Here is a 262,009-nt window from a genome sequence, read left to right as displayed (position 1 = left end):
TAATGGCTTTCAAAGGTTTTTTTTATCTGTTACTACAGGGTGTTCTGACAAAGACAGTCAGGAAATGGCTGTCTGAAGCTATAGCTAGCCCGAGATAAGCTGATTTTGGCCTCTGGGCCGTCTCCGCACGCGTAGCTTCTTCACTCATGGTAGAGAGCGGGCTCTCCATCCCATCGGAGTCTCCCCACCTGTGCCCTCACCCTGAGTGTCCAGAGAAAAGAGACCCCCTGGTCCTAATCGGATTTAGACTATTCCTTTCCGAGACTCAGTCTTCCTGTTTTCCAACCATCAGGAAATGCAGGCCCCACCCTTGGGCCCAGCACACAGAAACTCTTCTGTCCAGGCCCTGCCTCTGGGTGAGGTGTTTACTGCTGGGTTGGCCTGAATGATTGTATTTCTCAGGAAAGCTGTCACCCACTTCCTCCAGGCACACAGAGATGCCCTCTGACAAGTCTGGTTGTTGGCACAGGGTCCACTGAAGAAGACTCACGATGAGACTTAGGGGCCCCCTCCTTGGCCACTGTGGGCCTGGTACCTGCTGCAGGGTGAGTAGGGGGTAGGAGCTGTGCATCGCCTTGGGGCTTTGTGGGGGGCACTGGGGTTTCCAGACTCTGACCTCTGTGTTCCTTTCCCTCTGACTCCTTTCTCTCAGCCACTTCCATCTAAGCCCAGAGAGGAAGTGAGGTAGGTCCCGTAGCCACAGGTGTCTATGGTGTCTATTCAGGGAGGAGTGGAACCCCATGCTTACAGCACACAATTGGGTGCCCCTGTCTATGGAGACCTGGGTACTTCCCAGTTCGTGACCACGGCCCCAGGCTCAGAGCTCTGCTTAAGTCTCCATGCTCCCCCGTAGAGGGTGAAAGTTGGAGTCCCCAGGCCTGGCTTCAGCTGAGCTCGGCACAGATCTGTCTGGGAACAGAAATGTTGTTCTAAGTTGGGAGCTGAGGGGCTGGAGAGAGGCTTAGTGGTTAAGAACACTAACTGTTGCTCTTCCAGAGGACTAGGGTTTGAATCCTAGCACCCAGACAGCAGCTCAAAGCTGTCTGTCACTCCAAGATCTGACGTCCTCACATGGACGTGTATGCAGGCAAAGCATCAATACGTATAAAATAAAAATTTAATTGATAAAATGAAAAATAGGTAAGTAAATTGGGAGCTGAGAGAGTAGGAGAGGAAGAGACTATCTGGGAATATCGTAAGACCATAAAGAAGCTTGCTAAACGAAGGATGAAGTTGTAGCTTCATGTAGAGTTTGCCAGGCACGCTCAAGACACCTCCCCTCCCCGTCCAGGTTCCAACCCCAACTGGGGGGAAAATTGGTAAGGTGCGGGAAGTGGGGGTGCTTAGCTGCCCCACAAGCACTTTCCTTGGGGAGGAAGGTCCTCCAGAGATGAGCAGACCTGGCCCAAGGCCCCTTGTTGGGGTTCTCTTTTGTGTCAGGGCTGTGTGCTAACCGCTCAGCGGATATTAATAACTGTCATTAGAATGTCAACCTGTCACCCACACATTCTCCAAGCTGGGGTTTCACCTGGAAAGTGGGTTCCCATTAGCTCCCTGCCACAGGTTCTCTTAGGGGTCCAGTGAGGTGTGCTTGAAAAGAGAGTCATACAGAGGCAGGCACCCCACCAACAGGATGCTATGCCTTTGTACCCTCCCCTACCCTGTTGCTTAGTTTTTCTAGACTGGGTTTCTCTGTGTAGCCCTGGCTGTCCTGGAACTCGCTCTGTAGACCAGGCTGGCCTCAAACTCAAGAGGTCCACCTGCCTCTGCCTCTGCCTCTGCCCTGACTCATCCCCCCCCACTATTGATACCACAAAGGGGGCTATTACTGTTCTTGGAGTCGTGAAGAGCAGCCAGCCCCTCTGAAACAAGTAATCCAGGAATCTGACAGGCTCGAGTGGGGGTCTCCAGCTCTGCTTTGGTCTGGGGATCGGCTTCCATGTCCAGTACAGCCTCCACCGGCGGCTAACTGTGTTTGCGTCGAGAGCCCTCTCTGGTCTCCGTTTCATCACCTTGTTCACATGCCCTTCCCTTCTTCCTCCTCAGCCCCACCCTCTGTGGCTTCCTTTCTGTCCTGCAGGCGGGGTCAGGAGGCCTGGGGAGCAGATGGGCTGAGAGGTTCAGGGTGCACTAGAGGTAGACACTGTCCTGCATCTACTCTAGTGGGCTGCCTGCTTCACCATCACGGGTGGAGGCAGGAGTTACACACACACACACACACACACACACACACTTGGTTTTTCTCCCATTTTAAATTAATTAATCTATTTTATGTGTTTGGGCATTTTGCCTGCATACACATCTGTGTGCCATGTATGTACCTGCTGCGATCGGAAGCCAGAAGAGGGCATTGGGTTTCCTGGAACTGAAGTTACAGATGGCTGCGAGCCGCCATGTGTATGCTGGGAATCTAACCCAGGTTCTCTGAAAGAGCAGGCAGCTTCATCACACTTGTTTAAATAATAATTTAAAAATGTTATTGCTGGGTGATGGTGACACAAGCCTTTGATCCCAGCACTTGGGAGGCAGGGGCAGGCTGATCTCTGAGTTCAGGGCTAGCCTGATCTACATGGTGAGTTCCAGTACAACCAGAGCCACACAGAGGAAGCATGTCTCAAACCAAACCACGCCAAACAAAAAAAGGGAACGTGTTTTTTAACTTACCAAAGTAGATTCGGCATGGTTGTACGTTTCTTGTAAAGTACGCTTTGGAAGGAGGCAGGAAGGTAAGAAGTTCTGGGTCATCCTTGGCCACACAGTGAATCTGTGGCTACCCTGGTGAAAGTAAGACTGTCTCAAACCAAGCAGGCAATCATAACTTTCTAAACTAATGCAAGGCAAATAACCAAGCTCTAGGGAGCTGCCCGCTCAGCTCTTTGTGAATTCTATCTCATGCCTTTTACATGCATTCACAGACATGGCATTTTTTAAAAAAGGGAGTGGATAACAAAAAGAAGGAAGGGAAGAAGGGTATCCTGAAGTTCACTTGATAAGGACTTGAATTCAGTCCTCACAACCGGGACAGAGGTCCTAGGTGTTCTGATACATGGGTCTTTGTTCCCATAGAGGAAGGAGGCAGAGACAGCTGGTCTCCGAAGATCTCTGACCAGCCTGGAATAACCAGCCAGCCTCAGGTCCTAGCAGGAAACCCTGCCTCCAGCAAAAGAACTGGGTGGAGTCTCTTTCTGTGTCTTTCCTACTCACTTAACAGAGCTCTGCTCGGATAGAGCTGCGGAGGCCAGCTAACCTGTGACTCTACATCGACGCGTGTTCACTCATGAGCACAGGCAAACACAAAAGCTGCATGTGCTTCCGTTTTTAAAAATGCAGATTCCGGGGGCGGGAGAGAGAGAGAGAGCGTGTGCTTATTTTTCTGTTAGGAACACGGGCTGCTCCTGCAGAGGACTCACGGAACAGCTCACAGCCATCTGGAACTCCAGGGCCAGGGGATCCAGCGCCCTCTTCTGGCTGCTGAGGGCACTGCATGCCCATGATGCACAAAGACGTGAGCAGGCAAATACTCGTACACAAATAAAATCTTTAAAATCTAAAAGTATTTCTAAATTTAAAAAAAAATCAGAAGTATGGCTTAGCAGTTATAAGGCCACTGGCTGCTCTTTCAGAAGACCTTTGTTCAACTCCTACACGGTGGCTCACAACTGTCTATAACTCCAGTTCCAGGGCGGGTCAATGCCCTCTTCTGCCAGCCGTGGGCACCAGGCTCACAAGTGGTGCACTGACAGACATGCAGGCAAAACACCCACATATATGAAACTAAAAAAAAAATTAATTATAAATTTTAATTTATTTTATGTGTGTGTGCTTGCTTGTCTGTGTGTAAGTTGGGTGTGTGCTCTCCTAGGCAGAAGAGAGTATCAGAAAGCCGTTGGAGGGGCTGGAGAGATGGCTCAGCGGTTAAGAGCACTGACTGTTCTTCCAGAGGTCCTGAGTTCAAACCCCAGCAACCACATGGTGGCTCACAACCATCTGTAATAAGATCTGATGCCCTCTTCTGGTGTATCTGAGGACAGCTAGTGTACTCACATACATAAAATAAATAAATTAAATCTTTAAAAAAAAAAAAGAAAGAAAGAAAGCCGTTGGAGTTGGCGTTACGAGTGGTGGTGAGCTACCCCGGATTCTTTGCAAAAACAGCAGTACTCTTAACTCCTGAGCCATCTCTCTGATCCCCAGTCCTTTTTTAAAAATGGCCTTACTCTCTTTCCCAAGATGGCCTCAAACTCAGTGATTCTCCTGCCCCAGCCTCCTGATTGTTGGGATTACAGCTTTGAGCCACCTTGTCCAGAAAAACATACATTTTAAGATATTAAGGGGCTGTGGCTGGGCACGGTGTATGGCTTGAATCCTAGCTCTCGGGAGGGAGTGGCAAACCTGGCTGTCTACGTAGCATGTTCCAGGACAGCCAGAGCTAGAGAGCAAGACTGTCTCAAAAACAAAATCAAGCCAGGCAATGATGGTGCATGCCTTTAATCCCAGGACTCAGGAGATAGAAGCAGAGGCAGGTGGAATTTGAGGCTAGCCTGGTTTACAGAGCCAGTTAGTTCAAGGACAGCCAGGGCTAAAAGAAGAAACTCTGTTCCAAACAAACAAACAAACAAACAAACAAACAAACCCAAACCAAACACCAAACAAACAAACAAAATGATTGTATGATTCTTGTGTTAAAACTTTCGGAAAATGGGCTGGAGAGATGGCTCAGCGGTTAAGAGCACTGACTGCTCTTCCAGAGGTTCTGAGTTCAATTCCCAGCAACCACATGGTGGCTCACAACCATTTGTAATGGGATCCGGTGCCTTCTTCTGGTGTGTCTGAAGACAGCTACAATGTGCTTATATGTAATAAATAAATCTTAAAAAAAAACTTTTGGAAAATACAAATCCCGACATGAACAAAAGAGCAACCTAGATTCTAACATTGCAGAAATAATCACCTTGTTCTGGGACCGAGTCTCATAGCCTAGCCTGAGCTCCAACTCTGTGTAGCCCAGGCTGGCCCTGAATTCCTGGTCCTCCTACCTCCCCCTATCTGAGTGCTGGGATTCACGGACCACTCTACCTCCTCACAGTTTACTTTTAGTTTGGGGCTGTACAAGCCCAGAGCTCGAGATTTCCGGCTTAGCTTCCCCAGTAGCTGAGATAGCAAACCTCTACCTCCACACTTAGCCTAAAATAAACTCCTCGAAGTCAGACCGACCCCTGAAGTTTGAACCAACACCCACTCCTGAGTCACAGTGAAACTTCTCGCCTACCTCATTACTCTTCCAGGGGCCATGGTGGTCTCAAGAGACCAGGCATCCACAGACGTGTTATAATGAACAACAACAAAAAATCTCATTTTTAATCCTTCTTATTTTGTACCTTTCTTTTGGTTACATTGTATTTGTTTGCTTATTCATTTGTTTAGTGGGAGGTGGTGACAAGGCCACTGTGCCCACATGGAGGTCAGAGGACAACTTCTCAGGGTGAATTCTCTTCTTCCTACATGTGGGTCCCAGGGATCAAACTCAGGTCGAAGGCCATCTCCCCGGCCCCTGAACTTTTCTTTTTAAATTGTGATATTCTGATTTTGTGATAGGCTGATGTGTTTATATAACGCATATGAACACTTACCAGTCTCTTGAACTCAACGTTCACGGTCGCTGTAATGTGCGGCCTCCCTAGTGCTTTTAAAACTTTAATCAGTGATCCGGGCATAGGCTATCTCCTGCTCTTGGCAATGCCAAGTAGGTTTCTTTTTCTGTCTGTTTGCGTCCTGATTAAGCTTCTGTGACTGTGAAGGGACACCACAACCAAGGCAACTCTTATAAAAGAAAGCATCGAACTGTGGGTTTGCTTACAGTTATAAATGCGTGTAGTCCAGTGTCATCACGACGGGAGCAGGGCAGCCCGCATGGTGTTGGAGCCGTAGCTGCGAGCACCGAGCACCTCGTAATCTACAGGCAGGGGGTAGGGTGGGAGGCAGAATGGGGTGGGAGGAGGGCGTGGAAGTTGGGGTGGCTGGGAAACAGGGGTGGAAGTGAGTAGGAGGCGGAGGGTGGAAGAGGGGCAGGAGGCGGGGCCTCGCAACAGAAGAAAACCGGTGTTTTGTTTCATTTGGTTTTGTTTTTTAAAAACGGAGTCTCAGTTGCCCAGGCTGCCTTAGAACGCGGTATTTAGGGGAAGATAGTCTTGATTCTACTGCATCCACTCCCCTAGCCGTGTGCTGGGATCTGATACGATACATTTACTCTTTTCACTCCTTTGGTCTCCAAGATTCACCAGCGTCCCTATAGTTTATCGTTGCTCCTGCCGTGCGATATTCCACAGGGTGAATCGTCCTTAATATTAAAAACAAACAAACAAACAAACAAACAAACAAAAACCCTTGCCAGGCGGTGGTGACAAATACCTTTAATCCCGGCTTGGGGAGGCAGAGGTGGGTCTGAGTTTAGGGCCAACCAGATCTACAAATCGAGTTCCAGGGCAGCTAAGGCTACCCAGAAAAACGCTGTCTTGATTTTTTTTCTTTTTTTTTTTCTTTTTTCTTTTTTTCAGAGCTGGGGACCGAACCCAGGGCCTTGTGGTTGCTAAGCAAGCTCTCTACCACTGAGCTAAATCCCCAACCCCAAAACCCTGTCTTGAAAACCAACCCAACCCAGCCCAAACTTTCCATTCCCCTTAACTATCTGGACTATTTCCACTTGTATTTAAAACTGTCCCGTCTTGAACGTCACTGTGTGCTTCTGCAGGGCCTAATGAGTACCTAGGGTGTGGAGTGGAGTTTAACTACGGTGTTTTCCTAAGTAATTTCACAACACAGAGCTCTTTAAACTTGTTGTCTGTTCCTAAATGTCCTGTAAGTGTCCCAGCCACCCTCTCAGGCATGCACATTGACCCTCGTTTTACCAGCCTTAGAGCACTGTGGGTAGGCAATGTCTGTTTATTATCCAGCCTTCTAACGGGCGACCCAGATAGCTTCTGCACATGCGTGTGTCCATATATGCATGCTCATGTATGTTTGGAGGCCAAAGGTCAACCTCTAATGTTGTTCTCTCCTTGACCTGGAAGGACCAGATAGGATAAGCTATCTGGACAGGTCTCCCTTTCTTCACGCCCCCAGAACCCATGACCTCGCTGGGCGGTGGCAGCACAGGCCTTTAATCCTAGCACTTGGGGAGGCAGAGAGATCACTTGAGTTCAAAGCCAGCCTGGTCTGCGGAGCAAGTTTCAGGACAGCCAGGGCTACATGGAGAAACATTTCGATAAAGAAAAGCAAAACATGGGGCATCATGTCCGACATACCTGACTATCTCTCCATCCCTCAAGTTGCTTTTTTCTTTAATTTTTCATTTTATTTTATGCCTATGGATGTTTCCCTTGCAAGTGTGTCTGTGTACCACATATATGTGCAGTACCCGTGATGGCCAGAGGAGGGCGACAGATCCCTAGGACTTTGCTGGGAATGGACACCGCCCCACCCACCTACCCTCCCTCACCCACCCCCCACCCCCCACCCCCCCACCCCCCACCCCGTCCTCTGGAAGAGTTACCAGTACTAATGACTGCTGAGCCATCCACTTGGAGGGCTCCAGGTTGCTTTTTCCTCTTCTTTTTTTTTTTAGGATAGAATTTATTCACGGCATGGAGGGGGGAGTTAAGAGGGTAGTAGAGACAGAGGAAGTCAGAGAGAAGGAGAGAGAGAGAGATTAGGAGTTGAGGCCAGCCATGAGCACGTGGAGAGAAGGGGAGGGGAATGGGGAGAGAGAGGGGAAGAGAAGGGAAGAGCAAGACAGCAAGAGCAGGCTGCTCCCTTATAGTCACATGAAGCAATACAATGAACACTTGGTGGTAGAATGAAGAGAGTTGAGCCAAGATCTCTCTTGGGTAGCCCTGGCTAGCCCGGAACTCACTATGTCTATCAGGCTGGCCTTGAACTTGCAACAGTCCTCTGGTCTCTATCTCCTAAGTAGGGTGAAGGCTTAGAGGCCTGCACCACCAGGCCCAGCAAAAGCTATGTTTTGAAACCTTGTTCTCTCCTTTTTCCGGAGGTAAGGACATGAAGTAAAGTACCAGGTTGGCCAGGGGGTAAATACTGGGTCAACGAGGCGGAAATCCAGGGAACGCATGGCCAGAGTTCGAGCCCAGTGATCTCCTCATCTCGATTTCCCCATCCGAGATCCTGGTGTCCATTTGGAGGGAGAGAAATGGACCAGACTCGGGATTTGTATGGGAGGATAGGTGCTGTTGGAGAGCATCTCTCCTCTCTGGCACCTCCTTAGGGCGGGGCCATCCGCAGCCGAAGGCTCCGCCCTCTCGCCCGGCCCTAAACCGGTCTGTGAGCGTCGGCGCTAGGACCCGGCGGGCCAGAGCTGCAGCGGGGCCTGGGCGACCAGAGCAGCGCGGACCCCGGTTCTCGGCTCCCGGCGCCATGTGACGGGGTGCGGGGGCCGCGGGGGGCCGGGCGCTCCCCGGCGGAGGTGAGCGGGTGCTGTGCGGGGGCGGGCAGCAGAGCCAGAGGGGGCTTGTGCTTGCGCCTCGGGAGTGGGGAGCCGCTGAGTAGGGGGGAGTCCCAGGGCTCCCCGAGACCCACTCTCCTTGGTAACTGCACCCCGAGATCTAGAAGCTTGCGGGGTTCTTTGGAGATGGGGAGACCCTGCCGCCGCCCTTCACCCCTCCCCTGCAGAGCCGGGGTCAGAATGCTCGACCCTAGGGTGCAGCAGCCCAAGAGGGGGCGCGGGGCTGAGCCTCCCACGAGGCACTTGGGGGTACCCTGCTCCGGGCACCCGGAGAAGCCCGGGAGCGAGCTCAGGGTGCGGCCCTCACCCTCAGCCCAGACCTCAGCCTCCGCACGTCCAGCCTCGGGTTTGAGTCTAAGCTCCAGGGTTGCCACTTCCCCAGCGGAGTCAGCAGCTCCCCACCAGGCCTGGCCACTCCGTGCCGAACTAGATGTCTGACGCATGCACGGCTAGAGGGGGACCCTCCTGGGAGACCCTTTCAGGCTCCGCCCTGTAAACAAACGCTACAAGGTCCCCCTCACCCCCCACCCCAAACTGGCTCTGGTGCCATAAGAGGCGCGTTGCCTCTCTGATCCCTCAGTCTCCTCATCTGTGAAATGGGGAGCAAGAGCACCTACCAGGCGTTGCCTTGAGGAGTCTGTAGGCCGGCGATGCTTAGCGTAGCTCTGGAGCTTGTTTCGTAATATAAGGGAAATCCTTGGCTCGGGGACCGGGGAGGATTGTTTCTAGGACAAGCTTGTGCAGGGGCGGGCACTGAACAGAGTAACCCTAAGGTTTAGGACTTCTGATACAGTACTTCCAAGCCCTGGACGCCTCTTGTCACAACTGCATGCATCTTTCTAGTCACCCCAAGAGTTACCAGTTCTTATTCCCATTTCACAGATGAGGAAACTGAGGCTCAGAGAGGTCACATGGCTTGCTCGAGGCCCCCCAGCCAGTAAGTGTGGACCCGACATTCGCACTGGCACCTGATATGCTGTTCTGACCATGGCGTTCTCAGAGCAGGACCGTGACGGGGCTGACCAGGGGGACCGTAGTCCTGGCTGAGGGCACTGCTCAGGCAAAGGTGGGAAAGTGGGGCGTGGGCCTGGAGCCTGGCGTGCTCCAAGTGTCTGGAGCATGGGGCATGCGCAAGACAGGGTAGTAAGACCGAGGTCTGTCTGGGAGCTGTGGCCAGACCTAGGGGTGCTTTGAATACTGGAGGCGGCAGGGTTAATGGGGGTGACTCTGGGATTCTGGATCTGGCCTCCTGTCTTCAGCCCTAACGTTTGAGTCCAAGGACAAGCCACGCCTCCCTTCCAATAAGCCTGTTTCCTGAACTGCCTGGTGGGGAAAGACAGACATCTGGGGTTTCTGTGACTGGAGATACTGGGATGGCCCAGGAGCACCTTAAATCCTGAGTGTGGAAGTCTGAGCTGCCAAGGGGCGGGGTCATGCCTGGCAATGGGAGGGGTCCGGCCTGGCCAATCAGGAGCCGGGTGAGTCTGTGGCACTCTGGCCTAGAGGTTTCTAGCTATTCCTGGAGTGGGAGTGGACAGCAGCTAGGTCAAGGGGCGGAGATAGTGACAGGAGAAGCTCCCCGGGGAGCGCCCTGATCTGGGGATCCCCTCCGAGGATCCAGGCCTAGTTTTCTTCCTCTCTGCGTGCTTTCCTATTTTTGCGTTTTGGGCTGTAGCTGCCAGAGGAGGTGGGGCTGGATGCCCAGTTACAGTCAGCTTACAGGTGGGGGCTTGGAAGTGTAGAAGGGCCAGGCCCAGTGGTGGGAGGAGAGGGAGGGTTATGGAGTGAGACACACAGCTGTCCACCTCTGAGAATCATGGCTGTGCGCTTGACCCCAAGATCACATTGGCCAATGACTGAATTCACTGAGCCATAGGGCTCGGAGGTCTGTGAGGAAGGGGTCAATACCTAGGAAACTTTTGGACCATCCCTGCTTGAAGTGGGAACCAGGACCAAACAGAAGCAGCCCCGAGCCTCAAACTTTGGGAGAGCTGTTGGGTAGAGGCACGACCTGAGATCCAGCCGCATCCAGGGGAGGGCCTCCGGCCATAACCCTTTCTGGTGGCTTGCAGGTGTGACCCCACAACCTTGCCCCCCGGGCCACCTGCAGGACGCTGGCCTCTACCCTTCAGCAGACGCCGCCGAGAGATGAGTAGCAACAAAGTAAGTCCCTTCGTTTCTCACCCCAATTTGAGCTGCTCGCAACCTTCTGTGAAACGGACTCCTGTTAGCCTGCTCTGCCTATGACATCTTCACCCCAACCCACACAGGAGAGTCAGTACCCAGGAGTTCTGGGTTCAGCCACTGAGTGGTTGCTCTCTCGCCTCTCCCTAGGCCCAAGGTTCTGTCTGATATCCTAAAGCTTGACTTATATATCAGTGGGAAACACTGGCTGTGAACGAGGCTGTGGAGTGCCATGCAGGAAATGGGGTGAGGAGGTGAACCTGCCTTGAGGGAATGGCCATGTTCAAAGTCAGAGTACTTTGTATTTGTTCCTGTTTTCTGAGCACCTACCATGTGTTTGATCCCCAAACATCTTTCGTCAGGCTGCACGGCAGAGTGGGAGGTGCTTGTGTTAGTCTGAGTCTAGGAGGACAGCACAGTCCTTTGACAGGGATACTTCAATACGGGATTATCAATGGCAGCAGAGTACAGAGCAACAGGGAATTGAGCACTTGAAAAATGGTGGTGAGCCAGCCATGCACAGTGATAGAAACCTTTAATCCCAGCACTCTGGAGGCTGAGATGGGTGGATCACTGCAAGTTCCAGGCCAGCCTAGTCTACATAATGAATTTCAGGACAGCCAGGGCTAAGGAGAGAGACTTTTCTCAAAAAAACTAACAAGCAGAAGGAAATATCGAGCTCTCTAATTTGTCATGGTTAGACGTAGAAAAAAAAATTGTGTGTGATAGGTCTGGTAGATCCCAGGCTGGCCTCACTGTGTCACCTGATCCTCCTGCCTCTACCTTCCAAGTACTGGGATTTGAGACCTTTTCTCCCATGCTTGGTTTATGTAATGCTGGGAATCAAAACCAGGGCTTCCGGCATGCTAGTTGAGCTCTCTTAACAGCTGACCACACACCCAGTTCCTATTCTCAGAATTTCTGAATTTTGGGGATGCAGAAATGCTAAAAGCATTTAGTGGGACCTGTGCGTTGAAATTTGAAGTTCTGATATGATACTCTAGTAATACTGGATGAGACCAAGACCTGCAGCGTCCAGTGAGCCATTCTCACTGAGAGGAGACAGTTGACACACTGTGCAGTTGTTGCTCATCTGGGATGTTGCTGAGCAGGTTGCATGTGTTAGATGCCTTTTCTCCCTTCAGATGTTTCTGCTTGCAGTGAGTGGGTTGATCAGAATACAACTTGATAAATCAAGGACCTGGTGTAGGCCCCACCCCGTGGGTGGAGCCACAAGCCTAGCCGGAGATGGCACAGCTATAACCCTCTCACCTCCTAATACATGGCCTTTCAAGGGGGAAGTTATAGCTTCTGGGTGCTGCCTGTAGTTGAATGCCCTGAAAGAACCAAATTTCACATAATCTGTGGTCCCCATAATTTAGGGGTCTCAAGTCCCCAAAGGGATTTAGGGGGCCTGCCCAAGTTGTCCATATTCCTTCAGTGTCTCTCCAGCTCCCTGTACCGAGAAATCTTAAAGTGCTTCGGCAAGGGAAAATACAAGAGCCCAGATCCATTTTCACCAAGCAGGCAAAACACATAAGTATGGAGTGAGAAGTGACAGATTCCCTCATATTTATAAGAGGTTGCTTCCGGGATCTGTGAGGAAACAGAAATCCAAGGTTGTAATCTCAGGTTCTTCTCACAGGATGTGCATAGAACCTATGCGCGTCCTCTATAGTTTACCACCTCTGGATGCCTAACCCAGCATGAGCAGCAGAAACTACTGGCGTAGGGGCACGTGCTTGTCATCCCAGCCCTTAGGAGGATCAGTGGATCAGAGCCAGCTTTCGTTACACAGTGAGTTGGCCATGGCCTGGGCTGTGTGAGACACTTTCTCAAAGATAAAAATAAAAAATAAATAAGAAGGCCACAGAATTGGGAACCAGTAACAAGGTAGGAAGCCTATATATGCTCAGTACTGGTACAACCATTCTGGGCCTGACTACACTGTTGATGGTTCTTCATTGAACCCACTAAACCCAAAGATGTACACTGACAACTTATGGAGAGTTAGGGGATGACACGAACTTCCATTTGGTTGTCCCTCTCCCCACCCGTGTCTAGGCATTCCCTAGGGAACCTTGTCACCCAATTCAGTCCAGCAAAGCCTTCTTGGACCACTCATTTCCTGCACCCTGTAGCCCAGGCTAGCATAAACTTGCAGCAATCCTCAGGCCTCAACCTCCAGAGTCCTGGGGGTAGTAAGTGTACACCATATTGGACTCTCTTCTTGAGAACCTTCTGTGGGCCTCAGCCAGGGGCCTGGGATCAAGGATGATCTAGTAACAATATTCAGCTACAGGTCTAATCTGAAGGGGCAGCAGTTTGCAAGGGTCATGACTGAACTGGAAAGATAGTTCAGAGGTTAATTGTCTCATATAGAGGAGGCCCTAGGTTCAGTCAAATAAAAGGAACATGGGTTGGGGATTTAGCTCAGTGGTAGAGCGCTTGCCTAGGAAGCGCAAGGCCCTGGGTTCGGTCCCCAGCTCTGAAAAATAAAAAGAACCAAAATAAATAAATAAATAAATAAATAAATAAATAAATAAATAAAAGGAACATGATGGGGCAAGTGCCAGGTGAGGACGTGGTACCTGGATTCATTGAGTCTGAGGCATGGTGAGGGGCAGATGGGTGGGGCACCGGGCCTGCTGTGTGTGAGCCTGGACCTTCAATGGCCTCTTCCCTCCCCAGGAGCAGCGGTCAGCAGTGTTTGTGGTCCTCTTTGCTCTCATCACCATCCTCATCCTCTACAGCTCCAACAGTGCCAACGAGGTCTTCCACTACGGCTCCCTGCGGGGCCGCTCGCGGCGGCCAGTCAACCTCAAGAAGTGGAGTTTCTCCAACGCCTACTTCCCTATCCTCGGCAACAAGGTAGAGCAGCTCCTGTGGGGCGTTCCCTGACCGCTGATAGCCTCCACCTCCCAACTCTTTTTTCCAATACCCCTGTGCCTCCTAGAGGAGAGGACGGATGAGGCCCATGAGTTAAGATCATGGCCCCTTGCTCAGGGTGGGATCTTGGACAAGTGTTCTGTGGTAGGCCTTGGTTCTCTCTAGGGTCCTACCCTTAGTGTTAAAAAGTTTAATATCGGGCTGGAGAGATGGCTCAGCGGTTAAGAGCACCCGACTGCTCTTCCAGAGGTCATGAGTTCAATTCCCAGCAACCACATGGTGGCTCACAACCATCTGTAAAGAGATCCGATGCCCTCTTCTGGTGTATCTGAAGACAGCTACAGTGTACTTATATATAATAAATAAAAATAAATCTTAAAAAAAAAAAGTTTAATATCTTGGTCCAGTGAGATCGTTCAGTACGTAAGGGTGCTGGTTAGCAAGCCTGATGACCCGAGTTTGCTCTATCTCTGGAACCTATATAGTGGAAGGAAAAGACTGACTCCAGCAAGCTGTCCTCAGACCTCCTCACGTGTGTGTTGTGGCACACCTCCCCTCCAAACACACACGTGCACACACACATGTAATTTTGAAAATTAAAAAATATCTTCTGGGGGGGTGGGGTGGGGACAAGGTTAGTTATGTCCTCTGGGAAAGTCTTAGTGAAAAATAAAGAAATGTTCTGTAGTTGTAAAAAAAAAAAAAAATCTTCTGGCCAGGCCTGGTGGCACACGCCTTTAATCTCAGCAGAAGCAGGTGGATCTTTGTGAGTTTGAGGCCAGCCTGGTCTGAGTATCAGACAACCAGGGCTACACAGCTTCCCTGTCTCAAAACAAAAACAAATCAAAATAAAATTTGTCTTCTGAGTTAGACTTCTGGGACACATCCTCATAAGCTTGGGAGGAAACCACTGAGGTTCTGGAGAACACAAAATCAGGAACAATACTGGTTGCCTTGTGTTGAGTGATAGCTAGCCAGTGCTATTTTCTCCCTAGGAGAGATGAGGTGATCACAGGTAAAACCACAGGTGTGGGAGGGCCCCCGCTGAAGGGCAGCTACTCAGAAAGGTCAGGTGACTGGAGTCTAATGGTTAGGGTTTAGCACTCTTACTCTATGGACCTGGTTTGTTAACCGATCGTCAAGCCTGGGGACCTCTCTTTGCCAGGGAGGGTATCTGTGAGATTCATATATGCAGGCTGCCCTCCCTTGCTGAGTTTTCTTCAGAGGCTTTGTGTATCCAGTGGAGGGTCTGGGCTCTGGGCACACCCTCCCTGGGAAAAGACCCGTAATAGATGTTAGGAGGATGGGAGAGAAGGGGAGAAAGTTGAACAGCTGAGTGCAGGTGGTTTGAAGATATCGAAGTCCGAGTCGGGCTTGTCACTTCTCCCAGTCTGCTGGTTAGAAGACTAGCTAGGGGAGTGTGTCTCCGGGGGTTGGCGCTTGTTGGAGACGATCGAGAATGGCCTGGTGCATTCTGCACACAGCTGGCTTCCAGCCAGTCTGTCTTCTGTTCCTCAGCGTGCTACCTGTGTCCTTGTGCTTGCTGGTCCTCTGGCCTGGAACAATTTCCCTAAGTGGCAACTTGTTCTTCAGATATGACGCTACAGACTGCACTAAAGAAGTCCCAGTTCTTTGTTTCTGATCGTGTCCCCCATGTTTTTTCCTAGTGTATATTATGCTGTCTGTTTCCCCAACTTAAGCTTCTTTCTTGTTTGTTTTGTTTTTTTATTAGCATATATTAATTATATAATGGGTTTCAATTTTTGTTTCCTTATTAAGTTTTTTACTTTACAACCTGATCTCAGCTTCTTCTGCTTCCTCTCTCCCAGTCCCTGTCACCTCCCCTCCTCATCTACCCCTTATGACTTTTTTTTTTTTTTTAAGATTTATTCATTTATTATATATAAGTACACTGTAGCTGTCTTCAGATACACCAGAAGAGGGCATCGGATCTCTTTACAGATGGTTGCGAGCCACCATGTGGTTGCTGGGAATTGAACTCAGGTCCTCTGGAAGAGCAGTTGGTGCTCTTTTTTTTTTTTTGGTTCTTTTTTTCGGAGCTGGGGACCGAACCCAGGGCCTTGCGCTTCCTAGGCAAGCGCTCTACCACTGGGCTAAATCCCCAACCCCGCAGTTGGTGCTCTTAACCGCTGAGCCATCTCTCCAACCCTCTTATGACATTTTTATGATTCATATAGTTAATTTCAAACATCCTCCTCACTCCTCCCTTACCCTTTCTTCTTCAGTCTCTCCCTTCTTCAGCCCCTCCCCCGCCATCCATAAACTGCCCCAAGGAAGGGTGTGACTTTTTTTTTTCTTCTTTTTTTCGGAGCTGGGGACCGAACCCAGGGCTTTGTGCTTGCTAGGCAAGCGCTCTACCACTGAGCTAAATCCCCAACCCCAGGGCTGTGACTTCTAAAGCCTCTGCTGCTGTCTAAATGGCATATATATACCATGAGGGGAGGAACTGGCTGTGTTTGCTGTCCCTAGCTAGTTAATAATATCTGCAGAACCTAAATGAATGTGTTTTGAAAGGTTGCAACAGTCCCCGGCCTGGCTGTGTGTAGCACACAGGACCCTGCATAGAGCATCCCTGATGGTGTCCCTCCTTGTCCCACAGACGCTGCCATCCCGGTGCAACCAGTGTGTGATCGTCACCAGCTCCAGCCACCTGCTGGGCACCAAACTGGGCCCTGAGATTGAGCGGGCTGAGTGCACCATCCGCATGAACGATGCTCCCACCACTGGCTACTCAGCCGACGTCGGCAACAAAACCACCTTCCGCGTAGTGGCTCATTCCAGTGTGTTCCGTGTGCTGCGGAAGCCCCAGGAATTTGTCAACAGGACCCCTGAAACTGTGTTCATCTTCTGGGGCCCCCCAAACAAGATGCAGAAGCCCCAGGGCAGCCTCCTGCGCGTCATCCAGCGGGCAGGCCTTGCGTTCCCTAACATGGAGGCCTATGCCGTCTCTCAAGCCCGCATGCAGCAGTTTGACGACCTCTTCCGGGGTGAGACAGGCAAGGACAGGTACCAGCTCCCGCCTGCCCACTGCGGTCATCCCTGGCCTGATGCTCTCAGCATGCACTGTTGAGGCTGTAGTCACTTCTTGCCATCCTCTCTGATAAGGTTCCCCCAGCTCTCATCAGCTCTTAACGTGGGTCATCTTCAGAGTGTTGGCCATGGCCTCAGCCTACTACCACCCCAGACTTTTTCCCAGCATGCTCCACTCTAAGAGAACAGGGGCTCCCAGAATGCCGCGTTTAAAACCATTCCTAGCATTTTTCTAAGTCTTTGGTTCTCAATCTTCCTAATGTTGCAGCCCTTTAATACATGTGTTGTGGTGACCCCTCCCCCAGCCATAAGATTATTTTTGTTGCTACTTAATAACTGTAACTTTATTACTGTCATGAATCACAATGGAAACATCTGACCTGTGAGGTCATTTGACACCAAAGAAGTCATGACCCACCGGTGGGGAACCACTATTTCAGTGTTACTTCCCATAGTACAGCACTTAATGTAGAGTCTAGACTCAACTATTCCCAGCATGCCTTGCTTCAAGCACACAGGTGCTCCCAGCATGCAACTCTCCTAGCATGCTGTCCTCTGAAGCCTAGTCGTCCCTTCTATATAAATACAATGTGGACCACACGTAATTTATAGTTTTATGGTAGCTATGTAAAAAAGTAGACGAAAATAACAACGGTGCATTTCACTTTAGTGTTATTTTAAGATATGTGGAACATACAGCTTGTCTACTTACGGTGGTAGGTTTATACATTTCAGAAAAACATGTGCATGAGCCTTTGCCTGCATGTGTCTCTGCGCCACTTGCGCACTCAGGGGCTCAGGAGGTCAGAAAAGGGGTTCCAGCTCCTGGAGCTGGAGTTCCAGGCAGCTGTGAGATGTGGGTGCTGGAAAGTGATCCCTGCTTCTCCGGAAGAGAAGTAAGTGCTCGTAACTACTGAACCACCTTCCAGCCCCCTTTTATACCTCATTATTTTTTTTAAAGATTTGAAGCTATTACAAGTGGTAACTTTTTCACTTTTATTTCTAGCGCACAGTTATTCATTGTTAGTTTATTTTTTTCTGTGTGTGTTAGGTGTGTCCGTGTGTGTTGATGGGTGTGTCCCAGTGTGCAGCACACATGTGTGGAGAGTCCCCAGGTTGAGGTCAGACGTTCTCCTGGATCACTCTGTTTTATATACTGAGGCAGATGCTCTCCCTTGAACCCAGAGCTCATTGATCTGACCAGGCTAGCAAGCCAGTGCTCTCTAGGTATCCCTTGTTTCCCCTACTGGGTACTTGAGTTAGAGATGGGCACTGTGTCTTTAGGTGGGTGCTGGAGGTCCGATGACCTAGCATTTGCACAGTAAATGTGTAACCACTGAGCCCCTCCCCAGTCTATTGCTAGTGTGTATTTTGTAAAAAAAAAAAAAAAAAAAAAAGATTATTTTTTGTTGACTCACTAGTTCTAGATTTTTGTAGATTCTTTTTTTTTTAAAGATTTTATTTATTTATTATATGTATGTATGCGAGTACACTGTCGCTGTCTTCAGACACACCAGAAGAGGACATCGGATCCCATTACAGATGGTTGTGAGCCACCATGTGGTTGCTGGGAATTGGAACTCATGACCTCTGAAAGAGCAGTCGGTGCTCTTAACCACTGAGCCATCTCTCCAGCCCCTTTTGTAGATTCTTTGTAGTGTTTTTCACACATTCATAATCATGCTCTATGCAGATCCAGTTTCCTTTCTTCCTTCCTACTCTCTGCCTCTTCCTTTCTCCTGCCCATTGCACCGGCTAGGGTGTGTGTACTGGTTGTCCTTAGTTGTTCTTTCTAGGTTTAAATATGGGGCCGATGAAAAGTGTTCTGCCCCTGTTTTGTGGGTGAGATTGCTCAGAACCCGATTTTCTTTAAGTCTTGGTAGAGTTCGCCGGTGAAACTGTCTGGACCTGAAGCGTCCCGTCCCTTTCTAGGAGATGTTTACTTTAGTTGTTTTAGTTTTTAGTTCTAGGGGTGGGAGTCAGGGCCCAAAGAATTCTAAGCCCACATTCAGCCATTAGAGCTGTGTCCCCAGGATTACTGACTTAGTGTCTTTAATGTCCCAGCTATAGAAGGTGCAGGCAGCCTTTTTCATCTCGGGTAGTTCACAGGTTTGAAGGAGCTGGCCCTTTTCAGGTAGGATGTCAGATTGATATAAGTAGTCGTCTATGGACGCCTCCTTCAGCATCCGTAAGGGAATGTAGCCATTTCTGTTATCCCTGTCTTTGGCAACTCTTGTCACCTTTGTTTTCTTTGTCAGACTTGTCAGAAGTGCAGTTTCCTTTCAGATGTTTCAAAGAGCCACTTTCCATCAAACACACGCAAACCAATTTCAGTTTGAGGTGTAAAATGGAGAGATGGTTCAGTGGTCAGGGGCGCCTGCACTCTTCCAGAGGACCTGAGCTTGGTTTCCAGCACCCACATCAGGACAGACAGCTCACAGCCACCTGTGACTCCAGTTCCAGGTGATCCCATGCCCTCCGCTGGCCCCTGCGAGCACTGCATTCATATGGTGTCTGCACACAGACATATACAAGGCCTAAATATATATGCAAAATTTGAGGTATAAAATTTCAAGGACAGCCAGGGCTACATAGAGAGACCCTGTCTTAAAATAAATGACTAAAGTAGAAAATAAAAGAAAACAACAAATATATGTGTATACACACATACATACATACATACATACATCATGGAAAGATGTGATCGATATTAAAACATCATAAAAGATATGTTCTGGGGGTTGGGGATTTAGCTCAGTGGTAAAGCGCTTGCCTAGGAAGCGCAAGGCCCGGGGTTCGGCCCCCAGCTCCGGAAAAAAAAAAAACCAAAAAAAAAAAAAAAAAAAAAAACAAAAGATATGTTCTGCTTTTCACACCACCCAAGGACTTCAGTACGCACTTGACCTAGCACAGCTCAGACACATATCAAGTGCTTCCTCCCTAAGCCACCATAGCCAGTGGCTGTTGTAGCCCCAGGGCCTGGGCTGTTCTCCATGCCTCACTCTCTCCTGCATCGTCTTCTCTGACTAGGATCCACATAGGAGTTCGGTCCCAGGGGAGGAACAGCTGATGCTAACACACTTTATGGTCGCAGTTACTCCTGGCCTGCCCTGTTTAATTGGCCTCTCGAGTTCATGCCCTGCTTCCATTGTACCTCCCCTTTGTGCCCCCTCAGTGGGTGTTACACAGGTGTCTGATAGACAAGCAGAGCCTGGATAGACAGTGGGTAGAGCTGGGAACCTCTGTGGGGTTGACTGTCCTCCTTGCCTGCTTCCCACCCTGCCTGCATGTCCCTTCATTGTGACTCCTCTCTGCCCCCCAGGGAAAAGTCCCACTCGTGGTTGAGCACAGGCTGGTTTACCATGGTGATTGCGGTGGAGTTGTGTGACCATGTGCACGTGTATGGCATGGTCCCTCCCGACTACTGCAGGTGAGCTCCCCTGGCCACTGCCCCCTGGGGGACCATGCCCAGTTCCTGACTACAGGGTGGTGCTGGGAGGTTTGGAGACATTGCTGGGGTACCTCCGAGGACCTCTGTGGGGTGGTATTCATGCTGATCTGCAGAGGTGGACCTTCTTGGAGCTGCCCCAGGGGCTTCCACTCCAAGCCAAGTCTTGAGTTTGTTGGTAATGACTCGATGGAAAGCCGTGGAGTGCCAGCCATGTCCTGCTGAGTGCTGACCACGCACCCAGCATCATCTCCTGCCTCATTAGTGTTCGCACAATGCTGGGGCACCATCTTCCCCATTTCCTGAGTGCAAATGAATCGAGAAGGGTATTTAATGAGGGGACCTATGGTCTCAGAAACTGTCTGGGGTACTAGGCTTCCCAGCCCAGACCCACAGTTCTTAACCACTGCCTTGCCCGCAGCCCCGACTGCTGCTCTGTAGGGAAAAGAAAAAGGTTACATTTTGTTTAAGAGAAGCCTGATGGTTCGGCAAACCTAATCTATACACACGCCTGAGGCTCTGGAGCAGATGAGGGGGGAAATAGAGAAACCCCTTACAGGCATCTACCTTGCACTCATGTCCCTGATTCCGCGTTTGCTATGCCCAGCCAGCGGCCCCGCCTGCAGCGGATGCCGTACCACTACTATGAACCCAAGGGGCCAGATGAGTGTGTCACCTACATCCAGAACGAGCACAGCCGTAAGGGCAATCACCACCGCTTCATCACCGAGAAGAGGGTCTTCTCATCCTGGGCTCAGCTCTACGGTATCACCTTCTCCCACCCCTCCTGGACCTAACCATCCTGTCCACAGACCTCGGACAGATACAAGTGAAGTGGCTCTGGGCCCAGCCATTTGACCATGGCCATCTTCCAGCCAGTTCAGACTGGCTGGAGTATTTCCCAGCCAATCAAATCAGGGCCTTGATGAGGGTTTTTTCCTCCAGCCAACTGGGGCTGGGGTTATCTCTTGGCCAATCAGGGATTTGGAATTCTGTATGGATTAATCGGGTGTCGGGGTCTTTCTCGTCTAGTCAGGGTCTGAGCGTAATCTATCAGGGTATAGGGGTCTTTCTGAGTCAGTCTGAAGCTTAGGACATGTCTTTTCCCAAAAGGTTTTGCTTCAGAGCCCCAGGAATGGGTCCCCAAATCACTCCCTCCTTAGCTGGGACAATGAGGTCCCTGTCCTAAGGATCTGGGGACTTGGTGTTGCCCCACAGTTGCCAGAATCAGAGGTACTGTATCAGGGAGAAGCTGCGAGGAGGCCAGGCCTGAGAATCTGTGGAGTTCTAGGAATGGTAGGGAGGCCCAGGGAATAGGAGACGGTGTCCCGCTCTGGTTTCTTCCTGAGTGATCTTGGACAGGCTCTCTTGTCTTTCTGGCACGCTGTGGTGACAGATCTCGGTGTGCAGACAGAGACCCTCACTCTCCATTATACGTAAGTGTGAATTCCCCAACTTCCATTCCTCCCTGGGGACTCAGCTCCCTGGGGATGGGGAGCCTGGGGTACCCTTCCCTGCCTCCTTCTAGAAACTTTAGGGTATTTTTGTGCAAGTACCCTGACAGAAACGGGGCAAACATGAAGTTATTTTCCTAACCCCTCAGTCCAGCTGCCATTAACCTGGCTCTAGAAAAGCCAGGATCTCTTCCTACCCTCCAACTGGAGAGTGTTCCCTACTGTCCAAAGGAGCTTTTGGGGCTGAGGAAGGGATAATCCCAGCCACCCCAGGGCTTTGTCTGGAGATGTTGAGGACTTTGGGGAGAAGGATCTTTCCCCCAAGTTTGGGATGAGAATAGAGATGGGGGCTGGGTTCTGTTCCTCGCTGAAGCACTTTATTAAGGGCGGGACTGTGTAGGGTGTAAAGAGGCTGTGGACTGGGGGTTGGGAGAGACTGGCCAGCAGAGCGCCCTTGCACACCGAGGTAATGGGTGGGGAGGGCAGTGACAGCCCCAGATCTGGTTTTGTAATGATTTATACAGAAATAAACACGCCTAAGCCCCAGCTCAGTGCTCTGTGTCTTCTTTTTTTTTTTTTTTTTTTTTTTTTCCGGGGTTGGGGACCAAACCCAGGGCCTTCCGCTTCCTAGGCAAGGGCTCTACCCCTGAGCTAAATCCCCAACCCCAATGTGCTCTGTGTCTTGATTCTGACTTTTTTGCCTGTTTCCCTCTCCCAGTTTGGAGTATCCTAAGGACCATCCTATAGCCTTTGGGTTAGGAGCTTGCAAGAGGGGCGTCAGTTTTCTGTTTTAGCTGCCTGGAGAGTCGGGTCTAGACCGGCTAGCACTATGTGATGTGGGGCAAGGCCTTTTGTCTCTAAGAATACCAGTGGTCAAATATTGCTCTCTGGCAGCATGGTTTCTGGGGAGGGAAGGGCACCATGAGTTCTAGGAGGGATTCTGATAAGTTGAAAGAAGTTAATGCCTTAAGGCGTCTGAAGGGAAAGGGGGAGGGCTATATATAGGGAAAGAGCCAGTCTGGAACCAGAAGTCAAAACAGGGACCCAGGGCCTGAGCGCAGAGGGAGCTTGCCAGGTTGTGCGTGTAGCTGCTGGCCTCTTAGCACAAGGACTGTTTAGTTAGACAGGCAGAAGGTGAAGGGTCCGAGACTCCAGGGAGGAAATTACACCTGTTACAGCAGGTAAGATACCCTTGGGAGCAAAGCCTAACAAAGGGTGACTGTGTGACAGAGGCAGGCTGCTGAGGGGGTCAGAAAGAGAGCTGTTCTGGGCTCCATGCCAGGTAAGATGGTGGGCCACCAGGGCAGGGAGGCAAGAGAGACACCTAGCCTTTGTTCCTTGTCCTGTATGGTTCATCAGATGCCACAGATTCATATGAGGTCGCCTCAGTGAAACCGTGTCAGCTGGGACCAGTTACTCAACGCAGGGCCAATTGGCCAGCAGCCCCACCCCGACGCTTTTTGTTTGCGGGCCTCCATGGGACAGCGGCAGGCTGTGGTGGGATCAGGAGTCCAGCAACCATTGTGATGCAGGCATTGAGGAGGAAACCTGAGGAACAGAAGCTTCCGGTGTCAAACTAGTGGTGTCTTGAGCCCCTTGTGGGCCGGGAGAGACGGCACAATTCCAGGAGCTCTGTGCCAAAGCTGCTGGGAAACTGGATCCTGTCGAGCGTGTCTGGATAGAATTCCTCCCATGAGCCTCTGCTCTCCCACAGGTGTTCTGCCTGCGCCACCCGCGCACCTGGGGCACATCCACTTCCATTCCTCCTTCAAGCGCTGACCTACGGCGGATCCAGCCGCCAGCTTCAGTGTGGTTGGCCTAGGGTCATCTACTCCTCCTCCACTCTCACCCCTGTGGGGTTTGTTTTCAAGGCCTGGGATTCTTTCTGTAGTCAAAATATTTAATTTCATTCTTTCATTATGCGTCTGTGTGTGGGCATGTGTGTGTGAGCGAGCTCAGCTGGCCAAGGAAGCCAGAAGTATTGGCTTCTCCCCGAGCTGGAGTTACTGGCTGTTAGGGGCCATGCAGTTGTGAGTGACTGGAACCAAACCTGGTTCCCCTGGACACAGCAGGGAGCACTTTGAATTGCTGAGCCATCTCCCCCGGCCCCCAAAAGATTTTTTTTTTTAGACTTTTAAGCTGCTTTCTCTTTTATTTGATCATGCTTTAGGATTTTCTGGCTTCACTAGTGGCTGTGCTAGTGAAGCTGAGGGCTAGAGAGATGGCTCAATGGTTAGTCGTGCTTGTTGCTCTTCAGGAGGACCTGGGTTCGATTCCCAGCACCCACCTCAAGGTGGCTCACAACCACTTACAATTCTAATTTCAGGGCATCCAATGCCGCGTTGGCCTTTACAGGTACACGCACATGATACATACTCACACATACACATAAATTAAAAATAAAATCCTAAAGCCAGCATGATTGCCTGTGTCTTTAATTTCAGCACTTAGGAGGCAGAGGCCACGTGGATCTTTGTGAACATAGTGAGTTCCAGGACAGCCAAGGCCACACAGACACACCTTGAGTCTCAAGGTGGGTAGGGGGCTTGGGGGAGGGGTTTTTGGGGGGAGGGGGGGGGGGGGGGGGGTTGAGGGGAAGGATATGCAGGGGAGGAGTGAGAATGAGGTGGCTGCTGGGGAGGTGGATTGATGATTATAAGCACTTGTTCTTACAGAGGACCTGAGTTCGATCCCAAGTGCCCACACTGTTGCTCATAACTGGGGCTGCAGCACAGTAGGTCCTCTTACAAGACCAGAGTTTGATTCTGAGAACCCACATGGTGCTTAAAAGTGATCAGAGATTCCAGTTCCAGAGAATCCAAAGCCTTCTTGTGACTTCTGTGGGCACTACACCACACATACATACATGCCAGCAAAATACACATCAATGAATCTGATTACAGGATGAAGAGATGGCTCAGTGGTTAAGAGCATGGACTGCTCTTCCAGAGGTCCTGAGTTCAAATCCCAGCAACCACATGGTGGCTCACAACCATCTGTAATGAGATCTGATCTTCTGATGTGTCTGAAGACAGCTCATATACATAAAATAAGTAAATCTTTGAAAAAATAAATCTAATTACAAAAAAAATATTTTTTTTCCTTTTTTTTTTTTTTTCGGAGCTGGGGACCCAACCAGGGCCTTGCGCTTGCTAGGCAAGCTCTACCACTGAGCTAAATCCCCAACCCCCAAAAAATATTTTAATTAAAAGCACAGAGCCGGTGTGATGGCCCAGTAAGTGCTGGTGCTTCCTGCCAAAACTGACAACCTGAATTCAATCCCTGAACTCCACACAGTGGAAGAAGAGGACCCACTCTTGCAGGTTGTCCTGTGACGTCCACCACTGTGCAATGGCACAGTGAGCCCACACATTCATGTGCCCCACACAGTGAATGTTTACAAGAGAAAAAAAAAAAACATAGAGGAGAGTCCATGGATACAGCCCAGTGGAAGCAGAGCTTGCTTACCCGGAAGAAGTCTCTGACTCCACCCTTAGCACCAAGAAGATGGCATGGTGGGGTGTAGTCCCAGCGACCCAGCAGGCAGGAGAATCAGAAGAGATGTGTGAGGTTAGGTCTCAAAGGAAAAGGGGACAGGAAGAAAAGGATCGTGGACAGGAAGGGGGAAATGTATGGAGGGAACATCCTGGTCCATCCAGCTCCTCAGAGGACAGCAGGAGAGCACCCTCCCTGAGCCAAGGCATGTCCATGTTAGGGTTCTTCCTTAGTTTTTCATTTCTTGGTTTTTGTATATACGAGTGCTTTGCTGGCAGGGATATCCGTGCACCATGAGTGTGTCTGGTGCCGTTGGAAGGCTAATCCCCTGGAAATGGAGTTTCAGTTGTGAGCTACCATGTGGGTACTGGGACTTGAACTTGAGTCCTCTTTAAAGTCAAGTATTCCTAACCACTGAGCCAGCTTCTTCAGATAGTGTCTCCGTATAGCCCAGGCTGCCTTGAAACCCTCTATATAGAACAGGCTGGCCTGAAATTGATAGCCCCTATATAGCCAAGGATGGCCTTGAGTTTCTGATGCCTCTGTCTGTATCCCTCTAGGGCCAGAATCATAAGCTTGCACCACCTCATCCAGTTTACATAGCTTGAACCCAGGGCTTCCTGGGTGCTCGACATTCCTCTCACCAAGTTACATTCCTAACCCTACCTGCATTCAGAATAATTTTTATTCAGGTGAGATTGGGCCTGGACAGGTGTGCATCATGTCTTTCATGAAGGAGCCTGCTACCCCAGCAAGTGAGGTTTTCTTTCTCTCTCAGAGCTTCTCTATGCACCCTGCGGCACCATGGCCCCAATCAGGCCCCGCTGGGATTAACAACCTTCCTGTATAACCCCTGTCCCCATAGGTGTTTTCGGTGTTGGATCTGGTAAGTTTGGATAACATCAGTCTGCTTTCTCCCCAACTGTGCACACCCTCCTATGTCTTTCGAGCGGGCCTTTCAAACCAACACAGGATGATGACGCATTGCATCTGCCCTCACAGTGGCAGAATTGGGACTAGACCTTGGTATTCAGGCTGCTGCTGCTGTTCAGGCACCACCCAAACGGTCTGTGACTCCTGAGCATTTACCCAACGGTTTCCAATTTCACCCTACCTTGCCATTTGGAGCCACGCTTTGGAGGCCACACGCGAGCTGATGCTCAAATGCACGCATGCGCATGCGTTCTGAACCGTGCGTTCTGAACTGTGCCGGTCCCTCTGCCCTGCGCTGCTTCGAGTATCCAATACCCTATACCACTGATCCTGTAGAGAGTTCCACAAGCACATGGCTTTCCATACCGGGAGTCTCCCGGGACCTCTGGGTCCTGCTCTGTGCTCAGGGGCTCCCTGGGCACAGCTGGAGTCTGCTTCTGCAGGTATAGTGCTCCCCACGCCGGTGCTCACAAGTGAGAGTCCTCATACTTAGCCGTCCCCCAATCTGGATACACATAGCTTTCTGAATGTCCCTATCTCCGCATTCAACTACGGGGCACTGCCCAGCGGCTTCCTGGGTTCAAGGCTGACTTATCATCTACCAAACCACCAGATATTTAGAGTCCGGGAGGAGCTCGAGAGTCTTTTCCAACAGTGGAGATGTCTCAGGGTAGGGGGTCGCAGAACCTGAGAGCTTGACCTCGGAACATCAAAGTTTACACCCTGGTCCCCCTCCCTCCTTACTTCCCTAGTCTGGTTTCGTTGCCACCTATACACTGTGAGATTTCACAAACACACAACTTGTCTGAGCATCATCTTCCCCTTGTCCGCGAGGAGTAACGTGGTCACCGTGGTTACACTTTGTGTGCAGGTTCAGTCCCTGGGGGCGCCTGGTGGGGACGCTGCTCACTCTTAACTAAGCTTTCCATCTGAGTCCCTGCTTCCTTCTCTCTCCTCCTCCTTTCCCCGCTCCCTCCTCCCTCCTCTCTGCCATCTCGCCAGAGTGCTGGCTCCCAGCATGCCATGCGTGCGCGCTGACAGCCTTATAAATAGTCGCCTTTGCAGGCGGCTGAGAGGACAGGCAGGGCACGCACTGGCCCCAGCGCCCACCACACCCTCCCCCAGGTCAGTGTGTGACTGCTCCATTGTCTGCCCGTGTGGAAGCCTCCAAGAGGAGTGGGGAGACATCACCTGTGGGAAGGTGGGGGTTGCTGGTGTCAGGCTACCCTTGGGTTCTGTGTGTCTTAAATGTTTGTAACCATGGCTATGAGCTGTGTGTGTTTGCATGTGTGTCCTAGGAGCTCTGGGTGCATGCGCCCTGTGGCAATGTGTGTGTCCCTGTCCTCTTAGCTTCCCAGACCCCCTTTGTCCCAGCTGATGTTCCTGGGCTTCAGTCCCATCCATGCCCTTGGCACATCCCTGCTGAGGCCCTGAGGCACAAGGGAAGGACAGAGGCCTATCTCCTTTTCCCAGAGGACCTAGATAGGGCAATCTGTGTGTTCCAAGAGCTGTAATGCCACTTCAAGTGTTGGGAGGACCTGGGGCCTTAGAGCCCGGCCATCACCTCCTGCAGAATCAGGGGCTCCACAGGAGCCTTCCTACCTGACTCACGGGTCTGTTCAGCTTACCCAGGATGCTTCAGCAGCAGCAAGGCTGGCCAGAAAGGGGGACATCAGCTGCCCAAGGTCACACAGCCGAGTGATGGCGTTGTGGCTTGAACCCTATCTGATAGCCTCTCTGAGGGCTTTTGCTGATTTAGCATCTGGGACAACCAGGCGTCGTGATTGGGGAAGTTTGTCCCCTTGGGCCTCTGCAACTTGAACCACCTAGAAGACAGTCATATTAGGAGCACTGGGGCCCTGACCCAGGGAACCTTATAAGGCCTGGCTGCTTAGCCCTGTAACCTTACTCTGTCTGGGACCCCTGGCCTCCTGGAGGCCTCCTCATCACCTAAGTTATTTTAGGCCAAAGAAGCGGCAGGTGTCTGTGGGACAGAGGGACTTAGGTTACCAGGAGGGGGTGGGGCAAGTAGAGGGAGTGATCTCCTAGGACATCCTGGTGGCTGTCCAGCTCCTCCCTTGGGCAGCTGCTGAAGTTCTTGGCAGCTCCATGCCTCTCACCCGCACACTCTGTAGGCCTAGAGGCTGCATGGATCAGGCCATGTATCTGTGCAAAATGCTCGAGGTTCTTGTCTGGTTTAGGGGTACCAGGTCTGAGCTTGACCCCAGCCAGAGTCTGAGGCTAGTCTGTGTCCCTCCCCAAGCCTCAATTCCTTCCCCAGATGGTAGGCAGGGTGGAATGAGAGTCCCAGGCCGGTGACATCCCTGGTTAGGCCCAACCAGGGACAGGGACAAGACCCACAGTGTACATGAATGTTCTGACACCTTAAGCTGGGTGCCTTGCAACTAGAAGTTCAGAGAGAGAACCTGTCAATGTGTGAGAGAACCTTCCTGTGGGGTGGAATCTAGGAAGGCATCCTGAAGGAGGTGACACTTGAGCTGGGGCCTCCAGTAGCACTGGAGAAAGACATCCCAAGCATTTGGTGTGTAACACTGCAAAGGCCTGGCGGGAGGGGACATTAAAGTGGAGGAGAAAGGGCGGGCCAGATTGCCCAGTCCCTGACCGGTAGGTTGAGGGGTTCAGGTTTGGTTTAGGGAGCCCAGGGGACCATATATAAAAGTCTGTGAGTAGGAGGGTCACATGATTGTTCCTTGCCAGGGGACATACCATTGCTCTGTCCGTGCGTGCGTGTGTGTGTGTGTGTGTGTGTGTGTGTGTGTGTGTGTGAGTGTGTGTGTGTTTCAGGGGCTCTGTAGAGGTGGGCTATGGTCTTGATTGGAGAGAAGATGGTTGGGGTACGAGGGTGCAGGGCAGAGGTAGGATGGGTTGTGGGGAACATTCATGCTGATTTAGGACTGACTATTCAGTGTGGGTGGAGAGGTCCCTGGGCCCTGAAGCCCGGGTGAGAGGACAGAAGCAGGTATGTACCTGGGACACACATACCAGAGACACAGACCCAGGGCAGAAGGCTGGCAAGAGCGGTATTGGTGGTCTTAGGATGGTAGGTTGTGAGGCCATAGTTTTGAAGAGGCTGGAGGGTGGGTGGCTGTGAAGAAAGAACAGGCTGGCTGGGGGCTGTGAGTGAAGTAAATTCCCTGGGGGGAAGGGAGGGAGTGGTAAGGTCATGTGTGAGGTAGGCTTGGGCCTGCTTCAGGCAGGAGCCAGGGACCACCTTAAAAACTGGAAAGGGGCTAGAGGAATAGAGAGGCATCAGCAGCTAAGAGCACTTGGCTGCTTCTTCCAAAGGACCTGGGTTCTGTTCTGAAGATCCACATGGTGGCTCGCAACCACCTGTAACTCCAGTTCCAAGGGACTCCACACCCCTTTGTGGCCTCTTCGTGGACCGCAGTCACGTGGTCCGCTTACGTGCATGCAGGCAGGCAAGCATACACAGAAAATTAAAAACAACGAAAACAAACCACACAGGGCCAGGGGAGGTAACGCACACCTGCAGGCCCAGGTGGGGAGGCTGAGGCAGTAGGATGGCTGTTAGTCTGAAGCCAGCCTGGGCTACAGAGAATGCACCCTGTCTCAAAAGGAACAAAACAAACCTTACAGGATTGAGCCCCAGGAGTGTCTCTGCCACCTGTCCTGGTCCCAGGCAAGGAGGAGACTCCTGCCAGCGTCCTGGCCCCTGGGAGTGTTGTCAGGGCGCACAGCAGACGCCGCCCTCACTAGCCAGGGAGAGATTCCATAGAGTTGTTCACACCCCCTGACCTCTACCCAGGCACCTCCAGCAGACCAAAGCACACTGGAGGGGTGACAGAGGCAATAGAAGCCGGCAGGAAGGTGATTTTTCCAAGGTCATTCTGCCTCCTGGGTATCTCTCTACGCCCTTGGCCTCTCCGGTTGGAAATTGCAAGCAGGAGCCTGGCACTTACTGCTGTGGGTGGGGCTTGCTGGAAGCTGAGTCAGGGGTGGGAGGAGAACCCCTCACCCCTGCCTGTGCCTTGTCTTGCAGAGTGCTGACCTAGCTCCCAGACCTCAGCAGGATGGAAGGTATGTGATCCCCTCCTGGCCTCAGAGTGCCTGTGTGTTAAGGGGTGGGCTCACGGAGATTGTCTGAGAGGGTTGAGGAGGCCCCAGGCTTCCTCCTCCTCCCTATGCTTGGATCCTAATCAAAGACGCAACAAGGCCCGCCTGAGGCTTCTGGGACCCCAGAGCTCACCTATGTTGGTATTTATAGCCAAGTCTCCCCTTTTCTGAGGAAGGAGGGTACTGGTCAGCAATTCCAGCCATATCAACTGTGTGGGGTGTGGGGTGGGGGCGGGGCATTGATTGGAGAAGTGGGCAGCCTCATGTCTGGCCCTTGCTGGGACTCAGTGCCCCTGTCAGCTAATGGGGTGGACCCTAAAGTCTTGTCTTCCTGGCTTCTGTGCTCTGGGATGTGGGCTGAGTGCCTGGAATGGGTGGGCCCCAGCTTCTGGCAGTGCCAGTTCCCTGGCACTGGGCCTCTGCCTGGGTGGCTCTTTCAAGAGTCTGACAGATACTGCTGCTGCTGCTGCTGCTGCTACTACCTCAACTCGGTAGTGGTAGAGGATCTACCCCTTAGCTGCCTTAGGCCCTTCCCTGGCAGTCCCTCAGGGCTCTAGGCCCATGGCAACCCTCAGGCATGCCTCCTCCTGGAAAGGCTGCATCACGCTGTGATCCCTGCCAACCAACCGAAGGGAGGAAGCCCAGAAGAAAACCCAGGGTTCTAGTTTGGGTTCAGTTGTTCCCTTGGCTAAGCCCCTCCCTCCCTAGGCCTCAGTTTCCCTCTGCCTTTTCCATAGCATCAGGTATGGGGCACAGGGCCTCACTCCCACTAGCTAGGCCTGCATTCACTCAGTCACACAGCTTCTCCACAGCAGGCCACCAGGGCTGTGGGTCCTCAGGAGGCAGTTTGGGAAGTTTGCTTAACTCCCTGTCTGAGTAAGAGTTCCATTTGCCCACAGCAGCCCTCCTCCCTGGCAACCATCTCTATGGCAACGCGTTGCGGTTGCCAGCTCCACATTAGTACTGCTGGCCCGCCCAGGGCAGCCACTGCAGGGCCAAAGCCAGGAGGCAGAGGAGAGGTGGCAGCAGGAGTAGGATAGGATCATGGGATGCTGTTTGTCTAGTGAATCCCAAGAAGAGGGAAAGAGAAAGACAGGAGGTGACCTAGGGTCCCGCCCTCCCCGACCCGAGGCGCCACGGGGTTGCCCTCACAGTCCCTTAACCTCTGAATCTTTAGCTGAGTTCTTAGCCTCCATGCTCTGTCTGCGCCTGTCCAGAACACACAGTGTTCGTCCCAGCTCACTCAGCCCAAGCCCGGGTTGCTCATGGGCCCTGCCTGCTTGTCTAACGAGTGACTGATTCCTGCTCCTGTTCTCTCCACAGACAAGCTGAAGAAGGCCAAGATCATCTTCGTGGTGGGTAAGTAAGTTGTAGCAGGCACATGGTGGGTAACCAGGGAGGGTCTGAGCAGGCACTACAAGATTTTTTTTCTTTTCTTTTCTTTAAAGATTTATTATTTATTTATTTACTTATTATATATGAGCACACTGAGGGGTCTTCAGAACACCAGAAGAGGGCATCAGATCTTATTACAGATGGTTGTGAGCCATCATGTGGTTGCTGGGATTTGAACTCAGGACCTCTGGAAGAGCAGTCAGTGCTCTTAACCACTGAGCCATCTATCTCTCCAGCCCCTTTTTTTTTTTTTTTTTCTTTCTTTTTTTTTTTTTTTTTTTTTTTTTTTTTTTTTTTTTTTGAGACGGTCTTTCTATGTAGCTCTGGCTCTCCTGAAACTCACTCTGTAGACCTGGCGGGCCTCAAACTCACAGAGCTCCGCCTACCTCTGCCTCCCAAGTGCTGGGTTTAAAGGGGTGTGAGGCACTTCCTTGAACTCTGTTCTTCTCTCATTGAGGACTCTGGTAGTGTTCTGCTGGGGGCTTTGTGGGTTTTTTGGGGGGGAGGGTTCTGAATGCCTGGGTGCTTGCAGGCGGGCCTGGCTCAGGAAAAGGCACCCAGTGTGAAAAGATTGTGCAGAAATATGGCTACACCCACCTCTCTACTGGGGACCTGCTTCGGGCAGAAGTCAGCTCTGGATCGGAGAGGGGCAAGATGCTGTCATCTATCATGGAGAAGGGAGAGCTGGTGCCACTGGTGAGTGGGCCCTGTTGGGGACTGGTGGAGGGTCTGAGCCTGTGACACCCTGCCAAGGATGACTGTGGCTCTCTCTAGCTCTGAAACCTTCTGTGGTCCCCCACTGTCCTTGGCCAAAAGTTGTTTCCAGAGATTTCTAAGACCCTGTGGGATGCAGCCCTGCCTCCCATTCTCCGTCCCTAGTGTCTTAGACTTTCTGTCTCAACCATACTCCTCTATGGCTTGAATAATCTTCCCTGTTGGCACTCAGACCTCCCAACTGCCCTGCCTTGAGCTCAGACCCCCTAGCCTTATACTGGAGTGGTCTGCCTTCAGTTATTTTATTTATTCATTGGGAGGGGCGTGCATGTTCCGTGGCACCAACATGGCTGTCAGAGGACAACTCAAAAGAATCGATTCTCTCCTTCCATTATGTGGGTCCCGGAGTTCAAACTCTGGTTATCAAGCTTGGTGGCAAATATCACCCTCTGAGCCATCCCGCTGACCCATTTGTCCCCTTCTTTATCACACTTCACCCCTACACTTTATGTCATGCTTAGAACCATAAGTCCATTGTATCTCAATATGTCTCCTCCCCCAGCCCCTGGCTTGGAGAGGTTGTAGAAGCTTTGGGACCAAGACCAGGACCTTTCCAGGCTGGAACGGGCTCACTGAAGCCCAAGCCTGGAGAGGAGGGCTTGTGGGGACTCACATAGTCCAGGAAAGAGGGCACACTTCAGTGGGCCAGCACAAGCCAAGGGCCAGAGGGGCGGGGAGAGAAGACTCAAAGATCCCCCTGTGCTGGACAACAGGAGACGGTGCTGGACATGCTTCGGGATGCTATGTTAGCCAAAGTGGACTCTTCCAACGGCTTCTTGATTGACGGCTACCCGAGGGAGGTGAAACAGGGAGAAGAGTTTGAACGGAAGGTAAGACTCTTGATTGGCTGTCGGCCGGGGGCTGGGCTGCAGCGGAGAGGGAGGGGCCATGGAGGCGGAGTCTACAGTATGCAGGTGGGAAGGCCGAATGGGACCTGCCATAACCACCCCAGAGAAAGGCATGAGGGTTTGAGAGACTTCATCCTGTGGGGCTTCTAACCCCACATGTGCACAGGTGCTCAGGATTCACACCTACACAAGCCAATAGGCAACATAGGATGCCCACATGCACAGGTACACTGCACACATGTGCACGTGTGCGTGCACTTGCATGAAGCACACACTACAGGGGTGCATGCATGTGGACCCACATGCTAGCACATACATACATGTACACATTTACACCCCAGAAGGCCACACAGGGGATTGTGAGACTGTAGGTGTTGAGGAGGGTAGGGTGAAAACAGGAGACTATATGTCACCACCTCTCAGTGAATGAAAGACCTCAGGAACATGTCTCGCTCTGAGCCTCGGCATACCGTTCTGTGAAATGGGAGTTGGTCTAGCTTCCCTGAGGAGCATGTTGTTTTTTTCCTCCCATTTCCCCAGTTGTGTGAGGTTACCTGCAACCCTCAGGGCCACATTCAGCAAATAAAAGTGCCTGTCAGTCCTGGAGCTTCAGGCTGCTTGCACTCGGGGCTTGGTGGCAGCCTCTGGGAGCCTAAATAGCTGAAGTTCTCAGATCTTGACATTAGGGGGAGCCGGAACTACACTGAAGGAGAAGGAGCTGGCCTGGAAGTAACTTGTCCTACTGACTATCCCCAGAGCTTCCTTGGGGTGGGAAGTATCCAGGACCCATTCCTCAGACTAGATACCCATTTCCATACTGAGAAACTGAGGCTCCAGACAGGGATACATTGCCCAGAGACAAGCCCTACTACCTCCACCCAAAGAATGGATCCAGAGTCCGCTGTGTTGGGCCCTGGGGACTCAGAGGACCTTGGTAGCTGATGGTTGATAGACAGGTGGCAGCAGCCTTGGTCTGGCCTTTGTCAACTCTAAATTGGCAAACCGTCAAGGTCACCAGATGGTGGATCTCTCCAATGCTGACACACTGAATGCACACCCACCCGGGAGACACACACCAGACTCAAGAGGGCCCAGTAGCCTGCTACCGGTTACAAAGGCAGGAGAGGAGCTGTAAGGGACAGTCTGATGAGATGTCAGCTACTTAGAGGCTTCTGGGACTGATTCAGCAGGGGTCTAAAGGACAGAGGCCCCAAACTGTTAACCTCCTGGCCTGGCCCCAGCCTAAGGCTGCTTTTCCTGCCCTCTGGTCTAGGAAGACCCAGAATCCTCCTTCCCTCATAGGGCCAGCCTAGACCAGGCCAGGCTTAGGGATCTGTCAGTGCCTGAGATAGGCTCCCCATTCTGAGGGGTCGTGCGAGCCAGAAAGGGGAAAGGTAGCCATTTCTGGCTTCAATGCAAGGCCCAGCCTGGACAGGGGCCATTGTAAAGGGGCTGAACCGAGGTCTGGAAGGGCCAAGCTCTATGCCTTTATACCTCTCCAAGCATTTGTGACGAGTGGCTTATGGCAGTCATTTAGATTCCTTGCAATCCTCACCACATCCCTCCTCTGACTCCTTCGTCAGTCAAGCCTTACTCAACCCTCAGCTCCCATCCTGGCTGAGGGGAGGGGAAGGTCACTAAGTTAAACACCTAGAGGCTGTCAGTGACTAAGGGACCAGGAATAGAGTAGAGGTCATCTCTGGGAAGACCACCTGGAAGGAGTGAGACTCTGGCTGCTGTTCCTTTGATCTCAGTTGTGGGGAAGGGTGACAGGGAGACCTGCACTGGCCTGGTATGGGATGGAGACAGATACAAGCATAGGCCAGTATGGCCAAAGAAAGGAAGGAGGGGTGGGGGTGGGGAACAGGAGAGCAGCTGTGGGGGTGGGGTCGGGTGGCCAAGAGCATGACTCATAGGTGCTCTAGATCCGGTAAGGACTTTGGGCTTTTTTTTTTTCTCTCTCTCTCTCTCTCTCTCTCTCTCTCTTCTCTTCTCTTTTTTTTTTTCTGGAGCTGAGGCAACCGGGCCTTGTGCCACTGAGCTAAATCCCCAACCCCTGGGCTTTCTCTTGAAGGTTCTAGGAAGCTGTGGAAGAGGTTTGAACTGAACAGGCAGGGATATGCTTTAGGAAGGCCCTCTGGTTGCCTTGGGAAGGGATTGTCATTCTGGGAGGGTCTCACGTAGGGCTTGAGAGATGGAGGGAGGGAGGGATGGGTCCCAATGATCCAATGTCCCCCCTACACAGATCACACAGCCCACACTGCTACTGTATGTGGACGCAGGCCCCGAGACCATGACCCAACGACTCCTAAAGCGAGGGGAGACCAGTGGCCGAGTGGACGACAACGAGGAGACCATCAAGAAGAGGCTGGAGACGTATTACAAAGCCACAGAACCTGTCATCTCCTTCTATGACAAACGCGGCATTGTGCGCAAGGTGGGAGGAGCCTCTTTTCTAGCAGGAGCTCACAGTGGGGCCTGCCTCGGTTTCTCCTTTTCCCCTTAGTGCATTGAGTGGGGTTGTGTGGATCCTGCCATGGCGTCTCTGCCCTCATCGTCCGTATCCCCACAGGTCAATGCTGAAGGCTCAGTGGACACTGTCTTCTCCCAGGTCTGCACCTATCTTGACTCCCTGAAGTAACTGGAGCCCTCGGCCAGTTCCCAGCCCACCCCGCCCTTGCCCCCTGACCCCAGGCAGCCTGGCTTGAGCCCAGCACCTCCACCCTGCCGGGCTGTGCGCAGACACAGGAAGCTGTTATCCTGTCCCATGGACATTTGAGCACTAAAGAAATTGCCAAGGACGCTTAGGGTTGCTCCCTCTTCTTGCTTCCAACCGAGGTGATTCATGCTGCCACAGCCGGAGGCTCCAGCGCTGCCGGCCCATTCTTTCCTGTGCCTCAGCCCAGCTGTCTTGTCTCCCTCTGGCTCTGCTGGGATCCTAGGCCCTTCCTTAGCCAGGCCATGTCAAGCCTAGGGGCCCCTGGGTTGATAGGCTGCTCCTTGGGGTCTGGTGTTCCCCCTCTATTTCTCATGGCCTTGTCGTACGGCTTTGGCCCTAAGCCATCATCTCTCTGAAGTGAGCTCCTTTCCTTTTTTCCTTTTTTCTTTTCTTTTTTTTTTTCTTTTGACAGCATTTCGTGTGACTTAAGCTGGCCTCAAACCTGTTCTGTAACTGAGGACAACCTTGATCCTCCTGCCTCCTCTTGTCTTCCTGTGTGCTGAGATTACAGGTGTGTGTACCTCCACCACTCCTGGTTTTTGGGGTGCTGGAGATCAAGCCCATGGCCCTGTGTACACTAAGCCAGCACCCTACAAATTGAGCTACATCCCCAGGCTGAACAGGTTTTCTATGCCTGACTGGGGCCTGGGCTGCAAGGGGCAAAGGGTCATGGGCTCACCAGCTGGGGCCACATGGCCAATGGGTGGCAAGGAGCTGTGCTATGGGCATGCCGCTGGGTGGGCAGCTTCGGTCAGGGATGGTCTTCCTGAGGAAGGACTCGAAGGTTCCCCTGGCATGGCCCTTGCCACCCTTTGGCTGGTTCTAAGACTTGTTCTGTCATGCTGTGTCCCAACCCTCATCCTCGGCATTAGGACAAGAACATACAGATTAAGGAGTGCGAGTTGCCATGGACGTGGATGTGGGATCAAGGACGATTCTGGGACCCAGAGGATTCCCAGAAGAGCTGGCAGCTCTCTCCAGTTCTTTACTCTTTGATCTCATTACACAGGAAGGCTCTGTTGATACTCACCTGTCCTTGGACCCTGTCCCCATCCCTAGTGACTTCCCCTGTGAGCCCAGAGAGCCTGTAAGCCAGCAGCCATGGCTGTCCGGGGGACACCTGCCCCTGGGGGTGATGGTGCTCACTCCTTTCTGTTTACTGCCACTGGGGCCACCTTTCCTTTGCATTGCCTATTTAAGCTGTCCTTTAAAATAAACAAATGTATTTCAGTTATAAGAGGTGAGTGTATTGAAAGACCTTGAAACAAATGGATGTTCAGAGGAAGAGGGCAGGCACAGCCTTCTGCCTGACCAGGGTTTGGGTGAATTCTCTACACCTATGCTCTGTCCCCCACGTTGACTTCAAGAAATCAGAAGGCTCGGGAGACCCGAGGCGCTCTGTGGCAGCCCCCCCTCCAACACATGCACACGCAGACACACATGCACACACGTGCACACACATGTGCACGCCATGCTGTATCTGTAACTGGACAGGCATATTCCCTCGCACAGACTCCACTCACAGCCCTGCTAAGCGTGGGTCTCTTAAGGCCAGCAAAGGGGTGGGTAGAAAATGCACGGGAGAGGAAAAAGCTAGAGAAAAAGGCCTGGAAAATCCTCATTATCTTAATGTGTTAATTACAGCTCAGTTAATTCAAGTGGGCCCCAGTTTATGAAGACCTGGCTGATCAAACCAGAAAATTCTACAATATCAGATCACTTTGTCCATTAGTATCTGAGAGGACCTCATTCCAGGACCCCTGAACTCGGCAAACCTCAGCCCCTCACGGAATGCGACAGAGCTTATAGCAGTGTGCCTAGGGAGGGATGTAGAGACAGGAGGATCAGAAGTTCAAAGTCACCCTCAAGGAGAGAGAGAGGGAGATTAATTGCTGGCCTGGTAGCTTGCTTATACCTCTATTGTAAGGCAGGAAGATCTTCAGGTAGGTGGACGCCAGCCCCGGGCCATAATGTAAGAACTGATGCAAAAAGAAAGAAAGAAAATGGAGGCCACCTGGTTTACATGCCCAGTTCTCAGCCAGCCAGAAGAAGAAAAAAGTCTGGCTGTGCCAGCTCACACTGTGATCCCAGCATTCAGGAGGCAGAAATGGGAAGGTCAGTAGAAATTCAAGCCAGCCAGGTGAACCCAAGGCTCTCTAACCAAAGCAACAACAACAATGACACCCAAGCTAGAACCTTCACATACCTTCCAGAACATTCTACAGGGTCTCTAGATGACAGTATAGACAGTACGCTGTAACTAAAGAGTCATTTCCATATAGATATGGGGGGTGTCCTTTTTTTGTTTGTTTGTTTGTTATGTAGACCTGGCTGGCCTGGAATTTGCTAAGTAGAACAGACTGGCCTCACAAGAGATCCTCCTGTCTCTGCATCTGGAATCCTGGGATTAAAGATCTGTGCCACCATGCCCTGCCAAAAGGCCATTCATTTGAGATGAGGCTTGTGGTGGTGTCAAGGCTGATCTTGCTCCTAGCTCTAACCTTTCCCCCCTCCCTTCCTCCTCCTCCTCCTCCTCTTCCTCCTCTTCCTCCTCCTCCTCCTCTTCCTCCTCCTCCTCCTCGGCTCTGAGATTCCTGGCCCAGATTCAGTAGGATAACCAGGCAGGTGCCACACACACACACACACACACACACACACACACACACACACACACACACACACAGAGAGAGAGAGAGAGGAGTTGAGACACCAAAGACACTAAAGGATGACTTGAAAATGACTTGGGGGAATCAGGACATTTTCCTGAATACCCATAGCTGTTGTGGCCGCAGCGGGATCCTCACTGTTACCCAGCCAATACACGGTCCTTGTGTGGCTTCCCTCTTCTTCCCAAGTCTCCTCGAGGCTGGTTCCCTGAAGCTGGGGTGTGATGCAGGACCATACTGTGTGCATCTGACCATGCAGACCTCGTGCTCACACTGTGCAGGCACACTGCCACTGAGTTCCAACTGGCTGGGGCAGACCTCTCTCTGCATTGAGGACTGTTCTGCCTCTCGTCTTTCTTGGTCCCGTGAGAGGACAGCGATCTATCCTGATGAAGTTCCTCCTTCCAAGTGCTCCTCTGGCTTCTCCCGGAGTCAAAGCTTCCTCTTGCACTGCCGTTCCTGCATCCCCACGGCTAGCTAGGGAGGATGTAAGTGTTCACGTTGAGCCTTAAGAGCAAGAAGTCCTAGTAGGTGGGGCCTGGGGAGGGTTTACAGCTAGTCAAGAAGGTCTGACCTGCAGCCAGAATGCAGGAATCCTGAAGGGGTTTGGGAAAAAGCATGTTGGCTAGGCATTGTGGTACACACTTGCAAACCCAGCCCTTGAGAGGCTGAGACAGGAGGGCATCGTGAATGCAAGAAAAGCCAGGGCTACAGGAAGAAATGCCAGACCTAGTGCCTGGAGAGAAGACTCGGTGGCTAGAGAATTTGTTGCTCTTCCGGAAGACCAAAGTTCTGTTTCAGGGACCCATGAGGGAATGAGGGGATGAGGGCTCATGATTGCCTGTAACTCCAGCTTCGGGGAACCGAAAACCCTTCTGGATCCCAAGAGAACCCACATTCATGTGCATAAACACTCGTATACCAAAATAACAATCATACGTTTTTTTGTTTAAAAAAATCAGGTCCAGGGCGAGGGCTACAGCTCAGTGGGTTGCATGTTTGTCTCTCACACAGAAAGTTCTGGGTTTGATCCCCGGTGCTGTATAGACAAGACATGGTGGCACGGGCTTGTCATTGTGGCATCTGAGCTCAGAAGCAGGAGGGTCAGAAATTTAAGGTCCTCGGCCTCTATAGCAAGTTTGAGGCCAGCCTGGGCTACTTGAGATCTTGCCTCAAAAAAATAATTTAAAAAAAAAAAAAAAAAGGGGGATTGGGGATTTAGCTCAGTGGTAGAGCTCTTGCCTAGCAAGCAAAAGGCCCTGGGTTCAGTCCCCAGCTCCAAAAAAAAAGAAAAAAAAAAAAAAAAAAAAAAGCTGGTCAGGTGCAGTGATGGCTTCTGGGCAGCTGGCTGCCAGGTCACACTGTAGTCAGCTCAGGAAAACCAATTCTGCTCTTCAGTAGGATAAGCAGAGGTCAGAGGAAGGCAGCAGCCTCCCGGTGGGGAGTAGGGTCTTCTCTGGCGTCACTGCTAGAATAACGTGGGTGTGGTGGGCATCAGAAGGTCACCGATGCTGTCATTGTCTTCTGGTCTCCAGGGACATTCCAGGCAGCTGCGTATTGCTGTGTGTGTGTGTGTGTGTGTGTGTGTGTGTGTGTGTGTGGGGGTGTCTCTATTTAATGCCCCTATACCCAGAGAGTCTCAGAGAGGGCACACCTCATGGCATTCATTGGTGGTGCTGGTGCCTGTAGGGGGTGGGGTGGCCTTAGATGCCTCCCTGGACTGCATCCCCATGTCTTGGCCTGAGGGCCCCCTGAGTGCCTGGGCCGGAGGCACTGAAGTGGGAGAGGAAGGAAGTGGGGAGCAGAGGAGGCCAAGGCTGTCGCCTCCCAGCCCCGAGAGGGGCCTCGAGTAAACAGGAAGGCCTGGCGGCTCCATGGTGGGGGTGTTTAGAGGGCTGGGGGCCAGGAGCCCTTCTGGATATGTGCAGACTGTGAACACAGGGTTTCCTTGCTGGGGATGTGAGTCCAGAGAGGTTGTAAAACTTCCCCCAGATCACAGAGCAGCAACACTTTTACCTACCCCCTACCTTCCCCCCAAGTCAAGATCGTCTCTTAGGCCTTAGTTTCTCCAAAGGTCCCTGTTCCTGGAGCTCTGCTCAGGAGCCCCTGGCCTTCTGGATGGTTCTAGCTGAGTTTTTGATATACATATGAAAAATGTGTGTGTGTGTGTGTGTGTGTGTGTGTGTGTGTGTGTGTGTGTGTGTTTAAACTGCTTAGAGTTAAGAAGAATCCACTTGCTTTCTTTTTTCCTTTTGTTTGGTTTTTGAGACGGGATTTCTCTGTAAGTAGCCCCGGTTGTCCTGGAACTTGTTCTGTAGCCCAGGCTGGCCTCAAAGTTATAGAGATCCACTTGCCTCTGCCTCCCAAGTGGTCGTGTGCCACCACCGCCCAGCAAAAGTCCTCTCCATTTTGTTCTGAGACAGGTTCTCCTTGTGTAACACTGTCTGGCTTGGAACTCAGAATTCTCCTGAGTGCTGGGATTACAGACCCACTGTAATCAGATCTTGGAGTATAGGTTGCCCCAGGAACATGGCTCCTGCCCTTGGGAACAGAAGGTCACTTTGAAGGAGTCTGTTCTTCTAAGGCAGGGGACCTGACCCCTGGGATCGGCTGCATTTTGGGGACATCATCTCCTCTCTGGGAGGCTGTCTTACCCTCACATGCCTATGCACCCACATTCTGGGGCTTCAGTCTATCATGTAGCAGACATGGCACGGTGCAAGCAGGTGACAAGGCCCATCATCTGTTCCTCAGTGTGTCTAGCATGTCTGCCATTCCCAGCAACCAAACCAGGCAGCTCACCACCATTTATAACTCCAGCTCCGGGGCTGGAGAGATGGCTCAGTGGTTAAGAGCTCCGACTGCTCTTCCAGAGGTCCTGAGTTCAAATCCCAGCAACCACATGGTGGCTCACAACCATCTGTAAAGAGATCTGATGCGGGGTTGGGGATTTAGCTCAGCGGTAGAGCACTTGCCTAGCAAGCGCAAGGCCCTGGGTTCGGTCCCCAGCTCCGGGGGGAAAAAAAAAAAAAAAAGAGATCTGATGCCCTCTTCTGGTGTATCTGAAGACAGCTACAGTGTACTTATATATAATAAATGAATAAATCTTTAAAAAGAAAATAACTCCAGCTCCAGGAGATCTGATGCTCCTGGCCTCCTTGGGTATTACATGAAAAAGCACATACCTACATGTACACACACACACACACACACACAATTAAAAAATAATACAAATTTAGTAGGGTATGGTGGTGCATGCCTTTAATGCCAGCACTTGGGAGGCAAGACAGATTGATTCTCTGAATTTGAAGTCACCCTGGTCTACAGAGAGAGTTCTGCGACAGCCAGGGTTACACAGAGAAACTGTCTCAACACCTCCCATCCCAACCTCCCCCTCCCCCAAAAAAAGAAAGGAAAGAAAGAAAAGGAAAAGAAACAAACATAGCTGTTGACCTCAGGAAACTTCTGCTCTTGACAGGAAAGGACAACATATCAACTAGTGGCCCAAAGGCCTGCCGTTCATGTGAGAGAGGCATTTTATTTTTATGTGTGAGGGTTTGTTGCCTGTGTGTATATCTGTGCACCATAAACATGCTTGGTGCCTGGGGAGAGCAGAAGAGGGCATAGGATCGCCTGGAACTGGAGTAACAGATGGCTTTGAGCTGCCAGGTAGGTGATGGGGCCTCTGGATTGAGCAGCCATTGTTTAAAGGTTGAGCCGTCAGGAGAGGCCATTTTTTAAAGGAACAATGAGAGGCTGGAGAGATGACTCAGTGGTTAAGAGCACTGGCTGCCCTTCCAGAGGTCCTGAGTTCAATCCTTAGCATCTACATGGTGGCTCATCTAGTTCCAGGGGCATCCAATGTGTCTTCTCACCTCCTTGGGCACTGCACACATGTGTGATATACATACACATAGGTCCACACATGGACACATATAATTAAATGTTAAAGGGGATGGTCAGAGGAAGTCATGCTGGCCAGGTGCTGTCTGAGAGGAGACAGGAGAGGGGAGAGAAACTGGTGCTCCCTAGAGACAAAGGGAGTACTATGTGCAAGGGCCTGGAGGTAAGCATGCTCAAGAAACACTGGAACCAGTGTCACTGGGGTGGTCTGAGCAGGGGAGAAGAGAAGGGAAGGGTCCTCATCTTGAGAAGTGTTGGTTGCCATGGACCACTGAACTCCACTTGAACAGGCTTCCTGCACGGAGCGGGGTGACATGATGTCTCCATGGATACTTGCTAATAGGGCTGGATGAGGCTTACCAGGGCCTGGATGGAGTGACAGCCCAAGGGTTGTACAATGCCATGAGAGAGTGACAGAGGCTGAGAGAGTGACAGAGGCAGGCGGTTGACGAGACAGACGATTAGAACACTGTGGTGGGTGCAGGCAGTCAGAGGCATCCTGGAGCCCTGAGCTGTAAGAGTCCTGTGGAGAGGGTGGAGGGGCCAGTATCCATCAGGAATGGAAAGCCCTTTGTGTGATTGTGCCACTGGGAACAATTTCCCAGCTCTGAACTGGGGAAGCATGCAGAACCGTCTCGACATACTGAGATACTGCAGGCCTGTCAGTTGAACGTGATTTGGGCTTGTCTTTTGAAATAAATCCTCAAGTAATCCAGGCTAACCTGGTACTCATTGTGTACTTGAGAATGAACTTGAACTCCTGATCCTCCTGCCTCGACTTGCTGAGTGCTGGGAGGATCAGCACTCAAATTGGCACTCTGAGCTATGCCCCAGATCCAGCTTTTTAAAACATTGTGTGTGTGTGTGTGTGTGTGTGTGTGTGTGTATGAGTGAGTGTGTAAGTGTGTGTATGTATGAGTGTGTGTGTGAATATATATGTGTTTGAGTATAGGAGTGTGTTAGTGTATATGAGAGTGTGTGTGTGTGTGCGTGTGTGTGCATGAGTGTGTAAATGAATGCCATGTCGTCCACATGAAGATGAGCGGACAACTTGGAAGAGTTACTTTGCTCACTCCACCGTGCAGGTCCTGAGAATCAGACTCAGGTCATCCGGCTTGGTGGCAAGGTTCTTTACCCCTACTAGCCCTTTCTCTTTTTTTTTCCTCTTTTTAAAAATCGTTTTATTTTGTTTGCTGTTTTTGCCTGTGTGTGTATATATGCACCGGGGGTGTGTGTGTTGTGCGCAGGGGAGCCAGAAACAGGTGACAGATCTGGAGTCACAGGTATCTGAGCAAACCAGGGCCCCTGCAGGATTAGCAAGAGCCCTCGGCTGAGTCATCTCTCCAGCTCTGGCTTGGCTTCTTGGAACAATACGCAGACTAGGCTGTCTGAACTCATGAAGAACCACCTCGGTGTCTCAGTGCTGGCTGACTGCAGGCCTGTACCACCCAGCTGAGGGTCTATCCTTGGAACTAGTTCCTAGAAGAGACTTGGCCCTCACCCCTCAGCCTAGGAAGAACCTGTCACACTATGTTTCCCAGTCAGGACCCCTTGGGGGGACACTGACATTGCAGGGACAAGTTCACAGAGGTCTATTCCTGTCCCCTCCTTACCTGAGCCCAAATCCCCCCAGGTGACTTGTCCCTTAGCTACGACGTGATGTCATGGATCACTGGGGTCCGAGAAAACCTGATTTGGAAGTAAGAGTGAACAGCAAGGAAACAGGCACAAAGGTGGGGAGGAGGTGACGAGGGACCGTGTACAAATAAGGTGACATGGAATGTAGGGAGGAAACTAGGACAGAAGGTTCTAGAAACAAGGAAACACCACCAGGTCCAACCCTGCACCTCCTCTGCCTCTCTCCAGCCCAGGGGCCTTGCATGTCTGGGCCTTTCACCTACCGGGAAATGAGGGTGGGCTGTAAAGCGGCATTGGACGCTGGGCCAGGTAAGCTCATGAGTAAGGCAGCCTTCCTTTGTTTGTCTTGCTTTGTGAATCCCCATGGGCCAGCTTGGGCTAGCAGACTGCCTTCCCATTGTGCAGGTAAAGACACCGAGGTTACAGAAAGTCAAAAGGCCTTGCCTTAGGCTCCCTAGCTAGCATGGGGCAGAGTCAGATACCCACACTCCTGGCCTAGCTCTCCCTTCCCCATGCCCCGAACGGACCCAGCCTTGCTGTTAATAACAGCCCCTGGCTGCAGGCCTGTACTGGAGACTCAGCGCCGCCCTGGGGTCCTTAGGGGCTGCCTGACATTCCTTCAGTGGCCAGGGGCCAAGGTAGACGTGCTTTATCCTTTCCTGCTCAGGTCTTCCCGGCCCCACCAGGAGGAGGATGGAGCCCAGTGAGCGGGCCAGACACAGGGTCTGGCCAGGGGCCATGTCTCTGTTGGAGTGTGCACAGGATTCACAGGAGAATATCTACATTGGGATTAGGGCCTCTGCAGGAAACAGATGGCAGGCTCCCAAGGGACCACTTTGAGAGGCCGTGGTGGGGTGTGTGTTCACACAGGTGTGGTCAGGGTGCGTGGAATTATCCCCCTGTGCAGATGACTGTTTGGTCTGACCGGTAAAGGGAGGGACCTAGTTCCTGGGCAGTATAGGTTAGACCCTGGCTGGATTATGGTCCTCAGGGAAGGAAGACCACCAGTGCAGGGTCAGTCTTTTGGTGACAAAGCCAAAGGACGTGTCCTGTACCCCTGGCTAGAGAGAGCATAGTGGAACCACAACTTGTTTAGATCTGTCCCGTGTTGCAAGACGCTGATTACTGAGCTTCTAGGAACAGAAGAACCAGCACAGAACTGATAAGAAACAAGACAGTCTTCTCTGTGCCTCAGTTTCCCTGTTCCCACAACCCTTAGTTCCACCTTGGTTTTCCAGGGCACCTCATGCTTTCAATATATTTATCTTGCTGGGCATAGCTGGGCACATCTGAAATCCCAGCACTTAGGAGTCTGTGGCAGGGGGATTGCACATTGAAAGCCTTCTCAACCCTTTTAGAAAAAGAAAAATATCTCAAAAAGCACAGTCCCTTGGCTCTGAAGGGACAAAGCAGCAGAGGCCATCAAAGTCCCTGCCCTCCTGGGACATTTAGTGAAGTCCACTGGGCATTGAGCCACCACCCAGACTACCAATTGGTAGGGACATCCGCTCTGCTCAAAACTTCCAGGCTGGTGGTCCCAGAGCCTTCATTCCCTTAGGGGGTCCCTGCTAAGGGCCCCCTAAAGCCTACTGGTAAGCCTCCCCCCCCGCCCCCACACTGGTTCTTATCTTTTTAAAATTTTAAGTTACATTTTATGTCTTTACTTACTGTGTTTTTGTATGTGTATGTATGTGGACACGCATGTGCCATAGCACACATGTGGTATTCAGAGGACAGTTTTGGGGAATCAGATCTCTTCTTTCTCCACATAGGCCCCAGGGGTCAAACACAAGCTCCCTGGGCCATCTCGTTGGTCCCTCTTTTTCTTGTCCTTTCCGTGTTTTTTTTTTTTTTTTTTTTTTTTTTTGAGATGGGGACCGAACCTTAGGGCCTTGCGCTTGCAAGGCAAGCGCTCTAACCACTGAGCTAAATCCCCAACCCCCTTTCCGGTGTTTTGAGACAGAGTCTCACTGTAAAGCCCCGAGCAGGCCTAGACTTTGTTGTGTAGATCAGGCCTGCCTTAACCTTGTGGTTGTCCTCTTGCTTCTGCCTGTGAGAAGCTGGGATTAAAGGGAGTCCCACCAGCTGTCACTCCACAGACCCCTGTTTTTATTGGTCTGGAGCCTCCCCCATTTTCTGGAGAATGCATTAGGTCTTGTTTATGAATGGAAATGGCTTGTGCCACACAGAGATGGTTTGGGAAGAACTACTAACAATCACATAGGAAGGAGACTTGGTCTCCAACCTCACAATTTGACTTCTGTTTTTTAAGATTTATTTATTTATTGTATGGAGTACATTGTCCCTGTCTTCAAACACACCAGAAGAAGGCATCAGATCCCATTACAGATGGTTGTGAGCCACCATGTGGTTGCTGGGATTTGAACTCAGGACCTCTGGAAGAGCAGTCAGTGCTCTTAACCACTGAGCCATCGCTCCAGCCCTGGGAAGAACTTTTAAAGGGGTCCTTGGGAACCAATGCCTGGTGGTGCACACATTCAATCCCAGCACTTAGGAGGCAGAGGCCGGGAGATCTCTGTGAGTTTGAGGCCAAGCCTGGTCTATGTAACTTGTTCGAAGCCAGCCAAGGCTACACAGTGAGATCCTGTTTCAAAAACCTTAAAAACAAACAAGGCTGAGATGCGACAGAATTTAGGCTAGGGCGTGGACCTAGGAAGTACTTAGATCACCCTGGGACAACAGAGTGTGGAAAGGTTAGGACGTCTGGAGAGGCAGATCTGTCCATCTCTGGAAAGGCCTGGAACACAAGGACTTTGTCCTGGGGTTCCAGAGGTTCACTTCCCTGTCTTCTCACCCTGAGATTCTCAGTCTTTGTACCAGCTGCCTCTCCTGTCCACTCAGCTCAGACACCGTGGCCAGCATGAGGTCAGGACCAAGCTGGCCTCCACCTGTGTGAAACAAAGCCTATAGGAGCAGGCCTCTGTCAGTGGTGACAACTTGGTACTGATAAGGTGAACGCCCAGGGTGGGCCCTGGTGTAGACCTTAGTCCCGAGGCGGACTGCTCCCAAAACAGTTTCTGTTAGGGCACGCAGAGAGAAGCTCACAGCCCCACCACCCCATCCTGCCCTCTAGAGTCCTGGTGTCTACCTGCTATCTCACGGCTGAAGGAAAGGGCAGAGCCTGCCATCCCCAAGAGGCCTGGTGAGGCCAGGCCAAGCTGACCTTCCTCCAGGCTGCCTTTAGGAACCACACCCACCTTCCCTGCCTCATGGCAGCCCTTGCAGAGACAAACTGCTGGCCTGGCCTAGCCACTGAGGCACAAAGACTGCAGGGCACCCCCAGAAACCAGGCAGGCCTGAAACCCTCGGTCAGTGTTTCCTTTCAGAGGCTTTGCTTCTCAGTCTTCTCCCTCCTCAAGACAAATGACTCTCACTGGCCCCAGAGATGAAGTCCTTATGTGGGGGTTGGGGGGGGGTCAGAGATAGGCATCTTAACCTCCCCACCCCCTTAGTATTGCCCCAGGATGATTCAAATACTACTTCAGTGTTTTTGTCTATGCCTGGTCCTTTCCTTGCTGCATCTGGACTCCCCCAGTCCCTGACACCTCTCCAGTGGTTCTCTCCTCCAAGCTTTCCAGGGCTCCACTCTGAATGCTACCCAGCAGCACAGTGGGTACACGGACTGCGTTCACTGTTTGCAAAACGAGCATGGACCTTTCTGGGATTGCTGCCTTAACTGAGGAAGGGACTATGGGTGGTTTGTTGAGCAGCTCCTGCAGGCCTGGCCCAGGCTCAGTGTTGTAACTTGCTAGAATCTGGTCCTCAGAAATCTCCCAAGGGCCCGGCTGCGGAAGAGGCACAGCTGGGCTCTGGGTTACAAACAGGTAACTGAAATGAAGGACTCAACCTCGTGGATTACCTGGAAATAAGTAAGGCAGGTCCAAACCCAGGGCTATCAGACTTCAGAAAGGTCATGAAGGTCTGTGCCTGTCCCTCTTGGAGACAGGGTGTCACTATGTATAGCCCAGGCTGACCCTTCTGCCCTGGCCTGCAGGGGGCAGGAATTATATGTGTGTGCCACCAAAGCCAACTGTGTTTTCCTTGCCTTTGGGGCTGTGTGGGCCCTGACCATCTCCGTGGAGACAGTCTCAGCTGCTCTGCTGTGCTAACCTGGGAATGTGTCTTCTTCATGTTGGGCCTCAGTTTCCCTGTCTGAAACACAAAGGGTGCAACCAAGAGGGATGCTTCTGAAAGTCTGCGTTGATGCTGGCTGGGACCAGCTAGCATCCAAGGTACCATCTTCCTAGAAGGCTGTCTTTGCCCATCGTCGGTGTTCTCATCTGTAGAATGGAACCCAAGCTACTGGGGCTTCAACCAGACCTTGTCCCCTTCCAGATGTGCCCTCACCAGCCGGCCTTGCAAGGGCAGATGCAGGGTGGGGTGCATGGGGGAGGTCTGCCGCCTGGGCCCTCCCATCACCCTGCCCCCCCAATCCCGGGGGGCCCCCCACCCAGCGACAAAGCCTGTGGCACTTCCTCTACTCGCCTGGCAGGCAGCCTGGCCCGGCCCCTTCTCTAAGGAAGCGCATTTCCTGCCTCTCTGGGCCGGGCTGGATGAGCTGAGCTCCCTGCCCTGACAGTCAGACCCCTGCCTTCATCTGTGTCCCGTCCCCAGGCCAGGACCGTCGTCCGCTGCCGTCCCAAAGAGCCCAGTGTCTCTTTCCCACCATCCAGTCAGCTAGAGACCCCTGCCCTGCTGTGAGTCTCCAGCCCACTTCTCCTGACTTCTCCGCCGCCACCTCAGAAGGCTGGAGCAGGGACGTGGTCGCTCCGGCTGCCTGCTCCCTTCGGATCCCCGTGCGAACCCACGCAGGCCCCGGCGCCCACCAGCAGCCCTGCCTCTGGACACCGGATAAGGCCCAGCGCACAGACTCCCGGGTGGACAGCATGGACCGTGGCATGCTCCCTCTGGTCATTACCCTGCTGTTGGTCATCTATAGCTTCGTGCCCACAAGTAAGTGTCCAGCGCCCCTGGGTGGGGACAAGCCCAGGCTAGACCCTGGGTGTTCCAGGTCTTATCCCCGGAGTTCTGAGCTCAGAGCTGATGAAGCCACCCCCAGTGTATTAGGAGGTAGGAATGGGATCACCAACTATTTCAGTTCAGTGGGAGTAAAAGGTTTCACAGGATGCCAAAGTTGAACATTCAAAGTCTGGGGAGAAGTGGGATAAGGTATTTACGTTAGCCCTGGCACCTTCCTGTTACCCTTCCTGCTCTGTTCAGCTATCAAGAAGGCCAGGAGCTAGAATGCCGTGCATCACTGGCTGTATTCCCTCCAGTCTCTGAGCCTTGAGTTTCCCATTTGATGAAGTTTAGGAAGAAGGATGCAGGACAGTAAATTTAGGCTCTGGGTCCAACTTTGACTTCCTTGTTTCCTAGTCTGATCTTGGGGGGTGGCCTTGAGGCCTCCAAGCCAGAGGATGCTTATAGCGAAGATTGGTGGTGAGGTCATTTGTCAGAAGAGTTTCTGTTTTATTAGCTTCACATTCTCCCACCACCCCTGGGCTTTGCCCACTCCTGGAGCCCCATGGAACTCCCAAAGGCCACAGCTCTGGCCTGCCTCTGTCTGCCTTTCTGAGAGGGCTCAGGCTCCGTTAGAGGCTCTGTCGGTGAGGAGCCTGGACCCCAGTCCCACCCATGATGGGTCTCACTGGGGACTGCTCCCCAGCCACCTTCGCTGAGGATACCCGCCTCCCCGGCTGCAGATTCAGGGGCATGTTCAAGGGTTGGGATAGACTGCCGGGAGGAAAGAGTGTGGGAAATGATGGGGCCATCCCAGCACCCAAAGTCCACAATTGATGGGAAATCTGTCATCACCGGTTAACCGGAAGTTGAGTCTCAGAGGCACCGAGTGACTTAGCAGGGATTTGACTCAAGGCCTGTGGCCCCCCAGAACCCTTATTCTGACCACTCGTGACTCTGCAAGATGGCTGCGACAATGAGCCCATTTCCCAGAAGAGAAAACGAAGGCTACTCGAACAGAGGCTGACCGCAGCCTGGGGCAGGATTCCAGACTTGGGGGGACCTGACTTGTAGGATGGGAGGTGGGGTGTCAGTGTCTAGGTAACTGTCGAGATTACTGACCAGTGGATTGTGGTGGTAATCATATTCCTCAGAGCTGACTTCAGGGCACTAACCCTCAGTTCTCATTTGGAAATCAGAGTTCAGTGGCACACAGCCATTTCCTCTCGCTGCTACACAGCCACAAGACACAGGTGCCCTCAAGGCTGTAGGTGATGGTAAAATGGATAAAACAAATAGGAAATATGAATTCTGGTTGTTATTAGCGGGCGTGTAGCTCCATGGTAGAGCTCTTCCTGACATATGTAAGGTCCTGAATTAAAAAAATTTACACACATTTCCATCTACAGATGCATATATGTGCATGTATAGATATGTATATGTGTGTGTACATGCATACATACACATATACATACATAATTTATTTTCTTTCTTGAGACCAGGTCTCGCCATGTAGTTCTGGCTGGCCAGGGCACAGAATTTAACTTCTCAGTGCATGGGGTCGGGATGGAGGGCACAAAACACAGGCCCGGTCTCCCGGGACACAACGCAGCAGAATTTCCTAAATCTGTAACTTCTGTGTAACACTTTGCCCTCACAACTCAACTTCAAAGCCAGCCCTAAGCTGGGTGTGGTGGTACACAGCTTTAATCTCAGCACTTGGGAGGCTGAGGCCGTACTATCCACACAAGTCCTGGGTCAGCTAAGAGTATGTGGTGAGTTCAAGGCCAGCCTGGACTACACAGTAAGATTCTATCTTAAAAAAAAAAAAAAATCAGCCCTAAAGAGTTACTCGTCAACTTTGCTGTAAGGATGTAGGGCCCACAGGTACCTTAATAAACCCAGCAACCAGATTCTACCCAAATGTCCATCAGCAGGGGGCAGGGGTCTCACTGAAGAAGTCATGTCACAGAATGCCATCCAGCAGGCTACCACAAAACCAGTGGATCCATTCATCATGACACACAGGTGCATAGGACACATCCAACCGCAAGGACCTTACCCAGTGCTCCGTTTCTACTAATAAAGCAGCAATGATACAGTTTGCGCAGAGAAAATTCTGGAAGGACGTGCGCTCAGTGTGACTGTTCTCCAGTGTTCGGTTTTCTCTAGACTCTAGAGAAATCGAAGAAGTGGGTTCGTTTTATTAGTTTACCTACGTGTTTGTTTTGCCTGCATGTATGTCTGTGTGCCCAGGGAGGTACAGACAGTTGTGAGCCTCCAGGTTAGTGCCAGGAATCGAACCCAGGCCCTCTGGAAAAGCAAGTGCTCTTAACCACTGAGCCAACTCTATGGCCCAGGAATTCCTTTAAAAAACATGTATTTGTTCCCCAAAGAAAACAGATGGATGAGGGAGGGGTGCTGGGATGTAGCCGTGTGGCAAAGCGCTTACAGGCTTGAGGCGCTGAAGAGAAGGGGGGAGGGGATGGAGGGAGGGAGGCATGGCGGACACACCTATGACACCAGCACTCAGGAGGTAGAGGCAGGATCAGAAAGTTGAGCTCAAGTCAAGCTCAAGGCCAGACTGGACTAGAGGAAACCCTGTCTCAAGAGAAAAAGAGGAGGGAGCAATGGAATGGAGTGGGGGAGAAAATAAGAGTCTCAGGTCGGGGTTGGGGATTTAGCTCAGTGGTAGAGCAGTTGCCTCGCAAATGCAAGGCCCTGGGTTCGGTCCCCAGCTCCGAAAAAAAGAAAAGAAAAAAAAAAAAGTCTCAGGTCCATGGGTCAACAAAACAGCTTAGTAAATAAAGACCTGTGGCCAAGGCTAACGACTTGAGTTTGATCCCCTAGAATCTACGTGATGGGAAGAGAAAGCCTTATGTTGTCCTCTGACTTTTGTGCACTATGGTAGACACACACACACACACACACACACACACACACACACACACCACACCACACCACACCACACAAACACTCCTTTCAAATGAGGCTAGCATATCAGTGGCAGAGTATTTTTCTAGAATATTCCATGTTCAATCCTCAGTACTACAGACAAACACTCCCAGCTCTGTTGGCATCTGTAAGCCGCCTCCTTGGCCTTGCAAGGTATTCTGGTCCTGCAGGTGAACACATAATCGTCCTGTGGGCCTCTCTGAAGTGCTGTATTACTTTCATGTCATCATTTGGACTCTGTCACGGTCTGTCTGTGGCTCTGGAATATCTTGTCCCGTCATTTGAACAGCGAGTCCCTTGCTGTTGAATATTTAACTGGTCTCCCTTTTGTTCCAGTCTGGTGCATGCACCAGTCCCCGAGTTTCACCTATGTCACTTGGAAGCTTCTGGTCCTTGTGGCGTGAGTTTGGTGACTGGGATTAGTCACCTCTTGCTGAGCGGTGTTTCCAAACCGCAGGTGGTCATTTGCCTGCGGCTGGGGCAGAACATGGCCTGAAGCCTCCTTATTGCTACTTGGACTCTGTGCAAAAGGAGCTGGAGGCAAAGGGCAGAGGTTGAATCTAGGGTTCTGAGGCCACACTCCAGAAGGAAAAGGGAGGGTGAGCCAAGAACTGCATTAGTCAGGACAGTGGCTCCCTGGGACCTATGGGGACATGACCACTCCCCATGACCACTATGAGGACATTCTCCTGCCACACCTGTGTTCAATTCATTCACATTAAAACTACCTGTAATTCCAGTTCCCAGGGACTCCCATGCCCCCTGGCCACCACAGCCGCAGGTACACATCCATGTGTACAAATAAACTTACGTAGGCATGTGCACATACACACGAATAATAAAAATAAATCTTAAATAGTAGAAGAAAAAAAGATTCTCACCTCAGCCAGAGAGACAGAGGGACAGAGGACTTGCTCTATGTCACATGTGGGCCAGTGCCGGGACCTTGGAGAACAGACCCACTCCATGTGCCCTGGGGTCTTCAGGCAGATCTCAGTGACAGGCCCTGATTTCCACCCCAGGCTGTCTGCTCCTAACCCAGCCTCCTCTCTGGGTCCTTTGGTGGCTAGGCATGGGAGACTTAGAAAGCTGGGGACCCAGTTCTGGGTTCTACCTCTGTCTCCAGACCAGGCTTCAGGGCAGCAGTCCTGCAAGCCGAGGGGGAGTGCTCATTCCAGAGTAAATTGGATTTAACGCTGGCGCACGAGTGGAGTAATGGGTATAGCAGCTGACATTTATGAGGCACATGTTGTGTACTAGCACTGGTCTAAGCTGTTACCCCTCTGCTGTAGATGAGGAGACTAGAGTCTAGGAGATAAGAGAAATTGCTAAGTAACACAAATTAGAGTAGATAGCCAAGGCCCTGAACCTTGGACCGGCCATTTCCATGAGCTACCAAGGGGAGAGACAAGCATCTTCCTGCAATTTGGTCCCCTCGTTTCAGAGACTTAGGCCGCTGTCCCAGCCCCGCAATGGCCTTTCCTCTTAGATGGGACCTGGGATGCCACTCTACTGTTAGTGTCCTGCCTTCTCACCTTTATCCTAGATAGGACCTCAGGACATCTCTCAGAGGGAAACTGAGTCCCAGAACAGTAGGAGGATTTGACAGCAAGTTCAGATAAGCCTTAAAATTTACTGTACAAATTGTGTTCTGGCCTACCCCAGCCCAGACCAATGACAGGGACACGGCAAACCTGTGTGCCCATGTGCCCCAGAGGTTATTCTGGGAGTGCAGACACTTAGAAGAAGCTGAACAAGTGCAGCCAAGTGTGGGTGCACCTGGGAAACTGAGGCAAGAGAGTCAAGAATTCTACATATGCTCCAGATCCATAGTCAATTTCGGGGCAGCCTGGGCCTTAAAATCCTGTCTCATAAAACAGCCCAGCCCTGGAGAGCTGGCTCAGGGGTTAAAAGCATTTGGAGGACATGGGTTGGGTACCCAGAATCCATATCACATAGCTCACAGTTGCCTTTAACTCTAGCTCTAGGGGAGCCAGTGCAGGCACCTGTACAGACACACACAGACACACACACACACACACACACACACACACACAGAGACACACACACAGAGACACACACACACAGAGACACACAGACATACACACAGACACACACACATACACACAGAGACACACAGAGACACATAGAGACACACACAGACACACACACAGACACAGACACACACACACACAGAGACACACACACAGACACATACACACACACACAGACACACACACAGACACACACACATACACACACACACACACACACACACACACACACACAGACACACACACACACACACACACACACACACACACACACACACACATACACACACACACACACATACACACAGACACACACACACACACACAGACACACACATACACACAGACACACACATACACACAGACACACACACAGACACACACACAGAGACATACACATACATACACAGACACACAGATACACACACACACACATTAAATGAATCTTAAAACGAGAAAACCAGATATCGGAGAGATGGCTAAGTGGTTAAGAACACTTATTTTTGCAGAGGACCCAGATTCTGTTCCCAGAATCTGCATGGTGCATCATAATTCTCTGTAACTCCAGTTCCAGGGGATCTGACTCCCTCTTCTGACCTCTGAGAGCACTGGGCATGTATATGGTGCATACACACACACACACACACACACACACACACACACACACACACACACACACACATACACACACACACATACAGACATACACATATATGCACAAGAAATATATACATGCATGCATACACACACATATAAAAGAGTCATACAGAGAAAAATAAATGCATGTGAAAAACCAACACGATCACAGGCCAGGTGGGGTGGCACACACCTCTAATGCCATCACACAGGACAAGGAGGCGGCAGATGGGGTATCTGTGAGACTGACTATGAGGTCAATGTGGTCAGTCCGAGTCCCAGAGTGAGACCCTGTCTTGTATTTGTTTGTTTGTTTTGAGACGGGGTTTCTCTGTGTAGCCATGGCTGTCCTAAAACTCACTCTGGAGACCAGGCTGGTCTTAAAGTCAGAGATCCACCTGCCTGAGTGCTAGGATTGAAGGTGTGCTCTACCACTCTGGCAAAGAACCGGACATAAAATTTTAAAAAGCAGTGCTGGGGAGATTGTTCAGCTAGTAAAGCATTTGCTATGCAAACATTGAGGACCTGCCTTCAGTGCCCAGAACTCATATAATAATAATAATAATAATAATAATAATAATAATAATAATAATAATAATAGTAATAGTAATATAACTGTGTAGTCAACCGAGCCTATCCAGTGAGCTCCAGTCTAGTGAAAGACCTTATCTCAATCAATAAGGGGGATGGTCCTGAGGAATCTGGGTTTAAGTTGCACACATGCACAAGCACACGTGTGTACCCTCACACACTTACCCACACACAAATGAGAAGCAAAACCACACAAGCCATCGAAACAGACAAAGACAGTGGAATGTTCCGAGTCCATGTGGCTCTAAGAACCAGGTCCTGACGCATGAAAGGAAGGGTATCTCTCTCTCCTTTTGGTTTTTTGTTGTTGTTGATTTTGGGTTTGCTTTTTCTTTTTTTTGAGAGAGGGTTTCTCTGTACAGTCCTGACTGTCCAGGAACTCACTCTGTAGGCCAGGCTGGTCTCGAACTCATAGAGACCCTGCTGCCTGCCTTGGCCTCCCAGGTGCTGGGAGCTGAAAGCCGGGTGCTGCCACCTCCAGCATGAGGCTAGGAGGCACCTGACCCAAGAAGAGGCCAACAGTAGTTTTCACAGTTGAGACAAGTTAGTCAGGCGGTCAGTCAATAAAGCGTGGTCACTGGGGTCTAGACAGATGACTCCACAGGAGCTAGCACTTGTCCTTCCTGTAGAGGACCCAGATTTGGTTTCCCAGCACCCACATGGCAGCTTATAACTGTCCACAGCTCCAACTCCAGGGGTTCTGATACCCTTTTCTCCCCTCTGCAGAGCACTGCCTGAGTGTGGTGTGCGTGTACGCACACACACACACACACACACACACACACACACACACGCAGGTACACATTTATACACATAAAACTAAAAAACTACATCTTAGAGGATGGCCGTTGGCTTGAGAAGGGGCAATGGCAGGCAAGGTGCTTCTGGAAGAAATGTTCACCTCTGATTGGAAGGACAACGTGGCCACAGCTCCCGAGCCATCTCCATCATCAGCGCTGTGCATGTGACCAACTCTCTGAGGGATTTTCACCTCCCCAGTGTGATCATAATTAAGAAAAGGCACGAAAAGGTGAAAAGGCGTCTGGCGGGCGGCACATTTAAGATTGGAATTTATGGAATTTGTCAACCTCGCCGTCCTTTGACCTCACCTTAGACCCTTAGACCGCAGCTTGTGAATTTGACTCTGTGGTTGTTGGGAAACTCTGGGAAAGACATACAAGAGGGGAGCTGCGGCTCGCTGGTGGCCTGGCTGGGAGATGGGACATCTCTGAGGTTGTGGTTGGACTCTGAGAAGAGTAGAGGGTGCCTGAGTGTGTGGTGAGGTGACTGAAGAACCCTTCCCGGGGTCACAGATGCTCCTAGCTCCCACGAGAACCAAGTAGTCGAGCATCAGAACTGCCTCACACACAAAGCACATGCCGAGAGGCTAGAACTAGATCCTCAGAGTTCAAGGCCAGGGCCTGTTGCTGCGTATCTGGATCTCCTAGGGAAAATCTTTAGCCTCGCTAACTACCTGGGAAATGGGTATAAGAACCACCCACTCCCCTCCAAGGGCTGCTGTTAGGATCCAAGGAACTTATTCGTACAAAGCCTCCAGACAGGGAGCATGATGGGACCTTCTGTGTGGTTACCGTGCCTACCAAGAAGGAGTGTGAGGCCTTTATGACCAAGACCTTCGGGTCCCAGAGCAAACTTGGTTTGAGGACACCTAGGAGCTATTTGGGGGTGGAACGGGGGCTAGCTGTGTAAGGCCTGTGCTTGTAGGTGAACGAGGAGGGGAGGAGGAGGAGGAGGAGGAGGAGGAGGAGGGAGGAGGAGGAGGAGGAGGAGGAGGAGGAGTGGGAGGATGGTCCAGACTCTTCCTCAGGAGGTCAGGGTCACCCAGTTCTCCAAGGGTGACTTCTAGGCCCCCAGTGGCGGCGCCTCCTCCAACAGTTCCCTGGAGGCCCCGACAGTTCCCTTGGTGCCAGGGGATTGTTTTCAGCTAGCCTGGGCCCGCCTTGGGCTGCTGGAGACAGGCTCAGGCGTCACACTCCCTCCTGTCTCCCCATTCTCGTCTGTGGGGTGGGGGCAACCAGTATTCGAAAAGGCCCCAAAATAAATGGGCCTCTTATCTGATCTCCCAGCCTGGCCTGTTATCTGATCATTACATAATGGCCAGGCCTGTGGCCTCTCCTGCTGGCGCTGGCTGACGGCATGGAGGAGGCGGCCCCAGGCAGCCCGGCAATGCCAGAGGAACTGGGGTTCCTGGAAGTCTGGGGAGGGGGGCAGGGAAAGTCCAAAGATCTGTAGGCCAGATGGTGGGTCTTATGGGGAGAGCAGCTGGAGACCCAGAGGGCAGCCATATTTGTGTATGACCATGACCTAAGTGTCTTGTCTCTTGAGGCTGCAGCCTCTGCTTCTAGGCGGGAGCAGGGATGGATCAGAAGGGAAACTGACTACAAGAGAGTGTTACCAACCCTTCAGTCTTTTGGGGGTGAGGGGATACCTCAGGATCTGCCCTGTCCTCAGCTTCACCTCAGTCCTTAAATGCAGGCGAGAAAACTACAGAAAACCACCACATGCCCTGACTCACAAGGGTTCCTAACAACCTGCAGGGCCGTGTGCCTTCTCTTCCTATTAACCATTGTGGAGACCAGGAAACTAAAGCCCAAACTACACAGCTAGTCAGAATTGGATGCTGGGCCTGGCTCCCGGGAACTTGCTTTGAACCAAAATACCATATTGCCCAAGCACACAGATGTCTCTAGCACGTTGCTAATGGGGCTAGAGTAATGGCTGCTAAGGTCTGGGCTCTGACAGCAGCAGCTGATGCCGGCTCCTATTCTCCTCCCAACATGGAAGTATCTGAGGGAGGGTGTTGGCAGGGTGTGAGGCGGCCATCTTATCTCCTTCTCTGACCTCAATGGCTTTGGGTCCAACAAGCTAGATACAAAGGTGGGGGAGAAGGCTGGACGGGCCACAGGCGCCTGGGGTTCAGGAAGAGCCGGCCTGCCCCCCATCCTCAGCACTGGCGTCAGCTGGACATGAAGCCTGGCCCTCCTCGCCCATCTTTGATCTCCAAGAAAACAGGAAGTGAACACGACAAGATGGAGACATAAACTTCCAAACAGCCTCCCTTTTCTGTCCCTCCTCCACGGCCCCCCTTCCCCTCAGCACATTCCTTAGGACGAGGTGTAGGGGCCTCATTTCCTCTTCCTCCTTTGCTGGGTCAGGGTGAAATTCCATTCCTCTCCCCTGGGACCCGTGTTTCCGGGCCGCCCTTCGGCAGGCTGTGAGGCCTGCTCTACATCACCGCCTTCAACCTGGGCTGCTCCCCCTGAGGCAGGAAATTCCTTCCTCAAAGACAGCCTCATAGGGATGGACACCTTGAGGGCTGAAGAGAGAAAACTGTTTTCTCCCTCAACCCTCACCCCATACACACACATCTTCCTTTGGATGGAACTGGCCGTAAGGCTTGGGGTCCACCATGGGTCCTGCCCCTTGGGTCACCTTGCCACTAGTAGACAGCTAGGCACAGTGGCACCTGCCTTTAATCCCAGCGCTGGGGAGCCAGAGACAGGCCATCTCTGTGAGTTTGAGGCCAGCCTGGTCTACAAGAATGAGTTCTAGGTCAGCTGGGACTATACAGTGAGACCTCGTCTCAAAAAAAGAACAAAAACCAAGCAATAACTCTGAAAAAAAATAGTTAAAATTTAATTTCAGGTAAACTGTTTTTGTACTATAAGTATATAATTATATATTAAAAATTATACCTTAAAAAATTCACATTTACCTGAAATTCACTTATTAGTATCCTGATTCTTACCTTCCAACATTATACCCAGTAACACTATGACCCCAGGAGAGACTTTCCCTGGCTGAGCCTCAGTTTCCCCATCTGTAGGAAGCATGGAATGATATCTACCATGTAGGGGTGCTATGAAGATGTCATGACGCCTTGAGCTCTAAGCTCCTACCCAGTACTGAAAGATCAGAGGGTCAAGACCCTCGCTGGCTACAAAACAAACTTGAAGCCAGCCCGGGCTACCACAAACTCTTTCTCCGAATAACAACAACAAAAACAACAATTTTTATTTTATTTTATTTTATTTATTTATTTATTTATTTATTTATTTATTTTTTGGTTCTTTTTTTCGGAGCTGGGGACCGAACCCAGGGCCCCGCGCTTCCTAGGCAAGCGCTCTATCACTGAGCTAAATCCCCAACCCCACAACAATTTTTAAAGAGAATAAGAATATAATTTGTACTTTTTCCTCCTCGTGCTGGGGACCACCTTGCCCATGGTAGACAAACATTCCTGCCCCATCCTCTTCTGACCTAACCTGCTTTTCCACTGTGCCTTCCCGACAGGTTTTGCAGAAAGAGTCGGTTGTGATCTACAGCTTGTGGACTCCACAAGGGGTGAGGTGACATACACCACCAGCCAGGTCTCTGAGGGCTGTGTAGCTCAGGTTGCCAACGCTGCGCATGAAGTCCATGTTCTCTTCCTGAATCTTCCCAGAGTGAGTACCTCAGGCAGGTTTGGTGGGATCCCATAAGAATCAGAGGAGTGGGGTGAAGCCTGCCTTCTTGTGGCTTTACTGGAGCCTCAGCCATGAGACTGATAGGGAGGGGGGGTCACATACAACGTGGCCTTTTGGTAGAAAGGATGATCGTCCGGAGAGCATCACAAGAGCCAGCTGGAGGGCTGGCGAAGTGGCTCGTGGGTGAGGGAGCTTGTGGCTCACCTGGCAAGGGTAGCCATACTACCATGTATGGTGACCTGAGTTCAATTCCCTGAACCTACATAAGAGAAGTAAAGAACAACTTCCTCAAGTTGTTCTCTGACTTCTAATACATGTGAGTGTACACATGCATGCTTGTGCACGCGCGCACACACACACACATACACACACACTTTTTGTTTTTCATGGCAGGGTTTCTCTATGTAACTGTGGCTGTCTTGAAAGTCACTCTGTGGACCAGGCTGTTCTTGAACTCACAGAGATCCGCTTGCCTCTGCCTCCAGAGTGCTGGGATTAAAGGTATGCGCCACCACGCCTGGCCAAAAAGGACCTAGCTAGAAGAGAGCTAGGTAAATGCCTGTGTGAAATAGGGGAGCTTGTGCCCAGACGCAGCTAGTGACGGGACACGCATAGCTTTTCAGAGGCCACAACTCCACTCTAAGCTGGGCTTTGGAGAAAGGCCTGAGTTCCAGTCTCCTTCGCCTCAAACGTCTGGGACTCCACCAGGCATCCTCTGAGATCCAAACCCAGCAAGCCAGCCTCCAGTCTGCTCTCTAACAGTCTGCTTCTAGCTTGTCTAGATGTGTCTCTTATGAACAGTGATAGCCCGTCTGTCAGATGCTACCTGCATGCTAGGTGTCAGGCTGTAGCCTACCGTCACCTAGGAGCCAGCTATGTTTGTGTGATTAGCTGTTTTTTGAATTAGGGTTCATGTAGCCCAGACTGGCCTCGATGTTGCCCTATAGCTAAGGATCCTCCTCTCTCCAACCCAAAGATGTACCACATCTGACTTACAAGACCCTGAGCTTCAGGGTCAGGGTCTCACGCCTGCTAGGTCAACATTCTACCTACTGATCTACACCCCTAGCCATGAGTATAGACACAGGAGGTGGGGCTCATTGGGGTTCATTGTTATCCTCATTTCTTGGGGGAGAAAACTGAGTCCAGCCTTGAGAAATAACACATGAACTGAGAGCCCGAGGGACCCCAGAGCCAAGTTCAGGGTCATTGTCTCCCCCTGGGCTGCAGCCCACACCTAGCTGATGTGAACTAAGGCCACAAGAGTGAATTAGGAGCACGGGATGAACTTGTGGCCACCCTGCCCCTAAAACTGTTGAGCTGCTTTACAGTTTGCATAGTGATAAGAAGGTGCCCAGACCACCAGTATCAGGGGCCCTGCCTACCACGAGGACTGTGGGCCTTGATAATCCCCAAGGTACAGATAGCGCCAAATTCATTTTACGTGGGTTTCATAGGCACTGCGGTTGTTTTCCAAGTCGGTAAGGGTACGGAAAAATAAGTCTTTCTGTAAGTTCGTTGTGTCTGTTTGGAGATTTAGGGCCTTGTACCTTTTCTGGGTGACTGGGGTCTCCTGACAGCGGAGCCAGGCAGGGGAAGGCCCTGTGAGATAGCCAGGTCTCTGGGACGCAGGTGTGTAGACAGTTCCAGCCAGGACACAGGAGGCTGGCGTACTGGCAGGGCCGAGGCAGGGTACTTCAGCGGCTAAATGCTTAGGCAGGGCTTCCTGGAGGAGGTGACAGCACAGAGGAACTGGGACTCCAAGTGTGGTAGACAGAGGGCCCAGCAGGGAGAGGGTATAAGGAAAGGGGAGGGAGCTGCCCCCTCAGATTCTGACAGGACCTTGAGGTTCACCTAGGAGCAGAACTGGGGAGACGGCGGTTATTAGGAACTTGGTTTTTATCTATGAGCAATGACGACCACTGAAGGATTTTTTTAGGGCTGTGTTGGGTGCCATGGTAACTTGGCATAGTCCAAGGATTCCGGCGCTTGTGACAACAGGATTTCCCGGTAGCCCTCTGCCTCTTCCAGAGAACTCTACAGGTCATGTGACTTTTTTATCTTTATTTTTTTAAAAGATTTATTCATTTATTATGTATAAGTACACTGTAGCTGTCTTCAGACACAGCAGAAGAGGGCATCGGATCTCTTTACAGATGGTTGTGAGCCACCATGTGGTTGCTGGGAATTGAACTCAGGACCTCTGGAAAAGCAGTCGGGGTTCTTAACCGCTGAGCCATCTCTCCAGCCTTCTATTTTTATTTTTATTTATTTATTTTTTTTCGGAGCTGGGGATTGAACCCAGGACCTTGTGCTTGCTAGGCAAGCGCTCTACCACTGAGCTAAATCCCCAACCCCCTATCTTTATTTTTTAATTTTCATTTTTTGGTGTTTTTGAGACAGGGTTTCTCTGTGTAGCCTTGGCTGTCCTGAGACTCACAGAGATCCACCTGCCTCTGCCTCTGGGATCAAAGAGCTGCTGCCACCTCACCTCCCAAGCGAGCTTTTAGTCAGGGATCGCAGTATGAATCTGAAACCCTAATTACTCAGGAGGCTGAGGCAGGAGGATAGCTTTGTAAAACTACAAGTTTTAGGTCATCCTGGGCAACATAGTGAGGGTTTACTCAAAAAAAAAAAAAAAAACCCAAACAAACCAAACCAAGAAAAAAGAATGCGGATTCTGGAGCCAGTCAGTCCTCATTTGAACTTGAGCTAATCTGTAGGCCACATCGATTTGTTGACAAAGCTGTCTGAACCTTGGTCTTCCCACGGGAAACATGGAGACAATGATAATCGTTCCTACCTCTCAGGTTACTGTGAGACTCCAGGATAAGGCAGGCAAAACACAGAACACAGAACCTACCCAGAAGGAAAGTTCTAGCGTGGCAGCTGGAAGTTAGGGCATTATTGTTTTTTTTCCTGGACCCCATTTTTCATCTATAAATACTTGGGTATGACCCAGTTTCCATACATCTTCCATTTAGATTACTCTTATATATAAGTACACCGTCGCTGTCTTCAGACACACCAGAAGAGGGCATCAGATCCCATTACAGATGGTGGTGAGCCACCATGTGGTTGCTGGGATTTGAACTCGGGACCTCTGGAAGAGCAGTCAGTGCTCTTAAACCACTGAGCCATCTCTCCAGCCTAGATCACTTTTTAAACCTTGGAGAACAAGAGGCAGACTGAAGATCCATTTTCAGGCAGGCTAACAGAGGTTGATCTACTCAGGTTCCTGGCTTTTCTGTCTGTGGTCCTGTTCAGTCTTGGTGCTGTGACCACCAAGGAGCCTGGAACCTGCCTCACACTTACTTTTCTTCCTGATAGTCTCCAAGAACAAGGTCCATGCCACCAACTCTACCCGGGTGATTGTTGTGGTCCAGGGTACAGACAGAAAGGAAAGCTGGACCACTCACAGGCCAAGAACCGATATGACTGAGTGATGGAGTTAGCCATGTTGGGGAGGATGAACGGCTGTGGATGACAGGGAGATACTCACTGACTGCAGAGAGGAAGGGATTTGGGGGCAGCACATGGAGCTCAGTTGTTAGGGTACCGTGTGTTGATCCCCAACATCTCATGATCAAGGAGGAGCTCAGCACCTGAGGGGCAGATGCAGGAGCATTAGAAGTTCCTGGTCAGGTTCGAGCGGTGGCTCAGCAGTGAAGAACACTTTGTTGCCCTTTCAGAAAACCCAAGCACCCAAGCTCACAACCGCCTGTAACCCCAGCTCCAGAGGCCCCCAGCACCCTCTTCTGGCCTCCATGAGCACCCACATAGACATAACTGTTTTTAAGTTCAAGGTAGCATGGCATGTGCAAAGGCCTAAAAGCCACAAGCGTGGGCGAACAGACCTAGTGGGGATGGCACTGCCTTTCCTGACCTTTGGCCTACTTTGTCAGTCCCTGGCACAGAAAGGTGGCTTTCCCGTCCATCCTCACACGGCTTTAGAACCCCCAGACTTCCTGTGTGTGGGTGGTAGATGCGTGGTGCCAGCCAAGAACCCCAGGAAAGTGGTATTTGAGGTGTGTGTCTGTCTCTGTCTCTCTTTCTCTCTGTCTCTGTCTCTCTCTCTCTCTCTCTCTCTCTCTCTCTCTCTCTCTCTCTCAGTGTGGTGTGTGTGTGTGTGTGTGTGTGTGTGTGTGTGTGTGTGTGTGTGTTGAGGAAGTCTGTAGACAAACAAGGGGCTGCTGGGCAGGGGTTATCTCACTGGGTCCCCAAAGGACAGGCCGGAGCCTGGATTCCGGGAGGGGCCTAGGGTCACATCCTGACCTTCAAGACAGGAACAGGCCTGGTGCCTCAGCGATTCCCATCAGACTGACTACACTGTTGTGCTGTTCCAGACGCAGGCAGACAAGCTTGGTTGGCTGCTGATTTGCTCCCCCTCCCCCTGGGCAAACTCAGGGAGCTCCTTCCTCAAGATAGGAGCCAGCCAGGCTCTGACTCACGCCTAGCCAGAGCGGGCAGACAGTGCTGCTGAGGCAGGCAGTGAGCCAGGGTGACCTCCACCGGTCTCCATCTGGCTATCATGGGAGAGCGTGCGGGGCCGTGAGGGGCCGTGAGCGTGAGGGAAGGCAGGGTGGCCTTCGGAAAGGAGTACCACAATGAACAGCCTCTCTGTCACCCATTTCCAGTGGCGTCTCTGCTCCACAGTGGGAAGTCTGCAATGCTGGAGGAATGTACCTGAATCCTCATACCACAGGGCCATACCAGAACCCCTGAGTGTCTTGCTCTGTTGTCTCTGGGCCTATTCTGCAGGCTGCAGGGGAGTGGTTCTTATAGCCTCCAAAAAAAGGACCTTGCCGGGCTGATGTGAGTTCTTCTCTACCTGAAGAGCTGCCTCTGGAGGAGGCAGCCCAGAGGGTTCTGGGTTGGGTTTCTCCCATCTGGACACAAGAGCACCCTCACTTTGCTATCAGAAGCAGGCTGAGGAGACCAAGGGGTCCTGGGACTGGAGCTGCCTTTGTGTCCTTGTCCCACGACTTGCAGGTGATGAGCAGGGTAGGAATCTCGGTAGCTGGGTGAGGTGGCTGGGCAGGGACTCTCATCACCCACCCAGCTTGGGCACTGAGTCCCCCTAAGAGCACATATCTATTGGATAGATGGACGGATGGACGGATAGGTAATAGATGAAAAGAAGAGGGGGGAGGGGGGACCATAAAGCCAGAAGAAAATGGAATGAACTCTTTTAAGTCCTGAAAGTAAACAGCTGTGAATCAAGAACACTATACTCGCAAAATGATCTTCCAAAACCGACGGATAAATAAAGGTATTCTGAGACAGACATAAGCGAAGGTAAGTCGCGAGAGGTAGCCAGCTCTGCAGGGAGTCCTCAGTGGAATACTTTACAGGGAGGAAGCCTGATCTGGGAAAGAAACCATAAATGCTCAACTCGGCAAGCTCTAAACCTTATATAGAAGCAAGAAAAGAAATACCAATAACCTCGCAAAACAGAGCAAACCTAACACATTTACAAGAAGAAGCAAATCCCCTTCTTACAATTATCTTACAAGGAAATTGTTTCGGCAGTTTCCCTTCTTGTTGGCTTCAAGTTTAGTGCATCACAGTTAAATAGGACACTGTCTCTGTCTATGTGTGTATGTGTGTATGTCTCTGTCTCTCTCTCTCATTTATTGGGTCTTGACTTGTGCCCTAAGACCAGTCTTGGAGAAATTTCTGAGAAATGGAAGATGTGTGTGTGTTCCCTGTCCATTGGGTGGAATGTTCTGTCCCTATCTGCTAAGTCCAGTTCATCCATAGTGTTTTTAGCTCCGGAGTTTTTTGTTTTGTTTTTTGTTTTTAAGATTTATTTATTTTATTTATTTATTTTTTTTGGTTCTTTTTTTCGGAGCTGGGGACCGAACCCAGGGCCTTGCGCTTCCTAGGTAAGCGCTCTACCACTGAGCTAAGTCCCCAGCCCAAGATTTATTTATTATACAGTACACTGTCACTGTCACTGTCTTCAGACACACCAGAAGAGGGCATCAGATCCCATTACAGATGGTTGTGAGCCACCTTGTGGTTGCTGGGAATTGAACTCAGGACCGCTGGAAGAGCAGTCAGTGCTCTTAACCGCTGAGCCATCTCTCCAGCCCCAGCTCTGGAGTTTAACCCAGGGCCTTGTGCTTGTTAGGCAAGTGCTCAACCACTGAGCTAAATCCCCAACCCCTTTTTTGATAGGTTTTAGTTTGGAAGCTTGCTGAGTAGGAGAGCAAAGGATTGAAGTCTCCTGGTGTTACTGTATCAGGATCTGGTTTGCCTTTGTATCTTGGAGTGTTTGTTTTATGCAATCAGGAGGCTGCAGTGTTTGGTGCATAGAAGTTTACACTTGTTACATATCCTTGAGTTGTTTCTTGCCCAGGCTGGCACAGTGGCCCACATCGTTAATCTCAGCACTCAGGAGGCAGCGGTAGGTGGATTTCTGAGTACCAGCTCGGTCTCCATAGTCAGTTCCAGGACAAACAGAGCTACATAGTTAGACCCTGTCTTGAAAAATAAACAGACAAACGAGGACGACAAAAGGTCGAGTCCCGTTATCTCTTCTAACTAGTTTTGGCTTCAAGTTGACTTTGTCTGGAATAAGAATACACTCCCATTTACTTGGCAGTTTGTTTTCTATGCTCAGATATGAAGGTTTTGGGTATCTGTGTTGGCTATGTGTGCTTCTCGGGGACAGCATGCAGCTAGTTCATTTCGCTTATCCAGTCCTTCGGTCCATGTCACTGAACTTGCAGGAATTCTGTGACTTCCGAGTGCCAGACTTACAGGCATGAGCCACCGTATGCAGCTCAAACACAATGCATTTAAGTACATTTAGACACTTAAAATATTTTCAGATTGGATATGGCGGGACATCGCTTCAGTCCCAGCTATTGGGAAGCAGAAACTCTGGCCAGCCTGGTCTACACAGCTAGTTCCAAGCCAGCCATAGCTGTTTCAAAAGAGAGAGAGAGAGGAAAAAAAAAAAAAAAAAAAACAGACTAGGGCTAGAGAGATCGCTCAGCCCTCAAGAGCACTACCTGCTTTTGTAAGGATCCCAGTTTGATTCCCAGCACCCATGTTAGGTGGCTGTGAGCCAGGGATCTGAATCCCTATTCTGGCACCTGCAAATACACACACCACACACACACACACACACACACACACACACACACAGAGAGACAACACACACAATACATACACACACACAGACAACACAATACACACACACCACAGGCACGCACACACACACCACACACACACACACACAACACACGCACACCACACACAGACAACACACACAATACACACACACATATACACACACAGACAACACACACAGTACACACACAACACACGCACACATGCACAACACACACATGCACACACACAAACTGAAAACATTTCATTCAGGACTCAGTCATGATAGCACATGCCTGTAACCCCAGTATCCAAAGACTGAAGATGTTAAGTTTGAGGCCAGACCTGCACACAGTAAGATCCTGTTTCAAAATGAGGTGATAGCACACATCCCCTAGACAGAGAAAGCCTGTCTCAAAAAGCCATTGTCATCGTCATCAAAATAATAATGCTAATAATAATTGGGGCCAGCTGCAGTGTCACATTCCTGCTTCCCAATTGAGGCAGGAGAATCACTTGATCGCAGGGCAAGGCCTCACCTTTTTTTTTTTTTTTTAAGATTTATTTATTTATTACACATAAGTACACTGTTGCTGTCCTCAGACACACCAGAAGAGGGCATCAGATCCCATTACAGATGGTTGGGAGCCACCATGTGGTTGCTGGGATTTGAACTCGGGACCTCTGGAAGAGCAGTCAGTGCTCTTAACCACTAAGCCATCTCTCCAACCCAAGTTCTCACCTCTTAAAATACAAATAAAGACTCCCATCTGCAATAGTAGAATCTACCAGTGGACCCAGAGGAGCAGAGCCGGGCATCGTACACCCAGCTATGAGGTTGGATCCCTCCATATTCACACATATACGTGAGCAGGTAGATTGTCGAGCTCCTGCTCCAGATCAGGGAACCAAGACCCAGAGAGGAAGACAGACCAGAGTCACAAAGCCACATTTAATTCAGGTCGGTCTGGCTCTGAACTCTTCACACATACACACTCCCCGCCCCAACACACACACTCTCTTCCTGTGTGTGCTGTCGCAGTCTGCTGAGGCAGACCTGGGCCTCCTCTAGGCTGGCCCTGGGAGGGTGGGGGCTGCAGGCAGACCCAAGGCTCCACTCCTAGAAGAATTGCTGGAAATGGCTTTCTATAAGCGGCTACTAATACTCAGGGCCTCTTCACCGAAATCCCCCTTTCCCGACACCAACCACTGGGCTAACAATGGCATCAGAGGGACAGCTGGTACAAAAATAGCACCTGGTCTCCCTCCCACCCACTCAGGGAGGGAATAGGGCAAGCCCATGCTGGCAGGCCTGGGGACAAAGAACTGACACATTTGCCACCTTTGCTGGGCCTCCAGATGCCCAGAATCCATCCTGAGGATGGGCAGCCCAGACTGTGGGCAGGCAGACCCTTCTTTTACCTCTCAGGAGATGAAATAAGGAAACCAGCGTGCGTGCAAACGGCTGGCACAGTGAGTCAGGGTGGAGGGAAGGGAAGTGTTTACTGTGCAAACCCTGGCTGCGTGTTTCTGGTAACTGGTAGTCATCAGCTAGGTCTGGGAGCACAGAGCCCCCTGGGAACTCTGCTTTTGAGCCTCCCTGTGTCTCTCGATGCTTACTCTGGGGCCTCAGTTTCTCTCAGACCCCTCCTCTGTACAGAGGCCCTGGTGACAGCAGGGTGGCCGGTTTGCTTTATTAATTCAGGAAGAATTGCTGAAACTTGTCACAAGCGTCCTCAAGCCCCCGCCTCCTGACCCGTGGTCCCCCGTGGCATGACCGTGCCCTGACCTCTGATTCATTTTCTTCACTTCCTCTATCCAGGGCCCCTCCTGATCTAGGCTTCCAGCCCTCTCCTGCTCCCATTTCACAGATGAGTAAAGGAAGGCACCAAGGGATAGGAGCTATGGTCAAGTAGCTGCAGGTTCCTGTCCAGGGCACTTTCTTCCTGCTCATAGTTCCAGCTGCTGCAGCCCATGGGTATTCTCCCAGGGTGGCATGACATCATCTCCCTGTCTGCGCATGTCTCATAGTATTGAATCCATCTATTTCCTATGTGAGTCTTGAAGTCTTCCTTCTAGAGGTGCATGGATGGAGCGAGTGGCCGTCTGAGTTAGAGGGGCGCAGGAAATGATCTGCTACTGGTGGCCAGGTGCTGTGAGCTCCACACAAGTGTTCATTGGCTCATGTGTCCTGGGCTGTTGTCTCCACTCTCCTTGGGTGACTTCCGTTCTAGAGCCTGGAAGCTGGGAAATCTCTGTGTCCACTTTGGTCAGCCTGCACATGCTGTGTGCTCAGCACAGAGCAGAGCATGAAGTCCATTGAACCCTAATATGTCACAGGCACGCCATTACTCTTCTAGGTAAAACCCACTGGTGTGAAGTGTGCAGTCTAACGGAAATGACAGGCTTCAGGTTCAGGGAGAGACCCTGTCCCTAAAGAAAATACAGACACATAGAGCTGTGTAGCCAGCCTTTGTTGTTCGAGTTAATGAATGGTACACAGCAATCAGGGTGAGCACACTGGGCCCAACACCAGGTGGGCCAGGTGCTTTCGTCCAATAAATGTATGTATGTATGTATGTATGTATGTATGTATGTATGTATGTATGTCTTCCTTCCTTCCTTCCTTCCTTCCCATTTATGTTTATTTAGGAGGCAGAGGCAGGTAGATGTCTTCAAGTTCAAGACCGGCCCAATCTACAGTCCATAACAGCAAGGACTACATAGTGAGACCCTGTTTCAAAAGAAAAGTATATGCATTATGTAAACCTCTGTATGTGGGTACCTCCACATGAGTTCAGGTACCCACAGAGGCCTGAGGTGTCAGATTCCCTGGAGCTGGATGGAGGAAGTTACAGGCAGTCGTGTGCTGTCTGATGTGGGTGCCGGGAACCACACTCACGTTCTCAGGAAAAGCCAAAAAAAAAAAAAAAAACCTCTTAATTGCTGAGTCATTGCTCTATTCCCCTCCAGCATTTGATTTTGATTTTAGTGTTAGAAATGTTATATATGGGGTTGGGGATTTAGCTCAGTGGTAGGCTTGCCTAGCGGCGCAAGGCCCTGGTTCGGTCCCCAGCTCGAAAAAAAAAAAAAAAAATGTTATATATACTGAGAGGCAGAGTCTTAGATGTTCCAGAACTCACCATGTAGACCAGGCTGACCTCGAACTCACAGATCTTCCTGCCTCTGCCTCCTGAGTGCTTAGATCAAAGTTGTGTACCACTACAACCAGCTTAAAATGCATAATATTTTTTTTTTCCTTTTTTCGGAGCTGGGGACCGAACCCAGGGCCTTGCGTTTGCTAGGCAAGTGCTCTACCACTGAGCTAAATCCCCAACCCCGATTGCATAATATTTTTAACATTAATAAAACAAGATACTTATGAAATCGATTTTTAAACCCATTAGTAGACAGGAATGTAGGCTGGGGATACAGCTGAAGGGTAGAATGTTTGCTGAGCAAGCACGAGGCTGGGTTTGCTCCATAACACTGTAAATTATTGTTGATTTATTATTATTAATAGTAGTAGTAATAGTAGTATTTCCACATGTCTGAAATGCATCTTTTCTTTACACTATAATTTACTGTGAGAAGACTCATTTAAGAATAATAACCTAGGGGGCTGGAGAGATGGCTCAGCGGTTAAGAGCACTGACTGCTCTTCCAGAGGTCCTGAGTTCAAATCCCAGCAACCACATGGTGGCTCCCAACCATCTTAATGAATCTGATGCCCTCTTCTGGTGTGTGTGAAGATACCTATGGTATACTCATATAAATAAAATAAATAAAATCTTTTAAAAAAGTAACCTAGGGGATTTTGGGGTGGCTCAGTGAATAAAGACACTTGCCACCAAGCCTGATCACTGAGTTTGAGCCCTAAGTCCGTCCCACACAGTGGAAGGAGAGAACTGACTTCCCAAAGGTATCCTCTGACCTCCACATGTGCATGCATACACATACTTGTGTGTTCTCACACACACACACACACACACACATTCTCACACATACATATATTCTCTATCTATCTCTCTCTCACACACATACTCACACATACATATATTCTCTCTTTCACACACACACACATTCTCACACATACATATATTCTCTATCTATCTATCTATCTCACACACACATACTCACACATACATATATTCTCTCTATCTATCTCACACACACACACACACATTCTCACACATACATATATTCTCTATCTATCTCTCTCTCACACACACATTCTCACACATACATATATTCTCTCTCTCTCTCTCTCTCTCACACACACACATATTCTCTCTCTCTCTCTCTCTCTCTCTCTCTCTCACACACACACACACACACACACACACACACACACACACACACACACACCCCCCAAAACAAAGTTTTAAAATAAGGGTCACCTAACGGGAGCGCTCGCTCCCAGAACAAAACCATTCGGCAAGCATTGAAAACAGAGTGAGACCATTTTCTCCTTTCCTCTGCCGTAGTGAAGACTAACCTTGAACACAAAGAGTGATTAAGAGGGTCGTTTACAAAGTAGCGGAAATATTTCTGAGCAGATTTTTCCAGGGACTGAAACGCTTGTCTCTGGCTCTGTGACTTCAGTCCGGGAAACAACAGGGAGACGATTAGAAGCCAGACCCTAAAACTTTCCACGGATGCCTCTGTGCTAAACCCGTGTTCTTTTGCAACAGAGGAGAGCGCTTGCAATCAGCTCTCGGGCTGCAAGCTGCCGACAGGAACTGCCAGAGACTGTGTCTGGGAAGATTTCCACTTGTCTTTGTTCTCAGAGACACTGTGAGACTTGTGAGGCACCGACTTGGGCCTTTGTCTCCTGCTCATTCCCCAACCCTCACCTCATGGGCTCAGAAGACTCATTTTGATCTAGCCATCTTTTCTTAGTCTTCTTGACAGAAGTGTGACATTGCCAGCCTCGGTTGTGAGAGCTTTAATGGTACCCACCTTTTAGGTTGTTTCTGTGGGATTCATGTGTAAATTCCGGTGGAACCAAGGCACACGCGTGTGATCTGCTACTGAGCCGCATCCCCTGATCGAGGGACAATTGTGAATGCCTCGAGTGAGCCGGCATCAGAGTGGCCTCCCAGGGACAACTGAGGGGAGAGAGAGGACAGTGAGAGACAACTCACTGTCTCCATGCATAGCGTAGCTTTTAGATACTTACAGCCCAGGTCACAACAGGCGCTCAGTGGAAATCATCCTGAGTGTTCCAGCACTGGGGAGACTGAGCTAGGCAGGAAGAGTAAAGAGTTCGAGGCTAGGGCTGGAGAGATGGCTCAGTGGTTAAGAGCACCCGACTGCTCTTCCAGAGGTCATGAGTTCAATCCCAGCAACCACATGGTGGCTCACAACCATCTGTAAAGAGATCCGATGCCCTCTTCTGGTGTATCTGAGGACAGCTACAGTGTACTTATATATAATAATAAAAAAAAAAAAGTTCGAGGCTAGCCTGGGCACAAAAGAAGAACCTGTGAGGAGGAGGAGGAGGAGGAGGAGGGCAGGAGGAGGAGGAGGAGGAGGAGGAGGAAGGAAGGATGACCTTGCAATCCTGAAAGCTATGTGAAGCACAGACTTGTCATAGTTTTGTTCTTCTTTCTTTGCTTGGTTGAGACCAAGCTCACTCATTCATTCACGCCCTCTTTCCTTCTTATTTTTCGTTTAATTTGTATTTATTTACTTAGTGTGTTTGTGCGTGTATGTGTGTGTAGGCATCACAGTATGTGTGTGTGTGTGTGTGTGCAGGCATGCAGTGTGTGTGTGTGTGTGTGTGTGTCTTGTGGCGTGCATGCATCAGGGGCTGGTGCAGAGCTCTGTGGACAGCCTGTAGGAGTCAGGACTCTCCTTCTACCAGGTAGGTCCTGGGGATTGAACTCAGGTCCTCGGTCTTGGCGGTCGCGCTTGCTGAAACCCTCTTACATTTTCTAGGCATTCGAGAGGATAGGCGTTATTTTGCGGACAGGTAACTGGCGAGAGGATAGGTCAAGCCAGGGATGGCCTATGGAATGGTCGTCAACCATACATGAAGCAAACCCTGACTGATATATCTATGTCCATGACTTTTCCCCAGAGGACGTCCGAGGTGGAGTTGACTCTTCAAGCATCCAAGCAAAATGGCACTGAGACCCGGGAGGTGTTTCTGGTCTTCATTTCGAACGAGAATGTCTTGGTGACGCTCCAGGCCCCAGAAATCCCACTGCACTTGGCCTACGTGAGTGCATGATCCCTAACTCCAGGCAGGCTGTGGGAAGCCCCTGCCTGGTGTCCCTTTCTGTGAGCAACGCGGCACACCATAAAGGCAGGGATAGGACCAGAAGGTGCCAGAGGAGGCAGAGGTGGGCAGTAAAGGTGAAGGCCCTCTCACAGATGGACACACAGACCAGCATGGTGGGGACACCAGGGAAAATCCCCTCCCAAGTCCAACCGCAAGGGTCTGGCTTCCATTCCCAGAGTATCCTTCTCCTTATCACTGAGAGGGGAAGTCAGGTCCTAGAGACCTTCCCATGGTGCCTCTTCCTCCATTCCCTTCCTCACCTCCTTCCCAGGGTTGGGGAGCTGCCAGGGTTCTGAGTGCACTTGTAAGGCAAGCTCTGGCTGGAGGGTTGTTGCTGCAGCCTAGCCTGGTTGCACCTTTTTACTTGCATTCAACACTCACAGTGACAGCCTTGAGTCATCTGTAACAGATCACCACCCAGAGGTCAGAGGCCTGCCTTCAGTGTAGGCGGGGCGTAAGCCAGGAGACTGGTAAGCGCCATGCGCCTGAGTCACGGCTGTAACCCTGTTTTACTGAGGTTAAAGCCTTCAGAGCAGGCAGTGTGTTCTATTATATCTCCTCTGAGTGCCATGCAGTCCCCCTTAATATCTAGCCTGAATCCCTCCTGCTGCTGCTTCTTCAGCTCAAAGGAGTCCTCTGGGTCACCTCTTCCAGGAAGTCCTCTTTATTTCCTTTCTTGACCCAACAGACCCCAAAGGACCCTAAGGGAAGCAGTGAGGTTTGGGATCTCTCCAGACTCCCTGTCCCCAGCCAGCCAGAGGTCTTGGGTTGCATTTCTTTTCGAAATTAAATCGAATGTAATTTTATATACTTGAGTGTTTTGTCTGCATGTGTACCAGATCTTGTGCCTAAGGAGGCCAGAAAAATATTGTGTTCCCTAGGATGCTAGTTACAGATGGTTGTGAGCCACCATGTGGGTGACTGGGAACTGAACCTGGGCTCTCAAATCCAAGCCATCTTTCCAGACCTGCTTTTTGCTTTTCATGATAGGTTTTCTCTATGTAGGTTTGGCTGTCCCAGAACTTGCTCTGTAGATCAGGCTGGCCTCAAACTCAAGAGTTTTGCCTGCCTCTGCCTCTCAGGTGCTGGGATTAAAAGCACAAGCCACCACTGCCAGGCTCAAGCCTTGGTTTTTCTTATTTATTAAGTAAATATCCTGTACCTTCTATTACTTCGACTGATGATGTCTCTCTAGTTTCTGAATGATGAGCTTCCAGGGTCGGCAGCACCCCATCTGTTTTCTTCTATTCACTCATTCACTGTTTCTCATACCTTCCCCCTTTTCCCCTTCCACTTTCCCTCCCCATGCATCCCCAGTACCTACTGTGTGTGGCAGGTGTGAAGGTGCAGCTGGCATAACAGATCCCCAGTGAACAATGGCTGGGACCTACAATGTGTCAAGTGTGTGTGTGTTGGGGGGCGGTGGACAAGAAGATTTCCCTCCCTGAACCCAGAGTGCAGAGGGATACAGACAGTTGCTACATTGATGCCATTATATATGGTTTGAATAAGTGCTTCGTGGTGAGGCTAAGGCCAAGACCAGATGGACAAACATGTGTGTCTGTAGCCATCACATGCAGGAGGGAGATGATGCCAATATGGCTGTGCTAGAAGAGGTACCTGGGGGCTCTGGGCTGACTGACGACTTCCAAGCCTTGTCATTTGAGGTCTTGACTTCTTTTCTGCCAATGGACTGAGCTGACTCCCCAGATTGGTTCCTGACCGGCATGGTAGGAAGTGACTCAGCACTCTGTGTCTCCACAGAACTCCAGCCTTGCTGCCTTCAAAGGACCAAAAGTCAACAGCACACCACTACCATCCTTTACCTCCAAGACACAGATCCTCGACTGGGCAGCCACCAAGGGCACCATTACCTCCATAGCAGCACTGGATGACCCCAAAAGCATTGTCCTCCAGTTGGGCCAAGGTCAGCTCCCTCGGTTGCTTCTGGGTTCAGGTTCGGTTGCAGAAGAGACTGAACAAACCCCTGACTTGGGTACTACCAGCCTGCAGTGGCGTGTGATTTGCCCAAAGTCACACAGGCTGGATGGTGCCCTTCAAAGTTGGTGACTGCTTCTGCAGCAGGTATCGGATGAGACATGCCAGCTTTTTGGCTGGAGATGCGGCTCCGTTGATAGGGTGCTTGCATAGTTAACCTAGGGCCCTAGAGCCCTAGACTAGCATGGTGGTAAGGACCTGTAATCTCAGCACTCAGGAGGCAGAGGCAGGAGAATAAGGAATTCAAGCCCATCCTCTGCAAGTTCAAGGTTTCCCTGGGGTTTGCTGGTCAGCCAGTCTAGTCAAATCTGTGAGCCAGGCTCAGTGAGACACTGTGTCTCAAAATAATGCCAAAAACAATGAAGAAAGACAGCTGACCTGTGCCGGGTGGGGGGTGGAGGCAGGGGGTGGGGCTGGGGGCAGGGCTGGGGCGGAGGCGGGGCTGGGGGTACTACACTACTTGATGTGTGTCTTGGCTCACTTGTCATGTTAACGCTGTGCTGACACAGGAGGAAACCGAGGTCAGCTACTCAGCTAGTAAGCCATCCCCCACCTGTTAGGCTCTGTCCTGAATGTCCCTACCATTGCCTTGTCTGAAAGCGGGGTAAGACCCTCTGATATATTTGTCTCCACAGACCCAAAGGCACTACCCTTCTGCTTCCCAGAAGCTCAGAAGGACATGGGCGTCACACTTGAATGGCAACCACGAACCCAGACACCAGTCCAAGGCTGCCGCTTGGAAGGTGTGACTGGACACAAGGAGGCCTATGTCCTGAGGATTCTATCAGGTTCTGTGGCCGGGTAAGGGTGCTGGCCTCCTGAGCATGGCCCTCCCCAATCAGGTCCTATCCTCCAGGTGTATTACCCAATCAGATGCTATCCTCTGGGTGTTTTACCCAATCAGATCTTATCCTCCGCGTATATTGCTCAGTCAGATCCTGCTACCCAATCAGATCCTATTACCCAATCAGAGCCTGACCTCCGAGTGTATTACCCAATCAGATCCCAGCCTCCCGGTCTGTTAACTTTCCCATTGCTGAGATAAAACACCACAACCAAGGCAATGTGTTTATTTTGGGCTCGCAATTCCAGAGGGTTCACAACGGCAGAGTGGAGGTAGCAGGTACCTGGAGCAACAGCTAAGAGCTCACATCTTGAACCACACAGACAGGAGGCAGAGAGGGCACCAAAGCCCACCCCTTGTGGGCTACCTTCTCCAGGAAGGCCCCTAAGCCTTCCCACACTGGGATCAAGTATTCAGATGCCCCAGACTTAGAGATGCCATCTCATTCAAACCAACACACCAGGTCTGTCCCCATGCTCAAGCCCACGACCTGTCTACCTGCTGCAGGCCCCGGACAGTGACGGTAACGGTGAAACTGAGTTGCACATCTGGGGATGCCGTTCTCATCCTGCAGGGTCCCCCGTACGTCTCCTGGCTCATCGATACCAACCACAATATGCAGATCTGGGTGAGCCTCGCACCCGCACCCCCGCCTGAGACCTTGCACACCATGGTTATTTCGCCCCAGCTTCCTACCCCCATCTACGTTGTTAAAGGCCTCTTCCAGGAAGCTTTTCCCGATGGGCCAGGGAATTCCTTAACCTAGCCTGGTGGGCCAAGGAAGACCCTTAAAGATACAAACTCTGAGCTGGGTTAGAGGGCAAAGGGGAAATGGAGAGGATAAGGGGAAGGAACAGCAAGGCACGGGTGTAGGGTAGGAGTCTCCGTAGGTAAGGCTCTGACTCCCCCTTTCCGACTTCAGACCACAGGTGAATACTCCGTCAAGATCTTTCCAGAAAACAACATCAAAGGCTTCGTGCTCCCAGACACACCCGAAGGCCTGATCGGGGAGGCCCGCAAGCTCAATGCCAGCATAGTAACCTTTGTAGAGATCCCTCTGGCCAGTGATGTCTCCCTGACGGTCTCCAGCTGCGGTGAGCCTCAACCCTGTGCCCCTGTCCCCAACCCTGTTGCTCCTCCCTTCCCATCACTTGCCGCTCTCTGTTCTTTGAGCTTAGACCAGTTCCTTTTTTTTCCCCCATTGGATATTTTTTTTTATTTACATTTCAAATGTTATCCCCTTTTCCAGTTTTCCGTCCATAAACCCCTTATCCCATCCTCTCTCCCCCTGCTTCTATGAGGGTGTTCCCCCACCAACCCACCTATCCCTTCCCACCTCCCCGCCATGACATTCCCCTACACTGGGGCATCAAGCCTGGGCACAATCAGGGGCTTCTCCTCCCATTGGTGCCCAGCAAGGTCATCCTCTGCTACATAGCCAGTTGGAGCCATGGGTCTGTCCATTCGTAGTCAGTCTTTGGATGGTGGTTTAGTCCCTGGGAACTCTGGTTGATTGTTACTGTTGTTCTTATGGGGTTGTAGACCCCTTCATTTCCTTCAGTCCTTTTTCTAACTCCTCCAATGGGGACCCATTCTCAGTTCAGTGGTTGACTTCAAGCATCCTCCTCTGTCTTTGTCACCCTCTGGCAGAGCTTCTCAGGAGACAGCTATATCAGGCACCTGTCAGTTTGCACTTCTTGGCATCAGCAATATTGCCTGGGTTTGGTGACTGTATGTATATGGGCTGGATCCCCAGGTGGGCCATCCAGAGACCACCCCACCTAGGCCAGTTTCTCTTCTTTTCTTTTTTTTTTTTTCCTTTGGAGCTGGGGACCGAACCCAGGGCCTTGCGCTTGCTAGACAAGCTCTCTACCACTGAGCTAAATCCCCAACCCCCTTAGGCCGGTTTTTTTGAGCCTCGTTAGCCTCATCTACCACAATGGTTAGCCACCTGAGAGCTCAAGTACCCATAGTGAGCACCCAGTGACCGTCCACTCCACCCACCCCACAGGTGGTGCGCTCCAGACCTCTCCTGCACCAGTTGTGACCACACCTCCCAAGGACACGTGCAGCCCTGAGCTACTCATGTCCCTGATTCAGCCAAAGTGTGGCAATGACGTCATGACTCTGGCACTCAATAAAAAACTCGTGCAGGTAAGTAAAGCCCTGCCCCTCCTCCTTGTGATGGCATGGACAGCTGGTCCTTCGCCATGAGTGTCAGGGATCCAGCCCAGGCAGTAAGAGCAAGTCACATTCCTATGCAAGACTCAGTCTTTTCACTTGTGAAATGCAGGCTGAACAGAGCACAGAGCCATGCACTGGTATTCCCAGAACCCGGGAGGCTGAGCCAGGGGAATGGTGAATTTCAGGCTGGACTAGGCTACATAAAAGGTTAATATAAGAAAATAGGGTCATCCTTAACGAGAGTTTGAGGATAGCCTAGGCTACATGAGCCCCAATCTCAAAAAACAAGTAATAATAATGCTCACATTAGGTAGTCATTATTAATCTTGGTTTTCCTTTTGAGACAGGGTTTCTCCGTGTAGCCCTATCTTAGAACTCACTCTATAGACCAGGCTGGCCTTGAACTCATAGAGATCTGCCTGACTCTGCCTTCTGGGTGCTGGGATCAGAGGTGTGTGTCACCACTGCCTGGTTTAGTGATTATTATTAATCTTAATGGTGGTTGAGCCAGGCAGTCACAGAAGTTTGTACCATGGGCCTTTGCATGAGTGATAAATACAGACAGACAACGTCCAGGCCGGGGAGATGCTCAGGGAGCAAAGTGTTTTCTGCACAAGCATGAGGGGCTATTATGGGTCTGTAACACCAGGAGGCAGAGAAAAGAGGACCCTGGGACCTCTCTGTCCAGCCAGGCTAGTCAATCCGTGAGGTCCAGGGTCAGTAGGAGACCCTCCCAGTCTTGCCAGGCATGGTAGCCTGTGCTTTTAATCCCAGCATTTGGAAGGCAGAGGCAGGCGGACCCCTGTGAGTTCAAAGGCCAGCCTGGTCTATACAGTGAATTCCAGGCCAGCCTGGTCTACAGTGGGGGTTCCAGTCCAGCTAGGGCTATGTAGTGAGACCCTGTTGTGAGAGAGACGGAGAGAGAGGCTCTCAAAAGAATGAGGTAGATGAGTCCAATGACCCAGTGGTAAAACACTTGCCATGTGGCCTGCTAACCTGAGTTCAATCCCTGGAACCCACGTAAAGGTGGAGAGAGGAACAACTCCACTGAGCTGTGCTCTGACCTTCCCTCTGTACCCTACCCTGGCACACACCCCATATCAATAATAATTTAGTTTTAAAAAATAAGGTGCCCAATACCTGATATCAAACTCCGTCCTCTACACAGGAACACCTGTGTGTGGGTATACATACCATGGATAGACCACACACAGAGTGTATAAACTGCACACACATAAAACACACGGGGGGCAGAGGATATAGCTCAGTGGAAGAGCGCATACCTAGGAAGCGCAAGGCCCTGGGAACGGACCCCAGCTCCGAAAAAAAAAACCAAAAAAAAAAAAAAAAAAAAAAAAAAATAAAACACACGGAGTGTATAAACTGCACACATGTAAAACACACGGAGTGTATAAACTGCACACATGTAAAACACACGGAGTATATAAACTGCACACACAAAACACACAGAGTATATAAACTACACACACGTAAAACACACAGTATATAAACTACACACACGTAAAACACACAGTATATAAACTACACACACATAAAACACACAGTATATAAACTGCACACACACAGAACACACAGTATATAAACTGCACACACACAGAACACACAGTATATAAACTGCACACACACAGAACACACAGTATATAAACTGCACACACACAACACACAGTATATAAACTGCACACACACAGAACACACAGTATATAAACTGCACACACACAGAACACACAGTATATAAACTGCACACACAAGACACAGAGTATATAAACTGTACACATACAAGACACACACAGTATATAAACTGCACACACAAAGCACACACAGTATATAAACCGCACACACAAATTTTAAATGCTTACGTTTTAGAATATAACAACTAGAATGGGGAATAGATATATGCACATAGACACAAATGGAGAGAGAGAGAGAGAGAGAGAGAGAGAGAGAGAGAGAGAGAGAGAGAGAGAGAGAGAGAGAGAGATCAATCCACCTGCCTCTCCTGGCTTCGGGGATTCAAGGTGTGTCCCCTGCCCAGAATGGAAGAAATCTTCGTCTTCCCTTCTGACCTGTGAGCCCCCTCACCTCACCTCCAGGATGCTGGGATTCTATGCATGGGACAGTGCCCAGTTTTCACTTAGCTTTAGACCAAACAAATAAAACACATGCGTGTACCTACTCTGATCTGTTTCACTCAATTCTCCCTTCCCCCACCCAGCACAAAGTGCTGGGGCTAGAATCCACTTGGGGTCCCAAAAATGTCTCGAGTCTGTGTCTGTACCCACTGAGCTGTGCCCCAGCCCCCTACAGTAACTCGCTTTTATTTTGGGAGTCAGAATCTGGCTGTGTACCATGTACTGTGGAATTTGCTCTGTGGACCAGGATGGTTTTAAACATAGAGATCTGGCTGCCTCTGTCTCCTGAGGGATTAGGGTTGAAGGCACATACCACCCTTCCTAACTTTTAACTTAAAAAACAAAAACAAAATTTGAAATATTTTCTTAAATGTATGTGGGTGTTTTGTCTGCATGAAAGTCTGTTTACCACATGTGCCCATGGAAGCCAGAAGAGGCCGCTGGATCCCCTGGAGCCAGAGTTATGGACAGTTGTGAGCTGCCATGTGTGTGTTGGGAACTGAGCAATCTCTCCAGATCCTTATTTTAACCTTTGAACTTTTGTAGTTGGTTGGGGTTTTTTTGTTTATTTGTTTGTTTGTTTTGTTGGGGGTTTTTTTTGGTGTTGTTGTTTTGGGGTTTTTTTTTTTTTTTTTTGTTTTGTTTTTGTTTTTTGAGACAGGGTTTCCCTGGCTGCCCTGAGATCCTCCTGCCTCTGCTTCCTAAGTGCTGCGATTAGAGGTGTGTCCTGCTACCACCCAGCTAAAAAAAAAAAAAATTAAGTATAAGATGGGGTTGGAGAGGGGCTGGGGATTTAGCTCAGTGGTAGAGCGCTTACCTAGGAAGCGCAAGGCCCTGGGTTCGGTCCCCAGCTCGAAAAAAAAGAACCAAAAAAAAAAAAAAAAAAAAAAAAAAAAAGATGGGGTTGGAGAAATGGCTGGGCCGTTAAAAGCACTTGCTGTTCAGAAGACCTGAGTTTGATTCCTAGCACCTATGTGGTGACTCACAACCATCTATTACTCCAGTTTCATGGGGTTTAATGCCCCCTGCTGGCCTCTGAAGAGATTACATGTATGTGGTGCATATACACACCCATTTAGGCAAAACAACACACACACACACACACACACACACACACTCTCAAACGCCCTGGGTTCAATTCCCAGCAATGCAGACAATAAGAAGACATTCTAGTTGCCCATCCTCCACTGAGTAATCTTTTTCCCTGGCTTTTCTGAAGTCTCTGTCAGAGCTCTGATGAACCATCCATGTTTTCTTAGAAAGGTTTCAGTACGATTCATTCTACTGATTTTTAAAGTATGTGTAGGGCAGGGGTACGTGCACATGGCTACAGCTGTCCACAAAGTCAGGAGTCATCCTTCGGAGCTGGCTGTGAGCGTTCTGACATGGGATGGGTGCTGGGAACTGAACTTGGGTCCTTTTCAAGAACAGCCAGGGCCCTTAGCCGCTGAGCGATCTCTGCAGCTCCAGTGAGCAGTACTTACAGTGTTTCAGTAGTGACAGCGAGACCTGAGGGAATGCCAGACCCCCTGACAATGTCCTTCTCCCCTGGGTCAGACTCTACAGTGCACCATCACAGGCCTGGCTTTCTGGGACTCCAGCTGCCAGGCTAAAGACCAGGACGACCACTTTGTCCTGAGTAGCACCTACTCCAGCTGTGGCATGAAAGTGACACATCATGTGATCAGCAATGAGGTAAGGCTTGGGATCAGGAAGGTACCAAATCCTGCAGAGTTGGTGTCCCCCACCCCACCCCACCCGCAGGCACCTTACTGATCCCCAGGGCTGAGGGACATTTCTGGGAGCAGGGAGCAGGACTGATGGGAAGCTTGGCTATCCCATCCATAACTGGGGTCTGGCAGGCGGGCTGTCCTCTGGGGCCTTTCTGCCTCTGACCAGCTTCTTGGCTGTCTTCACAGGTGATCATCAGTTTGCCATCAGGCTTACCACCACTTCGGGTGAGATGGATGCTCCCACAATGCTCTCCAACTGGTTCAGGGTGTGCTGCTGGCGTGGGGCTGCTTTCTGGCCTAGCAGGGAGCAGGCCTCAGGAAACTCAGGCCTGTGTTTCCAGTGTGCCTCAGTCTCCCCTTCCATACAATGGCAGTAGTACTGCTGAGGGTTAAGCTTTTAGCCTCTTAAATCCTGGCAACTAGCAGCACACCGTGGCTGTGTGACCTTGGGCAAATCATTTAACCTTCCTGGGACTCGCTGGTCATTGGCTATAAACTGTGGCATGAGAAGAGACCCAACCCCTAGGGGTCTTAGGAGCAGTACTGAGAGGTGTGAAGTTTCTTCCCATTAGCCCAAAGCCAAGTGACAAATCTGAGAATTATGAGTTCGTTATTTAAAGGAAGGTGAGGGTGGGGGTTAGGCGACTTCTGCTGCCACCCCACTCAAACTGCCCGTCTCCCCGTGTCCTCCCACAGAAAAAGGTACAGTGCATCGACATGGACAGCCTCTCCTTCCAGCTGGGCCTCTACCTCAGCCCGCACTTCCTCCAGGCATCCAACACCATAGAGCTAGGCCAGCAGGGCTTCGTACAGGTACTGAGCGCCCCGCTTAACTCCTTGAGTCTTTTGTGGGCCTTTCTTCCCAACATTGCTAGAGAGAGGATCGGATGTCACCTTCCAGAGGATGGAGGAGGCCAGCCTGGGTGTGTGGGACAGACGGAAAAGGAATTGCAAATTGCAATGTCACCCTGTCCTTCCTGTTTGCTCTGTGGGATCCCTTCCTGTCTTTTATTCAGAGGGGTGGGGTCTCCCCTTCTGGCTTACCTCACGAAGCCAGGCCATCAGTGAAGGGCCAAGGATATCCTATCTCCTCCCCTCTGCCTGTCTGTGCAGGTGAGCATGTCTCCATTGACCTCTGAGGTCACAGTCCAGCTAGACAGCTGCCATCTGGATTTGGGGCCAGAAGGTGACATGGTGGAACTCATCCAGAGTCGAGCAGCCAAGGGCAGCTGTGTGAGCTTGCTGTCCCCAAGCCCTGAAGGCGACCCACGTTTCAGCTTTCTCCTCCGTGTCTACATGGTGCCCACACCCGCAGCCGGCACCCTCAGTTGCAACTTAGCCCTGCAGCCTAGCACCTTGTCCCAGGTGAGTGGGCATGGCCCCAGTCTGGTTTCAGCGATGCTTATATGGGTCTGGGGTCTGAGGGGATGGAGGTGACAGTGCTGTGGGATCTAGAAACAGTTGGCAGTCAGCAGAGTGAGAGCCAGGCACGGGGCCTGACAGCCTGGCTATCAGGGGCACTCACCTATAGCCTCGCTGAAGCCGTGGCGTTAGCATATACACACAGCTGCAACTGTCCATCTGTACGTTCATCCTCTGCACATTTTACCATCCATCTATCACCATCTGCCCACCTAGCCCGTCTATCCACATACCCATCAATCTACCTACCTATTCATGGACTCCACCTTCCCACCCATCAGAAGCCCAACCATTCCTTCATATACCCACCCACATACCCAACCATTTACTCACCCTTCCAAACAACTCACGTACCCACCCATCCACCTACCACTCACCCATCTAGGTCTATCAGTCCATGTACCCGTCCACCCATCTACCTATCCACCATCCGACTGTCTACCTACCTATCCATGGACTCTACCCAACCACCCATCCACCTACCTTCTTACCCATCCATCCCTTTATGCACATACTCATATATCCACCTACCTCCCGTCCTCCTACCAGTTGCCCACCCATCTTACCCTTCTATCTACTCATCCACGAGCATCCATCCTTCTCAAAATTTCCACTAGCCCACCTAGTTGCTCACTTCCTCTAGAATCCCACCCACCCACCTACCCATGTGGCAATCACCAATGTGACTGATCTCAGGAAACATGACACTCTGCTCTGCTGGTATCACCTGTTACTGTCCAGTGAGTCTCCATTCTCAGGCCCTCAGCCCTGACACACTCACAAGAACACTCCGATTTCTCGGACTCAAAACTTCCTGAAGCCGGGACCCCCCACCCTGACAGCCACACCCATCTTCCAGGCCCTGAGCCTCCAAGCGTCTGGGCTGACCTGGCTTATGGCTCACAAGGCTTGCACTGGGTAACAGATGCTGAGCTCCTACTAACCACGTGGCCATCAGAGGCCTCGGGAGTCCTGGAGACCATTTACAGCAGCCATAGGCTACCCTGCTGTTCTCACCTCCCTGGGCCTTGCCTGCAGGCTCCCAGCCTGAAAATGGTTGAACAGAGGACTCAGCCAAGGCTTGGGATGGTAGCAAGGGAGAACCACATGCTGCCATGTGGACCACTTACCACTCTCCCCCCTCCTCAGGAAGTCTACAAGACTGTCTCCATGCGCCTGAACATCGTCAGTCCTGACCTGTCTGGTGAGTGGGGAACAGCCCTGGAATGGAGCACAGACGCTGGTGGGGAGATGTGGTAGTAGCCCTTGGGAGGACAGGAAGGTCTCTCAGGCCCTGCAGCCTGAGGAGCTCGCAGTGAGATGCATCTTAACAGGGGAACACTGCCGAGTGCCACGGACAGCCTCCCAGCCCTCAAACCCTCCTGGGCCTCATCTCTGTCCCCTCAGTCACTGTCCCGTTAGTCACTGGTGCACCTTGATGGAGGACTTGACCTCCTGGACAGAACATAAGGGACCTTAGCTATGGTATAAGGCCCTTCATTCTTTGACACCTCAAGGGTGGAGGAAACCCCTTTGGCTTGATACCGTCTAATCTCTTCTTTTTTTTTTTTTTTTTTTTTCTTTTTTTTTTCGGAGCTGGGGACCGAACCCAGGGCCTTGCGCTTGCTAGGCAAGCCCCCTCCCCCTGGGCTAAATCCCCAACCGATACCATCTAATCTCAAGAGAGTCCTTGTTGCTCGGGGCAGAGACATGCCATGTAGTCTAGGACATCATGTACTCACCCCAGCCAGACTGAGAATGCAGGGCTCCTAAACTTCTTGTGCAGACAGGAAGTCTGGACTAAGGGCCCAGGGCTATGTAAAAGACAGGAGAGAAGCTGCAGTAACCTGAGCAGCGCTAGTTTTAAAAGATGCTCTGTCTCATTTGACTCCGGTGTAAGGTGCAGAGGTGGGGCGGCCAGTAAGGGAGGCACTGACCTAAGGTCACACAGCAGGCAGAGCAGACCCTCTCATCTCCTGCACCCACTATACTATCCATAAAGGTGTTTATCTGCGGTGCTTTGGAGATAGGAGGGTGGCCCAAAAACCCTGGCCGCCTGGGCCCTCAGCCAAGTACTGAACTGAGGTAGATGACGAGATTTATGTTTGGAGAAGACGGGTCACTGGCTCAACTGAAACTAGCTAATACCTGTGACCCAGGACAGCATGACAGGGTAGGGACAGGCCTCAGGCTGGAATACACTGACTCTCTTGACCCTCCTTTGGTCACACAGGCAAAGGCCTCGTCCTGCCCTCTGTACTGGGCATCACCTTTGGTGCCTTCCTCATTGGGGCCCTGCTCACAGCTGCACTCTGGTACATCTATTCTCACACACGTGAGTATCCCAAACCTCTCCACCCCCTTCCTACAGCGAGTGCTCAGGGCCGGTCCACACCACCCCAGGGCACACCCTGGGAAGCCTCTGAGGAAGTGGGGAGTCCTGGCTGGGGCCCTGACCTCCACCCCTGCCCACACCTCTCAGGTGCCCCTAGCAAGCGGGAGCCCGTGGTGGCAGTGGCTGCCCCGGCCTCCTCTGAGAGCAGCAGTACCAACCACAGCATCGGGAGCACCCAGAGCACCCCCTGCTCCACCAGCAGCATGGCATAGTACCCAGCCTGGAGCCTTGGGGAGCCCCCCAGCCAGCCCTTGCCCTGCAGGAGAGACGGAGCAGCCACAAGCTGGGAACCGTCGGCCATGAACTTGTCCCCTCAGCCAAGGATGGAGCGTCCCCTTGTACCTGCTCCTCATGCCTCCCCCGCAGAGGCTTGTTGCCAGTGGAGACTCCAACTTGGAACACCTTGGGATCTCCTCACCCCACTTTACCTGCCCAACCCAGGGGCCCTGGGATATGGCTGCCTGGGACTACAGAAAGACACCGCACTGCTGTGTACATCCGTGCTGCTGTGGAACCCTAATCCCCTGCCTTCGAGCTGGATCCTGTGCTGATGAACTGGGTAGTGTGGGAGGCTAGGACTCAAGACACGCCCGGCCTAGCCCAGGGCCACCTGCATCTGGCTGGCCCCAGGAGCCTCCTCACCTTGACTAGCACAATTTTGGTGGGGGAAACAGAGGCTGAGGGGTGCTCAGCTCATTGGCTTAGAAGATGGCAAGAAGGGTGGGGTGGGGGAGCCCAGCCCCTCCCCAGAGACCTCCTCCCAGCCTATCCATTGAGCTGGCAGCAGGAGGGGAGTGGCCAGGCGGCTGGTCCTGGGCCAAGCCCGTATATTCACCAATAAATCAGACATGAAACCAGTGCCCCTTTGGGTTGTCTGGGAGAAGGGGAAAGGCCAGTATGTCACAGAACAAGGGTGTACACCCCTCGGGCTGGCCTGGTAACAGTCAGCCAGAGCCCATTTTTGGAGGAAGTCAGTCCTCTCTGCAGCTCACTCATTTGGTGGCCCAACCTTGGGACAGAGAGGACAGAAACCCAACACTAAAAAGCCCTGTGTACAGTCTCTGGGGTCTGGGACGTAGCTACCCCTATAAAGCTCTGGGTTCTAATCCTGCACGACTCTTGTTGGCAATGGGTCTATGGGTCCAGGCCCAAGGCTCCTGGAAGCCGGCCACCGTCCCTCCATAAGGTGGGCATCCAGCTTGGACACATTGTTGGCCAGGAGGTTTGCCTTGGTGTGTGGCACATAAACATTAGTCCAGTCTTTCCTGACACAGGCCACCTTATGCTCTGAGGGAGAGGACTAATCCCAGGCTGTACTGCTAGGGCTCCATTCCTTCCTACACTCCTGCAGTGCCAAACTCCAGCCCCCAAATGTCTGATGAGGGAGCTGGGCGGTTAGGAATCAATCAAAAGTTTTGTCATTTATTTAAAAAAAAAAATAAAATAAAAGGGTTTAAAAGCTTCAATTAGTTCCAGCAACACCCAGTCCCCAAATGCCCAGGCAAGGGCCCTGTCTTTGGCCAGAAGGCATTGGGAGGGAGGAGGAAGTCTCTGGTCTAACCTCAGGCAGCTCCAACAAAAAGCTGGACCTGAGCCCGGAGGCAGCAGGGTGGTCAGGGAGCTGGGCTGGGCTGATGGTGGGGACTCTGGGAAGCCCCTGCTGTCTCTGCCAGAGAAAGGAGAGGCCAAGGCACAGAGCCCCTCCCATCCCTACACGCCACCAAGAGCCCAGGACCCTGGGCCAGTCTCGAAGAATCTGAGCAGAAATCACAAGGCACTGAGTATGAGAGTCTGTGGGAAGGCAGGCTGGTGTAGGACGCTCCTTGGCTACTGAGACATGGAGGGATCTAGCAGCCTCAGCGCCCCGCCCACCAGGTGCAGGCTCCCCGTGACCAGTACGTGGATGGCAGCGGCCTCACGGAGAATGCTCGCCCCGCTGTTGGCCGTGGGGTGGTTCAGAAGATTCCTTGGAGGGCTCTGGGGCTGAAAGATGGGATCCCGGCCTTGGCTGATCCACTGCAAGGCGTGGGAGATGCAGCTGAAAACAAGGGAGCTTGTGCTAGTGGGCTGAGGTGGGTGCGGTGCCAGCAGCAGGGAGCCTGGCCGGGCAGGCTCTGGGCCACAGCTGCCCCAGAGGTTGGAGCTGGCCTGTTTCTCCGCCAGGCAGTTCCAATGCTTCTGGTGCTGCAGGCAGCGGAGGAGCACCTGGTCCAGAGTCACCGTGAAGTTCTGCTGGTCTGTGGGGTCCAGAACGAGGCAGGTCAGTGGAGGGGAGGAAAGGGGGCGCAGGCTCAGTGAGCATCTGCTTAGCTCCTGGTCCCGACAAGCATCACGGCACCAGACTCCGCTGGTTGTCCACACGGTGGACCGTGACCAGTGCAGCCTCCCACGCTCATCTTTACAACGTGTCCCCTGGGGCCCCTCACCATGTGGGTGTGAGCGTTTCCCAGGAAGCCTGTTAGAAAGACAGATCCCAAATCCCACCCCAGACCTGGGACCTGGAGGTCTAGCTGCATGGTTCACACTCCTTCAAAGTCTTTAAAATACAACACAGTATAGTACAAAAAGCATTTTGGGAGCCAGTGAGATGGCTTTATCTGTGTGTGTGTGTGTGTGTGTGAGTGTGTGTGTGTGTGTGTGTGTGTGTGTGTGTGTGTGTGTGTGTGTGTGTGTGTGTGAGCGCGCATGTGTTGGGGGTGCTTGCCACCAAGCCTGCAGCCTATGTCTGCTCCCCATGGCCCACAACCCACATGGTGGAGAGAACTGACTCCCCCAGGTTGTCCCCTGTCCCACTCATGTGCCCCAACCCAAATGAATTAATTAATGTAATAAACAACAGCTTTGGAACATACTTCCCGTTCCGTGGTCCCAGAGCGGAGTCTTGGGCAGTACCCGCACATCTTCATGCAGAGCACACTGAACTTTCTACTCTCCTAGCCAATGAATCTCAGTGGAGTCCCACTGAGCTGATTTCAGTAGGCGTCAGAGGGCTGCAACCTGCTCTTTAAAAAAATGCTAGGGCTGGAGAGATGGGTCAGTGGTTAAGAGCACCCGACTGCTCTTCCAGAGGTCATGAGTTCAATTCCCAGCAACCACATGGTGGCTCACAACCATCTGTAATGGGATCTGATGCCCTCTTCTGGTGTATCTAAAGACATCTACAGTGTACTTATATATAATAAATGAATAAAAAAAAAAAAAAAAAAAGAAGGTAACCTTTAAAAAAAAAAAAAAATGCTAGACCCGATCATTCTTTTACAGTGTTGCGGCCACACGCCACAACTTTGAAAATGAACCAAATGGTGTTTCTACAATAAAATCTATATGCCCTGGGGCAGGAGACACGACTGAGTAGTTGTTAAAAGCCTTTGCTGCTCTTTCAGAGAAGCCAGGTTCAGGCCCCAGTACCCACAGGGTGGCTCACCACCATCTGTAACTCCACATCCAGTCGATCTAATGACTTCTGGCCTCTACAGGAGCTGAGCACTCAGACTCACACAAACAATAAAAATAAGTCAGTTTGGCTGGAGAGATGGTTCAGTGGTTAAGAGCACTCACTGCTCTTCCAGAGGTCCTGAGTTCAATTCCCAGCAACCACATGGTGGCTCACAACCATCTGTAATGAGATCTGATGCCCTCTTCTGGTGTGTCTGAAGACAGCTACAGTGTACTTATATATAATAAATAAATCTTTAAAAAAAAAAATCGATTTTTTAAAAAATGCCACCTCCTAGCATACTTTGAAAGTCCCTGTTCCTCACCGAGCTGCCTGCCACAGGTGCCCGGTGTTAGCTGTACCGTCTGCCCCCTCTTACCTGCGTTTCCTATGGATGAAATCTCTGTCACATTGGGGCAGAAGACAGCGTAATCAAAATGGCAGGGCTGGGAGATCAAGGGAAAATGTACTTAGTATCAGCCTTCTGAAAGTATGTCCCTCACCCCCACTTGACTTCCAAATAGCCCCCCAGGCCACACCTCTGGAGAAGTCCACCCCTGCACTGGGATATTGTAGTAACGAGCCACAGGCCTTCCTCACCCACCCCATCTACCTCAGTGCAGAGTACTTGCATACGTGTACTGCTCTGAATGAAGGTTCAGGGGGTGGCTACTCAGGGCAGCCTTGATGGAAGGCAGGCCCAAACCCAGGCTGGGGTAGTTCTGGATACGAACCACTTCAGCCTCCTGCTCAGAAGCCACTGTGGCCCTGGCAGCCTAGAACCGATGCAGTTCCCCAAGCAAAGGTGTGACAGGGATCAGCTGGGGACATCCAGGCCTCAGTGCCACCCTCCAGCTGGGTCCTTTACCTGCAGCAACTTCAGCAGGGCAGCAGAGTCCCTGTCACCGGTGGAGTTGAAGAGTAAGATGTGTACTTCATGCCCACTGCATCAGGAAGAAATGAGTGGGGCGTGTCTTCTGCCCTCCTCCCCAGCCCATTCCAGCCATTTCCCCAGAATCTAACCCTCCTGGAACTGGTCCAGCCCTGTGCCTCATGACTCCCCCGGAACTGGAGTGATGGACAGTTGTGAGTGACCATGTAGGTACTGGGGACTGAATCTGGGTTCTCTGCAAGAGCAGCAAGGGCCTTTAACAACCCTCTCTCCAGCTCCAGGGTATAGATTTTATTGCAGAAACACCATTTAGTACATTTTCAAATGTGTGTGGCATCACTGCTAAAGAATTATCAGTATAACACTTTTCACTAAGAACAGGTTACAGCCCACTGATAGCTACTGATATCAACCCTAATGGGTTATTACCTAGGACCCCGCCCCCTGCATGCCCAGCCTTGCAAGGGAGCTCACCCGTCGGTGCGTCTGCTGCGCTCCAGTGACTGGCAGTACCAGTTCACACAGGCCTGCACACTGCTGGTGGTATGAGCGCCATCCAGGTACCAGGTAACAGGTCCCCGCTGGAGTACCTGTGTCCGACCAGGCCACTCTGTGTCCCGAAGCCCTGGCAAAGGCAGGTGAGACAGTGCTCTGGGACCCACAAGGCCTGTGATGTCCTGGCCCTGCAGGCAGATCCATTTACTAATGGCTCTCCCTGGGTTCCCAGAATGGGCTGTCCTGCTATGGGATCTTTCAGACAGCCCTGAGGGAGGGCTGTGATTGCAGTCATGCATTCCCAAGTGAGAGCTGGGGCTAGAGTCTGACCTAAGATCTGCCCAGGGCTGTGTCTGACAGCAAGCCTGACTCCAGAGCTGACCGAAACCCTGGCACACTGACACTGCTCTAAAGGTCTAACAGTACGAGCCCTATTGTGGGCTGAAAGCAGTTTTAGGCAATGGGAGTAGAGCATCCTCAGACTGATGACAGACAGCAGCTACCGCTGACTGGCACTCTGCTCCAGGTTTCCAGGCTCTGGCTCACTCACACCCGAATGACGTCACCTCAGGAACCATTGAAAACAGCCGCGGGCGACGGGAACTAGCGTTATCTCATCTGGCAGATAGGAAACCTGAGCCTCTGAGGATTTGTGAACTCTAGGCCAGAGAGGAATGCTCACCTGGAGGCACAATCTAACTGCCCTAACCTCCAAACAGGAAACCATCTCAAAGGGCACAACGATACAACAGGGGCTCAAGATACCCCTCGGGGGGAACAAAGATGTGTAGTGGTCCTGTCTGGGAAGAAGTTCTAACTTACCACGTCTCATGTGGGGCGTGGGGCGGAACACAGGTGCCAGCGGCAGCTGCCACCGAATGCTTGGCTTGGATGCCTTCAGCTCCTGGATGTCTGTGGGGAGTGAGTCTGTGTTCAGACCAAGGCAGGCTCCACTCCCTGCCCACCTGCGTGCCCGCACTGGCCCACCTACCATGGTAGTTCTGCTGCTCCAACCAACAACGGGCCAGCTGCAGGGCCAAGGCTGCATTATGCCGCTGGTGCTCTCCCTCCAGGCCCAGGCTCAATGGCAATCCAACCTGCTCCAGGGCTTCCAATGGTGGACACAGGTACAGGGGGCACTGTGGGGAAAAGGGCAAGAGCTGGTCAGCTGACCTGCCCCTACCGCCACAGTTAGAAGGCCTTCTGACCACACCCCAACCACCAGGGCCTACCAAGCCCTGCTCCCAGAACCAGATGTGTCTGCTGATGCTCCCTGCCACCCTCCTTGCCCAACACGAGACTGTGTTCCTCTAGTCAGCAAGACAATCCACCCCACCATCACACCAGCCAATCACTCACTGCGATCTGCTGGGCTCTATCCCTCAGCACGGCCAGGGGACCTTCTGGCTGTAGCACAGTGAAGGCAGGGACACCAGGCTGCAGGCACACCAGGGAGAAAGTGACAGGGGCTGATTTCAACTGAGGCCACAGAGGGGTTAGGTCACACAGGGGGAAGGATAAGAAGCCAGACTGTGCATGTGACTAGGGCCTGGTTCTGACGTGCCACAGCCATTCTTTCCTAAGTGTTAAAAGGACAGACCCTGGGCTCCATGACCTCTCCTGCCTTGGCCTGCTATGTTACCTTAAAGATGCCCCCTTTCTGCCATGCTATTTTCTCCACTGTATCTCCTAGCAGACTGGTGTGGTCAATGCCAAGAGAGGAGACTCCACACACCACTGGCTTTCTGAAAAAGACAAGAAGGTCCTGATGCACAGTGCTGAGACACCAGCGCAGGCTTCCGGTTGCTACACAGCAGATGCCTCACCTGATGATGTTGGTGCAGTCAAAAGCCCCACCAATGCCCACTTCCACCACGGCCAGGTCCACCTGCAGGAAAGCAGACAGCACGCAGGGAGCAGGGAGCCCCTCCACTCATACTCTGCTCCCCAAGGACCCAGATACGGGGTCTAGGGAAGATACTCACCTTCTCTTGGAGGAAGACATGGAAGGCCATGAGTGTGAGGAAGCGGAAGTAAGAAGGCATGGAAATGTGGCTGTCATCCTGCACACAGAGGAATGAGTCAGGGGCCAGAGCCCACGTACCCCACAGCCCCCCCACAGTTCCCATGCCCCCACACCCCTTGCTCTGGGGAGATGAGCCCTCTCCAGCCCTCCAGCCACAGCCTTGGCACCTTGAATTCCTCCAGCTGCTGATAGAGGTGCCAGAAGTACTTGGTAAAGAGTTCGGGGCTGATGGGCTTCCCGTTGATTCGAATCCGCTCACGCACCTGCACCAGGTGGGGAGAGCTGCCGAGAGACCTGGGGTCATCGGGACTCCCCCTCCCGAGCCTCGGGGCCTTCCTTACCCTCCTCGGACTGTGTCTGCCCCTGCTCCTGAGGCTCCATGGAGTCCTCAAGAGTCTGAGCTCCTGCCTAGGGCCTCCAGACCCCACAGAGGCCAAGCCCCACCCCAGCATGTTAAAGCCCCTCCAGTCTCTAGCCTGACCTCCGGTTGGTGTGTTCATCCCATTATACTTCTCCATCCCGCGAGGATGAGGAACTCTGCTAATATGTGCCTATATCACCCAAACGCCTTTCAGTCTCAAAGCAATAAATCCATAGGGAGGAACAGTCACAGTCACTCCCCTGCCCCATCCACATCTGCAGACTGTCCGGATGGCCATGTGGGCCAAGGTCAGTGGTTAGAGGTCTTACTCCTAACACTATGCTGCCAAACTTGCTGATCTGAGCTCATCCTGAGAACTCACATGGTGGAAGGGGAAACTACTCCTTTTTTTTTTGATTCTTTTTTTTTTTTCGGAGCTGGGGACCGAACCCAGGGCCTTGCGCTTCCTAGGCAAGCGCTCTACCGCTGAGCTAAATCCCCAACCCCGGGGAAACTACTCCTAAAGGTTGTCTTCTGACCTCTCTGCACACGGGCTACAGCGAATGCTCACATTCAAACACACACGCACTAGGAAAATCAAGATAATGAAAAATTCACTGCATGTTATCAGACTTAAAAAAGAAGAGTATTATTCTTTTTATTTAGTTTCTATTTTTAAAGGTCTCATATAGCCAAGGCTGACCTCCAACTCACTACATAGCCGAGGATTACCCCGGATTCCTGATTCTGCTGCCGATATCCCTCAAGTTGTAGATTTGATTTACAGGCATAAGACGCCACGTTCAGTTCCCAAAAGATTAGTCTAGAAGACAGACAGTTGCCTTACACAGTCATAGACTGCTTCACAGCCTTCGGTCAGTGACAGACATATACTGTCACCTATCGATGCAGTGGCCACTGTGTAAGTGTGCCGTGTGCACATCACGCAAGCCTCCTAAGACTTGTGTCTGCTTTATAACTCCTCAAAGGCCCTCCCACACCAAGTCATCTCCCTGCCCTCTCTTTCTTTTGTTTTATAAGACAGGGTTTCTCTGTGTAGCCCTGGCTGTCCTAAAACTCACTCTGTAGATCAGGCTGGCCTTGAACTCATAGCCTGTCTCTGCCTCCTGAGCGCCGGGATGAAAGGTGTGGGCCACCGCCGCCCTGCCCAGCTTCCATGACTTTATTCTGAACAATCACCAGTTCCAAGAAAACACGTTGATCTGAAATGGTCATAGCCAACTGGTTTCAGATGCTTATGGAGGTGGCCAGACAAAACTGATAAAGTTAATGGTGGATGTGTTCCTCCCTCAAGGAACAAATCCCGAGGAATACAATCATATTCTTTCCTCTGAAACGGCCTTCATTTAAGGTGACAGGTGAGGAGAGGCTTGCATCAAGCTTAGGACGCAGGCCCTCCCAGTCTCCTGCGCCTCTGATGTCTGTGAGCCACCACAAGGGGCGCTGCCTCCAGAAGACGCCACAGATACGGCTGGCAGAGCTCTACTGCCTCCCAGTGGAGATTCTGACATGGAGGCCATAGTCGGTCTTGCTCTGTGCACCGTTATGAGTCAGGTTTGTGGTTATGAGTCAGGTTTGTGTTCCTTACTGCAGAGACAAACATCTCTATGCTTAAAAACCAGATCTGGGGTTGGGGATTTAGCTCAGGGGGAGAGCGCTTGCCTAGGAAGCGAAAGGCCCGGGGTTCGGGCCCCAGCTCCGAAAAAAAGAAAAAAAAAAAAACGGATCTGGAAAGCCTCGGAGATGGCTTAGTCAGTAAAGTGCTCACGAGTATGAAGACCTGCGCTCAGATCCCCGGCATTCTCATACTCCACCCCCACACCCACCCCTATCCCTGCCAAAAACAAACCCCAGCCAGGGGCCGTGAGTCTATTACCCCACTGGGGGAGACAGAGATAAGAGGACCCCTGGGGGTTGCTAATGCATAGTCGCCCAGCTGAATCTGGGAGCTCCAGGCTCAGTGAGAGACCCAATCTTGAAAGAAGGAAGGAAGAAAGGAAAAACACACACTAAAATAAACGTGTGCTTGTGCATCCATACGCAGATAAATCATACTCAAAGTTGGGTGCACAGCTTTAATCTCAGCACTCAAGAGGCAGAGGCAGGTGGATCTCTGTGAGTTCGAGGTCCGACTAATCTATAGGATTCCAGGTCAGTCAGAGCTTCATACAGACACACACCCCCCGCCGCTCCCCTCACCCCGAAAAAACCCAACATTAAAAAAGCAAGCAAAAACAAGCTGTGTGGTGGCTCCCACCCGCAACTCCAATAGGAATCTGAGATGGGAAGATCCCAAGGGGCTATAGGCCAGCCTGGGGACAGAGTGAGTTCCAGGTCAGCCTGCGCTGGAGCGATACTTGCCTCAAACAGGGACTGGAGCAATGGCTCAGCAGTGAAGAGCAGTGAGCGCTCTTGCAGCTCTTGACCTGGGTTTCATTTCTAGCACAGACATGCCTCAGAACCCTCTGTAATTCCAGTTCTATTAGGCACACACGGAAAGCACACACGTGCGGGCAAAACATGAATACACATAAAGTAAAAGGAATAATTTAAAAGTTTAAAAGGCAAAAATTCTATTTGGGACTTAATGAAAGGTCACCAGGCTCCTCCGGCCAGGTACTCAGGCCACACTTTCAGGACTCTGTCCCCCCCCTCCACTTTATTCTTTATGGAAAACGATGGCCACTGTTAGTGGGCTAAAATGGGCAGTATGGATTTAATGTTTGCTGAATCAACAAATTCTGGGGAGAGGCAGAGAGGCTGACCTTGGCTGTAGCAACACACACACACACACACACGCACACGCACACGCACACGCACGCACACACGCACACGCACACGCACACACAGAGCCCAGTACCTAAAGAAGCCAGTTTTCAGGCCGTAATTCCGCAGGATCCGTTCGGTGAAGGCACAGGTGGAACCCTGAAAAGCATTGGGTGGGGTAAAATCATGGGTACTGCTGACTGTCGCCTTGGCAGCACCCAGAATCCCCAGGGAGACAGGATTCTGGGCAGGTCTGGAGAGGAGTTTCTAGAGAGGGTTGACAGAGGCACTCAGTATCCCCTTCCTGACAAGGATGTAATTCGATCTCTTGCCATGAGGGACTACATCCCTCTGAACTTACAGCCAAATAAACTCCTCTTCCCTATGTGCCTGACAGACAGACTTATGTCAACTTGGCATAGCTGGACATCTGAGAAGAGGGAACCTCACTTGATCCAGTTTATGGGAGCCTCCGTGAGATCCAGCATAAGGACATTTTTGGAATTCATGACTGAAAGAGAAGGCCTGACCCATTGTGGGTGGTGCTATCCCTGGGCTGGTGGCCCTGGGTTTTATAAGAAGGCAGGCTAAGCAAGCCCTGATGACCAAGCCCATAAGCAGCCCCCTCCATGGTCTCTACATCAGATCCTGCCTCCAGGTTCCTGCCCTGTCAGAGTTCCGTCCTGACTTCTTTGGACGACAAACCGATCTATGGAATCGAGAGTGAACCCTTTCCTCCCCAAGTCGCTTTTGGTCATGGTGCTTCATCGTCAACAGCAATAGCAACCCTAACAAGACACCCAAGTGGCTATTGGTAGCAGAATGTAGAGAATCAATTAATAAAGGCAGACAGGTGGGGCCTAGAGAGATGGCTCAGTGGTTAAGAGCACTGACTGCTCTTCCAGAGGTCCTGAGTTCAATTCCCAGCAACCACGTGGTGGGATCACAACCATCTGTAATGGGATCTGATGCCCTCTTCTGGTGTGTCTGAAGACAGAGATAGTGTATTTATACACATAAAATCAATACATCTTTTTTTTAAAAAAAAAAAAAAAGTGGACAGGCACCAGTCCGCTACATGGGCTTGCTCTTACCTTTCCTTTGGTCCCAGTGACATGGATAATTTTTAGTTGGTTCAAATCCTCCACCTACAACAGACAGAAAGGTCCTCGCCTCAGCCACTGGGCTCTGAAGCAGAAAGGGTAGAGGTGTTTCACAGGCTCTGCCACCTTACCTGCAGTCCACTCCGTGCCAGGTACACCTCCATAGCTTCCAGCTGCGCCTGAGGGTCACTCCGTTGACGCTTTACCTCCTCCAGGCAGCTGGCATTGGTTTGCAGGGTGTTGAGCGTGCGCACAGCATCCTGGCAACCATAATTGCAGTTCAGTGAGGGTCCTCAAGGACAGAGGGACCCAGCCCACCAGTGGCAGAAACAGGGCAACAGGCCTGTTCTACCAGCCATGTTGCCTTTGCCTACAGCTACTTGGTGGGGACAGCCCTGGCGTAGTTCCAGTTCTGGCAAAGATGAGAGCCACGGGCAAGCTAGCCCCACCAGGGAGTGCCAGGTAAAACTGGCAAGATTAACAGACCTTCATTTCCTGGGCTGCCTTCCCCAAGCCTCTATGCCCTCAGCCTTCATACATGACGCCATCCTGGGAGGGAAGCTCTATCCGTATTTTCTCTGTCACTGTATTGGGCACCTATTGAGCTGGGGCCGGGACATTAGAAATCTAGGAACTTTGAATTTCGACATTTTCGAGACTGTGGGAGTTCCACATTCTAACCCCAAGATAAGACAACATAAGTAAGCTATTAGATCTGGAAGAGGAGGTACAGAGGGGGAGAAAAGGCGTCCAAGAGTCATCCAGTCAGAATCCACAGGTGTGTACAGACAGCCTCAGGGGATGACTTTGGGGGATGGGAAAACAAACGGGACTAAATGAGAGGCATTTGAGGCAGTCCTGTGTGTTTCAATTACACCTACATTCTGAGAAATCGGTGCTTAGGTGGTTCCTCTCCGGCACCAAACTGGTCACCTGTCCTCTTATCTGGTCACATGGCTGGAAGCCTCACAGCTCTAAACCGGTACCACCTGCCTAGCTAGCATTAAGTTCTGGTCATTGACAGCTGACCCTGGCACCGTAATCTAGTTTGTTCTCTAGATTCTAGGTCCCTTAACGGCCTCTTTTTCTGCCTGCCCGCCAGCCAACTCTAAACACTTGGATTCCAGTCTTGAGTCTTGGAGACCCCAACCCCGGATCCTCCTGGGTATTTCCACTCCGTACTCCAAAACTCCTCCCTTCCCCTCATCCTGCATTGCCAGTGCAATGCTGGGGTCATTGGAACTTCTAAAACTCAATTCAGACTCTGGACGTTCTGGTGTGTCACCAGCGCCCATTCCCTCTGCAACACGCGACACGCGTTCTCAGAATTCCCACATCGGGCCACCTGAGCCCAACTTTCCGGTCCCTGTCACCTCCCCTGGACTCCCGGATGTCCCCGCCTCCTGAGCCCCGCAACTTCATGCTCGGGTGGCCCCAGGCGCTAGCGGAGAGCGGAGCACGGCTCCGGTCCTGCCCACGTGTCAGTACGGGACCGTTTGCCCGCGGGAACCGTCAGAAACCTGATACTCCATGCTCGGCTCCTGCGGCGCTGGCCACGCGCTCAACCACCGATACGCCGCGCCCTCCATCGTTGCACCACGCGCAGAAACAGCTGCCAAGGATAGAGCCGAGCACAGGTGGCTCCGCGCCCACGACATAGCCTTAATGCCACTGCAAGCTAGGCCTGGGCCGGAGCCGCCCCGCTTCGCTCCGCCCCACTTCTCTCCGCCCCACCCTGACGCGCCTCTAAGGCCCACCAATCAGAGGCTCTCGATTTTCCCGGACCAATGAGAACGGGGAGGGTCTTATCGCGGCCATCTTTGAGAGGGGCAGATTGCAAGGCGGTGCGCTGCTCTCGCCATGCTTCTAAGGGGCGCGCTGCTGGGGAGGGTGGAGGGAAGGGGGTGTTCGTGGGAGGGGTCCTCTGTCTTAAAGGGACTCTGCACTCTTTTCGCCATCCTCCCATGGTCTGTGCTCCAGGTTTTAAGGACTTCACTGTACATCCCAGAATAGCCACTCCAAGCCAGAAGTTCTCAGTCCCCGCTCTATGCCAGCCTAACTCTGAGCTGGAATAGAATTACAGAGCTGGCTGTGTCATCAATTCCCAGCAACGAAATGTCTCGGCTCGCGCAGACACTGGGGATGCGGCCTTTTCGGTCAAGAGCATGACCGTGTCGCCCCAGACCCTTAACTCACTCTAGAAGCCTAGGAAGACTAGAGAGAATGACACCCCTATGGAGGCCTGCGGAGTGCAGGGAGGATTTCCAGCTAAGAAGGGGACTGTGGGAAAGAATTCCACTTGGTTGGACCGGGTTGCTCCTGAGATGCTTCGTCATCAGGGACCTGGAGCCCCATATGAAAATAGGTTTGGAGAAATGGCTCAGTGGTTTAAGAGCATTGACTGCTCTTCCAGAATCTTAAGGTTCGAGTCTCAGGACCCACACTGCGGCTCACAATTGTAAACTTCAAACTAGGAATCTGATCCCACTCTCGCCTCCAAAGGCACAATGCCAACAGGCAAAAATGTTAAGTAAAGATAAAAAATTTGGAGTAAGCTTGGCTGGCTAAAATGGCTTTAGGGGAAGGAGCGTGATCTTCTAGGGCTTTGGAAACTCCTTTGCAGTGGAGAGTGGATTTGAGGACCCTCTGGGGGGTGGGGAACAGTAATCTCACCTAATTGTAGACAAGGAGGTACTTCCATTTGCGGGAGGCACTGGTTAGAGAGAAAGCAGCCCTTTGACCAGCAATGGGTTTTCAATATCTTCTGCTTTTCTACATTGGGCTTAAATATTTAGCAGAGATTGTCTATTTTAAATAAGCAAAAGTTGTTTGGGGAGAACTCTGGACATCTGCTTGCTCTGAAAGTACTGCTGGGCTCCAACTCACAGAGATCTGCTTGCGCTTGCCTCCTGCGTGCTGGAAACAAAGTGTCCAAGCGTATATTTCAGTGAACAGCCTCACACATTCTTGGCCCACTTTTCCTCTTGTTTCCCCCTATGGAGTTTCATCTGTAACCCAGGTGGACTTGAGACACCATACCTGGACCCGGCCAGTCTCAAATTCTCTAAGTGGCAAAAGATGGCTTTAAACTCCTGGTCCTCCTGCTTTCGCTCTCCAAGGGCTGAGATTTCAGTGCTGAGAGGACCCGTCTATAACAGCATGGCTGGTTTCATAGCCTACCGGGATCTAATCCAGGGTCTCATGCACTCTACACAAGCCTCTGACACTGAGCTGTAGTCTTCCAAAGACAAGGTCTCATGCAACCCAAGCCTACCTCTAACTCTCTAACTCACTATGTAGCCCAGGAAAATGTTAAACTTTACTCCTTCTGCCTCTGCCACCCAGGGCGCGGGGAGCTGGGATTACAAGCATTTGCCACTTTGCAAATCCAAGTGTGGACTTGGGTGAACAGCTTCACTCATTCTCCGCCCACTTTTCTCTCAACGTTTCTAGTTTTTTTCCTGTGGGGTTCCAGTCTGTAACCCAGGAGGATGGGAACTCAAGAACCTTCTTCTACCCTCAGACTAGTTTTGTTTGTTTGTTTGGTTGGTGTTTTTTTTTTCTTTTTTTTCTGGAGCTGGGGACCGAACCCAGGGCCTTGAGCTTGCTAGGCAAGTGCTCTACCACTGAGCTAAATCCCCAACCCCCAGACTAGTTTTATAACCTTTGTGCATCCCCTTTTTTCTTCTTTCTGATAATCACAAAAACAGTTTATGCTATCCCAGAAGTAGAGGCAGGTGGATCTCTCTGAGTTCAAGGCCACCCTGCTCTACAAAGTGAGTTCCAGGACAGCAAAAAAAAAAAAGGGGGGGGTCATGCCTAGCACATGCAAAAGGACTGAGCTTGGTCCCATAGCACTACAAACAACAATATAAAAGCATCTACGTACCTGGTTCTGTCCTCAGTTTTTTTGTTTTTTGTTTTTAACTATCAGATTTGTAAGAAATGACACTGGAGGTATACAGCACCCTGAGGGAGGACTTACTTTCTTGGATTCTGTGCAGTGAGGTAGAACCCAGTTTAGCTCATTTCCTCCCTCTTTCTTGTTTCCTTGTTTGGTCTTTTTGATTGTTTGTTTGTCTGTCTATGACAGGGTCTCACTAGACAGCCTACAGTAGCCTGGAACTCCCTGTATGGCTAAGGCTTACCTCTTAACTCTCGGCAATTCTCCTGCCTCAAGGAATACAGTTGTATGCCAGGATGCTCAACTTAATTTCCTTTACCGTTTAATTTCTTCCCTCTTTTAGGCAGGTGTTTTGTCTGTATTTAGCTCTGTGCAGCCTCTTTGTACAATGCTGGCAGAAAACAGAAAGGGGGATGGGGCTTAGATCCCCTGGAACTGGAGAATTACAGGTGGTTGTGAGCCACCCTGTGGGCGCTGGAACCTAAATCTGTCCTCTGGGAGAGTTGTGCTCTTAGCTGTTGAGCTTTCTCTGTAGCCCCGATCCCCTTGATCTTTGTCAGGATCAAAGCAATAGAGGGGCTGGGGACTTGGCTCATCAGCAGAAGCCTTGCCCTGCAGACAGGAGCCTCAGTCCCTGCCACAGGCTTTCTCTAGAGCCAGAGCTGAGCTCTGAGTCCTTGGACTATACTGTATACGTCAGCTCTAACCGGAAACAAATGCAGACACAGAGCAGGGCAGAGCACTGGAAATTCTGCCAATCTAAACTGGTAGTTTTCCAGTTGTAACAGGGAATTATAAGTGGTGACTGAGCTCTGGGCATGTCACCTGTGTCTTGGACCCGTGTATACTCTGCTGTCCCCAAGGACACTTTTCATGACTTTCCACTTATTAATTTTATTATTTTGAGGTAGGGTCTCATATATCCCACCCTGGCCTCTATCTAAGTCACAGTATATCAAAGACGCCCTTGAACTTCTGATCCACCTGCTTCCCCGCTCCCAAGTGCTGGACCCACACGCTTGCAACAATCACTAACCTATCCAGTTCAGACAGTGCTAGAGAGCCAGCCCAAGGCTTTATGCACACTAGGCAAGCGCGCTACCAAGTGAGCGCCACCCCCAGTCTTCAGTTTCCTATTCACAGACAGCAATCAACCCTATATAGGTGACTCTATACCATACTGTTTCCATATACCCTTTCCTCCCTGGTGCTAGGGTACACACACACACACACACACACATACACACACACACACACACACACTTGCATGCCATAGTGTGTCCATGGAGTTCAGAGGACAACTTGCAGGAGCTGGCTCTCTCCTTCCGTCACGTGGGCCCTGAGGATCAAACTTGGCAGCAAGTGCCTTCCAGCCACCAAGCCGCCATGCTATTCCATCCACAAGGCTTTCTATACAGTTCTTACTCTGGACTGTGTTGGTATGTAGATGTCCCTGCCTCTGATTGGCCTTGCCGAGCTGTGTAGCGCTCCAGTGGGGGAAGCAAGTTGGGGACTTGCTCCTTATGGCTGACCTTTAGGCTGTTCCCGGCATTTTACTGTCACATGTGATGATTTAAAGGCACCATTCACATCCTTTATTTCTCCCACACGTGAGAGAAACCCGAGACTAAGAAGTGCATTGACGGGCTGGAGAGATGGCTCAGTGGTTAAGAGCACTGACTGCTCTTCCAGAAGTCCTGAGTTCAAATCCCACCAACCACAACCAACTGTAATGGGATCTGATGCCCTCTTCTGGTGCGTCTGAAAACAGCTATGGGGTATTCGTATAAATAAAGTAAATTTAAAAAAAAAGTGTATTGACTAAGTCAAGGGCAATTTGCAGTGCACCTACTCATACATATTCCCTTGTGCCTGGCAGGAGAGGTGGACTAGTTTTCTTAGATCTCAGAGCAGTGCTGATACTGCTTCAGCCTCCTCATAACCCTAATGGGAACTAGAGATCGTCCTCATTTTATAGGAGGAGAAATTGAAGCTCAGGGAGATGAATGAAGGCACCCAGCAAACCCAGACTTGCTGGCTAACATCTACCCTTGCTCCCCCACCAGTCTGTCAGCTCCCTGATGCTCTCTGCAGCCCCTGGACTTGCTGTGTGACTCTAAGAAAAGCATGCCCTGTCTCTGACTGGTTTCCTCCATAGCGATCTGAAGGAAGAAGTCTAGCTGTTCCTCCCTCACCTGGGTCTCCACACTTGCGCCACTAGAAAGAACAAGGAGAGCCAAGGCATCAGTAGCTTTGTGCAGAAGCACAGTATTCGCACAGGAGGCAGAGGCAGGCGAATATGCGTGTTTGGAGCTGGTTGGTCTACAAAGTGAGTTCCAGGACAGCTGGGGCTACACAGAGAAGCCCTGCCTCAACCCCCCCCAAAGTGAGTGCATCTCTGTACCCCGAGGTACAACAAGGATCCTCCATGCTCCAATGTCTAGAGTAATGGCCTACAGAGATCCCCTCTCCTTGGCAGCTCCCCTCTCTGATGATCAGAGCCACACTTTGCCTATGGCCACTAAAGAATTACGACATCTGCAAACGTGGATATATTCATACTCATCCCTAGTTTCCTCTCTCACCCCCTCCAATTCCCCTCCTCCCCTCCCTCTTCCCTTATACTCTCATGTCTTCACTTTTTAAAAATGATTATTTTATTTTGTGTGCGTGGATGTTTTGCCGGCATGCATGTCTGTGCACCGTATGTCTGCTGATGCCCGAAGAAGCTGGAAGGAAGCACTGGTTTCCCTCAACTGCAGCCTGCCATGTGGGGGCTGGGAATTGAACCCAGGTCCTCTGGAAAAGCAACCAGGGCTCTTAACCAGTGAGCCATCGCCCTAGCCCTTCATGTCTTTGCATCTTTTTTTTTTTTTTTTTTTTTCTATTTTTCGGAGCTGGGGACCGAACCCAGGGCCTTGCACTTGCTAGGTAAGCGCTCTACCACTGAGCTAAATCCCCAACCCCATGTCTTTGCATCTTTATTTGGTGACCCATTGGGAGCATGAGTGACACTCTTGTTACCGGTAGCACCGAAGGATTACCAATGGCTGCACCACTGGAGAAACTGCCTTCCCTCTTCCAGCAATGATCAACTGAAAACTAGGCTTCCCTAGGCCCCACAATCATGCCTTCTAGAATGACTGGGGGGGGGACGGACGACAACTAGCCTGTGCTCAGAACCCCATGTGCTCCCATCTCATTTGGCAGATGACATGGATGAACACGTCACCTGCCCTCCTGAAGCCCTTTCTTTCCTGGGCTCCCTGCCATCTGCTCTCTCTCCTTCCTGTCCTAAAGCCAGGCTTTGCTGGTCTCACTCTACTCTCTGTTCACTGCCACCTCAGGCCTCTCTGCCACACTGGTGTCCTATGTCCTGTGATAATTTCACCGTGCCACAGGCAGGACTGTCCAGCAGCCTCCTGGCCTCTCAGCCACAATGTCCATGGTATCTTAGAGTGCTGTGCTCATGGCATCTGCCCTCTGATATTGTCCAAGCCTGCTCAAGCTGGCCCAGGTCAATCTAGCTGAGGAGCATCTAACCATCCCCTTGGGGAGCCACTCAGAGCTGTGGTCAGGGCTCACTCTGGGTCCTATGCCAAACCCCTGTCACCCCCCCCACACACACACACACACAGGCTTTCCCTGGTAGGTCCATCTGACAGTCCTCTTTGCTGACAGTCCTCTGAGCCCTGAAAGGTCTCATTTTTAGTGCAGTTCAGTCCTTGTGGGTTCTACTGCCCGAGTGATAAACTCCTAACTCTGCAAGTCCCCGACTTGGACCATCAGCCAGGCCCCCTTTAGCTGATATTCACACTTCATGATCACTGAACATCAACAATTTAACCCTGTTTGCAGCCTGCAGAGTATGCAGCAGCCGAATGACCCCTCACCACACAGAGCAGCCAACTAAGGTACAAGAAGTTACTCAACCAGCCCAGGGTCACACAGAAAACGAATGCGGGGTCTTTGTACTGGTCTGTCCCTCTACCCTGGCCACATTCTGATCCCCATTTCAGGACATACTTGACACTATCATTCCTTTTGCCTGTCAACCTTTCATACCGTTGAGATTTTGAAGCATGTGGTTGTGTTACCATTTCAAAAGAAACCTTCTTCTTGGCCAGTCAAGTGGGTAGAGGGGCCTGCAGTCATGACTGACCTCACAGCCCTTGGGAGGCAGAGGCAGGTGGATCTCTGTGAGTTCAAGGACAGCTTGATCGTCATAGTGAGTTCCAGGACAGCCAGAGCTACACAGTGAGATGCTGACTCAAAACAAATAATCAATCAAGGGTGTGACTGGAGTGGTTTGGCACTTGAGAGGTGGAGGAAGGAACGCCAGGATTTTGAGGTTGTTTTTGAAAGCAGCCACAAGTAGAAATCACACAAAGCAAAATATGCTAGACTCAGAAGGCCTCATACGGCATGGTCTGTCTTCTGTGTGGAACCCAAGCAAAACTCTGCGTGTGGTCACAACACTAGAAAGTGGATCGTAAGAGGAGAGGGAGAGCGCTTCGAGGAGGAGGGAAACAGAGAGGAAAGGGGAACCTCTATGATAAAAAGCAGAAGGCAGGGGTCGGGGAGACAGCTGGGGGGGTTGATATGCTTGCTGAATAAGTGTAGGGACCTGAGTTTGATCCCCAACACTCATGAGAAAAGCCAGGCATGGTGCTACACAGCCCGAAATCTCTTCTAGGAAGCAAAGACAAGAAGGTCCCTGGAGCTCAGTTGACAGCCAGCTTCTCAAAATGTGAGCTCTGGGTTCAATGAGAGGCAAGAGACCTTGTCTCAAAGATGGAGAGTCTTTGAGGAAAGAACAACTCTGGCCTCCTTCTACATATGCATGTAAGATCACATACATATACCAAACCCAGGTGCACATGTGTGCACACACAGATACACATACACGTGTGCACATAGAAAGGATGGCGCCCAGCGCTCAGGAGGCAGGGGTAGGCAGATCTCTGAGTTTGAGGCCAGCCTGATCTACAGAGTGAGTTCCAGGACAGCCAGAGTTATACAGAGACACCCTGGCCTTAGGAAAAAAGAAAGGAAGGAAGAAAGAAAGGAGAGGGAAAGGAAAGGAAAGGAAAGGAAAGGAAAGGAAAAGAGTGTGGTAGCACCTGCGTCCCAGGCCAGCAGTCTTAATCTAACATTTTGAGATTGTGTCACCTTTTGTAGCCCAGGTTGCCACGCCTCCTGATTGCTGAGATCAAAGGCATGCGCCACCATGCTAGTTTGAGTTATTTACATTTGTGTGTGCAACATACGCTGTATGTGCAACAGTCATGTTCACGCTGTGTCACCAGGCCAGGAGAGGAGGGCATCACAAGCCTTCTGGAACACGAGTCACACGGGTTTTTTGAGCTGCCTGATATGGGTGCAGGAAAACAAATCTTGCTCCCCAAGAGCAGTAAACACATTGACTGAAGTCATTCCCCAGCCTCTGGTTTTCTTTTTCCTTCTCGAGACGGGACTTCTCCACATAGCTCTGACTGTCCTGGAACTCCCTCTGTACATCAGGCTGGCCTGGAACTCAGAGAGCCGTCTGCCTCTGCCCTCAGAGTCTTGAGATTTTTTTTTCCTTTTCTTTTTTTTTCCGGAGCTGGAGGGCCTTACGCTTGCTAAGCGCTCTACCACTGAGCTAAATCCCCAACCCCCAGAGTCTTGAGATTAAAGGTGTGGGCCACCACCTGGCTGTAGTTATCTCCTGCACGCTGAGTTCCCCTAAATAATAAACAGCGAAGTGCTTTGTTTGAGACAAGATCGAGATCGGATAGGGGTGACCTTGAACATCCGAAGTTCCCGCCTCCGTTTCCTGAGCATTTCGGTTGCAGGCATGTGCCACACCTGGTTTTATAGTGCACAGCAGGCAAGCAATCAATTGAGCTATAGGCATCCTCCGGTCCCAGAAGCAAGTCCTTCTCTGGGAGGAGTGCACCTGTCCTGACTCATGCTTCTGCTGAAAGGTTGTGTGCAGAGCCCTGCCCTGGGAAGGCCTAAAGCAAACGGGTTTAGTGATTGACAGGGTGTTAAACCAGCTCCGCCCCAGGCCCTACCTGACTCCCGTCCCACCTGCTCCAGGTGTGCCGTTAAGAGATGCCAATCACGCTGGAGAGATGGCTCAGGGGTTAAGAGCACTGGCTGCTCTTCCAGAGGTCCTAAGTTTAATTCCCCGCAACCACATGGTGGCTCATAACCATCTGTAATGGGATCTGATGCCCTCTTCTGGTGTGTCTAAGACAGCTACAGTGTACTCACATAAAACAAATTCAATGGGGAACTGACTCTGAGTGTGTTTCACCTGCCTCCCGTAAAACACAGGAGACACTGGGCTGGAAAGATGACTCAGGGGTTAAGAGCACTGGTTGTTCTTCCTGAGTTCAATTCCCAGCAACCATACAGTGGCTCACAACCATCTATAATAGGATCTGATGCCCTCTTTTGTCATGCAGGTATACATGCAAATTGAGTCCTCACATACATAAATAAACTTTAAAGTCTTATAAAAACAAAAACCCCCAGGGGAGACACTAGCCTGCTTCCTACGCTCCAGATCACCTAGTGATACAGTGGGCAGGGTTTCTGAGGAAGTCCCAATAGACAGGCAAGTGGGTTCCTAACATCGCCTCCTTAGGAGACAGCTTTTTCTAGAGCCTGCAGTGTCTACTACCTGGCTATTTATCCACAGGAAAGCAAGCCAAGCCAACACAAGGTCCTAGGATCTCCTACCTGAAAGGAAGCAGTCTTAGCTTCGCAAGTACTCCCTGGTAGGCCCTTCCACTCCATGGCCACGTCCCACCAGAACTTCTCAGCCATAGGCCAGGACACAGGCAGGCACCTGGTGCTCTTCATCATTTGGCTCCCTGATGGGTAGGGTACAAATGACTCAAGTGCAGGACCCTCTGGCTGAGCTAGCTCTGCCCCACCAGAATGGAACTGCAGGAGGCTCCCAGACCTCTTTTACCCTCTACACCAGGCAAGCGCTTACCTGATAGGTTCCCATTTCCATCCTGAGCACAGTCCAGTAACTTTCCTGGCTGGTCCTAGCTGGTGTCCCCACGACAAGGCCAGCTGTACCTCCTCATGAGTTAAATAACAACTGGATGGAGGGTAAAGGTCAGCAGTAGGGGTTAGGGGGTGGCAGGAGGCAGGGATATCTGGAAGATGTCCAAGCCCTGGGGTTGGCCTTGCTGCCCAGGTGAGCTTGGCTCTACCTGGCCTCTTCCAGCCGACCTTGTCACAGCTCACCTTCCGTTACAGTTGGGCCCATTTGGCCCTCATCCTACCTAACCAGGATGAATGGATGAGATGAAGAAACACAGGTGCAGCATGGGAACAAGGTGACCTTGACCCAATTCAAGTTTACTGGAGAAGAGGCCTTGTTTAACCAGATCAATTGGTGAAAAACAAAGTCAGGACACGTGACAAAGTCCTTGGACTGCAGATGACATCAAGAAAATGAGTCCAGGTCTCTCTCTCTCTCTCTCTCTCTCTCTCTCTCTCTCTCTCTCTCTCTCTTTTAAAAAGATTTATTTATGGGGGCTGGAGAGATGGCTCAGAGGTTAAGAGCATTGTCTGCTCTTCCAGAGGTCCTGAGTTCAATTCCCAGCAACCACATGGAGGCTTACAACCATCTAACGAGATCTTGTGCCCTCGTCTGGTGTATAGGTGTACATGCAGGCAGAATGCTGTATACATAATGAATAAATCTTTAAAAAAAAGATTTATTTATATGTAAGTACACTGTCCCTGTCTTCAGACACACCAGAAGAGGGCATCAGATCTCATTACAGATGGTTGTGAGCCACCACGTGGTTGCTGGGATTTGAACTCAGGACCTCTGGAAGAGCAGACAATGCTCTTAACCACTGAGCCATCTCTCCAGCCCCAGAGTCACCCTCTTGCACCAAGTTCAGAAGTGTGGCGCTAGCCACTGTGACTGCTCCAGCCTCATCATCCTGAGGCCTTTATTTCCACGCCTGCCTACCCCAATGTCCTCCGCTACTCTGCTCGTTCCTCTTTCTGCATTTTGAGGCCATGACTTTGTAATGAATGCAAATGTTCACACGCATGCTTGTATGTAGAATGCTCATGTGTATGTGTGTGCAAGTGTGTGGATACCAGAGTGAACCTGGAAATTACCTATTCAGCCTGGGTACCTGGCCAGAAAGCCACAGAACCCCCCCCTTTCACCTCCTTAGTGCTTAAAAGGAACCACTGTGCTCACGCAGCTTGTCCTTTATGTGGGTGATGAGGGTCAAACTCAGCCCCAGTGTTTGTGAAGCAAGCGCGTTACTGACTGGGCCATCTCCCCTGCCCTTCGCTGATTTTTAATAGATCCTACTCCATCAGAGTAATCGGAACCTACTAGAAACATGAAATACACCAAAATGGTGACTGGAGAGTCGTGTAGGCTGTGGGGAGGACTGAATCCAACAATAGATCTATCATACACAGTGACTTCCAGGAAGCTTCTGAGGAATCAGTGACTACAAACCGAGATTGGGTGTGGCTCAGTGGTAGAGCACTTGCCATGTCCTGGGTCCAATCTCTAGCAAAGGGTTGAATCCCTTGAATACTTGAGGGAAGAGATTCTGAAACAGAACAGTTCTATTAGTTTGTCTTCCTGTCACTGGGTATTTGAGAACCCCCTGGTAGCCACAAAGACTGTCCTAACTTCTAGTTATAGCAGGTTGAATGATGTCCTCTCCAATCACGCTCTAGGAATGCGACCAGAGTGGGCAGGGCCATGGGCGGGAAGGTTTCTGCAGATATAACTGATTAAGAGGGGGTTATCGGGGGCTATGAACCCAACAATGGAAGTCCTCATAGATAAACAAACGAAAACGCTAAGGAATGCTTTTCAGAATCAAGATTGCTATGCAAATGGTGGTACACACCTGTAATCCTAGCTCCCTAAAGGAGGAAGCAGGGAGATCTGCAGTTCCGGACATCCGAGCTAATGACCACTTGTCTGGAAGGGCTGAGAGATGGCTGAGTGGTTAAAAGCCCCAGCTGCAATTCCAAAGGACCCCGCTCAGTTCCCAGACCCCATGGCAGCTCCAGGGGCATCATTCCTCTCTAGCCTCCCTGGGTACCAGGGATACACAGTGTACAGACATGCAAGGAAAAAAGAATACAAAATCTTCAGGCCAAGCTCTGTGTCAGCTACCAGAGCTGGAGAGACCTGAAGATCGACTGTCCCAGAGAACTCCAGAGGAAGCAACTCTGCCAATCCACCATGAATTCTGGACGCTCAGCTCCTGGAGCTAATGGACTAACACTGCTCTTCTCAGACAGCTTTGTGATGTTACTGAACCTCACTAAACTCTTAGGTAATCTGTCACCCAGGTTAATCCTCTAAGGGTTCCTACCGTGTCCTCATCCCATCTCCTCACTGTCACCCTGACCCATGTTATAACCCCCCACCCCCACCTTGACCCTGCCCACTCTGGTCACTTCTGTCCTGCTTCCCCCAAGCCTTGGAGCTACACTAGTCACTCCTCTGTCACTGCAGTGATTTGGAGGTCTGCAGTTCCCTGCTTCAGTCCAGTCTGAGGATTTATGAGCCAAAGCAGCCCAGGCCCAGCAGCTCACGGAGGCTGCAGCTTACAACAGACACTTCCCAACACTGGGCACTGTGGACATGCCTTCTGGGGGTGAGGAGTGCAGTGGAAGGTACCCAGGAGGAATGGAGGGCAAACCCCAACATCTACAGAGTATTAGTTGGTAAGGAAGCAGGACCAGCAGTATCCCGGCTGATCACACCCTAGCTTCTAGCTGTAGGACAAGAACTGAGGGAGGGTCTGAACACAAGAAACACAGGCATGTACTGGAAAAAAAAAATCAACTTTTAATTTAACCAATCAAACTGCATCCAGGAATGTCTAAACTGAACAAAACAAAATAAAACTCTCCTTTTAAAGGAACCAAGAGCTTACACCAGCCCCACACTCCTAAGGTCTATACCAAAAGTAGCCCATTTTGGAGGTGCCTCTGTCCTTCACATCCTCATCCAGAGGAAGGGCTGGGGATGGTGAGGAACCTGTGCCTTCCTCCCATCACACAGGAGTTCTTAAAAGTCACAGCGGGTGAGCTTCTCCCACCCCACTTCGTATCCACGCTGAGACCTCCAGAGAGAGGCAGGCAGGACAGCCCCAGGACCCTCAGGGCTTGCAGCCAATGCTCTGCCCCAGTCCACTCAGGCAGCTGTTCTCAGTGCCAGGGTGGAGTTGATATGTACTGGAGGAGAAAATCTCAAACGTCCCATCATGTCACATGTTCATGCAAGTCAGAGAAGCAATCCACCCCTAACCTAAGAACAACGGCCAGCGGCAGCCTCAGAAGACACGTTCAAATTCCGTCTGGTTGGTAGTGGCGGGATTTCGGCTCTGGTTGGTGGACTGCTGGGTGATCTGGCTACCCTTCCGTCGTGGTGGGGCCAGGTACTCAAACATAGACGTCAAGTGAGTAGACAGCATGCCCTTGAGGTCCGAGGGCATGGGGTCTGACCAGAAGAAGTCATGGTTGAGGGCATCATCACTGTCAATCCGCTGTGCAGGGTCCAGCACCAGCAGCTTGTCAATGAGGTCCAGAGCATAGGGGTCCCGGACGTAGGCCTTCAGACGGTCCTTCACCTTCCGCTTCTGGCCCTTGACCAGTTCCAGCTTTTCGAACAGCTCATACTTGTCCACGTTTGGCCACACCTAAGAGACGTGTTAAGGAGAGAGTGGAGTTGGAGGGAAGAATGCTAAGACACCAGGGGGTTGGATTTCTAAAAGCAGAAGTCTTCAAGTTGAAGGCAACAGTCACTGGATGTAGTATATGCCTAGCGTCTGGACACCTTACACAAGTCAGCTAGAATAAAGATGCCAGGCCCTGTTCACGCACACTCCTATCTTAAAACAAAACAAAAATCTCATGGTACGTTTGTCTCTAAAAGCTTGTGTTGAAGCTTGATCTCCTGCTGGTGACGCTATTGGGAGGTGGAAACTTGGGGGAAGAGGGGGAGGGGACAACCCAAGAGGGAAAAAGTATCCTCTGAGGCTCGCTGAATGTGTGCTGAAGCCTAGTGTTAAGTCAGTGGGCTAACACCCCTGGAGCTGCACACTGGACCCTGCTCTTCTGCTCTTCCCTGCCATGACCACACCTACTCTCTCCAGTGGACTCTCTGCAACGTCTCTGCACCAAAGCAAAGGCTAAACAACCACAGGCTGAAGTTTCTCAACAAAGGCAAATCTTGGCGCTTTTGCTTTGCTCAGGTACTCTGCCACAGAAACAGAGAGCCCATAAAACCAACAGGCTTAGGAGGGAGAAGCACCCACAAGACCCTGGACAGCAGGCCTATGGCTTCCCACCAATCAGATTCCTCTCCACTGCAGGCCAGTGGGACCTGGATCTCTGTACCCCCTAGGATCACCCAGTTTGGTCACGTACCTCTGGAGTGATGGAGCCACAGAGCTGGCTGATGAGGGCAAGCTGGTGCTGCTCTGTGTTGCCCTGCATGATGGGGCTGCGGGTCCACATCTCTGCCATGATGCACCCAGCACCCCACAGGTCAATGGGCGGGCCGTAGTCCCGCTCTCCTGAGAAGAAGAGGGTACCGGGAGTGCCTCTTAAGCCCGAGGGCCTCCTGAGACTCCAGGTCCCAGGGCTGATGGCTCAAGAGGCCCCCGGCAACGGGGGCTGTGGCCAGGTAAGTACCCGGCCCCTGCCCCCCTCTGCCCGCTCGGGAGTCCTCACCGAGCAGGAGCTCCGGAGGTCGGTACCACAATGTCACCACACGGTTGGTGTATCGGTTGGGCTGGCTATTCTTAGCTAGGCTGAAGGCGCGAGCCAGCCCAAAATCTGCCAGCTTTAGGACCCCATCTCGGGTAATGAGCACGTTGGCAGCCTTCATGTCCCTGTGCAGGATCTGCAGGGAGGACGCATGAGAGCTCGGTCAGGTCTCACAGTATCCCGGAGGCCCACCCACAGGCAGTGAAGAGCAAAGAAGCCCCAGTCTGTCCCGGCCCCAGGCCTCACCTTGTTCCTGTGGATGTAATAGAGGCCATTCAGCAGCATCTGCATTACTCTCTTGATCTCAGACAACGTGAACTTCACTAAGACATTGCTCAGCAGCCCAGCGAGGTCATGCTCACAGAAGTCGAACACCAGATAGATGCTGCCTTTGCAGCGGTTATAGGGTGAAGCTGGTGCAGAATAGGGAGGGAGGGAAAAATGAAAAATAAAAAACCTGCACCCACCTCATTTTCCACAGCCAACTCCCAGCCCTCCAATCCACAAACACCCAACTCCATCGGAGAAAGCCCGGAGAAGCTGGTGGTCAGTCACTGGTGGTGCATGCCTTTAGCCCCAGCACTAGGGAGGCAGAGGCAGTGTGAGGCTAGCCTGGTCTATAGAGCAAGGTCAAGGACAGCCAGGGCTACATAGGGCAACCCTGTCTCAAAACAAAACAGATCGGGTGTGTGTGTGTGTGTTGGGGATTTAGCTCAGTGGTAGAGCGCTTGCCTAGGAAGGGCAAGGCCCTGGGTTCGGTCCCCAGCTCTGGGGAAAAAAAACAAAAAAACCCAGATCGGGAAGCTGTGTGATCAAGTCGAGTCAGGAAGAGGCATTAAGCACATTTACCTCAGGAGTGAAAGCAAAAGTTTAAGCTTCATTTTATCCCGAGAATGAGCATCGTACCTTTGGTTCGACAAATCTCAATCAGGTTGACCACATTCTCATGCTTTAGGAGCTGTAGAATCTTGATTTCCCGCAAGGCTGTGATGGGGAACTAGGGAGGAGAAAGAGAGGAAATGGTCAAAATTGAGAGCAACAGACCCATGAAGTAAGAGTGTGTGTGTATACGCGCGCATGCATGCCTGTGATCTATACTGAGGGACAGAGGTTGAAAGGCAGGTGAGAGTATAGTTTCTGTGTGACAGACGGTTCCTGTCTGGAATCCAATCCTATCAGGAGTCAAATAGAGAGTAGAACTGTCCCAAGTTCAAGGCCAGCCTGGTTAGTTGAGCTCTTGCTTGAGGGGAAAATAAATATATTTATCTGCAACCAGTCTCTGTAGAGCAGAAAGTAAGTGAAAGGACACACATCTCAAGGAGCTGATGGATTTTGCCATCTAGACAATGGCGGCTTTGGACTTGTGAACCATCCTTTTTCTTCGGCCTCGTAAATGCTGGAACTACAATCATAGCCCTCTACGCTGGCCAGGAATTTATTTTAGACAACTCAAATAGGGACAAAATCTTTGGCACTAATGCTTGTGGGTTAAAAATCAAGAAATTTCCTGGGTCCAGAGATAGATGAATAGTTAAGCAAACCAGTCCTGGCTAAGGGTGGCGGCCCAGGCCTTTATTCCCAGCACTCGGGGCACAGGCAGTTGACCCTCTGTGAGTCTGAGAACAGCTGGGATACAGAGAGATTTTGTATTAGACAAGTCTTATGTCGAGTCCCTATTTCAGGGAGACATACACATATGCATGCACACACACATACAACACTGGCTGTTCTTCCGGAGGACCCAGGTTCAATCCCAGCATCTACATGGTGGATCTTTTTAATTCTAGTCCCAAATGATCCAAGGCAGCCTAGCATGGTCTCCTCAGGTGCCCAGGTAGCAGACGGGCATGCTGTACACAGACACACCAGAAAACAAGACACGCATAGACAGGAAATAGTCAAACAGCTTTTTCCTTACAAAGAAAACGCTGTACTAAAGCTAAGACGGGGACATCATGCTTCAAAACACGCCTTAAGCTAAGCTGCCTTTTAAATTGCCTGTGCACAAATTGTCCCTTCGTACAAAACGAAATTCGACGCTAAGCTGGAAGTTTTCAAAAACCCTACTTCTGGAGGCAACGTGCACTTTCACGCAAAGCACAGGCTCCCTCACTTGCCTCCCACCGAACTTTGCCACTAAAACTCAAAAGTCTAAGTGGAAAGCCAAATGTCTTGTCACACGGAAAATCGAAAAATACTGGGTGGAATGTCAGCACAAAACCCTTTGAAGTAGCAGTGTGGAAACCGAGCACAGGTTAGAAGATCCGCCCAGTGGTCCATATACTCACCCCCTCCTTCTCATTCTCCATCAACACTTTCTTCAGAGCCACCTTCTGGCCGGTCTGACGGTGCTTGGCTTTAAATACTTCCCTGCAGCACAAAGACCCGAGGGACCCATCAGGCATTTCCGCAGGGACCGCCCCTCCCCCACGCGAAGAGGAGCAGCGGGAGACCAGACACACGGTGGGGAGCGGCCCGGGACTCCCGTAAGCTGTTATTCCACACCACGTGTTTTCTGTCCTTCTCCCAGCCCCTGCTCTTACTCCTACTCGGCTCCCACTCCTCCCCCCAGAGGTGTCCGCTCACAAACTGAGTTCCTCTCAGCAACCCTACCCAACCCCCATCACGGGCCTCAGGCTCCTCCCCGCCAGTCCGCTCGGTTAGGCCGGGAGCGTCTGCGGCGCGGCCTAGCAAGACCAGGCAACAATCAAGGAAATAGAAGCTTCCGGACCACCTCGGGCCCCGGCCCTGAACGACCCGATATCGGCCATGGAAAGTGCAGGTCCTGGGCTACCGGTCCCACGCGGCCTAATCTTACCCGAATGTGCCTTGGCCGATCTTGGCAAGTTTCTCGTACTTGGTGACCTCATCGCAAAACGGGCATTCCACTGAGTCGTACTGCTTGGCCATGGCCGCCTCCAGCGCGCCGCCGCCGCCACCGCCGCCGCTACCCCCAGCCGCAGCTCCCGCCGCTCCCGGTCCCGCCACACTCCAGGCCCCTCCGCGGCCGCGCCACTTCCGCCTCCAAGGCCACTTCCGGCCTCGAGGTGCCGAGCCCGCCTCTTCCGGTCTCCGCCCGCCGCCAGGCCCCCTGGGACTTGTAGTTCCCGGGAGGCCAGGGGGAGCCGGAGCTGCAGAAGAGCCTCCGCCGCCGCCACTGCCCCCGCCTGCGCCGCCGCCGCCAGTGCTGTTGGCGGCTCCGATCGGGGGCGCAGGGAGCCGTGGCGCTGGGGCTGGGGCTCGTGGCGGTGCGTCCCGCTGCATTGGCCCGGGCCGTGCTGCTGCCGAAGCTGCTGCCGCTCTGGCTCCCGATCCGGGGCCAGCCGCAGTGCCCTGCTCCTCCTCCTCCGACGGCGCCGCCTCCGCCGGGCTGCGCGGGGCGGCGGGTGGGGGGGTGGGGAAGGCCTGGGGGCGGAGGCTCCCTGGCCAAACCCGGCCCGGGGCGGCCGGGAAAGGGGGCGAGATAGCAAGAGCAGACGAGGAGGCGGCCCGAGAGCCCGGGAGGGGGCGCGTTATAAAGGGGGAGGTCCCCGTCCTGGCCTCCCCTCCCCCTCCCGCCCCCTCCCTCCTCCTCCCACCCTCCGCGGCCGCACCTGCCGCCGCCGCCTCCCGCCCTCCCGCTCCCAGTCCAGCGTCCGCCCTCGGCGCGTCACTGCTAGCAGCCCCTCCTCTGCGTTTGGAGGTGGGGCTCCGCACTAGACACCTGCCTGCGGCGCCCTGCTGCGTGCCTCAGTTTACCCCCCTAATGCCAGCTGCCACAGAAGGGCCCTTCTTCCAGGGCTGGGAGTGTGCTCCCAGTGAGGCGAAGGCAGGAGGTGCCGAGGGAGCGGCCTGAGGCCCGGGGAAGAGAGAACTGCCCCCGCTGCCGCCTCCGCCGTCTCAGCCACCCGCCGTTGACATGGCAACTGACGGCCGCCAGGGGGCGCGGCGACACTGTAGGCGGCGAGCGAGCAACGCTCAGGCCTAAACCCTGGATCCTGTGTGGTCAGGAAGGCAAGGATGGATCTACTACCTTCCTTCACAGAGCTGCGGCTAAGCTGGTCTGTCCTGCGTCTATCATCCCAAAAATGGTTAAAATTGAATAGGCACTCCTGCGCATTTTTGAAATGCTGGGCATGAGCTGGGTAGTGATGGCGCACCTCTTTAATCCCAGCACTTAGCAGAGGCAGGTGGATCTCTGAGTTCGAGGCCAGCCTGATCTCCAGAGCGAGTTCTAGGACAACCAGGAAAACCAGAGAGAGAGAGAGAGAGAGAGAGAGAGAGAGAGAGAGAGAGAGAGAGAGAGAGAAATCTGCTGGACGTTCTGGTTAAATCTTGAAACAAACATGTGAACTGGGTTTTACAGAAAAAAAAATATGAACCCATTTTACAGAAGAAATCGCAGATCAGAAATCAGAGGTTGTCTGCTCCTGGTCACACTATGATAAGGCTGGCTCTAGAGTTTGTCATGCCTCATTGTTAGTGTGTTTGAGGTCAGCTGACCTTACACAGGCTGGATAACACTGTTACCCTAAGACCCTTCCAGGCCTACCCTTTCCCACAATCACCTTCCCGTCCCAAGGAGACAAGTCCACACAGCTGTCTTCTTACCTTCTGAGTCCCCTCCTTTTTGTCAGCACCCCTCTCAAGGATGGACACCTTGATGGAGTCCTGCTTCCCCTAGCCTCGTTTCACTGGTTCCATTCCAACCTGCCCCAGATCATTCTGCAGTCTGTTATGTCTCCCTGTACCGATTTGATATTCTGAGTGAGGCGTGGCCGATTTTCCAGTGTTTCCCTTCTGTGCTGTAGTCCTGCAAACTGCCTTCTGTTTCAGTGTCCTGATCCCTCTTTTTTTTTTTTTTAAAGATTTATTCATTTATTATATTTAAGTACACAGATACACCAGAAGAGGGCATCAGATCCCATTACAGATGGTTGTGAGCCACCATGTGGTTGCTGGGATTTGAACTCAGGACTTCTGGAAGAGCAGTCGGTGCTCTTAACCGCTGAGCCATCTCTCCAGCCCCCTGATCCCTCCTGTCTTCAGAGCTGCCACCCCACTCTCCGAGGTCAGTTGCAGGCTTCCGGTTTGTTTTCACCTCTTGTTTGATTGAGACAGGTCCTGACTGGTCTGGTGCTCACTGAGTAGTCTAGGCTGACCCTTGAACTCCAGACATCCCTCTTGCCTCAGCTCTAGGCGTCACTGTGTCCGGGAGTGCTTTCTGGTTTTATGCCACACTGTCTGGGCTTGAAGGTTCTTGGAAGGAGGAATGGTTTCGATGAGCCTGGTGTCCCCGAGTACCTGCTGTGAGAAGGATCCTGCCAGGAGGATTTCTCAAGACCCTCCATAGAGCCAGCCAGGGCTTTAGGAAATCAAGCCAAGGAAGTGATCCCAGAGCCTACCTTCATGGATACACTGCTTATCTGAAGAAGTAAGGGGGTGGGGGAGAGCCAGGAGTAAGAAGGAGAGAGTAATTACACTAATTACAATGATAGAAAGTGGCTAGCCCTGCACTCAGCCTGTACAGGAGGTATTTCTGTTGTCAGTCAGATGCAGGGGACACTGCTCTGACCCCCACTGCACATGAGGACCCTGACACTCAGAGGTGAGATGAGTGGGCCATGGTTACCCAGACAGCCAGTGGCCACGCTAGCTTTGAACCAGGCCAGTTCCTCATGTCAAGGCCCCTCCCAGTCTGGGCTCAGCATGAAACCATGGTGAAACTTGGGAGTGCTCTCACCTGCCTTGGGCTCCTGGGGAATGTGGCAGGTAACAGCAGCACTGATGGCTTGTGTGGATGCTACAGATTTTTAGGCTGTAGCTGGTGTCTGTTTCTCATGCGCCCTCCCTAAGTCACATCCTGTGGGCAGAGAGGCTTTCGCAGGGTTTCCTGTGATGTTGTCACCTCTGCCACCAACAAGAGCCCTGACATCTTCCAGTCACTTCCTTAGAGTCCTGGGCCCTCAGCCCCTCCACAGGGAAGCAATGGCGATCTGGAGGCTTTGGAAGGCTGCCCAGTTCTGGAGTCCCGGTTCTCCACCACTGGAAAATCCAGGAGGGAACCAGGGAGAAATTAGTCGTTTCAAATTCACTTTGGCTACGCTTTGTGGGCTGCAAATAATGCCTGCTTCCTGTGGACTGCCTAAACCACCAAGACCTAGCGTGTGACCCGGCCTCTGTCAACACCTGCTGACTGGCCGCCTCATGACACCCCTCAGGAGTCTCTTGTATGGCCATTTAAGAGCTAAGGAAGCCAGGCCTGGTGGCAGAAAACTGGAAAGCCAGCTACTAAAGAAACGGAAACAGGAAAGTTCAAAGTTCAGGGCTTGTCTGGGCTAAAGAGTAAGTTCACGACCAGTTAGAGCCTCGGTGAGACCTTGTCTAAAGGATGAAAAAAATAGGGGTTGGGGATTTGGCTCAGTGGTAGAGCTCTTGCCTAGGACGTGCAAGGCCCTGGGTTCGGGTCCCCAGCTCCGGAAAAAAAAAAAAAAAAAAAAATGAAAAAAAAAAAAGCCAGGTACGGCACACATATTTAATCCCGGCACTCAGGAGGCCGAGACAGGGGAATTTCTGTAGGTTTGAGATAGAATGTTCACATAACAAGAACCTGTCTCAGAAAAATAAAATAGAAAGCCTCAGAGTGTTTTTCTAGGCTAACTTTGAACTCACAAAGGTCCACTTGCCACTGCTCCCAGAATGCTGGAATTAAAGGTTTGTGCCACCGGCGGAACTCCAGCTTTTGACCTAGTATAGTGGTTTGAATAAGAACATCTTCCATAGCTGGGTGGTGGTGGTGCACACTTTTCATCCCAGCACTTGAGAGGCAGAGGCTGATGGATCTCTGTAACTTTAATTTTTTTCAAATCTTCTTTTTTTTAAAAAGATTTATTTATTATATATAAATACACTGTAGCTGTCTTCAGACACACCAGAAGAGGGCATCAGATCCCATTACAGATGATTGTGAGTCACCATGTGGTTGCTGGGATTTGAACTCAGAATCTCTGGAAGAGCAGTCAGTGCTCTTAACCACTCAGCCATCTCTCCAGCCCTTCAAATCTTATGTTTAATGATGGCTCTTTTTTTTTTTTTTTTTTTTGTTCTTTTTTTTTTTGAGCTGGGGACCAACCAGGGCCTTGCGCCCCCTAGGTAAGCGCTCTACCACTGAGCTAAATCCCCAGCCCCTAATGATGGCTCTTAAATGCTTTAACTGTCCTTTTAGCCCATCACCTACCAGAGGTAGTGGAAAAGAAAGGAAGGTAGGGCGGGAAAGTGGACCTGTTTAGAAAGGTTCTTTGGAGCAACTCATTTTTTTTTTAAAAGATTTATTTATTTATTTTGTATATGAGTACACTGTAGCTGTCTTCAGACACACCAGAAGAGGACATCAGATCCCATTACAGATGGTTGTGAGCCACCATGTGGTTGCTGGGATTTGAACTCAGGACCTCTGGAAGAGCAGTCGGTGCTCTTAACCACTAAGCCATCTCTCCAGCCCGGAGCAACTCATTTTTGTGTTGTGTGGAAATCTGCAGTTCAGTTCACGGGTCAGCAGCAGCAGATAGATCTACTCGCAAACACCTCATGGGTGCACCAGCAGTCCAGTTTGGTAGAGGTGGAATAGCAAACATGAGTCAGCAGCGGTGGCACTGCCTAGCAGAGACAGCCAGGCCTCAGTCTTGGTGCCAGTCAGCTGGAGAGACCAGGGGAATCTCAGGAGATGTTTTTTGGCTGTGTCTTTCTCAGGGAAGGGAAGATCAGCAAAGACCCAAGACCAACAAGCATTGCACAACTAGCTGTACCAGCAAGTCAAGCTCAGTCTCCTTCACTGTTGAGTTCTTTTTTTACCATCGCCAAACATCACAGGTCCTCCACAGGTCTTGCCTCAGCACATGTGTCTGTCTCAGCTGACTTCATTCTGCCAATTAGCCAGAGTCTAGCACACCACCAGAAGTTTTTGGGTGTATTTCCTCACAAATGCAGCTGAGTTACGCAATGTAAGGCAGACTAATACGTGTGTATTGTTCGCAAAGAATCCTTCGTCATGTGTTCTTTCACGTATGCTTTAGCAGAACATTCTCTCTCCTGTGTCTGCTTCAGTGAAACATTCCTTCACGAGTCTGCCTTAGTCTTTCACCCCTGTCCACTTCAGCTAAACATTCCTTCACATGTTTGTCCGGGCAAAACACCATCCAAATGGCTGTCCAAAGAACCCTTAGGTTTCCACTTCAGAGCTTTGTGAGTTCAAGGTCAGCTTAGTCTACAGAGCTAGTTTCGGGAAAGCCAGAGCTACACTGAGAAACCCTGTGTGGAAGAAAAAAAGCAGCCTCAATATCTTTGAAAGCTTAGTCATCAGAGAGTACAACTGTTTGAAAGGATTAGAAGGATTAGGAGCTAGAGCCATATTGGAACAGGTGTGGCCTTGTTAAAGGAAGTGTGTGTCTCTTGGGGCAGGCTTTGAGGTTTCTCTCTCTCTCTCTCTTTTTTTTTTTTTGGTTCTTTTTTTTTTCGGAGCCGGGGACCGAACCCAGGACCTTGCGCTTCCTAGGCAAGCGCTCTACCACTGAGCTAAATCCCCAACCCCTCTCTCTTTTTTTTAAAGATTTATTTATTTATTATGTGTATAGCATTTATTATGTATATAGCATTCTGCCTGCATGTATGCCTGTAGGGCAGAAGATCCCATTACAGATGGTTGTGAGCCACCATGTGGTTGCTGGGAATTGAACTCAGGACCTCTGGAAGAGCAGTCAGTGCTCTTAACCTCTGAGCCATCTCTCCAGCCCCGGCTTTGAGGTTTCAAAAGCCCAAACCAGGCCCAGTCTCTCTCTGTCTGCTCCCTACAGATCAGAACGTAGCTCTCCACTGCTACTGCTCTAGCGCCATGTATGCTGCTTTGGTCCTGTCATGCTCCCACGCTGATGTCAATACCGTAAGCAAACTTAGAGTTAAATGTTTTCTTTCGCAAGAACTGTCTTCGTCATGGTGTCTCTTCGCAGCAACAGAACAGTCTGTAAACACCTGGACCCTGCTTTCCTCTCCCAAGCTTGGATAGGGTTAGGATCTGTGGAGGGGAAGTGAAAGCAGGCTCGTAAGATGTGAACATGCGAGCTGTTGGCTGTGGGTACGCTCGCTCGCTGAGGGATACGGAACAGAGAACAGTCTGTGATACCGAGGGCCCCATCCAACCATGGAGGTTCTGCCCGCGTTGATCTTGCTGCTTCTACCTGGCCCTGTGTTGACACACATCATTCTCTTGAAGTGTTACTGCAGTCCTCTTAAGAACCTTCTGTGTGGGGTTGGGGATTTAGCTCAGTGGTAGAGCGCTTGCCTAGCAAGCGCAAGGCCCTGGGTTCGGTCCCCAGCTCCGAAAAAACAAAAAACAAAAAAACAAAAAACCTTCTGTGACTGGACCCAGGTGACCAAAGAAGAAACAGACTGAGTAGCCAGGCTGGGGCCACAGCCAAAGAACTGTGGAGCTGGAATTGAAATTTGGTTTTGCTTTTCTGAGACAGGGTTTCTCTGTGTAGCCCTGGCTGTCCTGGAACTCACTCTGTAGACCAGGCCGGCCTCAAACTCACAGAGATCCTCTTACCTCTGCTTCCTGTGTGCTGGGATTAAAGGTGTGAACCATCACACCCCACACCTTTTTTTTCTGTTTTTTTTTTTTCCTTTTCTTTATTTTTTTTGGGGGGGGGGTGCGTTTCATTACTCAATGCTGCACTGAAAGGACTGGGAGGAATCAAAAGGCTAAGGGACTAGAGGGAGGCACGTGTGGCCTGGAGTGCAGGTCAAGCCTAGGCCTAAGCCCTTACTCTGGAGGAGGGAAAGCACTAGGTAGGTGGTCAGAGCTATAGCAGCGGGCTGACTGGGTGGACTTCCAGCACCGGCTGTGGAGGGACTGTAGGACAGCCACAAGCCAGCAGGTCTCCCTGACCGCACTTCCAACGGCCACTTAAAGCAGCACAAAGGGGGCTCTGAGCACAGCCTCCTCACCACACTGAGCACCATTCATCCTCCAAGGGACACCAGCGACTATCCTGGCGCCTGGGCCAACAGCAAGCCTGGCCCTGACGAGGCGTCGGTGCCATAGCAACAGACACTCTGAGATTCAGCTTCCCAGGTCTCAAAGAGCGTGTGCCTGCCTACCCACCATAGTCGGCCTGGCCTGGCCACTGCACTCCTTGCCCATGTGGCCATGCTTCAGCCCCAGAGCCAGGACTGCTGAGGGCTACAGTGTGCAGACCAGAGACTTCTCCTATGAAGTAGGGAAACTGAAGCCCAGAGAAGCACAATACACAGCAGTTGGGGAGCTGGTCTGACTAGAAAGCCAGCACTGGTCTGGTCAGCTGATACCACAGCCTAGGTCATCAGTCCAATTCACATTGTAACTGTCGCCCAGGAGAGAAGCCAGGGCTCTACACTTTTGCCTTTCCCTGAGACCTTCAGCTCTTTCTAGGCTCTATCTAGGCTCCTTCCCGCTATCTTTTGACAATAACCTGGAGAGGAAAAGGGGGTACCACCCCAGGAATCTGCTCTGGAATCACATGTCCCAATAAATGTTTATAACTTACCTTGGTCATGGTGTTTTGTCACAGAAAAGTAACTAACTTCCTCCTTGGCCATTAAGCAACAGTCCTTGCAGGCCTACAGAAGCAGGACCCTGCTGCCATGACTTGACAGGACTGGGTCTCTTTCTCTCTCGTGACTTTGGGGTTGTCTTCACCGCACCAAAAGAATCAGTCTGACTTGTCTACTGACAACTTCACCTGGACAGGAGGTTGGGGCACAGAAGGTCTGGAAACCAGCTCCCAGGGCTTGGCTGTCAGAGCAGCAGTATCCAAGTGACCTAGCTTTGGGGACAAGACTTTGATGGAGGACGCAGCACAGGACCCATGTGTCCTGGACTGCATCTCCCACAGACCGGATCATCAGCTATGGGACCGTGGTCTGTTTGTACACATATAACCTCGGTACTTGGAGGCTAAGGCGGGAAGATCTCAAATTAGAGGTCAGCCTGGGCTACGTCAGATTTTTATCTCAAAACAACATAAAAGTGTCCACTCTGGGCTGCTGGGGTTGTGGCTCAGTGGTAGAGAGAAAGGAGAGAAGCAGAGCCTTGGGAAGATGGCTGTGTGTCTTGTGCTGTCTCTGTTGTAGAGGTTTGGTAGCTGCAGAGGTGGTGGCATTCAGAACTAGATTTGACCTGTGGCCCTCCAGACCCAACAAGTGTTACTAACACTCCGCCCCGCCCCCAACTACAGGTGTACATGGAGGTTTCATTTCCTTATATTTGTTCTGTGTGGACACAGAACTCAAACACACACACATGCATGGACACACGCACACATGCACGCACATGCACACGCACACATGCACACACGCACACACGTTTGTGTTTGCAGAACACCAACCTGATTATTACTGGAAAGACAACTTGTAACCCCCCAGTGTGTGCCACCAACTCTCTGTGACCTGGGGAAATCCCCTTGCTCCTCTGTGCCTCAGTTTCCCTATCTCTGCCTGAAGGATGTAGAAGACCTGTCCTCACATGCCTCTGCAGACTCAAACAAGGACAATCATGCTAAGCAGGGACTGACTTTATACCTGGCTCTGTCTGTTATTCTGGCCACTGTGAGGTTCGCGTATCCTGCTCACCAAAAGGAAACCGAGGCTCGTGCAGGTGAATCTTCCGGTCCGTAATCACACAGTGACAAAGTAGCCAATCAAAGGTTGAATTTGGGCGGGAGTGGTCTAAGCCCACAGGCCTGCCCACCACATTCTCGTCTTGATTATTGCCACTCCATCTCCTGGGTACCGAGGCTTAGAATAAACTACCCTAAACATGGGTCTGTCTCCGACTTCCCATCCTGTGGGCCAGGCCCCTGACAGCTGTTGGCAGGTCCCCAGTGGCCCCCAGCCTAGTGGGCTCCGTTCCCAAAGCCTGTGGTTTGTTCCTCAGGCCTTCCAGGTCCCATGGGTTTGTGGTGTGCCCCCTGCCCCTGCTGCCGGCTAAGGAGGCCCTCAGGGGCTGGACTGGGGAGGCCCCAGCCCCCGCCCCCTGTGAAGAGAGTGGGAGGGTGGGGCTGTGGGAGTTTCGATAGTTTAAAAATACACAGAGGAAGCCAGTGAGAGGGCAAGAGAAAGGGGAAGGGGAGCGGAGGAGGCTGGTCAGCCCCGATGCTTGAGCCTGGAACAGCCACATGCTAGCAAACCAGGGACTTTGCACAACTTGCCAAGATGACAGAGATGCCCAAGAAAACAGGCAGAAAGTTCAGTGAGTACAGACCGTCCACTGTCCCTCTGTCCAGCTTGGCCTCTCTGCATCTGCTTCTCACCGCTGTCTTCTTTCTCTTTCTGTCCATCTCTGTCTCTCTCCACGGTGTTCCTGCCTACCCATGCTGTGGCCCCGAGCGCCTCTCCATCTCTGTGTGTCTTTCCATTTCTATCTTTCCCTCTCCCTGCCCCACCCTTACTTCCCTCTTACTACAGCCAGCCCTCCTTCTATCTTCTGTATCATCCTGGCCTCTCTCTAACCATGAGGCTGTGCACGGAGAGACCCTCCCCCCCAAGTACCCCATGTTGATCGGAACCCAGCTCAACACCAGATCTCAGGGAGATCTCTAGGGAGCGAGTGGATGTGAGGAGGTGGATACCGTGGTGTGTTCCCACCAGTAGTGAGGCTGGGAGCGACAAGTACCAGGTTCTTGGCTGAGCTACACCCACCCGTTGCTATTTCTTTCTCCAGGTCAATCCATTTTGGGTCCCAAACGTCTGTCTCTAATTCCTCTGATCTTCCAGCCACCACCTCCCCTCTCCCCCTCTGTGTGTGTGTGTGTGTGTGTGTGTGTGTGTGTGTGTGTGTGTGTAAATGGAGACACATACATCTGTAATCCTAGCATTCAGAAGTCAGAAGCAGGAGGCTCATGAGCAGACCAAAGCAGGTTAGAGTGAGACACTGTCACATACAAACATACAAAGCAAGCAAACAAAAATTGTAACATGGGGAAAGGAGGCAGTCAGTGACCCTTCTGCTAAACAGAGATCTCTGTCCCAGGCCAACCTGTCTAGAAGGAGGGCGGTAGCCAGCACTGTCCGGGCTGGGGCTGGGGGATTGGACAGGGATGAATCCTGAAGTGCAGAGTCCCAGGTTTCCACCCAGGCTCTGAGAGGTTCTGCTGTGGGGCGGTAGGCAGACCCCTTCCCCTCTCTGGGCCTCAGAGTCTGTCCTTGTCAGATGTGAGCATGCCGCACATATTCCATCAGGGGCGTGGGCACCTGAGGGTGCAGAACAGGCTGGAGACGTACAAATGCCAGGGTTTTCTCTTTTTGCTCAAGTATTGTGGAGGCCCTACGGAAGTCAGAGAAGGGACAGCCCCACAGCCTTAGGGGGGCGCAGGGAGGAGTGAGCAAAGAGATATACTTCCGTCCCTACTGGGAGATGGTATCACAGGAGTTTCTAACACGGGTTCATCTCACAGAGAGGAGAAAAACACCCACAGACAGGGGCCAGCAGTCCTCAGGCACACAGCCTTATCCATCTCTGTTCAACCCCGGTGCCAGAGGTTGCCTGGACACTACTCTTTACACACAGACACACACAGACACACACACACTATGCACACCATATACACTCACACACACACACTCACACCCATACACATCACATCACACATACCATGCACACACTCACATATACCATACACGTTCACACACCATACACACTCATACACACACCATACACACCATACACACTCATACACACAACATATACACACACCATACAGCATACACACACCATTCACACCATACACACATATACATACACACCATACACACACTCACATACATACATATCACATCACACACACTGTACACACATTCACATATACACACATCACACACACCATACATACCATGCATACTCACACACATACCATACAACACACTCACACAACACACATACCATATACACACTCACACACTCACACCATACATACACCATTCAAACCATATACACTCACATACGCACACACCACACACACATTCATACACACACACCATATGCACCATACATGCTCACATAAACACACATACCACACACATACACACACACCATACGCACCATACATACTCACATATACACACCATATACATACTCACATCACACACACGCACACTATACAACATACTCAAACACATCACACACCCCATACACACTCACACACACACCATAAACACTCACATACACACATACCACATATACCATACACACTCACACACAATACACACCTACACACACATACTGTACATGCCATACACATTCATACACACATACCATACATACTCATATACACACATACCATATACACACATATACACTTATACACACACCATTCACACTCATATTCATACAACATACATATGCATATTATGCATACTCACACACTATACACATTCACATAAACACACACATATACAATACACGTTTACACTCCTCACTCACACATACAACATACACCACACACACCCCCATATCTCATATACTTATACACACACCACATACATACATTCACACATCATACACAAACAGACATATACACACACCACACACCATACATATTCACACACACACACACACACACACACATACACACACATATCTAGGCTTTGGGGTAAGCTGTGGGAGCTCAGACCGTTCATTTTACATCTCCAAATATCAATTTCCTTATAAGGAAAGTGGGATGTTTGCATATTCTAAGAATTCACACTGTTTGACAAGTGGGAGGCATTTTGGGTCATCATTGTCATCTTTTTTTTTGATACCTCTTTTCGAGGATATTTTATACACCAGGCAGCACACAAAGCATTTATTTACAAGGTTTGTGTGTGTGTTCATGTTTCTTTTCATGTTCATGCATGTATGCATGTGTATGATCAGGTACAACATCAGGTATCTTCTTTGATCCCTTGCCATCTTACTTATAAAACAGATTTCTTTAAAATTTATATTTTTAAAAAATACATCGCTGGGGGTACTAGTATACACCTGTAATCCCAGAACTTGGGAGCCAGAGGCAGGCAGATCTCTGTGAGTTTGAGGCCAACTTGGTTTACACAGTGAGTTCTAGGACCGCTAGGGCTTTGTGGGGAGATCCTATCTCAAAAACAAGTTATGTCTGTCTGTTTGTCTTCATGTTTGTCTGCATTACACATGTGTATAGTCCCCGTGGATGCCAGAGGCCAGAAGAGGGCACTGTTTCCCTTGGAAGTGGAGTTGCAGATGGTTGTGAGTCACCATGTGGGTGCTGGAAAGTGAATCTGGGTCCTTGGAAGAGCGTTGTCCTCTAACTGCTAAGTCAGCTCTCGAGCCTCAGCCTTTAATTTTGTAAAGATTTACGTGTGTGCACGTGCACGTGTATGAACACACACACACACACACACACACACACACACTCATACTCACGGGGGGGGATGTTTGCAGAGGTCAGAAATGGGATATTGGATCCTTTGGAGCTGGGGGGATTCAACTAACGGAGGTGCTGAGATCTGAACCCCAGTCTTCTCAGGCAGCAGTGAGCCCTCTTAATCTGCTGAATCACATCTCCAACTCCTTCCTCTTTTTGTTATTTTGGGGGCGGGCAGGGACTTGGCCTCTGTATGTAATTCTTGCTGTGGGATTCACCATGTAGATCAGGCTGGCCTTGAACTCACAGAGATCCACCTGTGTCTGCTTCATGAGCGCTGGGACGAAAGGCATGTACCACTGTGCCCAACTTCTACATGGGTTCTAGGGATTCGAACTCACATCACATCACACACACCAAACACACTCACACTCACACCATACAACACACTCACACACACCATACACACCACACACACTCGTGTGGCTGGCATTTTTCAGAGTCACCTCCCTACCCCTTTATTTACCTAACTTTTCTTCAATCCTCTTGCTGCTTATAGGGTGGATCCTTGTGTTACTGATGTGGGCGAAGGAGCTCAGAGACGTCTAATGACTTGCCCAAGGTCACACAGCTAGAAGGTGGAAGAAGGGCTTGGGTTCAGGGCTGTGAGTTGCAAAGCTGCATGTCACTGCACTTCTGGGAGGGAAGGAATGAGTAGGGGGTGTGGAGGGATAGCTCAGCAGGTTCGAGCCTTTGCTCCTTTTGCACAAGGGTTCCCTCTCCGGCACCCACTTTGAATAGCAGCTCACAACTTGTAACTCCAGCTCCAGGGGATTCGATGCCCTCTTCTGGCTTCCAAGGGTACCCACACTCATGATGCATGTACCCTGCACACACACACACACACACACACACACACACACACACACACACACACACACACACACACAATTAAGAATTAAAAAAACAACTTAGAGAAAGAAAACAATGAGAAGCCAACCCTGGTGTCCTGAACCTTTGTACCCTCACTGTCACTCCATTCCTGCCAACTCGGTGATTAACTCTTTTCCTCTCCTCCTCCCTTGTCAGAGTTCTTCAAGTTCAAGGGCCTCGGGAGCCTTTCCAATCTCCCTCGGTCCTTTTCTCTGAGACGGTCTTCAGCCTCCCCTAGCATCCGGTCCTGTCCGGAGCCTGACACCTTCGAAGCCACACAGGATGACTTGGTGACACTCCCAAAGAGTCCTCCTGCCTATGCACGTTCCAGTGACATGTACAGCCACATGGGCACCATGCCCCGCCCTAACATCAAGAAGGCTCAGAAACAAAAGGTTGTCCAGAAGGCCCAGGAAGTCAGCCGAGAATCCCACCTGGTGTCTCGAGGGCTGCCGGAGCCACCAGACTTCGAGGCAGCCAAGGAGGCGGAGAAGGGAACTGAAACCCCACTGGAGGACACCACACCTTCAGCAGTAGAAGTGGACCCTATGAGGAAACTTGAGGACCTCACAGTAGACACAGCGGAGAAGCAAATCCCTGGGGATGCGTACCCAGAAAGGTAAGTGCCAACAGGGCATACACATCTGGGCTGAAAATAAAAGGTTAGGGTGTATGGAGTGGTACATCTTGTGGTCCCAGCCTGAAGGCAGCTGAGGCTGGGGGATTGCTATGAGTTTTAGGTCAGCCTGAGCTACAGAATGAAACCCCGTCTCAAAACAGGAAATAAAATAAAGGAAATAAAGTGAGAGAGCGAGCTAGGTATGTAGCTCAGTTGGTAGCGGGCTTGCTGAGTGCTTACACAGGAAGCCCTGGGTTTGATCTCTGTCTTAGTCAGGGTTTCTGTTGCTGCAGTGAAACACCATGACCAAAGAACAGTGTGAGGAGGAAAGGGTTTGTTTAGCTCACACTTGCACACTGTTGATCACTGAAAGGAAGTCAGGATGGGAATTCAAACAGGGCCGGAACACGGAGGCAGGAGCTGATGCAGAGGCCATGGAGGGTGCTGCTTACTAGTTTGTTTCTCATGCCTTGCTCAGCCAGTTTACAGAACCCAGGACCACCAAGGGCGGGCACCACCCAGAATGAGCTGGGCCCTCCCCCATCAATCATTAATTAAGGAAAGCCCCCACAGGCTTGCCTGCAGCCCCAATTTGTTTTGTTTGGTTTTGTTTTTTGGAGACAAGGTTTCTCTGGGTAGCCTTGGCAGTCCTGGAAGTCACTTACCCGGTAGACCAGGCTGTCCTGGAACTCACAGAGATCCTCCTGCCTCTGCCTCCTAGTTACTGGGATTAAAGGCATGTGCCACCACCATCTGACCTACAGCCAAATCTTCTGGAAGCGTTTGCTTAATAGAGGCTCTCTCCTCTCAGATGACTTTAGCTTGTGTAAAGCTGACATATCCAGCACAGTCTTTGTCACCACATAACTTGGTATGGTGGCACTCAGGAGCCTCAAGACAGAGGATTTGCAGTTCAGGGTGATTCTTGGCTTTATATGGTGTCCCCAGCCACCCTGGAAAACATGGAAGGAAAGATGGGAGAGATAAACAGCGTGGGAGAAGGAACACCCAAGAGCTTTCCACAAACTAGGCACTCTCTGGAAACATTTGTAACTAATTCTCAAAAGAAAACTAGCTAGAGATAAACTGTTTCTATAGCAGATGAGGAAACAGGTTAAGGAAGCTGGTTTCAACTGCCCCGGCCAGGTTCAACGTCCATCCTGCTAGTAACCAAGCTGTGTTGGAACTGAGACCCACCTGACTCAGAGACCAGTACACACTCCAGCAAGAACTCAGCGTCTTTGGTTCTGGAGGCCCACGTGGCTGATGCCTTGTCTAGAAAGCCACTTATCAAGGAATTTGCTTATTGGACCCCATAAGTTGAGTTCATGCATAGATATAAATACATTGCGGGCCTGCAAGATGGCTCAGTTGGTAAAGACATATGCTGCCAAGTGGTAGCGTAAGTTTGATCCCCAGTATCCACATGGTGAAGGAAGACGACTGGTATGTGGTGGCATGTGCACCTGCCTCCCCCAAAACACCATCTCCTGGCTTGGGAAATTCTATTTTCATAATTAATAAAATTAAAGCTTTTCCCACCATCTCTCGCTGTCTCCGGCTGCCTTTTCCAGCTACCCTTTCCAAAATTCGACTTCATTCTGCAATTAAGGATCTTACTACTGCAAGAGGGCCAGAACCCCGAGGTTCCTTTCCCCAGGTCTGAGATTTCCCCGGTAGCTTGGCTCCTCCCACTCAGAGACACTGATTGGTTCGCTGGAGCGCAGCAGGGAGTGGCAGGGGCTGTGTTCGGATGGGGGCGCGTCCTTCTCCAGCCCAGATAGTGACTGACAGGGAGGGGAGGAGGAGCTAGAGAGGAGCAAGTTCGCGGAGGGTTTGTTTTACTTTGGATCGTGCGGACCGGAGGCATGTCTAGGGCGTGGTCTTCAGGTCTGGCCCTGCCCCTAGGGTTCTACTCTGAGCTCTGTAGCTCCCAGCCCGAGTCTTAGCGGGAGTGTTGTTAGACCGAGCCGGTTCCTGGGCTTCAGGTTGTGAACACCAGGAGTCATGACTGCAGTGGGCCGAAGGTGCTCTGCGCTGGGGGCCCGAAGGTGAGTGACCAAACTGGCTCTAGGGAGGGCAAGCGGACATCAGGAGTGAACCAGTGGGGAGACGCTGGTCCCTGAAGCAGCTGACACACACTATTATGGGTTTAACATCTGGGATTTTTCTTTCTTTTTACTTACTGAGGCAGGGTCTCATGTAACACAGGCTGTGCTCAAACTGTGTGTGTGTGTGTGTGTGTGTGTGTGTGTGTGTGTGTGTGTGTGTGTGTGTGTGTGTGTAATAGGGTCTCTCTATTAGCCTTGTTGTCCTGGAACTCACTAGACTGTTCTTGAACCCAATCTGCCTGCCTCCCAGGTGTGGGGATTAAAGGTGAGCAAGGCCATCATGCCTAGCTGTGCTCAAACTCTTGATCATTCTGCATCCACCCGAAAGTTCAGGGATTACAGACCTGAGCCTCCACACCTGGCAACTTCTGGAATTTTCCTTCAGCTGTGACTGTTCCCTGCCTTGTCTCTGCACATACCCAGCATCTCTCTGCGAATCTTCTGACAGATCCTGGAGAGAGAACCCATTTTGTAAAGGTAGAAAAGTCTGCTTGTCTGTTTGACCCAGTTAGTGGAAGTCAAAGTAGGAATTTGACTCTACCTCCTAGGCTTATGCTATCATGCTCTAGAGCATCTTTCCCTTGGGCAGGGGCAGGGCCTCTGAGGAAAGGTCTTGAGTAGCCTTTCAAATGTCTAGTCTGACACTCAGCCCAAGCTGTTATGGCGGAGGCTTGCCCCAGCGATGCTGCCTGGACCCGACCAAGAGAAACAGTTGAGATTCTCTACCTCCCATCTCCTGGACTGTTTGGGAGTTCTGGGGTGGGTTCAGCAGGCCAGATCAAGCCCTGTTCTTCTCTAGGACCCAGTGTCTCCACCCCAGCCCCGACCTCCAGGGACTATTGGGGTTTTGTCACAGGAGTCCCTTGGAGTCAGGAGAGCAATGGAGCTGTCAGGCTAACTCTGTCCCATGCTGGGCCTCTGGGTCTCCAGGAGCCCACAGGGGTCTCAGATGCTGTCTGAGTAGCCATCCAGTTTAGGCAGAAGGCTAGCTGAGAGTGCCAGTGAGCAGGAAAGGACGCGCCTTCCTGAGTGTCCGAAGGGGCCATTCTAGTGGATGTCAGAGTAGCCCAGGGTGGGGAGATGGTGTCCCTCCCCCACCCTGGGAAGGCAGGGTGCACCTGGAGCAGGAGGAAGGAAGGGGAAGAGGTGAGGCTGCAGGGATTTCCTGGTGCCCTGTCTCTGCTGAGATCATGGGGGATGAGGCAGAAGGATACAGGAGGGGCCGGCCTTCAACTGGCCAAGTGGAGCACAGCAGCCTAGCCTGCGTCCTTTGCCCAAGAAACACAGCCCTCTGCCGGGGGTGGGGGTGGGGGTGGGAATGAGATAGCAGGGTCCAGAGAACTCCCCTCACCCCCAAGTCAGTGTGACAGAAGAGGAGGCCAGGCCTGGAGATGACTCCACATACCTCACCTACCCACACAGAAGTGTCAACCAGGGTCACTTACCGGCTGTCAGGCGCCCATCAGCCCTGAAAGTGAGTGACTCTGTTGCTCCAATTCCCCAGTGGTTAGGCCAAGGCTAAAGGGGAGGACTCTCCTGGGGTTATAGGGAGGGGAGCACTCTTCTGGGGGTATAGGGAGGACTCTTCTGGGATTATAGAGTAGACTGTCCTGGGGACATTGGACATTTGTGAGAACCTAAGTTTGCTCTCAGGCCTAAGTAACTCTTTGCTCAAATCTTAACTACCAGGCCATCCGTCCCTCTCTCAAAGAAAATCTCAAAGATTTTTTCTACCATTATTTCAAGTGGCTTTCCACAGTGCCCAGGTATTGGGGCTTCCTTCACAGAAGAGCACACTTAGGGTCATACCGTTTAAGCTGAGTTTGCACTTCATTCATTTTAATTTTTTTATACATTTTAAAACTTGTACTTATTATTACATTGGCGTAGGCCCTGTCAGAATGTGTGTCTGTGTGGAGGCCAGAGCCATCTTTATGGCTCTCTTCTGTGTGTGGGATACAAGGACCATACTCCAATCAATCAAAGCACAAGCTCTTCACTCTCTGGGCTAATTCACTAGCCTACCATTCATTTCATTACTCCCTGAGGCTATACCAGGCTTCATATTTGTCCTAGGCTCTGAGCAGAAAGCAGTGAGCACAGAAGGTTGAATCTAATAGAGACCTCATCCCAGAGGCAGAGGGGTCAGACGGCAAACCAGATTGATGAGTTACAGGAGCAACTAGAGAAGATCAAGCAGATTTACAATCAAGTGCGGAGACTGGTCTTGGGGGAGGGGGTTAGTGAGGCAACTTTAGGAAGGTTAGAAAGGAGCGGCACCTTCAATCCCAGCACCCCAGAGGCAGAGGCAGGCGGATCTCTAAATTTGAGTCCCAGGACAGCCAGGACAGAAACTTCCATCTCAAAAAAACTGAAACCAAACCAAGCCAGTTAGAAAGGGAAGATAATTGGGGATTTAGCTCAGTGGTAGAGCGCTTGCCTAGGAAGCGCAAGGCCCTGGGTTCAGTCCCCAGCTCCGAAAAAAAAAAAAAAGAAAAAAAAAAGAAAGAAGGAGCAAGTACATTTGCTATCTGGGGAAATTGAGCCAAAGTGTGAGAACAGCCCGTATGAAGTCTCAGGACTTCCCAGCTCAGGCTGGGAGCATCTTCAGCCGATTTGCTCATCAGCAGAGATCAGAAAGTCTGGAACAGAGGATGGGAGGAGAAAGCAGAGAGCAAATAGGTCCGGGCCCCACTCAGTCTTGTTCAGGAGAGTCTTTTTCCTTGCAGGTATGGTAAACCTTTTTGTTGTTATTTTTTGAGTCAGGCTTATATAGCCCAAGCTGGCCTTGGGTGATCATGATCATCTGACCTTCTTGTCTCTACCTCTCAAGTGTTGGGATTTTGGGTGTACACCACCATACCTGGTCTTATGGGGTGCCCTAGATGGAACCTAGGACACCCTGCACGCTAAGCAAGTGCTCTACCCACTGAGTGTCACCTGCCTGTGTCCAGCCTTTTGTCCTCAGCCTCACGTAGCCAGGAGATTGGGGCCATCTGCTGGGGATCTGAACTTAGCTCTGTCCTGCTCTGTAATACCTACCTTGAATGTTGAATGTCCTTTGCCATCCTTCCAGACAGCCCAAGAAGGCTACTTAGAAGGACAGTGAGTTTGGGGATAAATGACATCCTAAAAGAGAGGTAGGGCACCCTATATTGTCCCAGCCCCAGTGCCGGGCACTGCAAACAGGCCAGGACACCCCCCTCCCCTTCCTGATTTCCTTTTGGAATGTTGATTCTGGTTCAAGAATTTCCAAGTCTCCCCAGAGTCCCACGACCCTCTTGGCCCTGAAGAGTGACGTTAGCTGCCGGGCATCTGGTAGCTATTACCCGATTACCCGTGGAGGGGGGAGTCGCTGTGGGCCCAGCATGCACAGCCTCCCTGGGCTCAGGGCGGCTGGTCCATGTCTTCTGAAGGGGCCCAGCTGCTCCGGGCTCTCATTTCCTGTGGAGACTTTCTCACAGTCCGAGAGACCCCAAGATGCCTTGGGCTGTGGGAACCTATCTTAGGAAAGATGAGTTGTTCCCCACACTGACCTCCCACTCAAATGACATTGCTTTCAACCCTCAAGGGACCGTTTTTTCAGGTTGCTGGACCTGTGTGGAGGGGGGTGCCAAGCAGGCATGGGTCCTTCTGAGCCTCAATTTCTCCTGATGGTGAAGACTAGATAGGATGTCAGCCAGAAGGCCTGGACATGGACCAGTGACGTCCAATGCATGGCAGTTGCTCATGCTATAGAAGGGGAAACTGAGTCCTGTGGAATGAATGGGTCTCATTCAGGGTCACAACTTTCTGCTTCCTGTTTAGGTGCCTTTCAGAGTCCCCAAGGATCTTCCCCAAGTGCTTCCCACCCCATTTCCTGGTCCCAGTACTGTCTCTCTGCTGTCTGAGTGAAATGCTATTTATCTCCTGTTCTCCTCCCAAGCTTCCTTCTGTTTCCACTTGGGATTGGCTCCTCATTTCCAGGGACGTCACTCCATATGAGGGACACAACAGACACAGACCTCAGACCATGTCAGCGGTTCAGCGGTCCTCTGTTCTCTGTGCCTGGGCCAGGCGCCCCACTTCAGCTGGGCTCTCCCTGCTGTACAGTGTTAGCCCTCACAGTCAGCGGAGGCTCTGTCCTCCACACTCTCTAAGGGCCTCCCTGCAGCTCTTAGCTCTCTCAGGCAGACTCCCAGCCACCTTTACTAATGACTCCCCACACCAGGAGGACTCAGGGATGTGGCTGGCCCAGTGGTAGCCTGTACTATGGGGCAGGGCAGGGAATTAATCCCAGAGACTCCTGGCCGAGACTCTAGCTCCCGTGGCTATTGCTGTCCCAGAAGAGACCCTGCTTCTCCCCCCATCCCCTAGAATTCTCCGCTTAGGCCACTGAAGCTGCAGGCACCCAGCAGAAGGTACCCACTGCCACTCTACATGAGGGATGAGCAAAACTTAGAGAAAGATGGCCAGAGGGATTGTGAGTTCAAGGCCACCCTGAATTACAGAGAGGGAGACTCTGTCTCAAAATCTCAAGACAAGCCAACCACATATGATAGCAAACACCTGTTATAATCCCACCCAGTACTTAGAAAGTGGGAGCAGGAGGGTGAGGAGTTCAAGGCCAGCTTTGGGTACACAGCAAGTTTGAGACAAACCTAGGTTTCTATTTTGAAAACATAACAAAACAGAAACAGGGTCTGTGCAAAGAGAAGCTCTAATACTCCAGGAGAGCGGCATTGGGAGCTGGAGCCCACCCTGGCAAAGGGACCTGGCGCTCACCCTCACGTGAACATCATGGCCTTCCAGGCAGACATGATGTTCCCTCAGAAGATGAGGAAGCCAAGCCTCAGAGACAGGAAAGCAGGTGGCAGAACTGGGCATCTGTCTTCTCAGGCCCTATGACCAGACCCTGAGGCCCAAAGGAAGAAACTCGGAGACAGAGGGGGCAGCCATGCCCGGCAGAGGGGTGGGGCAGCCTCCTCCTCCACTTCTTCAGGATCCTTGTGGGAGTTCACTCTTCCTTCCCGTTCAGGCCAGAGGTTCCTGAAGGTGAGGTTCTGCTTCCAACACGCATTAGGAAAATAAAGGATAATGGGTGCTAATTACTACTCATTAATGCAATTAATTAAACAGATCTATGCAATGCATGGTGTCCGTTATCAGAGCAAATCAGTTAATACAGGCAATTACAGGGCCGGTTATTTAAGTAATGAATACCAACCACTGCCACATGGACCCGACTTAGCTCGGTCGCCATTGCTGCCTGTTAACTGATTTCACCACTAACATTACAGGGGAAGTGCCTTTTAAGTATTATATAGCATAAGAAATAATGAGTGAATTCTCGGAGCACTTTGATTTCTGGGTTTGATCATTGCAATGAAAGGGAGCGAGTTCTAAAGAGATCTCGAGAGCTGAAGGCTGGGCTGGAGCTCCCCCGGCCCGTGGCTGTCAGGCACACAGGACAGCTCAGCAGAGGGAATGTCAGGTGCAAAGGCCCAGGGGTCGCAGACCTTGAAGTTCTTTGGAAATAGTTTATGGAGGCCGGAAATGGAGGAAGGGTGAGGAGGGAGAGGAGGCGTGTCCAGAGGACCTGCGTGGCTCAGTGGTGGAGTGCTCCGTGTCATATACGAGGTGCTGCAGCTGGGACGATGGCTCAGCTGCTACAGTACTTCTTTCATCGGTGTGGGGACACGAGTCCCCACAGAACAGCCAGAGGCATAGCAGGAGAATCTGCAGTCTCTGTTCCTAATGGGAGGTGGGAGACAGACAGGAGAGTCCTTAGACGCTTGCTGGCCAGCGAGCACGGTGAGTGCAGTAGGACGCCAACACAGGGAGCCCACCCCAATCAAGGTTCCAGTCGAAGATTGACACCCAGCTTGGTGGGAGATTCTCTGATCTCCACATGAGTACAGTGGTATGCATGGGCCTGCATTCACACACATGCACATGCAGACACACATGGACACACAGACACACAGATACATACACATGAATACACAGACATACACAGAGACACACACACACACAGGAATACACAGACATATGAATTCACAGACACATACATACACACATACCATGCACGTATACAAACATATACAGAGACATACACATGAATACACACACACACACACGAGTACACAGACACACACAGATGAATACAGACACATGAATACACAGACACATACATATACACATACCATACACATACAAACATACAGAGACACACACATGAATACACAGACACACATGCACACAGATACACAGACAGACATACACATAGATACATGCTCACACACCCACACATGAATACACAGACATATGCACATACACACAGACAGACATACACACAGAGAGATACACACTCATACACACACACACACGCACACATGAATACCCAGACACACACACACTCAGACACACATACACACTAACACACAGACAAAAAATATACACACATATATACACTAACACATAGACAAAACACCCCCACACAGACACACAGACACTCACACACAAACACACAGACACTCACACACAGACATGCAGACACCCCCACACAGACACACAGACACCCCCACACGGATACTCACACACAAACACACAGACACAGACACACAGATACTCACACACAGACACACAGACATAGACACACAGACACATACAACACACCGGATGATTGTTAGATTCCCAACACTGTTGTAAGCCAATGTATGGAGGGAACAGAAAAAGCAAAGCGCAGTGGGGCATGGTGGCCCATGCCTGTAATCTCAGCACTTGGTAAGCAGAAGTGGATGGAACCCTGAGTTCGAGTTCAGCCTGGTCTACAGAGTGAATTCCAGGGAACCCAAGGCTACACAGAGAGACCCTGTCTCAAAAAACAAAACCAACCAAACAGAGCAGAGACCCTCAGGAGTTGGTGCTGGGGGTACTTACCATCTGGCCTTGGCTGGAGTGGCCCACGTAGTGGTGCACGTGGGCGTAGCCATAAGGAGCCACCCCCAGGAGTCTCTTAGGGACGTGGACTCCCAGGCTGATGAAGCTGGGTCCCTGCTGCCAGACGGTGGGGCACAGGGAAACTGTACGCCAGCTTTCATTTTAACAGGGCTACTAGCAGTTGGTGAGTGTGCCTCAGGGCCATGAAAGGAAGGGGGATGGCCTGTGGTATTCTCAGGCCAGTAATGTCCATAGCTTATCAGTGAACATAGTCCTGTTGTGTACTGGGGTGACAGGTCTGTGGCTGGCAAGGGAGGTGAAGGGGTTGGGAGTTCCTTGGCCTGTGGCTATGCCTTGGACAACCTCCCTGATTCTGACCACCTACGTAAGCTGGGCAGCACCCCATCTTTAGGGCTGTATTCCTGCCCCAAAACCTAAGAGGAAGTGGACAGGAAGCGGGAGAGCACAGAGTTGATCCCAGCGTGTCCCTGACAATTTGTTCCCAGCAATGGGAGGATTTCCGGGCATGAATGGCCGGATATGTTGGGATGGGACACCTCACCCGGGAAGAGGGGACAGAGCGGACAGGGGAGGGCCTCCTTCCTCCGCCTCACTTACAGTGTCTCTGGACAGGGAGCACCGAAAAGGCATTGGAAGCCTGTGCTTTTGCAGACTGCAGGGAAAGTTAATAAGGCTCCTGTGTTTGAGCATACATTTCGTTCCCATTTTGCAGATGGGAAATCTCGAGGCCATTGTCTGGGAACAAGTTGTTCAGCATAAAAGAAAGACTGCATGGTGGCTGCTGGCTGGCCGGCTTACTATTTATGTACTCTACGAAGCTGCAGTTCCAGTCTCCACCGCCTGGCACTGCTCTGGGACTGGGGTTCACTGGCGAATGACAGTCCACACCCTTACACGGGGCTCTGTTACTTTTCAGTTGAGAAATAAAAGTGAAATGATTGCTGGAGTTAGGGATCGGAGACGCTAGCAGGACAGAAGCAGGTGGAAGGCAGAGAGGAAGGCTGAAGGGCTGTTGTAGGTGTGGTGGCCACGGAAGGCTTCTCTGAGGAGGTGACTTTAAACTGAGCCCTGAAGAAAGTGGGGGGGAGGAAAAAGCCTTGTGAAAATCTGGGGACGGACAGTTCCGAGTGATTTCCCCCAAGTAAGTGCCAAGGCCCTGTGGCAGGAATAAGCTGGCAGGAATAAGCCAATGCAGCTGAGGCAGGAGGGACAGCATGGTTGAGGTAGGCATGGTAGCATGTGCAGTGGGCAGGAAGATGCCACCAGCACACAGAGTCATAGAGGTCAGGGAGCTGCGTCCTAGTTTTCTATCAAAGTAACAGCACCCCTTGATTCTCAAGGAGGAGAGAAGTTTGGTTTGGATGATAAGTTACTGCTACGGAGGGGAGCCTAGAATTTATTCTTTAGTAGATGGGACCTGAGGACATGGCTCAGCTGTAGAGTGCCTGCCTAGAGAGTGCAAGGCCTGGCTGGGCTCTCTGGAAAAGAGGGAAAGAATTTTAGACAGGCCTGCGGTTGTTATCGTTTCAGCCTCTCCTGAGGCTGAGGCAGGAGGATTGCTTGAGTATAAGAATTTGGGGGTTGGGGATTTAGCTCAGTGGTAGAGCGCTTGCCTAGGAAGCGCCAAGGCCCTGGGTTCGGTCCAGCTCGAAAAAAGAACCAAAAAAAAAAAAAAAAAAAAAAAAAAAAGAATTCAGACCGGACAGCAGCATAGTGAGCCTTGGTGGGTAGGGAGAGCTGCGGGAGATTGAGGCTACCAGCTGTACCTGAGTGACTGTCAGACTGAGGCTGACAGTATGGGGGACTGGACATGGGGAACCAGCAAGAAAGTCATAGGAGAGACGGTGGCCCGGCTGCAGAGACAGACCCTGTCTTCTATTCTGAAGGGAGGATTTCATCCTGGGCAGGGTATGGCCAGTTACCTGGATCAAGGCCTGCTGAGTGGGGTGTAGACTGCTGGTGGCTGGATAGAAAGTGAAACTGAGGGTTGGGGATTTGGCTCAGTGGTGGCGCTTGCCTAGGAAGCGCAAGGCCCGGGGTTTGGGCCCCGGCCCCAGAAAAAAAAAAAAAAAAAAGGAAAAAAAAAAAAAGTGAAACTGAGGCTTGGGCTGTCACAGCCGGAGGAGGGAGCTGCCACCAAGAAAGGGAGGACCCAAAGCTGCTTGTGGGCAGCAAACTGGAGAGCCTCTGACTCTGATGTGGAGGGACTGGAGGGGACAGGGGGATGCTAGGTGAGGAATGGGCTTGCATTAAATGAAGGCTTCAGTTCTTCAGGCCATGGCTGGGCTGGGTGTGGCAGTGTGCCTCTGTAATCCCAGCGTGCAGGCAGAGGCAGGAGGATCAGACGTTCAAAGCTACTTTCATCTATCTAGCACATTGGAGTGCAGCCTGGTCTACATGAGACCCTGTCTCAAAACAAATGCAAAAGTGCACACACACACACACACACACACACACACACTGGAGGGGGGCAGATGGCTGGGGGGGGGAAGAAGACTCTTTGTTCAGCATCCTGGAAAAGTTGCCACCTCTGGCCTCTCCAGGCTTCATCCCTACCACCTTGAAGGCAGAGAGAAGAGGTGTGCACTGGCTGTAACCAAGAGTAGCCAATCCGCTGGCATTGTAGACCAAGGAGAGAAGGGCCACAGGACAGGGGCTGAGCCTCAGTCTAGGCCCTCTAGTGTATAGACTCAGAGGTGGGGATTGTGTGAAGGAGGCAAGGAGAGGAAGCTGACACCAGGAAAACTCGAGTCAGGAGATGGGTGAACACTCATCCTGAGTGCTCCAGACAACTCCATTAGGCAGTGGCTATCTTTGTTCCTGATTTATGGAGCGGAAGCCCAGGATCAGAGAGGCGTAGGGTCTTATTCAGGGCTGCACAGCTGGGAGTGGCGGAGTAGCCATAGGTCCGCCAACCATAGCGATAAGAATCCTGGGCTCCAAGTCGCACCTCAGCAGGCAGGTGGACACGCAGAAGAGCTGAGAAGTGCTGAGAATGCTCACCTCTTTTCTCTTCCTCCAGGGCTGCTGCAGAACTGGAGGCTGCTGGGGACTATGTGAAGGTAGGAGAGACAGGCTGGGGTCGGCCATGGTATGATAGAGCACTCGGGGCCTGTTATGAAGCAGACTTCCTCCTGGGAGAAGATCGGAGGTGGAGGCAGCCCCTGGGGACAGCCATCATTCTGAGCATCTATTCCCGTGCCTCCTGACACTCTGCTAGCCCCAAATCACCAACTGGACAGGGTCCCAAGGGTGTCCTCATGCAGTGGCCACCGTAGTGAGATCCCAGTCAGTCTGGGCATCTGTCGAGGGCCGGGACTGGGAGGTCGAAGCAGGAGTGACTCAGATCTTTCGCAGAGACTCAGCACAACTCACAGACAAGAGCCGGGGGCTGGGGCTGGGATATGTCTCGGTGGGTGGAGTGCTTGCTTAGTATACAGAAGGCCTTGGGGGTCAGCCCCCAGCTCCACTTAAACTGAGCGTGGTCCTCTATGCCTGTAATCCCAGTGCTCAGGGGCAGAAGGATAAATTCAAGGTCATCCTCATTTACATGTGAGGTTTGAGGCCAGCGTACCTTGTTCTAGGATTGTTTAAGTTGTGTGTGTGAGTGCATGCTTACATGTGTGTCTTTGTGTGTCTGTGGAAGTCAGAGGTGGACCTCGTAGTTGCTCCTGTCTGTGGTGGGTCTCACTGATTAGGGTCCACCGGCAGGCCCACAAGCTCCCAGGATCTTTCTGTGTTCACCCCCAAAGCCGAGGTTTCAAAGTAACGCACGCCATCACACCTGGCATTTTATTTTATTTTATTTTATTTTTAAAGATTTATTTTATTTATATGAATACACTGTAGCTGTCTTCAGACACACCAGAAGAGGGATGGTTGTGAGCCACCATGTGGTTGCTGGGAATTGAACTCAGGACCTCTGGAAGAGCAGGTCGGTGCTCTTAACCACTGAGCCATCTCTCCAACCCATTTTATTTTATTTTTAATATGGCTGCTGGAGATTGAACTCCAGTCCTCAAGTTTGTGTGCCAAGCACTTACAGAGTGAGCCAGCCACACAATATAGGGGTTGTTGTTGTTGTTTGCTCAGCAACTTGGGTGGGTGAGGCAGGAGGATGGCAAATGCCAGGCCAACTTAGACTACAGTTAAGATCCTGTTTTAACAAGAAAACATTGGTTTTGAAGTAATAGCAATAACAACAAGGCTAAGAACATTTTAAAAGCCAATCTATCATCTGCAAACCATGCTGCTGTTTATTTGTCTGTCTGTCCATTTGTCTGTCTGTCTGTCTGTCTGCCTATCTATCTATCTATCCATCCATCCATCCATCCACTCACCCACCCACCCACCCATCCATCCACCCGTCCATCCATCCATCCATCCATCCATCATCCATCCATCTACTTGAGGTGCATGTTGGAGTCAGAGGGCAAGACAACCTGCGGTTCTCTTCTTCCCCCATGTAGGGTCTGGGGGTTGAGCTAGGTCTTCAGGCATGGCAGCAGGGGCCTTTGTTCACTCACCCATCTCCTGAAGCCTTTGTGGTTGTTCTTTAGAGAAGCCAAACTCACTATTTGGTTTCCCACTGCAGACTAGAAATGTATGAATTCATCATAGTTGCAAGAGCTCTTGTGGGACAGAGCTGGTACCAAGCTCCAAGCCTGAGGCTCAGACTCAAGACAGTGGCCTCGGCCTTCCCCAATCAGAAGCTCCACCTGAGCAAGCCAGCCCTAGGTGAGCAGCAAATACTGCAGAAGGCAAGAAGAGTGTCAGGCCTCCATGCAAAGGGCTCTCAGGTCAAGCAGGGAACCAGAGAATTACACAGTTTGGGCACATTTTGTAATCCAATAGAACTAGGACTTTTTATTTATTTACTTATTTGCTTGCTTGCTTATTTATTTATTTAGCCCAGGCTGGTCTGAAATTGACTATATAAAACTATTGGTCTGGCGGGGGGGAATTAGAGGAAGGATTGAAAGAGTTGAAGGAGCTTGCAGCCCCATAAAAACAACAATGCAAACCAACCAGAGCTTCCAGGGACTAAACCTCTACCCAAAGACTATACATGGACTGACCCGGGGCTCCAACTGCATAGGTAGCAGAGAATAGCCTTGTTGGGGCACCAGTGGAAGGGGAAGCCCTTGGTCCTGCCAAGGTTGGACCCCCCCAGTGCAGAGGAATATGGGGGGCAATAAGGGGGATGTATGGGGGAATACCCGTATGCAGGAGGGGGAGGGGAGGGGATGGGGGATTATGGACAGGAAACTGGGAAGGGGAATAACATTTGAAATGTAAGTAAAGAAATATATCTAATAAAAAATTTTAAAAATTGTATTAAGAAGACGGAATAAAAAGAAAAAGCAATTGGTCTCATGTGCTCGCTTCAGCAGCACATACACTAAAATTGGAACGATACAGAAAAGATTAGCATGGCCCCTGTGCAAGGATGACACGCAAGTTTGTAAAGCATTCCATATTAAAAAACAATTGGTCTCAAACACTGGCCTCTAACTCCTCAGTGCTGGGATCACACATGTGTGTTAACAGCATGCACACATGCACAGGGTGGTCTCAGTCTTACTGTGTAGCCAAAGATTATATTGAACTTTTTTTTTGCTTTATTTTCTTTCGTTTTTGTTTTCTGAGACAGGGTTTCTCTGTGTAGCCCTGGCTGTCCTGGAACTTTGCTCTGTAGACCAGGCTGGCCCTGAACTCTGAGATCCACCTGCTTCTGCCCCCCTGAGTGTTGGGATGAAAGGCATGGGTCACCACCTCCTCCTCCTTGAATTCCTTGTCTTTCTCCTTCACTTCCAGTGGGCTGGGATTTCAGCCGTTCATCACCCTGCTTGGTTTACGTGGTGCTGGGCACCCTACCCAAGGCTTCCTGCTGGCAAGGCTAACATTCTACTCACAAAGCCACGTCCCCTGCTCTAGGTTTTGGTCTCAAGTCTGGGAGTGACTCGAATGGCTTGCTTCTCTGAGACTTAGCATTTGCTCATGTGAAACAGGGGACTTTGGGGGCCCAAGGAGACTGTGCCATGAGGGAATGCTTGAGTCTGGACCAGGGCAGGCTGGCCCGGCCCCAGATTTTGGAGACATTGAGTCGCTGAGCTGCCATAGCACAGGAGGGGTTAATGTGAACGCTGACCCAGGGGTGGGACACGAACCCCACAGATCTGCTGTCTGACGAGGCAGCATGAACCTTCTGAGGAGTCAAGGCTCCCTCAATTGTTATGGAGTTAAGATACAGATTTCAGGGCTGTGGATGTAGCTGGGGAAACAACTGTTTCCAAACTCCACTCCTGCCCTGAAGTGTTCCTTTCTGAAGAGCGCCCAGAACTCCAAAATCCCCCAAACAATGACAGGGATCCTGGACTCTCAGGATTTCAAAATACCAAGGACAGAAAGTTTCAATCATGGTTTTCAGAGCTTCCAGTGTAGCTACAGAAAATAATCATCTGGGGTCCAGAGATGTGGACTCACCTGCTTGAGGTCACACAGGCTGGGGGAAGAGTCTGGAGACCAGATCTATGTAGATGATGATGGTGGTGGTGGTGATGATGATGGTGGTGATGATGATGGTGGTGGTGATGATGGTGGTGGTGATGATGATGGTGGTGGTGATGATGATGGTGGTGGTGGTGATGATGATGGTGGTGGTGATGGTGGTGGTGATGATGAGTGGTGGTGATGATGATGATGGTGGTGATGATGGTGGTGGTGATGATGATGGTGGTGATGATGATGATGATGGTGGTGATGATGATGATGACAATGATGATGATATGATTAGTCTCATGTCTCCCAGACTGGCCTTGAGTTTACCATGTAGCCAAAGATGATCTTGAACTTGTAACATTCCTGGTTTCACCTTCTGGGTGTTGAGATTACAGATGTGAGCCACCATGTCTTGTTTAAGTGCTGGGGCGTGTACATGCTGGACAAGCAAACCTTCTACCAGCTAAAGGGGTCCAGATTTTGATTCCTTCTGGGCTGGCATTGGATTTAGTGCATAACCCTCAGGGCAAGCAGTCTAAGAGGCCCAAGTCCAGGTTTTGTGATACCCAGTTAGGACACAGTAGGGGGTCTTTACTGGATAATTATCCGCACCAGGAAACTTTTGTTGTTGTTGGGCTTGGTGACACGCACAAAGTTCGACACAGGTCTTCACCGTGTATTCCAGTCATCTCCAAACAAGCCGGTCGGGGTTTAAAGAGAAGGGCCCAGGGTGGGAAGCCCCACAAGTTAGAGAGGCAGGTGAGCGGCGCTTGGCGCTTTAACAGCCTTCGGAGTGTGGCACAGTCAGAGTCAGCCAGCCAGTCTAACCCTGCTATTCTCAATTAGAGATGAGAAACCCAAAGCCACAAAGGATTGGGTTAGACATGGGGATTTGTGTAGCTTTAGATCGAATTGAATTCAGAGTCCCTGCCGGCTCCGGGTCTGGAGAGGTGCGAGAGTAGGGAAAAGCAGGAGGCTCTCCGCACCAGCCCCGGGGTCCCTACTCCACCCCATTGCCCTGGGTGGCATCCCTCTTGGCAGGTCCTGAGGAACCCGCACAGGGGAATGGGGTGGTAGTGGAGGGAGGAACAATGGTCCCCTCCCCTCCCTCTCCTCCCTCCCCTCCCTCCCCAGCTGGCTGGAGGGTGGGGTCTCCCCGCCCCGCCTCCCTGCTCCTCCCCCGACCAGGCGATGAGGTAATCGCGCCGCTGAGAGGCACGCGCAGCCGGTGCCCAGCCCGGTCGGTCCCCGCGCCCCTGCCCCTTCGGCCGTCACCCCCGGTACGCTCGGGGGACCCGGGTCTCTCGGCCGCACCATGACCGAGCGTTGTAGCCTGTGGAGTGCGCTGTCCGCCGCCGCCTGCTGCTTCTACCGTGGCTCGCTGGTACAGGTGCAGGTGAGGGGGCGGTGAGGGTACCCGGGTCACTGCGCCCCGCCGCTGAGATGGGGACCGCAGTCCAAGAGCATGCCCGCAGGGTCGTGCAGTCCGGACCGCCAGTGAAGGGAGGGGGCGGGGTCGCCCTAGCTTACCTCGGGGTACCCAGGGCGCTCCACGGGGCGCGGGTGCAGGGTGACATTCCTTGGACTCTGGACTGACTGCAGGAGACGTGGGAGCGAGTTGGAGCTGGGACTAGGACTGGGAGGTGGAGTCCCTCCTGTCAGTTCTGGGGTCCTTGCTGCTGACCCCGGGCCACCTGGCTCCCTATTGTACCAGGACCTCAGGGCTGGGAGCTAGAGGCTGAGTGAGGGGCAGAATGCTGCAGGGCACGCTGCGGACACCACGGTGTCGCCACCTTCTTGCCATCTGGGTGGGCTCAGGGTACTGGGGTGAAGGTCTCTCAGTCCAGCTGGCGCAGCAGCGGAGGAGCGCGCAGCGGCGGTGCGAGGGTTAAACGGAAAGGGGTGGAGGGGAGGACCCGGACCCCGCCTCTCTGCGGAGCATCCTCTGGGGTAGCTGTGTCTGGGGTTGGGATACCTAAGGGAGCCAGGGGAGTGGTGGAAAGCCAGCTGGTGGCAAGAGATTGAGACCCTGACAGTGGTTCTCCGCACTCTTTCCCCTCGAGCATCCTGGGAGATGCGGGGCGCCTCACCTCTGAGCTCCCCCAACCTCACACACACACTTGCTCCGAGCCCGCCTGAATGACGGCCCCGCCGGCGGCGGAGCGCAGCATCCCCGCACGGGCCAATCAGGCGTGCGCAGGCCGGGAGGCGGTGAGATCATCTCTGACCAATCGCAGTGCTCTGAGCGCAGGGATGCTGCATTCGCACCTACTCCCCCCCCACCCTCCCGCAACTCTTGGGAGCCAAGGACCCTGAGGCCCAGGGTGAGGAAGAGGTCACGGGGGTCCTAGGGCTTCTTACCCCAAATGAGTGAGAGGACCATTGGTCCTTTTAACCCTAGCTCTGATGCTCTGACCTAAGCTCTGCTTAGGGCTGCAAATGCGGTGTCAGTTTCCAGCATCCTTTACAGATGCAGCTACTCAGACCCAGCCAGGAGAAGTGACTGGTCCAAGGTCACATACACTGTATCCTGTCTTGGGGCCACGTTCTTTAGTATACAGTCTGTCCTTACTTTGCTCCAGAATTGGGAGGAGGGGAGTTTCAGTGTGTGTGTGTGTGTGTGTGTGTGTGTGTGTGTGTGTGTGTGTGTGTGTGTGTGTGTAAGGCTGGGTACAGGTTCCATTTCCACGTGCCTCTCACCTTTCTTTCCCAGAATCCTGTGTGATTCGAAGGGAGAAGCCTGGGCTGGTGTTTACACTGCAGAGGAAAATGGGACTGGCTGACGACCCTAAGAAACGAGGGGGTCTGAAAAGGCACAAATCTTGGCTTTGCCAAGACCACTCTGCCCTACCATGGCATTGATTTTTGCTGTGTTATGGGCAGAGGCCTTGCAGCATCCAATCTCAGTCCCTGCCTTACCCTTGTGCAGTCAGACCACGCCGCCTGTGTCTGTCTCCAGAACCCTGAAGGCTTCTCAGAGCCCACACTGTCACAGGCCTTACACTCGTTCCTGGTTGCTAGGCCAGTGCCTTGGCTGCTGTGCCATTGACTGAAGGCCTTAGCGGACTCCACACTGCAGTGCTCTGAGGTTTCTGGGTGATGTCCCAGCTCTCCAGGCAGTGTCACAGCCCTGTCCCACTTGCTACACTGTCCATAGACCCGAATCTGTCCATAGGACCCCACCTTGGCCTTAGCTCTGACCTTCTCATCCGTCCTCCACCTCCTGTCTTTCCCCGGTTTCTGACCAGGCAGGGGGACACTGCATCTCTGAAGATGTAGATACCTGGAATTGAGTGTGGGGGTCTGCATGGGCTCTCCTAGGGCAGTAGCCTATCCTGATTCCCTTGGGCTCCAACCCCAAGCTTAAAACCCAAGGTGAAACTGGCCCATGTTGAACGAATGAAGTTGGAAAGTCTATGGAAAGTCTGGCTGTCCTGGGAGCTGGAATCACGCCGGTTGGAAAACAGTGGCAATGAGGGTAGAACCCGTGTGGAGTGTGAGTCTTAGATATGGGAAAGTCTTGAGGAGTGGCTTGCCAGACTCGGGGAGTACCCAGGAGAGACTGTTTTCTTATCTTACCTGTCTATACACTTCTGACCAGGGTGTCTTGGAGCGGCCATCTTTAGGGAGATGTGTAGCTGTGAGGCGAGGCAGATCCTGGAGTCCCACACAGAAAAGAGTTACGTCACAGACTGCTCACCTGAGGCGGGCTTGCCTCTATGATGGGGGTGTGCCTGGCAATGGGACCCTCCTCTGACAATAGGATATCTGGGATTGGTAATCTCTAAACCCAGGACTGCCCGCCATGGGGAGCTGGGAAGGCAGATCCCTGGGCATTAACTTCAGTGAGTGACTTTCAACATCACTGTAGGGCTCCAGTTTCCAGTCTGGCAGGATCACTTGGTGTGTGTGTGTGTGTGTGTGTGTGTGTGTGTGTGTGTGTGTGTGTGTGTGTGCACTGAAGGTGCCTGTGAGTCCACATCCCTGCTTATGGCCGCCTTCAGGCCCTTCTGCAATTCATATTCCCAAATGTAGACTCATCTTTTCAGCTAGTTGGCTCAGGCGTTGGGTGCCTCTCAGACTGACCTGTAAATGGCCTTTCTTTAAGATAGCCCTACTATCTCTAGAGGGTTTTTTTTTTTTTTTATCATCAAGGTATCCTCCTGGAAGTCTCTAGACCCTCAGCGTTCACAGACATAATCCCTTGGCCAAGAGCAGGGACTCTGTGCCGCTGTCCAGCACCCTGGTGCTGATGTAGCCGCTCTGCCTGGCCCCTTTGGCTATCTCTAGCCTGCGGCTTCCTGGAGAACAGGCTTCAGCGCATCCCCTCCTTGCCTAGGTATATTCTGGCAGAATAAGCTGAGGTATTACTCTAGCTGACATGGGGGACCCACAAGTGAGGGACCTCCAGCAGGGTCAATGTTTTAGCGTTGTTGACAAGCCTGGGATTAAAGATGACACGGGGCAGGATGAGTTGGGAGGAAGAGAGACAGGGCTGTGGAACCCAGATGCCAACCTCGCTGTCCCCATGCAGTTCTCCAAGGAGAAGTACATTCTCGACTCCTCGCCCGAGAAGCTGCACAAGGAGCTGGAGGAAGAGCTGAAGCTCAGCAGTACAGACCTCCGCAGCCATGCCTGGTATCATGGACGTATCCCTCGTGAGGTGAGCAGGCCCCAGGCAGGGATCTCAGCCCCGGACCCTTCCACCCACGCCTTGGCCAATCCCACCCTGGGCTCCAGTCACCAGACAGTCTCTGTCCTGATCGTCGGCAAGGATGAGGCTTAGCTTTACCATTGACTGTGTGACCTTGAGAGAGTCACCTTGCCTCTCCAGACTCCAGCATCCTCATCTGTAGAATGGAGAGATAGCCCCTCAAGAGGCAGTCGTGTTCCAGGTAGTGAGACCCCGTCTCAAAGGGTGGGGCTGTTGCGAAGGTGAAATGAGCAAAGGCAGGCAGAGTGGGTTGTCTGTTGGTGGATGCAAGCAAGGGGCAGACTTGGACTGATGGGTCACCTGACCCTTTTCCCCCTACACAGGGGATCCAGGATGTAGAGAAGATAAGGTGGCAGCTTCCTTGGAGCATGCTGGCCCCAAAGGGCACAGAGTAGCAATCGTTTCACAAAGGTGTAAGAATGGGGTGCTGCACAGAAATGCAGGTAGTCACCAGGAAGGGCACTGGGTAGAGCCCTAAGGAGATGTGTTCTAGGCAGAGAGGGCATCTCAAAGGAGCAGACACCCAGAGCTGTGCAGGGGCCTGGATGGGTGCAGGAGAGAAGGCCTGGAACTCACTTTGCCTTGTTGGAACCCTGAGAGGAGCTGGATCTGAGACCTAAGTCTCTGATCACAGAGATTTCAGCATTTCCAGTCACTGTGTCTCTGTCTCCATTCCCAAGTGCCACCTTCTGCCATTCCTGGGGCCCTGTGTCCCTGACTCACGGCCTCAGCTGAGGTGTCACCCCAGACTCTGGTCCTAAGCATCAGATGTCTGATGGCTATGAACTGGATCCTCCATGCTCTAGATGGTGTCTTGGTGTCCCAGATTCCAAGTCACCATATCCCCTGCCCCTCTCTTCTTTAGCGGCCACACCTAATTTCTCTGTACCTTCTGTAGGTCTCCGAGACCCTGGTGCAGCGGAACGGCGACTTCCTCATCCGCGACTCTCTCACCAGTCTGGGGGACTATGTGCTCACGTGCCGCTGGCACAATCAGACCTTGCACTTCAAGATCAACAAGGTGGTGGTGAAGGCTGGCGAGAGCTACACCCACATCCGGTACCTCTTCGAGCAGGAGAGCTTCGACCACGTGCCTGCCCTTGTGCGCTATCACGTGGGCAGCCGTAAGGCCGTGTCCGAACAGAGTGGGGCCATCATCTACTGCCCCGTCAACCGCACCTTCCCACTGCGCTACCTCGAGGCCAGCTACGGCCTGAGCCAGGGCAGCAGCAAGGCTGCCAGCCCAGCCAGCCCCTCAGGCTCCAAGGGCAGCCACATGAAAAGACGCAGCGTTACCATGACTGATGGGCTCACCTCTGACAAGGTCACCCGCGGAGATGGCTGCCCCAACAGGTCAGCCAGGTCCCCACTGCTCTGGCTTGTTAATGGGATGTCCGACTGGCATGGAGGGGAGTCCCAGCTTCCCTGAGTTATGTGAGGCTCGGTGCAGAAGGGAGAGGTTGAACTTCAGTGTGGAATACAGGTTTGCACTGGATGAGGGCAGTAGTGAGAAGGACTGTTGATACAGTTGTTGGCCCGTGGTCTGATTTACAGAGACCATAAGATAAGCTGAGTTCTGGCCTGTGTGTCTCTTCCGGTCATTTTCCAAGGCACAGGAGAGACATAGAGGTGCCCAAGCAACTTCAGCTCAACCAGGTATCCCCAAGTTGTGTCTCTGTGTGTTCCGAGCCTGGAAGAGGAGAATTCTGGGTAGAGATGGAGAGGGAGAGAGGGTTAATTGAGGGAGGGAGGTGACCGTAAGATAAGCAAGTGGAAGCGGATAGGGTTGTGCCCACTGAGGGTCAGGGTCTGCTGGGTGTGTGTGTGGGAGTCAGAATCTTCGGTGGATCAGCCAAGGCCAAGGCCAGCTGGGGAAGAGGACTGGGGGAGTCACTTAGCCCAGCTCCACCTTCTCCAGCTTTTGCATTCGTAATTTGAGAGATTGAACTTGACCATCATACCTTTTCAGCATCTGGAGTTTAGGGGGTGGGGAGTGGGGGTTCATACAGTGAGCCAAGTCCCCTGATCTCTGACCTCTGGGCTCATGGAATCCCTGCCCACAGCACCTCACTACCCCATCCTCGAGACTCCATCCGAAACTGTGCCCTCAGCATGGACCAGATCCCAGATCTACACTCTCCGCTGTCTCCTATCTCCGAGAGTCCCAGCTCCCCTGCCTATAGCACCGGTAAGCTAGCAGGGGACAATCTGTAATGTCTTTGTGGGGAACCCTTACCTGTCTGTCTTGCCTCTGTGCTGGGAGCAGTGTCCTCAGAAATGTACTAGGAAAGCCTGTGATGGAGTCGCTGGTGTTGGCACACAAGCAGCGTCAAGTTGATAGCGTTCCCACAGGTGCCAGGCAGCGGACACAAAATGGGTTCTCAGTGCGAATGGCAGGATAAGTCTGCTGGGGGTGCAGCATGTCATGGGGTCAGGCCCCGAGGCTGTGATGTGCACCGTGCTTGGCCCCAGCAGACAAAGTTCCCACTACAGCTGCCTCACCAAGGTCCCTGGTAACAAGTGCATCCCTAGGTCCTGGTTTGAGCTTAGACCAGGCTAGCTCAGGCTAGTGTGCTTTGCTGCTCTTTTTATTTTATTTTTTTTAAGATTGATTTATTTATTTTATATATGAGTACACTGTTGCTGTCTCCAGACACACCAGAAGAGGGCATCGGATCCCATTACAGATGGTTGTGAGCCACCATGTGGGTGCTGGGATTTGAACTCAGGACCTCTGGAAGAGCAGTCAGTGCTCTTATCTTAACTGCTGAGCCATCTCTCCAGCCCATCTTTTTTTTTAATTACCTTTTAGAGCAGTTTAAGGTTTATAACAAAATTGAAATCACAGCGCTCTGTGCTTATAAATACAAATAAAGTAAAAATATGTCCCCAGTTTATTTCTCAAAACAAAGCGAAACAAACCCCAACTGTTAAGCAACATTTCTTGCCCCACAAGGCAGTAGGAGCATTGAGAGAGGTGGTCTCCTGGAAGTCTGGGCCTGCGGGGAGCATTCCGTGCCTCTAGAGTGTCACTGTGTGTCCTCAGGAGTCCTCCCTGAGGACCAGCCTTGCTGTCACACGCACTTGCTTTCAAACCAGCATGTCCACGTGAAGACTTTTGTTTACCTATTGTGTTTTTGAGACAGAGATTCACTATGTAGCTCTGGCTGACCCAGAACTTGTTATGTAGATCAGGCTAGCCTCGAATCTACAGAGACCTGGCATCCCAGCCTCCTGAGCGCTAGGGTTACAGGTATCTGCCCCCGCACGCGCTTGGCTGTTTGGCTTCTGAGATCTTTTACATTCCTTTACTTATTTGTGTGTAGGGTCTGGGAGGACAGGAATGGATCACCGCACCAGTCTAGGGGTCAAATGACAACTTCCCCGAGTTCCACAGTGTGGGTTCCAGGGATCTAACCAAGGTTGTTGGACTTGGCGGCAAATGCCTTTATCCAGCGAGCCATCTAGCACTTCCTTCTCCTCCTGCCTTTGGAGACAGAGTCTAAGTACCTCAAGCTGGCTTGTAGCTCTCACTAGTCTCCACCTCAAGGCTATCCTTCTACCTCAGCCTCCCTGTGCTGTGATTGCAGACGTGGGCCACCATGTCAGGCTCTTCTCATTGATGGCTTTACTGTTGACAATAACTCTCCAGCGCGTCACCAGCTCTGGGCACGCCCCACCCACCGAGTGTATCATTACTGCTAATTCACTTGGTGACAGCTTCACCAGGCGCAGTAGGCTTCAGCAGGGCTTAGCTTCCCTGGACCACTGCTGTGGCTTCCTGATGTTGTAGCCTCTTGGGGCAGGGGCTCTGCTGGTCCAGGGAAACGCTGAGTACCACAGAGCATCTCCCTCCACATTCTGGGATGTGGGGACAACACCCTGTACATCGGATGCAGACTGTTCTTTGAGGAAACAGGGAAAATTGATTTTTAAAATCATTTAAAATTATTTATTTATCATGTATCCTGCCTGCATGTATGCCTGTGGGCCAAAAGAGGGCACCAGATCTCATTACTGATGGTCATGAGCCACCAAGCGGTTGCTGGGAATTGAACTCAGAACCTCAGGAAGAGCAGTCAGTGCTCTTCACCACTGAGGTATCTCTTCATCCTGGGAGGCTCCATTTTAAAGGGTAGTTGAGATAACGAGTCGTCTCTCTCTCTCCCTCCCCTCCATAGTAACCCGTGTCCATGCTGCTTCTGCTGCCCCCTGTACAGCACAGCCCGCCTCCCCAGTTGCCCGCCGCTCCAGCGAACCTCAGCTATGTCCTGGAGGTGCTCCAAAGCCTCCTGGAGAGTCAGACAGGGGCCCTCACGCAAGCCCGTCCCACACCCTCTGCAAGGCCTCGCCATCACCGTCACTCAGCAGCTACAGTGACCCAGACTCTGGCCACTATTGTCAGCTCCAACCTCCTGTGCGCAGTAGTCGAGAGCAGACAGTAGGGGAGACACCCCGGAAGGCTCGGAGCTCTGCAGAGAGGCAAAAGGAACTGTCAGAAAATGGAGTCCCTGAGGGGGAGTGGGGCAAGACCTTCACAGCCCCTGTAGCAGAAGCCACCTCATCTTTCAACCTGGCTACCTTCCAGTCCCAGCTGATCCCCAAGGAGAACCGGCCTCTGGAGGTGGGCCTACTGCGCAAAGTCAAGGAGCTGCTGTCGGAGGTGGATGCCCGGACGCTGGCCCGGCATGTCACCAAGGTTGACTGCCTGGTACGTGTTAGGAATGCTTAGGGAGGGGACAATACCTTTATCATCTGGCTTTGAGGTCAGGAGTCAAGATGGTGACGGGCTGATTTCAAAATTCCCCAAGTACAGTGACGCCAGCAGCCTGGGTTTTGATATCCCAGGTGTCTCAGGCCCCTTTTTAAGATTTATTTATTTTATGTATGTGAGTGCACTGTCGCTGTCTTCAGACAGACACACCAGAAGAGGGTATCAGATCCCATTACAGATGGTTCTGAGCCACCATGTGCTTGCTGGGAATTGAACTCAGGACCTCTGGAAGAGCAGTCAGTGTTCTTAACCACTGAGCCATCTCACCAGCCCTCCATTTTCTTATTTTAGATTGTTTTGTTAGGGTCTCACTATGTAGCCTTGGCTGGGCTGGAACTAGCTGTGTAGATGAGGCTGGCTGCTATGTAGACCAGGCTGGCCTTGAACTCATAGAGAGCTTCCTGTCTCTGCCTCCCAAGTGCTGGGATTGAAGGCATGAGCCACCACCCCTTGCCAATCTCCTCCTCCTTCTCATTTCATTTTTGATGTGCACTGGTGTTTCGCCAGCACGTATGCCAGGACTAGAGTTATAGGCAGTTGTGGACCACCATGTGGGTGCTGAGAATCAAACCTCAGTCCTTTTGGAAGAGCAGCCAGTGCTCCTAACCACTGAGCCATCTCTCCAGCCCAATTTTCTTCTTTGGAAAAGTGACATCCAAGGTATTTCTACAGCCTGCAGATGTTGGTTTAGAATGAGAGATGACGTTTTGGGGGTAACTTAAAGAACATCCTGGTTCTAGTCTATATAAAATGAACATCTGGTTGGGGGGGGGACGACATCTTCTCCCTTGACCCCACACTTCCTAGTGGACAACAAGCAAAACATTCCCTGGCCTCAAAACTGTCCCGATGCCAGTGTGAGGCATTGAATCCGCTAAGAATCACAGCTCTTTGCATACCTCGGTTTCTCTGTAGTTTCATGTGAACGCTGCTTGCTGAGAAGAGGGAGGAACTGGGTTGCAGGCTCAAGTGTATGAACTTGAGCAAGAGAGTCCGTTCCCTTCCTGGGCTTTGGGTTGGCAATCAGGATAATGACATCCTGGCTCTTAATCTTGAGTAGTTAGCATCGCACACACCTATGGGTATCTGATCTTCCTACTCCCCATTTTACAGATGGGGAAACTGAGGCTCACTCAGAAAGGGGGAAATTGCTACATGTTCACAGAGGAGCTGGGATTCAACCCCCACCCCACCCTACCCCACCCCACCCCTCTGAACCCCATAGCCAGGCGACCCTCTTAGATGAAGCTCTGACTCCCAGATGGCTTGGACCAACCCTGACAGGAAATTAATCAGCCCTTTGGGCGTCTTTGCAGGTTGCTAGGATACTGGGCGTTACCAAGGAGATGCAGACCCTAATGGGAGTCCGCTGGGGCATGGAGCTGCTCACCCTCCCCCATGGCCGGCAGCTAAGACAAGACCTGCTGGAAAGGTAAGGTGCTCTGCGCTAGCCCACGGCTACCTCACGGGCTGTCCCAAGGTTTCTGACCACTCTTCCCAACCCACTAGCCAATCGCAGCCCCGTGGTCCTCGGCTTAAAGCCAGTTTGATTTCCCAAAGACTGCTGTTTATCGACCGGTTTCTCCTCTCGCATCCCCACGTCCGTCAACCTTGGCCTCGCCCACCAACCTTGGCCTCGGCCACCATTACTGTCCACAGTGTTCATTCTAAAACTCTGCCCTTCGGATTTCGCTGATCAATTACAAGCTTCTCCCCCTGGCATCCTGATCTTGCTCCTAACTTATATCGTTCAACCCGGCTCCCTTCGCCTTGCCTGTTACTTTGGCTGCGCCCTTTAGTCCCTGTGACCTACTCTGTTTTCCGACTCCGCCTTGTCAGCCTTAACAGCAGCTGTGCCGGGGCCCCACCGTATGTCACGCCCCCTCTGATCCGACCTCTCTCACAGGTTCCACACCATGTCCATCATGCTGGCGGTGGATATCCTGGGCTGCACAGGCTCTGCGGAGGAGCGGGCGGCGCTGCTGCACAAGACCATCCAGCTGGCAGCTGAGCTGCGGGGGACGATGGGCAACATGTTCAGCTTCGCTGCTGTCATGGGCGCCCTGGAGATGGCCCAGGTACTGTGGGGTCTTCCGGACAACTGCTAGGCTATCTGCAAGAGGCCCGGGGCGCATTCCCTGGGGGAAGACGTTTACACGGAAAATAAAAGCGCTTCCGGAGTGTCTAGGCTTCCTCTGGGAAAGACCAGCTAGGAGAGCAGAGGTCTCCCAGGTGTTAAGTTCTGGTTCTTGCCCCCGGCCTCTGTTTACCCACCTGTAAGAGGAGCAAGAAACTCTGAGTTTAAAGAATATATAGTTTGTTTGGTGGGACGGAAGTGTGAGAGCCGGCTCAGCCTTTAAGAGAGCATCCTGTTCTTGCCCAAGGATTCAGGGCCCATTCCCAGCCCCCCACACCAAGCAGCTTACAGCCGCCCATAACACCGACTCCCTCTTCTAGTCTCCGTATGCACTAACATGCACATGATGCATGTACACACACACACACACACACACACACACACACACACACACACAAGTCAATCTTTTAAAATAAAGGATGTGATTTTTACATTGCAACTCAGTTAATAGAGTGAGCTTGCTGAGCATGGATTTGATCCTTAGCACCTCACAAACCGGGCAGGGTGGTGCATGCTTCCAGTCTCTGACCTTGGGAGGGAATACATGACACCCCACTTCCAAACAAACAGGACATACGATGGCTATCACTGGATGAACTTGCTGGGTACCAGGGTACCAGCATCAGTTCCTCAAAGCAACCACACTAGGGAGATTGCTGTATTGTCCTGTGTTACAGAGCGGGCACCCGAGGCAGAGCAGTAACCGGGTGAGGTCACGCAGTCCAGAGCTGAGATTTAAGATTTGTAAAATGTGTCGCAGCGGCTTCAGTCGACAGTTAGCGCTGTTCCCATTTTGTGAGTGGCAGCCAGAAAAATAGTCATTGTCCCCACACCACAGCCTTCAGCGGGGTGACCTGTGGCCAGCTGCTCCTGGAGGCTCCTTCTCAAGCCAGTCTCTTATAGTCCTGCTCTCCCCAGATTTCAAGGCTGGAGCAGACGTGGATGACTCTGCGGCAGCGACACACGGAGGGTGCCATTCTGTATGAGAAGAAACTCAAGCCTTTCCTCAAGAGCCTGAACGAGGGCAAAGGTACTGATGTCCGCTTCCCACTGGGACTTTTACATAGGTTTCAGCCTGTGGGTTCCCAGAGACTCTTCTGGGGTGGTGAGAATAATAGCTTGACTTTTTGTCCCATGAGGGGTAGCCATGTATGTCACAAGCAGGGTCGGGTCACCAGGGGAAGAAGGGATGGCCCAGGTGACCTTGGTGGTCTTCCTGGGGCCTCAGGCATCTCTGTGGTTGTAGTGGGTAGCAGGGTCCTCAGGTCTAAGAGCCTGCTGCCTCTCTCTCTACAGAAGGCCCGCCATTGAGCAACACCACCTTTCCACACGTGCTGCCCTTCATTACCCTGCTGGAGTGTGACTCCGCCCCCGCCGAGGGTCCTGAACCTTGGGGCAGCACAGAACATGGTGTGGAGGTTGTGCTAGCCCACCTGGAGGCTGCCCGCACTGTGGCACACCACGGGGGCCTCTACCACACCAACGCTGAAGTCAAGCTGCAAGGTGAGTAGCTGTCATGTCCAGAGGACCCTGCCGTCCCGGCTTCCCTCCATCTGCCTCTACCTAAGCCTCTTCTGAAGCATCCACTGACGTCTTGCACCCCTCTGTCTCAACTCCTGGCTCCTTTATCCCATCGGTCTTGTCACTGGTAGGCAGTTGTTAGCGAGGGCATCAGGTGAGGTGGGCTGAGAGACACTGACCACCTTTGTGCTTCGGCCACCTGCACCTCACTGTTCTCCCGGAAGTGAGCAGCTGTCTTTCCATAGTGCCCAGCATGCAGAAAGGTCGGCCTGGTCTTCAGGGAGCCTGGGTTGGGGAACAGAATTCTGGGAAATGAGCAGAGAAAGCGACTTCACATGATGGCCACTGTGTCAGGCATTATTCAAACCAGGAAAAATCTGGAGGGCTGGGGATGTGGCTTCGTTGGTAGGGTGCTTGGCCAGCAGGCAAAGCCCTGGACTTAATCCCCAGGACTGCATACACCGCATAAACGGGGAGTGTGGGCCTCTGCAGTCCCAGCACTCTGACAGAGTTAGCAGGAGTCCAGTGTCATCCCCAGCTGTGTACCGGATTCAAGGCCAGCCAGAATGCAGCCGGTTCTCTGACTTCGAGGCCAGCCTGGTCTACATAGGAAGTTTCAAGTCAGCCAGGGCTACATAGGGAGACTGTCTCAAAAGAAAAAATATAATAATGGAAAAAAATTCAGAAAATTATTCACTTGCCCAGAGACATATGGTTTGAATAGCTTGGTATTATCTTTTTCATCTTTTTTTTTCCTCAGAAAGAAGAGAATTATATGCACTTTAGAATAGTCTTTCTTTAAGAAAAAGGGAAACTTACAGAGAAATATAAGAAAGACCTTCTGTGATCTCGCCTGAGATTTACAGGAGTATTTTACGTTTTAAGGGCTGAGGGGGTAGGAGAGCAATGAGCCCCTGCCTAGACACACAAAGCTGGGTGTCTCATGTCGGCACCACAAGCACAAGCACAAGCACAGATTACTGTCTTGTTCCTTAAAAAAATCCTAGGTTGCAGATAGATGAAGAAAGACTAGTGCTGCCTGCAAGGTCTTGTTCCTCAGTACATTGTGTTGGGTCCCTGTGGGGTTAGGGAAAGATCTCTGTGAGCGGGCCCTGTAGGATGTGGAGAGATTCCTGAGCTTCTGTCTTCCCACCCTGCAGGGTTCCAGGCCCGACCGGAGCTCCTGGAAGTGTTCAGCACAGAGTTCCAGATGCGTCTCCTCTGGGGCAGCCAGGGTGCCAACAGCAGCCAGGCCTGGCGCTATGAGAAGTTTGACAAAGTCCTCACTGCCTTGTCCCACAAGCTGGAACCTGCCATCCGCTCTAGCGAACTGTGACCCCGGAGATCTTGCCTCTCTGCAGCTGCGGACAGCATCAGGGGCAGAGGGGCTCAGGACATTCCCTCCAGAGCACCACAGGGACACTGTGACCAGCCCAAGAATGTTCTGGGTTCAAATCCAGGATCTCTCTTGCACTTCCAGGGTCTTGAATGGACTCTGAGCTCCACTCTTCCACCACACGTGCACCAAGTCTCCCTTCCAAAGGGACAGGAACCTCTTCTCCTCCCGCCGGCTTTCGCTGGCTCCCATTTTGCCGAGGTTCCCTGTTTTTGAGCCATGGGAGGCTCCCCACCCCTCTTCCTTCCTCCCGGCATCTATGCCTAGAGGTGCCACGGCCTCTATCTTACTGTAAATAAGCCTGGTGTACATGTATGTACAGAAGCCATGATCTCTTTCATATAATAAACTTTAATGACTCTTTCCTCTGTCCCGTGAGGCCTGGGTAGTAGAAAGAAGCACTTTCCTCAGGTGAGTGGTCCAAGACATCAGCAAATAACCTGGTTAGTACCAAAGACTTTCCAGATGATACGGGGAACCAGGTTTACAGCAGACAGGTGCCCCTCCCTTACTGCCATGAGCTCAGGGGAGACGGTCAGTCCAAGACAGTGCAAGTAGGGCCCACACCTTAGTCTTCTCTGAGCCCAGGGTCTCATAGTTCCCCACCCCCACCCCATCCACAGGCAAGAAATCCAGAGTTTGGGATAAAAGGGCTTTTAAAAGTCTAGAGTCCTAGAGAGATGGCTCAGTGGCTAAGAGTACTGGCTGCTCGTGCAGAGGACTCAGGGTCAATCCAAGCGCTCATATGGTGGTTCATAATCTGTATCTCCAGTGCCGAGGGATCGTATGCCCTCTTCTGACCTCCTTGGGTACTGGGCGCACATGTGGTGTGCGGGCAAAAGAGCCACACAAATAAAATTTAAATTAAATCTTTAAACTGGGCATAGTGACTCACCTTTAATCCCATCCCTTTGGACTCAGAGGCAGGCAAATCTTTGACTTTGAGGCCAGCCAAATCTGCTTAGTGAGACCCCCCCCTACACACACACTTCAAAAAAAAAATCTTTAAATAATGAAACCTAGGGTCCCAGTTCCCCTTACAAATGGACACCTGGTGGGACACCTGGTGGGTGAAGGGACCTTTTCTGAGCTATAATAACAGAACAAGCAAGCAGATGGGGGAAGAGACATTGATTGGTGATGACCACAGGCTTGGCCCCCAGGCCTCAGGAGTCTGTTTATTGAATTAGAGACATAGAGGTCCTTTACCTCTGAGCTCTTTGATTGCGTGAGGCTGGGAACATGTGACTAGGGATATTAGATCTTTGACAGTACCTGGAGGTGGGTTTAGTTCAATGGCTCAGTGATTGGGAAACTTGGATAAGAAGCTTAATTTCTTGGGTTCCAAATTCAATAAAACCCGGACAATAAGGGAATCCCTCTCCATGGATTTATATTAGTGTTTAGTATATATTAGCTGGTAAGAAAGAACAATACTCATATAATATAATATATATTAATTTAAATTTCTCTTTTTAAGCTCAGGGAAACTTTTATTAGGGTTTAAAAGAAACCCCCCCCAGGGCAGGCAAGCTGTAAGGAAGATGGAGAAAGAGAAAAAGCCATGTCTCTTGAGTGAGTTGGCACAGATGCCAGCCACATGGTAGTCACATAGAGGGCTTTAGAGAGTGAAACCCAAAGTGTTAGAGAGGTGTGCTTAGGGAAAAAAAAAGGCACTAAATAGTGGTGCACACCTTTAATCCCAGCACTCAGAGGTAGAACCAGGCAGACTCTGTGTTTGAAGCCAGCCTGCTACAGAGTGGGTTCCTGGACAGACAACTAGGACCACGCGGGGTAACTCAGTCTTGAAAAGAGAGATGAAGGAAAAATTACACCTTTCCGAGCTACTTAGACTTGTGAAGCTGCATCACTTTTTTTGATTTGCTTACTTATCCCTTTAGGGTGTGTGTGGACTCATGTGTAGAGGTTTGAGGACAATTTGCAGGATTGGTTCTTGGTTTCTGCCAGGCTGTCTCTGGGCATTGATCTCGGGTCTTTAGGCTTGGTAGCAAGTATCTTGCAGGCTCTATTTTCTGAGCCAAAACACTTTATGTGATCACATCTCATATCCCTGGGTATATAGCAGGTCTTGTTACAGGACATGTAGGGCCCCTGCCTGACACTAGCAGAGACATTCTCAAATGTATTATAGCTCAAAAAGTGCTGTTGTGAGAACTCTTTTGTCACATTTTTTTAAAAGCTTGGAAAAATCTCTCAGGAAGTGTAAGGTTCCGCACAAGTTTTTGTTATTTATTGTTGTCTCACGCTCTTAACAATCTTTACCCGTGACCATGGCAACGCGGGACTGGGCGGTTTGCTGGCTCCCCCAGGAGGCCTATTTGCGCTACTGCTGCGGGACAACGGGTCGGGTTTTAAAGCCCGGAAGAAAGGTGAGCCGGGAGTTGTAGGCAATGGGCGTGGCTGTCGAGGAGCGGTGCACACCGGGAGCTGTAGTTCACAGGTTCTGGCAGTGGGCCGCCTCTGACTGAAATAGGGCCTCAACCGGATGGCGGTGGCGAGGCACGGCTGCCCGCCCTGGGGCTCGATCCTCGGGCTGCTCGTGCTGGCCTTGGCTGCCGCCGCCGCCTGGGACGTGTCTTTTCTGCGCTGCAGTTTAGGGTCCTTCTGCGAATGTGACTTCTGGCCCGACTTGCCTGGTGAGGAGTGGGAGCCGGGCGGAGCTCGCAGGGGGTCTAAACATCGGCGGCCCCGCCGGCCCGGGCTGGCGGAAGTGGGGATCCGAGCGCCTCCACTCGGCGAGGGTTTGGAGGTTGCCCGGTGGAGGGAAGCCTTTGACAGCGGGGCGGTGGCTTGTGGTAGGCCTCCCTTGTGCGGGCTTGTCACTCCGGGGAGAAACCTGCGGTGGGCTGAACCTGTAGACAGCTGTCGAGTACTCGGGGCTGGTGCAATCCGGAGAACCGCCTCGAGGGGGCGGTGCCGCGCTGGCCCTTGCTGAGGTAGCTGCTCCTGTCCCTCATTTGTCCGACAAGTATCCCAGAGGTCTTAGACATACCTTCGAACCTCCGATGCTTTTTGTTTATTGTTTTTCAGACAGAGCCTTTCTACATTGATTTGGCTGTTCTGGACCTCCACTGTGTGGACCAAGCTGGTCTCAAACTCACAGAGATCCACTTGGCTCTGCCTCCAGAGTGCTAAGGGATTAAGGGTTTGCACCATCATATCCCGACTGATTTATATATATAAAATATATGTAATATGTATATAATATATATAATATATATGTATATTTGCTTACAAGTATGTGTATGTACCATGTGTACCAAGGAAGTTAGAAGGTGTTGACTCCTGGGATAGAGTTACAGATAGTTGAGAGCTAACATGCAGGTGGTAGGAATCAAACTTACTTAGATTCTCTGCAAAAGCAACCAGTGTTTTTTTTTTTTTGTTTGTTTGTTTTTTGAGACATGTAGCTCTACTTGGCCTGGAATTCACTGTGTAGACCAGGCTGGCCTGGAACTCACAAGAGCTCTCCCTGCTACTGCCTCCCAGTTGCTGGGATTAAAGGCGTGTTGGAACTCACTATGGATTATTTGCTGCCACTGCCTCCCAGGTGCAGAGATTACAGACTGTGAGTCAACAGCCTTGCCATCTGCTTTGATATGCATTCCTTTTGTGGTCCTAGGTCTGGAATGTGACCTGGCTCAACACCTAGCTGGCCAGCATTTGGCCAAGGCCCTGGTGGTGAAGTCATTGAAGGCCTTTGTACAGGACCCAGCCCCCAGCAAGCCATTGGTCCTTTCCCTGCACGGCTGGACAGGCACTGGGAAGTCCTATGTGAGCTCCCTGCTGGCGCAGTATCTCTTCCGGGGTGGCCTTCGCAGCCCTCATGTCCATCACTTCTCTCCTATCATCCACTTCCCACATCCCAGCCACACTGAGCAGTACAAGGTAGGCTGGATGTGTGCTGGGTCCCTTTTCCCTGTCCTAATCCAGAGAGGGCTCCAAAGCACACAGCCAGTTGGAGTGAGTGCTCAGAACCTATTAGGAACAGAGCTTGCTCTCTGTGATACAGGGGTGGTGGCGTCATTCATGCCTGTGGGTCAGAGACATCAGGAGAGAGATGGGGATTATGGAGGGCAGATATTACTTACAGAGTACCTGTGTCTGCGTTCCCATCCTGTTAAGCTTTTAGCCCCAACTTGGTGCTTGGGAACAACTCCCTGGTGACTGCCAGATTTGATAACTATTGTTCCTGATCTGTCTTAGCTGTCAACACTGTGGGGCAAGTCTAACACCCCCACCCCCACCCGCTGTCAGAAGTCACTAGCTGTCATGAACAGATAATTGGGGCACATATATTTATACCTCTCTTTTCCTGTTGACTGGCTGTGTGATCTTGGACAAATCTGCACCTCTCTGAACTACCTTTTTACCATCTGTCTCAAGGGGTTGGTGCTGTCTGGAAATGTAGATCATGTCTCTTTGGAAACTTTTCTTGGCTTCGGAAGAAGTTGGGGGTTGCGGGGAGTGTCTTGGACTCCTTTGGAATTCCTGTCTCTACCCTCATAGAATGAGCTCAAGAGCTGGGTCCAGGGGAACCTCACTGCCTGTGGCCGGTCTCTTTTCCTCTTCGATGAGATGGACAAGCTGCCCCCTGGCCTGATGGAAGTCCTGAAGCCCTTCCTGGGCCCTTCTTGGGTTGTGTATGGGACCAACTATCGCAAAGCCATTTTCATCTTTATCAGGTCTGGCCTCCATTGCAAGCAAGCAGGGAGCTGGGGAGGGGGGCAGTTGTTAGATGTCCAGATCTCCAGCTTGGCCTTGAGCTTCCAGGAGGGTGCTCTCCCTCAGAGGCCATGCATGCTCTCCCATCTCCTCACTTTATCCCTGGTGACTATCATTTGACTGCCGGCTCCTCCTTTGACATTCTCAAAGCCCTTCTGGGCTCTGACTTCTAGATCCTTGCTGCTGTGTGAATCCCGGCCTGGTCAACAGTCATCCCTCCTTGGTAGTTGAGAGAACACAAGCATGGGAGAAGGGGACCAGTATCCCTATTCTCCAGCCTCAGCCATGTTTCCAAGCTGTGAGTCCTTAAGCAGGGGCACTAAGCCTCTCTGAGTTCTGCCCTCTGCTTCTAAAGCTGGAACAATGGTAGTCCCCCCTGTCCTCCTGAGGAAAGCTAGTTAAAGGATAGAAAGGGATTTTGTCACCTGAGGGTGGTAACACACTTGTGATCTGAGAGGTAAGTCAGGAGCATGGCTTTAAAGTTCAAGCTAGCCTGGGCTACAGTAATAATAACCTGTATCAGCCCTCACCCCAGATTGCTCTGTGAATTGTCAGATGTATCATGTATACATGTTATGGTGACTAGGTTGTCACGGGACCTTGGGAGGAGGAATTGGGCCACTTAGCTGACTCTGAGTCATGTTAGGTGTGACCCTCTACTTCTTCAGTGAGTTTCAGCCTGTCTCCTTGTGATTTTAGCAATACTGGAGGTGAGCAGATCAACCAGGTGGCCCTGGAGGCATGGCGCAGCCGTAGGGACAGGGAAGAAATCAGCCTACAGGAGGTGGAGCCAGCAGTGTCCCAAGCTGTGTTGGACAACCCTCACCGTGAGTTGGCTCAGGGATGTGTTGGTAGGACCTTCACACTTAAGTTTAGTGGGCTGGACATCTAAATGGCAAGCATTGCCCACTGCACTGCAGCCCCCACACCCCAGGCTTCTGTACACATAGCTCTGTGACCTGACCAAGGCCTGTAGCAGCCCCAGCTCCTGCAGCCTGCACTTCACCACCACTAGCCCTGGGAGGCATGACTGCCCAGTTGAAAAGCTCACCGTTGCTTCCGTGCCTACCTGCAGATGGCTTCTGGCGGTCTGGCATCATGGAGGAGCAGCTGCTGGATGCTGTGGTCCCCTTCCTCCCCCTCCAGCGGCATCATGTGCGCCACTGTGTGCTCAATGAGCTGGCTCAGCTGGGTCTGGAGCCCCGCGAGGAGGTGGTTCAGGCTGTGCTGGACAGTACCACCTACTTCCCTGAGGAGGAGCAGCTCTTCTCCTCCAATGGCTGCAAGACAGTGGCATCCCGAATCACATTTTTCCTCTGAGAACCCCGGGGACATCATTGCCTCCTCTGCCTAGACAGATCAAACAGACGCCTGGGCGTCTCCTGGAAGAATTCTTCCCTAAGCTGGCTGGCAAGTGGGACCCAGAGCACAGAGTTACGATGAAGAAAGGTGTTGGCAGGCCAAGGAAGAAAGGTCTAGAAGCATCTTTGCTGGGAAATTCCTGGGCACCCCAGAACCTCACAGCCTCGCCATTGCTCTGCGGTCTGAGCCTTCTCAATGTGAACGGCAACTCAGGGACAAAGTGGCTACTCCAGCTGGGGGCTTTTACTGGCACGCCTTGTCTGGTCCCTTCTCCAGATCTCAGCCTATGGCTGGACCTGGCAATCCAGCTAGGCCAGGCAAGCATCTCAGTTTTACCAAATGAAAGGACTCAAGCTGCTACCTGGGCCTGGCTTTCAAAGTTTTTAATTTTGTATGAGAAGAGAGCAGAGATAATAAACTTAGCCATGGTATTGGAACATTGACCAAGGTTTCTCACTGTCCTGGGAGGAGGCAGCTTTGCTGCGTCTGCTCACTGCTCAGCACGGGCTTCAACTGGCTCTGAGGGAGCAGTATAATGGCTGGAGGTGAGCTAGTCTCTGTCTTCTTCAGGCTCCTGAGATAAAAGGTTAGTCAGTTCCGTGAAGCTTTCGGCACTGCTCAGATGTGTTGATGTGCTCTCAGTGAAGCTTGAGGAGTCATCACCATCCTTGCTGGCCTCTGGACTCTGGCTCGGGGGCTCACTGGCACTACTGAGGCTCCTACCACTGTCATGGACGGTTGTGCTGGAACTCTTCGTTAGTATCTGGCTGCTGCTCCGGGTCTTGGGTTTCCAGCCCTGGGCTCGAACAGCCTTAGCTCTTCTGACTCTCTCCTTTAGGATCAGGGAAGACCTGGACTTGGTAGGCTTTGGGCGCTCAAGGGCTTCTTGCTTGCTGGTGCTCTTCCTGGGACCCTTGGGAGCCTCTGTCTTTGGTTTTGGGTAATGGGTGGCCCCTGCCTTTTTGGTGGAGCCCTTTTTGCCATAGACAGGTGTGATCTCAGTGACCTTCTGGTTTAGGAACTCCGAAACCACCTCGATGACCTTGGGGCCCCAGGTCAGTTCCAGGTTTGTCTTGGGTCCTGAGGACTGAGGCGTCTGAGGCTTTTGTAGTATGGACTCGGAGGATGATATAGGTGTGTGAGAAGTGCTCATATATTCCCGGCTGGTTGACATCTCTGGCCCTGATGTGCTGATGCTCATAACTGGAAAAGGGTGTTGAGGGCAGCCATTGGCCTCCAGGCAGCTCCGAGAAGACAGAGCTTCCAGGCAGCCTCCAGCCCACAACCCTGAGGTCTACCGACTCCCACCAGGCCCACCTTCTCCATGTGTCTGGGCTGTGGGTGACCCACTGACCCAGCTTGCCCTCTCTTTGGGTTCTCCCCAACCCTGTTCTCCCACAGGCCTCTGAACTCTGCCCCAATCCCTCTTACATGCAGCTGATTCCAACTCTTCCTTCAGCTCCTCGAAGCCTACTCTGACCCCTCTAAAGGTCTAATCACACTCTGCCCTCTAAGCCCCACTCCCATTTGCTCGGCTGGCTGCTCCCTCCAGCTGACTTAGGACTCACTTCCTGGGGCCAGGACCGAGCTACTCATCCCCATCACTAGTGGCTTGTATAGGCCTGCCGCGGGGCACTTGGGCCATCACAGTTTTAGGGGGTGATAACCAGATGAAAGGAAGGGGACTAATACTGCCCCCCTGCACCAAGGAGCACCAGGAACAGCCTTTTCTCTCCAGGGGGCGCTGGGGGGCAGCCTCCTTGCTTTGTTTGCCCTTTCATCCCCTCCTGGCTGGTGATAGCAAAATTGGGAGTCAAAACCTGTTGGATATGCATGAGGTTTGTGGCTTAGTTCAGGAACATAGTGAGGAGCAGAGAGAAAGGATGGGCTTTGGAGGGAGAGGCAGAAATAGTAATAGGCGGAAAGGGCCTGAGGGCGACTGGTCCCTGCCCTGTGCTGGCTACCATCCCACCAAGTCCCCACCACATCCCTTGTGAGGTTGGGACAAAGCAATCCAGGGCAGAACCAAAGGTCATGATCAGTACTTGGCCTCTCTGGTGCTTTCTGCCAGGCTTAGCAGGAACAGCAAGGACTTACTGCTGAAGACAGAACCTGAGGAGGTCTGGTCCACGTAGCTGTCTGTCAGGGATGTTCTCTTGCGAGGGATCTTCCTCACCTAAAGTGAGAATCAGGCTGGGGAGCTGCAGATGGATAGACTCCTATACCCACAACCATGTCTGCAAGGTCAAAGGACAGTCTAGCCTATTTTTTTTTCTGTCTAAGACAGGGTTTCTCTATGTAACCCAGACTGTCCTGGAACTTCCTTAGAAGACCAGGCTGGCCTGGAACTCAGGGATCTGCTTTTGTGCCTCCCGGTGCAGGATTAAAGGCATGTGTGTATGTGTGTGTGTGTGTGTGTGTGTGTGTGTGTGTGTGTGTGTGTGTGTGTGGTGTGTGTGTGTGTGTGTATATGTGTGTGTGTGTGTGTGTGTGTGTGTGTGTGGTGTGTGTGTGTGTGTGTGTGTGTGTGTCTGTGTGTGTGTGTGTGTGTGTGTGTGTGTGTGTCTGTGTGTGTGTGGTTGTGTGTGTGTGTGTGTGTGTGTGGTGTGTGTGTGTGTGTGTGTGTGTGTGTGTGTGTGTGTGTGTGTGTGTGTGTGTGTGTGTGGTGTGTGTGTGGGTGTTTCCACTACACAGCTATCAGTTGTTTTTTAAAAAGATTTATTTATTCTCTACTTTTTAAAATGTGTACGCGTGAGTGTTTGTGTGTACAGGTGCCCACAAAGGTCAGAAGAGGGCATCAGATAGATGGAGCTGGGGTTACAGGCATTTGTGAGCAGCTCAGTGTAGGTGCTAGAAACCAAACTCAGGACCTCTACAAAAGCGACACTGACTTAACTACTCGACCACAGCTCCTCACAACCATTTTGTTGTTTTGTTGTGCTTTCCAATCGGGCATTCTTTCTCTCATACTTAAGAGTTCTTTACAGAGACTTGGTCAGGAAGGGTGGGAAGGCCAAGAGGCTAAGACTGCAAGCCAGACAGGCATCATACCCTAGAAAGGTAGTGCGGGGTGCACATTGGTTCACATGGGGCCAGGCTTCTGTAAACTAAAGTGCGGAGCCCTGGGAAATGCTAGCTAGGAACTGAGCAGTCTCTTCCTCACGCACACCCTTTCATTCACCCGCGGACTACTGCTCTGCCTGTTTCACAGTGCAGAGAACGGAGGAGTCTGCGCACTGAAGTGGCCTGCTGAGGAGAGAACACGCTTTGTCTGCAGCGGGACTGGTGGCTGCTCCACCTGGGTCACATCTGTAGCTGGGGAGAAAAGGTAAAGCTCCTCCAGCCATCCCATTGGCCTTGTGCTGTGCCCATCTCAGCTTGTGTCCCAGAGAGAGGATGCTCACCGTGACGTCGGGTAGGTGAATGTTAGTGTGAACTAGGAGGGCCCCAGTACAGCCTCCACTACAGCTGTGGGACCCTTATAAATGTAACACTTAGGGAAAGGACCCAGAGATGGGGAGCAGGCCGTAGGTCTTCGTTTAAAAGGAAGGTAAGTTTCACATAGAGAGTTAGGAATTGGGGCAACCTTGTACAGAAGTGGGACAGGGGCCTAAGAGAGTGCATGCCCAGACAGCCTTCTGGGAGCTGAGGGTGTTTGTTGACGTGGGTGTAGTGGCGGCAGCACGAAGGTTGCATGCCTTTAGTCCTAGCCCTAGGGATGCAGAGGCAAGATTATTTCTGCCAGTTTGGAGCCAGCTTTGTCTATATAGTGAATTCGAGGCAAGCTAGGGCTGTGTAGTGAGACCCTGTCTGGAGAAGCAATACTGACAGGGAAGACAGCTATGTAAGTCAGGCAGGCACCGGCCATGCAAGCTTGAGCACCTCTGTTGAAATTCCTGCACGGATATACAATCTGGGACTGGCTTTGTGCGCCTCTAGCCCCAGCACTGGAGTGGGGTGGAGGGAGACAGGTCTCTGAGGCTGCCTTAGTCTCAATACGGTGAACATGATAGGGAAGGAAGGACACCCAACAGCCTCCTGTGGTCTCCTCGTGGGCATGTCCTACACACATGCAGCACAAGCCACCTGCACCGCCCCCCAGTGTCTTTCTGTATGCTAGACAATGGAAAGACTATAGGGCCAACTTAGGAAGGAAGGCAAGGCACAGGTGGTCATGCACAATCACAGGGGCACCCTTACTTCTGTGTCTCCATCTCGGGGGAGAGTAGGTTAGGCTCGCATCAGACTCCAGGAGCCTCAGGCCTTCCACTCACCTTTTTTCCCTTTGCCACCTCCGGAGCCTGGAAAATAGTCACTTCCTCTTCTTTGGGGATCTCAGGAGGCTCCTTCTTCCAGGACCTCACCATGGCTTGGGCTTTCTGGCGTTCCATTAACCGTTGCCTATCAAGTTATGGTCCCAGGGCCCCGATCAGTCTCTGGAATCTGAACTGCTGTCCCCAGTGCAAGCCCTACCAGGCAACTGGACCAGAGGCGTTCCGAGTCCCCACCAGTTCCTACCAGAAGTCCCTGTCCCGCACACAAGCTTACAACACAATGCTTTGAGGGTAGTTTCTCCTTGGCCCGTTTTCTATCATCCGGGTTAGCTGGAGCCTAGCCAGTTCGGCCACTCGGCTCTTAAGGGCACCCTCCACAGTCATGCCAGGAAAAAGGGTGTTCATCATTGCAGCCATCTGCCGGGAAGAGAGCAACCAGAGCTGGAACAGTGCAGGCCAGTGCTACCTTGACCTCAGATGAACATGGGAGGCCCCTGTAGACTCCCTCATCCAGGGCTTCTTAACCCAGAAGGAGCAGGAGACCATAAGAAATGGACAGTTGGCCAGTGGGGATCCAGACAGGACAGGGACTAGCTTCTGAATTGTAGGGCCTGTCTGAGGAAGGTAGCACTGGTCAGGGGGAGGGCTGGAGGGGTAGTAACTCAATGTCACCAGTCTCTTGGGGACAGGAGGGGTAGACAAGCGGCAGGATAAGAGTCTTTCTGGTTCAGCAGGGGCCCACCTTTGGATAGTTGGGGTTCAGGAGCAGCACAGTAGCAACATCCTGGCGGGCCCCCAATATGTTCTGCAGGAACTGTCGGCACTTGGCCCGGTGCAGGTAGTACTGGGGCTTCTGTGGGTTGTGCCTTATAGCCTCCGAGAAGTGCTCCTCTGCTGTCTGGAACTGCCTGAGGGACATGCCCGAGGCTGCCGTGTACTGCCAGGAAAGCTGGCAGCTACTAGGCACCCAGGAGTTGAAGGGAAACTAGGGCCTCTGCTCCTGGCCTGCTCTTCTCACCCACTTCTGTCAGCCACACCCTCTATGGACCTGACACTGGAGTACTATAACTTTAGTATACCCTAATTTTTTTTGTTTTATTTAAATTTTTTGAGACAGCATCTCCTTATAGCCTTAACTTTAATGGAACTCAATCTTTAGACCAGGCTGGCCTTGAACTCTTAAAGATCCACCTGCTTCTGCCTTCCAAGTAGCATGGGCCACTACACCTGGCCCTAACATTTTTAAAAATGTGCGTGACTGTTTTGCCTGCGTGTATGTTCGTGCACCATTCTCATGCCTAATCACTTGGCGTTGGGATAGCAGATGGCTGTGAGTTGCCCTGTGGGTGCTGAAAACCAACCTAAGTCCTAGAGGAAGCTCTAGAGGGAGGCTTTTTGGGAGGGCAGGTAGGCCTTGAAAATAACATTCTGAATCATACATAGTTGAATATTTCATTCTTTTCGTTAGAAGACTTAATTTACTAAAATAACTAAATTTATTTCTGTGGTGAAAATGAAATGTGTGTAAAGGTGAGCCCTTTCCGGTCCAGCACTGCCCCAAGCCACGCCCTCCTCAGCCACGCCCCTCTCCCGCTTGCCCGTGGCGCACCTGTGCTTCCGCTGGCAGAAGCCCATCTTCTCCTGCAGCACCCCCATGCGCAAGTTTGCTCCTTCATCCAGTGGGCTCAGAGCCAGTGCTTGCTTGTAGTCAGCCTCCGCGAAGGCCAGGTTGCCCAGCTGGTAGAAGCAATCTAGGACCCGAGGGCGAGGTCTGAGTGCACCCCCAACTCCCTGAGCAAAGCTGGGGCCCAGCCTGGACTCCTCGGGCACTTAGTAAGGGCTTGACCGCCACCCAGCTCACCCCCACGGTTGATGTACAGGCTCTTCTCGTTCTGCTCGTCTCTGATAGCCTTGTTCAGCAGCAGCACACTCTCCTGATAGGCACCATGGAGGTAGCAGTGCACAGCAAAGTCGTTGTAAGTCAGCAGCAGCTGGCGCTGCGCCTGCTTCACTAGGTTGTCCTGGCTCTCAGTCATCATATCCAGGGCCTTCAGGAAGTCTTCCACAGCTGGGTCATACTGCTGGAGCCGTCTGCGCAGGGTGCCTCTATTGTGGTGGACAGGGCAGGTAGCAGGAAGGGACACAAGGGCTGAAGTATCCCATTTGGCTAGAAGGCTGTTGCCTGCCCTGGACCTTCTGACCTATGGCCATTGACTGTATTCATACATTCTGCCTCAAGCCCTAGGTCTGTCTGTCTTCTGGGGCTGGCCCGAGATTGCTGCTTGGATAACCTATTAGTCATCTGGATTTGTTCTTTCTCAAGGATAGTTTTCCAGTTTGGAAGTCATGTATTTTATGTGGTTTCTGGGAATTGAACTCCAGTCGACAGGTTTGTTCAGCAAGCGACTTTACCCGCTGAGCCATGACAGGCCCCTGTTCAGGCCTTTGTGTACAGATTATTTAGCCAACTATCTAGATAAGAACATCCAGGATTAGGGAGATTGAATGGCACCAAATCCTTGGGGGACCAGATACAAACCCTAGTCTACTGTCCTCCCAACAACTACTCAGCTGGCCTGGCTGGAGTCCCAGGTCACTATGGAGACCACCTCTATGGTGCCACGACCCCAGTCAGAAGCAGGGAAAGGTTACTGGGGGCTAGAGAGAGGAACTGAAACCTGGGAGGGGTCAGAGACTCTCCCGAGACCACGAAGCAGGTCTGCAGGAGGCCCAGCCCCTCTGCACCCTGGTACCCATACCGGAAGAGGAAGAAGTTGGGGTCCAAGGGATTGTTCTCAATGGCACAGCTGACGCACTTTAGTGCGCGGTGCAGCTTGCCCTGCACGGCCAGGATGCTGGCATCTTGGAGGGACTGATTGGCCTGGTCCACCATCTTCTGGAGCAGCCCTTTGGCCTGTGTGTGCTTGGGATCTAGGAGCAAGGCGCTTCGGAGGTCCTGATAGCAGAGCTTGGCCTGCAGGGGTGGCAGGGCAGCACAGCCCCAGTAGGGGGTTAAGGAAGGCGGGCCTCTAGAAAACAAGCTACCACCACACCATCCCTTCTGTGCCCCGCATTACTGTTCTACATTTCTGGCCTCTTAAATGAGGCAGGTCAGCCTTGGTGATTTGTGCTGATCTTATCTCCTGTAGGAGTCCTGTGGTGAGGGCACTGTGCAGCCTCATCCCCTCCTGTATCCTTTCTCCACTCCCTGTCCTGTACACCCACAGCAGCTGTGACCAAGGGCAGACTGAGGTCTGGGTGTGAGCAGAGACTATCCCTAGGCAAATGCCTTTCACTGGTGTGCACATTGTCTTAGCAAGCACCTTGCAGTCCTGTGGGTAAGTGGTTGGAGGGTAACCCGGAAGGACTGGCAGCAGGTGAGATGGGGAGTGGCTGAGGTGGGCTGGAAAACTGGCTGGCTGGGGTTCCTGGCAGTCTCGGGATGAAGCTGGGCAAAGGTCTGAGTTCTGAAGAGCCCTCCTCACAGGACACAGTGAAGGCAGGGGGTGGGGGACAGCCATAAAGAATAGACTCTTGCCTTTGAAGGGGACTCCCACTGAGTCACTACAGCCCAGCCTCTGGCTAGAACCTGCCTGGCCATCCTTACTCAGCCACTCCCCATCCTGGCCTGGTAAGAAGTGAATCTACCCTTCCCCCTCTCATTCTCTCTGTGCCCCCTCTGCCCCGTTTACCTAGAATGCTGCCCACTGTTCAGGGGCCTCTTTCCTTCCATTCCATCAGGGCTTTGGATACTTCCTCATTCCCCTCACCCCTTCCTCCTCCTGCACTCGGCCTCCTCCCAGGACCTGTCCATCCAACTGACCAACTCCAGTCAGCATCCCCTAGAGGACAAGGTCGCTGTCCCAGAGAACACTCTACTGAGAAGACTATTCTCCCCTCCCTTCGGGCCCCTCTTTTCTGCTACATTCTCAACCTGCGACCCTGCATCCCTTTTCCCAAGCTGTTCCCTACGTCCTCTGTCCCCATGCTCATCTCAGCAGGGAGGCAAGGAGCTTTAGAACTTGCCCACTGTGCAAGTATGAAAGGGAAGACAGGATGCTGGGCGTGGTGGTGCACACCTTTAATCCCAGAAAGAGCAGGTCAATCTGTGAGTTCTAGGACAGCCAAGGCTACACAGAGAAACCCTGTCTCAAAAAACCCAAAAGAACACCCCCCAAAAAAACCCCACCCACCACACCACCAACAACAAAAAACCCAAAACAGAACAACAAAAAGAAAGAAAGAAAGAGAGAAAGAGAGAGAGAGAGAGAGAGAGAGAGAAAGGCAAGAGGAAGGAGTACTTCAGCTAATGTCTAGTGTCCTGGACGCCACACAGATGAGGGCTGGGGATATGGCTCAGTTTCCTACCACAGGGCCAGGGCTGAGTGATGAAGGACCCTGAGTAGACAGGGTCCTTAGGTACTGTGTGGATAGCTGGCCTTGCCTCCTTAGCATCTTGAGACACCTTGGGGGTGGGGTGCAGGTCTCCAGGGCACACGCTGCCCTGCCCACTGTGCACTACCTTCTGGAAGAAGTTGTAGAGCCGAGCCCGCAGGATGAAGACATCAGCGCTGGCCCTGCCCTGCTTCACTTCCCTCGTGAGGAGGGAGAGGCAGTCGTGATGCCGCTTGAGGGCCAGCAGGCAGGCCATGCTGGGGACAGAGGGCAGAGGGCACTCAGCCTGGGGTAGTAAGAGGCTGCAGGGAGGGGGCAAGGTACGAGGCACTCACCATCGGTAACTGAAGGAAGGGTTTTGGGGCTGGAGGTCGGAGGCTTGCAGGAAGACATAGAGGGCTTCCTGGTAGTCACACAGCTCATAGAGGCACTGGCCCTGAGGAGACACCACCATCAGCTCTGCTCAGAACTCCAGCTCTACTGAGCTCCACATTGGCAGAGGTCAGGGAGAGAGACTTGGACAGAGATGGAAAGAGATGCAGAACTAAGCAGAAACACTAAGAAACATGGAGAAATACAGCAGCACAGAGTCTCCAGACAGAATGAGGCAGCAGGTGAGAACAGCAAGGCTCTGGCCTAGAACCCGCAAGCCTTCCCCATTTCAGAGGAAGGCACTAAGGCTCAGGGAGGTGAAGTGACTTCCCGAAGATCACGGGGGAAGAGAGCTAGCAGGACATGGGTCTTCAACAGTTCCATGGGTTATTTGAATGCCTCGAGGGCTCTCCTGCCTTGTCTGGTATGTTTGTCTTATTAATGGTTCACAATGTAACTCATACCAGCCAGGAACTGTGCAACCCGGGCAAGCCTTGAACTCATGATAATCTTCCTGCCTCAATTTCTGGAGTACTGAGTATGCAAGCCTGTGCCACCATGTCTGGCCCAATGTTTTCTTTTTTGTTACATGTACTTATTCTGTGTATGGGCCGGGGCAGGCACATGCCACAGCACATGCGAGAAAGTCATAGAAAACTGGCAGTCTGCTCTCTTTCCACCGTGTGACTCAGCTATCACACTTGGGTAGTCAGGCTTAAGAGGCTCTTACCTGCTCAGCCACGTCACTGGGCTACCAACGTTTCTTTGTAAGAACTGAGTGATCTGGTGTTTTGTGGCATTGGTGCTTCGACTCAGACCCCTGCCATACCAGGTCTATGTTCACCCAACTCAGCCTCTATCCCATATTTGACCTTCAAAAGACCTCGATGGTAGTGAGATGACTCAGTGGGTACAGGCACTTGGTCACCTGGCCTGCTGATGCCCAGGGCCCACCCACGTGGTACAAGGAGACATCTGACTTCTACGAGTTGTCCTCTGACCTCCCTTTGCACACAGATGCACACGAACACACATGCACACATGCACAAGTAAATGTAAAAACAAATGTTAACAATTAAAATTTCACTTAGTACTAGGGATAGTACTCAGAGGCCTCTGGGTGTCAGGCAGGCATCCCACCACCGGGCCACACCCCTACTGACCCAGCCAAATCAAATTTAAAACTTAGTTCAGTCATACTCTAAGGTCTCGGCATTTCTACGTGGTCAGCGTTGACCCTATTGGACAGTGTGGAGTAGATCAGAACCTTGCTGCAGAAGTTCTATTTGGACACCCCAGGCTAAATTAATAAATCAGTGATGAGGGCAGCAGGTGTGGACAGACACACAGACCAGGAGTCCTCAAGAACTCAGATCCTATCCCAGGAAGGATCCCTGTAGGCAGAGGGCAAGCCAGTGGCTGGGGATAAGGTGAGAATTCCTCTGTGTGTGGGGCAGCCTAGGCACCTGTAGGTAGAGCACGAAGGCCAGCCGATCCACGTATTTGTCATTTTCTGGCTCATAGAAGTAGGCCCTGCGGAGGTTCTGGAGGGCAGAGGAGAAGTCGCAGAGCTGGATGAAGGCCTCAGCACGATATACGTAGAAGTCTATCTGAAGGCAAAGAGACCCCCACTGCTATTTCCTCTACAACACCTCCCCCTCCAGACGGCTCCAGAATCTGATGGTCCAGGAAGGAAGGGCTTAGCAGGTTTGACAGTGACAGAGGGGGTCTTTATGCCAGCCAATGGCTTTCAGGGACCACTCTGACTCTCCTCTTACCAGTTTGGGGTCCAGGTGGAGGGCACGGGAGAAGAACAGCACAGCCATCTCCCAGTCCTCTTGTAATAGGCACTGATGGCCTTGGTTATAGCTGTGAGGACACAAGACAGGTAGTGGAGCTGGCATTGGTCTGGGACCAGCCCAGGACCTTTTCAGGGCTACAGTGGGGTGTGTAGGAGGGAGGGCTGAGGTAAAGAGGCTAGAGAAGTAATCAGAGCTCCAGGCTGACCTTCCTGGAGCTCTCTCAGGCCATCAGCCTCTTATCCCTTTACCCATTGCTGTTCACTGAGGCCCAGAGAGGGCTAGCAGCTGGCTAGCAGCTGAACCCAGCATTAATGATTGTGTGGAGTAGGAACCTGGGGCTGGGGGCGAAGAAGTAACTCACTATTCTCTGACTTTGGCAGGCACCGTCGAACCCATCATCCTTCGTTTTGTCGTTTCTGCCATAACATAGAACACACGGCTGGTCCCAAAGATGCGTTGCAGGATCTTCTCTGGGCTCTTAGGAACTTTGAGTTTTGGAGCTTTCTGGGAACAGTCATCGTCAAGCTCCTGGGACCAAACCAGGGGCAAACAAGTTCAGAAGGCCTCAGAGATGACCTGGCATCAGGTGGTCAAGGAGATGAGAGTCTTTGTCACCACTGCACCCTCTGCTCTCCTCTTGGACTTTGCCTGCTCTCACCCTTGTGCTCTAGCTGCCCATTGTTCTCAGCACCCCAGCTCAGACCCTGCTGCACAAGGTTCCTTCTGAGTTCCCCCTGGGACTCTCACACCCAGCGGGCCACATTGAGCTAGCACTTCACTTGATTTCTTCCCTGGGCTTCTCACTTCTGTGTGGTCACCCTTCCCATAGTCACCAGAGTTGGGGACCTATGTCTCATCAGTACTCAAGTTCTGTGTTTCACTCCTCAGAATCTCTCCCCTTGGGCCGGGCATGGTTGTGTATACCTTTAATATCCCCATTTTAGAGGAAGAGGCAGATGAATTTGTCTGATCCTATAAAACAAGCAAACAAACAAAAACCAAACAAAACCAAAAACGTCAGGACAACAATAATAACCCCCCCCCCAAAAAAATTCTCTGCCCTCTCTCCTTTAGGACTGGGAGGCCAGTCACCCTTCTCCCCTCCCACACTACAAATGATGAACTCTCCCAAGTTTCTCTGAAGGACTTGATCGACTCTTCCTCAAGCCTTTCTTGCGGCCCTGCTCTCTGCCTTGGCTTTTCCTTTCCCAGCCCTCACCTTGCTTTTGTCTGTCATGGCCAGGTTTCTAGGCTGACTTTTGGGCCGAGCAAACTCTCTGGTTCCCTGCCTCCATTGTTGCTAGGCACCAGCTCCAGGATGCCCATAGGCCCCGCCCATTTGGCCACGCCTCCAAGAGTCTCTAGAAACTTAGCAGGGCAAGCCAAGCCTAAATCAAGGAAAGAACCTATGGGCAGTGCACGCCGAGGCGGGTCAGAGTAGAAACATAACGAGGTACCAGCCCTTGAGCAAAGGCTGAGCCATACAGGGTGACACGACACGGAAGAATGCGCCCAGACACTCGCCGGAGTCCGCCACCCGCCTACTTCCGCCCCGCAGAGACAAGGCGGATGCCGAACCGGGCCTGGATTGGGCGTCGCTGGACATGTGGAGATGCCATTGGCTTAGGGATGCCTGACGTCAGGGGGCGGGGTCCTGGCCGTGAATGGGAGCTGGGGTCCGCATGTTGAAGTCCGGCCTTTTTTGCCCTGGGATGCGGCGGAGTTGGACCTTGAGCCGGCAGGTTTCTGAGGCTCGGTTCCCCGGGAAGCGGTGGCTGGTGAGTGGGACACAGGGACTCGGGCTTGGCTCCGCTGCTGCGGTTACATTTATGTGTATGTGTTGTGTGCTTGTGCCGGCGGCTGTCAGAGGGCAACTTGGGAGAGGGTTCTTTTCACCGTGTGGGTCCTGGGGATCGATCCTAGGCTGTCAGAATTAGCAGCAAGTACCCTTACGTTCTGGGCCATCTTTCTGGGATATTTGTCACTTTTTTTAAACTTAGGTAAATAGGTGCAATATTGACTGGCTCCAAACTTTTAGTTTTACTCTTTAGCGGCACCCTCGGGCTGGTGGCGCATCCAGGAGTTCCCAGGCCCTTAAGCGCTCCTTCCCAACACTGACGCTTCTCTCTGTTTCCTGGCCACTATTTGGGTCCTGTGTGAATATTGCCCACAGGTGGCTGGCCTGGGGAACCCCGGAATGCCTGGCACTCGGCACAGCGTGGGCATGGCAGTGCTGGGGCAAATAGCACAGCGACTGGGAGTGGCAGAGAACTGGGCTCGTGACTCGCGCTGCGCTGCTGACCTCGCCCTGGCCCCATTCGGGGATGCTCAGCTGGTACTGCTCCGGCCAAGGCGCCTCATGAACGTCAATGGGCGCAGCGTAGCCAAAGCTGGTGAGTTGGGGGTTTCATGGATATGAAGGGTGCAGGGACCAGAGAAAGGGTTCAACTGTAACAAGTGCCTGGTGAGCCCCAATTACTACAGTGAGGGCTTGGTGAAGCCTGTTTATGAATGGGGGGAGGGGTTGTGATCCCTCTGATGAACAAAGATGAACGCCAGTAACTAGTGTGTTGTTTCCTTGTGCCAAGCGGAGCTGTTTGGGCTGAGTGCGGAGGAGATCTACCTGGTGCATGACGAACTGGACAAACCCTTGGGAAAGCTGGCTCTGAAGCTGGGGGGCAGCGCAAGGTGAGGCTGTCGTGTGCATAGATTTGGGTAGGGATGTTGACCTCTGTTGGGGTGGAGTAAGGTTGTTGAGCCTCTCTCTATAGGCTGGGCTGATCTGAAGGAGGTCTGGGCAAGGGAGTGCTGCCTCAGGAAGTACTAACTGCTCCTCATATCCCCCCCCAAGGGGCCATAATGGAGTCCGTTCCTGCATTAGCTGTCTGAACTCCAATGTGAGTCTACCCTTCTGCCCTGCCCTGGGTGGGGGTGGGCAGCATTGGGTCCCCACTGTATCTCACCAATGCACCCTCATTCCCCTGGCACCCTACAGGCAATGCCAAGGCTGCTGGTGGGCATCGGGCGCCCCACACACCCTAATATGGTGGAGACCCATGTTCTGGGCTGCTTCTCCCCAGAGGAGCAGGAACTACTGTCCCCATTGATGGATCAGGCCACTGACCTGCTCCTGGACCACATCCGTGCTCGAAGCCAGGGACCACTGTCAGGCCTCTAATACCAGTGGATATATCTACCTGTTTGCTTGCCTGCCGGTGCCTGCCTGCTGGTGCCTGCCTGCCGGTGCCCTGAAGCCCAGACAGGACCACAGAACTGCAATGACACATGTGATACCCAATGTTTATGGAACTTCTCTGGGTTGTCCCAGGCCACTTGCAGATTCAGGGAGGGACAGGGGCCACATCAGGCTTTCTGCAGCGACTTGGTCTCGCCGTGTGTAGGAAAGGTCTAGGAAGGGTAAACTTTTTGAACCTTTTGAGAGCTCCAGATGGGTAGATCTGTAAGATTAAAAGATACTGGCTTGAAATCGGAGGCTTTCTGAGGGAATCGGGGCCAGTGGGGTAGGAACAAGAGGGTCTGGCAAACCGTATTCCTAGGTATTAGCCTTTTTCCATCGGGATATCTTATAGGGGGGAGGATCAAAGAGACTCTTCCATATCCCTGAGGTCACCCAACTATTGCCTGGCAGAACCAGGGACAGCTGTCCCTAGGGGCCCTGGGACCCCTACCTCAGTAGTGTTCTGTAACTTGCAGATCCCCATTCGGGTGACACAAGAGAGAGGCCTGAGGTCCTGGGGTTTGGGTGGGATGTGGACCTGAAGACGCCGAGGCACCAGCCCGAGATCCCCTGGCTGGTAAGTTGTGATGGTCGAGAGTTGCTGAAGCAGAGAGGCAGCCCCTTGCTTGGCTGTCTGGGCGATGAGTCGGCTGTGGAGAGGGGACCAGGGTCATCCCCTCCATCTCCACAAGAGGAGGCTGAGGCTCAGAAAAAGAGTGGAGAGCCAGGGTCTGCTGAGACCCCTCCCCACACACATACGCACAGGGCTATCTGCTCACCTGTCTTTGGATAGGCCCGGGGGCTGTTTGTCCTGGTGGGAGCCCATGTCCTGCTGTGGTTTCGAAACCACAGCTGAGCTGAGCAAAACCAGCAGTTGCTGCAGCAGCTCCTTGCGCTGCAGTTGGAACACCACGTCGAAGTCACCATCTTCTGTCTCTGGTCGCATCTGTCGGTGTGACACGAGGCGGGTTCAATAACCACAGGGGCCCAGATACCCACCTGCCTCCCAGTGTGAGATTCTCCAGTGCCCAGTGCCTGCTTCCTCAGTGCCCCTGGTTTGTGCTGGGACTGGGAAGACTTGGAGCTCTCCGGAGCCCTAGAAGAGAAATTCCACTCTCTGGAAGTTTGAAAGGAATCTTTCCTTTCTCCTGTTCCTCCCTCTGCCTGCCACTGCCTTCCAGGGATTAAAGGTGTGCACTGTCACACCTTTTTTACTTTATAAGACACTTGATTTGCCCAGGCTGGCCTTGAACTCATTCTGTAACCCCAATCAGGTCTCGAATTCGGAATCCTCCTGCTTCTGCCTCTTCAGTCCCTGGTAGGATTAGACCCAACTCTTTTAGATCCAGAATGAGAAAAGGGTCTAACTGTGAGTCTCTCTGTGCTTGGCTCTAGTGGCCTCTTGGTATCTCCCACTGCCTGCTTGCCTGTAGAATGTCCCGCAGTAGGGAGGTGGCCTGGGTCAGCACTGTTTTAAGGTTTGTCCGAATTTTCTGTTCCTTGGTCAGCTCCTCTTGTAGCCGATTTGCCTCTGCCCGCTGCTCCTTCAGCTGCTCGTCCAGCTGGTCTTTCTCACTCCTGGTCCAGGACAAGACAGCACACAGCTTGCCCCATCGTCGGGCTTGGAGGTGTGCACCACCTCTTCCCTGGGCCTCGCCTTTCCTCTGCAGCCTATCTAAATCCAGGCTTCAAGTTGTCTGCCAGTCCGAACCCTGAGGCTCACCGCAGGGTCTGGTTGGCCTTCTCCAGAGTCTCGATGTTCTGCTCCAGCTGGAACACCTGGAGGCGCAGTTGCTCGGCCTCCTCTGTGCCCTTTCTCTGCTGGCGGCACTTCTCTGTCAGCATGAGGATAACCTACAGCAGCGGGCAGGCGTCACAGACCCCTCGTGGGCCCCAGCCCACCGCAGCTCCCTTTTGAAGATACAGCTTAGGACTTGTTCCCACTTACAGGCAGGCCAGCGCCACCTCTAGACAACAGCTAGGCAGGAACTGGGCTCTGCTCAGTGATGGGGCAAACAGACTCCAGAGCTAGGGCCAGCACCCCAGTGAGGAAAGTCTGGGGCCTCCCTGCAGACTATCCCCACTCGTGACTTGGTTCTGGCATGGGGTCCACCCTCATTTCACAGGAGGACAGCACAGCGGCCGTACCTTCTGATTCCCTATGTTCTTTCTGGCCATGATCTCCTGGGTGTTCTCCAGCAACTCCAGCTGTTGGCACAGCTTGCCCTGAGCGCCCTTGAGTTGCTCGTTCTCCTGCAGCAGCTGCACACCTTGCTTTGACACCTTGGACAGCTGCAGGGTCACGCTGTTGTTCTCTAGGATGGCCCGCCTGGTCGTGTCCCACATCTGGTTGGTGGCCACCTTTCGGAACTCGGTGGCCACCAGGTTCACGCGCTGGATGATCTCTTTCCTCAGCCTTGCCAGGAGGGTGAGTTTGGGAGTCAAGTAGGTGGGTGTAAGTCTTGGTTACCCCCTTTTTGGGGGGTCCCAGGGTACCCAGGCTCTTCCCCCAAAGAATCTCTGGGCCTTTGGAATTTGAACCATTGAAACATTCTTACCTAGTAGAAGAAACACCATAACGAGAAGTGACAAGAGGGCAAGGAGTGTCCAGTGCCAGCCTGGGTACTTTGATCCCCACCCCCATAGGTCCCAAGCAGGGTTCTTGGGGATAGAGGCTGGGGAGTCCATGGTTCCCTTCTGGAAAGCTGACTGTGAGCTGAGGGGTGCTGTCTGGCCCCAGCAGGTCCCCAGCCTGCTTACCTGTCCTTGTCCAGCACAGACTTCTTCTCCAGGTTGTACACGTAGTCCTTGTATTCACCCTCCTGCCTTCGAAGCTGTTCCTCCAGCGCCATGTACTTCTCTGTGAGCTCTTCTTTCTGCAGCCGGAATTCCTCCAGGGAACTCAGCCTGATTCCTGCCCATTCGGGGCCACAAGGCTGGTGAGCTGCCCCCAGGGGCCTTGACTGACACTCCTCTGAGGTCCCAACTTTATCTTCCCTCTCCACCTTCCCCAATAGGACTGGCCTGCACAGCCATCCCCTGCGTTTCTCCGGAGTGCCTGACCTCACACTCTATAATCTCACCAAACCTCGTTCAGATCCTCCTCAAGAAGTCCCCCTTGACAACCTCCCCACATGAGAGTGACCATGACGACAGCAGCTGACCCTGGGCAGACAAGTCTCAACCTCCCCTTTCAGATGGGCGGCATAGATAAAAATCCTCCATCTTTTAGAATGGTTTCCTCATCTATAAACTTGGGAATGCGTGGACAGTTAAGGCGGATGGCGTCTGAAGTGGCGTACAGCTGCTATCACACAAGGTAGCCATGGCGTCCCTGATACCCAGGTGAGACCCGGCCACAACCAGTGACAGCTGTGGATTTGGGCCTTGCTGCCTTTAATGGCAACTTCTCACAGGTGTGCTGACGGGCCCCTTGGCCCCCTCACCGAGGGCGATGTTCTCTGTGGTGAGCTGGTCCTTGGTTTCCTGGAATTCGTGGCGCACCTGGGCCAGCTGGGCCTCGAAAGCATCCTTCTCCATCTCCTTGGCCACTTGTAGGGTCTGCAGCTGGTCATTCAGGTCCGTGATCTCGTCCACCCTCTGGTTCAGTGTGCGCTTGAGGAAGGCCACGATCTCCTTCTTGTTGTTGGCCAGCTGCTCGAACTCCTGACGGAACAGCTTCTCCTGCACAGCCAGTTCATCCCATTTCCGCTGATACCTGGGAGTGTGGGGGGAGGGCAGAGATGCAGGGTCAAGCCAGGGCAGGCCTGGCTACCAGTGCCTCTGGGCCTGCTCTCCCAGGCCATCCTTCCGCAAAGAGCCATCTGAAGTTTCCCATAGTCTCAATCTCCCATTATGCTTCACGCCTGGAGGCCTTAACCTCAGCCTGTGCTCAGCACTGACACTGTCTTTGTTTTAAAGGGGTGTGTGGGGTTGGGGATTTAGCTCAGTGGTAGGCGCTTGCCTAGCAAGCGCAAGGCCCTGGGTTGGTCCCCAGCTCAGAAAAAAAAAAAAAAAAAAAAAAAAAAGGTGTGTGTGTGTGTGTGTGTGTGTGTGTGTGTGTGTGTAAGCCTGAGCTCAATCTAAAGCGGAACAGCTTGGCTAGGCTGGGTAGCTGGTGGGTTTCAGAGAGCCCCTCCCATCACGGCCAGGGTTAAAGGACACAGGACACTGCTATTGCCTGGCTGTTTTCAAGGTTCTAGGATCTGAGTTCTAGCCTTCCTGCTTGCTTGTCAGAACTCTACTGAGTCCTCTCCCTAGCCAGCATTTTACATTCCTTCTTAAATTTTTGTTGTTTTGAGACCGGGTCTCACTATATAGCCTTGGCTATCTTGGAACTCGCTGTGTAGACCAACCAAGCTGCCCCACGCCCTGTGCGCCCCCGACTCTGCCTCCTGAGTGTTGGGATGAAAGGTGTGAACCTGTGTGGTCACCTCATTCAGATGTGAGTCACATGGGGGCTGAGTCTACACTGTGCTCACAGTGGTAACATGTTCACACCTGTTTCCGGTTTGTTTGGAAGTTTGCATTTTCTGTGACCCCCAGTAACACAGACAAGGAAACTGAGGCTCAGAGAGATGAAGAAACTAGAAACTGACAAGACCAGAACTTGAACCAGAACTGAGGTTCTTACCCACAATGCCTGTCTTTACCGTCAGCCCTCTCAGCTGGCCGAGCTGTTTGCACCCTTACCTCTGCATGTCAGGACCTAGCAGTTTGGCAAACATTAAATACTCAGTAACTATGTGTTAAATCTATTTGTCCTGATACATTTCATCTGGTGTCTTAGGTCAAGGGACATTTGTTACTTTTATTTATCTATTTATTTTAGTTCTTGGAGACAGGGTTTCTCTGTGTAGCACTGACTAGACTGGAACTCACTCTGTAGACCAGGCTGGCCTCTAACTCACAGAGATCCACCTGCCTTTGCCTCTCAGGCGAGTGCTGGGATTAAAGGCATGCGCCACCATGTCTGGCTTTTATTATATCTACTGTTATTAGTAGTATCTTGGTTTTTAAAGATTTATATATTTTATGTATATGAGTACACTGCCACTCTCTTCAGACACACCAGAAAAGGACATCAAATCCCATGAGAGATGGTTGTGAGCCACCATTTGGTTGCTGGGAACTGAACTCAGGACCTCTGAGCCATCTCTCCAGCCCTGACATTTGTAAATTTTTTTTTTTTTTTTTTTGGTTCTTTTTTTCGGAGCTGGGGACCGAACCCAGGGCCTTGCGCTTCCTAGGCAAGCGCTCTACCACTGAGCTAAATCCCCAACCCCGACATTTGTAAATTTTAAGAGTGAAGCATTTGGAGAGTTGCTTTATTTGTAAGGGTTTATTCATAAATCTTTTGAATGAGTAGTGCATACAAGGCACTTCAGGGTCTGCGTGCCTTTGTGGGGAGGGAAGGCAGCTTGCCATAGAGGAGTCAAAGGTCAGGGCTGTCATCCTGCTGCCTCTTCTCCCTGGGTGATTTCCCTGTGTGTGTCTTTCTTGTGGGATGGTGTACAGCAGAGACACCACAGGCCTGCCCAGGCACACACCTGCTCAGGACCAGCTGTTATATATTTATTCATTACAGATGTCTGGTGTATATGCATATTCACATGTGTATGCATCTGTATGGAGGCCAGAAGTTGACATTTGTCGAGACCCCCCCCACCCCCAATGACATGTAAGGATGTAGGTGCTGTGATAATTATACCCATTTTACAGATAAGGAAATAGAGGTCCTCCACTTTAGATATTGAAGCAGAGTTTCCTGGAACCCAGAGCTCACAAGTTCACCAGAAGCTAGCTAGCCTGCTCTAGAGCAGTGGTTCTTAACCTTCCTAACACTGTATCCTTTAATATCTGTACTTTCCGATGGTCTCAGGAGTCAAGACCCACAGGTTGAGAAGCACCGCTCCAAGAGGATCTTTTATTTCTACGTCCCATGCACTGGGGACCACAGGTGGGCACCACACCTACCCATTGGTATGAGTGCTGGGGACCAAATTCTAGTTGTCATGTTTGAGTGGCAGGTGTCTTAGTCACTGGGCCATCTCCCCAGCCACTTCCTTACAGTTTTCAGTGTTACACTTTGGGACAGGGCAGGTGCTTCCTAGCTGTCAGCAAGTAAGCTTAGCATTGCTCGTTCTTTTGAGACGGAGTCTTATCCTATAGACCAGGCTAGCATGGAACTTAGAACAAACCTGAGACTATAGGCCAGTGCCACCACGCCCAGGTTAGACACTGTATTCTTACAAGCATTTTTGTTGTTTCTTATTTATTGATTATGCGTGTGTATGCATGCATGTATGGGTTGTGTGCACAGCAGAGGTCAGAGGACAACTTGCAGGGGTTGGTCTATCCCTCTACCATGTGGGTTCTGGTGATGAGGGGCAGGTGCCACTGAGCTGTCTTACCAGCCCTAAAACTAGTTTTAAAGTAAGAAAAATAATGAGCAAATCGTGTCGCTAATTAAATGCCAAGAGGATCCTTCCCTGCCACCTCTGCCACAAAGGAGCCCAGCCCTAAGAGGCAATGGCACAGGTAGGAAAATCCTCTTCTTTAGTTCCCATTTAGGGACCTGTAGTGGTTTATGCTTATAATCTCAGCACTTGGGAGACTGAAGCAGGTGGATCAATGTGAGTTTAAGGCTAGCCTGGGCTAAAGAGTAATATCCTGTCTCTAAAACAAAACAAAGACTTAGGAAATCAGACCCAGCCTGGAGAAACAAGACCTGGGCCTTGGCATAAGGAAAGGAGGGAACGAGGCGTCCTCATGGGTCACCAAGGGAAACCATTTTCAATTTATTCCACCAATCAAACTACATTTTTATAATGTTTACAGTCCCAACCTGTTGGGGCAGGCCAGGGTGGGGGTGGGGTGTTACTTGGGTTTGAGGTGCTAATGCTAATTTAGCATTGTGCTCCCCAAGCTCTGGGAATCCATTTACCTTCTCACCACTCTCATGGTTACCTGGTTACTTGAGGAAAATGAGGCAGGGGAGGACAGGGCCTGGCCAGAGCCCAGATCTAAGGCCCTTATCTGAACTGTGTACATCTCGTCTGGCAGCATTAGCTTCCTTGCTGGCCACCCACCGGGCCAGCCTGTCCTCCAGGTCTTGGATCTGTTTGTGGTAGAATTCCTTCAGCTCCTCCACCATGGCCAACTCTGGAGTCTTGGACCCACTGGTGTCCTTCCTGCCCCCTATCTTCTTCTTGCTCTGAATCTCCTTGCCTCCTTTGTTTGGCTTCTTTTTTGGAGCCATGGCTGATGGCAGCCACTGTTTCAAGTCCCCTTTAAGAAGACAGGTAGTTGCTAAGGAAGTTATTTCCGTACATAGCAACAGTGCGGCTGGGTTTTAAAGGGCTACAGTCCTCTTCCTGGCAGGGATCCTGGGGCTGGTCTAAGCCTAGCCTTTCAGAGCAGGATGCCAGGATCCTGGGTACAAGTTTGGGTTCCAGGAAGACCTTTCCTTCCCTCAAGTGGAAATAAATTACAACCATCAAGGACCCTAGCCCGTCCCTTTGGGGCTTTGGGGATAATCAGAAATGATCACTGAGCCAGCCCCCCCCACATCTCGCAGGCTAGGAAGTGCCTTCCCCTAGACCAAACTGCCAATTCTTTAGTGGCACAACCACACGACATTTTGTACTGGAGGCTTCTTTAAAGCTTAATGGCAGGGGTCCATCTGCCCAGTGCTGTCCCAGGTAGATGGGGAGTCAGCATACAGGTATGGGATGGAGACAGTAGGCACCAGGCTGGCAGGGGTTCTAGCTGGCCCCTGGAGTCTGCAGCCTTTCAGCACCAGGCCATCTTGCCGAGCACACTGGGCTTATTTTCAGATGGTGAGTGTGTCTGCTCTTTTGGGGACCATCATTATACTCAGTGATGACTGAACACTTAGTGGGTTGTTCACTATGAGTGGGGATCAACTTTGAGGATGTCACAGAAGGGAACATCTATCATATGCAGAGCACTAGAGGGGATTCCACTCAGGTCTGCCTGATTCTCCCAGCCACTGTAATTCTGACTCCATGGGAGTCAATGCCTGTTTTAACTCCCGGAAGGACGGAGCAGCCACAGCTCATGGCCTGCGATCCATGGTTCCAGGGCTAGCAGTTCATGCTTTGGCTGTGCTTGGCCTGCTTCAGTATCTTCCTGTCTGAAGACAGGCTACGGCTTTTGGAGGATTGGCCTGGGGCTCTCTGAGCTCTGGGACACGGAGCTAGGGCTTCTGAAGGATAGTAGGGTACTTCTTTGCTGTTTGGTGGGATCAGGGTGGAGAGGAATGTCCAAAGCATGGGCTAAGGGATGCCAGAAAGGAAAAGAAAGAACATAGCCCAGCATGGCCATGCACACCTGTAATTTCGGCTTCTTTGAGTGGGGTGGGGACACAAGACAAGTCAGCCTGAGCGACTCAGTAAAAGTCTGTGTCAAAATAAGAAAACATGGGCCAGCAATATGGCTCCCTGGGTAAAACAATGCCCAGAACAGTGCGAGGAGAAAAGTTGTTCTCTGCACATGCGTCACTGTGCACACAAACACAGTGATAACAAACAGAACAAAAGGCAAGTGAACAAAAGCCAAAAAAACAGCAGGAGGAGGTTAAAGGACCATGTCCACATAGAATTCAAGTCCGGGGCTGGAAAGATGACTCAGTGGTTAAAACATGGCTGTTCTTCCGGAGGTTGTGAGATCAATTCTCAGCAACCACATGGTGGCTCACAACCATCTATAATGCCCTCTCCTGGTGTGATAAACTCACATACACTAAATAAATAAATAAATAAATAAATAAATAAATAAATAAATAAATAAATCTTTAAAAAAAAAAAAGAATTCAGGTCCCTGTGTTGGCTCCCACTCCAGGCATCCTGATGACCCAATGCCCCAGTAATTTGAAGTTTTTCAGGAGTGAGCCTGATGAAGCCCTGTATCCCTCCGAGCCCCAGCCTCTGCAAAGTGGCAGGGACACACCTAACAGGTCTGTGAGAGGCCTGTCATGATTGCTCCATGGCTGTCTTCACCCTAGTCTGCTTACAGAGTGAATCTTGAGGAGCTGGGTGGGATGTTCTGAGACGGTCTTTCAAGCTGAATTTGCGACTGTCTTCATGGGTTCAGCTGGGCTGATCATCTCTGCTGAGCACGCCCACTGTTGCCCTTCCCTTCTAGAAGAGGGGATGGGGAGGGAGGAGGGGAGGCCAGCCCCTCCCAACCAGCTGTATGCAGTTCTGCCCTAACTGCATGTGGCTTGGGGTCTTGGGAAGGGGCTGGCATGTACAGGCTGGGGAAGGATGGAGAAGGAACTCAGTCTCTGTAGCCATCGGGTCTCCAGCAACATTGGTTTGGGTTTCCCCAGGTTCCCGTTTGTAACCCTTTACTCAGGCTCTGTGAGGAAGCCCAATAAACTCATTGGTTGTCCGGGGGAACCTTTGGTGAAGTCAAACTTTGGTTTGTCTTTAGGACCTTAGAAAGGTAGGTAGATGTTGCTTAGTCTGCCTCCCAACACACACACACACACCAAGGGCAAACAAAGTAACCTTGAGTTGCTACACTCCTTCCTTCCGGCAGTGAAAGTGTCATTTTCTGTTACTATAATAAGAGGCCTGAGGCTGGACAGAGGTTTTGTTAGTTGACTTAAAAAAAAACTGTGGGCACGGATGTTTCCCCTGTTTTGTCCGCATGCAGTCCCCATGGATGCCAGAAGAGGGAGCAGATCCTTAGAACTGGAGGTTGGGACTCATCCTGTGGGCATCAAACTCCAGGCCTCTGAAGTGCTTTTTCTTTTTTTTTTTTCGAGCTGGGGACCGAACTCAGGGCCTTGCGCTTGCTGGCAAGCGCTCTACCACTGAGCTAAATCCCAGCCCCTCTCTGAAGTGCTCTTAACTGCTGAGCCTTCTTTCCAGCTCTAATTAGGTTTCTTGTTTTTTTTCAAGACCGGGTCACCCTGGCTGTCCTGTAACTAGATCTGTACACCAGGCTGGCCTCAAACACAGAGATCCACCTGCCTCTGCCTCCCCAGTGCTGGGACTCAAGGTGTGCACCACCACTGCCAGGCAATGTTTGGTGTGTTTTGTGGTGCTGGGATAAAGCCTGAGACCTTACACATGTCGGCTAAGTGTTCTACCCGGCTTCATATCCCAGCTTTCCAATTTCTCACTTATTCTTTAGTCTTGAAACAGAGTCTCACTAAGGCTGACCTTGAACTTGCTCTGTAGCCTAGGCAGACCTAGAACTAAAAATCCTATCTCCTTCTTAAACAGCTGGGGTTACAAACCTGTACCCCAGGCCTGGTTCATTCCTGATTATGGAGGTCCAGGGGCACTTCATAGCTGATGATTGGAGCATGTGGGAGAGAAGTCTGTTGTGAGGAACTGAGGCAGGAAGAGCCAGGTTGACCTCAGAACCGCATCCAGGTAGAACCACAGGAGCATCACTAGCCCTGTCCTCCCCTCCCTTTCCCGGGACTGACTCACTGACACCCAGCACATGAACGCCCAGGGACAAGCCACATGCAGACTGCATCAGGGAAGCATTTAATGAGTCCCCTGCTCTGTGAGCCAGCCTCCCGAGCAGGACTCTCCAGTTCACAGGACACCGCCAGCTTCATCCTGGAGGGAGGTCTACACGCTCAGGTTGCGACAGGGCGCTGCAGTGCCTGTGGCCCGGGCAGTCTAGGAGGTGAAAAGAAGCTCCCTGTGTCTAGGCAGTCCTTATGTATTTTTATTTACTCATTCATTTGAGACAGTGTCTCACTATGTTGTCTTGGCTAGACTTAGACTTAGAACTAATTATGTAGACTTGACTGGCTGAACTTCAAAGCAATCCCCCTGCCTCTGTCCCCCAAGTACTGGGACTAAAGGTGGTGCCACCATACTCAGTGGGGCAGCATCTTCCTGCTGCCTGAGGCTAGAGCCAACCTCTGGCCACAGATGGGAGACAGGTATAGATGCAATGCAAGCCACAATCCCCTGGGTCCAGAAGCCCCCATGCCGAAGCTCTGGGGTGGCTGGCCTCCTCTATAGTCCCCAAAGTAAGACCAGCTCTGCAGTGGGCCCCGGCAGCAGGAGTGAGAGCTGACGTCTTTATTAGACTCAAATGCTGCAGTACAGGACGGTACAGAGCGGTACACGGTTGTGCTTCCATACTTTAAACACTGAGATTCAAGAGTTTCAAGTTAACAAGTTTCAAGACAGACTAGCTTTTTTTTTTTAAATATCCATTTGAGAAATTATTTATATAAATAACATAAAGGAAACCCCACATGTTCGACAAACAAGGTCCTGAAGCAAGAGCATTGCTTGACCAGAGGGAAGGGACAAAAGAAGCTGCTACAGAAGAAATCAACCAGGGCTGCTAAGGTTCATCCTAGGGAAAGGGTCGCTGGAGAGGGGCGGGGCCTGAGAACTAAGGAGAGGAGAACTCTAGAGGCAGGAAGGGAGGAGGGCACAGGACACTGCGGCAGGCAGGCGTACACCACGTTTGCGAAGACAGCACGAGACAGTAATACATACAAGTCTGCAGGAGGGCGGGAGGGAGGGGCGGGGGCTGGGCTGGGGACATTTTTGTGACTTCCACTGTCTGTTTCACGACTACAGCAGCAGGGTGAGTGGCATGCTCAGGGAGCTGCTGCGTCCTGAGGATGGAGACCATCCTTCCAGCATCTGCTTCTGGAATTTCTGCTTTATAGCTAGCTATGTTTTATACAGTGATGACTTTAATACAAAGAAAAAATGATTGTTTTCACACAACCACAATGACACATGACTGTACACTACACAAAGATTGATGAAGTATCTTAAACTGAGGACACTCTGACTGAGCAGCAGGGCCCCCTCCTCAGGCCTAGCTTTGACCAGAGTGCCAAACTCACATCTTCCAGTTCACTCCTGACCCTTGACCTCTATCCCGGCTATGCTCACGAGAAGCCTCGGGAAGGACTGGGCTGGTCATACCTAACTCTGGAGGACCCGAGCCTGCTAGGCATGCTCATTTAGTCTGGAGGACTTAACTTGTTACAGCACTGTGGACACAGGTCAGGGAATGCAGTGTCACGCTCTGGAGACAACACTGGCTAGCACTCAGACTGGCTTCCTGTGGATATGCCAAGCCTCCACCCACAGCTGCAAAGAGGAGGCTCATTCCACGACAGCCTCCAGAGGTGTCTGCTCACCTCATCTCAGTGTCTGTGCATGAGAACAGGGTGAGCAGGGGCTAGAGAGAGAAACATCACTTCCTCAGCATGTCATATCTTGGGGACAGAGACCTTATGATTCCAACAAGAACAGAAATGAGCTCAAACAAGCTCTGAGAAACACTCACACATCTACCTTTCCATATCCAAGCAATGTGCACGCGTGGTACAGGGCTATATACAGGTCACGGGGTCATAAATAAGGGAGAGTCCACTCGGTCCAGAGTTCTGATGCTTCTGCAGTGTGGAGCTTGCATGTGAACTTACTGTGGGATACATACAGAAGATACTCATTTTTAAAAAACAACACATTACTCTCTTGCTTTTCAGAGGACAAGATGGGGTGTCATCGCACAGGAGAAGAACTCAGCGCGGCAACAGGGTGGCCAGGGCGTGCAGGGCTGGGGAGGCAGCAGAGTAACCGAGGTGTCGCACTGGGGAGCTGCAGAGCATTGTGGGAAGGGAGCCAGGGTTTTGGAGGGCAGCTGATTTTAACTGCTTATTTCTTCGTCTGTTTTATTCAGCTTCTTCAGCGTGTCCAGCAGTTTCTGTGGGGTGAGAATGTGCGTGGATCCTGGGAAGGCAGAGAAGACAGTAAGTTCACTCACCTATTGCAGCCTGAGACTTCTGTCCCCGACTCTCCATCCCCCCAACCCTGGTCTGGGTTCAGTGGAAGCTAGGAGGGGTTTGGGGATGGAACCCTTGGGACCCGTCAAATAGGCTAAAGAGGTATTTAGGTACAGGCAGGGTCCCAGGCTGACCCAGGAACCACTTCTCAGAGCCCAGTGCCATCTGTCAAGTGACTTGTGCTTCCTTCATTATCTCTTGAAGTCAAGATGAAGCCAGGGAAAGAAATTTCAAATATGGCAAGAGACAGTGGCTGAGAAGGGCAGAGGCTTGTAGGTGTCTCTACGTGGAGAGAATGGTGCCTGGCAGGACTCGGGGACCCACTAACCTCTGGGAGCCGGCATGTTGGTGCTGGCACAGTGGGGGACCTCAGGTGTGAGGGGAAGGGCAGGGACCTGAGGCCTTACCTTGTGGAGACTGTATTGTAAGAGACTTGTAAGACATTAGAAATGCTTGCGAAAGTTTAAGCTAATGGAATCAGATATACTTCTAGAGCAAAGGTAAAAAAAATACAAATAAAAACTTTAAATGAAGGCCTTTTTCATAGAGATGTAGGTGCACTAAAATGATACATGGACCGAGTGGTTTGGGCATGGGCGTAATCAAACAGAATGGAGGTGGTGTGAGCATGAGGCGTGCATGCACGCAGCAGTGGGTGCAAAGCAGGTCCTGCTGGGAGAGGAGAACCAAAGGAAAGGTCCGTTCTTGAAAATGTGCCTCCCTGGGAACCCGGAAACAGTAGGCCTCTGTGCGAGTGGGGAGCCAAGACCGCATTCCAGACTTCCGTTCCGAGGTGAGGAACAAGGAGCCTTGCTCCCTGTGCCTCTGACCACCACTTGCTCAGTGACCTGGGAGCTTCCTGGTCAGTCTGGACCAGCAGAAGGGCAACAATCTGAGAGGATCCTCCAGGCCTGTCTGCACTCACTGCTGTGGTCCAGAAGTCCATCCCTGGCTATGCATGCTACCCTGAGCGTTCCCTGCACTGGCCCTGTGCTGTACGGCTGTCTCGTTATTCTGCAGAGGCACGGCTCCTTACAGAGTGGATGTGTAGTCAGGAGTATTTTATAACTGCCCCTTTTGCTCAAGCACACTTACTTCCATGAGCTAGTCTTCCTAGGAGCCCTAGGGCAAGCAAAGGCCTTCACAAGAGAAGGGGCCTCAGCAGGAGCTAGCCAAAGAGAGGCCCCCCAGACCTCCACTCCCTCCTCCAGCTGGCTCTGGATCCAGTGAGGAGAGGCCTAGGGCTTCCTAAAGTCAAGAAGGAACATAATGCCCTGTAATCCGTGCTAGAAACTGGGCCAGGAAACTGGACATCTGTTTTGATCTTGAAGACAAATTCAAAGGGGCTCCTTTGATCAGAGGCTTGTTCCAAAGGACTTCCTCATTTCTCACATGTCCACTCAGAAAATCTGGGAGGTCAGAGAGAGAGAGAGGTCAGGGAACCTAAGACCTAGAATTTTCTGATATTATTCCTATTAGGTCTTCCTAGTCTTTACTGAAGAACAAGTGTAGAACTAAATCTTGGAAAGCCAGTGAGGCTTCGCTCAGCAGCAGGCTAGTTCCAGGCCTTCCCTTGATCCAGGTCACCCAGAGCCAGGTCCTCAACTGTCTCAGTATTGAACAAGGAGCTCAGTGCCATCAATACCTGAGAGTGAGCGAGGGGAGCCCCTAAGTTGCATTTGATCTTATGTGGTCTCCAAAAGGTTGGCTACACTGGCCTTCTACTCCAGAACTTTGAGGCTCTCTTCTAGTCCACACAGCTGGATCCAGTGAGGAGAGGCCTAGGGCTTCCTAAAGTCAACAAGGAACATAACAGCGGGAGAAAGCCCTGTAATCCGTGCTAGAAACTGGGCCAGGAAACTGGACATCTGTTTTGATCTTGAAGACAAATTCAAAGGGGCTCCCTTTGAATTTGATTATGAAATGCCAGAAATGGCCTGCAAAGATGAAGTTGAGGCATATTAAAATGCCCATCTCATTCTTCTAAGACCTAAGGAGTGGCCCTCTGGATTAAGAGAAAGAAGCCAGTCTTATCAGAGGGACACGCAAGGATGCTTGTATGTTAGAACCAACAGCCAACCCGGAACATAGCAAAACAGTCTCTACATAGGCACACAGACCTGACAAGTGAGGGGTGCGATAGGAGTGATGGTGCCGCACACCTTTGATCCCAGCACTTGAGAGGCAGAGATAGAGACAGAGATAGACAGGGGATCTTTGTGAGTTGGGGGCTAGCCTGGTCTACAGAGCTAGTTCCAGGACAGATACATAGAGAAATTCTGTCTTGGAAAAAAAAACCAGAGCAGAACAGAACAAACCAAAATACCTGTATAATACATGTACTGACTAGGTGTAGTGTAGCCTGAGTTCTTTCGTTTGGTTTTGTTTCTTTTAAAAATAACTTTTACATATGTGAGTGTTTTGCCTTCAATGGATCAGTATATCACATCTGTGTCTGGTACTCAATGAGACCAGAAGAGGGCATTGGATCCCCTGTGACAAGATCCCCTGAGGGCACTAGGAATTGAACCCAGATCCTCTGAAGAGCAGCCAGTGCTCCTAACCACCAAGCCATTTCTTCAACCCCGCCTCCTTCGCTCTGATGGCTTCCTGGCCATCCCCTACTGGCACTCATGGTGACCCATATACAGAACAAGGTAAGGATGTGAAACTCTAGTCATCAGACACCACCCAGGGCTGTCAGAGGGATGATGGATGAGGCTTGAGAGAACTGGGGTTCTCCAATGGTCAAGATTCCCCTGACCCACAACTGCCCCGGTGACTAGAGAGAGGAGCTAGGAAGACACAGAAAGGCACTGTCTCCCAGAACACATGAACTTGACGGGGCCACTTTCCCTTGTGTCTGGGCCTCGTCTTAAAGGTAAGCTATAAAACTGTGGTTCAGTAAGCTCTGCACTACTCTGTCTCTGGTCACCTGGACGGTCACAACAGGACAAGTGAATGGCTTTCCTTTGCCTCTGGTCTCCCTGGTTTAGAGCTCTGTGGCTTGCTACTGTTTAATCTCCCTGCTTCCCTCTAGACATACATACTTTACATTTTATTTATTTATTTTTGAGGCAGGGTCTGGCTATCCTTGAACTCTCATGTAGATCAGGTTGGCCTCAAACCCACATAGATCTGCTTGCCTCTGCCTCTTAAGAGGCAGATTAAAGTTGTGTGTCACCGTGTCCCGCTTGTTTATTTAGTTTTTAGACACACTGTGTACACTAGGCTGGCCTTGAACTTGAGACCCGAGTGCCTCTGTGTCCTCGGGCCTCAGTGGACAGAAGTGCACTCTGCTTTACTGCCTAGTGACTCTGCTTCCCAGAGGAAGAGGAGCCCAGGAAGGATGGGGCTGAGGTCCAGTCTGAAGTCCAGTTCTTGGCTCATAGCTATTGTCCTGGAGGTGACACCTCCCTCTGGGGGAAGCGGGGGTAAGTGGAGTGGCTATTTCTTCTTACAACATGGAAACCACACTAAGCAAGGCAGCTTCTGGTGGTATCTAGTCAAGCCTCGGAAGAGACCCGCTCCTGAGATGCACCAGGAAGCCAGGGGTATGTACGCATGGCTCCAGGCCTAAACCTACTAAATGCAGACTGACTCAAGAGCGCCTTGGTGCAGTGGCCAGAGGCTCTCTCACCGCAGCTTACAGGACACTCCAACTTACTGGCTCACGGGGTCAACTTATGTTGAAAGGACATTTTTAGAGCCCATAATAAACAGGTAAAAATACTGAGGGATTACTAACATGGAGTCCCCAACACTCTTGAGGGATGGAAAAGGAGGAGTGAGGAGGGTCTACTAAGTCACCAGACAGACAGGGGGGGGGGTGTAATCAAGAACAGATTTCCCCTGAGGGCTGCAGAGCTGATTAAGGGGGGGTAGGAAGGGGGGGGAGAGAGAGAGAGAGAGAGAGAGAGAGAGAGAGAGAGAGAGAGAGAGAGCGAGAGCGAGAGCGCAGCGCACTGCTCAATTCCGAAAGATCCAGAAAAGCAATGTCTTCCCTTCTTCCTCTCCTTCTAAGTGTTACACATGCCAGGCAACCTGTCTACCACTAAGACACATCCCAGCCCTCTTTACCTTTTAAAAAAGCTTTAATTTCATTTTAATTATGCATAAGTGTGTGCGTAGGTATTCATGCATGCAGGTGCCCACAGAGGTCAAAGGTCAGATATTCTGGAGCTGGGGTTACAGGTGGTTGAGTGGCTCAATCTGGGTGCTGGGAACAGAGTCTGGGTCCTCTTCAAGAGCACTATGTGCTCTTAACAACTGAGCCATCTCTCCAGTCCCATTTTTATTTTTTATTTTGAGACACAGTCTTGTTAAGTTGCCCGGGCTGGTCTTGAACTCACTCTGTAGCCCAGGTGGGCCTTGGCCCTGCCTCTGCCCGCTGAGTAGCTGGGTGGCAGCCTGCCCCACTGGACTGGAGTAAAAGCAGAATAAGGGAGTGCAGTGTCTGCAGCGTGGGGTGTGAGCAGTGGTGTCACGGTCATCCCTCAGCACTGTACCTGTCTGACTAAAGGTGTCCATCCCTCTGCTTCCATTGCCCCGGAGCCTCCTCTGTCCCCCTGGCCACTCCTCCCTCACCCTCAGGTGCTGTGAACATCTCCCAAGTGTTGGCCTTTTATGTGTGGCCATCCTGAATGTCAGCTGGCCTCACTCTCAAGTCACATCCACTGCAGGAGCCTACGTTTCATCCTGGGTGCAGGCTCGGGTGCCATGCCTCAGACAGCCCTAGCCCTAGTTCCCTCTTTGAGTGTTCACGGCTGCGGTCACTCGGTTTAACCCAGTCACTGTGCAGCGTTCACCCAGGGCAGGAGCAAGTTGGCAGATGAAGCCCAGGGTGTGAAGGCGGCACTGGACACATTTTCAATTGGCGTTAAGAACTGCAAGCATTTTCTTGGAAAAAGGAAATCAAAGAAATGATAAAGTAAAAAGAGAAAAAGAAAGAGAGTGACAGGATCATCAAAGAAAGCCCTTCAGAGCGGAAGAGTTTCTTTCTGGAATAAGCTGCTTTTACTTTGTCTCTTTGGCTCTCACTCCATTGTTGGAGCCTGATCCTCAAAAGATACCCTAGAGGACTCCCTGAAGTCGGGGTGTCTCAGGTCCATGAGGAATTTGGTGGGAGTGAGAATGTGAGTAGAACCTGTGGGAGAATAGAGGCCGGCTGAACAAGGCGCCCTGGACGCCAACAGAGGTCCCAGTGCCCGAAGCCAGAGAGGCGTGAGAGGCGAGGCATGCACAGACAGGCACATGCACACATGTACGCAGACAGCACGGTGCTGGCATGCACAAAGCCTGTGAGGCCACATGGCAGACAGTGGCTGTCTTGGGAAGCCCCTCCATGAACCCACATGGGCAGCTCTCTGACCCTGGGTCTTCACCCTCCCCCTGTACAAGGAACCTCAAGGAAGGTTCCCACCCAAAGCCTGGTTGTGATGGCTGCTGTCCAGGGAGGACACTGTGCTTGAGCTTCGAGTCCTCTAACATAAGCATGCAACACGTATGCAAGTAAGCAGGGAACACTCATGGGGCCTACATCACAGACAGAAAAACAGGCAGGGACACTAACCAGAGATGCCTATGGGAGCTGGGGAGGGTGTACAGTTTTCCCATGTGGTTGTGCAAAGAGGTGACCCCTTCCGGCCTGTCTTGGTGAACCTAGAAGCAGCTATCTCACTGCTCGATGGAGCCTGCTTGCTTGGACAGCTTGGGGATGCCGGAACTGTGTCATCCAAGTTGGATAGACACAAGTGACACTCCTGGAGATGACCTCACCTGGGAGTATGGGCAGGTGTCTGTGCGCTGAGGGAAGCCCTTCTGGCAGGGCAGCACACAAGAACACTAGGACCTTGATCTCTGGTCTTAGACTTTACCCAGCATGTGTACCCACAGAGGGTGAGCTAGACAGGGCAGTATCCACGACAGCTCCTGACAATCTGTGGCACATAAAACTGTTTGGGGACAAAATTGAGACATCTGGAAGAACCCAGATTTTTCTCCCTAGGGTGTCTGTCAGCCCTAGATGCTGCAGATGATCCTGGAGACAGGAAGCAGGAAGTGCCTTCTGCGACACAGGCCTTCTTCCACCAGCTGCTTGTGTTCTTTTGGGAGGGAACAGGAAATATGAGAGGGTGTGGCAGACCAGAAGGAAGCGGGCCTGGCTAGGGAGTCCTGACTCAGCCATTAGGCCACAATGGATGACACTGTCTGTCACCTCCAACAGAGAGGGTGGGGAGGTCAGTAGTGACGGCCCTGCCATCGGGCGTGGTAAGATATGGCTTGGAGAGAGCCTCTCTGGCTTAAGTGACTGCACTTGGCAGTGGCAGTGTGTGGACTTGAGCTCTGTGACCAGGCTCTTTCCATTCCAAACTGCTGTCTTTCAGCAGGAGACACAGCGGGGCAGACAGCTTCTGCCACCCATAAACTGCTATCCAGGGCCAGGTTTTGCTGGGGTGAGGGAGGCCCTAAGATGGGAGCGACAGGAAGCATGGGATGGACTGACAGTGCAGTGAGGCCGCAGTGCTTGCAGAGCGCACCCTTGCTTACCTATCAGCACTTCCCACTTGCCGTTGGCCTGGGTCACTTCGTAAGCACAGCGCATCTCATTCAGGCTCACACCCCCAAGGATGAAAATAATGAGGCGGGGGCCACTGCGGTACTCCCCGGGGGCCTTATTCTTGTGCCAATGTCCATAGCGGGCACTGAGGGAGAGAGCAGACACAGGTGACTCGGTACCGGGGCCTCACAGAGCAGCGCTGCTCATCAGTGCTGGCCAAGCTGAGCTGCACTGCGGGTGCCTGAGCTGTGACTGCCACGCTCTCATGAATACTCAGGCACCAGACTGGCTTGTCTCACAGCAGCTCTGCCCGGATGGCTCTCATTCGGATGTCTGGGCTTGCAGTGTGCAGAGGCAGAGGGGCCCCATCAAGCCTGCACACTGATAACATGTAAAGAAGCTCTGTGGGGGCCAGGCTTCCTGGTACTGTATCTCCAGGGACAGACAGCACTTGTTACTAAGAAGTCACAGTCTAACAGGATGGGAGATGCTGAATGCCAGGGCCACACGGCACTGCTCAGGCATTACCAGGGAGGTGAAGAGCAGCTGAGCCTTTGCTGCCAGGTCTCCCTCTGTCCCTGCACTTCCTTAGTAGGGGCCTGGACTGAGACACAGGCCGGGACAATGAAAACATGAAAGAGGAAGCGAATCCCCTCTGGACACCAGAGCTCCACCCTGCTTCCTCACGGAGGCCTGGACGCAGCTGGGCGCTCCGTCTCTCCCGTGCCCCGCGGGCCTGGCAAGGGCAGCACTTGGAGCCAGCTGTATTTTACTGCCCAGCTGGCAATGGCTTTTTCACCCAGGCTGCCATCCAAGGGGAAGCCAATGCCACAGGCGGCACTGCAGACCTGCCCAGGTCAAAGGCCAACGGTGAAAACAGAAAGAAGAAAAGCCAGAGATGAGTCATCGAAAAGGACAGCGGCTGGCACTCTAGAGTGCTTCTGGTCATGGTGGAGCACGCCTTTAATCCAGCCTTGGGAGGCAGATATTACTGGTGGATCGCTGTGGGTTCAAGGCCAGGCTGGTCAGCATAGTGAGTTCCAGGACAGCCAGAGCTACACAGAGATCCTATCTCAAAAAAATAACAAAAGAAGCCAGGCGGTGGTGAACACATCTAGTCCCAGCAGCTAGGAGGCAGAGGCAGGAGGATCTCTGTGAGTTTAAGGCCAGCCTGGTTTCCAGAGTGAGTTCCAGGTCATCCAGGGCAACCCAGCCTCAGAAAAGAAAACAAAACCCAACAAAACAAATAAATTAACAACCCCCAAACAAAACAAAGAAGGAGTCAGCCCTGGGAAGCACAGTGACTGTCCTCTCTGCAGCTCCGACAGCTCCAGCTCTAGAGACACAGTCCCAATGCCTGTCTGCTGGCCTGGGCCATCCACGTCAGGCGGCTCTGAGGAGAACTGCTAAATGGATGCTGGCCTTCCAAGACTCAGCAGGTAGTTAGAGAAGAGGAACACTCAAGAGAGACCTACAGATTAAAGGGTGTGCAGCTGACCTGGCTGTACAAGTAGGCCTGGCTTGTTCCAGGGTGAGCAAGGGCTGAGGGTGCATGAAGGGAAAGGGAGGGAGGGAGTTCTTGAAGGCTTGGAGCCAAAGGGAGAGCCACACAGCCTGCACCCCCACACTGACCTACCTCACAGCAGTGGTGCTGAAGGATGCGGAAGAGCGGGTAGAGATGTACGGGTAGTGCTTTGTATCCAGTTTGTCTTCAATGGTGTCCTAGGGAGGAGAGAGAGACTGAGGTCAGGCCACCGTGTGCCTGAAAGGGCTGGCAGGAGGTGGGGCAGTCATTCTGCAGCCTGGCCCTATGGGTCCTCTGTCAAACAGCGAGGCACTCACTTCTCTCACCTCTACAATGTTCTCCATCGAATAACCCACCAAGACCAAACAGTACTCGGTCCACTCAGTTCCCAACATGTCAGCCTCATGAAACTGGGTCTGAGCCTCCCCTGCAGTGTGTCAAGGGGCTAATTGTCTAATGGATGGATTCCGGCTATCTCCTGCCACTTAGAAATCCACACTCCACTTAGGAGCAACATGAGAAGCCCACGCAGGTGTCCTTGGGGAGCAGGGAGGAGGGGCGGAAGAGCAGGCGGCACAGCTGAGACAGGCAATTGGTTCCTGGGTGTGCCACAGCCGCCCATCCTTTGGTTTTGTAGGCTTTAAAAATAGGATGCTGACTCACCCTGCACAAATACTATTCTTCCAGCATGTAACTTGGTAGCAGTACCTGAGCTCACTCAGGGACTCGAGGTGAGGTGTCATTCTCTGCACTCCCATTTTGTTTGCCTATCAAGTGAGGAGTTGGGTCTATTGTCCCTCCAACCTTAAGAACCTAGAGGTGGAGGACTCTGCAGGGTTCCTGCAGTGATGTTGAGGGATGGGAGTGACTCCAAAGAGCTTCTGCGAAGCACTGCCTCTCATCCCTTGACAGCCAAGAAACATGGGGCCACAGCCTAGTGTGCGGCAGGCTCTATGCCATGGACACAAGGCACATCCTATTAGAAGATGTGACTTGGTTGGTCGGGTACAGCATGTATGAAGCCCTGAGTTGGTCCCTGTACTACATTACTGGGCATAGTGGTACCTGCTTTGAATCCAGCAATTAAGGGAGAGAGAACGGAGAAGTTCAATATCATCCTTCGATACAGATCATCCTTGCATATATCATAAGTTCAAGGTCAGCCGGGACATGAGACCCAATCTCAATTCAAAACCTGACTAGCAAAGCTGTATGTAAATAGCGTTGCTGACCAGAATGCAACAGACTCTGGGATGCTGGATGGTCAGACATGTGAGGTGCCATACAACGTGGGACCTCGTAGAGATGGAAGGGAAGCAGGGCCAGGAAGTAGAGATGAGGACAAGAATAGTCCAAGGGGGGGTTGGGGATTTAGCTCAGTGGTAGAGCGCTTGCCTAGGAAGCGCAAGGCCCTGGGTTCGGTCCCCAGCTCCGAAAAAAAGAACCCAAAAAAAAAAAAAAAAAGAGAATAGTCCAAGGGGCAAGCTTGAGGCACAGAGCCCAGGTCTGTCTGCTGGTGTGGGGAGGTGGGCGGACTGTGGCCTCCATGGGGGCCCTTCCACACCTGGCTGAGATGGGATCTAGAAGGACCATGTCCCCTAGTAGTCTGTGCATGTTCCTCATCTGAACATGACATCCTGACTGTGGTGGTTCCAATGCAAAATGGAGGTTTTAGGAGGTGTGGCCTTGTTGGAGGAAGTGTGTCAACGTGTAGACGGCTTAGAGAGTCTCTTCCTGCTGCCTGTGGATCCAGATGTAGACCTCTCAGCTCCTTCTCCAGCACCATGTCTGCTTGGATGCTGCCAGGCTTCCTGCCTTGATGATAATGGACTGAATTGCAGAAACTGTAAGCCAGCCCCAGTTAAATGTTTTCCTTTAGAAAAGGTGTCTTAGACATAGTGTTTCTTCACAGCAATGCTAACTAAGAGACACTGACGTGAGTCTAACCCTTCCAGGTCCTACACCACAGAGGCACTTCTGAATTATGGGGCTATCTCCCCTGAGACTGGAGCAGTGGGCACATGGATCTTGAGGTCTCCATGGTCTTCTTTCCGGGCTGGTGTTACTTGACATGAGAGGAAGGAACCTTGCCTCTTTAAAATCAGGTTGTAGGCAAACCCACGGAGCATTTTCTTAGTTAGTGAGCCATACAGGAGGGCCCAAATTACTGTGGGTGGTGCCGTCCCTGAGCTGGTGGTCCTGGGTGCTCAGAAAGCAGGCTGAGTCAGCCATGAGAGCAAGCCAGTAAGCAGCACCCTCCTGGCCTCTGCATCAGCTCCTGCTCCAGGTCCTGTCCTGTCTGAACGCTGGCCCTGAATGTCTTACATGATGAACAGTGATGCCCCACCTCTCCAAGTTACTTTTGGTCACGGTGTTTCATCACAGCAACAGTAACCTAAAGTAAGATCAGTCTGTGGGTGTTCCTGAGTCCTCAGAGATTGACAGAGCCCCAGAGGACTGGAACCAAAGCACAGTAGCCACTGATGCCTGAAAACAGGGGTGCTGGAACTTGGACCACCCACTGAAGAGCAGCCCTGGATCCTGCTGCTGAACCCCAAACTGACCTCCATAATGTCTTTAATGATTGGGGTCCATCGTGAGAGCTGGTAGGTCTGCTCACTGATGCGCTCCTTCCGCTCCGGCTTGCTTCTGCGGCGCAGTGTGGACTGAATGCAAGCACATACCAGGTCAGGTGTCAGTTAGACGGGTCTCAGCGACTTCTAGGAATTCTCTTAAGGACCCGCTTAGCATTGGCAAAGAGTAATAAAGGAGAGGTGTAGCTCTGCAATATACCTCTCCAAGAGACTCTGAAACAAGGAGTCTTGAGGAAGTCTGGGTTTTCTGGGATTTTGTTTTGTTTTGATTCTTTGAGACAGAGTTTTTTGAGTTTGAGACAGTGTGTGTGTGTGTGTGTGTGTGTGTGTGTGTGTGTGTGTGTGTGTGTGTGTGTTTCTGTTTCATGTCAGCAGCACGGGCTGTTTTACATGAACCAGTTCTACTGTTTTGAGCCTTTTGTGACCCAGGTACTGAAAACACCAAACGCCGCCAGCTGCCGGTCACTGGTCAGGTCAACAGAGCCTGGTTCCTCCTGGAGATCTCAGTTGGCCTGTGAGCTCCGACCCATGGGCGGGCTGCCTCCAGCAAGATATAACACACAGGGGGGCTCCTCCATCTGGGGGTCAAGGCACTGCCTGGAACAGGCGCTCTGCCTGCTCTCTCAGAGCACACTGTGCAGCCCTGGCCTTCTGAACTGTCTGCTGCTGTGTTTTGCTCTAAGTCACTCCACTGCCAAAGGCACAGAGCAGAAGCGCTCGTCTGACAATTGTCATCCGTACCTGAGATGCTGAGTCTGTATGCAAAGGCAAGGTCACACAAGATGTAACGGGGAAGTCGGGGTGACCCGTTTTGGATGAGTTCAGAGACAGCTCAGCTTTCGTGACCATGTGACTCCTGGATATGTCTATTTCCTGTTTCACTGTCTTTCCTCCCCATTCCAACTCATTCTCCTTCTCTCTGCCTCCCCACCTCTCCCCCATCTCCTTCTCTCCCTCTCCCTCTCCCTCCCATTCTCTCTCCGTTCTTGGTGCTGAGGGTGGTACACAGCTATATCATAGGGGGCTGTCAATCATGAACGTGGCGAGGATACAATATGCCAACCTCCCACAGTCTCCCTGCCTATGACCTGGCCCTTACATCCGTGACGATGGGCACCCCAAGGTGAGCCATGTTGGTGATGATCTCACTGTCTTCTGGGGGGATCTGGGCGTGCTGGATGAGTTTGTTTAGGTTTTCTTCAGTGATACCTGAAAAACAAGACTCCTGGTCACCACGCCTAACCCCTGCCATTGGCAAAGCCTCAGCTTCCCTTCTCCTCAGCCACATCTACGGTGGGGTCAGAAGCTTCCACTCTAACAGAGCCGCCCTGTGTGGACCGCGGGCGCTTGCCCTCCCAGTCCCATCCTTGCCTACTTGCTCCCTGCACCAAAGTCACCAGGTGAGAAAGTCTCCTTCCCCATTTTTTTTGTACAATGACATGGGTAAAAACAATTGGTTTTGTTTTTATTGTTGTTTGTTCTTGTAGATTTTTTTTTGGTTGGTTGGTTTTAGACAGGGTCTCATGTAGTCTAAACTGGCCTTAAACTTACTTTTGTAGCTAAGGTTGGCCTTGAACTCCTGATACTCCTGCCTCTACCTCCCAAAGGATTACAGGCTGAATATCAGTTGTTGAAAGGTCTCTGTTACTAATGAGAGGCAACCTGGAGGCATCTGGCAGGCTGAGTGCTAGCAAATTGGCTGGAAGAGCCACGGCTCCATCTGCGTCACTGCTTCCTGTGCACTCAGGGCTGGTGAGCAGGTGGAGCACTGACCTGGTTCTACTGCAGTTCTTGCAGGGAAAGCCCCTTGGCCTCCCGTTCTCCCCATTCCCCGGGCTGCTGGTTGGCATCAGCACTGTTCACTCTCTGCTCCTCCTCCTCTTCCTCTTCCTCCTCCCCACCACCCATGCAGGCTCCTCCCACCCTTGCTGGCTCCTCCCCCAACCCCTGCGGGCTCCTCCCCTGCTGGCTCCTCCCCCACCCCCTGCTGGCTCCTACCGTTCTTCAGGAAGATGTAGAGAAGGATGATGCGAATTTTGTCATAAGTGCTGACATTTGCATCCAGCAGGATGGGGACAATGGCTCTCATGGGGTCCTTGATTTTTTCCCCCTCAGCATCTGTGCCCATCGCCAGGTCCTGCAGAAAACACACCTTGCTGGCCCTATTTCTGTGACAATCTGGGAAGGTGACAGTTCTCAGCAAGTTCATGATCTACAAATGCCTAACTTTGTGGTGTTGTCAGAGCAGGCTGTGAGCAGGTCTCCTGCAACAAAGGCTGACACAGAATCCCAAGATGGCCAGACACCGTCAGAGCCCTGAGGTTCCCTCAGGCAGGCACAGTACCTGGTCACACTGTTCCCTACCAGGGATGCCAGGGCACCTGTACCTGTGACACACACAACTCAGCTGACTCAGTTTGCTTCCCACTCATGAAAACTTGGGCATCTCAAGGGCCTCTTCGTGGCTGGAGTCTTTCCACCCCGACTCTCCTGGCACGGAAGGGCACACTAAGGTTTAACTACTGAGTTTCACCTCTGGTTTTAATCTGCTTTTCACGGGCTGAGGGGAAACAAGAAGGAAAGACTCCCAGGCTTGGAGGCAGAGGGCAGAAAGGTGACAGGAGACTGAGGTGAGAAGACAGAAATGAGCACAGCCCGGGTGGGTGCCACTCACTCACCACACAGGCAGTGTGCTGTGCTCACAAGCCAGAGCGCTGACTGTAGATCTGACACAGCCACTGCTTTCTTTGTGGCTCCTAGGAGTGTAGCTGGGGCTCCTCTTCCTATCAAGACCCCAAGAGTTTATCCAAATAGAATGGTGACCTCACATTCAGACCTGGTCTGAGCCCCCCAGTCTTCTCAATAGATCCAGCAGATGTGTGCTCAGCAGGAAGAAACTAATGCACACACACACACACACACACACACACACACACACACACACAGAGATTTGTTTTTGTTTTGTTTTTGAGGTAGGGTCTCACCATGTAGCTCTGGCTGGCCTGGGACATACTATATATAGCCCAGGCTAGCCTCAACCTCAGAGATCTTCCTACCTTTCTCTCCTGAATGCTAGGATTAAAGGGTGAGCCATCACACCCAGTCTCATTAATAAATACACACACAGGGGTAGAGGTGATGCCTAGGGGTGGCTGCCCCTTCTTAGAGGAGAAGGGGAGCAGGAATGTGGAAAGGATCTGTGTGAGGGGGTACTGGGAGAAGAGGGGCGCTGATATTGGGAAATAACATTTATTTATTGTGTTAGTGTGTATGCCTGATACACATTGGAAGTCAGAGGACAACTTGTGGGAGTTGGTTCTCGCCCTCCTTCACAGATATTCCAGGGATTGAACTCAGGTTGTCAGCCTTGGCCACAAGCCTGCTGAGCCATTTCACCAGCCCTAGAGCATTCCCTCTAAGCTCACTGAAATGCAACTAATTCAATTTTTTTGAATAGTTTTACAGGGTCTCTCACAAAATAGCCCTGGCTGTCCCAGAGTGCATTATATAGACCAGGCTGGCCTTGAGTTCACAGAAATCCACCTGCTTCTGCTCCCGGGTGCTAGGATTACTGGTGTGCATCACGAAAACCAGCTTAATACTTAGATTTTTAACCACTTTCAAAACCAAAACCAAACAAAACCTGTGCAATTAATGTAACCCAGCCAACACTGTTGGACAGAGCATGCAAGCCTACTCTGAGCCTCTTACGGCAGCAAGCCAAGGGTGAGACTCTCAGCCCCACACTGAGAGCATGCGTTGAGGCCTCCTGCAAGAGAAACTCCCACGAGGCTTTAGAACGCTTTGGTGGTAGTAAGTGTGAAGAGTTGTCACTAAGCTGCCAGGGTGGCTGAACCTGGGGTCCTCTTGGCTCGGCCTTCTAGGCAGTTAATCTGAACTTGCTTCTTCCTGAGTCACACAGTGGCTCTCCGCCTTCCTAATGCTGCGACCCTTTATACAGTTCCTCATGTTGTGGTGACCCCAACCATAGGACTGTTTCATTGCTACTTCATAACGTCATACTGTAATGAATCATATGTAAATATCCAGGCCTGAGCCACCAAGTCTGAAATCTGTCAGTGTCTTCTTCCTTCCCTCAGAACCTGACACTCGAGGCTAAGAGAGGCTAAGAGAGGCTCAGTGTTTGAGGGCCTCGTCTGCCTATGTGAGACCCTGAGTCAATCCAAGGGGATGGAAAGCAATAACAAGACACTTGTCACACAGCTTAGCAGCTTTGCCACACTTCTCTACACAAGGTGACAGTGACGTCAGTGCTGTGAGATAGGGAAAAGGGAGCAGGGACACCGAGTACACCAGTGAGGGCAGAGTCCCATCCGGCCTGAGGTTAGCAAGGCTGGAGGACTCATGCCCTGCTGCAGCCCTCGCAGCCCAGGCTCCAACGCTGGTCTGGTCAGAGTGGGACCAAAGCACATCAGAACATAAACACCAGCCAAACCACCACGGTCAGGGCTGTCACTCCAGGACAAACAGAGCCTTTGGGAAGAGCAGGCATGCAAGATCCACATGGCACAGCACTCCAGAATGACCTTGGCCCTACCCGCCAAAGCGGCTCCACACTGGCCCCACAGCTGAGACAACCCAGGGTCATGGGCTCTCCCTTCCTAGATCCTAGGATTCTGTAAGACGTTCAAGGTCAGAGGTTAAGATTCAGTGAGGTGAATAGGTAGGGCAGAAGTTCTGCCATGCAAAAAGAAAGGAAGACAAGCCTACCTGCTCCACGCGGCAGAGTTTGTCTACGGTGCCTTGGTAATGCTTCATACAGTCTTCAGCAAGGTGCAGGTGAGTCGAATACTAGGAGAAGCACAAGAGTCAGTAAAGAGACGAACCGCTGACTCACACAACTCCGAGTGTCCTCACAGAGGACTCTGGTGCCAGCAGGAATAACAAACACATGAACTGGGAGAGTGGGGTAACCCACGGCCTGCAGGAGAGGAGGAGAGTCTTCACGAGGGGGGAGCAGCATGAGCCGCCTGAGCGTGGGGTGGGTGTAGCACCTTGCAGGCAAGTAATATCCTTTCACCCTTAGGACCAGGGTCCAGAAGCCCGGATGCCTGCTGGCCCTCTCTCAGATCACTGCCGCTGAGGGAGGCCAGCAGCTGTGAGGACAGCCTGTGTACTGAGGAACTGAGGCCTCTGGTCACCAGCAAGGAAGGAAAAGAAGATGAGAGAGACAGCAGTAGGAAGCAGCCTCCCTTTCCTTCTTTTCCTAATAAAAGCTGGACCTAGGATCTGTAGCTTTTCATGAGTTGCCTGGGGCAGCAGGGCGAGTGGTCCCACACTTCCGAATCAGACAGTGTGGGCTGGGGTCTCCGTACCTTGCTGAGCTCCTTCTGGTACTGGGGCATTTTCTTCAGCATCTGGGACAGGTCCCGCATGGTGGTCTACAAGAAAGGAGTCATGGTGTCACTGGCCCTAATGAAGCCCTGTGCAGCTGGACACACTTGGCAGGACAGCAGCTAAATTAGACTTTACAAGTGTCCATTCACAGACTTAAAGGACACATGTAACTACATGTCTGGGTATGGACTGTGCACCATTGGATGCAGGTGTCTGTGAAGATCAGAAGACGGCATCAGATCCCAGAGATGGACTTCCAGGCAGTGGTGAGCTGATGTGGGTGCTGGGAACTGGACTTGGGTCCTATGCAAGAGCAGTAATTGCTCTTAATGTCGGAGGTCTAGCTCTAGCTCTTTAAGTTATATTTTAATTAATTATGTGTATGCATGCAAATACACGTGCATGAATGCCACAGCACAGTTACAGAAGCCTCAGGGGACAGCCTGCCCGCAGGAGTCATTTTTCTCCTGACATGTGAGGTCCAGGACCTGAACTCACGTCGTCAGGCTTGGCAGCCAGAGCCGATACCTCTGGCCATCCTGACTGAGATTACAAGGTAAGTAAGCATCAGTGCACATGGCTGGGTATGACATTTCCAACAGAGTAAGGGAGGCCTGAGCCAGCGGAGATCTCAGGAGGTCAGGTTATGAATTCTTAGTCTACCACAAACTAAAAACTTCTCGGGGTTGGGGATTTGGCTCAGTGGTAGAGCGCTTGCCTAGGAAGCGCAAGGTCCTGGGTTCGGTCCCCAGCCCCGGAAAAAAAAAAAAAAAAAAAAAAACTTCTCATGATTCTTCTGGCTTAAGATCAGTTATGTTCCCAAATGGTAAATCTTAACCCTCTTGATATGAGAAAGCAGTTTTTCACAAACACTGGAAGTCATGGGGTTCCTTCCAGAGAGGATCTGTCTGCTGTGCGGGCAGCTCAACAAGCATTCTACCACTGAGCCACACACCCTGCCCCAGATAGCAATCTTAAAAGCAAAACCAAAGCCTGAAAGTTTAGTGAGGGAGAAATCTGGCCCTACCCACTCCCTGGCAGGACAGAGAGGAAGGGCTGACCCCCAGGCTGCCTGGGCACTGGCATCCCCAGGACTTGACATCAGCAGGCTTACCTTCTCTCCAGTATTCATCCTCTTGCTAGAGGAAAAGTCCTTCAGAGACCGGGTCACTTCCCTGCAAAATGAGGGAGGCAGCCATGCTCAACACAGTGCCCATGGCCTCTGCAGAGACCACTGAAGCCCTGGGAGCCTTCCTTGGGACTAAGTGGCAAGTCTCTTCCCACTGAGGTATGCATTTAAGTGAAGGACACATACTGTTCTGACTGACACTCTAAACCACCGGCCTCCAGGACGGCGTATGCCAGTGATTCCAGGACAAAGGGGACAGTACTGGACTGACACTTGTGCTTATTTTCTTTCTTCCTTTCCAAATGCACACAAACTGAAACACTCGTGTTTTGTGTTTGGAAAATAAAAATACATATATAGTATATAAGTAAATGATAAATAAATTTACCAGCAGGAAATATGGGTCAGTATTTCCACCCCAATATCTGCTGTGGTGGCACGTTCCTTTAATCCCAACAGAGGTAGGGGGATCTCTGAGTTTGAGGCCAGCCTGATCTACAGAGTGAGTTCCAGGACAGATAGGGCTACACAGAGAAACCTGCCTCAAAAACAAACAAACAGGGTTGGGGATTTAGCTCAGCGGCAGAGCGCTTGCCTAGCGAGCGCAAGGCCCTGGGTTCGGTCCCCAGCTCCGAGAAAAACAAACAAACAAACAAACAAAAACAACAACAAAACACGACAAGAACCAAACCACCTCTAATTAAGTATTATTTTTGTGGAGCTGGTGGTTGAATCTAGGACCCTGTCAAGGCCAGGAAAGGGCTTTACCTCTAAGCTACATCCCTTCCCAAGCCCATGGATCAATATTTTTTCTCTTTTTCTTTACTTTCTTTCTTTCCTTTTCTTTCTTTCTTTCCTTTTTTTTCTCTTTCTTTCTTTCTTTTTTGAGACAGGGTTTCTCTGTGTAAGAGCGCTGGCTGTCCTGGAACTTTCTCTGGAGACCAGGCTGTCCTGCAACTCTGAGACCCGCCTGCCTCTGCCTCCTGAGTGCTGGGGTTAAAGGTGTTCGTCACAGCCGGGCGAGGGGTGGGTTTTTTGAGTTGGTGAAGCTGGAGAAGCACACATTCAGGTAACAGGAGGGACCTGCCCGTCCTGGCTAGTGTGTTGGCGACTTTGCCAAGGGGATGAGCTCACGCCCCAGGTGGCTGAGTGTGTGGTCACTTTTGGCCCAGGGTTAAGGGCCCACCCTAGGGAAGGGTTGGCAGAGTTCTTACTGGGACACCTCTGCGATGTGCTTGTGTCGAAGTGCAATCCACAGGTCATCGTCCTCATCCAGGAGCACCTCCTTCACCCGCGCCTCTCCAATGCCGCTGGTCTCATACCTAGAGGAGACAGGACTTGGGTAAGCCTCGAGTCCTCATGGCACAACTTTTCCCCCATGAGACAGGATTTCATGTCTCCCAGGCCAGCTTCAGACTCCCTAAATAGCTAAGGCAGGCCTTAAACCTTGATCCTCCTGCCTCCACCCCTTGAATGCTGGGGTCACTCCCACATCCAGGTGTGTCCTATTCTTGAGACTTCTAGGTGATCCCAGACGTGGCTCATAACACCGACCGCCTGTCAGGCTGGCCAGGTCATCTGGGCAAGGAGAAGGCAATCTGTTCAAAGGTAGCAACTAGGAAGCTGTGCTTTGACCCCTCAGAGCCTGGGGGTGGGGAAGGGAGGCCTGTGGCAGTTCTATGTGAGTCTACAGTTACATAGAAAAGAAAGACTAGGGCTGGAGAGATGGCTCAGCAGTTAAGAGCACTGACTGCTCTTCCAGAGGTCCTGAGTTCAGTTCCCAGCAACCACATGGTGGCTCACAACCATCTGTAAAGAGATCTGATGCCCTCTTCTGGTGTGTCTGAAGACAGCTACAGTGTACTTATATATACTTATATACTGAATAAATCTTAAAAAAAAACTACATATCTGATGGCCCTTTCTGAGAAAGGGGAGGGATAAATCTGCAAACGTAAAGTGCCTAAAAGGTTTCTAGCAGCTTCTGTGATGGGTCCTCAACATATTATTTTATACATGGAGTCATGAGTGCCCAGAGGAGGCCAGAACCCCAGGAACTGGGTTGAAAAATCATGAATATTTTCAGAATCTTCATTTTTATTATTAATTAATTAATTAATTAATTGAGAGTTGCTGCCTGTATGTAGTCCCAGGTATGCATAACCAAGTAGGAACTTGCTGATGTAAGCCAGGCTGGCCTTGAACTCTCAGAGATGCTCCCACCTCTGCCTCCTGAGTGCTGGGATTAAAGAAGTGCGACACCACACCCAGCAGAACCTTCCTTTTACAAAGATGCGTTTATCTTATTTTATGTGGACAAGTGTTTACCTGTGTGCACGAATATGTACCATGTGAGTTCCTGGTGCCCACAGAGGCCAGAAGGTATCAGTGCTCTGAACGGGAATTACAGTTTTAAGCGACCATGTGGATGCTGGGAACTGAACCCTGTCCTCTGCAAGAGTAGCAAGTGCTCTTAGCCACTGAGCCACCTCTCCAGCTCTAGAATCATTGGCCCTGGAAGAGTTTAGTTTGTTTTATGTTTGTGTTTTGCTTGTGTGTCCACGCACCACGTGCATGCCTTGGTGTCTGTGGAGGCCATAAGAGGGCATCAGATCCCCTGAAACTGGAGTTAAAAGTACTTGTTTGTTACCACGTGTGTGCTGGAAATCAAAGTCAGGGCCTTGTTTAGCCACTGAGCCATCTCTCCAGTCCCAGACCTTCATTGTAAAGCCATTCTTTGTTGTGACACAGGATCTCACACTGAGCTGTCCAGGCTGGCTTCAAACTCATGACCCTCCTGTCTTAGGCTCCTGAATGCCAAGATTACAGGTGGGTAATATTTTATAGAAAGAAGACAGTAGTTCCACTGCACAGCGTTCGGGAACTCTGTTGAAATATTTGACTACAATCACATTTTGTGATCTGTGATTAAGAACTTTCGATCGACTCTGAATAAGACACACATAAAAGCAGCCGACACGTCTGAGAAGCTGACGTGAAGTGATGTGAGCTGAGAAGAAAAGACAACGCTCTGTCCTGTCAGCAGGCGTGTAGGAATGACACACCCCGGGGAACCCACAGAAAACCTCACGGGCTCATCTACGAGATGGTAATTGTGCTCAGACTTTTCCTAATACTAAAACATTCTTTGGTGGGGCTAGAGAAATGGATAAAACACTTGCCACAGAAATTTGATAAAGACAAAAGTTCAGATGCCCAGAGCCCACAAAATGTGGGGCGGGTATGGAAGCCATCTCTAATCCAAAACTGGGGAGGCAGAGACAAGGAGGTGCCTGGGATAAACTGGAAAGATAGACTAGCCCAAACTGGCAAACTCTGGGTTCAAAGACTTTGCTTCAATAAGGCAGAAAGTGATTTAAAAGATGACAGCCAATATCAATTATGGGCCTACCCTTGTGTGTGTGTGCACACACAAACATGCATTTCAAACATGACATTCGTGTGTTCTCTCTCTCTCTCTCTCTCTCTCTCTCTCTCTCTCTCTCTCTATATATATATATATATATATATATATATATATATATATACAAAAAGAGAAAAAAAATTAAAACCACAAAAACATCCTTTTTCTACATCAGCGGAATTCCAGCTGTCAGGAGAGTTAGTCTGCGTGAGCCATGTCAATTAATTCTTACTTGTAAACATCATTTTCAATAGGCAGCAGGTCGTAACTCATAGCCTGAAACGTCAGTTCATGAAGCACAGGGGAGCTGGGGTCAAAGCCACGATCCAGGATCAGGAGCTGGGACCGTGCCTTGTCGGGACCCTGGCAAAAAATAGGGAGAAGCTTCAAGAGCCATCTAAGTCCAACCAAGTAGCAGAGCCTCTGTGTTCCAGGCAGCAGGAAGAGCGCTCTGTGGAGCAAGCCCACCAAACAGCAAAGGGCACTGCCCAGTAATTCACAGGAACACCAGCAGTTCCAGGCGAGGAACCCTCCGGCCTTCTGACACCCTTCTGAAGCTGGGGCCATAGGAACTTTGCGACTGAGCACCAGTTCATTACACACCCGGTGACCAGCTGTCTGGAGCGCCCAACATGGAGGGGTCCAATTACAGGTCCACAGCACTGATGGACAGCTCTGTGTCTAGGGATCAGCGAGGGTCTCGCACATGCTAGGTAAACACCACTCTGCCTCTGGGCTGAGCCCTCTCCCCCGGAGCGCTGTATCTCCACAGCAGTGCTGGCTACACAAACCTGTGTATGTTAAAAGTGCATAGAACTGTGAACACACGGGCTACACACAACGTGACTGAGGTGCGAGGACACCACCACTGTCAACTTGCTACTGTTGCTCTGTTGCTACTGGGAAGTTCCCTGTACATTCAGGGCTGAAGCTGGGAGCACTGGCAAGCAGGAATAAACTGGCTGCCCTGGCTGGGCTGAAATGTTCTGCGTCAGCCTGCCCCAGGGGCACTGGGCACTCCACTAGACGGAACAGCAGCCCTCACATATGCTCAGTGAGCTGCAGGGCCATGCACAAGGTCTGCCACATAACTTCTGTTTATTCAAGGTGAGAGCCTTGTGCTCCCAGGCCAGACTTACCTCCCCCATTGTCGGGTCATCAGCTTTATAAGCGTCCAGCTTGTCCTGGATCAGCTGAGCCAGCAAGGCATTGTCCTTGTACTCCCTGACAGAAGGAGAAAGGCAGAGGGTGAGCCACCAGTGCATCCAAATAATGTGCCAAGTGCAAGTGCTCCAGGCAGAGCACAGGGCAGGGCGGGATGGACGGGGAGGGGGCGGGGCACGGCCTGTGGTAGGATTTTTTTTTTTTTTTTTTTTTTCGGAGCTGGGGACCGAACCCAGGGCCTTGCGCTTCCTGGGCAAGCGCTCTACCACTGAGCTAAATCCCCAACCCCCTGTGGTAGGATTTTTACAGTAAGAATGTACCCACGTATGTGAGGCACGGTGATACCTGAGAAGCTGAGGAAGGAGAGCTGCCACAGGTTTAAGGCCATACAACAAGACACTGTCTCAAAAGTATACAAACAAACAAACCCCTGTGTTACAGACGTAGTTTAAAGAGAAAAATGGAAGTCTCCTGTTAGGGCCCAGCCCGTTTACCTTCCTCGTTTCCTCTTCTAGCCTCCGTGGAAGCAGAAGTCTTTCCTCCACTCAAACCTCCTTGCCTCCAGCAGATGATATGGCTGTCATCTACGGCCTTAGTGCCACCAGAGCGTGATGGCCTTGGCCCCATTCTTGCACTGGTATTCTATAGTTCCAAGCGTCCACAGACCAGGAAATAAGGGCAGGTTCAACCTGTGGCCTTCAAGAGCACTCAGCTGTGAGCCCTACTGGTGGCCATGAGCCTGCCACATCTACTGGGCCTGAAATGCCGAGCCCTTGCTCCTCAGATCACGGCTGTTATAGCCCAGGCCTTTGCTCTGCCTTTGTGGACCTGGCTGTTCTGCTTCTCCCTGACTTGACTCTTGCTCAGTTTGTCTTCTTCAAAACTGATTCGCTCCCCTGTCCCAACCCCTCAGGAGGTCTCATGAAATTAAACCTACCCTACGTGGTGACTGTGCCAGACTACATTTGCCCTTTGATTTCCCAAAGCCACTGCTTGTGCCAACAGCAACAGCAGTGTCAACGTAAATGTCCGTACCCTTCCTTACCCATCTGCTGCGATCTGAACCCATTCTCCAAGGCCTGCCACATAAGTGCTGTAACCTCCAGCCTTGCCCTGTCCTAGGCTGACAGACCTCTGCTCATGCGCTCTACATGTCCCATTACTTTGGTCGGCTGCTGGAAGGCATCAGCTTCCTGAGGCCTTGGTGAGTGCTGCCTTCATATGTAATTCATCCCGCAATACCTGCCCTCCACCAGAAGCTTCTGAGGGTGGAGCTGTGGCCTTAGCTTAAAATCCCCCCAGCATTCAGCACACAGCAAGTGATGAATCAATGACTTCATAAAACCCAAAGACTAGAGAGATGGCCTAGAGGTTAGGAACACGTATTGCTATTCCAGAGGACCCAGCACCCATGCCGGATGGCTTATGATTGCCTATAACTCCAGCTCCAGAGGCTGGCTTCAACACACACACACACACACACACACACACACACACACACACACACACACACACACACACACACCCCTCTAAGGATAATACTTATCACCTTTATTATATCTTGTAATAATTTATAGTATATCTTTATCTTATCTTATAATAAAACAATAAAACTAAATCCTTTTAACTATTTTTTCTTTTTTTCTAACTTTTGAGATCTTTTTCATTTGAAGCTAATCTTAATGCTATTAAATTTACAAATGTGCTATTTTTTATTACCCAATCCTAATTATCTAAAACACACATTGCAAACATACGAGTGTCTGTTCTCTCCACATGTCAGCGCCCATTCATCACGGTTGAGTTAACAAAATAGTAATTATCTTCCTCACCTGATAATGCACAAGGACACGCCTTCAAAACTGCATTTTGTTAAAGTTTCTGTACTAAAATGTAGAAAAACTGAACTACACAAATGTTGAAAAGTTAGACATTCCTTAATTTTTCATTCCTGGTACCAACAATTTACAGGACAATACGTGATGTGATGAGAAGGAAAAGACAAAGCTCTGACAGGTAGAAGGCTCAGGACTGGCATGGAGTCTCCACCACACTGATTCTTCAGTGGTTGCCCTTTCTGCAAACTGTGGCTGTGAACGTCCTGAACAAGTGGCTTCCTGTTTAAGCCGCGGTGACTTTTCTGACCGTGGGTCATCGTTCCTTCTGTGGCAGATTTTACACTTCCTCCAATGCATTCGGGACGACTGTCTCACAGTGACCTGCAGCTTTCCTGACGACCCCTCGCTCTCTCTCCTGCTAAGAACTGTAGCCATTTGTCTCTGTTTTATTTTAAAACCTTCTGCTATCCACACTTCCACTCCAGATCCATAGCCACCACCACAGGGGCTGCCCGAGCTTCTTTCACCAAAACTATCCCCTTCATGGGTCCATAATCTGATTGTTGCAGTCAACCATAATTTCCAAAGTCATTATAGTTCCCACCAGCACCACAGTTACCTCCACTAAAATTCCCTCCTTCACTGTGACCATCATATCCTCCTCCACCACCACCACAGTTACCTCCATTAAAATTCCCTCCTTCACTGTGACCATCATATCCTCCCCCATCACAATATCCTCCTCCACCATCATATCCTCCTCCACCACCATAGCCATCATCTCGGTTTCCATATCCCCGTCTACCACCTCCATAACCTCCTCCAGGGCCACCACCATAGCTGCCAGCGTCACCTCCAAACCCATGATATCCACCATCACCACCTCCATAACCTCCTCCACTACTACAACCAGGGCCACCACCATAGCTGCCAGCGTCACCTCCAAACCCACGATATCCACCATTACCACCGCCATAACTGCCTCTGCTGCCCCCACCACCACAGCCTCCGCTTCTACCAAAGTTTCCTCCATGCCCTCTCTGTGATCCAGCAGCCTGCATCTCTCGTTTCGAAAGGGCCCTTTTCACTTCACAATTAACAGTGTGGTATTTCTGAACAACAATTTTATCAACTGCGCCATGGCCATCAAAGGTGACACAAGCAAAGCCTCTCTTTCCCCACTCTGCCTGTCTCCCATAACGTCTATGTTTCAGTCTTGCCATGCTTGTCAAAGTAGTCTCTCAGACTGCATGCTTCCCTGTCCTCGCTAATACCATCAACAGAACTTCTCTTCACCATTAGATGGGTCCCAGGCTTCACAGAATCCTCTCTAGACACAGCTCTCTCTGGTTCCGCCACGCGCCCACCAACCTTGCGTGGCCGAGCACACATTGCAGCGTTCACCTCTTCCACACAAAAGAAGTCACAAAACCAAAGCCTCGGAACGTTCTGTTTGAGGATCTCTCATACCACAGTCTGTAAGTGTGCCCCGTTTCTCACAATGTTCTCTTAAGTTATCATCTGTGGGTTCAAAGCTCAGACCACCAATAAACAGCTTCCTCAGCTGCTCTGGTTCCTTTGGATCACGGCCCTCCTCCCCCCGTGGCGGCGGTCACAGCTGGAGTCAGGCTGGGGGTGACCAGGCGGTGGTTTTACCTCTATTTTGAGATCACAATTTTATTTTTTCTTAAATATTTATTTTTATGTACATTGGCGTTTTGCTTGCATGTATATCTGTATGTGGGTGTCAGATGCCCGGGAACTGGAGTTACATGAAGGGAATTAAACCCAGATCCTCTGGACAACTAGTGCTCCAGCCCCTAGTCTTTGAATCTTTAAAAAAAAAAAAAAAAAAGATTTAGTATTGGATATTTTGGTGCACATCTTTAATCCCAGCACTTGGGAAGCAGAGGCAGGCAGATTTCTGAGTTTGAGGCCAGCCTGGGTTACAGAGCAAGTTTCAGGACAGCCAGGGATACACAGAGAAATCTTGTCTCAAAATATATATAAAAAGAGGCTGGAGAGACGGCTCAGAAGAGCACCGGATGCTCTCCCACAGAACCTGGGTTCAATTGCCAGCAACCACCGTCCATAACTCCAGTTTCAGGGGACCTGGCCCACTTGCACAGACATATTATGCACAGGCAAAGCACTAATAAATATAAAAATAAATAAATTGTCAGAAAACAAAATCTAAAAACTGCCCTTTAGAAAATTACTCACCCGCCACGCCCACTCCATTCCCTCCTCTTTTAGCTGAGGGCAACCTAGAACTCCTGTCTGCCTCAGCTTCCCAAGTGCTATGACTGCAGATGGCCCCACCAAGCCCGAGTTTGTATTTTACTTTCAAAACCTTTGCAAAGCTAAATTGGTTCGCAAATGTTTTGAAGAGGTTGAAAATTAGGGAATACGCAGTGGCGTGGTGGGGTTTATATTTTAATTATTCAGTAACCGAATTGTGTCACGCTCTTTTCTGAATGTGCTAACAGATGAAGACTGTAATAATGTATTTATTTATTAATTATTTTTGGGCTATGAGCATGGCACGCGTATATGAGCTCAAAGACAACTTTGTGGAACTGGTTCTCTCCTTCCGTGCTTTCATGGGTGCTAGGGATTGACCTGAGGTGTTTGTGGGACACACACGATGCCACCAAGAACAGTCTAGCATGCTGCCTTACCCCCGATACCGCACAGCCGGGTACTCCTTCAGGGTGGCACACAGGGTGGCGATTTGCTCTGCCAGGCGTTCCAGTATGGGATTCTTCATCTGTGCCTTGTGAGGGCTGTAGAAACTCTGGAAAGAGTCAGCGGAGTCCAGGGAATACACCTAGGGGCGACAAGCCACACAGGGGCTTAAGTCCTACCAGTGAGCAGCTAGAGCACCTATGTCCACCCGTCATTCCGTCTGTCTGTCCACCCATCCGTCCATCCCCCTGGTAGTCTGCTCATACTCTCGTTTATCCCAGTGCCAGGTACTTCAACTGTTAGTGACCAGAACATCCCTGCTCCCAAGGAGTCTGTCACCAAACAGGGGACGGCTGGGGAAGACATTAAACTCACTGAAATTACCCGTATGGGGCTGAGAGCTGTAAGCTGAGGAGAGAGTAAAGCAGGCAGAGTGCCCTGGATGGCTGGGTGTGTGCGCACGTGTGGGCGTGTGCGCGCATGTGCACGTGCATGTGCCGGGACTCATGCAGGACGGAGGTCTGAGAATCGTCTCAAGGAGGCAAGGTGTTTGCTGCCAGCAGATGTCGTGAGGAGGGAAGGGTGATGCCCCAGACCTCAGGGTGTGTGCACCTAGGGTGTCTGGTGAGCAATGCTGGAGGGCGGTGCAAGGGTTCATAGGCCAGTTTGAGTTTGCTTTTAATAAACAGGCAGATCTGCAGATTGTGCTGCAACTGTGGGCAAATATGGGAGCTTTTTATAGGTTTAATAATATCCTGTCTTCAGCAAACTGCTCTGAGTACTCTCCTCCTGCTGCTCCTCCCACCTTTTTGTAAATCTCTCTTTAAGATGGAGTGTTCCAACTATCAGGACTGTCTCAAGTTCTCACTTATGTCAACTACTGGGACCTCCTTGTAAAAGGGGTGGTGGTGGTGGTGGTGGTGGTGGTGGTGGTGGTGGTGGGGAGGATGGTGATGATTGAGACTAGGCCTTACTCTGGAGTTCAGGCTGATCTGAAACTCACTACTTAGCTCATGTTGGTAATAGATCTGAGATACTTCTCTGACCTCAGAATCCTAAGTGCTGGGATTATAAGGTTGAGAATATGTTTACCTTAAAATGTGATTTATGGGGTTGGGGATTTAGCTCAGTGGTAGAGCACTTGCCTAGCAAGCGCAAGGCCCTGGGTTCGGTCCCCAGCTCCGAAAAAAAAGAAAAAAGAAGAAAAAATGTGATTTATTTATTTTTGAGATAGGGTTTCTCTATGCATTCCTGGCTGGCCAGGAACTCACTCTGTAGACCAGGCTGGCCTCAAACTCACGGAGATCTGCCTGCCTCTGCCTCCCAAGTGCTGGGATTAAAGGTGTGCCTGGTAAAAACTGATTTTTAAACTTCCTACTTTCTCATGCTTTCCAAAAAATAATATGCTTGTATGTGCTAAACCTGGATTTTGTTTAACTCGGTGATGATGGGGTTAAGAGAAGTGGGTAAATATATACAGCTCTCCAAGAGGAGACAGGCTTCAGGGCAAGCAAAAAGGCTCTGAGCTAGCTCTGCTGTTCATGCTGCATCTGTCCCATCTCTTTTCTCTCCACCCCATTTCTCTCCTCCCTCCCTCCCTCTCTCTCTCTCTCTCTCTCTCTCTCTCTCTCTCTCTCTCTCTCTCTCTCTCTTGGACAGGGTCTCATGTAGCCCAGCTTCACCTCTAACTTGTTTTTTTTTTCTTTTTTAAAGATTTATTTCATGTATATAAGTACACCGTAGCTGTCTTCAGACACAGCAGAAAAGGGCATCAGATCTCACTACAGATGGTTGTGAGCCACCATGTGGTTGCAGGGAATTGAACTCAGGACCTCTGGAAGAGCAGTCAGTGCTCTTAACCACTGAGCAGCCTCTCCAGCTCCACCTCTAACTTGTTACAACTGAGGGTAACCTTGATGATCTCTTTATCCTCCTGCCGCCATGCACCTCCCAAGTGCTGGGGATACAGCCTTGCCACCACACTTGTTTATAAAAATCCAACCCCAGGCTTTCACCTTCGAGGCAACCGCTCTACCAATCGGGCTATATTTAGCCCCCATCTAACAAGAGGCTGTGACTCCACAGCGCTAGGAGCTGCTCTATAAAGATCCAGTATTCATCTTTCAACGACACAGAACCAATACAAGTCCTGTGGCTTTTGATTCCTTTTGCCAAGAGAAAACATTTGGATGAGTCCTAAAATACTCAAATAAATGTCACAGGTTCTCAGTCAGCTTTACCTTTGTGGAGATAAAAGTCTTATTTTTTCATGGGGAAGACTCTGCTGTTGGAACCTCCGGGTAAGGGTGGATGAAGCGCTAACAGCTTATGATGGAGGTGACCATCTGCTCTCTCAGCACATGACAAGCTGGGGTTACTGCCAATAAAAACAGCCTCCCATGCAGCAGATGGGTGCTCTAGAGCCTGCCCTTCCTCCCCTCCCTCTTTTAGGAACAGCTACTTTGGGTTATTTAAGGAGTCAGTGAAGGACTAGTGACCACTGGTGCCCGGGCAGCCTGGAGACCACTGCAGTCAGTAAGGGTGGACGGGCGGGATGACGACATGGGGCAGACGCCGCGGCAGCCCATCTTCCTTAAACAAACATCCGCACCTGGGACTCATAGGGGAGAAACGCAATGTTGATTTCCGTCAGCGTCTTGATGACTTTGGCTGCTCGAGATTTTACCAGCTCGTTAAACAGGGCATCTGGACATGCTGCAAGAATGAGAAAAGACAGCAGGGTTTCTGTCCGGCCCGCCGTCCATCCATCTGCCAGCTCACTCAACAGCCATGACGTCACTGCACCTCTTTTCACTCAGATTCTAAAAAGGCACCTAGTAATGACTGCACCCTGTCCTCAGCTATCCAGCACGGGAGGTCCGGAGACAGGAACGTACCTGCGGGGCCTCAGCCCCGCACACAGCGGCTGACTGTGACCGCGATACAGAAGCTAATGAAAACTAGCTGCTGCTTCCAGGGAAAGGAGAGCAGACAGCAGACGCCATGAAGATAGGGTGCGGAAGAAAGCACACGTATCTGAGTCACTGATGAGAAAGGGCCGAGAGCAACAGCACAGGAGGCCCCCGGTGGAAAAATAGCCTGAGGTGCCAGGAGGTGCCCACTGGTTGGTGGTCACCAACGCTGTGCTCCGTTTGTTTTCGTCTGCGAGGTTACATTCCTTTTCTGCATTCTCAGTGTCGGCTATGGTTACCCTGGGGGAGAAGAGTGGCGAGGCCACCACTCTATCCTGTAGCTGCCCCACTCCAAAAACCTTAGCCACACACAGACCAGCACCAAGTCAGGAAGCCAACTCTGGGTCAGCCGGTTGGAACTGTTATGGTCGGAAGAGCTCAGGGAAACAGCCCACAGGCCACAGAGACGTTGGAATGGATGTACAGTGGGGCACCAGGAATTTCTACTCAGAGGCAGCCCCTTCGCCCCTAGTGGAGGAGCCTGCTGGGATATCTTTCATCAGAAAAACAGCTAAACTACAGCTCTTCTCCTGCTTCTGATAGTGTTACACATTTGTGCATGTGTGTGTATACACTCATGCACGTATGTGTACACTTGTGCATGTGTGTGTACACTCGCATGTATGTGTGTATACTTGTGGGTGTGTGGATGTGCATTTGTGCATGTGTGTATACACTCACATGTATGTGTGTACACCTATGCATGTGTATGTATACACTTCCACATGTGTGTATATACACTTGTACATGTGTGTGCATACTCACATGTGTGTACACCTGTGTGTGTATACCTGTGCATGTGTGTGTATACACTTGTTCATGTGTGTGTATGCTTACATGTATGTGTGTATACCTGTGTGTGTATACACTTGTGCATGTGTGTATGCTCACATGTATGTGTCTGTACACCTGTGCATGTATGTGTGTGTATATACTTGTTCATGTGTGTATGCTCACACGTATGTGTGTATACACCTGTGCATGTGTGTGTGTGTGTGTATACGCTTGTGCATGTGTGTGTCTTACACTGCTCATTAGCTGAAGAGAGAAGATCAAATGACTACAGCACCACCCATTTCTTCTGCTGCCCTGCTCTGGCTTGGGCTCAGTGGAGCTGTGGGGAAATGCCAGCCTGGGCCAGCAATACTTACAGTCTGTGAAGAACACATGTGCAGCCCGATATTTAGCAGTCGGCGGGTCCTTAAAATCACTGATGAGAGAGTGGACAGACTGTGAACAGGGAAAAAAGGGGCATTGAATTCAATTTTAGAAGCCAGTGCAACCTAAATCTGACTGAATCCACTGGCTTTGGGCTCCTTGCACTACAGCAACGGTTTCTGATGTCTCTAGCACTGTGTTTAGTCAGAACCAGCTCTGAGCACTTAAAGTAAGATTACTCCAGAATGACAGTGTCAGGGCCACTGGAACCTGGACTCACAAAACTGTTCATAACCTTCAAGACGATTCATACAGGCGTTCTGGCAGTTTAGGAGAAACTTACCTGAAGGCCGATTTTTGAAAGTGAAAGTAATATGTGAAAACTAGGGGATGTTTTTAAAATACAAGAGCCCTTAGGGTTTCTATTGCTGTGCTAAGACACCATGAGCAAAAGTAACTTGGAGAGGAGAAGGCCGCACAGTTCTGTATCTCTCTATTGCTGAGGGAAGTCAGGGCAGGCACCAGAGGCAGGAGCTGAGGCAGAGGCCACGAAGGGGCGCTCCTGACTGCCTTGCTCTCTTGCTCAGCTTTCTTTTGAAAATACATACTACCCAGGACCACTTGGGCCTCGGAGTGGTGCTGCCCACACGGGCTAGGCCTCTCGCATCAGTCACTAATCAAGAAAGTGCTTGACAGACTATGTGGTGTAGGCATTTCCTCAACTAAAGTGCTTTTTCCCAGATTAACGTGAGTCAAGTTGACAAAAATAAAAAACAAACAATACAGTTGGCAAAAACTGTCAGCCAAGAGGAGGGCAATAGTCCTTGTATGAATCTGATCTGAACAAGGTGGAACTTTTTGAGTACAAGCCAGATACTGAAGAAAGGCCCCACAAACCATAAAACACCAAAGCCCAGAGGTAGGCCTGCCTATAGGGAATGGGGGGAACTAGGACAGCTCTGGCCGTCCACTCTGCACAGCTACTGCATAAGGCTTAACACATGCCTTATTTCTCACTGCACAAGGGCTCCCACCCTGTCTGCTTCTGACAACATACTTAAACAAAGCAGCATGTTAAATGCATGCTTAACCTAGAAATGTCAGGCGCTCTGTGCCATGCAGCCTAAGCCCGGGGTCTCAGCCTGAGCAGGGAACACAGGGATTTACCTTCTCAGACGGGGTGATGAGGTACACGGCCTCTAGGCTGGGGAGCGGCTCTCGGCGCTTGTTGATATCCTCCACAACTAGACAGAGACACAGCCCACAGTGATTAGGAACACGACAAGATACCTGGCCAGGCCCTCAGGCTACCACACACACCCACAGACGGCCCTTTTAAGCACGTGTTTCCTGGAATGAAGCCCACTGCTTCACTTCCCTGAGGTATTAGAAACTGAGATCTCCCAGCTCCACTAACTTCCTCTGAGCTGTTCTCAGAGGAGGTGCTGCACTGTCAAGGACAGACCCTTTGCCCCTTCAGCTTCTCATCTGAGTGATCCCCTTTCAAATTCCAGGATTCCATGATGGGTTCATCTGTCACCAACTGTCTCGGGCTGGAGATACAGCTCATGGTATAGAGCACTTGCCGAGGACACATGGCTCAGTACAGCTGGCAGCTCCGGACACTGAGTCACGAGCCTCAGAACAGACACTCTCCTGTGCACTCCTAATGAGGCACTGCAAACACCTCGTCCATGTGACTGCACTTCGATCAGCTCCAAGGTGAAGCAAAGCCGGGGGCATTGGTTTCCGTATTTTCTTTATAGACATAGCCCAGGTAATGTAGACCACCAGGGTGGCTTCCTGCCTCTGTCTCTGGAGTGCTGGGATTCTAGATGTCAGCCACCATACAATTACACAGCCAGCACTTTACTGACCATCTCCTGTTTCTTGTGTTTATCAGACTCAGCGGTGTAACCGTGAGCAGTAAGAGGTCGTCTGTTCCCACCGCTGTAAGATACGCTGGACTGTGGGATTCTGCTCTTTTCACAGCATGTCACTCATAGCCCAGGCTGGGCCCAAGCCTCACCACATAGCCCAGGCTATCTTGAATTTAGGGTAATCCTCTTGACTGCTGAGTGTTGAGACTCCAGGCATGTGCCACCATATCCAACATCTCCTCTGTTTTCCTACTTGTTTACTGACTGAGTTAGTGTGTGTGTGTGTGTGTGTGTGTGTGTGTGTGCGTGCGCACGTGCACGCGTGTGTGCGCATGGAGGTCGGAGGAAAGCCTATGAAAGTTGGTTCTCTTCTTCCCCCGTGTGGACACAGGGATCGCATGTGGCTTATCAGACTTGGCAGCAATGTCCTTGCCCACCGAGCTGGATCACCAGCCCCAACCCTTCTATCCTCAATGGGTGTTTTGGCTGTTTCCATGTGGGCTCTTGTGAGCGACGCTCTGTGGAACTCTGTGTTTGCTAAGCTCATCCCTGAGTTAGTTCGGAACACACATGTGACTCGGAGCCCGCTGGGTCACAGACTCACACACCTCAAACTCCAGGAAGTGCTGCAGGTGCTTCTGGAGCAGCTGTGCTGACAGGCACTACACGCTGGGACCCCAGTTTTCTGCCGCTTCACCCAGCTCCCCAGCCCTAATCTGGGGCACTCAAATCCCTCATCAGTATGAAGGTGGGAACCTCTCCTAAAGTATTTTAGTGTTGTTTTCCCCCTCTACTGGGCAGAGTGCCATCTTGCTTTTAAAAATGTTTATTTTTAACTTATGCATATAGGTGTGTGCCTTTCTGTGGGGTTGTGCCCGTGAAGGCCAGCAGAGGGCACCAGATTCCCCAGTGAGCCACCTAAGGTGGGTGCTGGGAACTGAACCTGTGTCCTTTGCAAGAGCAGTGCACACTCTTAACCACTGAGCCATCGCTCCAGCCCCAGTCTTCTTTCTCCACCTAGCCCGTCCTTCTATTTGGCATTCCTTTATCATGCACTTAAGGAGCACCCGGCAGTGCATTCTGGGAGGGCTCCAGTCGGGGCCGTACAGTCTTATCACAGGGGCTGCCGGAAGCATGTAAATTCACAGGGCAGTAATGAATAGGGAGGGTAGCGCATGCCGCCAGGGAAGGTGGAGAGTGCGTGCTCACTTGTGATCCCCTCGGTCATGATGTCTGTCATCTTGCAGCAGGAGGACAGCATCCTCATGCTTAACTGGTCCACCACCAGCACCTGGAAGGAAGAGGACAGCTCAGGGCTGCAGTCCCTGCCCTTCCTTTCTCACTGGCTTCCAAGAGAACGCGGGAAGTAGAATGTGGGAGGAGCTCTTCCCTTTGGCCCGCAGCTATGCTCAGACACACACTGGCTTTTACCTCCAAATTCACCCTCCAGACAATAGCGCTTACTCCCACTCACCTGACTTCATAACCTGTGAAAATACTTGTAAGCATTTATACAAAGTGAAATAAAGAGGAGGGAATCGGGGGCTGGAGAGAGGGCTCAGCGGTTAAGAGCACTGGCTGCTCTGTCAGAGGTCCCAGATTCAATTTTCAGCACCCACAGGGCAGCTCAAAACCGTCTGTAACTCCAGTTCCAGTAAGAGGCTCTGACGCCCTCACACAGACGTCCATGGCAGGCAAAACACCAATGAACACACAATAAAAATCATTTTTTTTAAAAAAGAGAGAATCATGTCTGACACCACTCTGGGTATTTTCAGGTCATGACTTGCTCTCGTGGGAGGCTGGCTCGTGTCCACACACGGTGGTTCATGGGACTCAGCACAGCTGTCATCAGGATTTCTACTTTCGCCAGCCCACAACTCTGCCCAGACTACACGAGCGAGAATGTTGTACCCTGCAGGGTTCGCCTCATCTTCCCCATGTCCTCTCATCCACACACAGTAGAGAGAAAAGCCCACAGTGTAAAAAGGCTTTTTCTTCTCCTTCACAGCCCTGTGCATGGAAGCCTTTGCAGTGGATGGCCGGGTCAGAAAGGTTCTGCTGCTCTGTGGTAGCCCCTTGGCTTCCTCTGCAGAGGCAGCTGGGAATTCTGGTGTCTACAAAGTCCTGCCTAAAGAGACAGGCCAGTGAGCTCCCGCCAGATGGCCTCCCCTCTAGAACCTGTGAGAAGTGAAACAGAACCCCACAGGGCCAGAACTGGGCTCCAAAGTCCTCTTTGCCAGTTTCTCCCATGCCCTATGAACCTGCACATGTGTGGCTGGGTTCCTGACTCCAGGGAAATCTGAAGTTCCAAATGGACAGTGTAGCCCCTTCAACAGCATTCGAGGAAGTTCCAAGAGTCCCACTAGCTCCTGGCCAGAATGACGCCTTCCTCAGAGGACCTTTACCTGCTGAGCCATCTCACCCGCTCCATGTCTGGGAAGAGACTTCTGGACCAAGCTCATACACAAAGCCATCCTCGGGCCTGGGAAAACACTCATTTCTATCTCCTCGCTGCCAACTCCAACTTCTTTTGTGTGTGTTGGCTAGGGAGAATGTTTGCATGTACATGCTCATGTGTGTGTGTGCGAGGGAATGCACACACTGATGTCAGGTGTCCTCCTCAAAAACCCTCACTTTGTTTGCCGGGCTAAGGCCTTCGATGATCCCACAACTCACTGAACCTGCTGGTGCTTTCAGCCACTTGCCAGCCAGCCTCGACCTCCTGAGTGCTGGCATCACAAGCAGGTCACCATCCTGCGAGACATTCTTGAATGGCTGTGGGGACGTGAACTTGGTCCTTACACATGCACAGCACGTGTACTTTATCCGCTGTGCCATCTTCCGGCCCCTGCTATTCTCACACATGAACTCACCTCTGGGGTCAGTCATGAGCTGCTCGTTACTTACCTTCCACTCGCCCTTCTTCTTCACCTTCTTGATAACATCATGCATGATCTCTAAACAGGAGCAGGGTTCGGGGAGAAAGAGGGAAAAAAAAGAGAGGGATGGAGGGAGGGAGGGAGGGAAGGAAGGAGGGGAGGAAAGAGAGAGAGAGTGTGTGTTACTGTAATCTCAGGGACTTCCACACCTGCCTACTAGGGCATCTTCCCCAGGCTTGCTCCTCAGTCAGGCAGTTCAAACCGGCCTGTTCACAGAGCCACACTCAGCCACCACAGAGGCAGGCCTTTCCTGGGCTCCTTAACTCTTTGGTCCATAGACATTTTGACTTCAAACAAAAGACCCCAGAGATTATCTATGTGGGTAATTAACGGTAGGCATTATGAGCGGAATTGAGCTGGCCATGCCACACACCTGCAAACCCAGAACTCCAGGGGTGAAGTAGGCCACCTGAATTTGAGGCCAGTCTGAAACACAGAAGTAGTAGGATGCTAGCCTGGACAATATAAGGAGATATTGTTCCAAAAACAAACAAAATAAACTGAAAAAAATGTAATGGATTCGCTTACAATAATAATAAACCAGTGTATGTTAACATAAATAATATTTTAGTGAACGAACAGTAACTGTGTAGGGAGGATGCAGGGGTCTTAGATCTTTGTAACTCTCCTAATGTCTGCCTTCACAGAGGACAGCTGTCTGTCCCTTCTGCTTCTGAAGCCAATCTGTCTGGAATCAGATGACATCTGGAAAGGGCTCAAAGAGCATGACAAGGAGGCCAATGACCTCACAGCCTTCCTATGGAGACAGCTGTGAGTTGTCGTCCCCATCCCCTCCCCCTAGGATATTAGATGAGAATCACTGCTGTAAGTAAATTAAAAGCTCAGACCAGGTCTCAGGCCCACGTCTCCCTCTAACTCTACAAGCAGGAGAGCCGAGCTCACTTATGCCACGGTCTCACCACAGCTGTCATGTTGGTGAGTTTCTACAACACCCCAGCCCCACAAGAACAGCCGCAGAGGCCTCACATATATCTGAATGGCCCCAGAGGCCTGGTAGGAAATATGACCTGCCCCTCTGAAAGGCCAGGCCCCACCTTATCCTGGAATGACAAAATGGCTCACAGCAGCCATCAGCAGGTGTCTAAGGCACTCAGGTCCTTCCTTGCCTACCCTTCTAGGACACAGAGAGTCTTAACTCTGCTTCTGAATCCATAATCCAACCTCTCATGAAAGGTTCTCAAGTCTTAGGAACTTTTCTTCTGATTATTAAAAACAAAAATAGCAAGTTGTAGTGGGTGGGTCATGCCTGGAATGATATCAGTCGGGAGGCAAAACAGGAAGATGTTAAATGTTAAGCCAAGGTGGGCTGAGTTCAAGACTAACCTGACTCAAAAAAAAAAAAAAAAAAAAAAAAAAAAAAAGTCAAGGCTTGGAGAGATGGCTCAGCAGTTAAGAGCACTGACTGCTTTTCCAGAGGTCCTGAGTTCAATTCCGAACAACCGCATGGTGACTCTGATGCCCTCTTCTGGTGTGTCTGAAGACAGCTACAGTGTACTCACATCAAATAAATAAATCTTTAAAAAAAACTCAAGGGCTGGGTGTGTAGCTTGGAGGTGGAATACTTGCCCAGCATGTGTAAGGGGTGGGCTTGAGTCCTAGCATCACAAAATAAAACAATGCAAAATGTCAAAAACACAGATAAATAATATTAAAAATTCATCTAATGCTTGTTTCAAGCAGCTGAAGCACAAGATGCCAGCCTAGGTAATAATTAGAAACTATCTCCAAAGTTCCCATCATGAGCCGGTGAGCCCTCGGGGGCTGGCAGAAGCTTTGTTGTTCCTCCAGTGTCTGCTACACTGTGGGAGAGCAAACACAAGTTCGTGAGTTCAATCCCCAGTACCTACCACGAAAGGGAAACAAGGAAAGATCATTTGTAATCTTGCCAACTTAAAATGTATTTAGTTAACCTTTAGTTCATTGTAGACCAGTTTTCTATGTAACTTCATATAGCTGAGATCATAGTTTGTGTCTTTCTTTAACTTCATATACCCATTCCTATGTTAATAAAACTGCATCCTGGGTGGGAGGACATGTCCAAAGTATACTACACAGTTGCATGAAATAGCCTTATGTAACCCTGTCTTAAAAATTAAAATATAAAAGCAAGATTAAGATGAGAGAAATACTCCTACTTTCTGGGACTCATCTGTGGTACTTTTAAGGGATTGAATTTGGGGCCCCACACATACTAGGCAGGTGCTCTACCACTGAGCTACTGACCTAGCCTAGGATTTTGGATGCCAGCCCAATAGTCCACAGCTTACTCAAAAATATTTCCTATAGACACTTAATTTACTTATAGTGTGGTGTAGTGAAAAACTGGACACAAAGCGTTTGAGCAAATTAGTTATATTCCTGTAATGGGCTATTGTGTGCCCACTGGAAATAATGATATAGAAAACACACGTGCACGCCTTCACTCCCTCTGTGAGTGTGGGCTGGGGACTCACGGTGCAGCAGACACTGGAGGAGCAACACAAGCTTCCGCCAGCTCCTGAGGAATCCCAGGCTCATGATGGGAGCAACCACAGGATGAAAGCAGCTCCTGGAGAGTCTCCTGTGTGCCTTGAAAAGAACGTGCGAGGGTCCAGGACTCAGCTAAACAGGGATGGAGCAAGGCCACCCTCGGGAAGTCAGTCCTGACTAAGGGGCAGCCACCAGATAGAGAGGAAAGAAGGACACTCAAAAGCTTGTAGGGAACAAAGAAAAGATGCTTGACATCTGCTTGGGGCTGAAGAGGTGTGGGCTCAGGATGGAGGCCGGCCACAGGATTATGGGCCGATGGCTTGGTCCCTGGTTCAGAGGTAAGAGGTGACAAGTCACCGGACCGGGAGCTTGTCAGTGGATTCATCCATTGATGGATTTTTTTTTTTCTTTTTTCTTTTTCCTTTTTCTTTTTTTCGGAGCTGGGGACTGAACCCAGGGCATTGCATTTGCTAGGCAAGCGCTCTACCACTGAGCTAAATCCCCAACCCCGATGGATTTTTTAAAAAGTATTTATTTATTTACTTATTTACTTATTTATTCATTCATTCATTCATTCATTCATTCATTCATTCATTCATTCTATGTACATGAGCACACTGTTGCTGTCTTCAGATACACCAGAAGAGAACCTCGGATCCTATTACAGATGGTTGTGAGCCTCCATGTGCTTGCTGGGAATTGAACTCCTTTTTATCAGATGAGTGCTGATGGAAGGTGGGGAGGTAACCGGATGGAGAAGGCAAGAAGCAGGCAGATGTGACTGACATGTGACACATACCAAACCCTGGCACTTGGGACAGGAGCAGAGGAACAGAGGCAGAGATCATTAGAGAGTTGCAAAGACAGGAGACATGGTCAGTAGGAGACTACCAGGACTTTTATTTTATTTTGTGGGGCTGAGGAAGTAGCTCAGTGGGTAGAGAGAGCACTGGCTGCTCTTCTAGAGGACCTGGGCTCCATTCCCGGCACCCACGTGGTGGCTCACAACCATCTATAGCTCTAATTCGAGGGAGTTGAATAAAACCAAATAAAAACTAAAACTTTGGGGGCTGGAGAAATGGCTCAGCAGTTAGGAGAACTCACTGCTCTTGCAGAGGACTTGGGGTTTGTCTCCCAGCTCCCACATAGTGACTCATAACTGTCTGTTGTAACTCCAGTCCCAGGAGATCTGACACCTTCTTCTGGCCTTTGTGGTCTCTATATGCAAATGGTACAGTGACATACATACAGGAAAAATACCCATACACATAAAATAAAAATAAACAGGTGGTGGCGGCTCAAGCCTTTAATCCTAGCGCTTTCGAGGCAGAGGCAGGTGGATCTCTGTGAGTTTGAGGCCAGCCTGGTCTACAGGCCAGCCAAAGCTACACACAAAGAAGCCCTGTCTCATGACCCCCCCACCCCCAACACACGCACACACAAACCCACAACTCCAGGGACATGAGCTTGGCTGACTCTGACGGGCTCTCAGTGAGACGAGAACTGATGCAGACTAGAGGGAGAGGCAGGACACAGAGAGATGACCTTGACAATCCTTTTAGAAAGGCTTGCTAAAAGGTAGCGGAGAACAAATAAACTAACAGAACAGCGATATGAAAGCAAAGGAAGGTTCTGTTTGCTCTGGAAGATGTGAGATACCAGAACCTTTGGTGTTGGCAAAAACAAAAGTAGATCCATCAGAAAGGGTGGATCGGGTGCCCGCCTCCCCTTCTAGGGGAGGGGCATGGATCACTTGACCTGGGTAGACTGGGCTGAGATAACTGGATACTGTTGGAGATGATGTCATCAGCTGGGGTGGGGTGCGGTGGGGTGGAGTGGTGTTGGTGGAAAATTTGAGAAAAATAGACACCATGTATTTTCCCAGAGATAAGGGAAGTGAATTTCTACATTTTAGCATTTCTGGAGAGTTCTAAAAGCTAATTCAAGGTTTGTGACTGTAGTTTTAAGAAAAAACAGGAAGCCTGGATTTTTATTTTACTTGGAACTCACTATGTAGTCCAGGTCAACCTCAAATTTGTGATGCCCCTGCCTCAGCCTCCTGAGTGCTGAGATTATGGGGTCCTCCATGCCTGGCTTTCCTTCTACCTTTTGAGGGTTCTAGGGGAGGGACTCACAGCAGGACAATCAGCCATCTATCTCTTCAGCCCTACAACTGTACGACTGCTTCTTTCCTGATTTTTTCTTTCTTTCTTTCTTTCTTTTTTTTTTTTACTTAAGTAAACGCAATCACAAAGTCATATCTAGGGCACGAGAACTCTCTGTATTCCACTGAAGCCTGGCATGTCAACATTTCAAATGCAAATACAACTCATTTCTGTTGTTGTTTTGTGATCCTGAAGTTACCCATTCTCTCTGTGCCTTAACTCCTTGCCTTCTTACTGGGAATGCCTGAGTTGAGGGCTTTTTGATTAATTAATTTTTGAGACAGGGCTCTTCTGGAATTTGCTCTGTAGACCAGGCTGGCCTCAAACTCACAGATCCACTTGCCTCTGCTTCCCAAGGGCTGGGATTAAAGGCGTGAGCCACCACCTCCTGGCTAATTTTCTTATTTTTTGAAATTATAATGTAATTACATAATTCCCCTTCCTTTTCCTCCCTCCAAACCCTCCCAAATGCCCTTCACTGCTCTACTGAAATTCACGGCCTCTTTGTTCTCTAATGTTGTACACACAACTGTTTTTGAAAAGTACAGATACGCAGGCGATTTGGGGAATGCAGAGCAAAACGTCACCTTTCTGAGACATGATTAGCTTTAATCGCTGGGACACCCCAATGTGCTCTGTGCTTCTGTTAGTGCAGACAGACAAACAAACCAACCAACTAGAAAACAGGACACACTGCTCTGGAACGGCTGTGTGGAGGGAGGGCCTCCTCTGCGTCCTTTGCCTTCTCCTGTGGGAAGGATCCTGGAGTGCGGAGGGGCACATCAAAGTGCGGGTGTCCTAGGCTCTAGTCAAAGTCATCTAAATTCCAAAAGCAGAACAACCTCGGCTGACTGCACGACTCTCACAGGACAGGATGCGCTCTCTACTGCAGCAGAAAGGTGTGCCTGCCTGTGGCTGTGCTGGTGTAGTGAGGTGGGAGGAGAAGGAAGTGCTCTGCCAGTCCAGCTCCCTCTGCTTTATCTGAACTTAACAAACAACTGAGGCTGAATATATCTTTTGCTACCAAAATTTAATTTAAATGCAGTGAAAAGACATTGCTCAGGAGACATTTAGGTTGCGGAATGCGGAGACCCAATGAGGAAAGTCAGAGCAAGCAGAGTGTTCACAGGCGTCCTAACTGGTGCATCTGCAGCCTTCCTACAGCCTTGTCTCGTCCCCCAAGTTCTCACAGCATATATTTGTCCTGGGTATTATTAACAGCCAATCCTAGAGATGCCCTACATTCTTTAATCCAATACCAAAAAGGAAACAAGGATTAGAGCCCATTTTAGCATGGAGAATCAAGTGGCCTGGGCTATTTCCTAGCATATAATCCCATCTCATTCTCTTAACTTTGCAGATCTCCTCTATAGGGAGAGAGACCATGAGCTTTCTAGAGCTGGTCAAGTGCTCAACCAAAATGTTTGCGCCACCCACCTCAGGCCACAAGCATGAAGACCTGAGTTTGAACCTCATACTCCACATACAAAGCCAGGCGTGGTGGCGTGTACTTGCAACCCAAGTGCTGGAAACACAGACAGGAGGATTCCTGGCCTTGCGGGACAGCCAGCTTTGCTTAGGTGAACCCCAAGTTCCTGTCAGAGACCATCTCGGAAAGCAAGATGGTCAGCTCTGGAGGAACAACACCTAACATTGTCCTGTGATATCCACAAACACACACACACAGGTATGCACACACGCAGGCACACACAGGACTACATGCACACACTTCAGTGGAGTGTATTTAGCGTTTGGCTCTAGAGAGCACATTTTCAGACATGAAAACAGATGTCCTGGTCTTTAAGGTAGCAGGACTTGATGAGGACTCGCACAAACCCCAGTCACCTTCACTGTGACAGCTCCCTTCCTGTCCCACCATATCTGTCATCTGAGATGGCATGATAATTTGCCGAAACGTCCACAGGAGCCTGTAGCACAGAGGCATGGAGCTCTGTGAGTGAGACGGACAGTGGTCTATGCTGGGTCAGAGCTGAAGGAGGTGACTCAGCCCAAGGGCTCTCCATTCCACACAGGCCCAGTGTTCAGAAGACCCAGTTCCAAGTCCACAGCTTGAACAGAGGTCTCGGAGGTTTGCCCACGGAGCCTGCTGGGACACTTGTCTTCATTCTTGACGGATAATACAGTGGTTGTCCTACAGTACAAGTCTGCAAACCAGATGGATCAGGAAAACTCTTCCCTTAATGTTTACACGAATGCAGTGAGGACTGTGCTGTTGTGTAAAGGTAGAGACATAAGCAATGCTCAGGACAGAACAGTCGCCATCTTAGAATCTCTCTGTACTCACTTACTGGGTTGTTGCTTTGGACCAGCGACAGACTCAGGATCTTGCGTATGACTAACCTATGTTCTACCACCAAACTGTACCCCCAACATAGATTATTTTTGTTTTATTTTTCTGGAGTTTTTCTTTGGGGGGGACGTTATTTGCTTTGCTTTGTTATATTTTAAGACAGGGTCTCTCTATGTAGCCCAGGCTGTCCTGGAACTCACTATGTAGACCAGGGTAGCCTCAAACTCACAAGAGATCTGCCTGCTCTGCCTCTGCCTCGGCCTCTGCCTCTGCCTCTGCCTCTGGAGTGCTAGGACTGAAGATGTGTACCACCATACACATCTTAGGCAACTATTTTGCAAAATTAGATCACAAAATTCTTTTCAAATCTCTCACTTAAAAAACAAACAAACAAAACAACAACAAACAGCCTGGTTTGGAGATGGTGTTCCAGGACAGCGAGGGCTACCCAGGAACCATGAGAGACACACAGCCAGCCATGGGTGGGTATAATCATCCTCACTTCACATAGTAGAACGGTGAGGCTGAGGGGATCAAAGTGTCTAGTAACTACACAACAAAATGTACGTGAATACACAAAAGAACCTATTTAAAAAAAAGCTTATTTCAACCAAAGAACTTACTGTCCAGGTGGAGAAATGAGACATTAAACCTGAGCATTGTAAGATAAAGTCATTAGAACCCTTGCACACTACTGTGGCGGCCAATGGAAAATAGCAGAGCCATTGTGTTTTGTGTGCGTGCATGTGTATAAACATTATATATACATGTGTGTATAAACATTATATATGCATGTAAATACATCATACACACATACACAACAACAACAACAATTAAAAAGAAGAGTTTGTAAATTTGAGTGAGAGCAAAGCAGAAAGGGGGTGGAGCCTGAAAGGGGGTGGAGCTGGAAGGAGGAAAGGGAAGAGAAGAAATGAAGTAATTAAATAATTATCTCAAAAGTAAGAAATTAGAGCCAGGCAGTAGTGACACACGCCTTTAATCCCAGCATTTGGGAAGCAGAGGCAGGTGGATCTGTGAGTTTGAGGCCAGCCTGGGCTACACAGAGAAACCCTGTCTCAAAAAACTAGCCAACCAAAGAAACCAACCATTTTTTAAGGATCCAAGTTCATCCAGGCATGGGAAGGCAGAGGCTGGTGGATCTCTGTGAGTTTGTGATCAGCCAGGGCGACATAATGAGACCCTGTCTCAACAAGCAAACAAACATGAAAGGATCCAAGATCCTTGTCTACCTAATGAGCTCAAGGCCAGCACAGACTGTAGAAAGCCCAGTGCCATCCCAGCACTTAGGAGGTAGAGGCAGGCAGATCTTTGTGAGTTCCAGGCCACCCTGGTCTATCTGCTGAGACTCTGTCTTAATAAACAGACAGAGATGTGCACGCACCGATAGTCTTCAAAAGTTTGCGGCTGGTCTGGTCTGTCCTAGGATGACAAAGGAAAGGCCCCTGAGCGTCCCCGCCTCTGTGATGGCATTGACTTGGGGTAGGGGAGTTGCACTCAGTTGGGGACGCTCATGTAATCTTATTTCCATCACTTGTCATGGTAACTAGCTGCTGCTTACAGTCCGTACAACACCAGGACTTAAGACAAATAAGGCTGACAACACTTTATTTTGATCATGATTTACATGGAGTGAAGGCACTGTTTTAAAGAAAAAACCCACGTCATGTAGGTTGTCTAAAAATAAAGTACATTATACACACTAGAAAAGAAAGAAAGCAGAAAGGTAGATACTTAAAATAGGATGACTACACAGAGCCTTCAGATGACAGGTCCCCCAACTTACTTACAAAACAGTGTTTATCTAAAATTTTGATTTACTATTCACTCCTAAACTATACTCTGCAGACGTGAGAGAGACCACAAAGCATCAGCCACAGGGTGGGAACAGGGTACCCCCTCTCTGAAGCTGCTGAGGGCTACTACGGCCTAGCACGTTTAAGTTTGATTCTGGGATGGTAGGGGATTAGAGGAAAGTAGGAGGCCCAGGGGGTTGAAGCCGGCTTGACGATGGCTTATTCACACTGGCGGGCACACCCAGATTCTACATACGACTCAGATGCCCAAGGTTATGGCATCTATGACACGGGCTGCCTGCCAGCACCTAAGTAATGCACGGCTGCAAATTGCCTGCTGTCAGAGACCAAAAGCTGCTGGGCCAAGTTTCAGGGCAGAGTCCACTTTCTCTTTCAAGGTAAATCCTGTATCTATCCCTGTTGTGTGAGGATGAAAGCCAAAGTTCAAGAAGCTTCTCTCAGGCTGGTCAGCACGGAGGACATCCTTGAACCTTAGAGGCTACAGTTCCTCAGCATGGACGTTGTCCTAGCTTCAACAATCAACACCCAATAACAGCAGACACAATAACAAATAAAATAAAAAGAGTTACCTTGTTCTTCCTAAGGTTGGCAAACACAGTATGTCTCAGATAAAAGGAGCTATAACAAGTTGGGGATTTAGCTCAGTGGTAGAGCGCTTGCCTAGCAAGCACAAGGCCCTGGGTTCGGTCCTCAGCTCCGGGGAAAAAAAAAAAAAAAAAAAAAAGGAGCTGTAACATCATAAAAAGTCACACAGATGACAAGAGCCACAGGAAACAGAAAGGAAAACAATTTCCTTTTTCTTAAAACCTTAGTTATTTTGATATTTTGAAACAAAACAAAACAAAAAACAAAAAAAAAAAATAAACAAAAAAAAAAAAAAAAAAAAAAACAAGGAGAGGCTGTGGGACTTGCAATCCCAGTTATTCAGCAGCCTGAGACAGGAGGATTGCAAGTTGAAGGCCTATCAGTCAACTTACTCCAAGTCTCAACTTTTAAAATGAAGGCAGGACAGCTCAGTGGTAGAGTGCTCACCAAGCACTGATGAGGCCCAGGGTTCAATTCTTAGTATGAGAGAGAGAGAGATTAAATGATGAAGGAGATAGTCTATATTTGCCAAGGCAAAGGCACTGGCCTGGCTTGCACCACCAGCATGGGCGCGCATGTGCCAACACCCCAATCGGTCTCCAGTCTGAATGCATTTCTCTGTCAACCACTGAGTTCCTCTTAGAAATACCCTGTGATAAGCAGTAAGTCTGTGAACCTCAGAGACCCAAGAAATGGCCAGCAGCCACATCAGCAGACGTGACGTCTGATGGTTCCCAGTTACATTTCTTGTGTGGTGCTCCCCCAGAGACCAACATTAGACAGAAATCACTCGGAAGAAGGTGCGAGGCAATGGAGTACTTCCTCCATCTCAGGGACCCAGAGGCAGGGCAGGCCAGCGCAGGGCTTGGACTCACCTCCAGGGAATCCTTGCCTGGAGACTTTCGAGTGCCCTGGCCAGGGTGTGCTATTAAACATCTACAATCTGATCAAAATATCAACAGTACCAAGACTCGACCCTGACCCAGCCATCTGAGCAAAGACTGAAAGTCCCTCTGGAACCTTCAGTACAGACGTCTGGTGGTATCCCACTGCCATGAGAAGAAAGCCTCGGGGAAGCTTCTAGAGGCAGAGAACGGCCCCGCCAGAAATAAGAACACAGAACGAGCCAGTTTCAGGACGACGCTTTTTAAAGCCCATGCAATTGATTACAATAAGATACCAGAATAAAGGGGGCAGAGTCACTGCTTAGTGACTAAGAGCATTTGCTGCTCTTGGGGGGACCTAGGCTTGATTCCCACAGGATGGTTCACAACTGTCTGTAACTCTAGTTCCAGGGGATCCGAATCCCTCTTCTAACCTTTGCAGGCCCACAGACACAGTGGTTCACAGACATACAGGCAGGACACATGCACACATAAAATAAAACAAATAATTCTAAAAATATCTTCTAAAGATTAAAAAAAAATACTGGGAAAAAAGAAACACCTTTTTGGGTTGGGCACAGACTCAAGCAGGGGAAAAAGGTGGGGCTCCTGGAAAAGAAGAGTACTGACAGGCCAGAGAAGGGACAGGATGCGAGCTCCCACTGAGCACACAGACCAAGTGACTTCTGTTCACAGCGCTCCTTCTGCCTCCCTATCTGCCCCTGCGTCCTTCCTCAGCTTAGCACTATGACTGCTTCCCGTGGTCCAGCGTCATCTCCTGGGAACTCCTCCTCAGCTCCAACTCATTCACTTCCTGTCACCTTTCCTCAGGACGGTTAGCTTGTGACCCTCACGGCTGAGAACAGCTAAAACTGCTTTCCCTAAAGGCCTTCTGAGAATATCTGTCTGAGTAAGCCTTTGCTGGGTCTTTCTTCTCTATAGGACATAAAGGTTAAGCCTGCTGGGAGGGGAGACAGGGCCGGGGTTCACATCTCTGGCTACATTTCCAGTTCAGGACAAGCTTGGACCCTGTTTCCAAAACCCAGTAGAGGAGAACCAAACAACTCGTTTTGTTTTGCATTTGAGGATCTTACTATGTTGGTCTGGCTGACCTTAAACTCCCAGAGATCTGTTTGCCCCTGCCTCCCAAATCCTGGGGTTCAAGGTGTGTACCACCACGTTCCCCCTAAACAACATTTTTTCCAGAGTTTGTATGCACACATTTTATTTTTCTTTTCCACTTGAAATGACAGAAGGCAGCTCTCTCCGGCTCTCTGTGAACCTTACATACTTCCCCAAGAACCCAGCATGACTGGGACATTCTGTTGGAGCACATAGTGAAGGCTGGGGGTTGGGGTGGTCTTGGCCTCAACTGAGCAGCAGGAAAGTAGCAAAGCAAGCCTGGTGATGACTCCACACTGTGTAACTGTTAAGGCTCTATGCCCATGGCCACTTTCTAAGACGTCCGTTAGAGTCTGGAAAGCTGGTTTATCCTGAGATTCCTGGATTTGGGCTATCACAGATACTTGGGGTTTTTTACTTGTTTGCTTGTGTTTTTTTTTTTTTTTTTTTTTGATAGAAGTTTTGTGTGTGTGTTTTTGTTTGTTTGTTTTTTTTGTGTGTATCTTTTTGTGTGTGTGTTTGTTTGTGTTTGTTTGTTGTGTTTGTGTGTGTTTGTTTTTTGTTTGTGTGTGTGTGTGTGTGTGTGTGTGTGTGTGTGTGTGTGTGTGTGTGTGTGTGTTTTGGGAGGAGGGACAAGCTCTCACTTTATAGCCCTGGCTGGCCTGGCCTAGAACTCCCTATGAACACCAGATTGACCTCAAAACTACAGAGCTCCATCTGCCTGTGCCTCTCGAGTGCCAAGATTAAAGACACGTGCCACCACACTGGACCCAAATATTGGTTTTTAACCTGCAGCTAAGCTCTTATTTGCTGCCCACATAACCAGCACTAAAATGCTGACATTTATGACTGCTTGTATCGGTGAGAAAGAAAAAAAAGATAGTAGCCCAAAGAGCCTGTCACTTGCTGTGAGGAAGCCCAGCCCTTCTGATGGGCACTTCCCTCTTTCTGTCCTAGGATGCAGTTCTCCTAATATCTCATTTTACAGTCTGGTCTGATTTTCTATACCAGACATACTAGCTGCTTCGCATCCATCAAAGGTAAGCCTGTCCAAGTGTGTCCATCCATCCTGACTTAGTGATGAGGGCGGTAAAAACTAGCGAACTGAACACAGAGCCTCAGAGGCTTTCAGAGCTGGCAGCACGCAGTGCCTGCAGAACTTACGACGAGAGACAGCGTAAGGCATGTGGGCAGGCTGCATACCTTGCAGAACAATGGTGTTTCCCCTCGACCTGGAGGAGCCAGGACACCTGGTGAGTATGGGCCTCTGTTGGGGTCTCTGCTACTTCACATCCCACCCTTTATCCCCTTAGCTTCACTTCCTATCACTAGATAGGTGAGAAAGAATAGAGAGGAGAAAGAGATAAAGATCTCTGAATCTAAATTTTTTTAAAGATTTATTTTATGTATATGGGCTCTGTCGCTGTCTTCAGACACACCAGAAGAGGGCATCGGATCTCATTACAGATGGTTGTGAGCCACCATGTGGTTGCTAGGATTTGAACTCAGGACCTCTGAAGAGCAGTCAGTGCTCTTAACACTGAGCCATCTCTCCAGCCCTGAATCTAATTTCCTTATTTCTCCAACAAACTATAACCAACCTCCCTAAATGACCAACAACCCTGAACCTCACCTAGGGGGCCCTAGCATTTATATGCACACTGAAAAGTTCCCCAAAATTCCAAATATCACGCAATCGCAGAAACTACCTGCAACTGGCAAAGCCATGCCTCTGCTGGAGCACGAGGCAAATCACAGTCAGCTGCTGAGAAGCACCACCAAATCCCACACATGGAATTAAAACAAAAACATATTCTTATATTTTTATGTTTTTAAAAAAGAAACTAAAATTCCAGAATTCCCACTATAGGCCTCAGACAGAGAGGAACAAATGAACTTCACACACATCTCCTCACGAATCCTCATCCAGCTGGGCATGATAGCATACACCTTCAATCCCAGCACTCCGGAGGCAGAGGCAGGCAGATTTGTGTGTCTGAGATAGCCTCGTCTACAGAGCAAGTCCCAGGACAGTCAGGGCTGCATGGAGAAACCATGTCTGGGGGGTAAGGGAACCCCCTTTTTTTTTTTTTTTTTTTTGGTTCTTTTTTCCGAGCTGGGGACCCAACTCAGGGCCTTGCGCTTCCTAGGCAAGCGCTCTGCACCGCTGAGCTAAATCCCCAACCCCTAGGGAACCCCCCTCTTACCGCCAGTCTTTTCATTCACTAAATTTCCAGATACCTGTAAGTAGACTGTGGTCTCCTGGGCAGGAGGACATTACTTGGGGACTCTGAGTCTCGGATGAAAAGACACTGATTCTGGGATCCCTCAACAACACATCCCATCCAGGCTGAGAGCTCTTGACTGCTGTCAGTGTCTCCCACTCTTAATCATGAGCAGACAACACAGTTTGCTGAACATCTGAGGGAAAATTCCTACATGGAAAGCAGGCACTAAAACAAATAAAACTAGCACCAAAAAAGGGACAAAATTGAGATCGTGTGTGTGTGTGTGTGTTTAAAGATAACTAAAAATTACTGCATCTATGAAACAAGACTTAGGAGTCCAGGGGGGAAAAAAAAAGAACCATTTGAAATTTTGATAGACTTTCACAGTAGAAACAAAAACTTAAGCAGAAAAATGGAATAATAAAGTTAAGGAAGCCTCCTAGAAAAAGCCAGATAGATAACCGGAAAGAAAGGGGAGTCTGAGCACCATGAGGCGGGACACCCGAACTGCAGGTCAGGGATAGGGGAGGGATACGGAAGCTATCGAGGGCATTTCCCAGCAGGTAAATCCCCGAGAGTTTCTAAAGCAAAGCTAACCCGAAAGTCTTGGAGACCTGGCTGCCTCATCTTAAGATCCTAAGGAAGCAGCCTTCTATGCCCAAACAAGGTGAGCGTTTTGTTTTGTTGTTGTTTTTTTAAGATTTATTTATTATATATATAAGTACACTGTAGCTGTCTTCAGACACAGCAGAAGAGAGCATCAGATCTCATTACAGATGGCTGTGAGCCACCATGTGGGTGCTGGGAATTGAACTCAGGACCTTTGGAAGAGAAGTCTTAACCACTGAGTCATTTTTTAAACATTTATTTACTTATTTAGTGTGTGTGTGTGTGTGTGTGTGTGTGTGTGTGTGTGTGTCCATCCAGCACTCTTCCCTACTGAGTAATTACAAAGGCTTGTTCTAGGAGGCCTATCGCTTAAAGACGAGAGGGTGACGTGACCCAAATCGCAGCAGAGCCCTGCTCGGCTCCCATGCTTCATTTATCTCCTCAGCAGGGCTTGTCTCTGAACCCTGCTAGCTACCCTAAAAACTAAGTCACCTTCGTGACTTGGCCAGGGCTTGGTCACTCCTCCCTGCTGAGAACCACCACACCTGTGAGTTCTTCCTCCTCGGGCTGCCAGCCAGCAACAGCGCTGCCCTCCTGCCGTCACAGGAACCTCGGGAGGCTGAGAAAAACCAGCACCGTGTGGGAGCTGCCCCACTGCTGCAGTCCTCCGCACTTGCCCTTGTCAGTCTGTCTGGCATGAAACACCAGTCTAGTGCTATCTGTCCCTGAAAGTCACACAGGAGAAGGCCCGAGGGGAGATTCACTCAACAGACAGAGTAAATGGAGTCCCTACTGTGGGTAAGAGCCCGACTGGGGGGTCCTCAGATGCCTCCCAAAGCCTGATCCGTGTGATGCCATGTTAACTCAGCACAAACCCTGCCTTTCCACACACCTCCACGCTTCCTTCTCCAAGCAACCAGAAGCACAGGCAGCTCCTGACTCTAATCCTTGGGGAGCACCACGAGGTGAACACTCAAGTGTCCGGACTACAAAGCCTCGGTGGGGAGGAGAGCCTTGCCCAGGAGCTGAACAACTACAGCTGGCTCAAGGTCGCTGGGAATTAAGGGCAAAGGCTCGGACACCCTGGATAGCTCTGTCTCCCGGCTGACTCTCGGGCCTCTGGCTGTTCCTGCTGGGCCTGCCAGGCAGTATCAGTGTTTCCCTCACTCATTCTCCCACATTTCCCATCCTCTCCTCTGCCTGACCTGTCCCTAACAGCTTAGGTCATCTCATGGCCCCCAGCCTGCACCTCCATCATGACCTCTCCCTGATCTTTGAAGCCCTCTGCCTCTTAGTATATTCTTGGAGAGGGGCATATTCTCAGCCTAGGGACGCTAACATTCCCCCCCAAATCTGCTGTTTCTCTTGCCCTTGTTCCTATTGAACAATCTGACCTTAGGACTTGCTGTTCTAAACTAGGGCTGTTTTCCAGCCTTCTCTTCTTACCCCTCACATCTGATGCCTGTGACGTAACACATACCCATCAATATCTATAATATGTCTCCCAGTTTACCTCCTTCCCCCATCCACTGCTCTGTCTCAGACCTCAGTTGCCACAGACAGGATGCCACCACAGCCCCTAACTCACTGCCTCCCATCCAATCTCCCCAGAGAACCAGAGCACTTTTTAAAGCATTCTGACCCTATCTCCCACTGACTTAAAAATCTTCATGGAGTCTCCAGGACTTCTGAAAAACAACATAAGGTCCTGGGGGATGACTCAGTGGCAAAGGACTGCACTACCAAGCATGACGCCCTGGGTCCGACCCCCAGGATCTACATGATGGGAGCAGAAAACCAGCCCCCACAGGTCGTCGTCTAACCTCCACGGATATACTGTGGACATTCACGCTCCTTTCCACCACAAAAATAAACACAAGAAGAACTTTAACACGCACAGGGCTAAGAAATCCAGCACCCCCCAGCTTCTCTGTCCTCCCATGCCCAGCTAAACTATACTGGATCCCTCTTCCTTGCCAACCTCAGCCTTCTTCTGCTTGCCTTTCTGAGGCCCCACTGAGACCACCGTCTTCACGGCTAGCCTTCCCTTTTACAGATCTCCTTGTCCTCACTTGTTTCCTGGGGATCCCACATTATCCAGAGTCCTGGCCAGGGCAGGTCACTGCTGTGCTATGTGGACCCACAAGAACCAGATCTAGCTGGGCCTGGTAATATGGGCCTATAGTCCCAGCACTGTGGAGCCAAGGCAGGAAGACCAGGTTTCTGCATCCATCACCTTGATGCACAGCTTCTAGTACCAACAGACTATAGTCTATAGTGTGGCTGAAGGAACAAAGGCATTGGGTTCCAGATCCCCTGGGGGCCGCTGAGTGAACTCAGGTGTTCCACTGCCCTTGAGTTTTCTGACATCTCCAAAGGCCACCATGGAAAGATTGACTTCTGGAGACTAGTTTGAACCTGTACCTTCACAACCAGGCGCCCTTCCAACCCTAAATGAGAGCAGCTCACACAGGGTCATGGAGAGTTCACAGAGGCTTGTGGTAACAGAGACTCTTTCTTGCTCATCCTTCCAAGTTGTGTGGGGAAGCTGTGACTAAAGCAAAGCCTCCTGAGGTAGTTTTCTCAAGTTTCTGTGAATGTTCAAAGCAGCTGAGCTGCGGTGATGAGAGTCTGGTTGGCTGCTGAGAGGCTGATCGACAGTTCACAGGGGAAGGGTGTACTAGCTAGCTACCAATGGCCTGCTCTTAACAGCTTCGACTCCTCGGAGGAAAGCATTGAGGATGCTTACAATAAAGACCCATCCTGGACTTAGCATTCTCAGGAGCACTTCACTGTGCTTAACCCCTAGCCAAGCACCCTTAGGAAGAGCTGCGGCCCGCTGATTGGCCTCAAAGCTGGCATTCCTGAGACAGTCCTCCTAGGGCGAGCACAGGACCACAGCTCACAATTTAGCGCTGCTGGATTGACAGAGGTAACTATAAAAGTTGGCCTGACCAATTCACTAAAGAAAAAATACTTCATTAGATGCTAAACTCCTGTTTGCCTCAGAGGTGTTGTGTGTCCCTCCCCCCCAAAAAAAGTCAGAGAGACACCTTTTTAATGTATGGCCAACACAGTAAGCCCTTGTTGGATACAGGGCAGATGCAAGTCCTCTCACAACTGATGAAGACAACAGGGATGCTACTTGGACCCTAAACCACCGCTTAGGAAAATTTGCCCCAATTTAAATTGTAAACCACGTCAAAGGTGACAACCTGTTCAAAATAGAACTATATCTAGAAATAAACACCAAAAACAAAAAACAAAAACAAAAAACAAAAAAACAAAAACAAAAAAAAAAAAAAAAATGGGCGTAGTAGCCCATGCCTTTGATCACTTGGGAGGCAGAAACAGGTGGATCTCTGCGAGTTCGAGGCCAGTCTAGTCTACAAATCGAGTTTAGGACAGCTAGGACTATTTACACTGAGAAACCTTGTCTCAAAACGAGAGAGAGAGAGAGAGAGAGAGAGAGAGAGAGAGAGAGAGAGAGAGAGAGAAGGAAGGAAGGAAGGAAAGGAAGGAAGGAAGGAAAAAAAAGAAGAGAAAAGAAATAAACACCATAGCTGGGTGTGGTGGCACAAACTTATAAACTCAGCAGTAAGGAAACCAAGGCAGGAGGACTACTATGAGTTCCAGGCCAGCGTGAACTATACAGTGAGACACGATCTCAAAGTTAAACAAGAAAATAATAATAAATAAAATAAAATAAAATAAACTAGGAAGGAAGACACAGTGAGATCACTCAAAATAATTTTTATGTCTAAAAAAGACATAAAATCACAATTATTATATCAAGGAATTATTTTTATTAAAAATATTCAAAGGAGGGGAAGGAGAAGAGGTAGAAGGCACACGTGAGCCTAGGAATTGAGTTTAGCCTGAAACCGACACAAAGATCCTGATGAAGGAGGGAAGGGAGGGGCAGGGGACGGGAGAGAGGGAGCCTGGGCTTGGAACTGTAGAACTGGAGCCCTCAGGCACCTTGAGGCAGTGCGGCTGCTCTGCAGGCTCTGTAGCAGGTAAAGGTGCCACTGAAGGGGGTCAGTGGGTAAAGGTGCTTGCCACTAAGCCTGATGACTCTAGTTCGATTCCCAGGACCCACATAGTAGAAGGTGAAAACCAATTCAGGACTTCTACATGTGTGCCATGGTATGTGTGTGCATACACATGTGCGTGTGTGTGTGTACACACACAAATGCACACACACACACTCACTCACACACACAACTAAAATGCTATGTAAAAGACGTCATTTTTAGGGAGGATAGGGGAGTTGAGATAGGGTCTTACTACATGGTCCTGACTGGCCTCGAACTTTTCATGCAGTTTATGGTAGCCTAGAACTTGCTGCAATCCTCCTGCCTCTGCCTCTCTAGTGCTGAGATAGACAGCATGTACTATAACCACTCTGGATGAAAGAAATCAAGTTTTAAAAATTGTATATAGTGTGCGCGCGAGTGTGTGTGTGTACACACTCGAGTACACACGCGCGTGCACACGCTACACCTGACACTTTCACCTGGGGCTGGGGATCTGAACTCAGGTCCTCAAGCTTGAACAGCAGGGACTTTACCAACTGAGACATCTCTCCAGCCACAGAAATCACATTTTAAGAGCTGGGTATAGTACTGCACACCTTTGATCCCAGTATTTGGGAGACAGAGGCAGGTAGATTTCTGTGTTCAAGGCCAGCCTGGGCGACACAGTGACATCCTGCCTCAAAAAAGCTATATGCTATGATATTCTGGAAGAGGCAAAACTACAGGGAATGGGGAAAAGTTGGTGGTTGCCAGGAGCTAAGAGCGGGAAAAGACTGTCCATAGGAAATAGCAAGAGAAAATCAGGAATCTGTTTTTGTCTGTCGGTCTGTCTGTTTAGACAGGATCTTCCAGAGAGCCTGCATGTACATCCAGTGTCTCACAACCACCTGTAACTCCCAACTCCACTGGATCCGACACCCACTCAGGATTCTATAGACACCTACACACTCAAAAGACACACGAATAAAAACGAATCTTAGCCAGGCGGTGGTGGCAGGCACACCTTTAATCCCAGCACAGGAGAGGCAGAGGCAGGGGGATCTCTCTCTAAGTTCAAGTTTCAAGACAGCCAGAACTATACAAAGACAGTTTGTCTTGAACAAACCATAGATAGATAGATAGATAGATAGATAGATAGATAGATAGATAGATAGATAGATAGATAGATAGATAGAATCTTTAAAAAATAAAAATAAAATAAAAGCCATTGCCCTGAGCCAGCAAGATGGCTCAGCGGATACGGGTATTTGCAGCCAACCCTGAACTGAGTTTGATCCCTGAGACCTACGTGATAAAAGGAAAGGCTTTTTTCAGGGTCCTGAAAGCCTTCTTACCTCCACAGGTCTGTGGCACATTCCCAACTCAAATAAAAAGCTTAATCTTAAAAACTAAGCTGTAGTCCTGAAGTGAATAAACAATGACCCTTTAAATTCGGGGAGAAGCTCAGCTACTAAGGCTCTTGCTCGACAAGCACGAGGACCTGAGTTCTTCCCCAGCATAAAGCTGGCACAGGGCACGAGAACCCTCAGTCCCAGCTGGCACAGGGTCCTTCCATAATTCTAGTTACTGGGCCTGTTCTCTTTCTCATTGGTTGTTTGTCCAACGTTAACTGTGTGTCAGAGCCTTAATCACGCACTGAGGACAGACCCAAGAACAAGACCCCTACTCTGCCCTGAAGAAACTTACAAACCAGTTGGGCAAGGCCAACATAGACAAGTGCAACACACTGAGTGTGTTCTAAAGTGTGTTGGGGAAGAGAAAGCTTCTGGAGGACTGACTGCCACACCGTAGGGCTAGTCCCATTCTGTTGTTGTTCTGGCTTTAGGGGTTTGTTCGTGGGTTGGTTGGTTTTAAGACAGGGTCTCACTAAGTATCCCTGGCTGGCCTGGAATCTGCCTCTCAAGTCCTGAACTAAAGGCATATGCCACCAGGCTTGCTTGGTATTCATTCGGCTTTCAGCTTTGAAACGCCCATAGTTCCTAGCAATCTCTAAACAAATGTCTGTAGAATAAGTAGCTAAGTCAACCCAGATCCTCTTCTCACACCTACAGCCCACGGGCTGTCCAATGAAGCTCAACTCAGAAGGGACCAGAAGGGGCTGGTACTGCACATGTGCAAGGCTCTAAAGTAGACTGAGGAAGATTGTGGGGGAAGTTAAGGGGCTCAAAACTACATCTACTTTATGTTTATTCCTATCCTAAGTGATATGTGTTCACTCAGCAAATAGATATCAACTGTTAAAGATGAGCTGTTGCTGCAAGTTTCGGGCCCAGAACCCCATTATCAGAGAACTGATCTGCGAAATGGACACAGCATTCAGATGTGGGCCTCCCCCCAAAACAAAAAGGAACAAAGTAATTTTTTACTTTATGAAAAAAAATCTGACAGTGACTGTGCTGGCTAGGTTTATGTCAACGTCACACAGCTAGAGGCTTCAGAGAGGGAGCCTCAGTGAAGAAAAATGCCTCTGTAAAATGGGGCTGTAGGGAAACTTGTAGGGCATTTTCTAAATTACTGATAAAATTATGGTGGGAGGACCCAGCCCATTGTGGGTGAGACCACCCCTGGGCTCTGCAAGAAAGCAGGTTGAGCGGCCTGCATCAGCTCCTGAGTGACCTCCTTCACTGATGAACTGTGATGTGGATAAATCCTTTCCTCCCAAAGTTAATTTTGGTCATGGTGTTTCACTACAGCTGCAATAACCCTAACTAAGACAGGGACTATGGGGGATATTAACTTAGATCAAAAGGAAGGTGACATTTAAACTAGTACAGTGGTTGTTTTTTTGTTTTTGTTTTTTTTTTTTTTTTTTTTTTTTGGTTTTTTTTTTTTGGGGTGGGGGCCGAACCCGGGGCCTTTTTTTTCTGGGTAAGGGCTTCCCCCTGGCTAAACCCCCACCCCCTTTTTTTTTTTTTTTTTTTTTTTTTTTTTTTTTTTTTTTTTTTTTTTTTGTGGGGGGGGGGGCCCCCGGGCTCGTCCCTTCCCAGGTTCAAGCCCCAGCACTGCTTAGGATGAGACAGTAGTGGGAGGCTGCAGAGGCAGCAACTGAAGGATCAGTTTTAGCTTCTCCTAAGTCCCTGCCAGCTCTAGGCACACCTGGGCTATATCAGAAACAAAAAACAAAAAAAAAAAAAAAAAAAAAAAAAAGCCACATTTCTGAAATCATAAGAAGCTTCTATAAAAAAAAAAAAATCTTCATTTCATTCTTAATTTCTGGAGAAAAATGCCAAAGCTGAAACCCCCACCAAAAACTAGAAGGTAGCATTAAAATAGTATTCAGTGATGTATTCTCCTAAAGCACATGCCTAACTCAATTGTCACAGGAATAGAAGCCTGTTCACACATTCACTAATTTTTTTTTAAATTGCGCTTATTTTTGTACACCACAGATTCATTTTGTTTCAAAGGAAATTTCAGCCATATTGCATACTGGTTTTTTTCCCCCCAGTCTTGATGCTTACTTCTTTTTTTTTTTTTTTTGGTTCTTTTTTTCCGGAGCTGGGGACCGAACCCAGGGCCTTGCGCTTCCTAGGTAAGCGCTCTACCACTGAGCTAAATCCCCAGCCCCTTGATGCTTACTTCTAAAAGAGGCGAAGCAAGAAGTTATGGTGCCACCTACATAATCAAAAGGTCTTGGGTAAAGGATGCAAAAACTTGTCAGCTGGGTGTGGTGGTGCAGCAAGCATGCAACCCCAGCATTTTGATAGCCTAAGGCAGGAGGATTACCACAAATTCAAAGCCAACCTGCACTTGGGTAGCAAGTACCAGGCTGCCAGGGCTGTAAAGTGAGACCTTGTCGCAAATAAAAAAAATGAATAAATGAATAAGCTGGAGTTGGTGGCTCACACCTATAATCTTCAGCATTTGTGATGCTGAGGCAGGAGGATTAAGATACATTTAATGCCAGTCTAGGTTACATAGTGCCTTCTGGGTCAGCAGCCTGAACTGTAGAGACTGTCTTGTGGGAGGTTCTATAAGTATTCCATCTTTCAAATGTAATATTCAAAAATAACACCTGGAATATGACATTCCATCCCACACCTCTAACCCTTGAAAGGGGGGTACACAGAGAGCAAGGGAGTTATTTTTACTTAAATTACAAGGAAATGAATATTAGATTTTTAAAAATTAATTAACAATGATTTCAGCAAGTCATTTAACTGCTCCAAGCCTCAATTGCTTTCCCATGGGTAAAAATGAAGATGTTGATGATAGAAAATCCCTATGGATAGTTGCAGTAAACACTGATTCTCCCCAGAAAACAGTTCAAGTAACCTTTAGAGCATGGGTGCTAGTGTGAGCATTTTTTTAAAAAAGTCGATCTTTGCTTTTGTTTTTATAATAATTTCTTCTTGTGTACTACATCAGGAAGGTTGTGCATGGCTAGAGTATCCCACATATACCAGCCAAAAGAATAAGGGGAAGACAGTTATGACGCTCAACAGTTATGCTGCATTTGATGGGGGATGGGAGGTGGGGAGGAAGCTACCATAGAAGAAGATCACTGAAAAGGGAAACTGTAAATTTCCACCTCTCCTACAGGAAAAGGCACTTTCATTTTCTCTCACTCTAAAAAGAGATAACGAAAGCCACAGCAGTCCTCACACGTTTTCATTGTAAAGACGTGCCAAAATATTGAAGAGGCACTGTTTTTCTACCTAGGTCACCCATCTTTATTTTTAAATACTGACAACCCGCCCTCACTTCGACGCTCACCATCCATTATAAAAATAAATAAAAAATAAATTTAAACATGTCCGCTGTGCCTTTCATGCAAACCCATAAACAATCATATCTTCCCCGCAGCGACGCCCAGGACTGAGTCCCACAAGCAACGAGACTGCAGACTGCGGCGCTGGCTGGGGCCACTCCTCCCGTGGCACTCTGAAGCTGCTCCCCTTCTCCCTTGGGATTTCTAAGGGACCCGGCTAAGACCCTTCCCTTTAAGTCCAGCTTCGGAAAGGGGAGGCGGAGAGAGCCTGCGGGAGCAGCTCCACAGGAAAACCCCGGGTCCCCTCCCCAGCTGGCTGGAGTGGCCCCGGCGGCGCGCGCCCAGCCTCTCCCAGGTGGGTCTCTGCAGCCGGGGACAGCGCCCTGCTCCCGGGAGAAGGAGGCAGGGAGGGAGGAGGACGCAGGCCAGGCTTCGTTCGTCACGATTCACGAGGGAGGGTGGGAAAGAGGGAGGGATTGGAGACAGAAAACGGGGGGGGGGCGGAATTGAGAGCCGTGGAAATGCAGAAGGCAAGGAAGGGAGACGGTAGGAAAGGAATACGTCTGGAGGGAGAAGAGTTGGGTTGCAGAAGGGTGATGCTGCAGAGGACGGTGGTGGGCTGGTGGGGGATAAAGGGGCGGATGGGGGAGGGAGAGATGGGGTCTAGGGTGAACAGAGAGAGAGAGGAGACGGGATGGGATGAAGGAAGAGAGGTGGCGTGATGGAGGTGAAGGGATGAAGGTAAAAGGGAAAACGGGATGTTTATGAAGGCGAGGTGTGAGGAGGAGGGATGGGATGAAGAGGAGATGGAGGAATAGAGACCGAGGAGGCGTCTGGGGATTGGAGGACCGAGGTGAAGAGGGGATCTGGGTGAAGCGTGAGTCAGGGAAGCCTGCTGGCCGCAGGAAGCCAGAGGGGCTTCCCTCCCGGGAGGGCGGCGCCTGAATAACGGGTTTCGCCGGCCCCGGGGCAGCACCCGGAGGCCACTTACTCTCTCCGACCACCGCCTTGAGGCCAATGGGGGCCATGGCGTTCTTCGAGTCTCCGGGCTCCGATGCTCCTCCCGCGACACCGTAGCCTCCCCCGGGCCGCGCGCCCCGCTGTCTGCAGCCCGCCGCCCCGCAGTCGCGCTCGGGACCGACTGACGCGCGGACTCCGCGCGGGGGCGCGACTGGGGCCAGAGCGAGGCTGTGGAGCGGCCGGCGCGCGCGGAGAGGCGGGGCTGTAGGGGCGGGGCCTCGCGCCGACCGTCATCGTCACCCGCGCGCTTCCGCCAATAGAAGCGCAGCCCGGGCGTGAGACCCCGCCCTCCGAGATGCGGACGGTCTCCGGGAGCGCCCTCCCCTGCGCCTTACGCCCGCGACCCCGGCTCAGGGTCCTAAAATCCCCTCATCTGCCCTGCACTGGCCGCCCAGGCCATGGGAATCTCCCCAAAGCCAGGCTATGATGCTCTTTCTGCTGTTTTTGGAGCCTTCCATTTTCTCCTGCCAACAAAAAGAACTCTGAGAGCAGATTCTTATGAACTGCATTCCCATTCCCAGCCACAACATAAGGCTTACGGTACACTGAAACTAACCCTGTGTCTCTGTGGTCTGTTTACCATTATTGATGGAGCACTAAGCTCTGTGTCACGCACCTTTCAGGTATCATTTTACTAAATTCGCGCAATAATAGCGTCGTTTCTAATCTTCATTTTCAGGTGCAAAATCAAACACCATTGTGCTTGCTGTTGTGTTATCATTCACTAATGAATATTGTTCTCCCATTACTATGGATAAGCTTATATTCTGTACACGGGGCCTGCACTCGTGCACAAGACACGATACAAATCCAGTAGTTTCCAAGATCCAAATCTAATTAAGAAATACTATAGAGTCAACTCTCGACTCAGCATCTCCTTCTTGCAGTCTACATGGTCACATACCGGTTTTCACTGTGGCATCTTTGTTACTAAAGAAGATTGCTTTTGAAATACAGAACATGAGTGGGAGATGTACCTCCGTGGTGGAGCGCTGGCTTGTCATATGCAAGGTCTCAGCTTTGATCCCTGACGGTGGAAAATATAATAATTAAAAATCACGGGTTGGGGATGTAGCTCAGTGGTAGAACGCTTGTCTAGCAAGCGCAAGGCCCTGGGTTCAGTCCCCAGCTCCGGGGAAAAAAAAAAAAAAAGGAAAAAAAATCACAAAGGACAGGGCTGGAGAGATGGCTCAGTGGTTAAGAGCACTGGCTACTCTTCCAGAGGTCCTGAGTTAAAGTCTTAGCATTTACATGACGGCTCACTCACAATTGTCTTTGACTGTAGTCTAATAGGACTCAATGCCCTCTTCTGATGTGCATACATACCAACAAGACACCCTCATACATAAAATACATGCATAAATAAATCTTCTTTAAAAACATTTTAAAAAAGAAAAATCACAAAGGAGCGAGGTGTGGTAGCACATATCCTTAGTCCCAGCACTCAGAAGACAGAGAAATAGGAGGGTGCCTGAGTTTGAGGCCAGTCTGATCTACAGAGCAAGTTTCAGAACAGCCTGGTCTATAGATCAAGTTCCAGGGTAGCCAAGACTACACAGAAAAACACTGTGTGAACAAACAAATAAGAAAGAAGCACAACGGAGGGTGGAGCACACAGACCTTTAATCCCAGCACTTGGGTGGCAGAGGCAGGAAAGGTTCCGTGAGTTCCTGGCCAGCCTGGTCTATATCATGAGTTTCAGGTCAGCCAGAGTACAAATACCCAGTTTCCAAAAACACAAAACAAAATGACAACAAACCCACAAAGGAAGGGCTATTAAGATGGCTCAGCAGGTAGAGGCACTTGTCATCTGGTCTTACAACCTAAGCAGGGTCCCCAGAATCCACTTAGTGCAAGAAGCAAACAGACTCCTTACAGGCTGTTCTCTGGCCCCCACACACGCACAGTAGTGCTTGATACCACACATTAGGTAAATATAATAAAACCTTTACAGCAGTTCTCTGGAACAACTCCCTAAAATTGTCTGATTTCTACATGAGTGTCATAGAGCGTAGACATACACACATCACACTCACATATCTGGAATAACAAATTAATTTTTGCATCTACTTTTTTTTTTTTTTTTTTTTTTTTTTTTTTTTTTTTTTTTTTTTCCGAACCCAGGGCCTTGCGCTTCCTAGGCAAGCGCTCTTTGAGCTAAATCCCCAACCCCAAATTAATTTTTTAATCATAAAGGAGTGCTAGACATGCTTTTGTAAACCAGCTTTTTTTTTCTTAAGGCAAGAGATTTTCTTTCTTTCTTTCTTTCTTTCTTTTGTTTTCTTTTTTTTTTTTTTTCTTCCTTCCTTCCTTCCTTCCTCCGCTCCCTCCCTCTCTCCCCTGAGCTAAATCCCCAACCCTTCTTTTTTTTTTTTTTTTTTTAAAGATTTATTTATTTTATGTACATGAGTACACTGTCGCTGTCTTCAGACACACAGAAGAGGGCATCGAACCCCATTACAGGTGGTCGTGAGCCACCATGTGGTTGCTGGGAATTGAATTCAGGACCTCTGGAAGAGCAGTTGACAGTCATAACTATAACCACTGAGCCATCTCTCCAACCCGTGGGAGACTGTCTGTGAATTTAGGCCAGCCTGGGCTACATGGTAATCTCCTGTCTCAAAAACCTGAAACAAATGGGTTACAAAGTATGGCTCAGTGAGTAAAGGCATTCCTAGGAAAGCTGATAACTGAGGTCAGTCACTGGAGCCCACATAGAGAAGAGAACAGAGTCCACAAAGTTGTTCTCTGACCACATACCATGGCGAGCACTCTTTAAACAAATCACAAAGGACAGGAGATTTAGGCATGAAGTCCATAAATACCCCATGCTTGTGAACAGCCCTGTGCACATCATTTCTGCATATCATTCAGAAATCAAATGATTATTTTACAAACGGGGACCATGAGATTCAGAGAGGCTGTATTGAGTAGTGACCAAGTAGTAATTCAAGTATTTTTTAAAACAAATGCATTTGTTTGTTTGTTTGTTTAATCTATCAATGTGCCTATTTATTTAGACAGGGTCTTACTATGTAGCCCTGGTTGGTCTAGAATTTGCAGAAATGCACCTGCTTCTGCCTCCTGGGTGCTGGGATTAAAAATGTTCACTATGCCTGGCTTTATTTATTCATATTCTGTGATAATTTGTTTTTGTTTTGTTTCTTGGTTTTTATTGGTTTTGGTTTGGTTTGGTTTGGTTTTGGTTTTTTTGTTTTTTGTTTTTTGTTTTTTTTTTTTTTGGAGACAGGGTTTCTCTGTGTGGCCCTGACTGTCCTAGAACACATTCTATACACCAGGCTGGCCTCAAACTCAGAGACGAGCTTGTCTCTGCTTCCAAGTGCTGGGATTGAAGGCAGCGCCACCACCGCTCCCCAGGCCCCAGGCACGTATGTGATAGTTATTATTTGAGACAGGAGCCCATGTAGCTCAGGCTGGTCTTAAACTTGATATGTAGCTCAGGATGACCTTCAATCCCTCGTTCTCCTGTTATCACCTCTCACAAGCAGAGAATCTAGGTGTGTACCACTATGCCTGATTTATTTTTTTTCCTTTTTTTTTCCGGAGCTGAGGACCGAACCCAGGGCCTTGGGCGTGCTAGGCAAGCGCTCTACCACTGAGTTAAATCCCCAACCCCTCCATGCCTGCTTTATGTCCTGCGATCAATCTACCAACTAAGCTTAGCCCTACCCCCCTAGAAATACAATTCTATAACAATTTGAATTCTGAGCTACGGTTTTATACTATACAACAAGAAAAGAAGCAAAAGCCTAAGGAAGAATTTTCCTTGTCGTGAAGTGAATTGTGGTGGGACTTAAAACACCGTATGTCCTAGTTCGAGCCACCAGCACCAGGGTGAGAAGATTTGACAGCATTCTCCTGTGATAAATAAGTGTTGACAGGATCTGGGATCAATAAGGCATGCCTTCTAGGGGTTCCTGTGATTAGGTTAGTCTCTGGGCTTACCCATGGGAAGTAGTTGTGATTAGGCTAATTGAGGTGGGAAGACCCACCCACAGTGGTTGGTATCATTCCCTAGGCTGTGAGCTGAGTGCAAACAGGCATTGCTTTCTGCTTGCTGACCGTGGGCACAACGTGACTGGGGCCATCTCAAGTTCCTACCTTCATTCCTACCTTGCATAATGGACTCGTCCTTCAACGGTAAACCCCAAATAAATGTTTTCTTCCTTAAAGTACTCTTATCAGGATGTTTATCACAAGAACAGGAAAAGGAGCCCAGACATCTGGCCTCTATCTACTCCAGACTGCACCCAAAGGACCTTTTGCTTCCTTCCTAGACAGAAGGTACAATTATGTCGTCTCTCCACGTCTCAGTTCTGCCTTGGCTTACAGAATGCAACGCATTGGTAGATTCTGGGTACATCTGGAGAAGACACTAGTGTGTGTGAATGTGAGGGAACCCTAGGTAGAGTTGTGATACCACATGCTCCTTCCTTAAGCAGCTGGCATGTATCGACAGAGACTCCACAGTTCATGCATCTACCACAGAAATATGAATTAGTTCTTTTTTTTTTTTTTTTTTTTTTTTTCGGAGCTGGGGACCGAACCCAGGGCCTTGCGCTTCCTAGGCAAGCGCTCTACCACTAAGCTAAATCCCCAACCCCAGAAATATGAATTAGAAGCTTGAGGAATCGCTTCTTGTTAAGGAGTTGGGATGTTGAGGGCTGGACTGCCATTCATCCAGTGGGCCAGTAAAGGTTAACAGAGTGGCACCAGATGTCCAGCCCACGTGCTCTAGGGAATGGTTCCTGCCCTTGAGGGTCTGACAGATGGTAGTAGGGGAATCACACCTGCTGGAAAGTGCTGAAACAGGAAAGGGGGCTGTAAAAGTCACCAACAGGGCACCTGACCCAAGAACTGGCTGGGCTACAGTCAGAGTGGGCTCCCGGAACCTAAGGGGCAAAAAGTAGCAAGGACGGGTGGGAGAGCATCCCGTCAAACACACAGCAGGTGCAAAACCCACCATCAGAAAAGAATGTAGCCTATCTCGGGAAAGAGGGTCTGTTGTGATTCCATCGGAGAACCTGAGGGCCGGGTTGGCAGGCAGAGCTCTAGGAGTGGGCCTGCTGCAATGAGAGGGTCTTTCAGAGGGTGTGGGATCTCTGCACAAGGAAACTCCTCAAAGATCATAGCAAATATAGCAGCTCCTTATTTTCAGCAGAGGCAAGGACCAGAAAAAGATGGTTTCTACAGGTGCATGTACCTGGGTGTTCCCTGTTGGTGACTAAAGTCAGAATGGATGCTAGTTTAAAAAAAAAAAAAAATAGTTCAAAGAGGCCGTGAACCCACCACAGAGCCTGACTTTGGTGGACGCTGGTGCCTATAAACCTGGCACCTGGGAGCTGGAAGCAAAGGAGGGGAAGAGGTGAAGAGTCTAAGATGACCTTTCTTCATCCTTGGCTAAGTAGCAAGTTCAAGGGCAGACTGAACTTAAATGAAATCCTATCAGAAAAATAAAGACCCTGACTTTGAGATCACACTGAATGTGGAAATCCATCCCCTGGCACCAGGCTTCTTGACATCTCTGAACCTTGGTTTCCCCATCTGTGGAGCTTCTCTCTCAGGGTAGCTCTGAGGATACAGGGCAATGACCAACAGTTTAAAGTCTCTCCCAGGCAGACATCACTCATGCTATACTTAGAGAGGGAGGGTGTTGAGACAGAATCTTCCTAGATAACCCCAGGCTAGCTTCAAACTTGCAATAATCCCCAGCCTCTCGAGTTCTGGGATTATAAGTGAGCTGTCTGTATCCTTCCTGCCTTGGCTGAGACATCACAGAATACTCAGTAATTTTCATTGGACCCTTTCTCCTACTCCATTAAATCGGTGATACTATTATTTTCTTAGGGCATGCCAAGGTCCAGTCACCGGGCTAAGGTCATAAGGCTGTTAGTGCAGACCAGTAACTCCCCGCTAGCCCTCACTTCCTGGTGCCCAGTAGAGAACTGCAGAGCCCAAGACGCAGTCCATGGCAGAGGAGAGGTTTGGCTATGTGGGCAGCTTGTTGTGCGCGTATCAGCGACAAGAACCAGATCACCTTGGGAATTTGAACCCAATCAGGTTCATTGTCCATCGCTCCACCTTAACTCTATGACCAGACCGGGTTGATGCGGCAGGATGCTTAGGTCTGGCTTCCCTGGCCAGCAGAGGCGCAGGTGCGCTTACAGTTACGCATGCGTGGCCCGCAGCCTCTGCAGAGCCCGCTGCAGACCTGCGGCAGGCGTGGGAACAATCCCAGGAGTTACGCTCAGGTCACGTGACGGGGAGAGCTGGGCAGGTAAACAGGATGTTAAAGGAAGAAAGACGTAGGGGCTGAGGACAGTTTACAAAGGAGCTGCCAGGAGGAGCCCAGGGTAAGAAAACACCTTAGCAAGAAACACGAATGGGGTGAATTAGACAGTAAATAGCAACTGGTAGCAAATGGGTGCGGTGATATATATAGATCAATCCCTGAGGGCAGAGTGTGGGCCACTTCTCCCGCCACCTGGGACCTCACTCCTGCCTCACTCTCCTTCAAAACTGCATCACCGCTGCGTTCTGGCTGCGTTCTTCTATGCCTACCCCACCCTCTCCCTCTGACTGTTGGGCCATTACATTCCCCATTCCCTGCACTGTTTTAGGGACATTTTCTTAAATAAATAAATAAATAAATAAATAAATAAATAAATAAATAAATAAATAAATAATAAAGGTTATTCGTGTGTGTGTGTGTGTGTGTGTGTGCTTGTAGAGTTCAGAGACTTGTTTGTGTGAGTCGAGAACAAGCTATCAAACAGGTTGGCTAGTGTGGCTGTAAATGCCTTGACCCACTGAGCCATCTCTTTGGCCCAGGAACAATCTATCTACAGGAGAGGGCTGGAGACATGGCCCAGCAGTTAAGAACACAGGCTACTCTTTCAGAAGGCCCGGGTTTGATTCCAAGCAACCACACCTCAGCCCACAACCCTCGAACCCCAGTTCCAGGTGATCCGATGACTCTTCCAACCTCCTCTGACTCCTTCATGTATATGGGACATATGAATACACTCAGACACATACACATAAATAATTTTGAGGCTTTTTTTTAAAAGATATGGTTTCTCTGTGAAGTCCTGGCTGTCATAGAACTTGCTCTAATAGACTAGGCTGGTCTTGAACTCAGAGATCCTCCTGCCTCTGCCTCCTGAGTGATGGGACTAAAGGAGGCATGTGCCACCACCACTGGGCAAAAATCTTTTTTTTTTAAATTTATTTATTGGGGTTGGGGATTTAGTTCAGTGGTAGAGCGCTTGCCTAGCAAGTGCAAGGCCCTGGGTTCGGTCCCCAGCTCCGAAAAAAAGAAAAGGAAAAAAAAATTATTTATTTATTATATATCAGTACACTGTAAGCTATTTTTTTTTTTTTTGGTTCTTTTTTTTGGAGCTGGGGACCAAACCCAGGGCCTTGAGCTTCCTAGGCAAGCGCTCTACCACTGAGCTAAATCCCCAACCCCCACTGTAAGCTATCTTAAGACACACCAGAAGTAGGCATCAGATCTCATTACAGATGGCTGTGAGCCACCATGTGGTTGCTGGGATTTGAACTCAGGACCTCTGGACGAGCAACCAGTGTTCTTAACCACTGAGCCATCTCTCCAGCCCTGTTTCTTTAAAAGAAGGAAAAAGATGTCTCTGCCTTGTCATGTCTCATCCGTACACACAGAGACCCGAAGAGAAGAGCTGGACCTGGACCACTTGAGTCTGGGACCTTGTCCTCAAGCTAGCTTACAAGCTCCCTCCCTCGCCTCGCCGTGTGTGTGTGTGTGTGTGTGTGTGTGTGTGTGTAACTCTTACAATGGAAAGACTGCAGAAGACAAGTAGATGTGAACCACAGCATGAATGGGAGCAGCTGTGCTTTGCCCAGGGGAACAGTCCACACTGGGACCCGGGCAGACTGTAGAAGAAGTTATACACCACCTCTGGGTGTTTCAGTGTGGCAATAGATGGGTAGAGGGCAGGTGGCAGGGTCTCCTGCTCCCAAGGACTGGACTTGAACTTTCTATGCAGTAAGGATGAACTTGAACTCTGGAGTTTCCTTCCCTCAACTCCCAAGTGCCAGGACTATCAGGGTGGGCCACTATATTCAGTCTTTGCAATGAGATTTAAAAAAAAAAGGCATTTAATTATATGTATGTGGGTATCTGTCTGTGTGTGGCTGTGTGCATGTGAGTATAGGTGCCCACAGAGCCCACAGGTACTGGATCCACGAAGTGGAAACTTAAGGGTTCTTTGGAAAGTCGGTTGGATGGTGTTTTGCTGGGGCAAACACATGAAGGAGTGTTTCGCTGAAGCAGACACAGGAGAGAGGATGTTCTGCTGAAGCAAACACGTGAAAGGACAGGTGATGAAAGATTCTTTGCTAACAACATGCATGTATTGGTCTTCCTTGCAATGTTTAATTGAGCTGGATTTGTCAGGACTCCATAGAGAGAAACGCACCAAGAAACTTCTGGTGTCGTGCTACAGTTCATCGCTGCTTCTCGGGACTCGGGCTGATTGGCAGAGTGATGTCAGCTGAGAGAAGAGGCACACGCTGAGGCAAGACCAGTGGAGGACACGAGATGTTTGGAGGGTATAAACGGGACTTGATGGGGTGACAGAGGCTGAGCTTGGCTTACTGGTACATCTAGCTGTGCAACGCTCTTAGGTCTCCAGTCTTCATTGACCTTCGCTTCCCTGACAGAGGTATAACCTAGAACTTCTCCTGGCATTCATCCAGGTCCCCCTTGCTGACTCAAGCCTCCAAGGCTGAGGCCTGGCTGTCTCTGCTAGGTAGTGTCACCACTGCTGACTCCTGTTTGCTGTCCTAACTCTACCGAACTGGACTGCTGGTGTGTCCATGAAGTGTTTGTGAGTGGATTGAGCTGCTGCTAGCTGCTGACCTGTGAGCTGAACTGCCGATTTCCAGACAACACAGGTGGGGTTGCCCCAAAGAACCTTTCTAAACAGGCCCACTCCCCCTGTATCCTTTCTTTCCCACTACCTCTTGTGGGTAGTGAGCTAAAGGGAGGTTAAAGCACTTAAGACCCATCATTAAGATTAGGATTTGGGGTTGGGGATTTAGCTCAGTGGTAGAGTGCTTGCCTAGCAAGCGCAAAGGCCCTGGTTGGTCCCCAGCTCGAAAAAAAAAAAAAAAAAAAAAAAGATTAGGATTTGAAGAAAGTAAAGTTACAGATCCCCTGCATCTGGAGTTACAAGTGAGCATGAGCCGTGTGGTGTAGGCACTGGGAACCAACTTCAAAGTTCCCTGCAAAACCAGTAACCAGGGGGTTGGGGATTTAGCTCAGTGGTAGAGCGCTTGCCTAGCAAGTGCAAGGCCCTGGGTTCGGTCCCCAGCTCCGGAAAAAAACAAAACAAAACAACAACAACAACAACAAAAAAAAAGTAACCAGGTGGTTGTACATGCCTTTGATCCTAGGACTCAGGAGGTAGAGGCAGGCTCTGTGAGTTCAAGGCCAAGGCCAGCCTGGTCTACAGAGTGAGTTCCAGGACAGACAAGGCAGCCAAGGCTACCCAGAGAAACCCTGTCTCAAAAAAATGGAAACAGAGGGAAAGGGAGAGGGAGAGGGAGAGGGAGAGGAAGGAGGGAGACGAGTAACTGATTTTAATTGCTGGGCCATTTCTCTAGTTTCTGCAGTGGAAACATTTTCAAGATTCCCCAGTCCTGTACTTCAGATTAAAATGTTGATGCCAGGGCTAGAGAGATGGCTCAGCGGTTAAGAGTACTGACTGCTCTTCCAGAGGTCCCGAGTTCAAATCCCAACAACCACATGGTGGCTTACAACCATCTGTAATGAGATCCAATGCCCTCTTCTGGTGCGTCTGAAGACAGCTACAGTGTATATTATATATAACATATAAAATAAATAATTCTGTAAAAAAAATAAAAGTAAAATGTTGATGCCACTTGGGGACAACACAACATATCAAAGGGTCATATTCCTCCTAAGACTATGTTGGGAGGGGGGAACAGTTCCACAACTGTTTAATCAAGCAAGCTTGATTTAGGCTGGCTAGACAGCTGCTCCCCTACGTGTAAGTTGAGATTGCAGAAAACAGCCTCTC

The 262,009-nt window shown here is 50.8% G+C and overlaps 11 protein-coding genes, 1 non-coding gene and 1 pseudogene across 22 annotated transcripts; 7 read left to right on the top strand and 6 right to left on the bottom strand.

Annotated features, from left to right (window-relative positions):
* Positions 1 to 389: 389 nt before the first annotated feature.
* St6galnac6 (ST6 N-acetylgalactosaminide alpha-2,6-sialyltransferase 6) lies at positions 390 to 22,092 on the top strand. Of its 4 annotated transcripts, none has more exons than XM_032902740.1 (7): positions 8,365 to 8,476; positions 9,398 to 9,452; positions 10,588 to 10,678; positions 13,391 to 13,570; positions 16,209 to 16,615; positions 19,962 to 20,069; positions 20,699 to 22,092. In XM_032902740.1, exons 2-7 carry the CDS (start codon positions 9,427 to 9,429, stop codon positions 20,943 to 20,945), a joined length of 1,059 nt encoding a protein of 352 aa, XP_032758631.1. In that variant the 5' UTR covers positions 8,365 to 8,476; positions 9,398 to 9,426; the 3' UTR covers positions 20,946 to 22,092. The 4 variants fall into 4 exon arrangements, with proteins under 4 accessions (XP_032758633.1, XP_032758635.1, XP_032758631.1 ...); XM_032902741.1 differs by having other exon boundaries at positions 8,367 to 8,476; positions 20,695 to 22,092; XM_032902744.1 differs by lacking the exons at positions 19,962 to 20,069; positions 20,699 to 22,092 and adding an exon at positions 18,898 to 19,121 and having other exon boundaries at positions 8,358 to 8,476; positions 16,209 to 16,596.
* Positions 22,093 to 26,978: 4,886 nt separating this feature from the next.
* Ak1 (adenylate kinase 1) lies at positions 26,979 to 37,037 on the top strand. The gene is made up of 7 exons (XM_032902739.1): positions 26,979 to 27,094; positions 29,991 to 30,028; positions 31,388 to 31,423; positions 31,992 to 32,155; positions 32,947 to 33,063; positions 35,327 to 35,518; positions 35,654 to 37,037. Exons 2-7 carry the CDS (start codon positions 30,022 to 30,024, stop codon positions 35,720 to 35,722), a joined length of 585 nt encoding a protein of 194 aa, XP_032758630.1. The 5' UTR covers positions 26,979 to 27,094; positions 29,991 to 30,021; the 3' UTR covers positions 35,723 to 37,037.
* A 37,682-nt stretch (positions 37,038 to 74,719) lies between these two features.
* Eng (endoglin) lies at positions 74,720 to 86,706 on the top strand. The gene is made up of 13 exons (XM_032901802.1): positions 74,720 to 74,737; positions 74,886 to 75,048; positions 75,755 to 75,920; positions 76,471 to 76,591; positions 76,886 to 77,057; positions 77,975 to 78,117; positions 81,855 to 81,992; positions 82,217 to 82,255; positions 82,727 to 82,843; positions 83,144 to 83,395; positions 84,602 to 84,656; positions 85,686 to 85,787; positions 85,935 to 86,706. The coding sequence occupies exons 1-13, from the start codon at positions 74,720 to 74,722 to the stop codon at positions 86,057 to 86,059; spliced, it is 1,611 nt and encodes a 536-aa protein (XP_032757693.1). The 3' UTR covers positions 86,060 to 86,706.
* Positions 86,707 to 87,249: 543 nt separating this feature from the next.
* Positions 87,250 to 98,658, bottom strand: Fpgs (folylpolyglutamate synthase). The gene is made up of 15 exons (XM_032902738.1): positions 98,468 to 98,658; positions 97,079 to 97,207; positions 96,939 to 96,992; positions 95,939 to 96,003; positions 92,864 to 92,978; positions 92,656 to 92,733; positions 92,497 to 92,558; positions 92,313 to 92,415; positions 92,030 to 92,107; positions 91,662 to 91,809; positions 91,493 to 91,582; positions 90,650 to 90,800; positions 90,152 to 90,227; positions 89,663 to 89,729; positions 87,250 to 88,084 (listed from the first exon to the last, which is right to left on the bottom strand). The coding sequence occupies exons 1-15, from the start codon at positions 98,603 to 98,605 to the stop codon at positions 87,675 to 87,677; spliced, it is 1,764 nt and encodes a 587-aa protein (XP_032758629.1). The 5' UTR covers positions 98,606 to 98,658; the 3' UTR covers positions 87,250 to 87,674.
* Positions 98,659 to 110,684: 12,026 nt separating this feature from the next.
* Positions 110,685 to 116,197, bottom strand: Cdk9 (cyclin dependent kinase 9). Its single transcript, XM_032902737.1, has 7 exons — positions 115,451 to 116,197; positions 114,921 to 115,002; positions 113,539 to 113,629; positions 112,879 to 113,045; positions 112,597 to 112,768; positions 112,291 to 112,439; positions 110,685 to 111,560 (listed from the first exon to the last, which is right to left on the bottom strand). The coding sequence occupies exons 1-7, from the start codon at positions 115,894 to 115,896 to the stop codon at positions 111,195 to 111,197; spliced, it is 1,473 nt and encodes a 490-aa protein (XP_032758628.1). The 5' UTR covers positions 115,897 to 116,197; the 3' UTR covers positions 110,685 to 111,194.
* Positions 116,198 to 129,116: 12,919 nt separating this feature from the next.
* Sh2d3c (SH2 domain containing 3C) lies at positions 129,117 to 160,032 on the top strand. 5 transcript variants are annotated; one of them, XM_032902724.1, is made up of 11 exons: positions 129,117 to 129,573; positions 141,649 to 141,688; positions 149,662 to 149,790; positions 150,740 to 151,194; positions 151,905 to 152,029; positions 154,023 to 154,552; positions 155,932 to 156,047; positions 156,522 to 156,693; positions 157,671 to 157,782; positions 158,049 to 158,255; positions 159,434 to 160,032. In XM_032902724.1, exons 1-11 carry the CDS (start codon positions 129,290 to 129,292, stop codon positions 159,607 to 159,609), a joined length of 2,346 nt encoding a protein of 781 aa, XP_032758615.1. In that variant the 5' UTR covers positions 129,117 to 129,289; the 3' UTR covers positions 159,610 to 160,032. The 5 variants fall into 5 exon arrangements, with proteins under 5 accessions (XP_032758615.1, XP_032758617.1, XP_032758619.1 ...); XM_032902726.1 differs by lacking the exon at positions 129,117 to 129,573 and adding an exon at positions 131,530 to 131,624; XM_032902728.1 differs by lacking the exons at positions 129,117 to 129,573; positions 141,649 to 141,688 and adding an exon at positions 146,324 to 146,511.
* On the top strand, positions 144,004 to 144,110 carry LOC116902468. The gene has a single exon (XR_004388086.1). It is a non-coding gene; the product is annotated as a U6 spliceosomal RNA (small nuclear RNA).
* A 2,091-nt stretch (positions 160,033 to 162,123) lies between the features above and the next one.
* Positions 162,124 to 166,778, top strand: Tor2a (torsin family 2 member A). Of its 2 annotated transcripts, none has more exons than XM_032902732.1 (5): positions 162,124 to 162,326; positions 163,313 to 163,578; positions 164,200 to 164,375; positions 165,115 to 165,246; positions 165,491 to 165,593. In XM_032902732.1, the coding sequence occupies exons 1-5, from the start codon at positions 162,176 to 162,178 to the stop codon at positions 165,591 to 165,593; spliced, it is 828 nt and encodes a 275-aa protein (XP_032758623.1). In that variant the 5' UTR covers positions 162,124 to 162,175. The 2 variants fall into 2 exon arrangements, with proteins under 2 accessions (XP_032758623.1, XP_032758622.1); XM_032902731.1 differs by having other exon boundaries at positions 162,125 to 162,326; positions 165,115 to 165,242; positions 165,491 to 166,778.
* On the bottom strand, positions 166,146 to 177,190 carry Ttc16 (tetratricopeptide repeat domain 16). The gene is made up of 13 exons (XM_032902730.1): positions 176,982 to 177,190; positions 176,597 to 176,687; positions 176,285 to 176,428; positions 174,782 to 174,882; positions 174,574 to 174,703; positions 172,811 to 173,025; positions 171,913 to 172,157; positions 171,661 to 171,802; positions 170,794 to 170,959; positions 170,326 to 170,468; positions 170,052 to 170,178; positions 167,875 to 167,953; positions 166,146 to 166,980 (listed from the first exon to the last, which is right to left on the bottom strand). The coding sequence occupies exons 1-13, from the start codon at positions 177,041 to 177,043 to the stop codon at positions 166,328 to 166,330; spliced, it is 2,298 nt and encodes a 765-aa protein (XP_032758621.1). The 5' UTR covers positions 177,044 to 177,190; the 3' UTR covers positions 166,146 to 166,327.
* Positions 177,191 to 177,612: 422 nt separating this feature from the next.
* On the top strand, positions 177,613 to 184,611 carry Ptrh1 (peptidyl-tRNA hydrolase 1 homolog). Of its 2 annotated transcripts, XM_032902735.1 has the most exons (7): positions 177,613 to 178,398; positions 178,794 to 179,013; positions 179,209 to 179,308; positions 179,472 to 179,517; positions 179,616 to 182,797; positions 182,876 to 183,785; positions 183,888 to 184,611. In XM_032902735.1, exons 1-5 carry the CDS (start codon positions 178,285 to 178,287, stop codon positions 179,796 to 179,798), a joined length of 663 nt encoding a protein of 220 aa, XP_032758626.1. In that variant the 5' UTR covers positions 177,613 to 178,284; the 3' UTR covers positions 179,799 to 182,797; positions 182,876 to 183,785; positions 183,888 to 184,611. The 2 variants fall into 2 exon arrangements, with proteins under 2 accessions (XP_032758626.1, XP_032758624.1); XM_032902733.1 differs by having other exon boundaries at positions 179,616 to 183,785.
* Positions 179,907 to 187,206, bottom strand: Cfap157 (cilia and flagella associated protein 157). The gene is made up of 9 exons (XM_032902736.1): positions 186,950 to 187,206; positions 183,305 to 183,576; positions 182,619 to 182,772; positions 182,007 to 182,274; positions 181,582 to 181,712; positions 181,286 to 181,436; positions 180,638 to 180,804; positions 180,310 to 180,508; positions 179,907 to 180,078 (listed from the first exon to the last, which is right to left on the bottom strand). The coding sequence occupies exons 1-9, from the start codon at positions 187,117 to 187,119 to the stop codon at positions 179,962 to 179,964; spliced, it is 1,629 nt and encodes a 542-aa protein (XP_032758627.1). The 5' UTR covers positions 187,120 to 187,206; the 3' UTR covers positions 179,907 to 179,961.
* Positions 187,207 to 190,921: 3,715 nt separating this feature from the next.
* On the bottom strand, positions 190,922 to 252,058 carry Stxbp1 (syntaxin binding protein 1). 2 transcript variants are annotated; one of them, XM_032902722.1, is made up of 20 exons: positions 251,878 to 252,058; positions 227,875 to 227,924; positions 226,174 to 226,255; positions 224,252 to 224,328; positions 223,078 to 223,156; positions 221,566 to 221,669; positions 218,948 to 219,096; positions 214,404 to 214,488; positions 213,497 to 213,627; positions 211,055 to 211,162; positions 209,826 to 209,886; positions 208,690 to 208,755; positions 208,085 to 208,165; positions 205,352 to 205,490; positions 204,453 to 204,562; positions 203,324 to 203,425; positions 200,871 to 200,956; positions 199,225 to 199,379; positions 197,696 to 197,821; positions 190,922 to 192,622 (listed from the first exon to the last, which is right to left on the bottom strand). In XM_032902722.1, exons 1-19 carry the CDS (start codon positions 251,912 to 251,914, stop codon positions 197,712 to 197,714), a joined length of 1,812 nt encoding a protein of 603 aa, XP_032758613.1. In that variant the 5' UTR covers positions 251,915 to 252,058; the 3' UTR covers positions 190,922 to 192,622; positions 197,696 to 197,711. The 2 variants fall into 2 exon arrangements, with proteins under 2 accessions (XP_032758613.1, XP_032758614.1); XM_032902723.1 differs by lacking the exon at positions 197,696 to 197,821 and having other exon boundaries at positions 251,878 to 252,057.
* Positions 216,366 to 217,864, bottom strand: LOC116901816 (annotated as a pseudogene).
* Positions 252,059 to 262,009: the final 9,951 nt, after the last annotated feature.

Source organism: Rattus rattus, chromosome 5, assembly GCF_011064425.1.
Source record: "Rattus rattus isolate New Zealand chromosome 5, Rrattus_CSIRO_v1, whole genome shotgun sequence".
Lineage (NCBI taxonomy): Eukaryota > Metazoa > Chordata > Mammalia > Rodentia > Muridae > Rattus > Rattus rattus.
The sequence above is the reverse complement of the archived record's forward strand: the minus strand, read 5'-3'. Positions and strand labels throughout refer to the sequence as shown.

Coding starts and splice junctions, on each gene's coding strand:
- St6galnac6 (XM_032902740.1), top strand. CDS start 9,427: ATGGCTTGCTCGAGGCCCCCCAGCCA. Junction 9,453..10,587: donor TGCTCGAGGCCCCCCAGCCA/GTAAGTGTGGAC, acceptor GGTGGCTTGCAG/GTGTGACCCCACAACCTTGC. Junction 13,571..16,208: donor TCCCTATCCTCGGCAACAAG/GTAGAGCAGCTC, acceptor CTTGTCCCACAG/ACGCTGCCATCCCGGTGCAA.
- Eng (XM_032901802.1), top strand. Junction 75,049..75,754: donor TGTCCTCCAGTTGGGCCAAG/GTCAGCTCCCTC, acceptor TTGTCTCCACAG/ACCCAAAGGCACTACCCTTC. Junction 81,993..82,216: donor ATCATGTGATCAGCAATGAG/GTAAGGCTTGGG, acceptor CTGTCTTCACAG/GTGATCATCAGTTTGCCATC.
- Cdk9 (XM_032902737.1), bottom strand. CDS start 115,896: ATGCAGCGGGACGCACCGCCACGAGCCCCAGCCCCAGCGCCACGGCTC. Junction 113,046..113,538: donor TGAGATTTGTCGAACCAAAG/GTACGATGCTCA, acceptor ATTCTGCACCAG/CTTCACCCTATAACCGCTGC. Junction 112,440..112,596: donor ACCTCCGGAGCTCCTGCTCG/GTGAGGACTCCC, acceptor TCTTCTTCTCAG/GAGAGCGGGACTACGGCCCG.
- Sh2d3c (XM_032902724.1), top strand. CDS start 129,290: ATGTACAGCCACATGGGCACCATGCCCCGCCCTAACATCAAGAAGGCT. Junction 151,195..151,904: donor GGAGATGGCTGCCCCAACAG/GTCAGCCAGGTC, acceptor CCCTGCCCACAG/CACCTCACTACCCCATCCTC. Junction 154,553..155,931: donor TCACCAAGGTTGACTGCCTG/GTACGTGTTAGG, acceptor GCGTCTTTGCAG/GTTGCTAGGATACTGGGCGT.
- Ak1 (XM_032902739.1), top strand. Junction 32,156..32,946: donor AGGGAGAGCTGGTGCCACTG/GTGAGTGGGCCC, acceptor GCTGGACAACAG/GAGACGGTGCTGGACATGCT. Junction 33,064..35,326: donor GAGAAGAGTTTGAACGGAAG/GTAAGACTCTTG, acceptor CCCCCTACACAG/ATCACACAGCCCACACTGCT.
- Tor2a (XM_032902731.1), top strand. CDS start 162,176: ATGGCGGTGGCGAGGCACGGCTGCCCGCCCTGGGGCTCGATCCTCGGG. Junction 163,579..164,199: donor GCCACACTGAGCAGTACAAG/GTAGGCTGGATG, acceptor CTACCCTCATAG/AATGAGCTCAAGAGCTGGGT. Junction 165,243..165,490: donor TGTGTTGGACAACCCTCACC/GTGAGTTGGCTC, acceptor GCCTACCTGCAG/ATGGCTTCTGGCGGTCTGGC.
- Ttc16 (XM_032902730.1), bottom strand. CDS start 177,043: ATGGCAGAAACGACAAAACGAAGGATGATGGGTTCGACGGTGCCTGCC. Junction 170,960..171,660: donor TTCTGCCAGCGGAAGCACAG/GTGCGCCACGGG, acceptor CATGTCCCTCAG/GCAGTTCCAGACAGCAGAGG. Junction 167,954..170,051: donor AGGTGGCAAAGGGAAAAAAG/GTGAGTGGAAGG, acceptor TTCTCACTTTAG/GTGAGGAAGATCCCTCGCAA.
- Cfap157 (XM_032902736.1), bottom strand. CDS start 187,119: ATGGCTCCAAAAAAGAAGCCAAACAAAGGAGGCAAGGAGATTCAGAGC. Junction 182,773..183,304: donor CACAGAGAACATCGCCCTCG/GTGAGGGGGCCA, acceptor CCGAATGGGCAG/GAATCAGGCTGAGTTCCCTG. Junction 182,275..182,618: donor TCTGTGCTGGACAAGGACAG/GTAAGCAGGCTG, acceptor CCTCCTGGCAAG/GCTGAGGAAAGAGATCATCC.
- Stxbp1 (XM_032902722.1), bottom strand. CDS start 251,914: ATGGCCCCCATTGGCCTCAAGGCGGTGGTCGGAGAGA. Junction 226,256..227,874: donor AGAAGAAGGGCGAGTGGAAG/GTAAGTAACGAG, acceptor TCTTCCTTCCAG/GTGCTGGTGGTGGACCAGTT. Junction 199,380..200,870: donor TTCAGCACCACTGCTGTGAG/GTAGGTCAGTGT, acceptor TCTCTCCCTCAG/TGCCCGCTATGGACATTGGC.
- Ptrh1 (XM_032902735.1), top strand. CDS start 178,285: ATGGGAGCTGGGGTCCGCATGTTGAAGTCCGGCCTTTTTTGCCCTGGG. Junction 179,309..179,471: donor AAGCTGGGGGGCAGCGCAAG/GTGAGGCTGTCG, acceptor TCCCCCCCCAAG/GGGCCATAATGGAGTCCGTT. Junction 179,518..179,615: donor TTAGCTGTCTGAACTCCAAT/GTGAGTCTACCC, acceptor GGCACCCTACAG/GCAATGCCAAGGCTGCTGGT.
- Fpgs (XM_032902738.1), bottom strand. CDS start 98,605: ATGTCGTGGGCGCGGAGCCACCTGTGCTCGGCTCTATCCTTGGCAGCT. Junction 90,801..91,492: donor CACGCCCCACATGAGACGTG/GTAAGTTAGAAC, acceptor TGCCTTTGCCAG/GGCTTCGGGACACAGAGTGG. Junction 90,228..90,649: donor CGCAGCAGACGCACCGACGG/GTGAGCTCCCTT, acceptor TTCCTGATGCAG/TGGGCATGAAGTACACATCT.